The sequence below is a fragment of the Marmota monax genome, unplaced genomic scaffold (assembly GCF_021218885.2).
Source record: "Marmota monax isolate L192 unplaced genomic scaffold, Marmota_monax_Labrador192_F-V1.1 WCK01_AAM20220418_F8-fsc00001, whole genome shotgun sequence".
Lineage (NCBI taxonomy): Eukaryota > Metazoa > Chordata > Mammalia > Rodentia > Sciuridae > Marmota > Marmota monax.
Window position 1 is genome coordinate 30,605,560 of NW_026693777.1, and position 251,877 is coordinate 30,857,436.

Sequence of the window (251,877 nt, forward strand, 5' to 3'; positions counted from 1 at the left end):
GAGCTTCAGTTTCCTCATCTGTAAAGTAGAGATATTTAAATACCAAATTTAACTGGCTCCACCTAACTGCTAGCTCTTTATTATTTCTCCTGGGTGAACTGTCTGAATCATGAGGTGGGTCATATGACATAACAAATTCCACCTGCTGCCCCTACCTGTAGTCCATTCCTTCCCTGGTGAATGGCATCTCAGTTTCCTGGCTGTCCAAGCTAGAAACATTGGGAGGCATTCTGGATTCCTCAGTTTTTCTTTATGACCACATCAGGTCCATCCTCAATCATGATGATGCTCTCTCCTAAGCCTCTTATGGATCTGTCCAGTTCTCCCTCTCTACTGGCACACCTTGGGGCTTGTGGATTGCCTGAACCATTATCCAGCCCCTAGCAGATCGGTACCCCTTTCCTAGGTTCTCCTCTAATCCACGTCCTGCAATGTTGTCAGAGTGATTTTTCTAAAATATAGATCTCCCTATTTGATATTAAACCAAATTTTAAAGTTGTAATAATTAAAACAGAATCAGGGGTTGGGGCTGTAGCTCAGTGGCAGAGCACTTTCCTAGCCTGTGTGAGACCCTGGCTTCCATCCTTAGCACCACATAAAAATAAGCAAATGAAGGCATTCTGTCCATTTACAACTACAAAAACAAAACAAAACCCCCGAAACCAGAAGGGGGTGTTTGTGCATGAATAGACACACATATTGATGGTGTAAAACCCAGGAAGCCTAGAAAGAGATTAAATATATAAAGGAGGTTGGTATATTACACAGGTGACATAGCAAATCAGTGGAGGAACAATATGTTATTCAATAGGTAGAACAGGCATAATTGGGGAGCCATCTTTGCATAGAAATACAATCAGAGTCAGACCTCACAGTTAATACTGAGAATGGTTCAAAGACACACAAGTAAAAAGTGAATTAATGAGCTGGGCATCAGCTTCAGCAACTTAGCAAAGACCTAAGTAACTCAGTCTTGAAATAAAATATAAAAAAGGGCTGGGAATGTTGTTCAGTGGTTAAGGCCAGGACCTAGGGTTTAATTCCCTGGTGCCAAAAAAAAAAAAAAGAAGTGAATCAATGAAAGTACTAGGGGAAAATTTAGTATATCTTTAAGTAGGGAAGGGAAGGCTTCTCCAAACTAATTCAGATCTAGAAGTCATAAAAGATTTAAAAAGTCAGTGACATAAAATTGCCAGAGCCCAAATTAAAAAACAAAAACTGGGAAAAATATTTGTAACTTATATGAAACTAAATATGGATTTCTACCACATACAAGGAACTTCTACAAATTAATAAGAGAAAGATCAACAAACCAATGGCAAAATGGCAAATGTATGAACAGACAGTTCAAAGGAAAGTACAAATGGCTAGGAAGCATTTAGACAGATGTTCAACCTAAGAGAAATGCAAATACAAAGGCTGCTGATGGTATTCTGTATGTGTTAAGTGGGAGGATATGAAACAGTTCAGTAACATGTGAATTGTGTACAGGAGAAAAGTGTACTGTTGTCACTGCAGCTGGAGGTGTCAATCTGTAGAAAGTACCTCGGCAGTAACTAGCAAAATGACCAGTGGTGCCTGTGATGGCTAGTTTCATGTGTCAGCCTGGAAGGCTGGGACACCCAGATATGCAATCAAGTGCCAACCTAGGTGTTGCTCTGAAGGTATTCTGTAGATGTGGTCAACTCGACATCACTTGACACTAAGGAGATTACCTTGATGACGTCAATGGGCCTCATTCAGTCAGGTGAAGGTCTTAAGAACAAAAACAAAGCTTTCTGGAAAAAGGAGAAATTCTGACTCAGACTGAAACTTCAACTTCTGCTCGCCTTTTCGACAGCTGGTGTGCCCTACCAATTTCAGACTCGCCCGCCCTCACCATTGAGTAACTCCTGAGAGCAATGCTCCCTCTCCTTTGCCCTCTTATTCTATATCTCTGGAGAACCTTGACTTATGTAATACCTGCTAATCCTGCAGCGCTCCTTTCCCAGTGTGGGAAACCTTGCACCTGTGTGAAATAAATGAGATGTATAATTCATTCATTGAGCAGTGTGTATAATAAAGGCAACTTGAGTATCCATCAATAATGGGCTGGTTGAAGAAGTTCTGCTAATCCTCAGAATGGAGCAGTGTGCAGCCATCAAAATCATCCAAGTACTGACAGAGAATGAATGGTCTCAGAACTGATTTCAGTGAATGAAGAAAAATACCATGTAATGATTAAGAGTGTGCACAGCCTGCTCTTTTGTGTATATAAAGGGGGAATAAAAATATATCAGTGTTTATATATGTACAAACTCTGTCTTGGTGGGCACACAGGAAGCTCACTCTGATGCCTCCACAGAGGGGAACTAAGTAATGGGGCATGGGACAGGAGGGGGCCTTTTCATTTATGCCCTTCTGATATGCAAAACAAAAACCCCTTATAACTGGGCATACTGCTTGCTCTCAAGGACAGCTATTGTCCTTATGGGGGGGTCCATGTTTTTTTTTTTTAAACTATGGTTTATGACTCATCCCTATCTCTATCCCTGGTACCCAACCCTACCACTCTCCATTCTCTGCATTCTAAGTTCCAGTCCTGTATCTATTTATTTAGTTTCTCAAACTCCCATTCGCTCTCTTGCCCCCATATCTAGAATGCCCCCAAGATATTCTCCAAGAATTCCTAGTTTTATCTTTTTAATGATAAATTTTTAATTTTGGGGGGAATATGGGAGATTGAACTCTGGGGCACTCAACCACTGAGCCACATTCCCAGTCCTATTTTGTATTTTATTTAGAGACAGGGTCTCACTGAGTTGCTTAGTGCCTTGCTGTTGCTAAGGCTGGCTTTGAATTCAAGATCCTCCTGTCTCAGCCTCTGGAGCCGCTGGGATTATAGGCATGTGCCACCATACATGGTTTACATTTAAAAATTTTTTTACTTGTATTTTTTACATTGTATAATGTTTAAACTAGGGCAAACATATCTATCACCTCATTTATCATTTCTTTATAGTAAAAATGCTCAAAATCATTTATTTTAGTTTTTAAAAATTATTATTTATTTATTTATTTTTAATATCTTTATTTTATTTTTATGTGGCGCTGAGGATCGAACCCAGGGCCTTGCACATGTAGACAAGCTCTCTACCGCTGAGCCACAACCCCAGCCCCTATTCTAGTTTTTTGAACCATAGTTCTCTACTGTGCAACAGGACACCAGAACATGTTTCTCTTCTCTAATTAGAACTTAGTGTTCATTGACCAGCCTTTCCCTGTCCCCCTGCCCCACTGTTCTCTCAATTTCTATGAGATCAACTTTGTTAGATTCCATATATGAGTGTGATGATGCAGTATTTATCTTTCTATGCCTGTTTTCTTTTTTCACTTAACATAATGACCTCTAGTTCCATCCATATTGTCACAAATGGCAGGATTTCTTTCTTATGGCTGAATAGTATTTCATTGTATTAATGTACCATGTTTTCTTTATCCATTCAGCCACTGATGAACACTTCAGTGGTTTCCATGTCTTAACATTGTGAATAGTGCCTCAGTAAACACAGGAGTGAAGATGTCTCTTTGACATACTGATTTCATTTCCTTTGGACATATACCCAATAATTGGATGGGTCATATGGCAGTTCTATTTTTAATTTTTTGAGGGATCTCCATACTGTTTTCCACCAACAGTGTGTGGGGCTTCCTTTTCTTTACATTCTCGCCAGCGCTACAACCTTCTGTCTTTTAATTATAGTCATTCTTACGGGGGTGAGGTGATGTCATGGTGGTTTTGATTTGCCGTTTCCTGATGATTAGTGATGTTGAACATTTTTTCTTATACCTGTTTTCCATTTGTATGTCTTCTTTTGAGAAATACCTATTCAGATCTATGACCTATTTTTAGATCAGGTTTATTTTTCTATTGAGTTGTTTGAATTCCTTATATATTCTGGATATTAACTCCTTGTTGTATACATAGTTTTCACATAGTTTTTCTTTCATTCTGTGGGTTGTCTCTGTTGATGGATTCCTTTGCCCTGCTGAAGTTGTTTTGGTTGATGTAATCCCATTAGTTTATTTTTGCTTTTGTTTCATGTGCTTTTGGGGTCTTATACAAAATACTTGCCCATTCCAATATCTTGAAGCACTTCAACTATGTTTTCTTCTAGAAGTTTCATAGCTTCAGATTTATGTTTAAGTCTTTAATCCGTTTTGAATTGAGATTGTTTTATTTTTTATTTTTAGTTGTAAATGGACACATTTACACTTTATTTATTTTTATTTTGTGCTGAGGCTTGAAAGCAGTGCCTCACACATATGAGGCAAGCGCTCCACCACTGAGCCCCAGCCCCAGCCCTTGAACTGAGTTTTACCAGAGGGTCTAATTGCATTCCTCTGTGTGTGGCTATTCAATTTCCCAGCACCATTCCTTGAAGAGACTGTTCTTTCTCTAATGCATGCTTATAAAAAATCAGTTGGCTGTAAATGCATGGGTTTACTTCTAGGCTCTCCATTCTATTCTATCAGTCTGTCTGTTTTTAATGCAAATATCATGCTGCTTAAATTATTATAGCTTTGTAATATATTTTGAAGTCAGGGCATATAATGCCCCTTGCTTTGTTCTTTTTGCTCAAGATGGCTTTGGCTATTTGGAGATTTTGTGGTTCCATATGAATTTTAGTTCTTTTTTTTTTTCTTCTAGTTTTTGAAGAATGTTATTGGTGTTTTGATAGGGATGGCCTTGAATCTGTAGATGGCTTTAGGTAGTAGAACATTTTAATAATACTGATTCTTCCAATCCACGAACACAAGATGTCTTTACATTTTTGTGTCCTCTTCGGTTTCTTTCATAAGTGTTTTATATATTTATAACCTCTGGTTAAACTTATTAATAGATATTTATTCATTTTGGAGCTATTAAAATGGGAATATCTACTTGATTTAGATTTATTATTTATATATAGCAATTCTACTGATTTTTGTGTATTGATTTTGTATCCTATAACTTTGATGAATTCTTTTGTTAGTACTATTATTTATTAGGTTTTTTTTGTTTTTTGGAGTTTTTAGGAGTTTTGATCTGTCCTTGTATTCCTGGGATGAATCCCTTATGATCATGATGAATAATCTTTTTAATGTGCTGTTGGATCTGGTCTGCCAGTATTTTGTTAAGAATTTTTGCACCCATGTTCATCAAGGACATTGGCCTGTGACTTTCTTTTTTATTATTTTCTGTTTTTTTTTGTTGTTGTTGTTTTTTTTTTGGTACTGGGGCTTGAACTCCAGGGCACTCAACCACTGAGCCACATCCCCAGCCCTATTTTGTATTTTATTTAGCCACAGTGTCTCATTGAGTTGCTTAGCGCCTTGCTTTTGCTGAGGCTGGCTTTGAACTCTTTGATCTTCTTGCCTCAGCCTCCCAAGCTGCTGAGATTACAGGTGTGTGCTGTTGTGCCTGGCTATTGTCTGGTTTTGATATCAAGGTAATGCTGGGCAGATTTGAAAGAGCTCCTTTCTCTTTAATTTTTTGGAATAATTTAAGAAAATTTGGTATTATTTTTCTTTAAATGTTTGGTAGAATTCAGCAGTGAAGTCCTCTGGTCCCGGGCTTTTCTTTGATGAGAGATATTTGATTACTGATTCAATCTCATTACCCACTGTGTGTTGAGGCCTTCCATCCCTAAGTCAGTCTTGGTAAGGTGTACAAAGAAATCTGTCCATATCATCTAGGTCACATGTCTTTTGATGTGTTTCTGTATATAATAATTTCTAATAATCCTTTGTTTTTCTGTGGTATTAATTATAATATTTCCTTTTTCATCTATGATTTAATTTATTTGACTCCCTTTGCCTTAGTTAGTCTAATTCAGGCTTTGTAGATTTATTTAATCTTTTAAGAAAGCCAGCTCTTCGTTTCTTTGACCTTCTATATATTTTTTGAAGTCTCTATCTTGTTAATTTCTGTCCTGATTTTTATTAAATAATTTCCTTTTACTAACTTTACGTTTGGTTCTTATTTTTCTAATTCTGGGGAAGCAGTGATGTATTGTTCATTTGAAATTTGTCTTCTTTGTGATGTAGACATCGATTGTTATAAACTTCCCTCTCAGTGCTGCTTTTACTGACTTCTGTAGGATTTGGTGTGTTGTGTTTCCATTTTCTTTTGTTTGAAGAAATTTAAAAATTTCTTTCTTATTTTTTTTTTCTGGAAACATTGGTTGTTCAAGAGTTTTTAAATGTCCATGTATTTGTATAGTTTCCAAAAAAGTTTTTTTTTTTTTTTTTGGCTGTTGATTTCTAGTCTTATTGTATTGGGATGAGAAAAGATAATTATGTGATTTCAATTTTTAAGACCAGGACCAGATGGGTATACAGCAGAGTTTTACAAAACCTTTAAAGAGGAACTAATACCAATACTTTTCAAGCTACTTCGGGAAATAGAAAAAGAGGGAGAACTTCCAAATTCATTCTACGAGGCCAACATCACCCTGATACCTAAACCAGACAAAGACACTTCAAAGAAAGAAAACTACAGACCAATATCTCTAATGAACCTAGATGCAAAAATCCTCAATAAAATTCTGGCCACTCGGATACAAAAACTTATCAAAAAAATTGTGCACCATGATCAAGTAGGATTCATCCCTGGGATGCAAGGCTGGTTCAATATACGGAAATCAATAAATGTTATTCACCACATCAATAGACTTAAAAATAAGAATCATATGATCATCTCGATAGATGCGGAAAAAGCATTTGACAAAGTACAGCATCCCTTTATGTTCAAAACTCTAGAAAAACTAGGGATAACAGGAACATACCTCAATATTGTAAAAGCAATCTATGCTAAGCCTCAGGCTAGCATCATTCTGAATGGAGAAAAATTGAAGGCATTCCCTCTAAAATCTGGAACAAGACAGGGATGCCCTCTCTCTCCACTTCTGTTCAACATAGTTCTCGAAACACTGGCCAGAGCAATTAGACAGACGAAAGAAATTAAAGGCATCAAAATAGGAAAAGAAGAACTTAAATTATCACTATTTGCAGATGACATGATTCTATACCTAGCAGACCCAAAAGGGTCTACAAAGAAACTATTAGAGCTAATAAATGAATTCAGCAAAGTGGCAGGATATAAAATCAACACGCATAAATCAAAGGCATTCCTGTATATCAGCGACAAATCCTCTGAAATGGAAATGAGGACAACCACTCCATTCACAATATCTTCAAAAAAAATAAAATACTTGGGAATCAACCTAACAAAAGAGGTGAAAGACTTATACAATGAAAACTACAGAACCCTAAAGAGAGAAATAGAAGAAGATCTTAGAAGATGGAAAAATATACCCTGTTCATGGATAGGCAGAACTAACATCATCAAAATGGCGATATTACCAAAAGTTCTCTACAGGTTTAATGCAATGCCAATCAAAATCCCAACGGCATTTCTTGTAGAAATAGAGAAAGCAATCATGAAATTCATATGGAAAAACAAAAGACCCAGAATAGCAAAAACAATGCTAAGCAGGAAGGGTGAATCAGGCGGTATAGCGATACCAGACTTCAAACTATACTACAGAGCAATAGTAACAAAAACAGCATGGTACTGGTACCAAAACAGGCGGGTGGACCAATGGTACAGAATAGAGGACACAGAAACCAATCCACAAAACTACAACTACCTTATATTTGATAAAGGGGCTAAAAGCATGCAATGGAGGAAGGATAGCATCTTCAACAAATGGTGCTGGGAAAACTGGAAATCCATATGCAACAAAATGAAACTGAATCCCTTTCTCTCGCCATGCACAAAAGTTAACTCAAAATGGATCAAGGAGCTTGATATCAAATCAGAGACACGCCGTCTGATAGAAGAAAAAGTTGGCTACGATCTACATACTGTGGGGTCGGGCTCCAAATTCCTCAATAGGACACCCATAGCACAAAAGTTAATAACTAGAATCAACAAATGGGACTTACTCAAACTAAAAAGTTTTTTCTCAGCAAAAGATACAATAAGAGAGGTAAATAGAGAGCCTACATCCTGGGAACAAATCTTTACTCCTCACACTTCAGATAGAGCCCGAATATCCAGAGTATACAAAGAACTCAAAAAATTAGACAATAAGAGAACAAACAACCCAATCAACAAATGGGCCAAGGACCTGAACAGACACTTCTCAGAGGAGGACATACAATCAATCAACAAGTACATGAAAAAATGCTCACCATCTCTAGCAGTCAGAGAAATGCAAATCAAAACCACCCTAAGATACCATCTCACTCCAGTTAGATTGGCAGCCATTATGAAGTCAAACAACAACAAGTGCTGGCGAGGATGTGGGGAAAAGGGTACACTTGTACATTGCTGGTGGGACTGCAAATTGGTGCATCCAATTTGGAAAGCAGTATGGAGATTTCTTGGAAAGCTGGGAATGGAGCCACCATTTGACCCAGCTATTCCCCTTCTCGGTCTATTCTCTAAAGACCTAAAAAGAGCATGCTACAGGGACACTGCTACATCAATGTTCATAGCAGCACAATTCACAATAGCTAGACTGTGGAACCAACCTAGATGCCCTTCAATGGATGAATGGATAAAAAAAATGTGGCATTTATACACAATGGAGTATTACTCTGCATTAAAAAATGACAAAATCATAGAATTTACAGGGAAATGGATGGCATTAGAGCAGATTCTGCTAAGTGAAGCTAGCCAATCCCTAAAAAACAAATGCCAAATGTCTTCTTTGATATAAGGAGAGTAACTAAGAACAGAGTAGGGTCGAAGAGCATGAGAAGAAGATTAACATTAAACAGGGATGAGAGGTGGGAGGGAAAGGGAGAGAGAAGGGAAAATGCATGGAAATGGAAGGAGACCCTCAGAGTTATACAAAAGTACATACAAGAGGAAGTGAGGGGAAGGGGAAAAATAATATAAGGGGGACAAACGAATGTCAGTAGAGGGAGCAGAGAGAGAAGAGGGGAGGGGAGGGGAGGGGAGGGGAGGGGGGATAGTAGAGGATAGGAAAGGCAGCAGAATACAACAGACACTAGTATGGCAATATGTAAATCAATGGATGTGTAACTGATGTGATTCTGCAATCTGTATATGGGGTAAAAATGGGAGCTCATAACCCACTTGAATCAAAGTGTGAAATATGATATATCAAGAACTATGTAATGTTTTGAACAGCCAACAATAAAAAATTAAAAAAAAAAAAAAAAGAATTTCTTAAAACTTGTCTTTGGTCTATCACATGACCTATCTTGGAGAATGTTTTGCATACTGTTGATTTTATTTGTTTATTGTTGTGCGGTACTGAGGCTCGAACCCAGTGCCCCACGCATGCTCTGCCACTGATCTACAGCCCCAGCCATTGCATACTGTTGAGAAGAATGAATATTTTGTAACTGTTGGTAGAATGTTTTCTAGGTGTTTGCTAGGTCCACTTGGTCTATGACCCAGTTTAATTCTGCTATTTCTTTGTTGATTTTCTCTCTGGGTGATGGCTTTGCTGAATGTGGGTTGTTAAAGTCCCTTATTAGTGTTCTCTCTCCTTTTAGGTCTATTAACATTGCTTTATAAACTTAGGTACTCAAATATTTGGGGGTATATATATTTTGGGGGGATATATATATATACACACACACACATATATATAGAAATATATATATTTCAATAGTTGTTTTCTTTCCCTAAATTGACCCCTTTATCTTTATATAATGACCTATAATATTATAGTATTCTGAATTCATCTGTACAGTTAATTTTACCAATGAGTGTTATGCTTTCCAATGTTCCAATGTTTTCTTATTACTTGTTGGAATCTCTTATATTTTGAAGGACTCCCTTCAACATTTCTTGTAGGACAGGTCTGGTGGAGATATATTCTCTCAGCTTATGTTTGGGAATGTTTTTACCTTTCATTCATTTCTAAAGGATGGTTTTGTTATAGTATTCTTCAAAGACAGTTTGTTTTTTTCCCTTAGCACTATGAAAATATTACCCCACTCCTTCCTGGGATATGAAGTTTCTTCTGAAGAGTTTTCTGTCCAGTGAATCTGAGCATGCTATGTGTCTCTTTTCTCTTGCTGTTTTGAGAATTCTCTTTGTATTTAGCTTTTGAGAGCTTGGTTGGGTTGAATCTGACTGGTAACCTCTGACATTCCTGTATCTGGATATTTGTATCCTTCTCCACATTTGGGAATTTTCCTGTTTTTGATCTCTTTGAATAATCTCCTACCCTTTTGGCTTTCTCAAATCCCTCTTGAACTTGAACAATAACCTAAAATTTTGCTCTTTTAATGCTGTCCCAAAGTTCCCATAAGATTTCTTTATTTTGCTTCATTCTGTTTTCTTTTTTCTCCTCTAACTGTATATTTTCAAATAGCCTGTCTTCCAGTTCACTGATGTTTCTGTTTGGTCTATTCTGTTGTTAATCCTTCTATTGTGCTTTATTTTTTTCTCTTTTTTTTATTAGTTGTTCGAAACATTACAAAGCTCTTGACATATCATATTTTATACATTTGATTCAAGTGGGTTATGAACTCCCATTTTTACCCCGTATACAGATTGCAGAATCACATTGGTTACACATCCACGTTTTTACATACTGCCATACTAGTGTCTGTTGTATTCTGCTGCCTTTCCTATCCTCTACTATCCCCCCTCTTCTATTGTGTTTTAAATTTTGCTTAGTGAATATTTCAATGTAAGTGTTTCTGTTTTTTTTTTTTTTTTAATGACTTCCATTTTTCTGTTAAGAGTACTGAATCATTTATGTTTTTTTCTTGAGGCTCATAGAGTTTTCTTAAAACAACTATTTAGGATTCTCTGAGAGTCTGTATGTATCGATAGCTTGATGATTGGATTCTGGCACATTATCTTGTCTGTTAAATGAGGTAAGCTTCCCTGAAAGTTCTTGATGCTTGTTGGCATATGGTGTTGTCTTCATATTGAAGGATTAGGTATTTATGTCGTCTTCATAATCTGGCCTTGTTTGTGCCTGTCCTTCCAGAAGTTTTAGTTGGCTGCTTATTTTCTCTGAGGTCTCTTCTATTGCAGCACTAGATGGTGCACTAAGTCCAAGTTTTCTGCAAGTTCATGGTTGGTGTGTTGTCACTGTTTCGGCACTAGAGGGCACTCTAGGCTCAAGTTTGTCCTAAATCCATAGCTAATATATTGTTCAGAATAAACTAGAGAAATGCCTAAAAAGGGAAGTCTGAGCCACTGGGATTACAGGCATGTGCCACTGCACCTGGCAAGTGAGTTCTCGTTCTCTCTCTCTCTCTCTCTTCTTTCTTTTTTCTTTTCTTTTTTTTTTTTTTGTGGGGCTGGGGATTGAACCCAGGACCTTGTACATGTGAGGCAGGCACTCTAAAAACAAGACAAGGATGCCCTTTTTCACTACTTCTATTTAAGATAGTTCTTGAAATTCTAGCCAGAGCAATTAGACAGATGAAAGAAATTAAGGGGATATAGATAGGAAAAGAAGAACTCAAACTGTCACTATTTGCTAACGACATGATTCTATACCTAGAGGATTAAAAAAATTCTACCAGAAAACTTTCAGAACTAATAAATTAATTCAGCAAAGTAGCAGGATATAAACTCAACACCCATAAATCAAAGGCATTTGTGTACATCAGTGACAATTCCTCTGAAAGAGAAACTAGGAAAACTACCCCATTTACAATAGCCTTAAAAAAAATACTTGGGAATCAATTTAACAAAAAAGGTGAAAGATCTCTACAATGAAAACTACAGAACACTAAAGAAAGAAATTAAAGAAAACCTTAGAAGATGGAAAGAATCTCCCATGTTCTTGGATAGGCAAAATTAATATTGTCAAAATGACCATACTACTCAAAGAACTATACAGATTTAATGCAATTCCAATCAAAATCCCAATAACATTCCTCATGGAAATGGGAAAAGCAATCATAAAATTCAACTTCAAAAATTAGAGACCCAGAATAACCAAAGCAATCCTTAGCAAGAAGAATGAAGCAGGGTGAATCACTATACCAGAACTTAAACTATACTACAGAACAATAGTTTAAAAAAAATGGCATGGTATTGGCACCAAAGTAGACTTCTAGACCAATGGTACAGAATAGAGGACACAGAGACACACCCACATAAATACAGTTATCTCAGACAAAGGTGCCAAAAAACATATATTGGAGAAAAGATAGCCTCTTTAACAAATGATGCTGGGAGAACTAGAAATCTGTATGTAGCAAAATGAAACTAAGCCCCTTTCTTCACGCACAAAACTCAATTCAAAGTGGATCAAGGACCTAGGAATTAGACCCTGTGCCTAACAGAAGAAAAAGTAGGCTCAAATCTTCATCATGTTGGGTTAGGCCCCGCTTTCTTAACAAGATTCCTACAGTACAAGAAATGAAATCAAGAATCAATAAATAGGATGGATTCAAGCTGAAAAGCTTATTCTCAGCAAAAGAAATAATCAGTGAGATGAATAGAGAGCCTACAGATGGGAGCAAATTTTTACCACAAGCACATCAGATAGAGCATTAATCTCTAAGTTATATAAAGAACTCAAAAAACGTAACACAGGAAAACCAAATAACTCAATCAGTAAGTGGGCCAAGGAACTGAACAGACAGTTCTCAGAAGATGATATACAATCAATCAACAAATATATGAAAAAATGTTCAACATCTCTAGCAATTAGAGAAATGCAAACCAAAACTACTCCAAGATTTCATTTCACTCCAGTCAGAATGGCAGCTATTAAGAATACAAACAACAATAAGTGTTGGCAAGGATGTGGTGAAAAAGGCACACTCACACATTGCTGGTGGGATTGCAAATTGGTATAACCAGTCTGGAAAGCAGTATGGAGATTCCTTGGAAAACTTGGAATGGAACCACCATTTGATTCAGCTATCCCTCTCCTTGGTTTACCCAAAGCTCTTAAAAACAGCATATTACAGGGACACAGCCACATCAATGTTTATAGCAGAACAATTCACAATAGCTAAATTGTGGAACCAACCTAGATGCTCTTCAATAGATGAATGGATAAAGAAACTGTGGTATATACAATATTACTCAGCATTAAAAGAGAATAAAATCATGGCATTTGCAGGTAAATGGATAGAGTTGGAGAATATAATGCTAAGTGAAGTAAGCCAGTCCCAAAAAACCAAAGACCAAATGTTTTTCTATGATATGTCGATGCTGATCCATAATGGGGGTGGGTGGGGGGAGCATGGGAGGAATGGAGGAACTTTAGAGAGAGTAAAGGGGAGGGATGGGAAGAGAGGGGACATGGGGGTAGGAAAGATGGTGGAATGGGATGGACATCCTTACCCTAAGTACATGTATGAAGACACAATGTGACTCTATTTTGTGTACAACCAGAGACATGAAAAATTGTGCTCCACATGTGAACTATGAATTGAAATGCATTCTGCTATCATGTATAACAAATTAGAATACATAAATAATTTTTTAAAAAAGAATTTAAATTTTTTTTAAAGGGAATTCTGTTCCAGAAAGCTTAGGGACCTAGGTGGGCCCAGATGCTTTGTCACAGTCCTTGGCCTGTGGCCAGGTACCAAGGGATTCTGCCCACCTTTAGGCCTCTCTGTGGAGGGACCAGCCTTGGGCTCCTATGCAAGGACTTGGGGACTTCCTTCCTTTTCCCAGCATAATAGATAATCACTCAATTCATGTTGTGCTGCTTAGGATTGGGGGAGGGATGATGCAGGCCATCCTGTGGCCCCCAAAGCTGCAAGACTGGGTCACACCCAGATGATTTGCTTGTCCTATGTGCATTTTATTCTCTCATACACAGTGTGCTGCTGTCTTTGTACATATTCCATCTGAGATGAATAACAGAGTCCCAGGCCAATGATAAAAGAGGCTCAGGTACAGGAAATGAATGTCGATCAGATCGGGGATAAACGAACCCGAAAGCAAAGTGGTGAGATCCAACTGGAGAGATTTGATTTGGGGGTTTGTAGATTCATCTGACCTTACTTAATTGAAACTGTAAAGAGTTTCATGGCACCAAAATACTGGAAATATCTCCCCAGGACATTGGAGCCAACACAGGGACACTCGGTGTGGCTGTGGTTCCCACAGGAGGGTTAACTAGCTGTCTCAAGTTCCAACAGCCCTGGTGGGAGCAATTCACGCACCAAGGCTTGGATTTTGTTTCTTCTGGATTGGACCTTAAACAGAACCTCAGAAAACTCGGCAACAGGCTATTTAAAAGCATGTACTCTGAGTCAAACGTAAACACAAAGGTCTGTTTTTTTATATGAAGTACAAGCTTTGTAAGGTTGCCAAATGTTTCTCCACTGGTTTTAAAAATTGAAGTAGAAACCACTGAAGAGTGGAAAACATTCCACAGAGGAAATTCTCAGGTTGACATCACAGAGAAGTCAATGTCTGGGGACAAGAGCCCCGTGAAGGAGGCTGGCAGGACGCTGTGAACCTGCATCTGCTCCAGTGGGGCTCCTGGACCACAGCCGAGGTGTCATGTTTAAGTTTTGCCAAAGCTTCTCAGTTCCCCGACAGCCACATTCCCCACTTCACATACCTATGTCCCAAAGGGTCGGATGGACAGAAACAGACACATCCACAGAGAAGCTGCCTTCCTTTTTTTTTTTTTTTTTTTGCGTTTAATTTTTAAAATTTGTTCTTTTTAGTTATACATGACAGTAGAATGTATCTTGACATATTATACGTATATGGAGAATTACTCCCCATTTATTTGGTTGTACATGATGTGGAGTTACACTGGTTGTGTACTCATATATGAACTAAGAAAGTTATGTCTGATTCATTCCACTGTCTCTCCCATTCCCATCCCCACTCTTTTCCCTTCATTCCCTCTATCCAGTCTGGTGAATCCCCACCCCCACCCCCCAACCCCAGCCTATTGTGAGTCAGCATCTATATAGCAGAGAGAATATCTGGCTTTTGGGTTTGGGATTGGCTTATTTCACTTAACATGATATTTTTCAGTTCCATCCATTTACCTGCAAATGCCATAATTTCATTCTTTTTTTATGGCTGAGTAATATTCCATTGGTATATATACCATATTTTCTTTATCCATTCATCTATTGAAGGGCACCTAAGTTGGTTCCATAGCTTAGTTTTTGTGAATTGAGCTACTATAAACATTGATGTGGCTGCATCACTATGGAAGGCTGATTTTAAATCCTTTGGGTATATGCTGAGGAGTGGGATAACTGGGTCAAATGTTGGTTCTATTCCAAATTTTCCAAGGAATCTCCATACTGCTTTTCAGAGTGTTTGCACCAATTTGCAGTCCCATCAGCAATGTATGAGTGTGCCCTTTTCCCCACATCCTCGCCAATATTTCTTGTTACTTTTATTTAAACAATATTCATTGTTTACTTTTAAATATTGTTGTATTTTTGATAATTACCATTCTGACCGAAGAGAAATGAAATCTCAGTGTAGTTTTAATTTGCATTTCTCTGATTGCTAGGGATGATGAATATTTTTTCCCTGTATTTGTTGACTGGTCATATTTCTTCTGTGAAACGTCTGTTCAGTTCCTTTGTGCATTTATTGATTGGGTTTTCTTTTTGGTATTAAGTTTTTTGAGTGGCAAAGATTTTCCCATTCTGTAGGCTCTCTCTTAATGTTCTTGATTGTTTTCTTTGCTATGAAGAAACTTTTTAGTTTGATTCCATCCCATGTATTGATTCTTGATTTTACTTCTTGTACTTTAGGAGTTTTGCACTTTAGGAATTTGGTTCCTAAGCTGACATGATGGAGAATTGGGCCTACTTTTTCTTCTTGTAGGTGCAGGGTCTCTGGCCTAATGCCTAGGTCCTTGATCCACTTTGAGTTTTGTGCAGCGTGAGAGATAGGGGCCTAATTTCATTTTGTTACATATAGATTTCCAGTTTTTCCAGAATCATTTGTGGAAGAGTCTATGTTTTCTCCAACGTATGTTTATCCACCCTCCAGTCTTCATCCAGAAATGGAGAGTGGGCGAGGGAAGACCACAGTCTAAGGGTTGCTTTGGAAATGGTGCTCTAACCAGAGACCCATTTCTAAAGACTTCTGGTTCAGGTTCTGCCCCCTGGAACCAGTGCCTTTACCTGCTGGACCGTCTTACTCCTCTTAGAAATGAAGAGTGACCAAGTCACTCACCAATCTTGTGTTAGAGTCTGTAAACAAGTCAAAATAACACCTGGCATTTAGCCAGGGGAATGTTAGAGTTTGTAAACAAGTCTGGATGGTGCCTGGCAAAATGCCAGAGGGAGTGGTTTGAGAAGTAACAAAAGTGAGCCATTAAGTGTAGAGATTCCTGATTGGTTGACTGATGTATCTAGTTTATGCTAATTAGATAAGCTGTGTGGAATGTATAAATACTGCTCCTGTCCTGCAATAAACGGCTCCTACTCCTGCTGTATCAACGTACACAAGTTATTCGTCACCCCCCGGTTATTTTGCCCAGCCAGCCGGACTGCGGCAATCTTGGACCACCTTCTAGGCATCCTTTAACCTGAGGGTCACTTCTCTACCGCATGGAGGCTGGGGTTGGCCTGAGTGGGGTGATCTCACACCCAGGTTCTACAGGCTGACCCTTGAGCTTGGGGAGGCAGGACAGGGCTACTTTGTAGGTGTCTGACAGAGGGGTTTTGTGTATTGGACCTAATAAAACATTGAAGAGGAGTTATGCGTTTTCTTATTCCATATTGCAGAGGAGTCACTGTGCTATGGGGACAGAAGCAAGCTGCACCACAAGGGGACCTCACAGATAGTTGGGGAAGCACAGAGCTCGGAGATCCCAGAGCTAATGCTGGGGATCCAGAGGCTAAGGCCCCCAGGGAAGTGCTGGTTTTCAAGTGCTGAGTTGTGTAGATGCAAAATAGAAAATGGAAACGCCTGTAGGCGGCTGTGGGACCACTGCTGTGACATCGTTGCCCGGGTGTGACATGCCAGCATGAGCCACTAGGAAGGGGGAGATGGCCAAGTGTGGGCTGCCAAGCTGTGCTTCTGGATGAGTGGGATCCACCCTGAAGCCCCCACATTCTCCTCGAGGATCTGCCTCTGGTTATGAAGGAGGCTTTGGTTGGTGAATGTGCCAATTGCCAGCCCTCCCCTCCAGGGACGAGTCTTGGGCTGATCAGGAGCCAGGGCCAGTGGTAGGGTGATTGTTCAGTGGAACAAACCAAGCCTCACCCGTGGCCCTTCTAGACTCCTGGCTCAACCCTGCAGCCCCTTCCAAGCCACGGTGCCATAGGTGCTCACCATCCCCTTTAGTAAGTGGGATCAGATCTCTTTTGGGGACTGCATGTGTGGGGGTAGGGGTGGGGGTCCTGCAAGCTTCTTGTACTTTAGGAGTTTTGCACTTTAGGAATTTTCTTCAGGATTAGCCTTTCCTTTACAGAGGTCACTGGCTGAGCTACAGCTTTGCTGATTAAAAAAACCCTCGCCAGTCAGCGCTGATTCCCTCCGTGAAGCCCTTCCTCTTCCCTCTCCCCCACAGCTCTTACCACTGTGACTTCACACATTCCAAAGTGGTCTCCAACCTCCACTTGCACCTTCTCCCCTCCCCCCACGTGTAGCTCATTTGGGTTACAAGAATTCACCTTCAGGAGGAATTTCATTTTACATCTTAGTTGACGAGGCATTCCACTTTGTTTCCCAGGGACCCATTTAGATTCTGCCTGTCTTGTAAGGTGGACAAAAAAGGGAGTCGCTTATGTGGTGGTTATCACTACCATGTCAAGTTGTGGCTGCCTTAGAGAAACTCAGGTTGCTGGGTGATGGTGGCATTGACCTTTATCTCCTATGTTTTGTTTTTACTTCTTTTTGGATTAGGGGTCTAATTATACTTGTAAACTTTGAATGCCATAGGCTAAAACAAAACAAAGACTTTTGAGGTTCAGAGAGAGGTTAAGTGACTGGTCTAAGATGACACAGCTAGAGAACGCTGAAGCCAGAATTCAAATCCAAGTCTCTCTCTCTCCCGCCGTATGCTTAACTGACACGATATTTAGAACTTATATTAATATATTATATATCATACTGGAATCAGAAGTTTCTTGTTGTACCGTGTGTAGGCAAAATCTCAAGACTCCAAGGAGGCTGGTTTCCTTATGCCATGATTAAGGTGTGAAATATTTCAAAAGCAGTGAGGACCAGAGGAAGGTATCAGTAGTACTATCTTCAAGGTTAGAGTCGTATTTAGAAACACGTCCCTAATTTGGGCAACACTTTCACTGGCTATCTGGGCAAAGATCAAACTGCATACATTTCTGTACCCCCGTCCCCACCTGTTTGTTAAGAAAGTAGCTCGTGCTTGAAGATGTAGTTTTGCAGCCTGGGCAGGTGAGAATAGTTAATGGGGATGTCATATTTGCTCTTCCTTGCTGGATTATTTCTAAGACTCAGTTCTTGTTTTCTAATCGATCATGTTGACAAAAAGAAAATACACACACACCAGTGTTACAAAACCTTGTATTAATCATTTCCCTTCACTTTCAATATAACGTTGATATGAAATATAGCCATGATTCTTAGTTACATGGGAGGAAATGAGTAATAAATATATTGTAGCAAGTTTAAACCACAAGGGTGTTTCACTGGTAACAACATTTGAAAACTGTACACTTGCAAAGAAAGCATGTTCAAACATTAGTATATCTGTATATCAGTAAAGCTTTTACATGTAACAAACATGCTCTTTCCATATATGACAAAATTTAAAAAATATGCATTGCTTGGCAACATGAGCTAGGCAAAAATATTTCTTTGTTCACTAACTTTATACAGGAAAACAGGACGCAAGGCATGCATGTACAATACGGATGCCTTCATGGGCATGCAACAGAAGAGAGCTTTTTAAAAGTCAGTTTACATTAGGCATAAATACATGAGGGTTATATATTAATAAGGGAGGAAGTTTCTGTTTGACATTATGAACATTCCTGTTTTCTTCCTATTCCTCCCAGAGGAATACACATTCACCTTTAAGTAAAGATAAAGGAATTACAAAAAAATAAAACTCACTTTGCAAACATCTCTGATGACTTGTAAAAAAGAAAGAAAAAGAAACAACATTAGTGTTATCACAGCTCCATGTGCAAATGATCCTTCTGTAGGTTCTGCTTGTAACAGGCACACCCGAGTGCCTTGGTTAGGCTGCTTCCCCGCACCCAGGCTGCAGAGGACTGTCGAGGTCATCTCCAGAGGGGCACCGCATGGGGCCTGCTTTGCCTCCCCACGCTGCCCTCCTGGGTTGCAGGCCCATGCATGGGGCCCCAGCTCAGCTCTCAGCCCGGGCTCTGGGGATACACATCTACAAACCTTGCACTGGCAGTTGCTACAAGAGGTGCAGAAGGACAAAAGACCCGGAGGAGGCTCCCATTCTGTAAAAGGCAGCCAGTGACACCTCAAAAGAAAATCTCAGTTTCCCTCAGTGTCTCTTCAGAATGAATGGGAGTGGCGGGGGTGGGGGGTAGGGGGTAGGGGGGTGGCAGCTGCAGCTCCAATCCTGAGTATCAGAAAGGAACCCTCCATACCCAGGATTTGAGAGCTTGGTACAAAACAGCTGTCCCCGGCAGGCAGACCCAGCGGCATCTATTTTGCTGGCTGGCTCTCGTTTAAAAAGTGAAAATTCAACAAAAGCATGTGAAAAAACATATCAGCAGCAATGTTTCATGTCGTGGACACAGTTCATGTGTTTCTTCCTACTGTTTCTGGTAAGAAACCTCTATGAATAAAAAGCACCAATAAAACATCATACATGATAACAATATTGTAGAACACCACTGTCCCTGGGACAGTGTCGAGATGCCAAGTTGACACACTGCTTAACTCAGAACAAGGGGGAGGGGGGAACCCACGTAGTGAAATAGATTTTACTCTTGAGATTTTTTTTTTAAATCGTTTTCTATTTACTTAATATAAAACAGTTGCATTTGGGGATCAATGGGTAAATACAAAAAAAAAAGGCACTGCCGCTTTATTACTAAATATCCGACTTCACAGCCTTATGCATGCAACTGTTTCTTTTATAAATAAAATTCTTTTGCTTTAGGATTTTTAAATTGAGCTGTATACCTGCAGTCAACACAGGACTCAAAACAAGATGGGGATAGGCTCCTAAAATTCATCAGAACACTCAACTTAAAAAAACAAAACACTAATATAGCAAAACACAACTAAGTAAATCTATACACAGTCAATGAAAAATAAGCTTTTCTTTTCTTAAAAAAAGAATTATGTTGTTATTAATAACAGACTTTATCATGGTTACCAGCCATAGCAAGTTAATAAGTAACATATCCAAAATAATCTCTCTAATAATCAGATAACCATTGTTTCTATATTCAGTGAAGGAATAAATAGAAATTCAGATTTGCAAATACTTTTAAGGTCTTCTTCCTTTTAAAGGATTCATGCTAATGTGATTGTGTTCACAATCTGTTTTCTGATAACACGAGTCTTTATGGATACGTGTGTTTTGCAGCAGATCGGAAAGCCTTCTCCTTTCTCTACCCTTGTTTTCTCTCCTCTGTATTAACTTTCTCATCAGCATCCCCCAAACACATCCTCAAACCCTCTTGGCCTTACCTTTGGCCTTCATCATTTTGACATATTCTTCCTGCCTTACATGTGATCGTCCATCCCAGCACATTCCCCAACATTATGCTTGTTTAGAAATGGGATGTGAGGGATGAAAGTTAATGGCACTTGGTTAAAAAAACAACAACAAAAAAATGCTGCTTCTTTCTGCACATGGATTTGCACCTTTAGAATTTAGTCACCCCAAGGAGAGGTCTAAATGTTTTTCTTCTCTCTCTTTTCCTCTCTCTCTCTCTTTTAAATGCACAGCATGAAATTATGGATTCAAGCTTTCTGGGCTCACTAAAGGCTCTGGTTAAGGTACTCAAAGCCTTTTGCATTGCAAAGAGGTCTCAAAAACCTGACCACAGCATCCTGGCTGGGCTGGGTGTACATTTTAACCTTGATGGTAAAAGAAAGTTGTTTGGATTTTATTAAGCCCTTTTAAATCTGTGTAATTCATTTACTTAAAAAAATAACCATAAGTGAGTGCAATAATTTTCATGGTCTGATCTAATTAATTGTGACTCTGACTTCACTTAAAAAAAAAAGAGGCATCATTCTCACTCATTTAATAAACAGGCCTTATACCCTTTCTCCCTGATCTCGCCTCTGGCTGAGCATTTATACCATCATCTACACAACCCAATTTTCCAGTGCAGTGCACAATTCCCTTTTGATTTCCACTAATACCTTCCACGGCATCAAATTCCAAAACACAGTCTTTCTTGCCCTTAAGAAATAGAGCTATTACTTAGTGGTACCATAGTTTGTTAATCTCTCACCATGCAATGAGCGTTTCTCCCCCCCTCCCTTCTGTGTGGATGGATAAATCAGCTAACTATACAGCACATCTGACTCACTGTGTGGATAGAACCTTCCTTCCCACTTCTGCTTTTACTGCCACCTGGGAGGGTGGGGCTGGACTGCATGAGCCCAGTGCCTCCTACTTGTTCTCTCTGACACTTGCCAACTGACCCTTCACGCACTGTTGCTGGGTCTTTCTCTCTTCTTCCTCAGCAGGGACTTGACTGAGCCCCTGCGGCTCGGGTTCCTCTAGGAAACCCTGCTGCACATGTTTTAATCTCACTTTCTGGATATTAGACCTCTTGTAAGGGAAAAGCATCACCCTCCACCATGGAACTGGGACCCACCTGGGTGTCTGTGGAGCCAGGTCAGCAGTGCTAAGATGAAGCCCATGGGGAGGGTGGGAAGGAAGCTAGGTCTTTAGATGAGAAGCAAATCCAGCCCAGAAAGAGGCCGCAAGGTGTGTTTAGAATCTCTGGGTGACCTGTGAGCAAATCTGTAACTGATCACATGCTGCCATCGTCCTTGTGTCCTTTCCTAGTGCTGTGTACATTCCGGCCACATCCTCATCCTTCAAATCCACCCACAGGCTCCTCCCACCTAATGGTGAAAGACAGCAACTCAGACCGACGTGACTATATCCCATCTTCCCAAGAAGCAGAGCTCGGCAGCCATTTCAAAAGACAACCCTGCTGCTATTATAAAAATAGAAGGAAAAAAAATGAATCCATAACAACAATAAATCCTTTTACAAAAACCATAGTATGAAGAGAAGTTCTACCCAAACTCTTTACACATTATGTACCCTTTAAAATTCTTATGTAAACAATACACAAATCAAAGTTTATCTGAAATTTTGCTGGAGGGAATTTCTTCCTTCTTGTCCCTGTTGCCATTTGACCTTCTCCTGTGGCTGTTTCAAGCAGGGCGTCAGGGAACCCAATCAGGGGAAACAGAAACAGGCGAGCCGCCATCTTGCTTTGGTCGCATGGGTCCACCATCTCCTTCTGTGGCCTGACTGGGAAGCCAGGCTCTCTAAGAGGGCTCCCCAGGCGAGGGCTTCTGCCTCCCTCTTGTGTCTCTCATCTCTCTTTCACAGCAGCCATCCCCACCCCTTCCATCCAGGAAGCCATTCACATCCCTCCCCCACCCCACCCCCAGTCCCACCATTTCCCTAGAGAATCCTCTCACCAGGCACACCAAACCATCCCATGACAGAAACAAATGACCACATAACCAATCCCAGGTCTACTGATATGTTTACAAGGATGACCTACGCTCTCACAAAATCAAAATGGGCGAGGGACCAGGGGAAATGGGCTGCAAAGTATCTTGGAGGATTCTATGCAACCATGAAGATGGCTGACACTGGACCCGCAGCAGTCGATTTCACGGCCAGCGCGGTCACTCTCATCTTCAGCTTCTAGATTGTGGAGGTCCGGTCAACCCCGTCTGGGAAAGAAGCAAAGGGTATAGGTGAGCGAAACAGTTATGTGTTGGCCCAGTAGCACCAGTGCCATGTGCGTTGGGTCTCCCAGTCTCTGAGAACAGATAAGGGCTTCATCATTCATTGGCAAATTCCACTCAACATCTGGGGGACAGTTTTTGTTTTTTTGCCAGGAGCCACATTGAGCCTGGGAACCAAGATGAAAAGACCCAATCCCTGCCTCTCTCAGGTACTCACATTCTAGGCAAGACACAGACATGAAGAAAGACAATGGTGTTAGGAGTGATAATTGGTATAAAGGACTATGTACCCAGACAGCAGGAAGGTGGAGGAACAATGTTTAAGTTGGCCTTGGAAGTCAAGGACCTTTTCATAGAGATACAAAATGACTTTTGTAGATGGTGCTGGTAGAAGCGCGTGCCTGATAAGGAGGATGCAGGAGAGGATGATGTGGAAAGGCCCTTGGCACATACATAGGTATGAATGATGGGTCATGGGGCCATGGGGCTAGGGAATGGGTTAGAGGTTTAGGATGAAGGATGAGGGGCTGAGTGGCAGGAAATAGGTCAGAAACACCAGGCAGGGGCTGTAGTAGACGCATCAATGGACCTGCATAGCTCCTGTCCCTTTCTTTGGAAGCATCTCCCTCTCTCACCAAGTCCTTGATGGAAGACTGAGAACAAAGCAGTTGTGGTTCTGTCCTCCACCACAGCTGAGCTGGATGGATCTGACTTAAACTGATCCAAACTCTCTGTTTCAAGAATCTGGTCAAAGGCAGAAACACCAGAGGAGGATGCTGTGAGCATTTGGAGCTGAAAAAGCCTGTAAAATTGTGAAAGACAAGGCCATCCAGGACCTGCCTGTCTGCATTTTAGAGAACTGCAGAACCCAGGTGCAAAGCAGGGGACATGCACATCAGAGATGAGAAGCCATGAGACCGACAGACAGCAGGGGCTGCGATGGCTGCCCAGTCTCTTTTCAGTCGTCTGCTTACATTGGGTTCTAGAAATCCCCAGAAGCAGACCCTCAGGGTCTGTGTACCATGAGCAGGAGCTTGGTCACAGCAGTTGAGGAATTTTAAGCAACAGTATAAGAAGCTCTGATTTTAGAATAGCTTTTCTGGCAGCTGTGACTGATGGTCTGAACCAAAGGACAAGACCAGTGGTTGGAAAGCCGGTTTAGAGGGCCCAACATTGGTCCATGTTGGATGGAGCTGATTAGGAGCTTATCCACTGAGGAGAGAGAGACGTGGATTTGTCATCACAGGAAGTAGAAAAGACCGTTCAGTGACCACTGGTGAGGATGGGGGAGCTGCCAAGTGCCCCCCTGACTGCTGGTGTCTAAAGGTCAGGCAATGGAGCCCCATCTAAGTCCCAGGGTAGCAAAGCTGACCTTCCAAGATGGAGCATCTCTAGTCACAGGCAGGATGAGGGTGGGAGACAGGAGCAGCAGAGTGCTCCAGGGAGAGTGAGAGCCCACCTCTGGGGTTTCCCGGTCTCTTGTTGGTGGTGCCAGGTTGGCAACTCTGCCAGTTAGAATGTGGAGGAGAAATGCCTCTTTGAAATTTTTGTTGGGGTCATTATAGGTTCACATGCAGTTGTAAGAAATGGTCTAGAAGGACTCCATGGTACCTTGCCATGATTTCTCCATGGAGACAATTTGCAAAACCATAGTACCATAGCGTAAATGCCATATGGACAATTCATTGATCTTACTTAGATTTCCCCAGTTTTGCCTGTAATGTGTATGATGTGTGTCTGTTACGTTCTGCACAGTTTTGGGAGAGATTTTAAAGGAAGGAACAAACCCTTGGCGGTATTCAAAGCATTGAATCACCAATCCTAGTGGCTACAGATATTAACCTCTAAATAATAACTTTTTACCTTCTGTGGTGTCAACCTGAGCCTGCCTTTTGAGGGTTGGCCCTGCAGTGGTCCTGGGAGAAGAAGGGTGTGCACATGCCTGTGGGTGTGTGCAGAGATCTCTATGGTTGGTGGAGTCACCCCTCTCATCTCTAAAGGTGCAGTGTACACTCTTGCTGGGGCTCATGGGCTACTCATCAATGCCAAACCTTCAGAGCTATAAAAGTGTGGAGTTGGAGACATGTAAATCTGCATGCACCCACCACCAAGCTGCGTTTTCATTGAATTCCAACCCCATGACTCATCATCCAAGGACTATGATTCTCATCTGCAGGGAAAGCACCAATCAGTAAATCCAGAATATTTGTAGTTGTTCAAGCAGTACATTCAGAACTCCAGGGGGTGCCATTCAACATCATAGGTTTTACGGTTAGTATGACATTTTCCAACAAATGACGGCTTGGTGGCTTGAGAAAGTAACTTGCACAATCTCCATATTGACTGTGTGTGGGGCTGATAAGTCTCAAGAGTGGGGTAAGTGGAGAAGATAAGAAGGAAGAGCAAGGTAAACCCCAGAAAATCAAAGAGTGGACCATGTCTTCTTCTCCATGCGTGATTCACTGCAGACTCAGCTGGGAGGAGCCTTGCTTTTGTAGTGGTGGGCATGCCTGCCCACAGCGTCTTCTGCAGGAGGACAGTGGCCAGGCTTGGCATTTCATCTTACTGATTTTCTCAGACCACTGACCAGGAGTGTACCCAACAGAGCTTGAAGAAAGCCTCAAAGACTCACAGACCAAGATGGCAGAGGCAACCTCTCCATTCTGTTGGAGGGGCCTCAGGGTGAGAAAAGATGGAAAAGGAAGGCCAAAGAGAAGAGTGGCTTAGACTGGCAGCAGGAGGGCAGCAACTCCTGGAGGAGACCATGGAGACCAGAGATGTCAGCATGAAAGGATAGGCCCCTGAGGCCCATGGACCCGTCATGTTAGAGTGGCCTTTCTGGGATATGGGGTCCCAGGAACTTGACACCCTCCTTCTCTATTCCTGAGTCACAAGTAGGGGGCACCTCTTTTATTCTGCTTTCTTCTCCCTTGTCACTTATCTTCCAGTGAAATGACTTCATTTGTTGGCATTCTGTCCCCATCAAGGTCATCTCCCCTGGCACCTGGCAGGGGCCAGCCAGCGGAGGGATGCTGTCATAGTGGGAGGACACATTGCCAGTGCCCAGCTAGGCCACCCTGAACTTAATTTGCATCCTCTGCTCAGGAAACTGCTTACAAGGCTTCCCACCGGAGGAGATTTATTGGGAAAAAACACAGCAATAAAAAAGTTTAGGAGATTAACAAGATGAAAACATTAGCAAAAACTCATCAGTTCAGAGAGGTATTCTGTAAAAATGGAATTATGGAAAGGAAAGGATTTCCTAAAAAAGGAAATCTTTTCAATGAAAACCTCCCTTTAAGAAAAGACCTTTTGGGGCTGGGTGCAGTGGCACATGCCTGTAATCTTAGCGACTCAGGAGGCTGAGGTAGGAGGATCATGAGTTTGAGGCCAGCTTCAGCATCTTAGAGAGGTCCTAAGCAACTCAGCAAGGCCTTATCTCAAAATAACAAGTAAAAGTGCTGGGGTTGTAGCTCAGAGGTAAGTGCCCTTGGCTCCAATCCCCAGTACCAAAAAACAAACAAACAAACAAACAAAAAAAAAAGAATTTGGCATTCTTGCTACCAATGATGTTAGTATTTAGAAGTTTGATAAGAACTTCCAAAAATGCAGGTATTTGAGATACAGCCAATTCTAGGGAAAAGGTCAGTTCTCTTTGCTAACTCAAAGGCATTAAAAGATGGAGCTGGGCTCCTCACCTGTCAGCTATGTGGGGCAGGAGAGCACCTGCCTGACCACCCAGGGTCTGGAGGCTTTGAAACTTCTAGGATCTAAGCAGCCATGGAGAGAGCAGTGATTTGCAAATAGGTTCCATAGAACTCGAGAGGAGGTCACAGAAGGAGTTGGGCCTTTTCGCCATCTGTTTTGTCTGAAGCCCTGCGAGGTCACAGTGGTCCTGGTACCAAGGTCAGGTGGGTGTAGTCCCAGGCTTCCATTTTGCTCCATACAGAACATTTGTCTGTTTTACATTTGGTGTCAAGATAAGAGTGTGTTTGCGGAGACTAAAAATCTAAACCCCTGGTCTGGAGGACAAAGCTTTCTGGAGCAGTAGCTAACAGCAGCCTTTGGGCCTACTGCAGCTAATGGACAACCATGGAGCCTCTAGGTGTGTGGACAGCCCATCTCTGGGGTGAGGTAAGCATATCCAGGCTGCAAAAGGCTATGGGGAAGTCCCATGGGTGGCCTTTCAGCATCTCTGTGACCTAGAGACTCTCAGGAGGGTGGCAGGAGGTGGTGGACATTTCCTCTCCTTGGCCTGCCAGCAATCCACAAATATGCAGATCCAGAGAAAGGTGCCTGCTTGGTACCAGGAGGGTGCCAGGGCTTCCCGGACAGCTATGAGGAGGTAGGCTGCAGGCCAAACCCATGGGGAAGCACCGCTGCCTCGGGGAGCGCCTCATGGTACCAGTCCTGCACCCTGCAGCCTACGCTTCCATCTCGGCTGTGGACACGCAGGCGCACCCAAGCCATCCCTGTCACTTGGTGAAGGACAGCTCAGATTGCTTGGAGCTCCAGGAGTCATGCAAGCCCTTTGCAACTGGGGGATATAAAAGCAAGCAGGGATCTTTGTTTCAAAACTTCTATTTTTAGAGCACGTTGGGATATGCTTGGCCCAGACTGGGGGATCCAGTGCCGAGAAGGAAAGCATCCAGTGCTGTGGGGGATGTTCCTGCTAGAAGCCACGTCGTGTGTGCCTGACTCCTCCCTGAGTTTGGCTGGGACAACTGTTGTGATGGGTTCCAATGTGTCCTGGGGGAGGAGCCTCTGGGGGCTGGCTTTGGTCTATTTGGTTTCCAGGGCCCTGACTCACCTCCCAGGAAGGGAGGGGAGCAGAGCATGGTAGGCCACGTGGCGGGTGCGGCCAGATGAGGGTCCAATAGCATGTCAAGGCTGCTTTCTCCCCATTTCCTGCCAACTCTCCTGTCCCCTTCCCCAAAGCTGCTGCCAGAGTGCAGATGGAAGATGGCCACAATCATCCCGGTACATAGTGAGGAGGACAGGAAGGGAGGACACTCACCTCCCAGGGCATGCTCGGTCATACTGAGGCACAAGGACTCCAGCCTGTTGTTGATGTCAGGTTCAGTCACAGGAAGCTGGAATTCTGCAAGGACAAAGGGTTATGTTGGTGACAGGGACATTAAGAACAAGGAGAAAGTATGCATGATGCCACATGCCAGGAGGAGAGTCTGGTGTGCCTCCCAGGGAGGACTTGGGGACCTTCATGGCCAACACGAAGGGCAAGTTACATTCGGGTTCCACCAACCTCTGAGCTGTTAGACACAGAGGCCACTGTGGACACAGGCAGCTGGAAGAAGACTGGTGGCTAAAAATAGCTGGTCAGAGTCATAGTCTATCACTCCTCTCAGACCCCTCCAGCAGCTTCCTATCAGAGTAAGAGCCAAACTCTGGCTATGGCCTGCAAGGCCCCACATGATCTAGTCTCTAGTTACCCTCCCTGTCCTCATAAACTCTCCCCTTCCTTTTGCTCCATCCCAATCTCTTTCGACCCCAGGGCCTTTGCACAGTGTTCCCTCTGCCTGGAATCCCAGTTCACAGATCCTCATGGCTCATTCTCTCCCTGCCTTCATAGCTTGGGCTCAGAAGGGACTTTATCAAGAGACAGAGAACCTTCGCCTGCCACACTACCCATTTTCTCCTGCTTTTTCTTCTTTGTAGCCTCCACCAACCTCAGACATATTATGGATTTTCCTTCTGCCTTCCCCAGTTGAATGCTTGGGTCATCAGAGCAGGACTTAGCCCTTCCCCCTGCTTTCTTAGGAGGAGCAGAGTAGGAGCCTTACTTCCAACCTTATGAGTACCTCTTCTGAGTGCCAGGTGCTTCTGAGATGCCAGGTCCTGCCCAACAAAGGAACTGCCCAACAAAGCCCAGTTCCCAAGTGGGCCTCTGAGAGGCTGAACCTCTCATCCATCAGGACTAGTTGGCTAACATGGAGCCAGGACAGGACCCATGTCTGACTCCAGAGTCAATGCCCTCCTGCCTGCCACAGTGACTATGGGTGGCTGTCACCATACTCAGCCTCCAATACACTTTAGCAGGAAAGGCTGAGATGCATACTCCAAGGGCACTAAGGGATCAACTCCCACTTCTCTACCATCTGGACCCTCTCCATCTCCCCAGGTTTGGAGCTTACCTCTCCCGAGTGGGAGAACCTCCTCCTCTTTCTGGCTAGCGACCCACACTGTCAGAACCTTCCTGTTCCTCATCCTGCAGGGTCCTTGAGTGTCTTTAACTACCTGGGGGCATCTTGCAACAGTGATAATACTTTCCTGTCTCTCTCCATCCCCATCATACCCATCCCTGGCTTCTGCACAATTCATACATGTCTGCTGATTGGTGAAAACCATGCATTAAGAAATAGCAGGATCCCAGCGACTCAAGAGGAGGCTGAGGCAGGAGGATTGTGAGTTCAAAGCCAGCCTCAGCAAATGGCAAGGCACTAAGCAACTCAGTTAGACCCTGTCTCTAAATAAAATACAAAATAGGGCTGAGGATGTGGCTAAGTGGTCGAGTGCCCCTGAGTTCAATCCCAAGTACCAAAAAAGTCCCAGAAGGGTTGTTGGCATGCAGTATGTTCCAAGTGATTAAGAGGTCTCAACATTGTCACAACTTTCCTATGTGAGCAGGGAAACTGATCCCTTTCTTGGTCCTTTAGTTCTAAAGTGGGAAAGAAAAAGCATCTTGGGGTCCAAATTTCAGGTCATTTCCGGGCTCCTTCATTTGTCCACCAGGGGGCACATGGGACCAGAGAGGGAGAAAAGGATCCCACTGAGGTTGGCGGTTTGGTGGGATAGGAAGTTCAAACCAGTGACCAAACCAAAGTATTTGTTTTCTTTGATTAACTATATATTAAGATCTTTCGCAATTTGTGTTTCTCATTACCAGCTAATTCAGAGGCAGATGTCGTTTCCGTTATTTAAAATTCTCAGAGAGGAGGCTGGCAAAATGGATCGATATGAGAAGCCCTGGGGAGCAGACCGTGTTCTGTCTGCCATGAGTTCCAGCATGGATGGGTTTGGAAGACAACTGGGCCAATTCCTGAGTGGATGGAGGCCAACTGAGCTTCCAGGGAAGTTGGGAGCCAGAAAAAAATGGCAGGAGTATCTCTTGCCCCACCCACTAGTTGCTGCGAAGAGCAGGGCTGGGGCAATTAGATAATCCCAGAGGGAAGAATATTTTTGTATTTTCATCCATTCATGTGAAAATCATATGCATGCAAAAATTAGCAGTCTTCAGGGTGTGAAATCTATAAAATAGAAACACAATTTTATATATAGCTAGTTAGCAAATAAGAAAAAAAACAAACCTCAGCAATTATAGCCATCCATATGCTCATTGTAAGATTTAGTTTACTCTCTAGCGCTCCCCTTTAAACAAACACTGTGGAGAGATTTGGATAAATAAAGATGCTCGACATTTGGAGAGGAGCGTCTCAGCTGCAGGATTTCTTGCCAACATGCAGCAAAATGCCATTTTCCAAGCCTGGGATTGAATGTTCCAAAAAGGGGGCTGAGAAATGCAGGGCTCTCTGCTCCAGCATCTCCAAACCTCCGTGGCTGCTCTTTTCAGTGGGGAGTTGGTATTCTTGCTCTCTCACCTCCGGCTCTTCATGCTGATGCACTAGGGAGCTGTGACCTCGCTACTCTCAGGGTGGCTCTTAAAAATCCTAAGTCTTGGGAGAAGCCCATATGTTCACATTGCATAGTTTCCTAATAGTGTGACTTTTTAATTGTGTATTTGATAAAAACAGATCACTGGCTTCTTGCCATACACTCAAGACAAAGGAAGACTAGTTGGATAGATGACGACTTCCATTTCATACTAGAAACCCTCAGTGATGTGTGGCTTGAGGGACAGAACCCTCCACAAAGCCCTAGAGAGGCATTTGGGCAGTTCCTGGCCCACATTAACCACCAGGCTGCCTCTGCTATGGCTCCTGCAAACCTGAGGGCTTCTCTTAGTTATCCAGACCCTGGTAGACATAGCTGCAAGTCCTTGGTAAGGCAAAAGGGAAAGGTGCCTCCTGACTGAGCTGTCTTTGCTGTTGTCCAAAATAGGTCTATTTCTTTAGCTTAGGTGACATCTCTAAGTATAGGCTTAGCAGCCTTATCTAAAAATTCAGAATCTGAAATCTGAAACTCTATGCTGACATGATGCTCCAAAAGTTTGATTTTGGAGCACTTCAGATTTTAGATTTTTCAGATGAAATGTTTAATTGATAAAGTCTGTGCAAATATTCTAAAATCAAAAAAACTTTGATATCTGAAACACTCTGGTCCCAAGTACTTTTGGATAAGGGACATTCAACCCATATTAGGTATTCTTTTCCTCACCATTAGAGCATTCTAGGATTTAGTGAGGATTCTTAGGGTCAAGGTCATGGAAACTTAATTGTCCCTTTTCAGAAGTCCCCTGGTTTCAAGGCCCAGGGTCAAGAGGAGGCTGGAAGGGAGTAGCTCCCTCTCTCCAAGAGGTGCTGCTGTGGAATCCATTTGAAGAGCATATGTGGCTTGTCCTTGTCAGACACTGGCCCTTGGGCTGAGTGTTATGTCCATGGCACCTACCATGAAATTCTGCATTGTTCTCTTCAAGGCACTGAGGCTGAGTGTAAGAAGCCAATTTATCTAGAACTTTAGAATAAGCAATAGGCTGGTTGTTTTGGGGAAAAATCTTTAGAACCCTACTTTTTTTTTTTTTTTTTTTTGCATGTGGTTCTGTGAGAGGAAAGGGTGAGATTTCCAGGATACAGCCCTGTGAGGCGGACCAATCTTCCCTTCTGATAGTTTTCCTTTGAAGCCTTCTCTGGGTCTCTCTGTACTTTTCTCATCAGTACCCCTGGGTCAAGGAGCCTGCCTCCATGGTCTCGAGCACTGTGCTAGAGTCACTCCAACATCCTCTTTGACTGAGGGCAACTGAGTCTGGGTCAGCAGGACCAGAGCTGCTTCTAAAATAAAGGATCAGCCTCCAAACAAATTTTCCAGACGGGAAAGTACCCGGCCTTTGCGAGGAACGTGGCATTCTCTGGAAGTCACCCTTTTGTCAAGCTTGCATCCCCTTTGGTGAGTGTCTCAGATCTTGTCCTCCTCACTCGGGGAGGTCCAGCTTGGTGTTTCTTACTCATCCCAGAGGACAGTGAGAGGCAGTAACCCTGATAGCTCTCGAGGTCAGTCCTGGGAAACACCTGAAGCCTTTCCAGGAGGGCAGAAAGCAAAAAGTCAGCTGAGATGATCTCCAAGGGACCCTTGGATAATGTGGAGCCAGGAAAGAAAGAAGTGCCTTACAACACAAATCCAAGCAGGGCAACTGATCCTTGAAACACAGCTGGGGGCCGGTTCTAGTCCCCAGTCTTCTGTGTTCTTCTTTGGAGATATTTTAAATCTTCCACACTAGTGGAATTACTTTTAAGTGTACAGAATCCAGTCTTCCTTAGAATGCACTGTATGCTACATGATTGCCCAAGTGGTTTAAAATAGATGCCTTGAAGACGTCTCAGGGCCAGGAGGAAAACACTACCTCCTAAAACAGTTTTTCCAGTATTGAATTTTGGGTTGTTATGTATCTTTATTTCATTTTGTGTTCACTGTTACTTCTGTTCGTGTAACAATAAGAGCTACATTCTTGTTTTCCTGATTTCCATTGTCCTGATAAGGCATTTCTTTCTTTTTTTTTTTTTCCTTCACAATGCTGGGGATCAAACCCAGGGCCTCATGCATGCTAGGAAAGCACTGAGCTACATCCCCAGCCTCTGATATGACACTTGTAGTTTCTGGTCCTAGCACCTAGCCACAAGCTCCCAGAAGTTTCTATAGTTAACTGGGTCAAGCTGCTTTGTGTGGAAGGGCCCATCTCTCTATGATGAGCCTTGTTAGGGCCTGGCCTAGTGGTTAGTATCTGTGGAGGCTCCTGCTCAGGATACAGGAAAAGCTGTCTTGACAACACTGGTTTGATTGGCAAGGGCACAAGATGTATTTGGAGCAAAGGCTGAGGAGCACTGCTATTGGCACAGACTTTCTGCAGCCTCTTTTCCCTTCAGTGAGGGATTCTGGGTCCTGGCCATGTCCTGCCTCATCCTTCATGGCCATATCCCAGAAGCTGCCACCTAGCATGGTGCTGAGTATGTCGGGCAGAACTTGGAGTGGCTCCGTGGAGTGCTCACCAGTTTATTTGAAATTTGCAGTAACTTTGTTCCCATGTTTTGGCCATTATTAGAAATGCTGTAGTTCATTAAGGCCTGGCTGGATGTGGGCTTATAATGCTTGAGAAAGGGATAATTTTTTTTTTAAAAAAGAAATCTCAAGGGCTCCAAAGTTCTAAGTCCAGTATGCAAAGCAAATTTATTTAGAGACTTTCAGATTACTACTTTGAAGGAAAACTGAAGACAAACTGGTCTATATGATTGCCTCTGGAATATGGGGCTATGGGACAGGTAGGGGAAGGGATACTTTCCTCATAAGTCCTGTATTATTTGATTATTTAACTATGAGAACAAGAGACTTTGGGTGAAATGATCATAAATTCATGGTTCTCCCTGAACATGGCATTGCTCTTAAACAGTGCAGGAGAAACAAAGGTCCAGCCCAGAAACCATATCAACAGACCCAAAGTGCTCAGGGATGGGACTCCTCTCAGGAAGTAGACTGTTTGGGCCTGGTCTTCCCAATTAAGATGGGGAAAGTACAGCAAGAATAAAGAGGAAGGGGGATTGGAGACTAGGCAAAATGAGGCAGGAAGGAAAGGACAGGTGAAGAAAAAATTGAGACGGCCATAGAGCATTAAGGATTGAAGATCAGTCATCTCTGCTAGGACTCCATGAGGCTGAAGGACAGCTAGGTTGACCACTGGGATTGAGGCAGGGTAAGGTGTTCATTCAAAATTAAAGATCTGTTCATGTCCAGGATATCTTTAAATTCGTCCAGATTCTTCTTCTCCTCCTCCTCCTTCTTCTCCTCCTCCTCCTCCTCCTCCTCCTCTCTTCTTCTCCTTCTCCTTCTTCTTCTTCTTTTTTTTGTGGTGCTTGGGAATTGAACCCTGGCCTTGTGTCTGCGAGGCAAGCACTGGTACCATGAGCTACATGCCCAGCCTCTTTTTAAAATTTTATGTTGAGTTTTGGGTCTTGCTAAGTTGTACAGACTGGCTTTGACCTTGTGATCTTCCTGCCTCGGCCTCCTGAGGAGCTAGGATTATGGCATGTGCCACCCACCTGGCCCAGATTCAATGTTACTGAGAATGAATTATACAAAATTCTGCATGAGAACACAGCATTGGCCTAAATGACCCAGAGGGAAGGCGTTCACAACCCTCCTAAAATGCCTACAAGTGTTGTAATAGAAAAATAAAGAAGGGGAGGGTGGGGAGGAGTTTTAAGCAGGAGTGAGCAAATGAGTTTTAGAAGTCAAGGAGCAATTTTTATAGCAATGTGGTTGTTGCTTCCTTTCCTGACATGCCTTTTTCTGGGGTGGATCTCTCCAACATCCTCCCAACCAGCTCACCTCTAGCCTGCTTCCCCATTTATACATTCCTGCCTGAACCAGAACTCAAAAATCTCCCATCTCTAACAATTAGAGAAATAAAAAAAAAATACTCCAAGATTTCATCTCACTCCAGTCAGAATGGCAGCTATTAAGAATACAAACGACAATAAATGTTGGCGAGGATATGGGGGAAAAGGCACATTCATACATTTCTGGTGGGACTGCAAATTGGTGCCGCCGTTCTGGAAAGCAGTATGGAGATTCCTTGGAATCTGAATGGAAATAACATCTGACCCAGCTATCCCTCTCCTCAGTTTGTAGCCAAAGGACTTTAAATAGCACACTACAGTAATGCAGCCACATCAATGTTTATAGCAGCATAATATCTAAATTGTGGAACCAATCCAGATGCCCTTCAGTAGATGAATGGATAGGGAAAGTGTGGTATATGTACACTCAGCATTAAATATTACTCAGTATTAAAAGAGAAAAATCATGGCATTTGCAGGTACATGGATGGAGTTGGAGAATATTATACTAAGTGATGTAAGCCAATCCCCAAAAACCAAAGGCTGAATGTTTTCTCTGATATGAGGAAGCTGACTCATATTGGGGATTGGTGGGGAGCATGGGAGGAATGGAGGAACTTTAGAATGGAGGGAGGGGATGGAAGGGGGCATGGGAGAAGGAAAGACGGTGGCATGAGATGGACATCATTACCCTAAGTACACATATGAAGACCCAAATGGTGTGAATATACTTTGTGTATAACCAGAGTTATGAAAATTGTGCTCTATATGTGTAATATGAATTGAATTGCATTCTACCGTCATATATAAAAAATTAGAATAAACAATTAAAAAAAATCTCCCATGAATTCCCTATTGAGAGGGGCCAGATTCTGTGCTTTTCAGCTTATATTCAAAGTTGTCCTCACCCCTCCATCAGGACTATAATCTACAGCTGTCTCCGTCTGCTTGCTGCTACTCTAGCCAGATCCTTCAGCCTAGCCAGGGCTTCTGGGCCCGCAGTGACACTGTACCTGTGCAGTCTTGCTCCTGGACCGCTCCTGCCTGCTATTCTGCCTGCTCTCTTTCTACTCGTCACCCTCTGTCCCCTGAGGCTCCGTTCCATTTCCAAGAAGCTTCCTTGCCCACGTGGGGCCTCAGACACTTCCCTTCCTTGGAACCTCATGGGACCTGCCATGCAAAAGCGCTTCTACTGCCTAGGGTGGCGTTTTCCTACAGGTACGCCGGGGTGGGGGACATCTAGATAGGTTTATGGATTGCTTGTCTCAGAGTCTAAGAGGTGACAGCTTACAAGGAGAAAGGGTTCAAGGAACTCTTGGATTTGTATCATTCTGGCTACCTTGTTTCAGGAGGCGTGATGATTCAGTTGAACCAGCCTGAAATGGACCAAGTCATGTTCTTTAACCAAGTTAATGGAAAAATACTTCTCAAGGCAATCCTGAACCAGTTCAATACGATGGAGTTTTCTGTTTCACTCTCACTTTACACACACACACACACACACACACACACACAGAACCCCTCCAGTGATATCTCTGGCTTAATCAATCTAGAAATATGAATAGTATCAAAAATATCCCTGTCAGATTGCAAGTGACTCTGGGGCTCCACGTGCTGGCTCCCGGCCAAGCAGCCGCTATTCCTGCTGGTAAGGCACAGTTTAAAAAAGGAAAGACTTCCACAAGCTCAGAATGCGTGGTGACAGTCGAGGCTAAGCCCTTTCCAGCTGAGTGCGTGGGGCATCTATTCTGGCATCCTGGCCCCCGCCCTGTGTCAAGGGGGGGAGGAAGTGAGAGATCAAGGGCCCGGCCCTACCTGGCTGCTGGAACATCAGCATGTTCTGTGGAGAAGTGTGGACAGGCAGCGAGCGGGTCCTTTGGACGGAGCTGTGGGTGCGGCTGGGCATGCTGTTGCTGCCACCGGGGTTGGCGAACCAGAGGTTCTAGAGAGAAAGGCAAAGCGGGGGCCTGTTAGTCTAGACACTCTGGGGAAGAGAGGGGTAGCAGAGCCCCAGGCAGAATTCAGGAGGCAAATGTCCCAGGAGAACTCTCCTAAGTTCTGGAGGAGAGCTGGCAGGCAGCCTTGCCACCTGCACATTCACAGGGAGAGGGTGTAAGTTCTATTCATTGTATTTCCCCACTTGCTCATTCCCAGGCCTGGCTCTAAGCTTCTGCTTAATCTGGCCACCTCTCTCCCTCACTGTCTCCAAAACTTTTTTTTTTTTTTTTTACTCCATGTGTTGCTTTTTCCTGCCACTTTCCTAGGAACTGGGGGAGTTCTATAAATGTTTGCAACAAAGAGTACAAACTATTTCAGGCTTTCCTTTGATTTTTTCCTTTTGAGTTACTTACAATTTACTCCACAGTGAGTGGGAGAAAAAAAAAGAACCTCTCAGCTGGCAATGCACTGGCCCAACTCAGCTTTGTGTATTTGGGTAGTGATATCCCCTTGATCAGGGGGGTGGGGACAATGGTCACAAAGCGGGGATTTCTCAGACCCTGGACTGATTCTCTTTGAGAGGGAATCCACCCATCTCTCCTAGAGTGGTTTTCCTATTTTTAAGCCAATCGCTTACCCCTTAGTTTCACATGAGAACTCAGAGCCTCAGACCTGCTTGTCTCTCTCCAATCTCAGTGCCAACCTGTAGAGCCTCACAGGACTGGGGTCACAGGCAGAAAGTAAGGGCAGGGCCACAGGACAGGTGAGTTCTAGATCACACAGCAAGGACCTCTGAGCAACCTGGCCTTCACCATCTGGGAATGTGTCCACTCTTGCTAACAGCCTCTCTCAGAGTTAATCTGCCGCAGTCTGGCTGGGCACAAATCACGAGCCACTGAAGCAGGAACAAACTTTATTTTTAAACTGCAGGAAAACACTTCACACAGCTCCTGGGGAATCCTCCCGAACGCCACGAGGCTTGTCCAGGAACCCCCAGCCGGAAATATCTCTCCCGGAAATCCCTCCTCCTGCACTTCCCCAACCAATGGGAACTCTCGGGGAATCCCCGGAAATCCCCACGAGAACTCCAAAATAGTGCGAGAACTCAAAAGTTGCGGCAGAGGCGGATAGTAATGCCTCGCCTGTCAATCAATACTGTTGGCAAAATGCCAGGGGCCATACAGACTCGGCTGTGGCTCTCAGCATTAATCTGTGAAATCTCCATCACAACTGGGGCCATGACAAAGGAGCTATTTGTCACGCATAAAAAGGTAGAGAAAGCTCCTTAAATGTTCAGGGTCCTCTGGAACCTGGACCTGAGAAGTGACAGATCTGTTGGAGTGGGCCAAGGATCAAGGTAAAGAAGAATTAGTTGGGGCACATCTCTCTAAAGGCCCTCATCTGCAGGGTTCCTGAGGCTACAGTGTACAGGGCATCTTTAGCTCGGCCATGGGGTTGCTCTGTCTCCCAGAGAAATAACCTGAATAGTGCTGGTTGCCTGGGTGGCATGGGCTTAATCATCCCTCAGCTTAGCTCCTGGACCTCTCTCCCCACCCTGGATCATCTGGAGGGAAGTCCTGAAGTCTCCTGCTCTGAGCCTGGCCCACCTCCCTACTCCCCGGGGCAGGCAAACCTGTCTTCCTTGTTTCATGATGGTAGGGTTGGCTGCGGTGTGGCGCTGGTTGGAGCCGACGAATCCACTTGTGCCCAAGAGGCCTAGGCGGGCAGAAGGGACATTCCGAGAGGGGATCTGGTACTGGCGTGGGTTCCGTCTGCCCATTCCGCCGCCCACAGAGCCAGCCGTCGGGAGGGAGTTGGACTGCCCAAAGCCGCGACTAGAACAAGGAAAAAGAACCAGGAGACTATCAGTCATTCTTCAGCCTTCCCAATCCCAGGCTACCAGGGGGGCTGCTCACATTTTGATAGGTAAGAGGTCTGCGGGGGAGCTCTGTGCTGGTGAGGGTCTAGGGTGATAGCACATGACCTGTCCTGGCACTCATACATCGCTCTACAAGCCTCACCGCAACCTTATAAAGTAGGTCACTATCCCTTTACAGCCAGAGGTATGGAGCTTCATTTTGTGAGGGCCACAGAACCAGCAGGGGGCAGTGCTGGAATATGAGCCGGGATGGCTGAACTAGGCACTGTCCTGCCTCCTTCCAAGCAGGTCTCCTCCAATGTCTGGTGCTGTGGACAAGGGCACAATGCCTTTCAAAAGGCCACAGTGCAAGAAAGTGGCATAACCAGCACCAAAACTCCTTCCATCATACTATGGTCCATTTTCCATCTTTCTCTCTCTGCAGCAGACTTGAAGTTCAAGGGAGGCCTGTGAGCCCTGCTGAGTTGTAAGCTCTATGAGAAAAAAGTGCCTGTGTTTCTCAATCCTTGTGATTGAGAAGTGACCGTATCAGCTTCTGCCATAGGAAATACTAGTTGAAAGAATGAGTCTCTACCATCATGCTTGTCCCAATGACAGAAGGGGAAGAACTCCTAGGTTGAGAGTAGGGATATGAGATGACAATGTGTCTAAGTGCCCTGGATATAGGACACCCATGTGCCATAGGCCCTCCTTGTGGTGTGGGCCTTGCAACCGAGAGGCTCCAGGCTTCTCCTTAGTCCATGTAGGAGGCTGCTCCGGCTGGGCCGGGTGAGCTCAGCGCTGAAGAACTCATTTTTGCCACCATGCCTCAGGTTCTGGGAGGTTACACAGCAGCCAGCAGGGTTTCAAGAACCAGCACATTCTTTCCAAGAGAGTCAGCCTAAGTCATTCTCTATGGTTCAGCAGAGATGCATTATCTCCAAAGGCCACTAGATGGAGTAGACTCGCATGTCCAGCTACACTGGGGAGTTTGTACCAAGCCTGTGAGGGGACTCCACAGACAGGCTTGACGTAGGTTAGATGGTGGAGGAGGGGGGCCACCAAAGAGTCATTTCCTGAGCAAGAGAGCTGTGTGTGTGTGTGTGTGTGTGTGTGTGTGTGTGTGTGTGTGTGTGTAGGGGGAAGGGTCTTCTGAGCCTGCAGCACAACAGATCTCAGAAAATGTTTCTCTTCGCTCTAGAATTCCAAAATTTTCTAGGGATAGATGGGGCAGGGAAGAGAATTCCAGACTTGTGTGTTTCCACCTCTAGGCTTTTGTGGCCAAGGGAAGTATTCTAGATTCTGGTCAGAAGTTCATCTAAATGTGGAGGACGGCGATGCTTGGGGGTTCTTGATCTCTCCCCTCCCCACCTTTTAAAAACATAAGCTCAGAATTTTTTTATCTGAAAGAAGAAATTAGGGCCAGGAGAGGTGGAACTAATTTCACACTCTGAGGTAAGTGACAGGTGGAAATAAGGATCAAGTGGGTTTTTCATGTGTTTGTTTTTGTGAAAATCAGTCCTTTGGTTTCTGGAGTCAGAATTTTGGCCACCTGGTAGATGATTCAGTATTCTGCTATGATATTTTTCCTTATTTAGTGTGCATAGCTTTTTCTCACTTTCCTTTTTTGTTGGATTTTAGAAAGTTATTTCATATGCAAAACACAGCAGTCAATGAGTGTTGCTAAAATGATGTGTGTTTCCAGGAAGGCAAGGCTGTTCTTGAGCAATATAACAGCAGAGGATGCTGTTAGGGACAGCCACCAGAGAAATGAGGGACCTCGGGACTCCTAGAATTAGGTCTCAGCTGTTAGGGAGAGGAGAGCTGAGCCCAGAACATTCTGGGAGTAGGATGTGATGATGGGGGAGAATTCGACTAAGCTGTCATTCTTCAGACCCTGCTACAGTGTCCTTAGTAGGTTATGACAAGGCCAGGGTTGCCGCTGCTGGCAACTGAACGCTTAGGCTACTGAAGATCTCTAGGCTTAATGAAATAATCATGCTTTCTGGGGAGAGAACAAAGTGACAAAACTAAGTTTTCCTTTCTTATTCTCCTCCTCTGTGCATCTGTGCCCCTCCTTCTCTGTCTTTCTAAATCTGATTTCATTACCTTGAAATGCATGAAAAGTCTTTGATAAAATAACATTAATAAGAGGCAATTAATTTGGGATTTGTGATAATTCGAGCAGGGGCTGGGCTGCAGTTACCCTCACATTATTGGAGAAACAGGTCTTCAAAGCAAATTAATAGTATAAAAAGATCCCAGAGGAAATACTTAGGAGAACAAATATTTTTCCAGGGTTTTATCGACATCCATCTACAATTGATGATTGAATTCATTCTTTCATCAAATCAAGAAAAAGAGGACCATCAGGACTCCAATCTGGCAAGCTTTGCATTATTCCAACCCAAGCAATAGCTAGTTAATACTCTGGATGGTTAAGGTTAATGCCCCTGCTCTGTCCCGAGAATCAAGGATGTGGATCAAGGACGAGCAGGGCTGGCAGAGGCAGAGGATGAGACTTTGGGGGAAGGAACAAAGAGCCTATCTTTCACTTCAACCTCTGAAAGTTGTCTTCTTGGATCTTGCTTCCTTGGGGCCTAGAATTGCAGGCAGGGTCTGGAGCCTCCTTTCCCTTACTTGGGAGAAGATGCTGCCCTTAGAAAAAGGGAGGATGAGGAGCAGGCCTTGCGTTTCATCTGGGTCACTGGGAATCCTCAAGAGCACAGAGGTGGTCTAGCCCAACCCAGCAGGGCTTGGCAACCCCAGATGGCTTAGGGCCAGGAAGCTGGCAATAGTGTGCCTTTCTGCATATCGGCCTTAGACCATGAGAGTTGCCTGGCTCAGCAGTGGTGAAGAGCACTAATCCAGGGCTGGCGCTGTCCTGCTTGGTCCAAATCCTGAGTGCCCCTGCCTACCAACGCATATGTAAATTGGGGTTAATAATAGCAGCTCTATCTCATAGGGTTGTTGCAGGGATGAAATGTATTGATATTTTTAAGTGCTTGGATACCACTTGGCACATAGTACGTGCTAAATAAATGTTTGTTTAATAAATAACAGTGCTATATGCGGGAATGTGATAACACTTTCATTTTAAAATAAATAGTTCATGAAGACTTTTGCAAACTACGGCTGGCCTTACCTCCCTTAAATAATACAAAACAGTGATGTTTGAAGGCACACTTATGCAAATAAATGTCCCGCATTTTAACAACACAGAGCTTCTATATATACACTGAGAAATGAGATGCCTGTGCACCTAACAGAACCTGTTAGTTGCAAGGGAAGACATTATCTGTTCATGTTTTTGAATGTAAATAGAATGTTGATTCTTTTCAGGATGTTTGTATTATCACTTCCCTAATTCCCAACGAGGCCCCTACCATTGTTCAAGCATTAACTCACTCCCCCCTCCCATTAATTTCTCCTGTAAGTTTTCATTCCAATTCACTTTTAATATGCAATTTTGGATTCCTCAACTTAAAGTCATATTAAGGGAACAGGTTCTAAAGCACAACCAGGCTTATTTTTAACTGCATCCAAGAAGCTGAAGTATTATGAAAAAAAAAATCAAGAATGGTACTGCTCCACTATTAGACTGCAGCTTAGACCAAAATAGACTAGCACTTGGGCTCTTCACCCTGCCACCAACTATAATTAGCTTGTCTGCAGCTAGAAGGGAGATAAAAAAAAATTGCATACCACTTAAGGTACTGCCAGAAGAGCCCATTTTTGTACTCTTAGACCCCCTTTGTGGATCAAGCACCTGCGTTTTGCTGGCATTCATTAAGTCGTACCCACTCTCCCTTCCCAGGCTTGTCTAGACTAATATCATTCTAACAATGTAAATTGAGTTACAAAAGCTCACATTCAGCTCTTCTTCTGAGAATGCTCTCCCTAACAGTCTTTTCCCAGCCCCACCTGTTTAACGAATGCGATTTGGAACTCTGGAAGTCCCCACAGGGAAGGAGTGACGCCCCGCCATATTCCTGCCCCAGGAACAGAGGCAGCCCGTGGGACCCCGGGGAACCACCGTGTATCACAAAGAGTGAAATCCCAACATACTTTCTTTGCTGTCGATATCCTGATATGTCTAGGAGGGTTTTCCGAGGGAAAGACCGAAAGAGCTTCTGCACCTGCTGTTTCCATGACAACAATCTTTTTTTCTGCGTCTCTGTGAATGCCTGCAGAAACAAACAGGACTTTTAAATGGGTGACGCAGCCTGACATTAGAGGGAAAAACATGCAATTAATAAGAGAAAACATCAGTGTCTCTGTGGTTGCCTTTTCTTCACCTGTTTTCACCCTGGTCCAAACAACCGTTTAATTTGGGAGCCACCTGTGCTGAAGATTCAAGTTATTTGGCATTGGAGGCACCTGGTAAGGTCCATGCATTAAGCTGTTGACAACCCTCATTTTTGGCTGCATTTCTGGCAGGTGGTACCACCTTCCCCTTCTGAAGTGTGGACTTGTCTCTGAACCCTACTCATTAACCAAGAATGAATTGCAAAATTGATTGTTGAATACTCCGGCTTTTGCAGGCTCCCTGCATTTTCATAATCAATGGAAATTCTAAACCACTCCAAAAATCAATCTTCTTGATGGTGTGTGGTGACCCTGGAGTGATCTGTAGGGCTTCAGAGAATGGAATAGATGTTCTGCGTTTTAGAGCTTTGCTGAGAAATCTCTAGTTAAGCAGCTCTATGCCCTACAGAAAGTCCCAGGACACCTAAACCTTGGTCATAGTTTAGGAAAATAGGTAGATATGATGCCCTCTCAAGTCTTTCCTAGTAAAATTAGTGTGTATGGATGTTTGGCCTTTGGCCCCACAGTTTGTATCTACATCATGTGTCCTTTTATATAAAGTCTTTGCACTCACCACAGTCCAGTGTCATGAGTCCCCAAATGCAGGGCCTCTCAAATTCACACTATATTAAATCAGCCAAGGAGACTATCAAATGTAGCTTCCTAGGCCCCTTCCCACACTCCAGAACCTCACTGAATAGAGTTGGAAGGTTGTCAAGGGAGCTTGAGTTTGGAGCAAGTTCCCTGGTGATTGTGCAGGTAGAGCATGGACACATGGTGGTCCTAGATGGTGAAGACCTTACTTAACATACACCATTCAAGTACCTGGAACTGTGGCCTAGAACGCATGTGGTGGGGAATCCACCTGACTTGATTGATCAGCAGAAACGATGATAGAGATAACACTCCCAAGTCATTTTGTCAATAAGGCTTGGAAGCCTTTAAGTAGTAATAAAATATTACTTAGATTAACGGACTAAATGACAAGTCCCCATAAAGGAAACAGATTCCTTTAATGAAGAAAAAAAAAATGAAAGCTTATTATTATTTTTCCCCCCCTGAGGAAGCTTAATCTTTTAAGGACCTAAACACAGGAGAACTGTGGGCAAAAGTAAAAAGATGCTATTCACATTATGGTAATGTGACAGACGGCTTGCAAACCCCTCCCTCCTGGGTGATCTTAACCAGATGCCATGGGACATATTCACCAAGGAGGGCTACCTGACTTGAGCCCTCGGTGCCCCACTGGAGTTAGAGGAACATGGCTAGAAGGGAAGGACAGGGTTCTCTTCTATGGTGTCTTATTTGTGGGTGATGCTCACTGAGTGTCCCACAACGCGCGCGCGCACACACATACACACACACACACACATATGCAGGCATTTCTGCTGGATTACTGAAAGGAGGGGATAGATCTGCTTTTGCCCAGTTGATTCAGCCAAATGTTGAGGACACAAGATGCAGCTGTGCTGGTCAAGGTGACTTGGGGAAGAGAGTCTAGCTCAGGGGGTCAGAGAAGGGCTCTGGATGTAGATGACTAGGACATGAATCCCTTGCAAGTTCCTCTACCCAAGACCAAGTTCCTTCCAGAAACTGAGGGTAGTGATACCTTGCTCAAAGGGCCACTGTGAAGATGAAATTAGACAACATATGGAAAGTACAGAGAATATCTCGAATGATTCACTACATGCTGCTCCCAGATGCTATAACCCACCCTTTGGGGTGGTCTATGCATGTTCTTCACATTTGACATTCAACAATGATCTTTAGGCTCCATCAGCAGCACAAATCAAACAACTTCAAAGTCTCGAACCTACAATACTGAGCTGGTCTGGAGCCAGCCTGAAGGACAACTGGCCTGAGCATCCAAGGAGTAAGTGGCCCATTTTATAGATGTCCTTCTAAGGATATCATTATGTACATGACATCTCTCATGGTGGCAAACAGCATCCAAAAAGATGAATTATTTACTCCTCCACAGAAAAGTCAGCTTACTCACTATTGGGGGTGTCAGGCTCCCTTAATTTGGGGCACAGAGAGGAGCCAGTCCCTTGGCAGGGCTGGGTAGAGGGTGCGGCTGGGTCTTCTCAGCTGGGAAGCATCAAGCCAACAAGCCAGAGCTAGGTCCTGGCTGGCTCCAGGGATTTCTGAAAACTGGTTCCTGTGCCTGAAAAGTAGTGCTCCATTATAGGGCGTCTGCTAGGGGCTGTGATGCATGACATCTCACCACGACCCCCTTCACTGGCATCTCTGGTTGGGCTGGGGAGCAGCTGCCTCTGTCTGGCAGGGAAGAGAAGATTGCATGCCTACAGGCTACCCAGACACCACCAGCCAGCCAGTTCCGAGTCCCCGGTCCCTGTCAGGCCCAGACCCATAATTCTGTCTGAAGGAAGATGACTGTGTGATGTGTCCTACAGTCTATGTGTTGGATGAAAAGGCTCATAAAGGGACAAGAACCCATCTTCCTGGAGCCACTTCATGACAGCAAGTCCAGAGAAGAGGGGAACCATAATCCAGGAATCAAAGTGCTCTCAGAAGTAAAATTCCCTGCGCTTCCTTTTCTATTCCAGGAAGTTGGAAGGGAGGGCTCCAGGTTTTGTCAGTACCTTCCCCTCTTTTAGCTGGCTGAGGAACAGCATGCTCTGGCTGTGAAAGGGAGCCCTGTCTCAGGAACAGCCTAACTGCCCCAGATGCAGGCGTGCAGGCCTGTATCTCAGCGGGGGCCTCCCAGGGAAGGTGTGTTCCGACCACACAGAATGACCCCCAGCTGTGGAAAACCATTCAGAGCTTTTGCACTCTCTCAAACTAAAATAATAACAAAAAGCCTTGAACGACATTTTTCCCTGGCAAAGTACAGCACAGGCCCCTCCACCCTGACATGAATTCAGGGTAGTGGACGTGTCACAAGCTCCTTCCTTCCCACAGGAGAAAGGTCCCTTTTAAGCAGTCAGCAGATGAGACCTCACAGTGCCGTCTTTGCATTGGGTCACTTGGGGCTGCCAGGGAGGAAAGGGGGAAAGAAAAATGAGAGTCAAGGGTGCCCAGGGAGGACATGAAGGATGGCAGGAAAAGTGAGAGGCCTCAGGCCGACATTTTGGGGCTGCTGTAGACCAATTAGGAGGCTCACAGGTTGTTCAAAGAGGCAGCTGGAGGATTCATTATTTTAGTCTCATGGGCTCATCAACTGGAGGTGAGGTGGAAGGCACCTCCTCCTGGCATATCTTGAAGTCTCAGCGCTGAGGGTGGGTGTGGGAGAGGAAGCAGAGTTCCGGTTTGCTTTTTCAGAAGTTTAAGTCCTCCCAAACCCACCCATGAAGGTCCTCCTCCCCAAGACAACACAGAGCTCTCCAGACACCACCTCTGCCTGAGCCCTTGTCACTGTCTTACTGAGTTTTCACCTCAGCAGCTCTGGAGCTGGCCTGGGGGCTTCAGCTTGGAGATGCTCCTCTGAGGAAATGCCCTGGTTTCAGCTCTGGGTTAGGTGCCTACCATCCTCTCTGAGCTCCAGGATGTGAGGGGAGGATCTTATCAAGGGCTTTATTGACATGTATGTGATGACCTGTTTTCTGTTTGTCTCACCTCACACCCTAAGCAAGAGGCAGGGCCCTAGGCACTCAATAAATTTCTACAGAAAGAATGAGTTATAACATCCTTCAGTGTGATCTTGCCTTTTCTTCTTTCTGTCATTTTTTTTTAAACTAAAAACAAGGGCAGTGACAGGATTGGAAATAGTAAAATTGGAAATAGTTGGGGCTGTGGGAGGGGCCTTGAGTCTTCCTGAAATATACAAATAAGCCCTTTAGGCTTTGGCGATCATTAGACAGTGCCTGGATGCTCTGGGGGAACCACTGCAGAGGAAAAAAAGAAAGAAAGAAAAAGAAGTTTTTGTGTGTGAGCCCCCAACCTAGGCAGCTGACGGTGGTGCTCACATTGAGACAAAGGGCTTTGGCTGGAGTGAATGGGGCACAGAAGAGCTCACACTGCCCAGAGAAGGCACCGTGAGGATGGAGGTTTGAGAGTGACTGGGATGAATCCCGGGGAAGACTGTGCACCTGAATGTGAGGGAGGCAGCATTTGATCATGGACACGGCAGAGGCCCCTGAGAACTGAAGAGAGACTTTCAATGGTCCAAGGCCTGTCTGGCAGCCTGGAAGGTGGGAAGCATGAATGGAATTGGGGAATGGACCAGGCCAGGCTGCTGTGCTGGGCATCTTCTCCTGGGTTCTGAATGCTGCCAAGCAGAGGTGAGGAGGCTCAGGGGCTGTTGAACCACCAAAATGAAAAAAGACCTCACCACCCTAGGTTCTCTGGTTCTGAGTTTTCTGTAGCCTAGAGCTTGTCTCTGTAACTCTTTGTGCATGGATGTGTGTGACCAAGGAACCACTGGATGCCAGGATCTGAGGCCCAACTCTTCCTCCCTATGTTTCCACCAGCCCAGACGTGCCCAGGAGTCTGCCCAGCTCTGTACATGAAAACTGCACTCTGACAGTGCGGTAGGCACAGCCTCAGCTGCCTAAGTCCTCCTTCCAAAGGACATATGGCAAATACAGTTCCTATAAAAACCACAGTCCAAACAAACAGCTGTCAATCCACACACATATACAAACACACATCCATTATTTATTTGGTGTACTTTCTCTCTCCCTCTCCCTCTCCCAGTTTCCCTGCACTAAAAGGCAAAATGTTTCAACACGCAATATTAAAAAGACTTGAAAACACCCAGGGGCTAGGTGGCAGGGCTCTGTGTCAACTACCCAGGCTTGGCCACTCAGGGATTCTTCTGGAGTCAGGAGTCCTCTCAGGCATTTCCCTGACAGCAAAGCTCTCATTCGGGGTGAATCTATGGTAATATAGAGCTGTGTCTGGGTTTGAGGTGGCTATCGCCTAGTTCTGCCTGAACTATTACTAATGACCATCCACCCCTCCCCAAAACAATTTGTTGGAGACTAAAACAATCATATCACAGAAAATTCTGAGAAGAATTTCTAAGCAATGAGGACAAGAGGTTGGTGAAACCAGTCACTACTCACCTCATGAATTAGACACTTGTCTATGAGCTGTAAATAGGAGCTTATATTTTCCTCATCAGGTCTGGAGACCAAGAGCTGTGTGCACACTGTGAAGGAAGGAGGAGAAAATGATGGTGATAGATTAGGACAATGCACACCCTCTTCCAGCCTCAGAGATCTGCCTCTGATTTCCTTTCACGACCAAGATCTTGAGAGGTATGTGTGCCTGTGGCTTTACGTAAAAAGGCCAGGAGGCTCCTCATTCCACAGGAGTCAAAGGCTTGGTCACCGCTGGAGCCCTCGCCCCGAGAAGCCCCTTGGGTTAATTCCAGTCATACCATTCTATATTAAGCCTTGTGCCATCAGCCGGAGACACGCACTCGGAGACACACATTCGTGATAGGAAGAACAGCAGTTTCCTGAGCTCGATCCTTGCAAGTGGCTCTGTATGAGGGGGCTTCAAAGCACTCAAAGTCCTCTGATGCCGTGGGAGAGCAGCCTCTATCGTTTTATGAATGAACCACACCCTTCTTTGCCAGGTGGAGAGGCAGTGGTGTTTGTGGAGGAAAGAGTCTGGCACCTCCTTTAGGCTGCGAGGCGTGTGGGCGTGCACAGGAGCCGGAAACCTGCCACTCAGTCGCTGGAGGGTTATTTTCTCTAAATGGTGCCTGCATTTATACACACACAGGTTTACCTGCACGCCCAAGGAAGTGCTAGTGAAGATAGAGCAGTTAGTCTGCAGGTAGAATACACACAGGCACTGGGCTTCTCATGGTCACATATCTGCCCTCATCCTAGAGGCCACAAGGGCTTTGGCTTTGCAAGTGGCATTTTCAAGCCACAGTGGCAGGTCAGAAGTAGTCAGTCAGACAAGCAAGGGTATCTGGCACTCAAGCAGATCAAGATTGAAAACTGGGCATCATATTTGGTTTCTTCCTCTTTCCAACCAATCTGTCACAGAATTCCATTTATTCCACATCTTTTTACATAGGTTTTCAGTATAGCATTGTGAGTAATAACAAAAACCTCTTCATTAATTGATAGGGAGAGACCCTGATAAACAAACTATGGTTTGTGCATACAGTGCAACAGTATACAATCTTTAAAAAAAAGAATGCAATGGTGCTATTTTAATTGATAGAAACATCCAATGCATTTGCTATTTAAAAAAACAAGTTGCAGAAGAGAAGACCTGTGTGTGTAAACATGGACATCCACATGCTTATACATGTTGATAAAGTTTCTGAATGGACATCCCTGGACTTTACAGTGACTGTTGCTCAGGAGGAAGATAGCAGAGCTTGGGAGAGGGGTTGATTTTCAATTTTCATCATTTTAATTTGAGCATGAATTTGGTTCATAACTTTTTATACCGTAGTTAAAATGTAAACAGAACCAGAGGAGTGTGGGTCTCCTGAGGGCTGAGCCCACCCTTGACCTCCACATAGGATGGGGTGCTGGACCACATGCTCAGGTGGCTGCTGCCCCCCATGAGAGGTACAGAGAATGAGGGTCTACCCTAGCCATCGAACCCCAAGGGAAGCCAGGAGTCCTTGCCTTCTGAATCAGATTGCTATGGATTTGTCTTTTTTAAAGGACTTTCATGGGTGGGAGGATGTTTCCTATTGCAACTACATGGCTCAGTTGTCTAACAGTGAAAAGTTGGTTCTTTAAAATGGTCTGAGATACAGGATAATAAAGGGGGAGGGGAAACGGTTTCTCCTTTCCAAAGAAAAAGAATGCTATCTCCACATTTTTAAAAATAATCAAGATTTCCTGTGAAGCATCCCATCACACACACAAATTATTCTAATATTGGACATTTTTAAGAACATGGACATAAGGGTCTGAGCCCTGAGAAAGGCAGAGGGTAGTCTGGGCAGCATGGGTGCTCTTACCCAAGGGTGATGCCATGAATTCCATCCTGCCCCACAGACATGCACGCAGCATGGCCATGGTGCACTTGGACAGTCCACCGTAAAGCAAGCTGCAGAGACTAATGTCATCCCTCACTTCTCAGGCACCCACCAATAGCCAAGCACTGTGTCACCTGCAGGGTATTTAGTAGCTGTGAGAAATGGTCTGACAGTGCTGCATATTAATGGGGACACAAGTCAAGCAGACAGACAACTGCAATCCAGTGTGAACTGGCCTAAAACAGAGAGTAAAGGGGCTTTGGGGCTTATGAGAGGGATACCTGATCCAGTCCAGGGGATCAGGCAGCCTTCTTGGCCCAGATGAGGACTCTACCGAGACTTGCAGGATGAGGCATAACATAGGTGAAGAGAATGGGCTGAGGGAAGGAATGTTCCAGGCAGTACAGATGTGCAGGTTATACACTGCCCAAATGAACTCTGAAGTGAGGGCCTGCAATGCGGCATCCACTGGGATAAGATGCTATTTTGCATTTATCTTTCAGGCTTACATGGACTATTAGTGGCCCAGGTCCCAGACAGAGGGAAAGGAGGCACAAAGGCTCAGAAATAAGAGAATACATAAGCTTCTGAAAACTCAAAGACATTTCTATTTGGAAAGAATGGAGGTGGCGAGGGCAGTGGAGGCAGCCAGGAGAGGCTGGTGCCAGGAGAGTCCATGGGGGTGCCTTCACATGGAAGTCAAGCCTGCTCCATCTTTAGCTAATTGGAAGGCATGGCGGTACCCAGGTGGGTAGGTGGAGAAGCTGCAGAGTTCAAATCCCAGCCCTGCCTCAGCTGAGCAAGCCCAGGTGGGCTTCTTGGCCTTGTGCCTCAATTTCCTCCTCTGTAAAATAGGATGTTGAGAGGATTAAGCAAGCTGCCCAGGGAAGTACTGACAACCATAGTAAATGCTAAATAACCACAAGCTCTTAGCACGAGAGCATTCTGTACCGTGGATCAGACCTGAAGGGAGGATGTAAACACAGCCCCTGGAGAAGGTGAACAAAATGGTTCTGTGCTGAGAGTTCCCCAGATCACCACTCCCTGAAATGCTTCCAGAGGTGAGGGAGGGGGCCTCTCTGTGGCTGGGCATTCTTTTTCCGGGAGCATTCTGGGCTCTGTGCTCAGCAGCTCTGTTTTGCTGCTTTTCTCTCCTCTCCTGTTTGGATGGGGGACCAGCTGCCAAGTGGTTTGTTCCTGAAGTTTACTTGTTCAGGATCCATCCCACCTTCTTCTCCCAGGGCCCCTGGTCCAGTGGGCTCTAATGAGAGGGCTGACACAGTGTCCCCTAGCCTGCAGGGCTCAGAGCCTGGAGTCCCACTCCGCATGGCATGACCCTGAGCCACACTTTCCTATCTGGAAAACACAGGTCCCGCCATCGACGTGGACAGGCAGTTTACCCAGCACCCAGGAGCCCCTCAGGAGCTCTGCTTAGTGGTATGAAAGAGAATACCTTTCCCCATGACGCGTGTGAACTGCCCAGGCAGGTCCCCCTCTGGCAGGGGGGCGACAGCCAGCTCCCCATCACAGCTGCTCAGCTGGTGTGGCTGCAGCCCGCCGCTGGCCCCAGCCGAGGCGCTGGCAGAGGCGCTGGTGGCCACTGTGTTGTCTTTGCAGTCAGGGCTCTGGCTCTCAGGGCCCATCAGGGAGGGCTGGTGTTGGGCTGGAGGCTCCCGGCGGCGTGCCTCCGGGGTGGCGCTCGGGGAGCTATAGGCCTTGATGGGAGTCAGGATCATCTGGTGCAGTTCCTGGAGGGGGATGCGCAGGCTGCCCCCCTCGATGATGTCCTGGACAGGCAGGGAGAAGACTTGTGTTAGATTCTGGGTGAGTGCCACCTGCATACCTCCCCGGCTCTGAGCTGTTTTCAGAACTCACAGCTGTTGACCTCTTCCTCAGTGTGAGCCTCAGACAAGTTTCTACTTTTATTTCATCATTCTTACATTAGCCCAGGTAGAAAATTTGGAAAATACAAATTTGTGTAGTGAGAAAAATATGTACCACCTGAAAATCCCACTGTCTACAAGTGACCACTGCTTCTCCTTGCCTTCGACACTTTTCTGCAAAATGGGTTTCTTATTTTACACTCATACCTTTTAGAATTTGTATCACAAAGTTGGGTCATAGTTGACTTTGTGTCCTGTATAAGCCTTATTCCAGATAAAGGACTCTGTTTCATGCACATCTTCACGCAGCCTGTGACACTAGCAGCACAGAGCGGTGACTAAAAGCAGACTCTGGGGGCAGATGCCCAGGTTTGAATTTAGGCACTGCTGTGTGTCCTTGTACAAATGAGTTCACCTCTCTGTCTCTCAGTTTCCCTGTGGACCAAATGAGGATAATAATCATACCTCCTTCATTGGGTAATTGAATGATGTATTTTTATGGCTGCAGGTTATAACGCCTGCTTTGTGAATGATGTGTTGAGCGCTTCTACGCACCAAGCACCATGCCAGGCAGGGGCATGCCAGGCATGGGCATATGGTGGGAACAGCCTTTGGCATTCCCAAGGGAACTTTACATCCTACCATGAGATAGATCCATCATGCCAGGGTCTGGGGTGCAGGCCAGGGCTGACATGAGGGGAGTTCTCTGGAGGGGGTGACACTAGAAGATGTCCCCAGGAAGAAGCATCCCAGGGTACAGAGAGGACAAAGGCTCTGAGGTGGGCTTGTGCGAGGATCAACAGGTGGTCTGCAGTGGAGGAGGGTGGCTGAGGGCAGAGGCATGGGAAATGAGGTCTCAGGGGCCCCCAGGGGTCATGAAGGCCTGAGGGCAGGGGCAGTGATGTCAGAAATTATTCTAAATGAGATGGAAAATCAGGGAAGGTTTTCCAGAAGGAGAGCAACAGTTTTAGAAGGTATGTATGTTTAAGGTATGTATGCTAAAATGTGTATAAGTCACATATTCATGTCTTTCTATGTTGTAAAATAAACTCGGACCATTCTGCACCTACTTGGATGTGCTGGTTGTTACTTATTAGAAAAAGGAACGTTGATTCTGGGACGAGTGACAGACAAACTCTGGACTGGCCCTGGTGGTGAGGAGTGTGGTTGGAGGCCTGGGCTGTTCCCTGGCAGGGTAGGTGGCAGGACCCTCGGCCACAATGCTGCCTCCAGTGTTCATGCAGTCACAGCTCTCCCTGGGACCCAAGAAGGACTGCCAACCAGGGCCTGGATTACAAATGAAGTCCTTTATCTTCTGAGAGCCCAGAATAGCAAGGACATAATTTTAAAAGCTTGATGCCCTGAGTACCCAAACTGTCCCTGGGATCCTCTCTTACTGAGAAAAAAAAAATCACTTGAAGATGTCATGGGATGCAAACATCTAGAACACAATCATGCCTGCACCCAAACCTTTCCAATCAGCTGAGCAGAGAAAGGAAGGCCAAGGGCGGCAGCCTTGGACTCATGTGCTTCAGTTCTGGGCAGCCACACCCTGTCGTCCGCAGTGGCCTGCTTTGTTGTTTGGAAGGACTGGGAGTAGAGTCTGAGTTGTGCCTTAGCCTCACTGGGATGAAGGTTTTATGAAGGAAGTAAATTTCTAATTAGTCACCAGAAGTGTTCCAAACCTGGCTGGAGCTACTGCCCAGTCTGTTAAAGAAGGTCTGCAGAGTCTACTGCCTTCCCTGGGCACACAGACTGGTGGGTGTGTGCTCATCATTCTAATTCTCAGCTGCCTCAGGACCAGCCCTTCCCAACATCTGGAAGCATCTGGATGCCAGGGTGTGCATGACTTCCTTGACTTTGGGCCTGGTGATCTGAGCAGGGCAGGGCACAGGAGGCAAGCCAGCTAACTCATGCTCAGGGAGTGCCTACTGCCCCTCTTGACCCAACTGTGTGCCGCCTGTGGGACTCTGGCCCTCCCTTGGGTTCCTGCACCTGTCCAACACTTGTGTTGTGAGGGTACCAAGCTCCTGCCCAGCCCGGTACTAAGCAGAAGAAAGAAAAGAGAGAAAGAGATGTGGCCCCACAAAGGGAGAATGGGTAAGCTGAGTGGGGAACATGGCATTGCATGTGTCCCTGCTGTACCATCCCTGTGTCTGCCACTCAGGTGAGCACATGCAATACTGGAGACACTGTTGACTGCCACCAGACCCTCACCTGCCCTTGTCACCTGGCAAAAAGGCTTGGTTGAGAGGAGAAAGGATTTGGGTGATGCTCAGAGCTGAACTTCAAACAGAAAACATCCATGCCCCAAGTCCAAATCTCATTTATGTTTTCTACTGGGGCAACCGTGCCAAAAAATAAAATAACAAACATGATGAATAATGTCGGACACTCTGTAAAATATAACTTCCCAGGGATCATGTGGAGTTTTGTTTTGCCCCATGGACTTCAAACCACTATCTTAAAGATAACACTTAGCTAACAACCAGTTAGCCTAACCCCTGCTTATGTCAGCACCAGAGGGTGGGGGCATTGTGACCATCATGTTGCATTCCTACCTCTTTAGCATGAATCCCTGAACTCAGCCCCGAGTGCCCACGTTGAGAAGCAGGCGGAAAACAGCCTGAATGGGACCCAACCTAGCATGCTCGACTAGCTGTGGGAATTAATTTTCCATGTTGACAAGCCTCTCTCCATCCTTTATACCCAAAACATAATCCTAAATTAAAGAGAGGCAAATGAAGCTGTCCAATAACTAATATGCCCATTCAAAAGTGCCGAGCCGAGGAGCTCATTTGTAAGCAGATAATGGGGAATCTGGTCCATGGAGGCAGCAGCCCAGTGATTGCTCAGTGGATGAGTAGGAAGGAAATTCCTGTCCAACAAGCCCAGCTCTGGCCTGACTTTCCTAGGTCTTATAGAAAGGCTGGTTCAGTGCCTTTCCTGAGCATGTGACAATAACAAGGCACAAAACATCTGGAAAAGAGAGCTTTTGGCAGCCAAAGTGTCCCCAGCACTGATGTGATGTGTCCCTGGCCCCATCCTTCCTTTCATGTGAGAAGGATTTGGATTCTCATATAACAGATCTCCTGAGTCTACTTAGATCCATTCTCTCTCTTTTCCTTCATGAATCAGCTGCTGAGCCCTACATCAGCCAGGAGCTGTTCTGCATTGGAGATATATAAAAGCAAAGACGTCATCACCCTGAGATGCTGATGGTTCCTGGGACCCATAGAGTATGTTCGTGTCAGGGCAGGGAAGGAACTATGGGACAGAGAAGAGGGACCCCTGACTGCTACTGTGTGCTCTCTGTGTGCGTTGGTGCTTCAAGAAAAAAAGAAGAGTGAAGAACACGAGGGGACAGAAAGGACAGGTGAAAGGTGCCCAGCAATGAAGCTGGAGCACTCTTCCAGGGTGCCTTGCTAAGAAGTTTGGACTCACCTGAGTTTCCTCCTCTTAAAACAATCATCTATCTTGTTAGCTTAGGAGGTTTGCTGTCAGGGTCAGATGCACTGATATGTGTGGAACATTTTTTAAAGTTATCAAATGCACTGTACTATATAGAACATTATTATTCTGGAAATATCTATTACTTAATGCTATTAAATTTAACTGCTGTTTCTCTGCAGCAGTTGATGAGATCCAACCTCAAGAACAAGATCTGGAAGAGTCCAAAGAAAAGGTATAGACTTCCAGAGAAGCATCTTTCTCTCTCAAAGGGGAAACAAATGGAACTAGGTGAATGTGTGTGTGTGTGTGTGTGTGTGTGTGTGTGTGTAAGAGAGAGAGAGAGAGACAGAGAGAACACACACAAATGTGGGATCCTTTCTCTCCACACCACAATTCCAGGTTCATAAATGGTTCCATTTCACAATCTGGAAGTCAATAGGAAAGAATAGATGATATCTCAAAGCATGTGGAGACCTTTTTTTCTTATTAAATGTTGAAAAAAATCAACGGTAACCACCATGCTGTTGCTTGTTCCTTTTCTATCAAATAGTTTGAGAAGCCTATAGCTCCATACTTGGTGTCTTGCTACACATCCACAGTCCTGATTTGTGGGTTTCTGCTTCTGTCTGCCCCCCTTTCCTGCAATTTTTCTCAACATGGCTGTAGTGACCAGTTGATGGCCAGTTCCAGGGGACAATGTTTAGTCCTCACTGTGTCACATCTATGCCACCTGATGGAATTCCTGATTCCAACATTCTCCTGTCCCTGTGGGCATGGCTCAGGGCTCATCATTATCTAGTATCACTGGGTCTTTTTTGTTTGGTATGATATACCTCAGGGCTCTTCTCACTTGACACACACATCTGGGGAGTGCCAACTACCAATTATGTACAGATGACCACAACTGGATCATTCAGATCTTGCTGTTTCCTGGACTCTAGACCTGTTCTTCTGGTCACCAACCTGCCATCTCTGAGTGTCCCACAGGCATCTCAAGACTCAGCGCATTCAATTGAACTCCCTCTTCCCATTTTAGTTCAACTGAACACGCTCTTCCCATTCCTCCTATATTTCTGTCCCCAAATGCCACAACATCTAAGCCAAGACCTCCTGATGATCCCTGAATGCCCTCTAAAGGAGGCCTCCCATCCGTCTCCATCCTCACTGCCTCTGCTGTGGTTCGAGGTCCCATCAAGCCCCTGCCACAGTCTCCTCCTGAGTCTCCCAGCAGCATCGAGCTCCTGGAAAGGCTTCCCTCCAAACCTGTGCAGCGTGGCCTGCTTCTTTCCAGGAAGATTCCCCCTTCTGCCTGGGGGATGACGCTGATCACACTGTGCTGTGAGGTCATCCCAGTGCATACCCCAGAATACCCTCGAGCAGGAACCACATACCACTCACGGCCAGCCTCCAGTGGATGGGGCAAATCAAGTGCAAGTAGTTGCTTGGTAAGTGTTCAGGAACTGAATGGAAGAGCTCTGGACACAGAGCCCATCTGTGGCAACTACTGATTATGAACTAGCTTCGGGCGGGGTCCCAGCCATCTCCTTAGAAATCTGGGTTCTATGTGAGGTAAGAATGCCGGAGGGGGCAAGGGCATGGTGACAACATTTCCAACAGCACAGTCAGCTGGAGGGGTGTCTGGGGATGCTTGATTTGAATGTCACTTGCCATCAGTGGTAACAGGTGATCAACAACCCCCATCCTCAAAGGGCAGAAGAAGCAGGAGAGGCAGCCCTCCCGGCCCCAGGGGCTCAGTCCTTTGCATATACTGAGAGGTTCCTCTCCACCTACAGGCCACCAGCTCCTGAAGGGACAGTATGCAGAGCATCTAAACATTCAGGCATTCTGAAGTGAGCTCAACCTGGTCACTGAAGCTCGATTTCACCCTCTCGATGAAGTCAAACTCAGTATTGCTTTCCTCTTAGCCTTGAAAAGTCATTATACACGTGGCATCTTTTTAACATTCCCATGTCAGGGACCTGGCAGTCAGTAGCAGTCTAGTACTGACTAGAATGTGGAGTCAGCTCTATTCTAGGTGTGACTCTAGGACATAGTACATCACTGACTTATCAAAGCCTAGATGGATCAGGCCACCTGTGCTACCTGGCTGCCCTAGTGCTCTGATTTTGGCCCAAGACTGCAATAAAGCAATAGCAATTTAATCTCTCATCTCTGAAGTGGAAGGTACATTTCCTCAGTGATGGAGGTATGAATGAATTCCTGAAGGATGCTCCAGAAAGAAGAAAGGAAAAATCATGCTTCCATCCTCATGCTTAGCAATCTAATCTTTATGCAAAATAACTGCTGTACTTTTCTAACAGTAAATTGGCCTGTTGAATGTTCCCCCAAAGAGAACAATTTCTTAGATTAAAAATGGCAAAGATTAGTCAGACAAGCTTTTTGGCAAAGGAGTTTACGTAAAATACGAACAACAAAGCTTCAGGTTCACTTGGGGACCTCACTGTAATGCATTTTAAGAGCATATGTTTAATCATGGATGTGTGGATGTGCATCTGAATATGAATAGCTCCTACTTGTCTGTCCATCCAGAGGTTTGTTTTTTTTTTTTTTTTTTTTGCTTTTTCTTTTCTTTTTCTTTAGTCAGGTTCTTTTTTTTTTTTTAATTTTTTATTGTTGGTTGTTCAAAACATTACATAGTTCTTGATATACATCCAGAGGTTTTAAAAGAAATTTTCCTTGTTATGTTTTGTATGCGCATTCTTTTTTTAATTTTAATTTTTTATTTTTTGTGGTGCTGGGATTAGCTCAGTGAGTGTGCTACCACTGAGATTTTTATTTTTTGAGACAGAATCTTACTAAATTACTGAGACTGGCCTTGAACTTGTGATCCTCCTTGCCTCAGCCTCCTGAGTAGCTGGGATTACAGGGATGTACCACTGTGCCCGTTAATATGCATATTCTCTAAATATATAACTTATGATGTGCCACTAAATGTAACTATTGTATATGTAAAATTCCACACATTCACATCTCTATGAATAAGTTTTTTAAATTTCCTACTCCATTAAAATGTTTGTGTTCATCAGACTTGCTTGAGATTGCCTAGCTCAATATTTTGTCCCCTCTCAAAGTCTCCATGGGATAACTGAGGTAAAGTTACCATACACACACTATAACTTTCAAATACCTACAGAACTTTCCACCCACCACTCCCAACACTAGTGCACAAGAACCGCAGCTCCAGGGACAGAAGCAACACTGGTTTGCTTGTGTTCAGAACAATGTCTGGCTCTTCATTAGATAAAATTACAGATACCTCGTCCTAAAAAATGACAATTTTACCAGGATGACCTCCAGATACAAGATTAAGAAATGAACCTGTGTGAGTAGCAAACAAAAAGATAGTGGGCACCTGAGAACTGCTTTTAATGTCAGAATAACTTTTTCCAGCATTCTACATTTTTAGTATGGTTCTTATCAGAGTCGGGGGGACTCCTTTTCTTGTTAAATTAAAATCTGAAACCATTCTCTCGAGAGCCAACTGTGTCTGCCTGCCCAATGCATTGGATCCTCTCGGTGGAACCTGGAGTACACCTTGGTGTGCAGATCTCTACAAGGGCTTACAAAGCAAAGGCAGATGCACACGCAATTTGACAGCATCTCACCAGAGGCCTGGGATGGCCAGTCACCGGCAGCTTGGACCCAGGATACAAGGAAGCATGTGTAACCAGGAAACCTCACATCAAAGTCATTTCACTTTTTCTGACTTTGCTAAGGAGACTGCATGATATTTTCTCTAACCTCTGCTAATAACCTTCTCAACTGAGAATTTTCCTTGATCCATTTTCCCATGATGAAAGTAGAAAGGTTCCCTCACTCCCTGAACACTTACCCTTTCCAAAGACTTCAGGAGGTTTTGTCTTTCTTTGAGCTTCTGAATACTGATGACAATTTTGTGTCTTGCACCTTTGGTAACATTCTGGAATTAAATATAATCAATATTTAATTAAAACATATTTTTAAGAATTGACTTAGAGACCCTCAGAAGCTACTTAGTCATCTGCTGTCTTCTTGGTTCCTACGGGTTCACATGTAGTTGATATGTATGTCTCTCTCACTGGCACCTCTGTCAGAAACATCTTCTTACTAAATATTCTAACTCCACCTGTCTACACATTTGCCTGTGTCTTTTGCATGTGACCTTTAGGACAGAGAGATACAGAATAGCCAATTATTCCACCCAGCAGGACATTTCTTCAATAGTCTTAGAAGATAATTTTAGGTCAAACACCCTCTTCTACAGTCCCTCTTGTTTTCCCTGGGGTCCCAACCTCATCAACTATTCATTGTTTTCTCAAACCTTTCCTGCGTTTATAGGAAAGCCCCATACAGTCCACGTGGAGTATTATAAAACAGGGACTTTTTAAAACATTAGCTTGCAGGCCTTCTTTTGTTTCCATAAAGAAAATAAGAATAGAAAATTAACCTAAATCCATAATTCACTCATCATTTCAGGCAAATGTTAGGATTCCCAGAATTGTAGATTTTATCTTCTTAAATCTATAGCAATGTAGAACCTAAGGATTCTGTCAGACACTTGTTAATTATAGATCCTGCAAATTCCCCAGTTGAAGGTCCCTTTTCCATTGGCTTGCAGATTCAGGACCTCTACCCTGGTACAACTCTTCCGTTGAATTTCTTTTAATAAAGGAAAAGATGGGAACCCTAGTAACATCTACTTTACTTAGAAATATTAAGACTTAAGTGACACATGAACCCACTTTCTAAGATGTCTAAGATGAGACATGGGGAGAGTATATTTCTGTTAAGCCTTAACTTTAGGTCAAAGTGAATTAAGTTCCCCTGAAAAGTTTGTGTCAGGCTTTGCTTTTGCCTTCTGTGTTAATTATTTTTTGTTTTTTTCTCAAGTTGAACAACTGATGACTTCGATTATTTTCTCAACTCTGACCCAAACACAAAAATGCTCTTTGAAAGGGTTCTCATCAATTCCTGGGATCTCAAGGAGTGAACGAGATCCAAAAAGCAGTAGGAGAAATGTTAGGAAGTCGAAATTAGTGCCTTTCATTCTGGGAGAATGTGCAGTGACTCTGGGCTTTGTCTTGCTCTCAATACTGGTATTCAGCCAGGCCTGCAGAGGTTAACTGAGGGGACAGAATAAGCAATGGGAAACCAGAGATCTGCCAGGAGGTATGATCCAGACCAGCCATTCTCCTCTTCCTGCAGGGGAAATAAGTTTTTTAAAATCTTTGCTCAAAGAAAACTGAGGTCAATTTGAAACATGCAAATAGCATCTTAAACAAGGCAAACAAAGACATCGGTCAGATCTATTGACCAGAACACAGCATGGTGGGAGACATGCTTAGTTTCAGGGGTTCTGTTGACTGGCCTTTGGCATCCTGTACGTGGGGAAGGATGCTTTAGAAGGAAGGAGGAACTTTGTCCTTTTATGGCATTCACAAGGAAAGTGAAATCTGAAACCTGGGGAAATCTAATTCTAAATCATTTTCCCATGCTATTCAAGGCAGTTTAGAAGAAAAAAAAATTATTTTGAACAATTTACTCCAATCTCAACGAAAACTAGCTTAAATGTGATTCTGCAAAAGTATTGGGGCAGGTCTGAAGCATGACCTGGTGCCTTTCTTCACTGGTCCCGTCAGTAGTTAATGGATATGTGACTGGACTGGACAGCAGAAAGTGGACCTGTTCCTATTCAAACAAGCCCTGGGTGGGCAAAGAGAGGGAGAGGGCCAGGAAAGCCAAAGCAGAGATGACTCCTTGGGACCCTCACCCAGTGTCACTTTTCAGAGGCTCCATTGATTCCTCCCTCGCACTTTGAACTTCCAGTGTGTACTTAGATTCTATCTTTTCCTAACTCTCTCTGGCCCTCACACCCTCAGGACTCCTTGGTTGTAGGCTTGTCTTCTGCCTCCTATTGGACTCTGAGGCAAGAGCTCAGCCTTACTCACCAGGGGATGCAGCCGGCCCCCTGCATCCCTAGAACAAGGCAAGCTACTGGGTGGATATAGGCCTGGGCCTGTCTGGGGCTTGAGCTTCACCCTCGCAGGGGGGTGATCCTTCTAGCACATACCTGAGCCTCCAGCTGGCACTCGGTGAGGGCCATCATTTCCTCATAGGTCATCTGGGAGAAAAGCGCGGCGTACTTGTGCAGGCGGAGGCTTTTTAACCAGGCTGGAACATCTGTGGTGCAAGATGTGCAAGAGATGGGGAAAGAAATGAGAGGGGACATGAGGAGGGGACAAAAGATGTGGGAACAGAGAGAGGAAGAGGGTGATGGTCAGAAGAACAAAAGAAAAAATAAATCTTGATGTTACTACTTAATTTTGGCAGCAAATTAATGGACTCAGAAGTCTTGAGCTAGCGATGACATTCCTGCCGGTGGGTTCCTTGGTTCTACTTCAGACAAGGGATTGTTAACTTGGGGTCCTTGGGCTTCAAGGCATACAGGAATTCCCTGAAATTATACCCCAATTTGCGACTGTGTGGGTAGTTTGCTGGGCAGAGGGTCATCCATAGCTTCCATAAGGAGTTCTTGAAAAAAAATAAAGAAACCATGGCTTGAGCATGACCAGTTCACTGTTGATTTGGAAAGAACCAATTTAAAATGTTAAAACAAGATACAGTGAGTCTACATCCTTAGGATAATTTCTTTGTAGGTTTAATGCAGATTGCCGTATGTTGTTTCAGCCCCTTCTGCAGAGACAGGAAAACCAGGTAACAATGGTCCCCCCTACAAGGGAAGTCAATGGAGTACCTAGCCTGATCTTTCTTTCTCCTCCCTAGGCCTCAGTGGGATAAAGGGCATCCTGGACCTGGCATTATCTCTTTGGTGGGGGTGTGTCTGCTGATCATTCCTCTAAGCTATGGAACATAGCTGGATATATCTTCAACTTCTTCCTTGTATGTCAACCAAAAATATCACCACTCAAAAGGTCCAAAGATTGGCTAGATAATAGAAATAGAATAATAGAAATTCCCCCAACACACCTGAAATAAGCCCCAAGTTTGGGATTCTAGAATTAAAATTAAATAGCAGTTATTACTGGAAATCCTCAGAATTATGACCTTGCTAAGTACAACCAAAACAAAGCATTTGCCCATTGTCTTTTAAGTCAGAGTTTTTGAGTGGATAGGATCTTTGAAAAATTTCCAGAATCATCTTCCTTTCCACCACACCTCATTTTGCAGATTGACAACATTAAGTCAGGAGGCCTAGATCACAGAACAAGTATGTGGTGAAATGGGGACTAGAACTTAGGTCTCCCAAGTCTCAGCTCTTCCCTACTTTGTATCTTCTCCTAAAACAAAGAAAAAATAGCCCATCAGTGGTAGAACTGAAAAATCACAGACTGCAAGGTACTTTGAAGTGCTGGGTTATTGGGTGTTATTCATGTTTTCCATGAAGTACTACCAATAATTAACCATGTTCATCACAAGATTCTGTACCGTTGATTACTAAGTGCCTTATTCTGAAGCACTGACCAACCACACACATTTCAAAACAAGTGGCAACCTTCCAATTTTTCAATGTTTTGAGTCAATATCCAGGTTGATGAAAGATGCCTTGCCAACTCTGAAATCAGGCTCTGCCTCTTAGGCAGACGAAACCAAGTTAGGGACTGTGAATGGGGGATGATCTCCTGACACTCAAAGACATAGAAGATTGGGATGACTCCTGAGGCTGAGTCTTGACTTGCTGTCATGCAAATGCCTATGAAAGGGAATTTCTGAATAATTAGAATGGAGCATTTGATGGCTTTTTAGGAACAGACTCAGTTATCACAGGCTAGAAATCGCTTCATTCTATGCTCGGAAGCCCTTCGAACTACTGTGACAAAAGAGTGTCTCTAGGAACATCATAAACCATAAACAGACAAGGCTTCCCAGGCACATCCGACTAACCCTTTACATCCTCCTCCACTCAAACTACCATATTGGGTCAAGAGTCCAGGACATACCATCTCAGGAGTCTGGTACATTCCCTTGTGTGATACCCCAGAGCTATTATCAGACTTTCTTCTCCAACGTACTTTTGTTTCTGTTGAAATGAGCTAATGCTTCTGCAAGTGAGCAGCCATAATCATAGCTACAGTGCCAGCTTTCAAGCCACCTATATTTTACCGCTTTGTCATCAGGTTTCATGATAGCTACTCACATCTTTGAGAAGTCTTAAGTCACTGCTCAGAAAATGTAATGACCATTATTCAGAGAAGTATGGTTAACCCAGTGCCACAACTGGGCCCAATTCATTGCAAAGGAGTATGAAGCAATCTCCTGGACCAAATTTCACCAAGGGTCCTTATAGCTGAGTCAGGCCAAATCTACTGATAAGTCAAACAGAATCCTCAGTCACTGAATCCTGTTGCAGACTGGGTGCTTTATAAGCCAAGTTGACAACAGCGTGTCTAAGAGTCAGGAAGCACAAGGGACAAGTCTCAGGTTGGAAAGTTTCAGTTCAATCAGTACTAGTTTGTTTAATATAAAACTCTTTTGACAACTAGAGTTTCTCTCTTAGAGGCATGGAAGGGCCTACCTTACTCATTTAATCAAAATGGAGGTCACTGGGAGTAGTTTTCCTGGAAAAGACTTCATACAATTTCACAACAGGCTGAGTTAGGCCTTCCTGAAGAGCTATTCTGGATGCATTCCTAGGAAATGTAAGCTCCTCTGGCTTTCTGTTCTTTGAGGCAGGCACACACTGCTGCTGTTTGTAGAGCATCTTAGAGCCTAGCCCAGGAGAGCTCTAAAGAGTTCTCCTTCCTGCAGCTTGAACTAAGGAACAAAGAGGAGATCCCAATTCTTAAGAATATAGCCTACCAACCCTTCTCCCCTGGGTTGGTGGTGTTCACCTTCCCTTGTCAGTAATTAAAACAAAATTACATAAAGAAGGAAACAAACCAGAGAACTGAGAGCCTTGACCATTTCATTTACCCAAGTCAGGAATTCCAATGATTGGGATGCTAGATTCTGTAAGGTGTTAGCCAGGGATGAACTCTAACTAAAAGCATAGGTCTTTTTCCAGGATCCAGATGCCACCCTGTTGGATGCAATCTAAGAACCACCTGATATAAGCTTAAATTTTCCTTTTTCAGTCTGTGAAACTGTGGCTATGGTTGGAAGACAAAGGCAAAAAGGGGAGATTCAGAACTGTTTCCTAGAGAAGCTGATACATAAATGAAGGTACACATACAAATACCTTCAGGGCTCCCACCTGTGGCTGATGCCCAGATGTTGAACTTGATATGGACTGCTCCTGCTGGACATACCAATGGAAGTCCCAAACTAGAAAGTCACTCTCTCATACGATATGAGAAAGAAAAAAAGAAAAAAAAAGCCTTGACTATATGCTAAATTGAATTCCTTGCCAAGTGTGGGAATCCTGATATTTGCTCCTTCAACATTTACCAAATCCCTCTGATGGGAGGCAGGCTCTGTGAGGACCTGTCCTTGTGATCAAGGGACATTATTTAATCCAGAAAGCATGGCTGACTCACATACAAAAGATTATAATAGCTGCAGTTGTGCTGAGTATACTCAAAGTTCTAGAGAAGTACAGAATAATGAGCATTTGAGTTTGCCTGAGAGACTGAGGAACAACATCTTGCAATTTGCTGCTTGGAGTAGCCCAACTTGGAGTCCACTGGGCAGACCATATTGAGGAAGGCATCTCAAAAAGCAGGAACAGTAGAAAACAAAGCATAGAGCCAAGAGAGCATTCAGAGTAGAGCAAATGGTGGTGAATGGAGGAGAATGGCCGGAGACAGGTGGAGCACATAGGCAGAGGTGTCAGATGACTGAGATATGAAATGCTGAAACAAGGAGAGTAGAGTAGACTTTGTCATGTGGGTGATGAAAGTCTGCTGAGATCTGAGCAGTGGAAGCATAATCAGATGAATGTGCTGGAAAGATGGTGGCTGTCAATTTGGTAAGACAAAACACATGATCAGCAGATTTGGGGAGAAATGGTGAACTCCATTTTGATCACATGACATGAGTGTCGATGCTTAGGTCATCCAAGGAGAGAATTCAACTGGTCAAAATTTTAAAAGAGAGATGTGAGCTTGGAGAACAACTTGCCTTGCCACCTTGTTCATGGTGGCTGTCACAGAAGTAGGTGATATTACTCAGATAAGGATCAGTGAGTGAGACTAGGAGAGAGCCATGGGGGAGCCTTAAAATGTCAGGCTTTGTGGGGAAGGTATAGGAAGACAAGGCAGCAGGTAAGGGGTTTCTAGGAGAAAGCACCACCATCCATGTACTGATGGTGGTCTCCCATGCCATAGTCTCCATCCTTCATGAAGCTCCTTCTAGATGTGGTGGCAGCCAATACTGGTGTATTTTCTGATGGCCATTCTTGATAACTGTGCTATACCCATCTTGGAATAAGTTCTGTATTTATCTATTGATCTTTACCAATGGGATAAAATTTTAAATTATGCTGATTTCTAATTTTTTTTTTAGAGTTTGTGTAAATCAGCTAGAGAGATATTGTGGCCTGCACAACAGCTCACGCAGAAGCTAGCTCCAATGAGAACGTGGGCTGCTTTTCTCCAATGAAAGCCACAGCAGTTATAGCTGAATATAACAGCCAGGTCAACAAGCTGTGCAACACCCAGTCACAAACAAGGACACCTCAGGAGAGAGAAAGATAGGATGAACTTGGGAAGTAACATGAGGAGCAGAAAATAAAGAATCCCTGGAAGACATAAACACAGTTTTCCGTAAGAGGGCTCATGCATGGTGCTCCTGGTGGAATGGGAGACAGAATCCCATTCACCTCACAGAGCCACTCTCTCTCCAAGATGTGACTGCATTCTTGGTCTCTGAGGGAGGGAAGAGGGAAAGCCAACCAAAGGGCAAGAGGGAAAGCCACTCATCATCCTTGAAGTAAAGGGCAAAGTATTTCTTTCAAGAACAAAGCACAGAAGTTTAGTGGCACCATCAAGATTACCAGAGCCTATCTTTGCTTCTGGCCATAGCACAACGAACAACCCAACGCTATTCCAGCCTCTGAGCAAAAGAACAAAGGAGCTTTGGTCTCTGGTTCCTTCGGAGCTGGATCCTCTTGAGCATGCTCCTTGATGCTAAGAAGTGTGCATAGCGGGCTCCAGGAGGACCTCCCTGCTTGTGGGGACAAATATGAGTCTTAGAAGGCACGGAGATAGCCTAGTTTGGAGTAAAATACTCACTCTTCAGTATTAGGTGCAATCATAGGGACTAAATCGCTCCCTGCCATTTCCATCAACCAGGACATCCATGGTGCTGTTCTATAAGCAGCAAATTTTACAACATTAAATCATGGCAGTGATCAGTATCCAAAGCTACCCTCCATATGCCTACTTCTTCCTTAGAGCACTTCAGCTGAAGGAGTGGAGGTTACAAGTCCCAAGACCTTTAGGACCTGGGGGAATTCCAGCAATTTGCTTCCCAAAGTCATGAGAACTCTCTCAGCCTGAGAACAGTGAGGACCCGAGACCAAGAGGACCTGTTCATGAAGGTTGCGTGTTAGCGTTTGGGGAAAAAAGAAATGTGAAGCAAATTTATTAAACTAAAATGAATTCAAAGCACCACCTGGAAAGCCAATACTCTGAAAATAATGACTAGTTTCAATGATAGCTATGTGAAAAGTGTCCCAGACATGCATGAAGCTGTGTCACTCCCATTCCATCACTTGGACCTTTATGACCCTCAGAAATGCTGTATTCACAACCTTTCTCCCAGGGTTTCTGGCAGGTTCCTTTTTCTTAAAAAAGATCTCACCTCTCAGGTTTTCTAAGTCTCGTTCTGAGAGAGGCAGAGGATCAAAGGTCTACATTTCAAAACCAACTCCAAACCCCAAACCAGGTATTTCAGAGAAGGCAATACATTTTTTTTTTTTTTTTTTGCTATGGAGAGAAAAAGTTTACCCAAGTTTCAGCCAAGAGAAATTCCATAGAAAAGGCAAATAGCGTACTTTTGACAGTCAGCGGCCCTTTCCATCACTAATGACCAAGTGTCTTATCAAGATTACTGGAGTCCAGAGTTTCTTTTTTTACCTTTATCACATCTGTATGCAAATAACACATCAGTTTACCTCTTTTTTTTTTTTGTACCAACATGATGCCACATGTCCTAAGATACATGCAGTTGTTAATTTGCAAAGGTGATGCTGAGGCTCATATTGAAAACATACTGCCAATCTCTACCCACTCACACAGGCAACTACTCACCTGCAAAGAATCCAAATCTTTGGGTTTCTATCCAGATGTTTGGAATAAAGTCCCTCAAAGGAACTTCCTTACAGATTTACAACATGCTGAAATTGCAAATAAAGAGTGGCAGACAGAGAAGAATCAGGCTGGGCCAGAGAGGAGCATGGTACCCTGTAGAGCAGGGGACCTCTGAGAGGTTTGCACACCCCACTGGAATGTTCTACAAGTTCCCACATTCACCATGCCCCATGCTGTTTCTCCCTTCTATTTTTCCTCCCATGAGCACTTTGCTATAGATGACACCAAGAGCTATCCCAATGTCCCAGTTAGAAACCTGGGCATTGTCCTAAATGCCTCCTGCTCCATCACTGCCCACATTCAGTTAGTTAGTTACTAAGCCCTCTCAACTCTATCTCATGGAGATCCCATGACCATACTCCTTTGTTTCCAGTTTCACTGCTGCTTGCCTTGGGCCAACTTCATTTTCCTTTATTTCTGAAAAATCCTCCTCCTCTCCACTGGCCTCCAAATCCAGAATCCCCATCCCCTCCTCAGTTTGATATACCTTGCTACACTGCTGAGAGGGTCCTGCTTCTAATATGTAAGCCTAGGCAGGTCATTCTGTTGCAGAAATTCCTTTAACAGCTTTCAGGTTAAAAGAGAAAATCCTTCAAAAGGCTTAGGGTCTGGCTTTCCCCTCTCCAGACCCCATCTCCCGCGTGCCCTTCACTCTCTTGTCACAGGATCTCCTTGGTTAAGCGCCTCTCCTCTCTGTGCTTTTGTGATGCTATTCCCTCTGCACAGAATGCCTTTCCTTCTCTATACTGACTGACCTGTAATCACAATCTGAGGCCCCTCTCCAGGCCTCTTCTCTCCTGGGAACTTTCCTTGACTTCCTTTCTCTTTGAACTAGAGCCTTTCCTGGTGCCTACCCCAACCCAGGGCAAGTCTCTAAGACAACATATTTTCACAGTAGAAAAAAACCATGAGATGTTTTCTGCTCCTTTGAGAGTGAGTCCCCCAAAGTGGGACTATCTTGCTTCAGTGTTCCCAGAGCTAATCAGTCCAAAGTCTCTTCCAGCAGGTGCTCAGAAGAGTCCACTGACTTGAATGAAGACAAAAGTGAACCTGTAAATATCCCTTCTCTTTGATATCATCTATCATAGCCACACCACTCATCAACAGTTCTGGCATTAGGAGAAGTTTTTAGGTGTTGGATTCATATATCGCATTTGAGGATGTGATGCTAATAGGAGGGGCAAATATGCTGCTTCCACCAATTGACTGCTTGTCTATCTAGAAAACTATGGGAATGTCTTTTCTCTCTGTTCTTTCTCCTCCCTCTTCCTTTCTCTCCTCCTCCCCCGCCTCCTACTCCTTCTTATCTTTTCTTCTCCCTCTCTCCCTCTCTTCCCTGAAGCCTTTGTATGAGAGAAGAGCCAAGGGAGCACATTTGGATCCTGTGTTGCTCAGAGAATGAAAGAGATTATAACCAAGTACCAACTCTCACAGAATCAAGAATCCTTTCCTTGGGATAAGTCAGAGTGAAATTTTGGGGAAACAAGGACAAATGAATTTGAGACCACAGCTAGCATGTTTACTCCAAACGTGTATAACCAGGAGCCTCCCCGGGGAATGGTAAAGCTGGAAAATTTCATATTTGAGCTCAGTATTGTACCTCTCCTGAGTTGATTTCAAGTTGAGTTGTCAGTCCCATTCTTTCTTGAGCCTCAAATTATAGCCTGAGCCCCCAGCCCTAAGGGACATTTGCCTGTACTTGGAGCCAGCTTAAACCATCAGGATAGGTATTTACGGTGAAAGGAAAAACAAAGTGGAACAGGCAGATGATGTCACTCCTCTGAGAGCAGGACTTGGTCTACCTGGGAGAGAACATAGTGGCAGAGTGTGCTGATAACAAAACAGAAATACGGCTAGATCAATGCATATGAAAAATAAAAAGGGCGAGAGAGGTTTCTTGCCAAGAGGAACATTCCTAAGGCATGACTGCAGCCAAACCTGGCTAGTCTAGAGGAAAAGGAAGGAAAGGGTGAATATAGTATTTCAGCAAAGTATTCACACCTGCTGGTCAGAAAGATGAATTTGCACTAAATCAAGTTCAATTGTGGTAGCGTTTTATTCTTTTCCCAAGGTGTGAGCTGAGGATAATGTGCATTCCCTGAAGATTTGGGAAATCTTCCAAATTCTCCTACAGGTACTTTGTTCATATAAGTTGGGTACTGAAAAATTAGAAAAACAAGAATTTGGTGATGGCATCCTGAGGCAGAACATGTTCTTGTGAAAGGGCCTGGGTCACAAGAAAATAAGCACGTGGAGGTCTAGGAGGAAGCACTAAATCTTTTTAGAAATACTTCACTTGATTTCATAATTCATTTCTCCAAAAAGCACAAAGTAATTTGGAAATTTCAACTGGCATCTGCTTTAGACATGAAGAAATAAATGACAAGCCCTTGGGACAGGTATGTTACAGGGAGCTTCTTGGACACGCTCCTAGGAGCTGATTTGAATGATCTTTGATGTGGATGAGTTCTTAGTGGTGGCCATCTCACAGCAGGGCTGGATAAGGACATTTGTGTTAAATATTGGTCCTGTGACACTTTGGAATGCTAGAATTTTCAGGTATGGACTTTTCTGCTCTCTGATTTGTCAGCCGAACTGCAAATATACTTTCCCTACAAACAGAACCCTTTCTCGTCTATGATGTTCCTTTCTTTAATTTTTTTTCTTTTTTGCCATTTAATATGCTAGTGACTTTATACCCTGAATCTCAATCCAATTCTCTGGGAGAAGGAAAGTTAAATAGGTTGAGAAGGTGTAAATACATGGAAAAGGATGCTTTGTTTCCTCCAACCATCAAAAAGCCTGTTTTCTGATCAACATGCATAGGCCTATAAAGAAAATCTTCAGTGTGAGATCTTGTCTGAGTCATTTTCTGATTACATAAGCTCCGAGGAGACAATTCTCACCAATTCTTCAGAAAGGAATCAAATAAGCTTATACATATGGGAGATAGTCCTTGAACTTTGTAAGATTTTGGCTTTTATCCTAAAACAGAAATAGGACATTCATTCAGTTTTTCTCTCACTCATGACTCCTCAAAAAACTCTTTATTCATTTCTTACCCCAAAATGCCAACACACAATGAGCATGGCTTTACCTACTTTTTTGGGGGATGTGTAGTATGTGCATTAAGTCCTTAAAAAAAAAGAAAAAGAAAGAAAATAAAGTAAAAGGAAGAAAGAAAACAAATGTGCAAAAATCCCTACAGTGGGATCAGTATTCTCCCCTGGGAGGGACAAGTACCTCCGTGAATGGCCTTGCCACAGTGTCCTCTTGCCACTCAATACACACACCAATGCCTCCTCCCACAGAGTTACTGATTAGAACATCAAATACACTGTCCTGGAAACAGACCATCCAGATGCTGAAATCTACCTGCTCAGAAGCTAGCCTAAAGTGGTCCCTCGGTATTTTAATGCTCAGTGATAGGTGCCAAGTCAGGCTTACCCAGAGCATAGCTGAGCCTCACCTGCTATCTGTCATCTGGGACTCAGCCGCATGAACATCAGGACCATGTGTAAACTCCACAACGGGTTTTGCTAGTTCTCCAAAATTATGATCCAGTCTCCCAAAAAACATGAAAGAGAAGAGGATGTACAATTCTTCCATGCCAGAAAGACTCATTGTTTTTGCTGCCTGTCAAGTACCTTTAAAGACCTGTACATATCACCAGAAGCAAACTTCAAGACACATCCTACTTCCTAGGGTCACTCAGCACAGGAACTGTTATGGGATAGGGGTGTGATGGGGAGGGCACAGGCCTAAGCAGGTGAGTGGAAGACTGAAGGCTGATCTCATTCCCCAAGTCCATGGGCTCTGCTTTTCAGCCTGGTGTCCTCTTACAGTTAGCACCTGGGCAGGGGTGGGCAGGCTTTCTGTGCCAGGCTCCCATGAGGGGGAGAGGACTGGGTCCAGAGCACCCTATGTCAACAGTGATCACAGAAGGGGAAGTCAGAAACAGCATCCCTTGCGGCTATATATTCGTGCTGGCACAGAGGGCTGTATTTTAGTCCCAAAGGTGTCCTGGTGATTGTTTCCCCATCTAACAGTTATCAGTAGGTCTCTGATGAGCGTCTTTCCCTAAGGACTTCTAACCCTTGAACAATTGGAGTCTAAGAATAAATGCACGCACACGTCCTCTTTGAACGGATCACGGGTAATTGAGAAATTTGTATCTCCTAATGAAGATCTTGAGAAGAGGATAGATTCTCCAGGCAATGTAGGAATATTTATTAGGCTGCACAAAAGGCCTTTATCACCTATCTTGCAAATCTATTATCAGGCTTAAAACACTACCAGAGATTCTCAGAGGTGTTTTCCTGTCCCTTAAACCAATGCAGGGAAAAGGGTTTAAAGGTTTCTTTGGATATCAAAGAAAAAGGGAGAAAGAAAGGAAAGTATAACTGCAATTCTGCATTAAGAGAGATTTAGAGAAGAAAAATAGATAAAAGATCAGTGATTGTTTTTTTTCTGAATTAGCGACAGGTCCCTGGCCACAGCAACAAGGCAGAGGGCTGGAGCAGCTTTGGAGGCTTTACAAACAGATGACCCTGTCCCCTGCTAGTGCTAGCAGGGGACCATTCAGTTGCCTGAGGGTCAATGCATGGAAAACAAAAAGGAAGGTATTGACCTCACTTACTCTGGTCCTTGGGCTTGGGCAGGAAGCCCTGGAAGGGGGAGCCCTTTCCACCAAGGCAAGCCCTGGAGTTCTAGAAGGGGAGGCTTCCGGGTATAAGCCTCGGAGAGGCACTGGGCTCTTGCTCTCTTGCTGACTAGCTCTTTACCCTTGGGACTCCAAATAAAGGGAGGGACTCAGTGGTTCCTCATGTGGTCACTCACCTTTCATACCACTACCTTCTTCCTGGAATGTGTTACGAGCAGTGGTCTGATCTTCTAAGTGTTCACTCCCACCACTTCCTGAAGAGGCTACACTGCTTTGTGGAGACAGGGGGGCATGATCGGATGGGAGGCACTGGGGTCCTCTAGCTCGTAAGTCCTCATGAGACATCCATCCATGTCCTAGAGGCTGGTTTGGCACATTCATGGGTGGGGTAAGGGACACAGATCGTTTCAAAGGGCTGTGGTGTGCCTGGCCTGAGAGAACTGGAAAAAAAAAATAAAATGAAATAGGTTATTCCCCCCCCTTTAGCCTGGGATGCAGAAGAACCCACAATACCTTTGCACCCTGAGAGATACTGCTGTCTGACAATCCACCCATGGGCGCCGCAGGTTGAATGCAGGCCTGGAGGGTCCTTCTCTCCGGGTGTTTAACAAGGATGCTATGGGGATTGCTTGGTGGACTGGGTTGCTCTGAGGAGGCTAAACCTATGGTGCCCACACACATGGCCTTAGCCTTTGTGGGTCTGGATTTAGTTTTAGTTCTAACTCTACAAATCAGGATTTGGAGCAGTGGGCTCACACCAGGCAAGAATGACAGCCTGGCAAAGTGGCCATCTGCCCAAAATGAAGCTAAAATGTGCTGGGCAATTTTTTTTTTTTTTTGGTAAGTACAAAAATCTGACGTTACCCATGTTGTGAGGGAGGACTTCTTGAAGGTGGGTAGGCTGGTCACCATTTGGGGATCTTTGAAGGTTGGAACTAGAAGAAGGTGAACTAGTTCATCCAACTGGGATTTAGGTAACTACTACCTCTAAAGGGCGGTGCTGGTTTGGGGAGGGCCCAGCACCACCTAGACCTCAGGATATGGGACACCAGCAGCTATGGGTGAAAGGGCTGATTCTTGACCATGTCTTTGCCAGTTCATGCCAAACTTTATACTGTAAACACACTCAGGTAACAAGGCTTTCATTCAAAAGCCAGTAGGGAGCTCTCTGTGAGCTGGGAATAGGTTTCACCAGCCTGTTCAGTCCTCCTGCATAGTGGCACCATCTGCATAGCTCCCATTTTTTATTTCTTTTCCAGAAAACTAGGAAAAAGCAACAAAACTCACATAACTAGCCAAATTAAGTTGAAGGCATTCAAAGGAGGGATTTAACCAACATCAATGCCGAGGGAGCCGATGTTACCCTTGGTTGGTTTTTCTGGGTGTGTAAAGTGACAACTTTACAAAATAAGTCTATTCATAACATTCTCTCAGCACCAGTGCCCGAGACAGGTCCAGTTTATTTTGACTGCTGCTGTACTAACATGGAATTGAGCCACAAGCATTTTTAAACATTTTTCAGGGAAGCCATTAAATTCTGTCTCAGGCTCCATCCCCTCCAGTGAGGCTTTTGCTCTCCCAAGTTCAGACTGGTACTTCTTTGCTGGCATTAACCTTCTGTGTTTTCTAGCAGGTAGACCAGACATCCCAGTGGAGAGAGAGGGCTTGCTCGTTGTTGAGCTGCGTTTCTCGTGGGGCAGTACCCATGTAGAGACCTGAGCAGCAGATTACTGTGCTCCCACTTAAGAGATAAAGACCAGAGTCAAAAGGCTGGGCATCTGGAGAAGCAGTGGTATGAGGGGCTGCTAATGCTTGGCCAGCTTGGAGAGCAACAGAGCTCATACCCCGGTAGTCAATGTTTCCATCCGGCCTTCTGTGGCCAGAAAGTTGTGTGTGAAGGGTGATAACCAAAAGAGCTAGAAATGCTTTTATTTACCAAAAAAAAGGAAGCTGTGGAACTTATATTTGTAACCCCCAAAATTTCTAATTTGAGTAGATTCTATCAAAGGCAAGGAATTATCATCTCCCTTAAAATATGCAATGGGGTTATTATTTTTTTTTAATGACACTAACAGCTTTCATTTTTACTAGACTGGAGAACAACTAATTAAAAAGGCTTCCTGGAAACATGCATTGCTACCTGGTTGGAGCAGAATTAGCAAAAGAAAAACAAAGAATGGGGGGGAAAAAGCCGAAAAATAAAAAAGCGGAGAAAGGGAAAAAAATTAAAAGGAAGCAGCAGCAAAAAATGAAGAGAGAAGCCAATAGGAAGGAAAGCTGGACATCCGGAAAATCCATTTCATGCCTGTCTTTCTATAAAATAGGGCAGACTTGTTTGGGGCTGCCCTGAGTGCCGGACACTCCAGCTTAGATAATTTTTTGCTTTCTGGTACCTCTGCAGGTGGGGGCCTTGAATGGTGCCAGCCAGGTGTATCCTCAAGTGGAATTGTGGGGGTCTTTCAGCCTAGCTGGGATTAGGGTGACAACAGGCCATGCCAAGGAGGCACCACATTTCAGAACTGGCGGAAACCGCTCTGCACCTAGGCTTATGAGAGAACATAACTGCATCAATAACTAATTGATAACTACCAGGATGGTCCTTATCTTTCTTTGGATGCTGAGAAAAATACATATGCAGTAGTTGAATTCCATTATTGAATGGAGCCAACTTTCTCCTTTTTACCTAAAATTTTCTTAAAATCAATGCTGCTCTCCACCCTCTGGGCATCCTTAGGGAAGCTCCCAGTATCCACTCCAATCCACTGGCTACTGAGATTGGAGCTATGTTTACCTAACTTAATGAGCTTATAGAGATTTGCACATAGAGACCTATACAGTTTTTTTTTTCCCCTCCCGCATTTCCCTGTGCTTAACTAAAGTCACAGGGGATAGGGCATGAACCTGGTCTCTGCCTCTAACTAAAAAAAGCAATTGTACTTGAGATACTAGGGCCTTGTTTAATCAATGGCTTTCTACTAAAGACCCCACACATCCTCTATATCAGAGAGAAAACCCTTTGATTTCTACAGTTGCCACCAAGTTCTGTAATAACTCTAGGAATCAAGCTGTGGGGACAACCAAGCACAAGGCCTGGTACCAATCTTCTGATGTATTTGCAGAGAGGGCCAGGGGTTTAGAGTCAGGCTGAACATCAAATCTACGTTAAAGGACAGTCATGCTGGGCAAATGCCTCCCTTCTACAAAAACAAGTGAGGGCTGCAGACATTTCAGGCTTGTCTTCCGATAGGGAGGAGACTGAAACAGCTGACAGGTGACCTGCCAACGGTGCCACTTTGGGGTGAAGACAAGTCTGTTGTCTGGTGGCCTCAAAGCTAATTTGGGTGTCACCTTTTATACTGGGGTAATTTGTTTGGTAATTTCTAAAGCAGCATAGGGGATCATAAATAGCACGGGCAGTGTCTGTAAGGAAACAGGCCACACAGTTGTGGAATGAATGAGGTAGCTAGCAGCTGAGTTTCAATGGTTGTCCCATCTCTGCATTTAAAAGAAATAACAGAGTGGTGACACATGAGAGATATGGACATTGAGGCTAAATAAATAAATAAATAAATCAACGTTCTTAGGAGTCAGGAGGGAAGAGCAGTCAAAACAGACTTCTGAGAAGCTTGTCAGGCTTGTATAGCTGCCCTGGAGTGACCATAGCCAGATGTTCTTGAAAGCTCTTGCCTGTTGACTCCAGTGAAGAGCCAGCAGGTAACACTCTCTTCAGAATGGAGTCACCCCCAAAGTACCTCCAAATGCTGCGGCATCAAGTACTCTTTAAAAAATGTCTAAATAGATCAGAAATTGGCACATTCAGCAGAATTGAGGTCCTCAATTTATTCTGTACTTGTGACTTTTACAAGTGTGGGTGGAGGGGCAGCATATTTCAGGGTGGATTCATTATATTAAAAATCATACTAAAAATTGCCCAGAGGAGCAAAATGGTGTATGTTTTGCTCTTGAACCACTGCAACTAAAACTTAGTATTGTGTATAGTACAGATTCAATGTCACTTACAAGTTAAAAAATCTCCTAAAGAAATTTCAGTATCACAGCTATAGGTGTATATGTAGGTATGCTCACACACATCATTAGGACACTGTACTTTTGGACATTGTCATTTATAAATTTAAGTGACCCAAAAGTAAGTATTAAATAAGTTCAATTGAAATATTTTAAAAAGCAGCTAGAAATAACCTTACTACAGCAGTTGAACAGTGTGGTGTGGTAAGAACAGGGGGTCTTATAATCTGGTGATAATCTTGGCCAGACTACTCAGGGCCAGCCAGCTTCTTAGACCTCATATAACCTTATGATTTCTTGTTAGTCTACCAGCTTCTCTAATGAGACACCTTTTTTTGATGCCTTTTTAGGGGAAAATATGATGTCTGGCACTGGATTCTGTTCTTTAGAGTATTTTCTTGAAAGCCTGGAATTCAGATTTTTTTCCTCAATTCCTTTGACTAACTTTGACTTCGACTTTGATTTTTAGTGATTGAGATAAGATTCAGGAGGAGGTTCCAGGCTTTTTGGAACTCCTTGGAGAAAATGAAATAGAACTACTTTTTTTCCCCTCTAATATGAGCAATAATAGGGTTCATGGATAAAGGAAGGTTTAAGATAATGGATCAACTGCTTCCTTGGTTCAATGTCAGGTTCACTGTCAAGGAGAGAAGTGATCCACAGAAGCAGTCAGCCTGACTTTTATACCAAAACTTTATTCTAACTAATGTTAACAGAGACCTTTCAAAGATACACTGAATACTTCTCTGGTAAATGCAATTTGTGCTTTAAAAATTATTGTTATGAGCATAGATTCTTAACATTTTAGAGACTGAAGTCTCCTGCAAGATAATATAATTTATTAATTTCTAAAATGAACCGTGAGCCCCTGGGTAGCAGAAAGACCCCAAAAAATCCCTGTGTACACAGAGCCTTGTCAATGGATGAAATACTGTGTTATGAATGACTTTTATGTGTATGTAGATGATACTAGAATTAATACAAGGTAAACAATCTGAATTAAAAAGAGTACACGAATATTTTTGTCTTTTGTGGGGGAATCAACAGATTTGAAGTACAACTGTTGTTTCAATAGAGATCCAATTTTTAGGTATTAGTTATCAACTCACCTGGTTCCTATGTACTATTGGTCTAGAGTACCCTCACTTGACAGAGATGATTGTTGTTTTTTTCTATCTTTGTTGAGATGCTTCCCTGGGCAATATGGGTAGCCTCAGGAAGTCATGTGTTATGTATCTTTCTTAGTTACACTATCTGTTCAAAGTCAAGCCAACCACTCTATCTCTTTGTTACCACCTATTTCTAGGCTTGTCATTCTGTTTTAGATTCAAGAATTCAGACTGCTGGAGCTGTTAGAAATTTGATTTCTTTTTGAATATAGGCATCAGATATTCCCACATTCCTAATATGGCCCTCTTTCATCAGACCATAATAATCAGCTCCCAGCTCAAGGCTGGATTCTGTGCCCTCATCATGCCCTGTGAGTCCAGCTACATAGAGGTGATTTGCAACTTAAATCTTATTAGCATCTACAATTTTAATTCAAGAGCTTGCTTTTCTCATGAAAAAAAAATGCTTTCTTAAAATTTCAAATTTCTAGATGCTCATGTGATAGAATTCAATCCAATAGCTGGCACGACTAGACTTTGTAAAAATAAATCATTCTGTTATAGGGATTTGAAATGGTAGAGTGAGGAGACCAAGAATTTGCATATTATTTTAAAAATAGTAACTTAGGACTCCTTTCTATGACTCAGGGGACGTGTGCTATGTCTCCACATACTCATGACAAAGCAGGGCAGGAAGAGCACTGACTTATATGTTGCTAATGGTATACTTCTAGACTTGCTTCCAAAAGAAATTTAGAAGTATCAGTAGAACCTTTGGTGAAAACATCAATTTGAGGTCTCAGAGCATATAAATCTTAAGTTTTGCTGTAGGAGACAGTTTGATATTTGTCAAGTTAAAAGAGAAAAGCTCAGCCTCCGGCAAGTTCCAAAAAAGTTATTGTTTCAAAGGACTTGAAGTGGGGGGCAGTATCTCTGCTTATGGAACATTATTGGAGTTTCATCCCATAAATTTCTTCTCAGGACACTCATTTCAGGGCATCTAAAAACTACTACTAGAAGCTTTCAATTGAAAGAATGAAGTGCTGCTAACACTATTTATATGAGTAATTGCAGGCATTTGTTTAAAAAGAAAAAAACAAAAGCCAACATCTTAAGCAATGCTCAGTGGTGAAGTGACATTAGACCCTGGATTCCTCTTCTTTGGTTGGTTTTGTGGTGACAACCAGTAATCTGAGACCCTGTGGTGGGAATCTTTGGGGAAGAAAAGATTAATAGTATTGCAAGAATACATTTTGATAAATACAAAACCAGAGTATTTGGTCAGTGACATCATGCAAAAAAAAAATCAACCCCCCCCCAAAAAAAAAACAAACAAACCCAAACAACAAAAACCCCCACCAGTCACATTTCTGGTCACAAACAGATCTGTGTAAGTGAGGGAAGGGAAAGAGAGGGAAGAATTAATTACTAAGGTTAAAATTGACATGCTCTGCCATCACTTCTTTGGGAAGTAGATTAAAAGCAACTCCAAAGGTTAAAAGCCTCAACACTCTGCATGCTGGCTCTCTGCTTCTTGTCCAAAAGTTTGGAAAACCATTGTTTGAAAAATCTGGACACCAGAAGATGATTCCCCCAAAGAAGCTTCAGACTACACCTCACACTGGGGGAAGAAGAGGGAACATACTACAAAGCATAGACGTGGTGGGTGGTGGGATGTTCTGGACAGGCCCAAGGAAGAGGCCCATGTGCTTTCTGGGAAGAGAAGGTGTCCACTTGCTTATGCAAACCAAACCAAACCGAGCAGAACTGAACTGAACTGAGCCAACCCACCAGATACTTTGGAAGAAGAGAAAGCTACAAAGAGTATCACAAGTACATCTGACTCAATCTCTCTTTCCCTGTTCAATCTCCTTTTCACGTGGGATTGAAACAAAAGCATCCCCATGCAGGGAAAGCTCCTGGAGAGATCCTTCCAGTCTTGTGAGTCCTTGTCACTGGTGTCAGCTCTTATTACCCCCAGACGGCTGGCCCGGCCTTTGGGCAGGGCCAAGATGTATGTTTCTGCCTTCATGTTATCACTTAAACATTTGGGCTTTTAAGAAATCAGTTAGAATGTTTCTGGCAGACTTTTATTACTACATTAATCTTTGGTACATTTCATTTCGTCCTCCTTTGTCAGTTTCTATAATGGCAAAACTGGGTGTCATCCAGTAGGAACTCTATTTTACATAACTGCTATTTGACTCTATACAGTGCCATTATTTATGAAATAAGCTAGACGAGAAGCCAATACATACTTTTTATACAAATCAGTAGAATTTCACAATTTTAGTTTTGAATCAAGCAGTCCTAAAAGAAAACTGCTCAAATTCTCTCATTCTGGTGTATCAAAAGCAATGACATCAACTAGGGAAGTATTTTGACATCATTAAAGCAGATGTTTAAGACAAATCAAGGGACTATGGGATCAACCCAGTCATTTCCAAATCTCCCGAACACTGGGTTAACTTCTATTTTTTTTTCTGCATTATTTCTTTATCCTTAGGATTAAGGATTTAATTCTTAGGTTTGTCCATGAATTTCTATCCATACAGAGTATAAAGAGATGTCCAGACACAACTGAAGAATTTGATTATTTTTATGACATCAAGAAAACAGTGGAGATAAACAATTGGCCAGGAGTAGATTTAAGCAGCATTTCCTTTTAAGTTTTCCAAAGTATCTATAAAATATGTTGCAGTCCTTGTGTTTAGGGAAGAGAGAGAATAGAGAAGCGCAGGGAGTTGGATGTTGGATGACCAAGCTTCCCTCCTACCCCTTTCTCCAAAGAGAACTCTCAAATCGTGACTGCTGCTCTACCAGCTCATGTGCCTGTCCATGATGTGCTTCTTAGTTCTACATAATGCAACATCCACCCATGCTTCACAGCTCCCAGGCTGCTCCTGAGTGTGGGGATGGACAAGGCAATCCAGGTTTGAAAGTGCAAATAGCCAGGATTTCATGAGCAAGCAACCAAGTCCCTCTTAGAGCATCCATCTCAAGGCCATGACCAGAGTCACTGAACAAATTGTCAGGCTATCCTTTTATACCTTGTCATCACCAGTAATGCTTCTGAAGAGGAGAAGCGGTCAATTGCTTAAAAGAAGCCAGATAACAAATGATACTTCAAAGTTGTCTACAAGCTCCTATTTGGAGCTGACCCACAGGCAAGGTCTTCACTGCCACTGGAGATTAAAGGTTCCCAGAGAACAGGAAAAGGCAGCTGTTATAGACAATGGCACTTAACCAGGCAAGGACGGGCATCACTGGAGGATGCCTAGATCCTGTTGCCAACAGGGCTCCATTCAGCCACCAAATTCATGACTGGGAGCAGGATTTTTCTGTGCCGGAAACACTTAACTTTGCCTTGATCAAACAATCTATTTTTTTTTCCTTTCCAGTGTGAGGAGACTGGTTATAAATAATTAGGAATATATTATATAGTTCTGACTAATTCTTAACTTAGCTTCTCCATAGAGGAATAAGGAGAGATTCTCAGCAAGACGGCTACAGGGCAATTTACTGATTAGGGAATTGGTTCTTGTTTTCATTAAAGTATTCAATCTAAATGTCAAATGTAACAATAACACATAAATGACCATTCAAAAAAAAACCCCACAATTTGAGCTCACACTGCTAATTAGATGATTTTTTGTTGTTGTTGTTATTGTTAATTAGGAGAAATTGGATGGTTTAGTGTCTCCTGGCTTCTTGATTACATTTGATTGAATCACCATGTGATTCCAGACAAGTTATTGAGGTTTTGCGCATCCCAGTTCCCAATGTCACTTCACCGTCATCCTCCTCCTGAATTCTAAACCATCACAACCCGACCCTGTGGGTGTTGGGACAGGATGGGATCGGTACTGTGTTTGTATAATTGATTTACTGTGGTCTGTAATTACACACAATGATTTGAATTTTGACTCCACGCTGCATTTTTCATTTAAATTGTACTGTTCTTTCCGACCCTAGAGAAACAGTGTTTATGTAATTGCTCTCAATACATCTATTTGGGTATTATAAATCAGTCCTGCAATAAAAGACTTCCAGAGCATGGCAAGCTTGAGGTGACTGGCACTACTTGGCACCCGGGACTACTGCAGTTCAAAGACAGGAATTGACCAGCTTTCACCTCTTATTTCGTTTCAGATGGAGGAGGTTGTCTGCAGCCTTCGGACCCTGACAGCAATAGGTCACATAGGAGACCAGGAGGACTGAGCTGAACCCGGACACTCTGATCTGGAGGTTGAGGGCTCCCTTTGCTCCTTGTCTATTGCTCAGCCCCCCTCACCTGCAAACTGTGTAGGTCTGCATCTGTCACATGTCTTCTATACTCATTATTCATGGATTCTGTATTTATGAATTCACCTAATTGCTAAAAATCTCTTCAGGTCCTCAAATCAATACTGGAAGCATTTTCCATGGCCATTCATAGACATGAATAGAGTGGCAAAAAATTGGAGTCATCTACTCACAGGCTCCAAGCTGAAGCTGGATAGGGGATGCACTGCCCTCTTGCTTCAGCTCTTGTATTATAAGCCAATCTCCTTCTGTGGTCCAACTGAGTACCATGTTTTCCCCATTTTTTGCTTTTTTTTTTTTTTGTACTTGGGATTGAACTCAGAGGCACTCATCACTGAGTCATATCCCCAGCCCTATTTTGTATTTTATTTAGAGACAGGGTGTCTCACTGAGTTGCTTAGTGCCTTGACATTGCTGAGGCTAGCTTTGAACTCATGCCTCAGCCTCCCAAGCCACTGGGATTACAGGTGTGTGCCACTGTGCCCAGATTGATGAGCTTTGATTAGCCATGAGTTAGTGTGCTCTTATTATGTGTTCAATAAGTCAATAATATATGCTAAATAAATATCTACAAACAAACATACATAAAATTTCTATATAGTGGTTAACAAATATATTATGACCAGATACTCAAAGGAACCTAACCCTATACTTCCCTTAGGCTCAATTTTTCAGTATTTGCTGATTCAATGTTTAGAGCACCTTTACAGAACATAACCATTGCAAATAACGAGAAATGGCAATACATTTAAATTGATACAAACTCTTCATATCTCACCTCTCTTCCTGTGACTAACCACATTTTCATTTTAGGTCAGTGGTCCTCAGCTTTTTTGATGCCCAAGCCTGTCCCAGACTAAGTCACTGAGAATCAGAACTTGGTCAGAACATTTGTACTTTCAGAATCACCTGGCTGGCTCTAGTTGATAATCAGGGTTGAGAACCACTGTGTTAGGTTTTCTTCCTGCCTCAAAATTCCCACCACAACTCTGATCACATCCTTGCTGTTCTAAACCTCCCCAGGTCAGCTGCTGAGTTTGCCTGTTTTTGATAACAAGCTACCAAAGAAAGAGCATCTTATTTACTTTTCAAGAGGTTTTAAAAAACAAAGTTCAAAGTCACTGCTTCTTCCACCAACCAATATTTTGTTTGCTTGGGGAGTTCACACAAAAATTTCTGTGTAGGCTCTTCCACCAGGGATTTATTACCTCTTCCCTGCTTCCCAGATACAAAACATGATATTTTGGTACCAGTTTTCAAATCCAAATGATGCCTGGGAAGACATTTCTAGAGAATTCTTAGATAAATGTTTTGACTCCAGGACAGTAGTGCCTGCCTCTTGTGGTCATTTTTACTCTTGCTAAGCAAGTGGAGAGATGTTCTTTCTGAGTGTTAACCAGCTGCAGAAACCTCAGAACACATTTTCTTAGTCTAGAAATTGAGCTGGTGATATAATAGCAATAACTGATTAACAATTAGTAAAAAAAAAAAAAAACAGTTTGTATGTAGGGGGTTCTGGATCCATGGGCCAGCAGCATTAGTATATCATCTTGGATCCTGTTACTTGTTAGAAAGGCTGATTCCTAGGCCCTTTCCCCAGACCTCCTGATTCAGGATCTGCATTTTAAGAAGACCCTAGGAGATGTATATTCATGTTCAAGGTTAAGATGACAATTTTTATGTTTTAGAACATAGTTAGAAGATCTTTTCCTCCAATATCAATAGCTACCTCTAAAGATGAAAAAATAGCAGTGGGGGCTGGGGGTGTATCTCAGCGTTAGAGAATTTATTTAGCATGTAGAAGGTTCTGGGTTTGATCCCCCATACTGCCAAAAAAAAAAAGCTACAATTTATAAAACATTTTTTTCTTTTCTATTTAGTTCTCATAATACTCCAAAAGAGTTGGCACAATCATCCCCATCATCCTCATTTATAGATGAGGATGCATAATTTGTGTATGTTTACATATGTTACAAGTAAAAATTTAGAATTTTCAGGTTCAAAAGCCCATTTATTTTCTTCTAAGATCAATATAGCTTAAATTCCAACCTTGTTTAGAGGCACTGGAACCACCAAAATAATAATAATAATAATAATAATAATAATAATAATAATAATAATAGACATATTTGACAAATTACAGGATATTCTCTTAACAAGTCCCTAAATCTTTAAAAAACATTTTATTGGTTATTCTTAATTATATGACAGTTGAATCCATTTTGACAAAATTATACAAGCATGGGATATATTCTCTTCTAATTAGGATCCCATTTTTGTGGGTGCACACATGGTTGGATTCACTTAGGTATTTTCATAACATCGGAAAATTGTTAGATTTATTCTACTGTCTTTATTATTCCTATCCTCCCTCCCTTTCTTTAGGGAAAAAAATCTGTGTTCTAAAATATAAAAATAAATCAATACTTGGACATTATGGGATGGACTTTTTTTTTTTTGATGGACTTTTTGAAAGATAAAAACAGAAACTCTGGGGGAAAAATAACTTGGAGATATCATGAGTTCAAAACTGTAAGAAAGAATCAAACCAAAGAGAAAGCAATTCTAGAATGAGAAATTTATTCCGGAGGAAATCAGGAGTGTATTTTAGAGGTCTGTTTGGAAAGTGCTCCTGCACCAGGTGTTTTATGAGACCCTCTCTGCTTTCCATGGCCTATGATAATCTTGTTTTTTTCTAAACCAGAATTTTTCACTTTACTATTTAATCAAAAAGTTTCTTATTGTATCAATTCCAAGGTTATTGCTTCTTGTTTCCTGGTCTGTAATATCTCCAACTGTGGTAGGAAATTGTTGTGCTTTTCTTTCTCTTTTGCAGTTCCAGTGTTTAACAGTAAAGGTGATTTTTTTAGATGCTTGCTTCATTTGTAACATTTCTATATCATTATAAAATGTTGCAATAAATCTAAATATTTGGATGTAAAAGTGAAAAAAAAAAAGACACACTGACTTCATCCAGCGTTGACTTGGCAGCTTGATATTTGCTCTGTTAGTATTGAGGGAGACATCAACCAAAACCATAGCAGCCTGCTAAAGTAAGAAGAACTTGGAGTCTGAGTTAGAATTCTGCTGTCACCTTTGCACCTGTTTTCCCTGTTAATAGCTGTCAAAGGCAACATCATAGCATTTTGGGGAAAAAGTCAAATCACTTAACATACACTATAATGTGTTTTGCAAATTTTAAAGTGCTAAGGAAACATTAGTAATTAGTTGTCAGAGTAAGAATAACCCAATGTAAACCAATGCTGCTAATGGAAGAATAAACTCTAAGTACTAGGTAATCTAATGATATGGATGCAGCACTTTCAGTGTATTACACTGAAAATAGGGGAAAAACCTCTCTCATTACTTGCTAGTGTTTCACAGATTTACAAGAGATGAAATTTCCACTGTGGTCTCTCATACCAAAGAGAATATTCACCTTGCTCTTTCAGAATTCTTACCTTTATTGACAAAATTTACCTGCCCCAGTCTTCTTCCCCCATTGAGACTCAACGTGGCCTTTTCTTACCTAAATATTTTCAGTTCACAGTTCATGTCCACTTTTTGAAGGGTCAGGGCATGTGAATCACTTCCTTTTCCACTATTTAGTTAGTGTTCAGAATTCCTCATGAGAACTTCTCTTTGTCCTGACATTTGTAAGCAATACTGATAGACCAAGATCCTTAACTGAAGATTCTAAGTGCCTCCATTTTATTAGGAAATTCAAGCTGAGAAGATCCTAAGTGCCTCCATTTTATTAGGAAATTCAAGCTAGAAGGCTAGGTGACATTGTGTTCCTCCTATGCAAAACAAAGGGCTGGAGTAGACGAATTCATTCATTCACTAGATATGGTTGAATATCCATCATGGGCCAGGCTCTAAAAACTGAGGGTACAATGTTGAAAAAGCCATTATGGGCCAATGGATTGATCTCTCAACCCTCCCCAGAATTATGATGTTATTAGCATATTTGTGGAGTGTGGTTCTCTTTTACACCTCAGCTCATTTGGACAAGATGTGATTTTGCCCACAGTATTTATTTCTCCATATTTTTAAAAGTCTGCCTGTAACACCAATAGAATGGCCAGCCAAGATGTGACAGTAGCTGGCTGCTCACTGAGGGCTAGATTCTGGAGAAGGAAATGCACTAAATTGTATCATCCCTTCCTCCCTCTGGCTAGTCCCAATGGTCTAATTTCTACTGCACATTCAGATTTGCATAGAAGGGTGTCTATTTCCTTCTTACCTGCCTTGGACTGGGGATAATATACTGTCATGTTCCCCAAAGCAAACAGATCAAGACTATCAGCTACCATGTGCCATGCTGTTTGTACATCAGGTACTCTATTTAAATATGTCCAGACAGCATTCCATTAATCCTCATTTAACCAGATGAGTAGGTGCTATTCATTACCCTCTTCCTGATCCCATTTCATGGATTGGAAGCTGAGGTGCAAAGCAAGTAAGAGACTTGTTCAAGCAAAGAAGCGGCAAGAGCCAGGGTTTAAAGCCCAAGGTTCTTTGACTTGCAAGCCTGTGTTCTTAAGCCAAATGTAGCACTGCTTCTCGTGTCAAAAAGAACTCTGGGCTTAGACTATTGACCCTGGCACTGCATAATCAATATCTAAAATCCTGAACAAGTTCACCAGCTTCTCAGGGCCTCAGGGTACTCATCATAACAATGGTAATACCCATTCTCCCTACCTCCCAGTGTTGCTATAGGGATCACATAACAGAGGTGCTCCCTTGCATGATCCAATCTTCTATGCAACTATCCATATAAGCATACATCCATGCATGCATATAAACAGACAATATTTGCTGAGCATCTACCCTGTGCTGGGAATATGCTGGGCACTAGGAAAAATGATGATGAAGGCTACTATGATGATGTATGAGAAGATGCTTTTTTTTTTTAAATGGAAAAATATTAGTTGTTACCTTCTGGAAAAAGAGTTTAAGCTGACTTCCTTATTTATTCACTCATTCTACAGTGAGCTGTCTATGCATAGGGCATTGTACCAATGACGAGGGCTACAGATGACAAAAAGAGTATCCATAAGAGACCGGGATGCATAGATGAAAACGGTATTTCTTATCATGTATTAAGCCATCATCTTCTATCATTTTCAAACACACAGCTGCTAGGAGCCTTAAGGCGGTGTTAATATGCTAAGTAACACTTTGCATGAAGGTGAAGAATTACTGAAGGCAGCAAAAATTTTAGGTGATTTCAATTTCAATTAATTTTCCACAGTATCTCAAGAACTTATGAAAGTTTCTGAGGAGGTGGCAGTGCACTGGGACCAAGATGTCTCTCTGAACCTCAGTCCTCCTTTGGAGTGACTGTATCACTAGATGAAAATCAAAACAGCTTTTCTCCCTTGTTTCTATGGTAAATATTCATACTGTTTCCCTGGAAAGTTGAATTTTTCAGGCAATTGTTCAAAGTCCATGGCTCTGGGTGGCATGAAGATTCCCGATAATTGAGCCAGAAATCACCTGCTTGGTCTCTTTTCCATTTGGACTTTTCCCAAATGCTCACAAAGGTAAAAAAGGTTCCCGTCTTGTGTGGGTGTTGAGTGCAGAGGTAGGTAATCATGTACATAATAAATGCCAAACCAAGATCTTTTTTTATTTTAAATTAAATACTGGAGGAGCAACAGACTTAAGAGAAACAACCTAGATCCCACCCTGTCTTAAAAAATGTTAAGATTACCAGTGTTTCCTTATAGGAAAAGCTGTGCTTCAAGAATGGTTCCCTGGAATGAATTCTCTGCCTCACCAGGTGCCAGATGGGGTCGGGCTAGAGCTTTCTATTCTTGAGTCGAACCCTCAAGAAAATTGGTGGTGAGTAATGCCAAAGTTTTATTGAAAAATAGATGCTGTGGATGTTGTTAACATGCCCAGTGGAGTTGGTCCTGATGGAATTTTAATGATGGTGCTACATTTCTTGAACTCTTCTACCAAGAACACTATTTTCAGAAGACAAGATGTAATGCTTCATTGTATTCCCCTCATTTATTTACTCCTAAGGTATCTCAAAATTCTAGAACTTTCAAGCAGGAAGGAACTTTAAAAATATATATGATGAGTATGTAATTCATTACCTGAGTAATACATTACATGAGTATGTAATATAAGTCACCCTTCCTGGCCATTTTATCTCTTAAGAACTCAAAGACCTCAAATGGCCCAAGGTACTCATAAAGGTTGATGTCCAAGCTAAAACTAGAACCCTTTGTTTTTGGCCTTCCTGGTTCCTACCATACCAATGGTCATTAGTTTTTATATTAATGTCATTGGAAAGAGGATTAGAAAAATAGGTTTGTGATCTAAACTGGATAATCCCTCATTTGACACAAGAGGGATTTTGAGGCCTACGGATTTGTACAACAGCTTATTTGAAAAGTGTAATCTAATACAGCAAGAGCAAGGACCTACCAAAGACAACTGTATGTTTTTCAAGAACCAATTTTAACACTGACCTGGGGATTTTCCGGGACTGGGAACTCTCAGTGTCTGTCCTTCCTATAATGGCGGTTCACCACGGTATAGCCATTTACCACTAAAGACACATCATGGGATCTCCCATTTTTACCTCACTCATCAGAGAGACTGTCCATTCCTGCTGTGAAGTTGAGTATTGTTTGTGGATTGGAGGAAGCAACACTTTCTTCAGCCAAAGTTCCTACCCATGAAAGTTATTTTTCTCCATTCTAGTTGATCTTATCACTCAGTATGGGTTGCATGCACTTAATTCTGTGATTTTATATTATGAGATAATACAAAAGGTTTGTACCTGGGAAATCTGTATATAGACCACGAGAAGCATCATTTATCTACCAAATTCTATATCTAATGAATTGACCACGTTGTCATTTGAAAATCCTGGGCATTGTCAAAGAGACATCACTGTTTAAAGATGTGAATCTTAAAGATAGTTCTTTTTTGTTTACTAGAACTTTATAACTAACAGAATGTCATCTTAGAGTCTGAAAAAACCTTGGGGGGAGGATCATGTAATTGACCTTTCCATTCTCCCAGACTAGTTTCTAGATAAGGTGATGGAACTGAGGATAGGCAATGTACTGCAGGTGCCACTGTAGATGAGAACTGAGCGCTCGATCCAGGTCTGCTTCTACTGGCCATGTGATCTTCAGGCACTCTCTTAACCTTCCAAATGCAATAGGCCTTTAACCATTAGAAACAGGCCACAAGCCATTAATACTGAGAGCTGTGGGGGAAAGATTGCTATCAGGGAAAGTGACAGTTGAAACAGGGAACTCTAAAGAATTTAACAAAGAGATTTCAGACACACCCCACTAAAGACTTTATATAAGAGAAACAGATCTATACCCATTTAAAATCAAAGACTGAGTAGCATAAAGTTTGGATTCATTAGCTGAGTTTCAAAAATGGAAATAATTATGGATGAGCTATTATTTATTTGGCTATAGGCACTATAGAAAGAGATCTACCCACATTCATTTATTCATGCAAATGTTCATTCACTTATTTATTCAATAAGCACTTCCTGAACACCTACAATATGCCAGGCAGTGTTTTGGACAATGGGAATACTATAGTGAACAAGAACTGTTGATCTCTCATGTGGGAGATAGATAATAAACAAATAAATAAATTCAAATAAACTTCTAATTTATACAGATTTTTTCTCCATTTCTTCTGAAAACACTGACATAATAGCAAGAGCAGAAACCCACAAGGGCAAAGAATGCAAGAGAAGATGACAAAAGATACAGGATTATCAGCAGACCACTGAAATTAAAAAAGAAAATGTTGTAGGTTGGAAAACAGAAGGACATGGGAGAATTGACTCAGTAGACCAAAGAAAGGTGATACATATGTCTGTAGCTAGGGAAAGCAATGCCAATAAATGCTATAGAACTCCCCAGAAGGTCAGGACTCAGGGGCCAGGTAACTCTGATTGTAGGGGTACATGGAAGGGACAAAATAGGTTTGGGAAAAAAGGGCAAAAAGTATGTCTAATGTACATGGAGACTGATAGATTCTACCCATTACCTTACACAATAAAACAGCTGTCATCTTGGCACTTTCCTCCTAACAGTCCACAGACCCTTGGCAACCAGGAAGAGGTTAGAAGATTCCTCTAGGGAAAATGGGCTAGTTCATGAAAAAGAATTACAGATGAAGATATACATGAATATCACCCCAAAATAGCCAGGCTGAGTTCTTATTAACCTAGTCTTCCTATGGTGAAATCCATACACACAGGATCTAGTGTTTTCCCTTTAAATTAAAGGAAAACCAAGAATCAACAGATAACTGAGAACTGCCTCTCTCTTGAGATGGAGTCTAAAACAAATAGAAAAAGAAACTCCAAAAACACATGAACAATGTTGGGAGAAGAAAACTCTAAAAATAAAATGTAATATGTTCAGAGAGGTTAGGAAAGGTTGTGTATTCATGAAACAAGAACAGAATACCATATAAAAAGAAATATGCAAAGAACAAGAACTCTTGGATTTGAAAATATGATAGCAGTGGTTTAAAATTAGGTAAGTTTAGAAGATAGTTATAGGAATCACCCAGAAAAGAAGAAAACAGTAAAGCAGAATGAGAAAAAAAAAAAAACAACAACAGAAAAAGTTAAGGAAATGGAAATACCAACAGAGAAAAGCTGTTACCTGATTTAAAAGGCTTGAAAGAGAGATGATAGGAAATGAATGAGGGAAAATTATTTTTAAAATTTAAGAAGAAGAACATGTTTTTAAACTGGGAGGGTTAGTTTGAGGGTAACTGGTACAGACTAGAATAGGAGGATAAAAAGATTCCAAGAAGAGTATCTTCAAGAAAAAGATTATACTTAGATTCTGAAGGGATTTTTCACAACCACATATGGGTAGCACTCATTATCCATATTATTACCCTTATTGTTATTTTAATTTGAGGAAATCAAGGCTAAGGGAAGTTAAAGCCTTTCTCTAGGACCATACAATTGTTAGTAGAATTGGGAACTTAACACCAAGTGGGTCTGACTTCAAAGCATGTGCCCTGAACTATAACTTGATATGGCCTGAGACCTCTGGAGACTCTGATTTTGCTATCCATTATATTAGTGACCCTGCCAAATATGTGCCAGCAGCACATGTTCCTGAACGAACAGGGTCTAATAATGAAGAGAATGAGGAGTAAGGTGGGGTCATTTGTCCCAATTCTTCCTTCAATCCTAGAAACAGGGCCCCACCACTGTTAGATTTGGGAGTTGTAGATCCAAGTTGGGGCAATTCTGGAAACTGAGACTCAGTTTTGAGCTTTGGGGCTTGAGGAAAGGCAAGCTTCTCCAGTGCAGTAGAAAGACCTCCACTTTTCTTGGTCATGGGCTTAGGGGTCTGGCTCCCAGTGAGACCCCCATGATCACCGTAGACTTGCTTAAGGTAGAAACTTTACAGGAGTTCCAAGGAGTCAGACTTTGGTGTTGGGAATCTTTTGATTCCTTATGTTGAAGATAAATCTTGGAATCAAGCAGGTTTCTTTTAGAGTTCTGAATGGTTCAGCAAGCACAACCAATGTGATTGACAGGCCTCAATCACGCTGTCAGTGTAATACCCAAAGGAAAATCACTCTGGGAATCAAGAGCTCTCAGATTCAAACGTCAGCAAATGTTATGGTTTAGATATGAGGTATCCCCCAAAATGGCCCATTCAGATCGCTACCAATCTGGATGATTCCAAGGGTTCAAATCTAAAATGACTAATCTAAAAGAGGGAGGAGCAGAGGGGGAAAGCTGTTTCTAAAGTTTACATTCTCAAGGGAACTACCCCCTAGCAAATGCTTCATTTCCTCTCTCTGACTATGTCATCTAAAGTGTCAGAGTAGTCTCACAGGGATTAATATCTTCAGAAGTTATCCAATATGATGAAATGGAGTTAAAAAAAACCAAACAAACTGATCTGCAGCCCAAAGCAGCCTCCTGATGGAGGAACCCTAGCAGCCCTTCTGCCTGGAGCTGCACCAATTTAAGAATCAACCCAAATTACTCAGCCATAAAGAAGAATGAAAATTATGGCATTTGCCAGTAAATAGATGGAACTGAGACTGTCATCTAAGTGAAATAAGCCAATCTCCAAAATCAAAGGCCTTATGTTCTCTCTGACATGCAATGCTAACACACAATAAGGAGTGGGGGAAGGAAGAATAAAAGTTCATTGGATTAGACAAATGGGAATAAAGGGAAGGGAGGGAGGATGGGAATAGGAAAGGCAGTAGAATGAATCAGACATCACTTTCCTATGTTCATATATGAATACACGACCAGTGTAACTCTACATCATGTTCAACCACAAGAATGGGAAGTTGCACTCCATGTATGTATAATATATCAAAATACACTCTACTGACATGTATATCTAAAAAGAACAACAGAAAGTTCCTTGCTCCCAATCTATCGGAAAGGCAGGCCAAACCTCAAAGCCTCAGGTACGGCTGGGAAGAGATCTCTTCCTTTAGCCACTGAAGACCCAAGATGTTGATGTGAAACCCTTGTTCTGTTCTTCAAGAAAAAACATTCATTCTTTGTGCTGACTTTTCTAAAAAGTTTGTTCATAAAACTGCCAAGGACGGAAGGCGGCTGGCACGCAGACATGTAGACGTGAGTGGGGACCAGTCACGAGCGTGACCCCAGTATCGAGCTATCCCAGTCCAGCACGTGGAGAGCTTTTCTCTGGGCAACTGCTTCTCCAGTACCCCATCATTAGCCTGCTCTCTGAACTGCATACAGATTGAGTGGCTGGGGGAAGAGGAGCAAGAGAATAATTCCAGAAGCAAAAATTACGCAGCTGTCTCTAACCAGAGAGACAGCAAGATCACCAACAGAAAACTGGCAAAGAACTATGAGCATAAAAAGCTTCATATTTTTTCCCACAGTGTCACAGATCGAAAAGAAAATCATCAAGCAATGTATCATTCACTCACCAGACTTCCATTTTTTTCGAGTATTGCCTATACCCGATCTTGACTAATGGTGAGCTATGCAATGGTGCCCACCTTCATTCAGCTCAGGTCCACGATTGACTGGTCTCAATCAACATTGTGAGCTTCATACCCAAAGGAAAAACCCTCTGGGAATCAAGAGCTTTCAGATTCAAAGTTTAGCAAATAATGCTTTGAGATTCCTGATGAATTTGGAGCTGCATTGCCCAAAGCAAGCAAATGTTCAAATGTGGCCATTTTTTACTCAAAGATGCCTTTATTGTATTTGTAGTGAGCTCTGACTTTTAAGTTAATACTTGTATATAATGTTCAGTTGAGGTATTAAGATTGTGCTGCTCGAATAGCAATGATCAAGATTACAAGTAACGATAAATGTTGGAGAGGATGTGGGGAAAAAGTTCACTCATCGATTGCTAGTTGGACTGCAAATTGGTGCAATCACTCTGGAAAGCAGTATGGAGATTCCTCAGAAAACTTGGAATGGATCCACCATTTGACTCAGTTATCCCACTCCTGGGTTTATACCCAAAGATCTTAAAATCAGCATACTACAGCAACACAGCCATATCAATGTTTGTAGCAGCACAATTAACAATAGCCAAGCTATGGAACCAACCTAGGTGCCCTTCAACAGATAAATGGATAAAGAAAATGTGATATATATACACAATGGAATGTTACTCAGCCACAAAGAAGAATGATATTATGGCATTTGCCAGTAAATGAACGGAACTGGAGAATATCATGCTAAGTGAAATAAACCAATCCCCCAAAAGCAAAGGCCAAATGGTTTCTCTGAAAGATGAAATCCCAGGTACAGCAGATAGCCAATAAAAATTTTTACAGAGTAAAAAAAGAAAATGTTCTCTTTGATCCATGGATGCTAACTCACAGCAAGGGAGAGTAGGGAGAGGAAGAATAGAAGTTCATTGGATTAGACAAAGGGATTGAAGGGAAGACATGGGGGATGGGAATAGGAAAGACAGGAGTATTAATCAGACATAACTTTCCTATCTTTATATATGAATACATGACCAGTATAACTCCACATCATGTAAAACCACAAGAATGGAATTTTAATTAGAGTAAGGTTTACTCCATGTATGTATAATATTTCAAAATACACTCTCTCCTGTCACATATATGTAAAAAGAACAACAACAAAGATTGTGCTGCTAAACCTAGCAGAGTTAGTGACAATATTGCAGGCACAAAAGAATTTCTTAAATAAATAATGATAAACATTTTTGAACAATGCCCTTTCTCACATTCTAGTTCCCAATGGCCTAATGACTCCACCAAAATTCTCCCAAGCATGCTGTGGTCTTGAGCATTCTCCCACTCCACCCATGGCTGCAGACCCAGGCCCAGGCCTATTGCAGCCAAGGTCTCCTGTCAGCCTCTCTCCTTGGTACCACCTCTCTGGAGCTCCTGCATGCATCTGGGAAGATGGCATTCTCTGCATTTACAAGCACAGCTGAGCAGGGTTTAGAGCTACCACTTGCTCCACCATCCAGCTTCATATTAAATGGGACTAGTTAAAAATAACAAAATAAAAGTCACCCAAATCATCTCAACACACAGAGAAAACCATGATACATACTGCAAAAACTGTCACCTGCAGAAATCTTCTCAATATTTGTTATTTTAAAATACTTTATAGATTACTAACTTGAGAGAGAACCTCAGGAACTCTCAGATTTAAAGAATGATGGCCAGTGAAGATTCATTAGCAACTGGAGTGTTCACACCTTGATTTGAAGTTTTATTTTATTTATTTATTTATTTATTTTTTTAGAGAGAATTTTTTTAATATTTATTTTCCAGTTTTCGGCGGACACATCATCTTTGTTTGTATGTGGTGCTGAGGATCGAACCCGGGCCGCACGCATGCCAGGCGAGTGCGCCACCACTTGAGCCACATCCCCAGCCCCAATTTTGCAGTTTTAGTTAATGAAAAAATAATTTGATTCTAAAAAAGGTGGTTTCAGGAAACTCTGGAGAAGCATACCCACTATATAAAATGACTCATCTCTATCATGTGTGCTTTTGCCCCAAATGACACTAATGACAGTTTCCTAATATGTACCCTCCTGTCAGCCCTTTTCTTCTAAGGAAATTGAATTTCCAGGCTCAGCAGCGTGGGTTGCCCTAGCTGTCCACCGGTGCCACTCATAGACTCTTCTGGGCAAAATTCAACTAAGGGACACTCATCTAATTTTATTTTGACTTGGGTATAAAGACATTGTTTTGTTGTTATTGAATCCAAGATGGTTGGTAGTTCTTGAGATAGCTTAAAAGCTCATGTCTCTACCTCCACTGTGGAAACGTTTGGGTTGGTGGTACACAAACAAGACCAGTAAACATTTGGAATTTTTATCGAGTATCTTAAAGCAAAGAAGATTCAAACAGTCCACTTTTCTTCCCAAAGGATCCCATCATGAAGAAGCCACAAGCTCAGAACAAGAATGGCTTTCAAGTGGACAGTGACCTGGGCCACAGGCGACTGACCTGGTGAGCCTCTCATCATGCTTTTTTCTTTAAGAGGGTCCAATTTGTAATTATAGTGTGCTACAGAACGTCACCAGCACTAAGGCCTTTACCAGTATTTCTTGTCAGTCTTTGTAAACACTAAAGACACATATTAGTGCCTTTACTGTATTTCTAAAGTGTTAAATCACTCTTTTAGCATTACTATAAGCTAAATCACTGTCTTTTCCTTTAGGATACATTCTTTTTCCTCTTCTTTTTTCACTTATGTCTTCATGTAATACATACATACATACAATATATATATATAACATATAATTACATACTATTATATATAATGTACATATATATTTTTAAATAGGTAAGGCATGACACTGGCATGGTACTCACTTCAAAAGGCAGAGTGAAAAGTAATTCCCTCATGTGACCCCAGTCTACCTCATCCCTGGTTCCATCTTCCAGGTAGGAGTTACTGGTATTCAAATTCTTTTTAAAATGAGAGAGACCAAAATCATACCAGATTTTCACTGAGTATGCAGTTAATGCTGCTGATAGCAGGTGGAGGGGTATCTCTTCTCACCTTCAACATATTTCACTCTCTCTCCACTCTACGCCCAAGAGAACTGGAGATTTTTCTAATATCCTGGAAACCTAATGATCCTTAAGTGTAATCCAACCCCATGCCTTCATAAAGAAGTAGAAGTCCCCAAGAGTTTCAGATCACACAGAGGTAGAAGCGGAATGAATTTATTAATCCCTTGCCCTTTTCACTAGGATACATTATGTTTCTTCCAAACGCTCTGAACTCTTGGGACCAGTCACACTTTCCTGGCCGGTATCTATATGCATAGACTCATTTATCCCTTGTAAGTCTTATTCTGTTATTTAAAGATCATTTTAATAAATTTGAATAATCTTATACTTATTATCACTCACTTAAACAATTATTCCTGTTAGGAATGGGTCACAAAGAAGCAACATTAACCAGTTTTAACCTGTTCTTTATTCCTTTCCTTTTAAAGTCTGATCAATGTTAAGGCATTTAGTAAGATATATCCCCGAAACCATCCTTAAGGGGATACTGGGATTTGTGGGATGCTAGGTCTTTATAGAGTTGAATCAAAGTAACCTGATTTCAATTTAGTATATAGAATAGCTTTGTCATGGGGCTGCTCCAGGGATCCTATTCCCACTATAGTTACTTCAGAGCTGGGGCTGGTGGAAAAAGTTTCTTTTACTACAAACAAGTACAGCATCAACACAAATAAGGGTTCTCTCTTGTTGAGCATCTCCTACTGGGAAGTGCTTCTCATGCATTCTTCCATGAATCCACACCACCATTCTAAGAAGCTTGCTAAACTCGTCTTCACTCAGCCAACTTGCTTGAACAACCAGTGCTCTTCATTCCCTTTAAACTGCTTACTATGCTCGTGGCTCACCACCTCCTGCAGGACTGTAGTTTACTTGGGCCCTTCTGCTATCACCAGTTGACTTGCAAGTATACCAAGAGTCCAGTGAATTTGTTCTCAAAGCTATTTATGCTAGTTGTACTTGCTGTAAACAATTTTGAAAAGTTTTACAGAAACAATGATGTATGAGTTAAAATGTCAATTTTTTACATGAAATTAGTTTTAATGCATGAAAACTTGCTTAAATGCTTTATAAATATTAACTTTTTTTCTTAAACATTTCTTATTGAATTCTATAGGAGAAAATAATAAGCTAAGTTATAAAAAAAAAAAACAGAATCTAGAGAAACTTTTTTGCTGTGATTGTTTTTTGCAAATATCTCCAAATTTCCATTTTATTTTAAAGAAGTCAGAGGTGATAATCCACTTAAGGGTATGCTTTATTCAGGAAAGAGCAACCTTTCAGAGGCCCTTGTCTCAAAGAAAGGGCCATGGCCCTATGCAAAAAGACTATGAATAGTTGCATACACTTAGTGTTTTACATTAAAATAACATGTCTAAGGTCTTACTCCAACTACTTACACCAACTACTCACCCTGATCAAGTCAACTAAGAGGTTTCTGCTGTAGTCTGGCTGGGCACAAAAAACCGGGAGGTCACCAGCCACTTGTAGATTCAAGCAGGAACCGAACTTTATTTTTCAACCAAGCGAACTCCCTGAGAACCCCGCGAGAACTCCACGAGAACTCCGCTGGGAACTCTGCCAGGAACTCCTCGAGAACTCAAAAATAGAGGGCACCTGAGGCAGCAGGTGCTGCCCCTTCTGGCAAAATGCCAGGCACCATCTTGACCTGGCCGTGGCTCTCAACAGCTTTCCTGCTGAAATTTGTTCCCCATTTTATAGATGAGGAAAGAGGATTTAGAGGTCCAGTAACTTATCTATGGCTCCACCTAGTTATTTGGTGGAGCTGGTCTTTAAAGCTAACTTGCCTGACTCCAAAGCCATGTTCTTTATTGTTGATACTGTAAACTTGAATATCTAAAACGCCACTCAGCCTTGTAATTCCCACTGCTCTGGCTTAGGTGGGGCTGTCTCCCCTGACCCCAGAATTTCATGTGTTAGAAGTTCAGTACCTCAATATTATCGTAGGAGATAATATAGGACCTTTAAGAGGTAGGGCCTGGGTTGGGGATATAGCTCACTTGGTAGAGTACTCGTTTAGCATGCACAAGACCCTGGGTTCAATCAATCCGCAGCACTACATGAAAAAAAAAAAAAAAAGATCTGAACCTGGGGATACTCAGCAACACATTAAAGGCAATAAATGCTTAAAAAGAAAAAAAGAAAGGTGAGTCCTAATAGGAGGTCTTTAGGTCGATTGAAGGTGCTACCCTTGTAAAGAGATTAGGGTAGTTTTCATGTGACCCAATGTCTTTTTTAATGAAATTAGCTTGTTTCATGTGTTTTATTACAGTAACGAAAAGCTGACTAATACAATGTGTGTGTGTGTTGGAGATTGAACCCAGGGCCTCATGCATACTAGGCAAGTGCTATATCACTGAGTCACTTCCCCATCCCACAAATGTCTTACTGAAGTCAAGAAGAGGATTAAAGTATAAAATAATCCATTATAAACTTTTGGCCCCAAATGAGTTTTTCTGGATGTTTCTGAAAGGATATATCTCAGCGAGGTTAGTTGTAAAACAAAATGCTCAAGAAACCCTTGTTCCCTCACAGATTCTACTAACTCTAGCATCATGGAATTGGTTATGGAAATGGTCCAAATGGCCTAAAGTATTTTGGAAGTTTTGGCCTTTTTCAAACTCACAAAAAAACCTTTCTAGCATTTTCTAGATTTTTAGAACCACCTGCTTTTCTTGCTTTCCCATTTATTTTCCTCCTTTCTGTTTCTGGTGGGGCGAGGGTCTCATGTGTTGCCTAAGCTGGGGCTCAAACTCACAATCCTCCTACCACTGCCTCCTGAATAGTTGGAATTACAAGCATGCACTATCATACCCCGTTTTGCTTCCCCATTTCATACCCTTCTCTCAAATATCCTGATACCTATGTTTTACCCTATATGATGTTAAGTGCTGAGTGGGGAAGAGGGGATGGTAGGAATGATATTTGGTGTGTAAGAGGCAGAAAATATAGCCCAAAGTAATAGTAATTACTGCTACCAAGACTTACCCTTACCTTGACACCTGAAACCATGAAATTCAGGGGTTTAATGTGCTTGATATTAAAGATATCAAAGATACATATAAACTACATTGAAAACACATCTTTCTTCAGTGTAACTTGGGTTTGCCCCTGGAAATCTTTAAACTGAAAAAAAAAAGTAAGCAAATGCAAATTTAAAGTTTTCCATTTGTTTGTGGAACAGCTGGTGTTAGAACATGACTCTCAATCTTGTGAAATAATAGAAATCATAATGAGACTATAGAGCTCAAGATGAATTTTAAAGATGCCGTCTTATTCATCCCCCCCTCTCCTCCCCTCTATCAGGCTGGTCCAGTTTGAGGAATTTATTCCAGCCAGAATCCATCCTATTTTTAAAGCATGGTGGAGAATGAGAACACAACGGTCTACCTCTGTAGCTCATCTAGTGTTTAATAACCCTCACTGTCATTAAAGTCTAAAAAAATCCTCCCAGATGGGGAAGGAATGACACAGCCTCATGACCCAAGGTGCACACAGCCCATAGAGATCTTTCCCTTTTCCCAAGCAGTGGGATCTCTGGTGTACAATAAGCTAACAGGCTTCTTGCTTACTACAGTGTTTTTCTGACTGTTCTTCCCCAGGCCTAGAAAACAAACAATAGGCATTATGAAGAAAAATAGGGTCCTGTAAAACCTCTGGACTCTTGGAAAAGGCAGAAGGTTTCATCTGTGTCAATACTGGGTCCTCTGAGACACCCCCCCCAAGCCATCTTGACAACACAGTATGTATTAGGAAGGCCAATGCCATACTAAAAAAAGTTTCCCCAAAAGGGAAGGAAGCTAAAACTAAAAATATATCATGCCAGCTGTTGTAAATGCTTCTCTTTGAAGAGCAAATGAGGGGTTAAGGAAATAGTGGAATTTTTCAGTTACATTCCAGGTTGGCTAGATTGTGGGGAGGAAGAAATTTTCCACCAAGAAAGAAAGTCTGTTGGTGAAAGACAAAATAATTACATGAAAATTTACAAGGAACTCCAAACTAGACTGTGGCCCTGTTAGGGTGGGGGAGGACTTGCAGTCAACAGGACAGAACCAGGGTCTTCAAATCTTTATTCTTCCTTTTCAGTCTCCAAAGGCCACTTGCAAAGCCCCTTTTTTCTTACCAGGTCTGCCTAAAGCAACTGTCTCCTGTCCTCTCTTGAATACCTGTATTCTGATGGTTTCTTGCAAAACCTGACTGGAATGAACTCGAAATGGCTGGGGGACTTGTAAGGAAAATGGGCAGGGCAGAGGGAAAAAGAAAAAGAAGTTAGGGATCCCTGAAAGAGCTGGCCTTGGCTGCCTAAGGGGACAATAGAAATGCAGGATTTTTTTTTTCAAGGTACAAATTAGGGGGATATTCACTTGTATCCCTCTCCTCATCAGCTGAAATGGTTTTGCTTCAGAGGTTGGCTGCATAGGTTCTGATAGACATCCCTTCCTTAAGTGGAAGGACTACCCAGGAATGTCCATAACAAGAACCATCATTAACCTCCCCGCATTTATGCACATAAAAATCCAGGTACCAGATGCCCCAAGTAATTTTTATTAACTCTCAATTTTGAAATAATTATAGATTTACAAGAAATTTCAAAGATACTACACAGAAAATTATCATATACCCATTACCCAGCTTCCTCCAAAGATGACATATAATCACATTGCATTATCTAAACCAGGAAACTGACATTAACACAAAACAAGTAACCAGACCACAGGCCTTACCCAGATCTCAGGGGTTTTTATCTACTTTTTTTTTTTTTTGTATGAACTTAGGTATAACTCTACAGCATTTGATGGCAGGTATAAATTTATATAACTACCTATACCTCCCTAGTCAAGATCATAGTATGTTTTCAAATGTCTATTGGTATTAAAACTGATTTGGTAAAATTAGTCACAAAAAGAATAATAATAAAATGTCATTGCCTACTAGATTAGAGGAGGGCATCGGTTGGGAAGGGTATGAGGATGGTATGAGGAGGAACTTGAGGGTGAAATTGATCAAATAATGTTACGCGCATGTATGGATATGCCACAACGAAACCTCTATTCTGTACAATTCTTATGTACTAATAAAAAATTTAAAAGTTGCTGCAATAGATTAAGACAGAAGGCTAACTGGATCAATATTTAGTGAAAACATTTAGAGAATATTTTGCTAAATATTTAGTGAATTCCTAGGGACACTTTCTCGTTTATTTGGGAAATTCATTATTTTTGTGAACATCTGTCTAGTGAGCCCAGGAATTTATTAAGTCCCTGCTGTTCAGCAAACATTTACGGCAGTCTGGGCAGACAGGCTTGAATTTGCATGCCGTCTCTTATTGAATTATAGTGGCTGCCTAGGGGGGCATATTGAGGGGATTCTGAGGCCAAATCTGGGCTTAGCGAGGAACAGCCATTATCTAACAGAGAAGCTTTACCATGGGAGAGGGGCTGTCGAATGCATGCCGGGAATGTGCCATCTCCAACATTTCTGTGCCTTCTTGGACCACACAATGTTCTGGGTGTTGGGAAAGAGGAATAAAGAAACACAACCCCTGTCTCTAAGGAGTTCATAATTGGGAGTGTGCAGGTTCTTCATCAGGAGCCTGTGAGACCAGAGAGATCCAAGGTGTTGGCTGTCACAAACATTACACAAGGTTTGGTCAACTTTGTTTTAGCCTTCACAAGTGATTCCAAATATAGGGTGCCTAGAACCTGGCTGAGCATTGCTAGGTTTGCTTCCTGTTTGAAGTCTGCTTGTAGAAAAGTAAACCATTCATGAACAGTAAGTGTTTCCCAGCTTTCCGAAGTGCTTTTGGAACTCTCTGGTGTGGAGGTCAGTACCACCCCACCTGCCCCAGACTGCCTGTCTGAACCTTTTCTACTTTTCACTGGTAAATCTGGACCTGGAAAAAAAAATGAACGGAGTGAACTTGTTTCTGTTGAAATCGTTGCAGTACTTGATTTTCCCCAGTATTCTTTACATTTCACTTTTAAACACACTGAACTTTGCTAGCCCAGCATGAGGAAAGAACTCAGAAACTCTGGGTTCAAAATGATTCCAAAGTGTTCCATTTGATCTGCCTACTTTACAGATGCATGGTCCAGTTTAGAAACTTAGTATTTGTTTTATTAATCTTAATAATACTTAACTTTTTTTTTGTGATAAAAAGAATGCATTTTAAAATTTCTGGTACCATAGACCATAAAAAAGTGAATTAATAACAGTACTCAACCAACATACTGTTTACCACATACTGGGTATGATCTGAAACTCTTTAAGTAATTGTTAACTCATTTTAATCCCTTTAACCCATGATGTGGGCATGATTGTTATGATCATTTGACACATGAGGAAACAGGCACTGAGAGGTTGAGTCACCTAACCCTTCCTAGTTGCTTTTGCTCCTTTCCTTTCTTTTCTAAAGCCTTCAGGTTGAAGTGTCAGGCTCAGAGTCCTTGGCTATCTTCTTTATATCTCAGCCATGGTAGTCTCAAAGCTTTCAATACCACCCTTTGTGCTGATAACCCCCAAACAACTATCTCAGATTTGTCCTCTCTCCCACAACTACATATCCATGTATCCAGCTACCCACTCAATACCTCTGATTCTCTATCAGACCTGCCAGACTCAGCACACAGGACACTGAGCTCGACTAGATCAAGACTTTCCCCATCTTTACTGATAGCAACATTGTTCTTCCAGTTGCTTAAGCAAAAAGCTCCGGGACTCATTCTTGAATCCTCTTCTGCATGCCTATTTATTCTTCAGGGAATATTGTTAACTCTACTTTCAAAATATTTGTAGACACTGGCTGCTTCTCACCCTCCTACTGTCACCATTCTGGTTTGAGCCACCATTGTCACTCGCCTGCATCTCTGCATCAGCCTCTTAGCGGATCTTCCTGTTTCTGTCTTTGCCCTGGTACAGTCTATTCATAGCACAGCAGCCAAAGAGATCCCCTTAAAAGTGAGTCAGGTCATATCACTCATCTGCTGAAAATCCTCCAATAGTTTCCTGGTTTACTGAGAGAAAAACACAGAGTGCCTGAGTTGGCCTGTACTATCCAGAAGAATCCAGCTCTCCCAGCCATCTCTCTACCCTTTCCTACCATGTTCACTTCACTAATTCCCTTATTTCAAGCATCAGTCTTCTTGCTTTTCCCCAAATAAACCAGGCATTCTTTTATCTTAGGATCTTTGCTCTAGCTTTTTTCCCCTGCCTGGAATATTCTTTTCTGTAGATACTTGGCTAACTCCTGCAACTCCATCAAATCTTTGTTCACGTGTCACCTTCTCAATGAAGTCTACACCGTGACCGCACTATTTCATAAGATATCCACCTCACTACTGGGTCTGATCCTTATTCTACTGTTTTTCTTATTTCCACATCACTCATCAATCTCTGATGACCTGTATGATTTACTTATACATTATAATTTACGTCAGTGGACTGCTAAGCTGCACCAATGATGGCATCTTTGCCTTATCACCTGATATGTCCCAAGTACCTCGAGCAGACAAGACCTATAGAAGGAGCTCAATAAACATTTTCTAAGGAATGAACACATAAGTGAACCAATGACATCCAAATAAGTACTAAATCTGAATCCTGATAATTCCACCTAGGACACTTCCAGGATCCATTCCTTCTGCTCTGTACCTGCTTCTCATCCTAATGATACTTTTATTATTTCACTATTAAATTTTTGAAACCCACTGATTCATCACTTGCTACCCCCATCTGGTTTTGCCCACAGATGACCAACTCTGTGGATAGCACTGCTCCCATGCCTAGCCTCCTTAGGGGCTTTCATATCTCTTCCTCCACCTACTTTCATTGCCTTCCTTTGCTTCCACTTCATGAATCTTTCCTTTCTTTTCCTTGTCTCCCAACCCTACCTGCTCACTACAACTCCATCTCCCTGCTCACAATGCATATTCCAACCTGGAGTGCCACCACCAAAATACCCGTCCCTCTTTCCATCCTAGCCCACTTTCCACTTCCTCTTGCAAAGGTTCTCTTGACCGTCCAGTTCACAAGGATCTTGCGCCATCCCACACACAGTGCTTACCATGAAAACCTTATGGTTTGAATGTGTCTCCTGGAAGTTCATCCCCAAACCAACGGTAATAAGAGGTGGTATGTTTAAGAGGCAGTTGGGTCATAAGGGCTCTGCCATCATGAATGGATTAATGTCATTATCACGGGAGTGGGTCTATTATAGATGTGAGTTTGGCTCTCTTGTGCTCTCTTGCCACATGATGCCATCTACCACAATATGCTGCAGCAGAAGGCCCTCAGTAGATGTGACCCTTCATTCCTGGACTTGCCAGCCTCCAGAACCATAGCCAAAAAATTTATTTATAAATATAAATTTATTTATAAATTACCTAGTATTTGGTATTGTTTCAGCAGCACAAAACAGACTAAGTCAGACACCTCCCCCATTCAACTGAAACTAATCCTACATCTCAGAGTAGCTCTTAAGAGTATTATTTCTTACTACCATTTTATATAACTCTTTAATTGTTACATGAAATTTCTGTGTATAATAAGTCATGGAAAAGGGAATATTTAATTTTTAATTGTGAGATTGATAAATCTTCTTTCTCCAGTTATATTATAGGCTCCCTAAAAGTTAACATAGTGCTTTAAGCTTCCTAAGGATTCAAACAGTGCCAGGCACACAGTAGGTAGAGAGCAAGTGTAGGTGGAGGTATTCTATAAGGGAAGAATCCACAAATGCTAAGGAACTTTGTTGAAAGTACAACCACAAAATTGGGGGAAAGGAGTGGAATAAACCAACATTAAAAACTAAAATACAACTATAAGGGGTGGCTTTCTACTTAAGCTACATTAACTGTCGTTTATATGGCTGATAATTAGAAAACATGCAGCATTGATTTCAGTTCTTGTAATAACGTTTTGTACAGATATTCTTTTACACTTTGAGGGAAATAAGAAATGTTGTTCTTTAGTGCAGTAGAAGTAGTTGTAAGTCTAAACCATTTTCTATTGCTGTGGAATGGCCAAAAGTCACAGCATCTTGAGAAACCCTGGACTACAGGTGGCTCCTGACTCGTGAGGGCCAGACTTCATGATTTTTCCACCTCATGAAACATATGCTTAAAACCATTCTGGTTTTCTCTTCTTAAACAGTATTTAATAAGTTACAGAAGACATTCAATACTTTATTATAAAACAGGCTTTGTGTTAGATGATTTTGTCTAACTATAGGCTGCTGAAAAATGTTCTGAACACATTTAAGGTAGGCTGGGCTAGGCTAAATCAAGATGTTCAATAGGTTAGTTGTATTAAATGCATTTTTGAATTATGATATTTTCAAGTTATGATGGGCTTACTGGGACATCATCCCACTGTAAGTTGAAGAGCATTCATACTCTCCATGGCCCATGCCCAGGGAAAGGTGCTCTTATCAGGTGACCATCAGAACTGAAAACAAGGGCACAGACTCTGCTTATCAGTGTTAACACTTTGCTCCTCACTGTTTTCCCCAGTTTCTTCCATTTATTCATGTAACAAACACCTATTGTGTGCTTATGATTGCTGCTCTGCCCAGGGTTGGGTATATATACACACACACACACACACACATACCCCTTATTTACTTTAGCACAACCCTCAAAGGTAGATATCATGAATGCTCCCAGTTTACAAACGGAGGCCTTGTTCAGAGTGGTTAAATAACACAGCCAAGTTACAGTTAGCAAACTGCAGGTCTGGGATTTGGACCTTGAGAGGGCATTGACACCAAAGTCCTTGTTCTTTCTACTTTGTCAAGTTGCCTCTCAGGAGCTCAGTGTGTGTTTGATAGAGGCACAAGTGAACAAATGACCCAAAGGTTTGCAGTTTTGTTGAACACAACTGAACCACCATAGACCATGCAGAGGAGTAAACAAAGACATTAACATTATGTTAACGAGATAGTAAAATTCAACATTGATATGGCATAAGTGTTTGAAAGAAACTTTCTGGAGAGAAGATCTGAGATTTTTCATCTCCTTTACCGATGTTTTTAAAGAGGGCTCCAAAACCTTTCTTTTTCCAGAGGAAGTAATCTAGCCATTTGGTTAAATCTGCAAGTTCTTTGTCACTCAAACACACTATACAGGGGTTCCAGGGTTAAAAAGGCAGGTCAGCCATCTATGAACTCCCTTCCCCTCCACTGGGCTGGGTAGCCACAGCAAGGAATAAGTGCCTGGTTGACTCCAACCAGATAACCATCTTGCAGATGCAAAATCTCAAAACCTGACCAGGAGTATATAAGTCAGTTGATGAAAATGCATGATGGCCCCACACTAATTTCAAGACAAATGAGATAAAACTGAGCCCCTTAAAACATAAAAGACCAAGTTTAAAGAGGGAAGGCTGCTCAGAGATTGCACCTCTCCCATTTATCAAAGAATTTTGTAGCAATAACTTGATCCCTTTGCTGACCCAGGAAACTTGGGACAAGAGACAGGCATCTGCCCACATGTGTCTGCAATGATATCTGCAGCCATCACTGTCATCACACCAAGGCTAGTGAAACTGTTCTTGCTGGATTACTAGCCTGTGAAAGACATTGACTGCCATCGAAACCTTTTACATAATAAGTTATTGATGCACTAATCACCAAATTCCCCAAATGCTCAAGTTACCCGTATCTAAATGTAAAAAGAGAAAACAGAAATTTTCAAAAATCTCTTGTAGCAATATCAATGCAACATCTTCATTATTTCCTTGTGTATTTAACTAAGGTACCATTTCAATTAATGTTGTTATAATTCAACATTCTTAAATATTTGAGATAGCCCTTGAAAGAGGTTCCTTAGACAAAGATTCAAGTGGAGGTAGAGGTCCAGAGACATCCCTGCTAACTTTTTAACATTCTCATGTCTTTTAACTGGGGGTTCCTGCATGTCGACAGGCACATCAAGTCTAACCTCTTCCCTAAGAAAGTTATCTGAGTGGTAGCATTGTCTTCATGGTAATGCATCAAGGAATATACTCGATGGTAGCTGTTTTCTTATAAATATGGCTTTATATGGGCATGAATAGTAGGTTGATCACTTTGCTTGGCCTAAGTGGGAAGTCACAGAGAGGACTCCTGGCCCCAGTGCCCAGCTGTGGGCACAGCACTTTGCTTTCATGGCTAAAAGAACAAAGGGGCTGTCCTCTGCTCTGTCCTCCCACAGAGCAGTTCCTGGCCCACCTCTCCTAAGATGTTAGATGGAGTGAGAAGAAGCCCATAGCATTCACACCAGGCCACAGCACAGAGCAGCATTCTCAGTTAGCAAACCTGCTCTCCCTGGTGAGGAGCAGAAGTGGCCCCAGACAACTGGGGAATCAAACCAGGAAATGCAAGGGTAGGGACATTCCAGGGTAAAATTTCTTAAAAACAAAAAATACATATATAAAGAAAAGAAGATGCATGAAGCCACGAGATTGGCTGGTTAACCATGGGTTAGAGTCAGGTTTACAGGATCACAGTAACTCAGTGTCTCAGTAGATCCTCAAACCTCAGAGTGAAAGACATAGGTGAAAGGCATTTCTACTTGTGGAAAAGAATGTTTTCGTCTTTCACCATTTATATTCTCTGTCTTATTTCTTTATTGATAGTCTGTAACCCAAATTTGGACAACCCATCACTTTTACCTGCTCAACATTTTCATTGCAAAGACCAACAAATATGGGGTCCAAAGAGCACTTTCCCACAGCCAATTCCCATCAGCCCATCTCTCCCAGGGTTACAGGGTGCTCAGAGCAGACACTGTCAGCAGGACATGCCACACACAGCAAGTCACCAAACCAGAGAGCATTAAAGGACTTCCAGGGGACTTACTTGTACTTGTACTGGTTCCAATTGTGTTGATTGTGGTGGGGACGGATGAGGAGGAGTAGAGGGGCACATGGCCATTCTCACACCCCAGGCTTTTGTCCTGCCAGTTGGAGGCATTGATGCAAATCCCAGAGTCCCGAGAGTTCTGCCACCCGTTGAGCTTGTCATCAGAGTTCTGTCTTTGGTGATAGTAGTGCGTCTGCCCATAATCCACAGAGTCCGAGCGACCTCGGCTCTGGCCGCCGAAGCTGGTGGAAGTGCGGTCCTCCAAGTGATTCAGCCACATGGCTAGAGCACTGCGGTCTTCCAATGAAGTGGCCGGATGTATCAACGCATAGGACAGCAGCTGTCTGCTCTCCTCAATGTGCTGGTTGTGTTCAATAGAGTGTGCCAGGATTTTGGGCAGCAGTTTCATATACTCTACTTTTGCGTCGAGGTTTCCTGGCTTCAGCAAAGGCAGGTGAGTTAACAGGAGGGAAATCACTTTATCCTTGGATTCTTGTTGCCATTGGTTAATGATTCCTGCAAAGGAAAATACACAGGGCAAATGAGCAAATACACTCACAATGACACTAAACACCATGCTCTAAATTTAGAGAATGTCTATGGATTAGAGCCCCAATCTATGCACCCTGGCTAAATTTTTGCAAAACAATCTGTGCATCAGATTGGTGAATAGACCTCAGATCTCCAGGAGTCAGATACTTCAATGAAACACAGATCAAAAATTCCGAGATGTTTGGGTGCTCGATCTCATTCTCATTCACATCTCCAAAGAGGTCATATAATGTTGGTCCAAACAAAATTTTCAGCTGATTTCCTTAGAAAATTCTAGGCCCACCCCACAAATGGATGGGGGATAAATCTAAGAAAGTCTCCAAAGACAAGCCAGTAAAATCAAGCACCCCCATACCAGTGTCCTGGAGGTGAGGGTTGCCTCTCTACCCCCAACTCTCTTGAGAAGAGGTTTTAACCCTGGCAAAGGGATTTTTGTAAAATAAGTAAAACTTCTGACATGGGGAAATCTGTCAGGAAAAGAAAGAACTTCCTCATCTTGGTGCAGTAAGACTGCAGCTTTCTCATGAGAAACTGACTCAGAAAAACAACTATGGACTCAGAGTAGATGAGTCACAGATCCAAGACTCAGGTCTAGTGGCACCTCTGATCCCACATGCTAAATAGGTTATTTTTCTTTATGTGAAGGTCTGTTTGTTTCTATTGTGGTAAAATACACATAGCATTAACATTTTAAGTGTACAGCTCAGTGTCATTAAGTGCCTTCACAATGAAGTGTATCCATTTCCAGAAACTTCCATCTTCCCAAACTGAAACTTTGTTCCCATTAAACAAATAACTCCATTCTCCCTTCTCCCCAGCCCTGGCAAACCACCATTATATTCTGTATCCTGTCTCTATGAACCTGACTGCTCTAGGAACCTCAGACAAGTGTAATCACAGTGTTTGTCATTTGGATTGCCTTATTTTGCCAAGCACCATGTCCTCAAGGTTCATCTATGTGAAGATCTGTTTCAAGCACACTCTTGTCCCCTCCCACTCAAGACATAAGCAACACACTCTGTCTTGATTGACTTTTGAGCAGTGGCTTATTTTGGCAGCTGGGCAGTCCTGTGGGCTGTCACACAGTATATGCAGAGGTAGAAAGGGTTCCCATACCCATAAACTACAAATGCATTTACCTGTTCTGAAAGGCTCTTCAGATCACTGGAAAGAATGTTTTCAAAGAAACTTACAGTGCTACAGTTGGGGTCTTGAATGTCTCCCAAAGGCTTATGTGTTAAAGGCTTACCCCCCAGCTTGATGCTATTGGGAGATGCTTGAAACCTTTAAGAGGTGGGACCTAGTAGGATATTTTCTGGTCATTGGGGTTATGCCCTTGAAGGAGATAGTGTGACCCCATCCCTTTCTCCTCCTTTTTGTTTCTCAGCTGCCATAAGGTAAGCAGCTTCCTCTACATTTGCTCTGGCCATGATGTACTTCTTTGCCACACGTCCTAATGCAATGGGACCAACTGATTGTGGACCAGAAATTCCAAAACTGAAAGACAAAATAAACCTTTCATATTTTTAAGTTGATTACCTTAGGTATTTAGTTACAGTGACAGAAAGGTCTCTAAAGGGGCATGGTCTTTGGGAGTCTGGCAAATCTGGGCAGAAGTCCCAGAACTGCCACTTGGTTTGTGGTGGAAACTTAGTAAGTTATTTTGCCTGAGTTTCAACTAACTGCCTTGTCAGTCAAGAGTGACCAACAACCTCTTCCCTCTTCACGCTCTTGGATTAAATGAGATAAAGTTTCAAAAGAACCAGTCAAGTACTTGAATTGGAAGAAATTCCTTCTACTTGTCTCTGCATTAGCCAGAACCACATTAGATTGATGTAGGTGATTTGGAGACCAAGTTTTAAAAATAATTTAGAGAAGACAGACACCACCCAGGGGAAGTCATTAAAAATTATCAAAAGGTTGGAAAGAGGTAGAAAATAAAGCTGGGTGCAGTGGCATGTGCCTATAATCCCAGTGGCTCAGGAGGCTGAGGCAGGAGAATCACGAGTTCAAAGCCATCCTCAGCAAGAGTGAGGTGCTGAGCAACTCTATGAGACCCTGTCTCTAAATAAAATAGAAAACAGGGCTGGGGATGTGGCTCAATGGTCAAGTTTTCCCCTGAGTTAAATCCCCAATATAAAAAATAAATAAATAAATAAATGACAGCATAAAACAGAAAAGAAAAAGGTTAGGGAGACAGGAGGTATTCAGTGCATAATAATATGAAAAGATGCTCAACTCTTCAAATGGGGATTTCATTAACTATTTGAAGTTGAAATCACCAAACTGAAGCAGGTGTGGGGAGTTAAGATAGGACATGGAGAAGAACTGAACTACCAGAACAATAAAAAGACTCGGAGGAGTCACCAGGAAAGAGTCCCGGATTTCTGTCTTGGTGGTTTGAATACTAAAGCCAGATGATCTAGAGTAGCATTGTTCAATAGTAATATGATGTGAGCCATACACAGAATTTTAAACTTTCTAGTAACCACATTAAGAGTAAAAAGAATGAACTAAAATTAATTTTAATGATATATTTGATTTCATCTAATATATCAAAATATTATCATTTCAATGTGTTTTACATGTAAAACTATGGAGCCATTTTACTTTCTTTTGCTTTATATTAAGTCTTTGAAATCCAGGGTATATTTTATCACTGACAGCACATCTCAACTGAGTCCAGCCATAATAGCAGTGTCCAGAAGCTTGGTGGCTACTGAACTGGTCAGCACAGGCTGGAGATATTGGATGGGAAGGCAGGCGGAGGCACAGATGACCTCAGGAGGTCCCTCCCAACTCCCTAGCTCTATATTTAGCTAATGGCCACTGGACACAGGACAACCCTCATGCATTCTACTAGGTACAGCCTCTTTTGTAAGCAGCCCTGGGAGATGAAATCAATTCTAATGTTCTCATGCATACCTTGTGTGCAAACACCAGGCATGTTTTAAATGCTTAAGATGAAGACAAAATCTATTCTGTAAGCCCAAGGGTCTAAAGAGGTACTGGAGAGAAACAAAAGAGGCCAAGAGAAAGGTAAATGTATTATAGGTCAACCATGATCAGAGGGAGCCAGAAAACACCCTTGAACATGTACACTTAAAAATGAAATTTGGGAACAGCCTTTAATAAAAATGCACAAGGCTGAGGAACTTTCTAGCTTTCTGCTAGGTCATGTCTCTGTTTGGGTATTTTACCTGTTCACAGAAGATCAGTCTAAAAAAAAAATTAGGAACAAAAACAGAATGTAAATAGGACTCAGAGTTCAAATTAAACATATAACTGCTCCCTGCCAGGGATTAACCTGGGGTTCACAGGGGGAAAAATACAGCAAAGAGGAAGGAAAATGAAAGGCTGCTGGCCCTGGTCCCTTCTAGAATTGAAATGACTGTATTCTGGGGACAGGGATTGGATGGGCTGTGACATGGTCAGGAAGACAACTATTGCTTTTGTTTACTACTTCGGGAACATGAAAATAAGGTGGCCTGCTGAGGGCTAACCACACCTACTGGATCAAACCATTTCTGCTTTTGCTACAGCTGCCATTGCTGACTGCTAACAACCTGAGTGTTTTTTATGTGTCAGGCACCCTTCTGCACCCTGTGCATTTAATTACTCATTTTAATCCTCCCAGGAAGCTTGTGAGGAAGGTCCTATAACTAGTGTTATTTTACAGATGAGTACCAGAGGTGTAAATGGGGCAAATTACTTGGCCCAGGTCCCTGGGCTAGTGAAGTGGCAGAATGGAAATAGGCAGATTAGCTCAAAAATACACAATGGCTATCGTGCTAGAATGGTCTGGTCATAAGCTATATTTAAAGTGCACACATATGTAGTAGTTATAATAATATTAATATAAATATATTAATAGAGTATATGGTTCAGCAAAGGAGTTGGCCAGCGAAAGAAATGTAGGAAAAAGCGTTACAGAGAAGATATAGATGATACTTCTCTGTGGCTTTAAAATATGCCTGCAATTTCTTTGATACTCCTCTCTTTGAAAGGTACAGTCTAATTTCCTGCCCTTTGTGTGCAGGCTGGATTCAGTGAGTTACTTCCAGTGAATATGACAGTGTGGAACTTCACAAGTCAGGTTATAAAAGGCACTGTGGCTTTCACCTGGCTCTCAGACTACCCACTGGGGGAAAGCCAGCCGCCATGTTGACAGACCATTCTAGCAACCCAGTGGGGAGGTCCTTCTGGTGAGGAATGGAGTCTCCCAGCCAGCACCAGTCTTGCCAGCTATGCAAGGAGCCCTCATGGAGGCAGATTTCTAGCCCACATACACCTTCAGATGACTGTGGTCCCAAGCAACATTTTCGAGGGACCTTAAACCAGAATCACTCATGTTCCCCATCTGCAGAAACTGTGTGCAATTACATGTTTATTGTTTTAAGCTGTTCATTTGAGGGATTACTTAAGTGGCCAAAGATAACTAATACACTATCCAAGTACCCCACTAGGTGAAAGAAAGCTTAGCCATTTGGCTTTGAGTAGTTCTATCCTTCCAAGTCCTATTTCATTCTGAAATAGACCCAGGAAGTTAACCTGGTGCCACTAAGTAGTCACCTGGCTTAGCCTCCCTTGTCCTGATCATCCACTCACCATCAGCCTTTGAACTTTGAGTTAGCTTCCCAGGCGCCTTTAGGAAAAGAGTGAAGGAATCAGAGACTTGAGGTATTTCCGGATTCGGTTGTGGTAGTTTTTCAGGGAAACTTACCAAATAATTTCTGATTATGATTTGGCTTCCTGTGAAGGCCTGCCTACAGGGAGAATATGTGCTGATTATACAAACTTGGAATATGTCTGGTCTCACTAATGATGTTTCCTCAAGGCAAATTAACAAGCCAGCATTGCAGGGTCCACCTCCCTGCCTTCTAGTGAGTATGAGTCAATCCCTCTGGATGAGCTCCCCTGGCACTGATGAATGTGAGCATCTTTACCTTCACACAGAGGCCAGATTCCACATGCAGGAACTGGCCATGCTGGCTAGGTCCTGCCAGCTACCCACTGGCCTTTGTTATGGTTTGGATGTAAGGTGTCCCCCAGAAGCTCACATGTGAGACAGTGTGAGAAGGTTCAGAGGAGAAATGATTGGGTTGTAAGAGTCTTAACCCAATCAGTGATTTAATCCCTTGATAAGGATTAACTGAGTGGTAACTGAAGTAATAGGGTGTGGCTGGAGGAGGTGGGAATTAGGGCATGGCTTCCAGTGGACTCTCTCTCTGCTTCCTGATCATCATGTGAGATGTTTCCTTTTGCCACACACTCCACCATGATGTTCAGTCTCACCTCAAGCCCCAAGGAATGAAGCCTGCTATCTATGAATAGAGACCTCCCAAACTGTGAGCCCTCAAATAAACTCTCTTCTACAGTTGTGCTGGTCCTGTTATTTAGTCACAGCAGCAGAAAAGCTGACTAAAACAGCCTTCTTTATTATATCCACATTTCCTTCCAGACAGCAGGGAATCTTCACTGAGATTTATAGTCAACATATTCTCCCCATTGGGGAAGACCAGGAATCCTCATAATTTTCAAATAATTGATCCCTTCTGAGATGCAGTCTCAACTCTAGATGCTTCAGATACTAGAGGCTTCTAAATTTAGTGCATCTCTACACAACTCACAAACACAACCATTGCCCACCCCAATATCACCCTATTCAGGAAGCAGCATGGAAAACTGAAGTCCCCAAACTGAGGTTTGATGATGCCAACTCACCTCTATTACAGTCTCTGAATATTTCCTCTATTATTTTTCTGCCTACAGAGCAGGATGTTAAATGTGGGCAAAAGTTAATGATTTATAATTTGTAAACCAGTGACATAGAAATAATAAAAGAAAAATGTAAAGAGCTATAATTAAAGACCATGATGATTAGAGAAATGTCCCAATGATTCTTGGAGGGACAAAGTCTGTGTTTAAATACCAGGTCTGGTATTATTACAACACAATGGTATGTCAGTGTTTAAGGGCTCCAGTTGTTAGTAAATTATCCTTAAATTGCTATTTTATTATATGCTTGTTTTCAGTTTAATAACATTTACCATAAAAGGGTTTCTCACAAGTGCATTTAGGCAATTTGCTCATGCGAGAAATGGCTGGGAATTAAGTGTACACACACAAGAACTACTGGTTAAATAAATGTGCTGAAAGGCAGAAACTAGTGGCTCTTAAATGGTTAATACTCCTTGGCAGAATTTATACTACAAACTCAATCCTAGACACATTAGGTACCAGAGGATTCTAAATTTAGTGCAACTTTGCACAACTCAAAAATGGATGACGGCATCACATAGCAAGCATTTGGTAGGGATGTGAACTGATATAGGGCACCCAAAAAAACCAGGGAGAAAAATAGCCAATGCAACATGGCAAATACTGGGATTCTTATGTTGGCACTTGCACTTGCCTTCTGTCTCCCAAGGTACTCTTTTGAGCTGAGAGAAGATTTCCCATAGTTGGGCAAAGCCCTGCAAGTGAGGTGGATTAGATCAGTTGTGATAGGGGGGACCCAGTCAGTCAGAATTACTTGTATAGCTACAAATGGTGCTTTGAACAGATATAAAGGATTAACATGATATAAACCCTCTCCCTATGAAACTTAGAGGATGATTGCTGGCTTCAAAGATGCCCTCATCCATTCTCTCTTCCTAGTATTCACACCCTGAGTACTTTTCCTGCCACAGCGATCATGGCAGGTCTCTGTGACCAACAGAATGTGGTAAGAGGTATTCTGATATTAGGTCATAAAAGGTACTGCAGCTTCTACGGATGGCATTGTGGCTCAGTGGTAGAGCACTTGCCTAGCATGTGTGAAGCACTAAGTTCAATTCTCAGAACTGCATATAAATAAATAAAATAAAGGTCTATGGACAAGTTAAAAAAATAAATAAAAACAAAAAAGGTACTGCAGATTCTACCTTCCTTTCTTTGTTCATTTGCTCTGGGAAAAATCAGCCAGACCAATTGTGCAGATGCTTAGGCATCCCATGTTGGGGGAGGGGAGATTCAGTCTCCTGCTAACAGCCCAAACCAGCTTGCCAGCCACCTGATAACTAGTCAATATCAGGACTACAACTTTGAGAGACCTTGAGCCTGAACTACCCAACTAGGCTGTCCCAAGTTCCTGACCCTCACACCAAATGGAAGATAATTATGTTATGCCAGAGCATTTTAGAGTAATTTGTTACATGGCATTAGTTAACCAATACAAAGAGCTTCATGTTACTAGTAAAAAAAAAAAAAAAAAAAAAGTTAAATGCTTCTGCTTCTTTGATTCCCCAGAAAAAGCGGAGATATATAAGTGAACTACATAGCTCATTATAAGCATTAGAGTCTTCTCTGAGAGCAAAGATCATCAGGTCATTCATGGGTACCTGACTATGCTCAAAGGACAAGAACCAGGTGCCTCTGGCTGCAGCAGACACCTATAATAATGCATTTGCTATTCCAGAGTAACCTGGTCATCTCTTCAGTGGGGATTTTCCATCTATAGTCACTTCCCCCCAGGTATGGTATAGATGGATGCTTCGGGAAGAGTTCCTTTGTTCCTGAGTGACCCAGAACATTTGGGAACTTGTTCTAAAATCTCAGCCAAAGGCCAAGTTAGGGCTGGGGGATTTAACTTCAGTTTCTGACCTCCTCCAGGCTGTGACTGACTATTGCAGGTGTGAGGCTACCCATTCCCAGACAGCCCATTAAACAGGCTAGCTCCCCGAGTCACTAGCCTCTGAGCTGACCTCTGGCCTATGAATATGTGGATGACTCCTATATTTGTGCTTCCAGCCTAGATCTCTCCCAAGCCAGAGACCCACATGTTCAGCTGCATCTTCTACATCTCCAGTCAGAGTATCTCAAAGTCGATGTGGCCAAAGCCTACTTCTACTTTCACACTCACCAGATCGCCTCCTTTTCTCTTCTCCCCTATATCAAAAAATGACTTCTCTATCTTTCTAGTTGCTCAAGTTAGTTGAAACTTTGGAGTATTCTTGATGCTTTTGTCTCATATCTCATATTTAATCTGTCAGTAAATCCTGTGGGCTGAACCTTCAAAATGTTTCCAGAATCTGACCACTTCTCACTCATGCGTCTGCATTCCAATCCCCTCCCACCACCAAAAGCCTATTGTCAATCAAAATGCTCATTTTAAAAAGTCTTTTTTAATCTTTTAATACTAGAAGATAGGTCATGTGCCTTTCCTGATTGTTTCAGTGGCTGCCCATCTGTCATGTTTTTGACATGGTTTGAGCATGTTCTGCAAAGGTTTGTGTGCTGGAAGACTGGGCCCCACAGTGGTGGTGTGGAAGTGGCGGGACCCTTAAGAGGTGGGGCTGAGTGGGAGGTAATTAGGTCATGAGTCCACAGTCTTCAGAAGGAATTAATGCAGCTCTGTGGAATCATTGCTAGTTCCCACAAGAGTGGGTGGTTACAAAAAGAGTAAACCTGGCCCCTGAATTTCTTTAGCTTTTTATGTCACCATGTAATCTCTTCTGGACAGGCTCCTGCCATGGTGATGCCAAATACCATAAGGCTCTCACCTGAGGATCAACTGATGGGGCCACCCAATCTAGGATTTTAGCCTCTAAATCAGTGAGCTAAATTAACACTTTCATTTTTAAATTACCTATCCCCAGGTGTTTTTTGTTTGTTTGTTTGTTTGTTTGTTTTACAGCAACAGAAAATGGACTAATATACCACTTCACTCTAAGTAAAAGCCAAAGTCCTTATGATGGTCTATGAGTTCCTCTATGATCCAGCCCTATCCTACTACCATCCCTCTCATCTTGGCCCATCCTGGCTTCCTTTAACATGCATCACATTTGCCTGCCTCAGAACCTAGAACCTTGGCACGTGCTATTTCCTCTACCTGGAACCCTTTCCCCCCCATCCACATTTAGCACAGCTCCATCTTTGCTCAAATTTCCTAGTGAGACCTTTTCTGTCCATACTATTTAAATTGCCCATCTCACCACTTCACCTTCTACTCCCTAATCGCCAGCCCTACCTTATTTTCTCCATAGCACTTGTCACTCTGTGACCTGCTGAATTTTCAGCCTCTCTCCACCAGAATATAAATTCCATGGGGGTTGTGATGGTGTCTTCATTGCCTTGTGCATTAACATTTCTTTATTAATAACATTTTAATAGCTATACGATTGTCCCCTGGCATTTTGTCTGAGAGGGTTTGATAAACTTTTGGATTTCTTATTCAAAATGTTAGGTACTTCCTAGAAATTCTTTAAATGAAGACTGATAGACAGAATGACCTACAAATAAAAGTAGCTCCCATTATGTAAAACTAGTCACCTCTTTCTCACTGGTCTCTGCAGTATTCTGATTATGTTTAGCTTTCAAGTCAAATAGAAACAAGAATATGTAAAAGGAAAAAAAATGATTAGCTCAATTTTCTAAATCTTTGCTACAATCCCCCTTCTCAATATTCTGTTTAAGATAGAAAATTCTGCTAGAAAACAAAAACATAATGGGTGCTTTTCTGATTGTAACTGACACCAATTAAAATAATCCTAATGATTTGAGAGGCTGAGACAGCAGAATTAAATGCTTCTAATACAACTCTTTTGCAAACATCTGCTGAATAAAAGAAAGCCGGTACCATTAGGGTTGTGTTAAGACTATTGCATGTCTAAATTTTGAGGGCACTAAGTGATTATGTTTTAATAAAACCTCCGAGGAATGGATCTCCTAACACTCATGCAAATTAAAGATGAAAAAAAATCATTACCTTACTCAACAAACATAAGACACTTCCTTGTAAACCACACTTACTCATTTTTTTAAACACCAAAAAACTTTCAGAGAGACCGTGAATGTTCTAAAGGCAGAAAGATTTCTTAGTAATCTTCACCCTCACACTCCCAGATCACTAGTGCCAAAACCCCACACACCACAAAGTGATGCTCCAGTAGTTTCTTAAAATAATGAATTAGCAGTCCTCGTGCTGAGCTTGCCCAGGAGAAAAACATGCTAGAAAGGCTGGATCTAGTGTTAGATTTATTAGTACTTAGAATTAGATCGTGTACCACCAGAAGCTCTAGAAATGAGAGTCTCTGGAGCCCACATGGTCTAGGTAGCCTAATTTCAATATGATGTGTTAATGACAAACTCCAAGGCCCCTATCCCCAGTATTATCCAGATAGGGTAACTGGGGAAGGTCTGTACACAGGTCACATCACAAAAGAATAGTTCATGCTTGATCTGGGGGGCTGAACTGAACAACAGCTGTTTTATAAACCTCAGCAAGTCTGGGAAGGGTCAGAGTGAACAAGTTCCACCCCTGACAACAGGCAGCCAGCCATTCTGTATCTTTAAATGATTCTGGACTGTTAAGTCACTGGGTTCCACACTTTTTAAAATAAATGAGAAAGTTGCTCAACAATTTATAGATAAAATTTCCCACCATGGAGCTGGGAATCCAAAGGATAAGTGTGAATATAAGAGCCCCAGGGTGTGTTATGTAACTATGTAAATATTGTCACCAAGGAATAGCACATATGTATCCCCAAAATATGCACGGTAGAGATGTTGGTAGTAAAATCTATGTATCACTCATTTAGGTATAAAATCTGAAGAAAGGCACAAGTTACTCTATGGAGGAGAGAATGAACAATTTTGATGAGGCAGGATATTCCAATCCTTGGTCACAAATTAACTTGTACTATATTTGAAAAGAAAGGCCTGGATAACTACAAGGACAGAGTGAGGTGACCCTGGCATACACCCAATGGCATGCTCTTGTCCTCCTCAGGCATAGTCCTGTAGAGGGAGTTAGAGGCACACCTCCCTTCCTAGTTCTGCTCTGTTGGCCAGCTCTGGGAATTTATGCAAAGGTAAGTGGCAAATGACAGCTCATTTTCACCTGTTGTTTTCAGGGTAGTAGGTCTGTTGATGCAATCAGAGTAAGATTTTTTTTTTTCAGATGTTTTGAGAAGGGTACTTATTTTCTAATGCTGAATTCTATCGGCAGTGGGTAGCAAGGACAATAGAAAGGATGATGGAGCCATTTTCCTTTTTCTGGGCATCCTGCCATAGGTTAATATCTGGATCAGAATCAGGAAGACTGATGAGATGAGGACCTCTGGCTTAGCTGACTTGGTGGCAATGCCACAGAGGAAGACAAGAGCTCTGAGCCCATAGGTGTAATGTCTATGGACAAGAGCCTCTGGCTCACCCTTCCTGAATCTCCAGCATGCTGTCTAGAATTCTACAACAAAGTAAGACACCAAAACTGTGAGCAGAAAAGGCAAGGGAAGGGAATGGAGAAAGAACAGAGGGTGCAGAAAAGCAGACCCAGGACAAGAAGGCCTACACTGTGCTGCAAGCTGCGCCGTCACACTGCCAAGAATCCAGAGAGAGGACAGATCTCGCTGGAAGGGGCCCCCCTCCCTGAGACAGTGAACAGCCCCTCTAGGTCCAGAGAGTTTAGAAACTTTCTCACCTTTACCCCCAAGATTGTGGGGGGCAAGGAGTATGAACCAGTGAGGTGAAAGACAATGCTAACCTCTAGCCACACTAGTTCCAAGCTGGGAGTGACAACAGTGGTCTGTTGTTTCATTTTGTTTTAATCTAGCTTTCCCACCATGGTGGGGAGGTGGGTACACTTATTAATCTATCAGATATTTAGCTTCAATCCTTATCAAAGTATATTGGCTGGTGCTAGGATGTCCTTTTCAATGGGTGCCATAGACAGCCACTGGGAAGGTTTTGTACCCATAAAAATGACTTCATGTTCCATGGGGGCTCCCTCCTATAAGGTGAGAGGGGATAGGAAGGTAACTCCAGAGGTCCAAGGCACTGTGTCACTAAGTGTAGAAGAGAGGTACACTTGGGAACTTGTTAGAATTTCAAATTCTGCTACTGAACCAGTACTGCAGCAAACTTTCTAGGTGACTTAGATCCAAGCTCAAGTTTGAGAACAACTGGTAGAAGAAATGAAGAAAATCATTGGCCTCCAATTTCAAGCTTTGAGATGACCAAAAAGCAAGACTGATGCAAAACCAGATGGGAAAAATGATTTCTCACCAAGAGTAGGGCTGGGAGGAGTCAATCCAAAGAGTGCCTAGGACCTATTTTTAAGAGGAAGTTGTTGGACTTAAAACAAACAAGCAAGCAAATGTCATAATATTTCTAGGAGGGTGATCACTCAAGATTTCTATTCATAGCAGTAAGGAAGCCATGATTTGACCCACTTGGGTTTTGAGAGTGCCATAAGAACAATTAGGTCTGATCAAGCCTGGGGTGGCTCGTGAACAAGATGAGGTGAGAATTTCAGTGCTGAAATATCTTTACCTTAGACTCCCACCCTCATAAACCAGCCCTACACGGTCCCCACTGTGCTGTGCTGGTCCCAGAAGGAGGATTGAGATGGGCCTGCAGAAGCCCAAAGAAACCTGGACATTAGAGACAGAACATTACCTCTAAATGGTTGCTCCGGAGAGCTGTTTGGTGAAGTGTCAACTCACTGGTCTGTTGATGAACCACAGGACGTGCAGCAACAGGAGCAAAATTCTCTTGGTTAGAGGACCATAATATTTTGCTGAGTTTGCAGGGGAGGGCACAGACGCTGTACAGATTATGTGGAGCTGAACACATTACAGTTGAACCAGATGTTAGGTGAAAAAGTTGTGAGTTGATGGAATTATCACATAAGAGATTGCTCCATCTCCTCCCTCTCCACTTTGTCCTCCTCCTTTTCTTCCCTCCTCTGGTGTCTGCTGGGCACAGCTTGTCATTATTGAGTATCTGCCTGGGCATTGTGATGTCAGAGGCCTGCCCCACAGAGAGCCATGCTGAGAAGGGTCAAGCAGCCCAGCCCTGTTGAGGGACATGTGATTCTGGGACAGAGTCTTCTGACACTGTGCTTCCTCTATTTTCCTGATAACATCTAACATCTCAAACATTTCCTGAACTCAATGTCCTCCCTGCCCAAACCAATATGGTACTTAGGGGACACTGAGGCACACAGAAACTTGCCCAAGATCATGCACCAACACCCTGGTACTGCCATGAACAGTGCCAGAGCTCCTGATCACTTGTCCACACCAGTCCAGAGGACCCGGCTGCCTTTTATAGAAAGTTTCCACACACCTTCTATTCCTAACCTTGATCACAAGCATCGCTGGTCCACATGCTTCGGCAGCACCAGCAGACAGTGTGTCAGAGACTTAGTAAGTTGCCCCATTTAGGACCATGAGCACAACTTGTTTGCACTGGAAATGAATTAACTAAATTCTAGATATTCTTTGGGGGCTATTTTTTGTTGTTGTTGTTTATTGTTTTGTTTTTTCAAACACTGCTACCTAAGTACAGACTGAGACATCAAGAAATCCAACTTAGATTCTTCAAGAAAAATCAGTATCTCACCACATATAGCACTTCCTGGTATTTCCCAAGATGCCAAGAACACCAAAAATCTATCCTTTTGGAGTTGGAAGAATATTTTGCTCATAACTGTCTGTGGTGAGGGAAGGAGATATCTTTTTGTTTTGTTTTGCTTTTATTTCATAAGCTGACATTTACAGTAATGGTGCCGAGGAAGTGGAAAATAACTTTAAAATGAAATGTGTATATGAATAAAGTTTTCTGAATGCCTTGACCTTGAAGTCTAAAGTGGGTAGGGCCTTTGGAGAAAAAGGAAGCAAGCCCCTTGGAATAAGACAGGAAGGTGAAGAACAGACATATAACCTTTAGTACAAGGCCTGCTTCACTATCATGGAACAAATTCCAGTACCTAAATAAAGCCCAGAAAGCACACATATTAGAAGACCTGGTTCATTTATAAAATAACTGATGGGCCAACAGTGGGAGCAATCAATAGCCACTGAGGTAACTTGATCTTCAAACCTTAACATAAGTACCTTTCAACCATGTAGTAAATAAAATAAAACTTCATTGTAAAAGAGCCCCAACCGTCCCCCCATGTGATCTGCTTTTGCTGCCTCCTCATGTGACTGGCCTCCCAATTTAGCGCGTAACCAACTCCCAATGACCTGTAATAACACTATTCCCAAATTAGAGCTCTCAATTTGACTTGGCTTTGGTCCCTCCCTCAAAGCAAAATAAAGCATCCGTTTTCTTTTTTTCACATTCATAATACTCTCCTTTTTGAGTTGCCAACTCAAACCCTGCTTCAGTCAAATTGAGCCCTCCTTGTATTTTTTTTTTTCTGGTTAGTCAAAGAGCCTGATGGAAAAACACCAAGAGACAAAAACAAAAACAAAATCAGACAAAAATTCCAAGTAAGTGACATTCAGCTGGAAAAGCTATGATTCACATGCAAATAAAAATCTCCCTGAATTCACTGTTATATGACGCAAACCCCTGGCTTGGACATAAAAAGGGCAGAATGAAATCACCCACAATTAAACTACTCTGGAATACTGGAATCTCTGGCGAGGCCTTCCCAGCTAATGATAAGAAAACCCCAAATGGTAACAGAATGAGGCTAAGTGAATGGGAACCCAGGGCATCCCCATCTCAGCTGACCTTCAGCCCTCAAACTCCCCCAATTCAACATCTTCCACCTTTGTCTACACCTTCACCTAGACTCAGCATGACCTACAAGGAGATGGGGCTTAGACAGGTCTCCCAGCGGCAGGTCTCCTAGGGAAGCCCCACTTTCTGGGCAGATGTGCTGAGAAAAATGGACTCACTCATGCTCAGGATGTTAGAGTGCAACCAAGCTTTCTATGGAGCTCTGGACAAATCTCCTCAAGGTCATAGGGAACCTCTGTCTGAGCTCCACAGTAGCATCAGCCTCTGACCTCAACCCCAGGCAAATCCCTCTGAGGACTGTGTGGTAACTTCCCATCCCAGTTCCCTCTTTTCTCCAGGAACCTGCGGTTGATTTGACACCACTTTCTTTTCTTCCAGAAGTTGCCTTTAGGGTGCACACCCCCTCTGCTGGAGAATCACAGGATTTTGGAGATGGATAGGGCCTTCCTATACTTGTTGACAGGATTCTGCCCTGATGATTACCCAGGCTGAGCTGCTACCAGTTACAGGGAGCCCTTCCACCACTGAAGGGAGCTAGGGTTAATGAGGCATAATCAGCTTCTGCAACTTTTACCCAGGTCAATTTTTCTGAAATCACAAATAATCACATGCCACAGTAGTAGTATTCCCAATAGCCAAGAGGAAGCAACCCAAATATCTATCAAGAGACAGATGGATAAACAAATGGTGGGAAATACATACAATGGAATATCATTTTCCATGACAAGGTAGGAAATCCTAGCATATGCTACAGTAGAGATGTACTTCAAGAATATTATGCTGAGCGAAATAAGCCAGACACAAAGGGACACATGCTGTAGAATTTCACTTGTAGGAGGTGGAGTAGTCTAGTTCATGCAGACAGAAAGGACAATGTGGTTGCCAGGGGCTTGGGGCTGAGAGAAGAGAGTTATTGCTTAATGGGTACCATTTCTGTTCAGGATGACTTAATAAGTCCCATGACCAGGGGTGATGGTCCCTCAACATTATGAATGACTTAATGCCCAGAACTGTATGCTTAAAAATGGTTAGACTGGTAAATCTTATATTTTACCACAATAAAAAAATACAGAAAAATAAATCTACCTCCCTTTCACAAAATAGCCATCCCCCTAAATATCTTTCTCAGGCTAAAAATCCCATTTTTTCCAATCATCTTTAGATAATGATTTCTAGGCCCCCACAGCCCTGGCCCCCTCCTCTGGATATACTTAGATTTCTTTGAAAGCCTGGTGCCCCCAGCTAGTGGTGGGCTGTACTCAGCTGCTCGGGGTTCTGCTCTGAGGCATCCAGCTTAACTCCAAGTCCAGAGCTGTGCAGTGGCCTCCTGAAGGCCTGCTTTGGCTACCAGGGCAAAGGTCCGTGTCCTAAAGAATAAAACACACGCTACCACCCTGCTGTGTTTCCCCAGGCCAGGCTCCATTTCCCAGACAGCTGCAGGCAGCTGTGGCTGAGAAGTGAAACCAGCAAAGGCAATTGGGGGAGGGGGCTGCGTCTCAGCTGAACACACTCTGGTATTTTCAGAGATTTCCCTGTATCTCTTTGCCATTGTTTGGCAAATGGAAATAGGGCGGACACTCGGGGAGCCATTTCTCAGCAACCCACCACAAGCCTGGATCCTCTTCCCAGTGCTCAGGGGGGAAAGTGGCTACATGTGAGCAGACCCCTTGGCTGAGCCAGCCCTGCTGGGCTCAAGGACACACTCAGGCCCCTGGGCCCATCTGGAAAAGGTTTGAAAGTTTGAGGCAGGAAAGTTCTTTTCTGCATTTTGATGTTGAAACTGAGTAGCCTGGGTGTTGGTCTCATTCCACAAGTGAGTAATCCATTTCCTGAAAGTAAACTGCTCACCCTTTGGAAGTGGACCAGTGATTTGGGGGTACCATCTGAAGTATCACTACTTTGGTCAACATTTACTGCACAAGCATGTAGCTTTTCTAGAAATGTCAGTTAATTTGCTAAATTTATGGTCCCTAAGGTAGTACCCTAAAAAAAGTTAATTCTTCTCTAATGGGTGAGCAAGTTATGCCTGGCATGGGATGTGGTGTGTGTGTGTGTGTGTGTGTGTGTGTCTGTGTGTGTGTGTCTTACTAGTTGAAATAACCACAAAAATTAAAACCAGGTTTGACTTTAAAATCTCTACCTTCTTCTCTTTCTTGACTCCTGATTTTCTATTAATATCTGAGCCAATAATGGGTTGGCTTTGGAAAACTCTCTTTTCTATGCCAATATTTTGCTTAGAGTTAGAAACAATAGGGTTGAAAACTCTCTCTTTAGTGAATCTTCTGGTTTCAGAGATTCTGTATAGACGATTACGTATATCCACCACTTCCTACAAAACTGTTCCTACCTCGATACATCAGGAGATGTCACCCCCCCAACACCCTTTTTCTGTTGTAGGGAACAATTCAGACTTCAATCTACTGCTTGAAAAAACCCTTCACTTTGAAGAATAAAAAGATGGTTTCTTTATGGTTCAAATGATCACTTAAACAATACTTTCAAAATGACCCCTATGTCCTATGTCCCTATGTCCCTTTTCTTCCTTCATGAAACAGGCAAGCTATAGGAAGGAACCTAAATTTTCTGATTGAAAATATGGAGATAGATGAAGCCTTTTCAGAGTTCTGTTGGGAAGACGGTGAGTTTGTGTGTGGTGGGCTCTCTGCAGGAATAAATTATGCCAAGAAGTGATTCTCAATGAGGAATCACAGGAGGTAAGAACATAGCAGAGGGACTGGGGTTGTGGCTCAGCCATCGCATACTTGGCTGGCATGAGTGAGGCACTGGGTTCAATTCTCAGCACCGCATGTAAATAAATAAAATAAAGGTCTATCAACAACTAAAAAAAATTAAATAAAAAAAAGAACATAGCAGAAACAGTCATTTTGGAGTCCCAACCTCATGATCAGCACTCTCCCCTTATCCCTTGTGGAACTAGCCCTTTCAATAAAGAGAACAGAAATCATAGGTAACCATGCAGGTCCTCAGGTACCACTGTCTTCCACTTGTGTACCTAGAGACAGAAGTGGGGTTTTCACGAAACTCCCTGAACCATTGTCCTGGACCTTAGGCTTGTGTCTGTTTTCAGTCTTCCCTACAAGGATTATCCTGGGATCAGAGGCTTCTCTACCTGATATTCCATCCCCTTTGGTGGACCTTGGAAAGGAGAGGACTCTGACTCTGAGAGATGAAGGCCCTCCCTTAGTATTCTGCAGACTTGTGGATAATGGAACCCAAGCCCATGAAGGTTGGGGCACCTGTGAATACTTGTTTCCCTCCAGAGCTGGGCAGGGCCCACCCTGGGTACACAGTTTCCTAGGAGGAGGGTCCAGCACTGCATGGAAAGCTATCAATGGAAGAAAACAACATATTGGCTTCGGAGAACACAGGGCTGGTTATCCAAGTACCAGTAATCCTAAAACCAGTGCGTGTCCTTGTTCATTCATTGATTCTCTTTCCAGGAGGCTACTACATAAAAGGCAGCATTGCTCAAACTTAAGTCACTGAAAGCCTGAAACTCTGGGCTGGCCTATGTTGTTAATAGAGTGGGAATTTGTCCTTAATTTATTTCCTTTTATGCTCTGATTTGGTACATATTTCTTGCCCACTGCATTATCTTTTTTATTTATTTTTTTGAAGAACACAGCCATAGACAGAGTACAGATCTAGAGTGGAACATGATGGAGACTAGATTTAAAAGTAACTGCCTCTTAAACACTTTTTGGAACAAGTCGGGGTATACACAAGTACATGCTTAAAATATAGCCAGTGATCAGTAAGCATTATTATCAACAGGGTTACCAGGACCTGGGAAATGTATGAGATTCTTAAAATGAGACTTCTAGTGAGTGTGTGTGAACACGGGTGCTGGTTCAGATTTCAGAACCCAATTATGGTATGTTTGTTACATTGCTACTGTCAGTACCAATGCTCAACAGCCCGCTGGAAACCGCCTCATTTTTCTGTGACTCTCTCCTATGAGGCGTGGCCTGGGAAGATACAAAGGCCACAGAGCACAGAAAACAGAATGAAATAGTAAAGACAAGAGGCTAACACAGAACTGAGCAAGCCCTGGCTACTGCTGCGGTATTTTGAGTCATGGAAATAAGTACAACATATGGACTTTTCCCCTATAAACTCATGCCATTAGATTCTTCTATGTAGAAGAATGTGGGAAGAATTTGGAATTGTGGGAAGCTGCATACTTCCCAGAATTCCAAATATTAAAGGCCAAATTGTGGAGTGAGAACAGGAATCCTGCCTCATGCAGAGATTATTCCCAAACCACTCACCCCTTTAACAAAGTACCCATCTCTGGAGCATGCTTTCACTGTTCAATTCTATGTTCCCTGTAAGGCCAGTCCTGTAACAACATATTGCAGGTTATGGTGACATAATTATTCTATGGTCTCTCTTCAATAGCTCTACATTTCCTCTTAAAGTGGGATATTGACTCAGCCATAAACTCTCCATCCTCTGGAGCACCGGTCTGTCACAGCTACTTCTACCACATGCCTTTCTGGAGATTTCTAATCCTTTCTTTGTCTAAACTCCACTAAACTGGTCTCCTTACATATTTCCCATTTGGGACTCCATCAAGAACCAGCTGAAGTGAAAGTTTTTCCAAAATTACCAGTGTCCCCCAAATGTAATGACAGACGCCCATCCAATTGCTCAACCTTTGATTAGTTTCTGACTTATTAATAGTCATTCCTAGCTATCATTTGTGTAGTACTGTTTTATTTAAGAGTTTGCCAAATCTCTTCCCAAACATGATCACATAGCCATTTCAAAACAAGCGTGACCAGTAGGTCATGGGGAAACTGAGGCTTGTGACAGGAGAACACCTTGCCCAGGGGTCCCACATACTGCCCTAACTTCTGGTTCCCAGCCTAGCAGCCCTGGGGTCCACCACCCCTCAAATGCTGACACTGAGCTAAAGTTTGCTGGAGGAAAGATCTGCACACCGTGGCCTGAGAGTTTCACTTGTATTTTCATGGATTTTTCTTACAAAGGAATCTAAACCTTGACAGGCATTAGAAATTTAATAAGAGTTGAGGAGCAAATCCCAGCATGTCTCCAAAGCAATACAGAATCAAATTCAGAAAGCAAATAAGTCGTTGCTTTCTTCTTCTCTCCCTGGCTCTGCTGGCGGGTATGAGTGCACTGGGTGTGTCAGGCGAGGGGAGAAGGGACTCCAGAACATACCATTACGATTATCTAACAATAACAACATCTCACTGGCAATGTCTTCTGAAGAGATTAAAAGCAGGAGGTTTCTTTTACTTTGCGTGGCAACAAACTTCTGTAGTAAAAAATAATAATAAAGTAAAAAATAGAAACTGCTTCATTAGTTCTCAGTGATGCTGGCTATTCAAGTTTTCTTAAAACCTCAACAGTATAAATCAAAGAATGTGCTGAAATGGAGGTTTCTGGATCTTGTTTCAATAATACTTATTTTTCAATTTTCTGGAAAAGAATATTTAACAAATGTGGCTAAAATTTAAGTCATGAAAGTTCACTTTCCCTAAAATAACCATATAAAAAGGTAATCATATGTGAGGGGGGGGAAAGCTCTAATAACCCACTTAAGACCCTAAACATTATCTTTGTTCATAATCCAGAGATATTCACAATCTAAATGTCTCAGTGACAGACCTGAAAACTACACTCTATTGGCAAGAAGCAACTCTTCAGCAGATGCAGTGAAAAAATTAGTGCTAGTTATCAGGTCCTAATTCACCATGCATTGCCTAATTTTTATTTCCTAAGAAATCACTTTTTTTTTTTCCAAACAGCAAATCTGACAATTGCATTAAAACCAACACTTTTACTTCTCACTTGTACGGTTCTTATTCTACAACTACATGAAGTCTAAGATTCTGTACCATGAAACACATATTCACCTCAGACAAGCCTGGGTTTCCCAGCAGACATTGCAAAGGGGTACTGGTAGTGGAGAATTGAGCATGAGCCACTTTTGAATGAATCCAAAATAAGGAAATGTGGCCCTTGGAGCACTTTGAATAACATCCATCTATGGACACACACACTTGTCCCCCAGTCATTTTGCTTCCAAAGTCACTATCTCATCACATCCTGGGTTAGGCCCAGATGGAATCTTCTCAGTAAATCTTGAAGATTATTAAACAGAAATATTACTCTTCACACATTCTGAGATGGACTTGATAAGGATAAGGAGGTGCAAGGGTCACTGTGCAGAAAAGAGCAATGCAAAGAGACTCTGTTTAGAGTTATCAACTGACTGTCGACAGGTCCCCTAGGTTCTAAGAGTGGGACTATAAAATCTTGTACATCAGTTTCCTCACATGAAAAAAATAAACATGATACTCTTTCATTGATTGTCACTTCCAAAGAATGTCATGGGAGACAATGATTTGTGCATTTTAAGACTCGGTGCTGGTCTAATGATTGGCATTTTCACCTGGGACATCCTTGTTGACTTCTACAAGCTAAAATCTCCATGGCTGCCCAGGCCGCAGGTGTCCACTGATATATGGTTTTTGCCCAGCATCCTGATTCTTCAGGAAGTGAAAGAAAGTGATTAAATGCTCTTGGTTGCCGACTGGTATTTTTAGTGCTTTTAGAAAAGACTGTTTTTCATATAATTCATTTCTTATAATATTAGCACTTGTGTTTTAGGAGCATGTAGCAGGGAGCTATTGTTAGCAAAGACAGGATCGGAATAAAGTGGCTGAGTTATAAGAGACATTGCTAATCTCTTCTTTTGCTGAAAATATCTCCTAAATATCTACCTTCCAATGGTCCAATGGATTGTGGACATGTGGGAATAACCAAAAAACCAACTTTAAATAGTTGGCCTTCTCTTCCAATCTTCAAGAACAACGAGGACAAAGTGCTCAACTGTGAGTTTCCCTGAAGTTCTGTCAATCTGTCATTCATATAAGATTTTAAATCCAAGTCAATAAAAAATAAAGGTTTGAAATATCTGTCTTCCTTGTTTCCCTATTTATTTCCTGTTGTGTGTCTCTTGGCTAGTCACTATTTTAAAATCTGACATAGCACAAACAAAGGGAAATGACATTTGAAAAAAGTTTAGGGACAAGGTTGGGTGAAGAAGGTAAGGTAAAAGATTGGGATTGTCCAGGGTTTCAAATTACCCATGCCCTGCCCCAAATGATAGCAACTGCTCAAAACATGGTCCTTTGGCATTTGAGAAAATTGAACTAATGTTACTCTCATCTTCCCCCACCCTCCCCTGAAGCAGGTCATGAAGACTTCATTTCAGAGGTGCTGCTCTGTGCCTTAAAGAAAGGAATCTCCTTGTCCTCATAGACACAGGGACACCAAGAAGAATCTGCACAAACAGGCCCTGCTAAGCTCCCCAGGTTACTTCCATTAGGTCATGGCCTTTGGTCCTCCAACCATACTTCTGCACCACCATCCACTCTTCCTCAAACCTAAGTATGAAAATACACAGGCTCCCCTGTTTCTCTGGGCCCGCTTTTTTTTTTTTTGCTGGGGCAGAGGTGTAGGCAGGTACTGGGGATTGAACCCATGGGTATTCTACCATTGAGCTGCATCCCCAGCCCTTTTTATTTTTTAAGACAGAGTCTAGCTAACAGCCAAGGTTGGCTTTCAGCCTCCTGAGTCGCTGGGATTCTAGGCATGTACTAACTACTATGCTGGGGTTAGGCCTTCAGTGTTTGAAGGCTCCCACGCCATGTAAAACTTATACTTAAATAAATTTGTATGTTTTTATTTTGTAAAAATCTCTCTTTTGTTATAGGAGCCTCAGCCTTGAACCTAGTGATGGGAAAGAAAGGTATTGGCATTTCAAATGTCATTTCTTTCTCGCTACAATACATAGATAGGTAGGTAGGTCAGTAGATAGATAGATACATAAAAACAGATATATAGAAAGAAAGAATAAATGAGAATTGGCTGCAGGACATTGTAGACTATTTAAAAAGCATTCAGATAATAGCATAAACCCCGCAAAGGACTAATTTGGTGGAAAAAAATGCCCTTTCAACCAAACAGGTCCAACATATGAGAGAATTTCCTCCTTCCACTGAAGCCAAATATTATACTGTGCTGTATAAGACTAATTAAAACAATATTGTGGTATCCAGGCATGCGTGGGTTACGGAGAGGAGCAATCCGCCCCACAAAAATCTTCCTTTCGTCAAGCAGACATGGAGTCTATGGTGAGAGTTCTGCAGGAGCTCAGAGACTTTTGCTGTGTTTCATTAACATTCACATATCCACTTGGTAAGAACTGTAGCTTGGAACTACGATTTCCATTACAAAGCCTCTGAAATGCCAGGAATGAGTCATGGCATTGTGCAGCCTGGGCAGCACACTGATTTTCTCCATTAACCAGGCTACATACTGACAACTTCCAGGAGAAAAGCTGAATGAGTCAGTTTCAGGAATAAACCACATTAGAATACTATGTGCGTGGAGGAGTTAGGGTAATAGGGATTAGGGTTTTTTTTTTTTTTTTTTTTGCTGTTGTTTAACTGTCTTTAAATAGAAACATTATTCATAAAATTCATTTCTTCAAGTATAGCAAAAGACAAATCAACCCAATTATAAGGTTTTGAACACCAAATAGGCTGCCCCAATACTGAAAGAGTATCATTGATAGCTTTTGCAGGACAACTTTGCATCCTCCTTAATACCAGAGAATGCCACCCTTAAGCCACTTCCAAATTCCTCCTCCTGTCCTGAGGTTCTTTGGGTATTTTCCACTAGCTGACTTTCGCGGAGAAATAAGAAGTCAGTAGGTACCAAGTTAGATAACAAAAGGAAGGAAACAAGAGCCAGAGTGTAGCTGAGACTCAGCAGTCTCAGCAGGAACCAGAGACCTAACCACTGGGTTGGGGTAAGGGGCTCTTTTGCATCTTGTCATGTTGCCTTTTGCCATTCTAGTTCTGGAAACTGGAGTCCAAATCTCGTCAGTCCTATACTTTCTTAAGAATTGCTCTCTGTGCCAATTCAGAGATGAAGGCCTAGAGCATGATCATCTGGAGCCATCTATTAAATAATAAAGAAGTTAGCATATTGCTGGAAACCTAGGAACTTCCTGACAAGGTGGAAACAGAGAAAGTACTAAAAGCATCAAATGGTTAACACCTTTTTAGAACTTCTGGTCACATCTGAAGTTCGAAACCAGCATATTGAGATGATTTGAAAATTAAGCACAATCAGGAAAAAATGGAAAAATCCAAATAAAACCAAAATGAGAGGTTCATTAATGAAGGTGATCACTGGAAGCTGGCACATTTTCTTTTTTGGCATAGACCTGCCGTGGTATCCGTGGCTCCTTTGCCCAGGATTATAACTCAGTTGTCCCACATCTTTCCTAGTGTTGAGCCACTGGCTTCTTTTTTTTCTTTTTTTGGATTTGGCCTCCAATGTTTAGGCACGAGTCAGCACACACAAATGAATAGATTAACTGAGCTAATTTAAGGGAGCCCTCCCATGGAAGGATTCTTTTTTAGCCTTCTATATTTAGGGTAACGTTTGTGCCTGTGCGAGACGCTTACTGAAAGTACTGCGTTTTCCAAACCTTGCAAGAACTCTCTACCCTGAGATCTTCCTAACAGGCCACTCACTTGTTCACTGGAGCTCTGATGTCCCATAGCCACAGAGTATAAAAGGCTCACTCAGGTGACCTTGTTTATACTGCGGGGTGACCAACCTCACTTTCATAAGCACAGTGAGCCGTGCGTGGATCTGGGCTGGGCATCCCTATCTGGGGGAAACTTGATGAAATTTAATTTGACATGACAACACTATTGAATTTGCTACCAGAAGCAATCATTTTGATTAAATCACAGTATTCCTAAATCTCACATTCAGTAACAAACTAAAGACTTTGAAGCTATGCAGTGAGAAAACATGGATTCTCATGTTCTTACGCTATTGCTTAGTCAGACTGAAAGCATGGCTAAGGAATAAATTTAAAGTTTCGCCCTCAAACAAACATTTCAGAAAGTTCTGTTGCATCTTGGTCACAAAATAAGTTGCTCTCTGAGGTAGTAGATTCTTTGCCTTCTTTGGGATCTCTCCCTATTCCATTCTTTGAGTACTATTCTGGGGCACAGTGACTGACATGTTAAGGGACCTACTGCACTGGTCACAATGATAAGAGGATCAACTGATTTTTCTCCCTAGATTCTTGGTATTTAAAGACATCTGCAGGGGCTGGGGATGTAGTTCAGAGGTAGAGTGCTTGCCTAGCATGCATCAGGCCCTGAGTTCCAGCCTGTGCCAGAAGATCACTGTCCTAACTGTAAATAGGGTGATATTTCACCCTATTATATTTAACCAACCAACCAAACAAACAAACACTGGCAGAAAAAGAGATTCTATTGGTGCCCTCCTATTGGCTGAGACTAAATACCTGTATGGTACAAACCAAGCCAGGCTCTGCACAGTGTTCAAAGGTCTTTGGAGAATAGGATCAATTATCCACTGCCTCCTCTTTTGTTGCACAAATTCTTGGGCATACCAAAGAGGTCAGGTTTGAAAAAAAAAAGTTGCTTTTGCAATATGACTTTTTTAGAACTTTATCCAAAAAGAAACATAAAAGAGCAGCAAAACTCCTGCCCTTCTTTCCCTAAAAACAGAGTAAACTTCCTTGGTAGAATTTTTGCTGCCATTGAATGTATCTACTTTTTAAATGACAAACCTCTTGCCAGGCTTCCTGCTGACACCACAGGGACCAAGGCCTTTGTATAAACTGTTCTTTCCAAGGAAAAGACTGAGACTGCCACACTTTAATGTTTGGCATTTCTTGTTGGATTCAACTAGGTTGCTAAAATGGATTCAGGTCCCAGAGGGGAGAAGCAAATGGATTTTATCACTCCCTCCCCTCCGTTGTATGTGCTCCAAGCCTGGCTTTCTATGGTTTAGACAGTAGGCTACATGCTCAGATAAAGGCATCAGATGCTTCAAAAGTAGGGGAGAGTAGCCTTCAGGGTCCCAATCTGAAAAAGAAACCAATATAGACCCATGAGCTAAGGTTTGAAGTTCCAGATTAGTGGCTGTTACTGTTTACACAGAGAGGACAGACATTTGATCTACCTTCAGCTCAGCCAATAGAATGACTGCAGAAGAGTTATGCTTTTTCTTCTGAGACTCAGCTGCCCCAGGGCTCTGGAGGGTGGCAGAAATACAGAGCCAGGACTCCTTCCTAAAGGCTGCAGAGCTCCCTTGCCCTCACCCTAGGGCCTCTGTATACAGCTTCTCCTAAGAATGCCTGGGCCTCCTGATAGCAATGAGGATTCAGTGAATTTCCAGAATGTTCCTCCCAAGCATTTGAGAGGTTAAATGAAACCAGTACAATCATCAAGTGCTAAAAGCAGCAGGCAGCCTATTTTGCTGACACTGCCACAAAACCCACAGTTGAGTACAAGGCAGCCATTATTTCTTCACTGATCCTGAGAATGCTTTTATTGCCTGTATTGTTTTCTAACTTTGGAAGCACCAAATAAGGATGACTTTTGGTTCAAGGTAGAAGCCATGACTGTTTATATGACCTCACACATTCTTACATAATATAATAAACAGGCCCTTAGGGCAGAGACTGAAAGAGCCAAATTCTGCCTTTGGACAACATGTGCTGCTTCCATTAAAGTTAAGGTGACTTGGGTCTCAGACAGTTGGGGGAAAACTTCAGTCTTCAGCAAAGATGTGATGTGTAAGTCATGGTCTCCAAGCCTGGAATGTCATGCTCTGAAAAAGAGCTACTAGAAGAATATGAAGAAAATAACCTTAAACCCCAAATCGGCATATAACTTCCCATCATTTACAAATGTGCTCATCTCCCTTCCAAGCAGGCAAAGTAACCTTTGAGAGAGATCATTCAAGACCTCTTTTGGTGAGCTTCAAATGCAGGCAAAATGCAGCCTGTGCCAGAAGATCACTCTCCTGTTAATAGGGTGATATTTCACTCAGTCACTTCATGGGAAGATGCATAGCCGGTTTCAGAGCAACAAATTACTTTATAGTTGTACTTTATCATTCATTGTTCCCATGTTACAGACAGACATTTTATGGTAATTGATTTTGATTGTGTGTGTGTGTGTGTGTGTTTATGTACTACCTTGTTCCAAAAAGAATTTTAAATGACTTACATGTGGTCTTAGAAATTGCTCCAGTTCCCCATAATACCTAAAAAATAGTATCTTCCTTTCATAATAATCTGAATTTTTTTTAAATGGTGATAACCTTTATAGAGCTAAAGTTGAAAGCTGATCAAATCTAATGCTCTAAGCCTCAATTCTAACATGAAAACAAATTTCAAGATGACCAGGCTTCCTCTCAGGGGTCCTGTGAAATTGGCCAGTCCTTTCTGAAGTCTTATTGACTCTCAGCTGCTGGTGCTGAGAGGAGGGAGCCCAGGGACCAGATTCACATCACGATCAGCATGACATCTATAGAGATGGAAAATAAAGTCCCCTAGGGTCAGATCTCCCCACCTCCCCTCTACCCTACTATGTTTTTCAACTACTCTTAGGGAGAATGAAGATGATTATATTTGAATGATGGACACGCATCTCAAGGCTCACAAAACAAATACACAAAAACAGAATAGCTGTCTGTACCCCAAAGGAAAACAAAATCTGAATCCAAAAAGGAAGCAGTAGATGGGGGTAATGACGTTCTACCATCCCCCCTTCTCTACTCACCCAGCCCCAGCTCACCCCCAATGCCTCCACGGCACCCCCTTTGCCCTGCAGTTTAACTTCCTGATGGATTCTGCACGCCCTTCCCGGAGGAGACCATTTGGGCCTGCAGTGTTGAGCCCTGATAATCCAAGCTTCGATTTCTTGCCTGCTGGCACTGAGATGGACAAACCTACACAGAGACAGATGGGTTTGGATTCTGGCCTAGCACACATTCACTGCCTCATTCTAGAAGACTGAATTCATTTCATGGGTTCAGTAAGGTTCAAGATCCTGTCTTGATGCTCAGGACCCCATACAATCCTGTCCCAGCTTCCTTCCAATCACTCAACTCCCCAGCTCTAGGTGACAGCACTAGGCTGCCTCTTCCGTAAGATCTCATGTCCCATTTGGGGCTAAAATCAATTTCTCTTGTCCCTTCAGTTCCACAGGCTTCTTCTCTCTTATGGTCTAAGCACTTTTCTATCTAACTCCTGAGATCTCGCTGGGTAGTTCTTCTTTCGTGATGGATGCGAAGCTCCTTGAGGACAGAAACCTTGGTTTCCTGTGGCTCACTCACCCTGAGCCTCATTTTGCCTGGGTGCTGCCTGTCAATATTTATAAGTTGAAGGAGGGAAAAAGGAATCTACTCAACTAAGGGATCCCCTGCTGGAGTGAAGAAACAGTTTGTTCTTTGTTTTCATCGCTATGTAGCAGCAATTTTTATGTTGACTTTTGTTGTTTTAGGAGCAATTTTAGCTGCCCTAGGTAAGGAATGCAGGTTGTCTTGACGTCCAAGGCTATGTCCTATGAGTGGGAGGCTATAGTGGTCAAGTTTCCCTTTGTTCTTCCCACATCTACAAAGAGTGGTGATGACAGTGACAACAGTAGCAGCAATAATAAAAATCACTAGCAATGATCACACACAGGTGCTACTTTATATCCTGATGTATAATCCTGTGCATCCGGCTTTATCATCCTTATTTTATGAATAGGAAATTGAGATTCAGAAAGGTTAAGCTATTTGTCCGAGGTCACAAGCTGGTAAAACATGGCACACGGGCTTGAACTTGGATCTGCCTTTCCAGAAGTCAGTTGGCTTCATCTTCTGCCCAGCGCTGCCTTTCTTAGCCCTACAGGACCTAAGTCACCTGGACTCATTCATTCTCTACTTCCTGGATGCTCTCTGTGGTTTGGCCTTTTAAGTGAAAAGCTATCCTCACACATACACATTTCTTCCAAGAAACTAGATGAATTAGTAACCTACTTTCACATTGCTCAGAGAGTCCCTAATGACCAGGAACAGACTGGACGGAGATCACAAAACTGTACAAAGAGAGTCATAAGAGGTGGTACAGATGGGGGTGGGGACAAGGAACTGGGCCAGACGAACTCACTTGAAGTCAAACAGGCAGTGAGGGGACTCAATGTTCTGCTTGAAAGAAAATAAACCACTTCTCATTAACCTATAAAGTCATCTTGGTTGAGCCACAACTTCCAGTGCATTCTCAGCATGGCCACAAAACCATTTCAGTGGTCTAGGTGAAAACTACATTTTCTTTTTAACACAGGAAAAGTGGTGCTTTTCACTCAGGGGAGGAGGATAGGGAGGGAATCCCTCAAAATGCAGCAGGAACTTGAATATGATTCAGCTCTGATTCATCGAGTCTGGTGTATTATTCCATTCACTCTAGGATTCTTGGTGCAAAGTGTGTGCTCCCTACACACTTTGCAAAATCATCTTTTCATGCTGTTAAAGATCAGATCACTTTCTCTGACATGCTCCCAAGCTCACAATGTCTGAGGAACTTCTCTGTGTGCTCTCATAAGCAGAAACACTAACACCTCCTGGAGCCTAATGTTAAAAGCAGTACTGACAGTGTACTAAACAGAGGAGTCCTCACAGAGACAAAACCCCCAGAGACGCTCCGTCAGCCGGCTTCAGCCCAACCTGACACTTGCCACAGAGTTCTAGTCAAGGTGATCACCAGATCCTTCCTTGAGAACCCGATATGGAAAACACATGCTCCAGGGGGGCTTCCAAAGAAAACAGCAGCACCTTCACCTTCTCTGAGGGGCTCTTAACCATTTAGCATCTTAACCATTTAGCAGTCCATTCACCGGGGCCCCTCGAGTGAATGAAACGTAAGGCAGGAAATGTGGGTGAAGGGTGCAGGAGGACCTTCTTTTCATCCTCTTCTAGCAGAAACTCAGGGAGTCACCACAAACCCTGAGCCCTGCTGGCTCCTGCTTCCCATAGCAGGCTTATAATTGCTATTTCCCCTCAATTTAAATGAACAGAAGACAAACATCGTGGCCTAATCCAAACATCTGCTCTGTCGCCTTGGGCTCTAACTGAGGGGTCAGCCTTCTTTCTGCTTAAGGTTCCCTGTCATGTCTTCTTGACCCTGCAGCATAACAGGTAGAAAGAGATAAGGTCACACTGGGGAGCCAGATTCCCTGACTCTATCACTCTTCAACTTTGTGAAGTTACTTAACCTCTAGTTACTTAACCTCTCCTGCATCTGTTGCCTCACCTGCAAGATAGGGATGATAACAGTACTTACTTACAGGGCTGTCACAGAGAATAAGCGAGGAGGGATGTTACAGGGAATAAAACAGAAAGTACTAGAATTATTATTACTCCATTACTTTTTCCTTTCTATCTTCTTTCCTTTACTTTCTTTCAACAAGTTAGGGTAAGACCTTGTTCTCCAAGGAAGGACAGAGAAAAAAACCATACTAAGAAACAAAACACACTTGTTTGGGATTTGGAGAAACTAGACTCTGAACCCATCATAAGCATTAACCTCTTTATGGCTTTTTTTTTTCCTGTAAACTCCAAGATCCTTTTAGTGATTTTGACAAATAGGGAATAGCACCATGCCAGGCATTACATCCCATGCTATCCAAGTGATCTTATAGTCAATGCCACAAAAACTCAGAGGGTAGAGAGATGGCTTCTGGTTGAGCCAGTCTCAGGAGGCATCATAAGCACAGAATTTGCACTCAGTCCTGAGGACAAATTGGAGATTAGGAGATGGAGATGACAGGAGACTATTTCAAGTAGAAGAAGGATAATGGGCAAAGCTGCACCAGCATTTAGGAACTAGCAAGGAGAAGATTTTGATTGTATCAGAGAACTGGATTGGGGAGGGGAGGGGGAACACACAGGCAGCCTGTGGAGTTGGCGGTTCTTGAGGTAGACATTGTATGAGAATGGCGGTGTGGGAGACAAATCTGGTGGTAGCTGCAGGAAGGACTGGGTGGGAGAACAGCTGGAAGACAACTGCATCCATGAGGCCTGAGAAAGCAGAGAGTGAGAGGCAGAGTCCTTCTGCTAGGAGGAAGGCGGGCCCTGCCACCCAGCAGCTGCCCCATCCAGGGCACTGCCGAGGCCTCCCTTATCCATGGCTGTCTCCATTTTAAAAGAGGAGAACGCAAGCAAAACGTAAACACAGTGCCCGACACGTCCTAAGGCCTCAGCCAATGTGACCCAGAAGACCACCGTGTGAATGGAGACTCACTATTCACCTGCAAGTCAGCCACGGTGGGAAAACAGCAGGTAACAGCAAAGGAGAGAGGAACCGGGGAGCCTTCCCCAAGTCACCAGCCATGGTGACAGGGAGAAGACAACAGCAGAGCAGGTGATGTCAGGAGAGAAGCAGGATGTGAAGGCACATGCTAACCTCTGCTTGGCTATTCAGTCACATGACGTGGGGTCCTGGGCACCTAGAGAAGGGAGAGCATAAAACCAATGCCCTCTCAGGACCTGCAACCTTGACTGAGAAGCAAGAAGTCCCCAGGGAAGGAGAAGAGACGCCCTCAGACTCTGCTCAAAGCTATCAACCATGCAGACCACAGACATCTGCCCTAGCAGGACAGTTGTCACCACCATTTCCATTTTCAAGAGGAGGAAATTGGGCCGAGGTCATTTGGTGAGTTGGTAACAGCTGAAGGCAGAGTTGAGGACTTTGTCTTGGATCTGAAAACCTGTTCCCCTCCCAGCTGCTCTTAGGGCTTTTTCGCCCCCAGTCAGCCTTCACAAGCAGATCTAAAACTCACTGCAAAACACAAGAGCGTGAAATTGAAAATAAAGTAGGTGCTTCCACTTCTACTTAAATCCCACTTAATTTTAATAACCACTGAGGTTAGGCCTTGCATGAAAGGTAGGCAGTTGATTTAAATCTTGATTTATCTCTTGGTTGACTAATAAAATATTGTCATTCTGCTCAAGTGAAAAAAAAAAAAAGGACCACTGAAAATGTCACACTGGTTTAACTTTTCCTAAAACTAAAAGTATACCTCCTGGGCACTTTCTTCACGTTTTTGGTTTTCTATCTGTTCCATTCCTCCAACATAGGGGGTTCATATATGTCTGCAGACCAATAGCAACCAAGGGGTTAATGTTCACTGTCAATCACATGAATTCTCATCTGAAGTGGGAAACATTTATCTTCTTAGTTACACATCTAACAATATGTGCTATTTATATACTGATGACACCTGGCTCAGAAGGGGGTGCTGATATGATCGCTATAAAAATAATGATTATACAAACTGGTTAGCAAAGCAGTATCTAAAATGAGCACAACCACTGTGTCTCTAATTCTGCTCTAATGTGGAAGTAATTGAGAATATTAGGTGACTTATTATTCCTATTGGCCTGTCCTTCCACTGATCTTGGGGCCTCCTCTTCACCTCAGTGGCAAGAACACATGTGGGTTTCTCCACAATCATCTACTGCTTCTTGTACTTCATTATGTAACAAGCTGGCTTATGTTAGTCTTGCTCAGTCATAGGTGGCTAAGAGTCTCTCATCAGATAATCTAAGAACAAAAGTTTCTTCTTTACTAGGTTTTACCTGAACAGCAGTGGAAGCAATTTGTCACTTACAGTCCCTTCCTGAGTTCCAGGATTTATATGATGCCCACTCATCTCCTTATAATCAAAATAAAAAATATACTATTACTAAATGTGAGAAAACTAGGATTTCAGGTTGAAAAAGTCCCTTTCTTCTGAAAGCCTGAAACATCATTTAAATAAACCTTTCAACCTGCTCTGAGCAGCACATTTTGGTTATTCTAGACCCAGAAAAACCTCAGAAATCAGGGTTCATTAGGGAAGGTTAGAGAAGATGAAGATGGATGATGATCAGCCAGGAATTAATGAGGATCGAGGAAATCCAACTAATTTCACCTGGAAATCTCTGTAGCCATCCGTCTTTTCCATCATCTGCTCCAAATTTGGACCAGTGCCCTAGGGGCAAAAGACAAATCCATCCATCTTAAAAGTCCACTCAGGTGAAATGCCATTCAATGGTGGTATTTCCAGGACAGTAGAAAGGAACCATTTCTTTTCTAGTTAACTCAGCAGGCATCAGTGGCTCCCATTAATTTGAGAAAAGCATCTGGTTTATGCTCTAGAATAAAATCCCTCCTGTGAGTTAAACCCCTACAAAGTCTTACTGAAACCACTGAAGGCATCTTATTGATTGGAGGTGGGTGGAGTCTTGCTTTGCCATGAAGGTCAGGTTTTGGAGTAGTTATCTTTGGGATGTACATTCCCTTGGTGAATAGGAATCCAATAATCATACCTGTTTTTATGATTTCAAACATTCCATGTTAGCATAAATTACAGCACATTCATATGGCTTTTATTGTTAAAGATAACAACCACCTCACTGTAAAATATTATTCTTCCTGAGGGTTCTCAAATACCCCTGTTAACACAGTCCAGTATCTACAGCATTCTCACATTTTTCCCCTGTCATTGTTTGTACTCTGATATAGTCTAGACAAAGCCCAGAAATTGAGGAAGATCTTTCCAAAATGTTTTTAACCCAAAGAGAATAAAAAACAACCTCACACACATTGGATTTGAAGATACTTCCAATAAGATTTTTTTTCACTACTTTTTGATCTCACTTTATGAGAAATAATTGTATTCTTGAACTATCTAACATAAGCCAAACTTTAATAAATCAAAGATTATTATTTTAAGGAACTGTGTGTGTACATACATGCACGTACATATTTTGCATTCATATATTCATAAGCATATATTTAAAACTTTTCAAGCCAAATATCACATCTTTGATGAAACGAGGACTTTGGAACATACTCTGTTACTCAACTCCAAACGGTTTCTCCCTTATTTATTTCAGAGTCAGATCATATGGGCACTTAGGTTTTTTGAACTCAACTACATTGCTAGAGGAGAAAGGAAGAGAGAGAGGAAGTGAGTGCATTTGTGAGAGCCTATGAAGATGGTCCTGCCCAGTTCCCTCCAGTTAGCTTGTGACCCAGATGAACATGATAAAGGAGGAGTGTGCTCTCTCCTCAGTCTGGCTCAGTCTTCTTGTAACCTGCACGGTGCAAGCATCTTAATGTGCTCAGTAGATAGGTTTATTTTATACAAAGTGACTGGCTGTTGCCACTTTCAAAGAAATCCTTTAATCCAATGTGATCAGGATGTGTTGACAGTTAATCTAAAAAAATTGTTTGAGGTATGGAATAATTACACACATATATGTATACATATACATTTATATAATGAAGGTATCCTGTATAAACCAAGAAATTTACAGAATCTGTTTAGAGTTTTATGACTCTCCAATCTTTTAGTTGTCTTGTTTGCATTTAATTTCACCTTTTTTTAAAAAGCAAATTCACCATTAACAAGTCCAAGGCAACAATGTAGTTTTCATAGAAATAACTCTCTATTTCACACTCATTTCATCCTTTCTTCAAAAAGATGAAATACAACTGGCATAAACAGGATTGGGAGCACATAACTGTCAAGGCTTCCAACTGACCTGTGGGATAGGTAGGAGGGCCATTAAGGCCCCAGAGAGGTAAAGAGAATTGGAAATGTGTTCAGTGAGCTTCTACTGTACCTCATCTGAGGCTCAACCAAAGAAATAGCTAATGATCTATTCTGATGCTGGAAGGAGAAAAAAATGTACCAGTTGGAACAGCAAAGGGAATGTAGATTGGTCTCTACTCTGAAGCATTCTATGGATTTAAGGAGTAATTTTATCTGGTCAGTTTTTATCTTACAGTCTATTGGATAAACCCTGTCATTCATAAGATCCAATAACACTGCTAAAAAGAGAACAGAAAGAGAAAGTAGTCATGCTAAACAGAAAAACTAAAAGACAGAAAATATATTTATTTGCTGTTTCTAGTGCTTCCTGTGGTGTGGCACAGAAACTGAGGAAGATCCTTTTTTTTTTCTTTTTCTTTTTTGCCAGTTGTACTTATTCTTTTTAAAGAAAGGACAAAATGAATGTGAAATAGAGAGTTATTTCTATGAAAACTACATTGTTGTCTTAGGCCTGTTAATGGTGAATTTGCTTTAAAAAAGATGAAATTAAATGCAAACAAGATAACTCCAAAAGATTGAGAACAGAGTCATAATAATCTAAAAAGATTTCGCAAATTTCTTGTTTTATACAGGATATCTTAATATATAAATGTATATGTATACATATATACATATGTATAATGTTTATGATTCCATACCTCAACCAATTTTATTTTGTGTGTGTGGAGTGGAGGTTCACATGGTGTCTTAAAATTTTTTTGATTAAAAACTTTCATCTCTAAAATTCTGACTGCACTAGAATGTCAGCTTCGTTAACTTGGTTCAGTATTTCAGACCCTGCCCATCACTCTTGGATAAGAACATGCCAGTTGTACTTGGTCTTTTTGAAGAAGGGATGAAATTAGTGTGAAATAGAAAGTTATTTCTATGAAAACTATATTGTTGCCTTAGACTTGTTAATGGTGAATTTGCTTTTTAAAAAAGGTAAAATTAAATGCAAACAAGATAACTAAAAGATTGAAGAGAGAGTCATAAAAATCTAATCCAGTATTTGAGGCTGGATTCAGTCTCAATGTCAAGCACATACTGGCTAATTCCACCTTAAAACACTTGTAACTGTGAGGGGCGGTATATTTAAAGGGCCTTTATTTAGCTCGAGTTTTATTTATTTAAGATTTATTATTTACATCCTGTCTACTTCCATGAAGGATTTGAGGAAGCTTAACTCTTCAGTTAAACTCATTCTTCATCGGATCAGTCACTTCTCTCCTGTCCCGCTACGTCCCACTTCAATCGAGTAGTTTTCCCAGTGTGAGCAATTAACTTGGACTCCTGGGGTCTGGGCCTTCCGCTGAGCAACAAAGGCAAGAAGTCCACAGAGTCTGTGACCTTTGGTTAGCTGCCCAGGCACAGGGAGCAACCCCAGCAGCACAGGAAGCCCTGGCAGAACTTCCCAGGGCATCCCCTTTGGTGTCCAAGACCTCTCTGGGGGCTGTCATGGGGCGTGAAGACTGTCCAGAAATCAGAGGGACTTAGTAGCCCCAGACTCTGTGACAGTGGAGCCAAAAGAGGTCACGAGAACCTTCCCTGTGAGAGACAAAGGGCAATCATAAATTCCCTCCCAATAGGGTCTCCGCCAATATGTCCAATAACAGCATCTTTTGTGCAAAACAGAGAAAAACCTCAACCTCAGCTCTTTGTGGATATCCACCTATAACAAGTCTGACTCAAGGGAGCAAAATATCCAGAGGAATGATTTCCACCCACCATTGATCCTTCTGGGATGACGAGGCCACCTAACTTAACTGTGCGTATGTTTTACATCTATTATTCAGTGATGAAAATACCTGCCAGAGGCATATTTGAAGAACCTCAGGTAAGAGCTGCCACATGTGGCTGTAGAAAAAAGGCCCAGAGTGTTTGTGCCTGGGATTTACTTCTGTCTGCCAAATCTGACTGCCTTCTCTGGCTCCCAACCCTCTTGGCTCTTCTTTGTGTGAGTGTGGCTGCCAATCTCAATGCCTACTCAATATGTCCTTTCCGGGAGAGTGGATAAAGCCCTGCATTCAATCACACACTCCCCTCCATCCTCCTGTTAACCTAGCTTGCACACCTATGAATTTTGCTCTCTGAGAGGATATGTAAGCATTCAGCCCCTGGTAAAAAGTGGTTAATGTAAAGGGCTGTCCCAGAACAGAGATGCTTTGGGCCATCAGGAGATGTTTTTCCACTAGTGGAGACAGATGTGAGGTAAGCCATCCACACTGTCCCATCAGCATTTTTGCAACCAAAAACAGACATCTGGGAAGAGGTAGCTGAATTTCTGGGTGTGATCTGCATTTGTAGAATAGTATGAAACCAACTTGCATACATAAGGGATGAATCGATGATTCACAATAAGAGAAGGTTTGAATGCTAGCCTTGATCGGAATGAGAGCCATCTTTACAGAATGGGAAACTCTGAGATATTTTCCTGAAGAGTCTAATTCAGTGCCTGTTTTAATCTGCTAATTAGCAGTCTGTTCTAACTCTCTGGCTAACCAATCACAGACTGAAATAGCAGATATACCTGAGGAAGACCTTCAAGCTCTTTGGGAAGAGAAAAGGAAAAGAAAATATACAGAACCCACATTGTATACCTGAAATATAGGTATAAAAAGAATTTTTATTCTACATTATTCTAATCTAATACTTCAAGGTGAGTAAATTTATATCCTTGTCCTAGATATAAAAATGTATGTAGACAAAAGAAAAATTGAATCACCCTATTTATAAACAGGACTTCCAAAAATTTTAAAACTACCATTATTATTACAGCTTTGCTTGACAGATGAGGAAACTGAGGCTCTAAAAATAACTTTGCCTGAGGTGCAGATCTCTGGGGTCTTGACTCAAAGTCTCTTGTACTTATTGCTCTACCATGTTCACACCATTTAGGAGACAGGAGTTCACAAAGCAAACCTGCAGGGGGAAACCTCTTAAAGAACTAAAGACGTCTAAAGAGCACATAGTTGATAGATTTGCCTGAACCCTCTGTGTCTGCTCATCAAAATTCAGATTGTAGGGGCTGGGCTTGTGGCTCAGTGGTAGAGCTCTCGCCTAGCATGTGAGAGGCGCTGGGTTCAATCCTCAGAACCCCCAAAAATAAGTAAATAAAATAACGGTATTGTGTCCAACTACAACTAAAAAAATATTTTAAAATTCAGATTGTAATAGGCAAATAATTCTAAAGTTAAAAGGACTAGAGATATATGCTTGAATATTAAATCTAATAATACAAGCCATTCAAAGGTGCTGGCGGAAAATTGTGTGTGAATCGCATTTTATAAAATGGCTATATAAAGGTTGTTTAAGGGGGCAGCTGTGTACATAAGGAGATGCTAAACGTTTGTTTGTACTTCTTGAGTTGTTGTTTTTCCAATCTTTCCAGCACTGCACACCAAGTATAGAAATCAGCTAAGCTGGAAATGAGCGAAGTCACCCCTGTTGGCATCAAGGTGGTCTGCTCCCCACTTTTCTTAGCTGCCATCCTTCTGGACCTAGAAACACAGCCCCCTGGGCTCCTGCTTCCTACACATTCTTTAGTAAACACTTCTCAGTATGAGAAAGAACTTCCTTCTGTTCTTTGCAAACAGAAGTCACTTTGTGGCAAAACTATAGTGGGGCACATGCACACAGCGAGAAACAGATGGTTGAGTGGCAACTGCCTGGACTTTTGTCTGTGGCCATCACTTCCTGGAACAAGCTACCCAGCTTCTCAGAGGACTATTGGTTTCCTCAATTAAAATACAGGAGAAATAAAAAATAATGCCTACTTTCTCCATTCTTCTGAGAATAAAAGGAAATTAGATGATTTATAAATGACACAGCACCACGCAAAGAAAATATCTAATCAGCGAAGTTTGGGAAATTAGATTTGCTGAGACCGTGGGACAAGGGAAATTATATTGACAAGGGACCTTCAGGACTTCTTCCCAGCAGCCCAGCACCACCCACCCCCACCCACCGCCCAGTGAGGAGGCAGGGTGCCTAAACTGTGTCAGGGGTTGCGTGACACAGGGCTTGTGACAGGGGGCCTCAAGGTGCAGCACAGGTAGTTTCCAAACTACATTTCTGGAGCCCAGAGTCACTCACATCTTAACAGTGAGGCTCCTTGAATTTTGCTTATGTAAAGCAACTTTAGTAGAGTATCCAGGTAAATGTTTGCTGAAGAATGAGAAAGAGGACAAAAATTCGTGAGTTGATGATTCATGGTCCAGATAAAGGAAGGGTTACAAAAGAGAGGGAGAAAAGCCAAAAACCAAATTCTATAAAGCCCAAACAAACGAAAAGATAGCCCCAATAAAGATGAACTGACAATACCAGGGCAGATGGCTGGTCTCCGGGACCTGTGAGAGTGATATATCGGTGATGCATACGACCATGCTGCAACTTGAACGCACACCTTGCCAGTGGAGATTTTGATCCCCTCAGTCCTGAAGAGGCTGAGGAACGCTCAGTATATCTGGGTTACCCCAGTGTGTAGAGCAAATGTTAACATGTGCCTGGGTGTGAAAAAGGCAGGGGAAACCTCTGTATGGGACCAAGAAACAACCAAAGCAATGTAGAATTGCAATCTTAAACATCTCCTTTGTGTATTACAGTCAGAAACAGGATGTAGTCCTGGACCCAAGTCTCATCTATTTCCTTGCCTGAGTCCTTCCTCTGATGTCAAGACTTCAAAAGTGCTCAGTGAGGCAGGCATCCCCAATTTATGGGTGTACAAACTGAGCCTCAGAGAATGCCCTGGGTCATCCTGGTTTAAGCACTGGCCTGGCCCCCCACTCCACTGCTCTTCCTGTCCACCTTATAGTATGTATGAAGCAGGTGCCAGGCCAGCAGGTGAATCTTATTTTTCAGGAGGTGCCCAGCCAACGGGTGCAAGTGATTTCTCAGTCCGACATCTAATGAATAACAACACGAATGTCAGAAGATGTAAGAGAGAGTCTCAAAAGTAAGAACAGTAGGATAGACAAAGAACAGAGCAGCTTACAGGAACCATGGGAAGATGGAATGACCTTCGCTTTGAGGCTGAATGTTCCAAGGTGCTAGGCCAGAGTGACAGTGGGAAGATCACAAATGGCACAGAGAAGTCAAGCTAGTGACAATGCTGGTTAAGGAAGAGGCTCTTGTTGCACAGCTCTACTGTAATAGGACAGCGAATTAGAGCAGGCTGTCACACAAGCTTTTGGACATGTGGATTCTGGGCTCAGGATGGGGACCTACCTAAATGTGGGTCTTGGCTATCATTTCCTCAGAGAAGATGACTGAACATTGGGGCTGTCTGAGGCCTGCAGGAGAATATAGCACAGCACCAGTAATACAAGAGGGATACTGAGCTCATGTGAGGTCGTCTGGGATTTCTGTGGCCCTAGCCTAACATTTATAATTAATGGAAAGATAACTAGTTTCTTTTCTCATAAGCTCCTCTCATATCCACCTCATGGATTTCAATTAAGAACACTCTTGGCTTCAAGGTCCTAGAACCTAAGGCTGGGCTACTCTCTTGAATTAAAGGTATCTTTACACCTGTAGAGCTTCAGCTCCTGGAATGAACAGGATCATACCACCAAGAAATCTGTACACTATCCAATACAAGAGTCACAAAGAAGAACCCAAAGAGGACATCTGCACCTCTGTGGAATGGGTGGAAAGGTGGCTGGTCTTTCATTGACTGATTTAAGCAGTTCTTAAAATTGTCACTTATTTGGCATGGCTAACCTGTCCTACCAGCACAGTTGGCCCCCAGAAAGGAGTCTGGAGATTGTTTTCCATGGATCTCATCACTGCACAGGACCAGAGAGGTGCCTGTACCTTAGCAGAAGCCCCAGCACAGCCTTGACAGCAGACTGTGACACTTCTCAGCCAAAGATCCTGACTACCAAGCTAGAATGGTCAGCACTTCCAGCCACCTCGCCTCTTTTCCTCGGAAACTGAGCATCTATCTGACTTCTCTATTGGCGATGAACAGACAAGACAAGGACACAGCCCAACCATACAGTTCATTCTAGCTGCCCTGGAAGTAGAAAGAAGGAAACCTGTGCTTAGCAGGATGAAGGCAGCAGAGCTATGATGGGAAAAACAAAAAAGCTTTAATGTATGAAGTGACAGCTAATGAACTGACTCACAGAAGAAGATTCGGCTGATTCTCAGTCTAAATTTTTCATTACACCCCAGGCAGGTGGTGGGTGGATCAACTTGCTTCAGGGGCCAAGGTATCTGGAAAATTTTATAGTGAAATATTTTAATGATCAATATTAACTGTAATTTGTCACTGTACTTTTAATGAGGAAATTAGAAAATGAACCACTGTACAGGTGTTAGACATATCTACAGATAAGATGCAATCTATGCACTCCTACAAAAGGCATCCCAAATATCAATCAAGTTGCCCTTGACTTCCACTGTAAAATAGTCAAGTTTCTCCAAGGGATGCAAAAATGGAAAAAAATCAGATCAGTTATTGCTTTGCCCTTTGGGCTTGGCAAAATATGACAAAGCACCTAAAAATCTAATTGCACAATCAGCTTTACTATTGTTCTTGCCAATTTTAAAGAACTGCTCTGTAAGTATCTCAACATCTCTCAGTATCTAGTAGACAGGTTCATGTATGATATGTCAAGAGCAATGAGGCTTCTACCACCACTAAATAAACCAAAGTCCAAATTCAAGGAGTAAAGGCCAAACAAGGGAGACCCTAGGAAGAGAAGCTGGCAGGGGTCACACCCCATGAATAGAACCTCTCAAGGTGTGCCTTGGAGAGAGAAACCTTTGACAGTTTTAGTAAAAGTTTTCCCCCACACATCAACAGGGAATAGTCAATTGAAAATGTGATCTGTGAAAAACAATCCAGACTGAATGACGTCACCGAAAATCTATTGAAATGATTTAGGGTAACAAATGGAAACCAAAATTTAATGGAAAGCTGAATTCTATAATGAGGAAAGTTAAAGAGTAAAAATTCAACCAATTCTGCCTATCTGATTTTTATTTATTTTCTATGCCCACCATCAAACTAGCTTATTTGGTCCTATTAGCAATATTAAATATTGGTCATCACATGTCAATCACCCTTCTAAGCCCTTTATGTGTATTAATTCTGTTCCTTATCCAAACAAACCCATTTGGGAAATGCTATTCTCCACATATTACAGATAAAAAAAATGGAGGCACAGTGGTCAAATACCTTGTCCAATATCACAAAACTCTTAAGAGGCTATGCCTACATTTGTACCCGCAATTGTCTCCCTAATCTGTGCTCTTAATCACTATGCCTTACTGCCTCTCAACAAAGAGAAATGTCCAAGGAAGAGAAAAAACAATGACATTGAAGAAAAATAGCCTCTCCTTTATTCTTGCGGGAATAAACTCTGTCAACCATTCTCATTCCTTTGACTCTGTGTCCCTCAAGGAAGGTAGACACCATGATTGCCACCTGGCATCTCCTCCACTGTGGGGAGGGGATGGGATTTGAACAGACTGATCCATTGATGTGATCTCTGAAAAAAGGATATCTTCTATGTACAAGCTGATATTTCTGTTTGTGGATTAGACTCCAGTGAACTTGGGAAGTACAAGTCTTTCCAAGTCACCATGAGATAACTGACAAACATCAAACTACAGATTCGCAAAGCTGAGGCTCAGATCCTAGTCTCTAGTGGTGGTGGGGAAGCAGTAGTCCTTAAAATCCAACCTGAAATAGTCAACCAACCTAATTTACTTTTCTGCTACATGAACTACCCAAGAGGAAACAAAAACAAAGATCATCTACTGAGCACTGACGGTGCTCGTGCCAGGGACTGATAAGCCTCTATACATACCATCTTCTTTGCTCATCCTCCCACATTCTCCCTGGAGAGAGGGGCAGGGACTTACCAGCTTCTTTGTGAAGGCAGGGAGTTCCCAAGTATTACAGATCAGCAGAACTTCTAGGACAAAAATTTTGCTGGCATATGACTAAAGGTGAAAAATCTGGATAACACTGTATGAGTCTTTTCTGAAGCTCCATGTATACAAGATAAAAGACTCTCCTTTATTCTGAAATTAACTTCTTCCTACTTCTGATGTTGAAACGTCTTATCTTTTATGAAGGGACTATGATATTACATGACAATTTTAACACTGCTGTTTTTAATATCCTTGCCTCAAAATAAAATCTAACGCTATGTTCAGCCTCCTCAATTAAAAACATGTTGTTGTTGTTGTTGTTAGATCCTGAAATCCTAAAGTGTGGGGTCACTGACCAGGGATGATATCCTGGATTCAGCCAGGAAGGGAATTCAGAAAAAAAGAAGGTAACCCCAGTGAGCCGAAATATACCCAGCATTGCTGCCGTCTTCCTTGCAAATCTCTGATCTGACCTCTAGTTACTTCTTAAGTCCCCAGTGGTTGCTACCAGTAGGAATTCCCTGTCCTTCCTGTCCAAGCTGACATGCCAGGCAGAGTTCAGGACACAGCTTTAAATGTGGTTTCCTGATTAAAAGGGAGACTCCAGTTAGGCAGGAAGGAACTCAAGCTTGAATATTATATGTCATAGTCATCTACCGCCTCTTAGGAATGAAAACATCAACAGAAATGACCTGGAGCAAAATATCATTCCTGAGAAAACCCCCAACAACCCAGGGAGGGACTCTAACACAGAACTTCATCTTTTATGTTTTCTTTAGCAATAAAGTGACATGCTTAAGACTCAGTCACTCTAAAATACTTTAAAACCAAATAATATTTGGAACAGCAAATAGTGATGAAAAGAAACGAATGCTAAAAGGAACCAGGTATAGCATCTATACGGTAGCTAAGACAGGGTGTCAAGAAAGAGAAGCACCCACGGAGTCAGGCAATGGATAGCTTACTTGACTCTGCCACCAACTTGCCTTGGAATCTTAAAGGAGATGATTCTCAGATCTATTCATGTTAAGTCCTAAAATTCAAAATAAGATGGCTGGTCACATTAAACCCTAAATTCTGTGGTTCTATTTATTGCCTGCAAGAAGCACAAGCTACTTTCATATGTCAAGAAGGACAGTGAGAAGTAATATTAAGAAAGAGCTTCTTAAAGGAATGGTGTCAAGTTTCTGAAGGCTCTCAAGACCCTGACTAGACATAGGTGAGTGACGAGCTGATGGAACGGAGCTCCAGGAACATCTCTGATGGGTTTTCCCCAAGGGAGTCTCTTGCCAGAGCACAGACATAAAGAACTCAGGCCCTATTGCTGAGCACAATAGAGAACAGCAGGGAAGAAGGAAACAAGAGGGAAAGAAAGATCAATAAGGCAAAGGCCAAAAACAAGTGGGATCTTAGGAACATAGGGGAGTGTGTGAGGGACAGGCAGCATGAATGAGTTCAAGGCTTGGAGGTTTATACAGTATGTAAAGGATGGAGGGTGGGAGAAGGGAGTTGGATCAGAAGAAGAATGGACAGATGAACAGAAAGAACAAAGAAGGAAGAAAAAAGAAAGGAGAGAGAATCAGATCCTCCATCTCTCAATTTTTAATAGAAATAGGATTTCTTAACTCTCCCTGCCCTGACATTTACCAAACAAGTTACCAGATGTGAAGTCCTGTGGCCAACTGCATTCCTGTAAATAGCCAGAGATTAAGCAGAGAAAACCCACACGCTTCACGTGAACAATATAACACCATTTTCCATCGTGAGAACACAGATGTGGCCCATCTGTACGGAGATATGGAAGGGGAAAAAAAAAACTGCACGAAGGGTCCATAACCTTTCAAGAAAAGATTTGGGGCTAAGCTATCCTGAAATAGAACATTTTGATTACAAAATAAAAACTAGGTCAATAAGATAATGGATGTGATTTAAATGAAAATCACAGTATTTGTAATGGGCTAAAAATGGTATCAATATTACTGCAGAGAAAGAATATAATTAAATTTATTTTTAAACAGCAGCTCCCCACCCCAGGCCGACAAATCCCAGCCCAGCCACCAGTATTCCTCCACCTCATCCGTGAGGAATGTGCTGGCATCCCACAAGTTGGTCTGAAGAATGCGGAGTTTCCGTAGGACTTCAGAAGATCCCAGATGACACTGGTTAGCCACATTCTTTCACTTGTAGATCACTGTTACTAATTTAGAAAGCAAAGGAATGGAAGGTTGGGATCTCACCACGTCATTCTCTTACCAGTTTTTTTTTTTTTTAATTTTCTGGCATGGAAACATGCAAATATAGGTACAGCTGCCACAGGTCTGCCATCTATTGAAACAAGGGACTTTGGGAGAATTCCAGACAGTTATGAGGTGGAATCGGTCTTTGCACAGGCTAGGAATTAAGACAAAGGGTGAAGTGCACATTTCTGGTTTTTTTCCTACAATTTGTGACATGATTTTTGTGGAGAAACTAAAACTCTGGAATGTCGTTCATCTTCTACACTCTCCTTGGGAAAGGGGCGAAGAAAAGCAGGTGAATTAGATGTAAGGAATAATGCTTCAGGTGATGAATACAATTGCTATGTCACACAAAGTTTACCCTGGCATTTCCTGAGAGTCTATATAAAAGCCACAGCCAAGGAGTTGGTTTGTGAGTCACAAAACATCAGTGGCCCTTCCAAACTGAGGATGCCCACAGGGAGAAAATAAAAACAAATCAGACATAACTCGCTGATGAATATATTACTTTAGATGATGGAAGTGTGTGTGTGTGTGTGTGTGCGCGCGCGCGCGTGTGTGTGTGAATTCACACACACATGTGAATGCATGATTCCCTTATTAAAGGAAATTGCGTCAACATTTATATCCTAGAAATCTTAGAATAAGATATCAGCATGACTACATATACATATTAATCATTCAGAAGAGGTTATTTTCAAAATCTTTTGTGAGAAATGCATATTTACTAGTAAGTTCTTTTAAAGCATTAACTCTTCCTGTGTTTAAATTCTAACACACCAAACATTATTTGCAAAGCATTCATTCACCCTTAGAAAGCATAATATGCCTCCCATGAAGAAAATCTGTTCAATGACAACAGAACTTGTCAAACAAGAGAACTAGGGAACTTATTTCATGGAATGACTAATGTCATGCTGAACTCCCTCAGTACAATTAAATATGCTAGTATAATATCATTAACTTAATGCCCACATCACCTCCTCATTACTTTGAGCATTACAATAAAAGGTATTTCAAAAAATAGCAAGTTGACAGACATAACCATGAGTCTACAAGTGACTTAAGGAACTCCAAGCCCTGGTATTCTGAATCAAGTGAAATAAGTTACCACAATAGGTCTTGAAGAATTCTCAGCCATAAGAGGAGCCAAGGGCTTTGAATAATCTGAGCTCATCTGAACACTCCTGGGTTGTTCTTATATATAGTTTCTCCCAATAAGCAGGCCCTTTAAGCCTTGAAGTGAAAATAGTGAAGAAAATATGTGGCAAGGGTCACTGCAGGCTGTGCAACCTCTGTGAAGATCCACAAAATAAGGTCTTGGTTTTCTAAAGAAAAGCATTCAGTTAGTATATAAATAAACAAAAACAAAAATTCTTATCTTCTATGACTGCAGTTTGGAGACCTTGATATGATGTGAGAGAATAATTAAAAAGTCAATAAGCAAAAAACACTGAAAGAAACTCAGTGCAAGCATGTGATGTGGGACACGCCTTTGTTTAGTGGGTCTGGTGGGGGGTTTATTATTTATAGGGAAAGGGAAAGAAGATGACAAAATAAGCTCTTGACAAAGAGGAGGCAAACTTGTGCTGGGAAAAGCTTGGTGGGAAGAGAAGGCATCTGAGTGGTTGCCACTGTCAAAGGATGAACTTGGTCTAGTGACTTTGGTATATCTTGGCTTCTTATAAGAGAAGAACTATTTGGGGGCTAGGGAAACAGGGTATTTGGAGAGAAAGAGAAATAGCTGCTTGAGCATGAGTGAGAGAAGGAAGCCCTCTTCTTTCCTGCCAACCTGCAAGTGAAACTACAGTCTAGTCCCCAGGGCTGCCATAACAAGACAGGACGGAGGTCGAAGTGAGCCACTGGCTATGAATGCCCAGAGACTTTGGATGACTCGCCATTTCAGCCAATACTACGGGAAATGGGAAATCACTAGCCAATAGTGATCCTCTTCTATAAACAGGGGTCTTGTATCTGCTTATGCAACTATTACTCATGCATGTTCAAGAACAGGCTGGGCTGGTCAAGCCAATAAGTGATGTAAAGGTTTATCTACAAATAATATGTAAACCCTCTATTCCAGGATCAGAATTCTAGCACCTTGTGAGTCCATTAATTAGTTCCATCACTTGGTTCACTGCACTTTTGTGAAATTTGTCAGGTGAGGATCTGCGAACTGGAGAAGGGGAAGATAAGAGAACCGTCCCTGGATCAATCATTCCCCAAAATACGCATTCTCTATAACCCTTTATATTGTCCTATGGGTACATTATATATCAGTAATGGTAATAGAAGTACTTGCTTCTTAGAGTAAATGTCTAAATAGACTAGAAATGAATACCAAATAGATCAACACTGGCCATTTTAATAGAAAAATTATGGAATGTGACATGTAAATGGAAATCTTACATTTATAAAAGCAGGCAAAATGATTATGTGTGACAAATACTTATAGGCAAATGAGAAAAAGTAGAAAAAAATTTTCCCCTTCTAAAATAAACTAATCTTTTTTCAGCATACAATTCTCCTAAGTTCTGACATTTATGCTTGCTTGAAAAAACAATTTAAGTCAACACTTCCCACTCTGTTATTCAACCCTGAGGCATGTAATTTTGATTAAATGGCTCCAAAATACCTTCCTTCACAAAGAACGGGTACCAACTGACTTGACCATGACAAAGTCACTTTGCAGTTTGACTTCTGCTACCCAGATGGGGCCCTACTAAGCCTCAAGTTTACCTTCGCCCACTCTCTCCTGCTTCTCCTTCCTTTGAGGACTCTACCTGGTGACCCCTGCCATACCATGCTGTTGTCTTCAAAAGGCACCTCTTCATTTTCAATGACACCATATGTAGAATGGTACATTCCTCCCCAGGGTCAATGCCTCCGTTCCAAAAGGGGATCCTATGACTTCCTTCTTCCTAAAACCTCTGTCCCACTCTCAAATACACTTCTCATTCAGTTTCTCTTTCTCTTCTGGCTCCTCCTTCCTCCTCAAAATCTTAAAACACTACTCCACCAAATCACCAGACAACTCTAGGATCATTTGTTCAGTTGCCTACTTGAAACTCCCCTGCCCAAGGATATCTAATAGGAACCTCTGACTTCACACATCCAACACTTGATCTTAGTGATAAACCTGGTACTCGTTCAATGTTCCCATCTCAATAAATATTCCCATCTCAATAAATGGGGGAGGGGCTGGAATCACCCCGTCTGCCCTCTTTCCCTTCATATATCTCATCCAATAACAAAGCCTGTTGACTGTCTTCAAAATATAGCCCCAACTCTAAGCACTCATCTCCACACCCACCATTGGCTACCCTAGTCCAAGCCATCACATCTCTTACCTGGCCATTACACTTAAAATACAACCCAAAGTTTTACATGACTTGGATAGCTCCTGGTAGCTCTAGAGCCTTCAAGTCTATCTTCTTAAGTCCATCTCCCACCACACTTTGCCTTGCTCACTCCATTCTAGTCACACCAACTCTCTATGTTTGAAACATGCAACTCTGAATGCCATCTGTAGCATGGATGAAATATTACCTCTATGCAAATGTTAAATTGATCCTTCTGCCAACCTGCTTCTCTAATAGAGCCTCAGGGTACACATTCTGTCTACAATGCATCTCGAGCTAGATGTCCCTGTGCCAAAACCAATTAGACACTGCAAAAAAGGAGCTGTTCCTCCATCACCAGGCTGGAACCCTTGCCAACCTCCAGTGTACTTCAATCCACAGTTGACTGCCAGACCCTACCACGCTCCCCAGAAGTCTCAGTTTGCTCTTTCCTCTCCCTCTTTGCAGTCTTGCGCCTGTCCTGGTCGTCCTATATTTGAAACCCCACCCTTCCTCTAATTGCTCCTTATCTCTCTCACTGCTGTAACAAGGGTCCATCCAGAGGTTAAGGCAAAAGGTTCTTTCTATACCCAAGTTCAGGCCCATGGCTGTTAGCCTCCATTCTACTGTCTTATGTAGTGTAATACAGTAGCCACTATCCATGTGTGGCCATTTAAATTTCAATTAATTAAAATTAAAAATTCAGTTCCTCAGTTGTACTAACCACATTTCAAGGGCTCAATGGCCACATATGGCTGGTGGTTACCTTAATGAACAGCACCGTTAGAGGACATTCTCATTACAGAAAATTGTTAGTGCCAGAAGCTATCTCCTCTGACAAATTTATTCAACTCCCATGACAACACCTTCTGGTAGAATAAATCCCATGCTCACAAAGCCCTTTCAACCTACTAAGCTCTCATATTTCAATTTTAAGGAACTTCTGATACTTTCCTCCCTAAGATCCATCCCAATTTTAAAGGAAAAGGAGATCACATGCCCTTTGCCCTATTCCACATAAACCCAAGTTCTGTTTCATAAAATTTATTTTCTTTGCAGAATATTTACATATTAATATTCAATTTATATCTTTCAAATGCTGACTCAGCTGTTATGTCTTTACTATGTGCTTAGGAAGGTTGACTGTTTTAGACTGAACAGTCTTGGGCACTAAGCCAATATTTAATGGTGCCAAGCATAAAAAGCTCTTTAAAAAGTGTATTTTAATAAAGATGATAACACAGTGGGGAAGCATTTAGGCCTTGGAGTTAGCTAGGCCTCTGTCTGTTTTGCCACTTATTAGCCAGGGACCTTGGGCAAACTATTTAATCCTTCATCATCCTCTATTTAAGCACCTACAAAAGAGAAAAAATTAACATATGGTGAAAATTAAATGAGATGATACCTGTAAATCGCTTTAGCAATGTTTGATACATGATGACCACTCATTAACGTTAGCTGCTACTAATCAGAGTGTATTAAAGAATTATAAACAAAATAAGCTTAAATAATTCACAAGGAGGTTAAAAGCAAGCTAGAAAGAAATCCCAAATGTAATTGTTTGTCTTACAGAGTCAAATGAATGTCTTCAGATACAATGTATTAGATATTACTTAAATATCAAGTCTTGGAAAATATGTATCAGAGTAACATAAATTTGAACATTTCCATTCTATTTCTTGTATAAAAGCTACATCGTGTTTCCAGTCCTTTGGAAAATTTGTCTCAGAGACAGTGGAACCTTGCTTGGCAAGTTGAACAAGTTTCCATTAGTTAAATGCAACAAGGATGATTTCATTTTAAAAGTGAAATGTGGAGAGTGGCTAAATGGAGAGAGTACAACTCATCCTACTAGTCTTTCAAAAAATCTGAAAAACAGATTCTTCCTATTATAGGAAGAAGTACGATTTCCAATTCAAAGTGCACGTGGATATTATTTTGTATCGAGTGCTTAGAAGTCCATCATCCCAGTGAACAAATAAAATAGGCACACACATTCCATGCATATGGAACATCTCTCTCACTAACTATAGTAGCTGAAATTCAGAGGTGGCCATATATGCTCAATAGCCAAAAGCCAGTACATTAATCCTGCCAAACAAGTCACTATTCTTCTTTTGCTATAGCTTCTAAATGTGTGAGGCTGGTGTTTCTCAAAGTATGCACCCTGGACCAACAGTAGCAGCACCTGGGAACTTATGCATTCTTGGACTCCTGGATCTACTGCATCAGAAACCCTGAGGGTGAGACTTACCTGTATTAGATCATCGCTCCAGGTGTTTCTGGTGCCAGAGCTACACCTGTGCCTTCTATTTGAGCACTTGTGCCTCTATTTGGGGCAGTTCCAATAGAGAAGTCATTAGGCCTCCTTTTGGACAGGTAATATTGAAAAAAATCACCAAGTGACTCTCATCTGTACTGACACATAATATGGATTTAGTCTTATTTACTAAGACTTGATTCTCTGATATCAAAATTAATGGAATCATTTATAATGTTAAGCAGAGCCTACGAAGGGGAACCTTTGTGATCTGTCAGGCACTCAAAATCTGGGCCAGGTGGGGAAAGCTAACTTCAAAACCCCTCATTTTTGTCTGTCATGAAAATGGAATTGAATAAAATTTGTCTCAAAACCGTATGTTTTAATTATCTTGGCCTCTATAGTAAAAGTTATTGATCTACAATGAGAGAAAGTAACAATATAAAGAATGGAGTAATGAAGTTAATTTAGGAAAGCCTCTAACACATTTTTTTTTAAAAAAATTCATTTTGGAAAGCAAAAGAATTGTGGAATTATACAACAAAATCCCACCAGATAAACAAAAAAGAAAGATACAGGCAAACCTCTTTGGATGTTTTTATAAGACATAACATTTCTTAATGGTCAAAACTCAGAGGGAAATAGAGAGATGTTCTGAACCTTGAAACTTGAATAATCACATAAAAGAACTTATAAACAAAAGTGTCTTAAATGACATTTGTTGTCATTTTTTAGAAGATCCAAAACAAAATGAAAGCTCATTTTAATATTTTGTTGCTTCTATAATGTTGACAGTTATATTTTTACAATTCAAATAGATTCCCCAGAAGAGTGCCTTATTCATTTTTTAGTAGAAGGGAATAAAATTCAATATGCATAAATTTCAGGTCTTGTGCTTTCTTAAAAACAACTTTTTTTCTTAAAATCAATTTTTCTCACAAGGATTATAGAGTTACATTGTTTTTGTAATTAAGACAATTTAAAGCAACTAACAGTCATTCATAAACCAATATAAAAGATACATTACAAAAGTTGTATATGGTTCCAATTTCTAAAAGAAGACAGTAGTTACCTCTGAGGGAGCACAGAGAAAATTTTACTTTTTCAACTTAAATCCTTGGATTCTATTCAAATTTGACTCCGTACATATTTAGTACATTTTCAAACCTGCGTTAGCAATAAGTTAACTTAAAAATAACACACCCGCCTTACAAAACCATTAACCTTTACTTGTGTTACCCTGAATATCACAAATTTCAGGCAGTAGTTTCAGCAAACATCCTTTGCAATTCGAGTACACACTCACTAGATGACTACAGATTCCATCTGGTACAAGTCAGTCACCATGCAAAACTGAAGCCCAGAGAAGAGGGTAAAAGGGATTTTCCTATACCATCAGATTTACAGAGAATGAAGGCAGAGCTCAACCTCAGTTCTTTGCCTTCTCAGCCCTTTTGAAGTTCCTGTCACGTTGCCTGTTACATGTTCTGCCATGACACTCGTGTGTTTAAGATCGGAATCAAAAACACATGAACCTTCTACAGTTTTACAAGCATGGAACTCCATTCGAATGCAGTGGAACACCATCATCAAGCCCCACACTTAATGACCTAAGGAGAGGGTCATGTGGAGGCAGAGTGAGGGAAGAGCCAAGATCAGGGCCTAGGGAGTCTTCTGCCTGAATTTGACTTCTCTGGTTACTAATTGTGTGAGTAATGGCATGTAGTCTCTTTCTTTATGCCTTCTTTTTCTGGTCTGCAACATGCCAATTAAAAATAACATCCAGTTGCTCAAAGTTGTGAAGATTAAATAAAACAATTTATGTTGAATTTGTAGCCAAGTGGCTGGTACATAATAAGTGCCCAATAAATATTACCTATTAACAAACCAACATTCACATTAATAAACTAGGCACAATTTAGAACTTTCCTCACTAGTTCCTGGCTGTTTTTAATCTATCACATATGAGGGTATCCTCTCTGAAATTTGATCAGATGTGCCCTTCTTTGAGAAGACTTGCATTTTACCACAAGTTAGTGACCTTAGATAAGATCCATCTCTCTTGGGGCTGAGATGCTCAGATTTAATGAGTGTGTGTGAAAATACTATAGGCCAGCAAGGTTTCCTAAACAAAAAAATGATATTTTTGTTTTTCAATTACCCCAAATTTCAGCTGAGTCAAGAGGCCTTCCCAGTGGTTTGCTCTGGCATATCACCCAAACCACCTTTGATTGTTTCTCCCAGTTGTCCCAAATGCTCATTTGTTCTAAGGGGTCCCTCCTGGCCCACCTAGTTCACAGTCTGGTGTAAGGCCCCTTCCAGTCTTCCATTGGAACCCCCCTTTTCTCCTTCCCCTTGGCAGAAAGGCCCCTCTTTTCTAAGGTTGAAAGTGTGAGAACCAAACCAAACACAGAAACAAAAACCCTGTGATTAATTTCCTTTTAAATCCAAAGAGGTGGTTTTCCACTATTGTCTTCAGCAAAGCAGAGGTAAGTCAAATCCCCGTGACCTCCTTAACAATGACATTCTTGAAGGCACAAACAGAATACGCAATAACTGACCATTTAAACATATCTGAAATACTTTGTCATACATACTTTCCAAGTGTCTTATAATGTGTCTCACAACTTCAAGGAGCATGTCAATCTCTGCCTACCAGCTTAAACGGAAATTAAAATATCTGAGCCATCTCGAGTCATCCCAGGGATGTTTTGAGAAGCTTACCAGAACCAGTAACAACAGCCCATTGAGAGACCATCTGGGCGTCTCTGGACCTAGGAGACTTCCTAGCTTGAAGCTGGTACTTCCAAAAAGGACTGACCCGTGCAATGTCTGGTTAAGTGGCAGTCAGAAGCACACTTTGGGATTCTGAAACCAATCAACAGCATGAGGCCTGCAATTACCAATAGCTATGTGAGGAGAAGGTTCACTGTCAATGTTATCTGTGGAGTGCGACCAACCCTGAGCTCACTCAGTGAGCTCCACATCACGGCAAATAATTCTAACGGGTGTATTCCTTTGTTTTCTCTTTTCCTGTTTTCTTTTCCAAAATCAGGTCTGCTGAAGAGAAGTACAGTGAGTAAAGCAGGGATGGATGGAGTTCTTGGAGCCGGGTTCCAACTTCTTTGCTTTTGCCTGTCATCTTAATCAGTTTTACCAAATCCCTTGCTGATTCAGCACTTTTCCTCTTTGTATCTGCTTAATTTCCTTTCAAATACTGAAGGAGATATTAGAGGAAATAAAGATGCCATTGAATCAGCAAATCTCTTGAGAACTTGGAAGAAAGGAAATAGTGTCTTTTACTATCCAGGAACTTTCTAAGCACCATTAACCCCTACATTGGGCTGAGTTCTCTGTCATTTGTGGGTACTGGTGAGCTAGTGACTGTGTGAGGCATTCCCAATATTCATTAATACTTGTAGGCTGGTGGCACCATGTTTAGACATCGAGGACTGGTAGATTTTGTTAAAGCACTTCCCCTTGGTTCAGAATACTGCTCTCTCTACTGATTTGATACCCAACTCTTTCTCATCCCCTCAACCTGAAATTAGGAATCCAGGTCATCCACTCAACTGCATCTTTCATTCTCGCCATCTTGATGACTAAGAGTATCAGGCACATAGCTGGTATTGAATGAATGTCTAATGAATGAGTGAACTCACTATCCACTGCTACTCCAACCAGATAATAAGGCAAGGATTTGCCTGGAAACCTGAGGACAGAATGGATGACAAGAAGTTACAAAGCCAGATGGATTGAGAAGGATTCTTCCATGGAGAGCCACGGCCAGACTAATTTGAGGGCAGTTGTTTGTGTCATGTTTGCCACACCAGCTCCCATGTTTATAGCTCCTCTGGCCACCTCCAATTTTAGAGTACACCTGGCGCCACCTTGTTGAACAGAGTGCCCTAAAAATGTGCTCCCCTAGGACTACCTTCCCAGCCTAGACAAAGCCTTGCCTACATCTTTGTGACCCTAGCCTGTGCCCTCAGTGAAGTATCAGGAAGGAAATCTGGCAAATCTGTTCAAGTCATAACACTGGTAGAAGACTTGATATATGCATTTTAATAATTTCTACCTTCCAGGAGCTTAAAACCTGTTGACTTATTGGTAAAGCCCCAGACAGAAAATTAAAGGTCATCAGTCTTCCACAAAAACGTACCTCTACGTAGAAAAGAAAAAATGAAAGAAAGAAAACTATACTGGACTTGGAGTCAGAAGACTTTGAGTTTGAATACTGGCTGTACCTCTTACTGGCTGGTTACCTTAAACATAACATGTACTCTCTCTGATCTAAAATGTCATCACTTGTAAAATGGAGAGTGATGTCTCATGGTGCCATTATAAGGATCAAATGAAATAACATTTACAAAACTGCTATGTAAAATCTAATATAGTAAATGAATGAATGTAGTAAGTAGTGCAGCAAAGAAGAAACAAGACTCGTCTTTGAGAATTCAGAATATAACGTACAAGAGGAAATGGGTATCACATTCACTGAGTTTCAGAGACTTGAGCCGTGATCTGTAGGGTCTAATACATGATCATAATAACAAAAATACAGGTGGTCCTTGCTTGTGGACCTGGAGATGTTGCTGCTAATGAAGGAGATAATGATGATGGTGCCTTTATTGAGTGATAACTGTATACCTGGCATTATCCTGAGCACTCTATGTGTATGATCTTGTTCAACCTGGCAATAACCCTAGGAGGTTATTATCCCCATTTTACAGGTAAGAAAGAAAACTACAACCTAGAGAGTTCAATTCATCATCAAGTGAGATTCACTCAGCACAAACGTTTCTTTCCCAGAGACTGCTGAATGAGAGGATAAAAGCATCAGGAAGTCAAAGCGAAGCCTTTATTCAGTAGGAATGAAAGGGTGAATTGGAGAGAGGTGAACCTCAAGAGCAGGGGTGGAATGAAGTTACAGACACTAAGAAGAAACCTGCAAGGATCCTAGTGTGAAAGACCAAAAGGCAATTCTTTAGAATGGAAGACAAAAAGTAGGCTGTGTGTAAGGGGAAGGTAAGTAGGAAGCAGGGAGAATGTAATTGTTGGGAAACCAGCTGAGATACACCATGGCATTTTCCCCACAGCCTGCCCAATACACCAGGCACACTAATCAGCAATGTTCTCATTCTCAGAGGCATGACTTGCTGCTGTGACAATTGAGGGCTGGGGTGAGGGCACGCTGATGAAGCTGCTGCCTTCCCAAATGCTTCATGCCACCTCTGAGTATTCAGCACCATTCCTGTGAGCAATGACAGGAGGAAACAGCTACAGCTGGCTGTCACCACCAGACTGCTAATGAAAACCAGAGAGTCTGCAAACAAAACTGCCGGGTTCTCACAATCAAACCAGAACAGTATGCATTTGGAAAAAAGGAGCATTTTCTACCGGGAACAGGTTTTTCACAGTGGTGGGTCGGTCCCCACAGGATTGTCTTAGAAACAATCAACCAAAATGAGATATACCAATCCTGACGATGTCTTTGCAATTCTGTATTTTTCTTCTTCTGAATCAATAAATAGTTGATTCTTTGTCAATTGGGACTACTTACATCCCAAACCCAGATAAGGGACTTCAGAGATTAGCTACAGATCTTTATGGTTATGAAACAAATTTTACAAAACCAGATTTAAATATGGAAATCCCATGGTATAAAATAAAACTGCCAGGTACTTGGGGAGGGTGAGAAGGAAGACAGGGTTGGGGCGGGAGAAAGATATTTCCAAGGAAATAGTAAAGGTGGAGTTATAGTTTTGTTTTGTTCCATTGGGGGAAGGCCAACAGAAACCACTCTTCCCTGACTTGCTTGGGGTAACAGGTTGGCAGACGGTGATTTGAAGACACACTGAAAACAAAATCCCAAGGCTATTTTTTATCAAACACAAATATTTTACTTTAATTAGCCAATTCATGCAGACTTTCTAGCCAGACATATTCTATTGAAAACAAGCAGAATGACAAAGATTTGGCATCTTAAAAGAGAGTCAATAGCAGAATGTTAGACCTCTTCTTAATATCCTTTGTCAAGGAGCCAGACAGTAGAACCAGTAACTGGGAACATGGTTGTGTGTGTGTGTGTGTGTGTGTGTGTGTGTGTTTCAATTCATATGGCATGACAATCAAAATATTTTATCTAGGTAGCCAGGTATCAGGCACCACTAGCATCCAGGGTAAATGTAAGCAGAGTGCTGTGAGCTGCCCTGTTTGAAATCCCAAAGCGAAGGAGACACAACCGAGCTGAACAGGGAATAGAAGCTCGACATAGAAGTTCTGGGAGATTCTGAGCATAAGAGGAACCCTCCTTGAAGGGATGCCAAAGGAAACCCTGATCCACCTAACAGGCCACAGGTTGTCACTGCTTCACGTAGCCCAGGTGGTGGTGGCTGTGAAAAGTGGCCCATGTGTGGAGTTCACATCCTCTCCTACAACTTCACACTTTTGACCTTGGCACCTCAGCTGGGTTAGTTGAGGGTAACATGTTTTAGACAGGGGTGTAGGACACATGAGAGAAACAAAGAAGCTAGGTATGGATCAGGAGAGGAGGCAATAAAGACATCAACAATGACAAGATAACAAGGGTAACTGCAGTGACCCCAGGCTACGAGACAGGCATTTGCCAAGAACTTTATTTCTAGTATTTCTGTTAATTCCCACATAACTCTGCAATGCAGGTTATTTCCCCTTAATAGAGATGAAGAAACAAGCTTAGAGAGATCATTAATTGGCCAGAAGTACCCTCCACAGATCTGCTAAACCAGGTCCCCAACCCCCTGGGAAACCAACTGGCCTAGGCACCTAGGGAGACAAGTGGGCTTCTGTGCCCTAAGGTGAATAAACCTGAACTTAGTCAGATTTAAAAATACTAAAGGGCAAAAATCAAAACCAACCTATGTGCTTGATGGAGGAGCTTCTCTTCAACCACATCATTTAAAATAGAACTATACCAAAAGTCTCCTCTCCTGGAACATCTGGATACTGGATCCGGATAACAAAACTAACTTCAATTTCTAGCCTGGCTACAAATCATTGTAACCAGTTCCTATGATAAAATAAATCAGTTTGGGGATTCTATTGTCACTGAGAGTATCCTCTATCCAGAAACAATACAGTATAACACAGTAAATGACAGATAAACTCTTACAGGAACTTCTCTTGCTGCTCAAAGAATGTTTTACTTATAGACAAGTCTTCTTTTAAAGCAAGGACTTATAAATGAACATGCTTATAAATCAGAGAAGTGTAATAATTCGTCATAACTTCTCTTTTTATTTATGTTTAAGACAGACTGTCTATGATGCTAAAAGTTGACAATATTCATCAGTAAATATTCACCCTTAGAATGTCAATCTACTCAGGGATCGGTATAGGATTGACAGAGCCAACTCAGAATGACAAACAGGGGAAATTCCAGGCACAACATTTATGGGAAACATCAGGTTATTATGCTCCCAAGGCCAGCTGCTGTGTGAGCTGTGGCTCCCTGGTAGAGTCCCCATGAATCACGAGGATTCACAGTTGCCCAAAGCCTGTGGCATTCACCAGGTGGCTTGCTTAAGCAAAGACAAGACTTTCTTCTGCTCCTGGAGAGTGAGGACTCCATATGTTGTGCCATAATCTCCTCGCAGCAAAAATAGCCTCTGAGATTTATATCGCTTCCAAGAAGGAATGAGGTATGGACGGTGACCATTTGGCAAGAGGCTAACAAGATGGGAACTCTGCAATAACTGCCCCATTTTGATGCCTGAGACCTTTATTAAATAACAGAGCAATGTGTTAGCAGAGGGGCTAGGGGGTCTGGACATTTTTTATAGGTATATGAGGAATTCTTATTAAAAACTGCAAGAATTCAAGAGGCCCTGAGTGGCACATGAAACAAAGGGCAAAGAAATTTCATCTTCTGGGGATCCCCTAAAGGCCACTTAGGATGGATTTAATGTAACTAGTGTCAAAAAAGGGTTAGAGGCACTTCACTGCATCCCTTGCAAAACTGTCTTCTACCCTGCTCCTTTCTCTTATCTTGAGAAGCCAAAGTGCTGGAGCAAGATACTTCCCTCTCCTCCAGCAGAGGCTGTTGGTGAACTCTGGGGCCAAGAGGGCTCTTCCTCTTCCTCTTCTGTGCTCACAAGGGGAGCTACCTCTTAGCTCTCTTCTCCATATGGTAGAGGTACACCACATCTGATTTTGACTTCTCAGCAGCTTTGGCCAAACAGTTCAGCATTTTCTCATGCCTCACTTGGCTTCTAGGGGGATATTCTCCTGGCTTCCTGCCACCTCACAGACAGCGCCCCGTCACCCTTGTCTGCTAATTTCTACACTTCTTCCTGCCTCCTAGCGTTGCAATGACTTAGTTCTTTGCCCTCATTTCTGCTCTATTCATACTTTCTCCCGTGGTGAGCACACGCGGTCTCGTGCCAAGGTAAAACAAACACCCACATTTATGTCTCCACCCAGATCACTCTCTTTGGAGGTCCAGACTTAAACATCCAACTGTATATTCAACATTAGGACTTGAGGTACAATAGACATCTCCATCTCAACATGTCCCAAACTGAGTTCCTGAGCTTTTTGTCCCAAGTCCTTTCTATCTCAATTGATGGGATCTCCATCCTTCTAGTTGTTCAGACCAAAAAATCTTAAGGGTAATTCTTGACTCTTCTCTTTCTCTCATACCTTCTATCCATTCCCTCAGGAAATTGTGTTGGTTCTCCTATCTTCCAAATATATTAAAAATATATCTAGAGTATGATCACTTTTTACCAGTGGCACTATTGTCAGTCAAGGATGAGAAACCATCACCCTCTTACTCTACTAACATGTTAACAGGTCTTCCTGCTTTTCAAAGTTTCCCTCCTTAGACTTATTCTCAAATCTGCTCAAAACCTGCAGATTGGAAGGCAAAAACTTTACATCAGCCTACAAGACGCTGGACAATTACCAGTGCCTGGTTTTCTCACCATCATTCACCTCTGGGGTTCTACTTTCCAACAACCCCTCTTGACCATTCCATTTGGGTCACACCAGCCATTGGTAAATCTCAAACTAAGGGCTTTTTCGATGGATGTTCTCAGTGCATGGAGCAACCTTCCCCTTCAATCTAAATGGAAGGTCCTCTACCTCCTCAAAATCTCTGTTCAAATGTCACCTTCTCAATGAGGTTCTCACTACCCTATTTAAAATCACAACCCTCCAAAAACACCAATCAACTTTAGCCTGCCTGACTTAAATTTTTTTCCACATCACATATTAAGTGATTTATTTATTTTACACTAGGTACTGCCTGCTATTGTCTGTCTCCCCACAACCTCTATTAGAATGAAAGTTTCACAAGAGTAAGGATCTTAATTTTGTTATTTGATGTTACCAAAGCGCCCAGAACTGTGACTGGCACATGGTAGTTGCTTGAAACTATTTCTGGAATGAAATTTTGCATGCTGAAATAGAATCACTGGAATTTCAGGTCCTAATGGTTTAATTTATAATACTGAAGCAATTGTTCTCACTGGTTGGATAATTCTTGAGATTGTTTTATGTCTTGTAGGCACTACTCTTAATTATAAAAGAGATTTGTGAACTATTAAGAAATTGGATTCATTTTTCTCTGCAAATGTTCTTGAATAACAAGTTTCTGGGTTCAATTGATGAAATTCATTTGCCCAGGATGCAGAGCACAGCACAGGAATCCAGAACTTCAGACCTCAAACCTTAGCTTTTTGGCTGTTAGTTCAGATCCCAAAGAAAAATTTTAACTCAGGAGTCTCACTGACACAGCTAAGCATATGAGTGTGTCAACAGATTTTTAAAATCTTTTTAAATTTTATTTTTAATCACATAAATAATGTGAGTATATTCACACTGTTAAAACACAGATAATATAAAACCTTCTTTGACAATTACCTTCTTGAGGGTCCTACTTCTTTCTATTCAGTCTTCATTTTATTCAGCATTTAATAACTAGCTACTATATACAAAATACTGTTCCAAATGCTAAGTACACAGTAATAAGACAGACAAAAAAAGTCCCACCTAGTATTTTTAGGCTCTCCTAGCTCAATACATAATAATGGTTGGCTTTTTTTTTTTTTTTTTTTTTTTTGGTATTGGAGATTGAACTCAGGGGCACTCAACCACTGAGTCACATTCTCAGCCCTATTTTGTATTTTATTTAGAGACAGGAGGGTCTCACTGAATTGCTCAGCGTCTTGCCATTGCTGAGGCTGGCTTTGAATTCATGATTCTCCTGCCTCAGCCTTCTGAGCCACTGGGATTACGGGTGTGTGCCATTTTGCCTGGCATTAGTTGGCATTTATTAATCATGTACTAAGCATGGGTCTTTTATTCATACCACCATTTGAGAAGGGTGTAATTACTCTCTTCATTTTATAGATGAAGGATAATTATGCACAGAGGACAGATTATTGCCCAGGATCATTCCTCTAGTAAATGGCAGCACCGAGAGCACCATAGTCCTTGAGTCCCCTCTCTTTCCTGTTCTCCTGCCCTCCCCCCAGCCCTCTGTATCCCAGTCAGCAGACTGAACCTCCTCCATCTCCATCAACCCCTGAGGCACCAAAGCACCATGCTCTCTGACACTGGTCACTGCATTAGTTCTCAGTTAATCTCCCTCTGTCCCCCTACCTCATGACCCCTATCTATTACTCTCAACTCCATGACCAAATTTTTAGAACCTCTAATAGCTTTCGTTGTGCTTAAAACACAATCCTTAGTAAAGTCTGTACAAACCTTGCCTCCCGTGCTACTCACAGCCTGGTCCTCTCCTCCTCATCTGCAGCCTTCGGCCACACTGGCCAGCTTTCCAGGCCTTGGACACACCAGGGCCCTTTCTGCCTTGGACCTTAGCCTCAGCAATGGTGCTCCAGCTCTTTTGTGGCTGGCTGTGTCTCGTCATCTAGGATTTAATCTCAAAGCCATGTTCATAGAGGGGCCTTCCTTGACCACCCAAACTAAAGTTGCTGCCTTTTTCCACCCCATGAACCCAGCCTCATACACTTTGATTAGGACTTTGGATGGGTACAACCTCTTTGGAGAGGCAGTTGGCAACTTCCATCAAAACCTATATGCACATGCCTAGCCATTTAACCCAGCACTTCTAAGAATTTATTCTAAATATAAACTCAGACATGTGAGGAAATTTATATATGTAAAAGAGAGGATTATACATTGCTATGTTGCTTTTAATATCAAAAAGTTGGCAACAACAAAAATGTCCATTTAGACAGGCTCCTTAAATAAATTACATACATAATAACAGGCAAAATTCATCAGATACTTTTTCTGCACCTACCAACAACTTCATGAGTTAAGCACCATTATAAGCCCTATTTTAGATGACAATACTAAGGTGTACAGAGTTGCTCAAGATGTATAGATAATAAGTGGTATACTGGGAACTTAGACCCCCAGGTTCTTGGTCTCTATGCCATGCTACCTCCCAATACACATTTCCATGATACTAGGCAGCCATTAAAATAACAAGGTACAGAATACAGGTTGATATGAAGTGATCTCCAGGCTGTGGTGGTAAGTGAAAAAAAGTGAAGTATAGAACAAGTGGGTAGAGTTTAGCCTCTTGGAGTTTGGGATTTTTTTAAAGAATACAAATATATATGTTTGTTTATGTAAAAACATATAATAAACAGTGGGAAAAAAGAGAAGTTATCCTGAAAAGACAAATAATAGGTGGCTAGGGGCAGGGATGAGAGAAGACTTCTATTTTGTTGTATATTCTTTTATGCCTTTTAATTTTTGTTGTATGGGCTCAAACATACACATATTACCTATTCAAATTATAAATAATTACAAGCAAACACACAACCAAATAGAGATTTTCCCAAAAGGAAAAAGAATATGCCCAAGTCACTATCATATCACCTGTTGTACTTTCTTTATACATCTAATAGTAATGGTCTGTTCATTAGTGTCTATTTTATGACTCTACTAGACTACTTAAAACTATTTGATTTTTCTTTGTGGTGGTGGTGGGAGCAGGCAGACATGGGTATTGCACTACACATGTAAGCTCACTAGACTCCTCTAAAATGTAAACTCTGAGAGGGCAAGAACTGTGTGAATAGTTCAGTGATGCAGCCCCCACCTTTAACATACTACCTGGTATATAACTCTGAAAAAATGAATGATGGTAAGTGCCTAAAAAGTCAAGGGCTGAGATGATCAGAGAGTTTAACAGTAAGAATCTTCCAAACATAAATGCACAAAAGTATTTAATATTTTAGCCCAATGAGTAAGTTTCTCAGTATAAAAAAAAAGAATGCTCTTGGTCCAAAGAATGTGACTATGCTATTAACATGAATACACCAAGTTGAGATTCTAAGGAAGCAATATTCATAGTGATAAGACTATGAAAGAAAAAGAAAATAGCCCAAGCCTTAAAAAACCAGAGAGATTTAGAAATGCTATTGAGGCATCTACAAATAATTTCATTATTTAAGTTATTTTGGGTTATAAAAATGATCAGGGAAAACTCCCTGTAGGAGGTTGGACATATGACCTCCCCATTTCCACTTCTAGGTGTACTCCCTAAAAAAACTGAAAATAGGACCTCAAAGAGATATGTGTACACCCATGTTCATAGAAGAATTATTCACAAAAGTGAAAAGGTAGAAGCAACCCCATGTCCAATGGTGGGTGATGAATAAAGAAAATATGGGATACACCCACAAGGGAATATTATTTAGACTTTAAAAGGTAGGATATTCTGCTACATGCTGCAACATGGATACATCTCAAGGATATTATGCTAAATTAGATGAACTAGACACAAAAGAACAAATACTGCATGGTTCCACTTATATGAGCTACATAGAATAGTAATTCACAGAGACAGAAAATAGAATCATGGCTGTCAGAGGGAGGGGCGATGGGGAGTCAGTGATTTTTTTAAAGCACATATAAAGTTTCAATTTGTAAGATGAAAAGAGATCTGGAGACGGCTGGCGGAAATGGCTATACAACAATATGAATGTACTTAATATTATTGAACTGCATGCTTAAAAATGGTTAAGTGGCAAATTATATGTGTATTCACAATTTAAAAGTTTTGAAAGCTAAAGATCTAGAGGTCACTAAGATATACCATAAGCTTTAAAGAAAAACAGTTGCAAGAAAATGCATATAATACAGTGCCATTGGGTAAAAGCTAATACAGACATATCATAGAAAGGAGACAGAGTGTCATCAGCAATTACCACTAAGGTAGGAAGGGAGGATACAGCAGAATGTTTTCAGATCAGTTGGTGCGCCTCAGTATTGATTGAACCTGCCACAGTAAGAATATATTTGTTCTTATTAGCTTCCTAGGGTGGCTGTAACAAAGTGTCACAAACTGGGTGCCTTAGAACAACAGATATTTATCGTCTCACTGTTCTGGAAGCAAATCAAATTGTCTAAAATCAAGCTGTGAAATGAAGGTGTTGGCCGGGCCATGCTCCCTCCGCGACTCTGGAAGGAATCATTCCCTGCCTCTTCAGACCTGGAGCTGGTGGCTGTCAGTCGTTGGTTATCCTGGGCTTGTAACTGCATCTCTGCAATCTCCGTTATCACATGGTATTCTCTCGGTTCACCTCTTGTCACAGGTGGTTTCCTCTTCTTATAAAGATAGGGGTCACATTGGATTAGTGATCACCTAATGATCTCATCTGAACTCCATTACATCCACAAAGTCACTGTTTCCAAATAAGGTCACATTCATAGCAGCTGGGGGTTAGGCTCTCAACATTTTGGGGAGGGGGACACAATTCAACTTATAACACCATTTGTCTTTTTTGAAAACTCCACAGTTAAAGTTCCTTGAATACTCATGAGCCCTCAAGAGGATGCATAAATCCTCTCTAGAGGCAAGACTGTGAAAAAAGGGCCTGGATTTAGGAGACACTGCAGTGGTTTGAATCCCAGCTCACCTACTTATAAATTATACAACCTGGAGGAAGTTCACTAGCCTCTCTGCCTTGGTTTCCTTGAACTAGCAACTAGTTCAAAGGATTGTTGTGAGAACCAAGCGAGTTATGAAATGCTTGGAACACTGTCTTGTACATAGCAAGTGCTCAGTCAACACAGCAACTGGTTACAATTATCACCATGTGCAACATCCCAACAGGGAATCTAATAAAGGAACAAAGAAAGTTCTGGGAGGCTAGTTCAGGGTAGGACCAGGCAGGGAGCTGCAAATACAACTGTAAGTCTGCATCTGTGAAAAGCTCCTCTGGGTTAACCTTAGATCTAATACAGACTGCCCCCGAAAACATTCTTGGAGACGAGTACCTGCATTTCGGTAGCACCTATTCAATGACCATCTCTGCAGTTGCTCACCCAACCACTGTGCGCCACAGTCAAGACCAGCAATTTTACTGACACAGGGTTACATTACATTACAGTACTAAATATTCATCATCCACGCAGTTATCCAAATATTTTCCTAGATGCAGATCCATATGCAGTGTGGAACTCAAGCTGTTAATGGCTGCTGGGGTCTCAGAGCAGCACCACCTAAACCATCAGAGCAAAACACCTGGCACTTCATGTGTAGCAGAGGGAGGGGTGCAGAGCAGGCCTTGGTCCCAGGCCTCCCACTTTCTATGATCAGGGCCCTATATTTGGATTTTGATCTCGGCCTGACTTGCTGCTAAATCCGTATCCAGTTAATCTTACAGGGTTGTGGGGGAGGAGTCACGTTGCTATGGCAATCTAACAACTCTGGGCAGAAGGAGAGGAGAGGAAATGGAATTTCAGTACCAGAGACCACCAAAGGACTCAGAAATACACATTTCTGCCTTTGTGTCACAGAAACAAATCTTGATATGCTAAAATAAACAGGCCTCTCTTCTCTTTTTCACAAATTTCCAACTATTGACAAAAATAAAAGCCTGCTTATACAAGTACTCTATTCACATGTCATTTCCTAACAGGACAGAAACTAAAACTCACACTTCATTCAGCAAGTCAGGAAGTCAGCTGACTTCCTTTAAAACCCTCTCTCTGCATGAAACGAGCAATTGTCTAGTCTGGATTTTATACATAATATTACTTTTTGACCTGCAGTTTACCAATAAACTAACAGACAGACACAAATAGAATTTCGGCCCTCTCATCTCCCAGTAGTTTAAAGGAGGCATAGGAAGACAAAGGGTGAAGGAGACCGCCTGGTAACCCACAGACCTCATGTTGCACACTGACCTCCACCCTGCCACACAGTCACAGAGCTACTAGCACAAAGAGCAGCTGACTCCAGGGCTCTCTTGTCCCTGTTGTCCTGTCTACATCCTGGGAGGGCTTCTAAGGAATCTCACTGAAAGTTAAATCACAGTCAAACAAGCCCTTAGCCAGGAATCAAGACTGTGTGCTAGATATTCAGGAGTGGCACTGAACAAATGGACAGAGAAAGTTCTTGGAGACTAGTTCAGGACCCAATGGGCCAGAGAAGGTAACTGACCATCTGCATATTTGAAAAGCTATTCTGGTTTAACCTTAGCTCTGACATCACATAGTAGCAGTGAAGACAATTTTCTTTTCTTTTTCAGGAAATGGGAATGTAGCACAGTGACAGAGTGCTCACCTAACATGTGTAAGGCCCTGGGTTTCATCCCCAACACTGAAAAAAAAAAAATCAGAAGCAATCCTGGACCTGATTCTCTTTACTTCCTGTTCTCTTTCCCAAGACAGTTTTTCTGAGCTTCTGCTAAAAAAAAATTGACTGCTAGATGGAAAGTATCTAGCAGTATTTGTTAATTCAAGGATCTGGGGGTGGGGAGATAAAAAGGCAATGAATGATTGGTTAGAAGCATGTCACTTGTTTGAATTTTTAAGGGAATAGTAATTACTTAGAATTATCCAAAAGATAATATACAAACAGATCAGAGAAATAAATGTAATCAGGGAAAAAAACATAGAGCATGAGTTGGAAGATTCTAGTCCTATACATAAAATACTTAATCTGCCTGAACTTCAGTTGCTTCAGCTCCAAAATGGGTATGATGATACCCATTGCTCTGGCCTCACTTATTATGAGGATCAAATGAAGTCATACATGTGAAAGGCTCCTATAAACTCTTCTACTTAATTCTCTTTTATCCTTTTTTGTTTTTTTGCCCCACTGGGGATTGGACCCAGGGTCTCATGCATGCTAGGCAAGCATTCTGCCACTGAGCTACATCCTTGGTCCTCCCATTTGTTCAACAAATGAAATGCATTGCAACTTCTATTAGAATCCAGGTTTACTGAACGTAGAGAGTAGATGTTCTGCTTGTATATCCTTTGGCCTCCACTGGAGTTATTTCTAGCAGCAAAAATAAATGTATCTTAAAATAAAAGTATGCTAACCAAATATGCACATAGGGTTTTGACTAATTTTCCAAAAGCAAGTTTAAAGGAGAGCTGTTCATCTTAGAAAATCAAAGCACCGGGCCACCAGCAAGCAATCAGCAAGGCATCTGAAAGGCACGGAACCCAAATGGCACCTTCACCATGAGATCACTCATTGTTGTGCAAGAGATAAGAAGTTTTAGTTCATAACATTCTAGTTGGTAGCATGACACATCAATCTGCTTCTTACTCGGGTTCCTAGCGTTGACACTAAATTAGAACTAATTACCATCTCAAATGACAATTTAGAGGCCATTAAAATATAGATTAGCCTGTAAGAAATACAGTATCCTGTGAAAAGGGAAATTCTGATGGAGAAAAGATAAACTCCAACACCTCACACTTTGTGTGTTAATGACCCTGTAACAGGTGCTAAAATGGGATATTACAGAAGAGCTACTGTTGCCTTGCCTGGCCTCCTGGAACCTAAGGTCTAATGGTCAAACTCACACACGTGTGTGCATCCATGCACAACCAGCCCTGGAGCGGCCATCAGGGTCATTGCTAAGCCTTGGTCAGGTACCAAACAGATTTTGCGTAGTGCGCCTCATAAACAACTAGAAGTTTTTGAGCAGAAGTCAAGAGGTATCAAACTGGAATGGAATAATTTAGAGGTCTAGAAGGATAGATCAGGGGAAAACGAAGGGAAAGACAGGCAAGAGAGGACCTTTAGTCCTGGGCTGGGTGGTTCCAGTGAACGCAGCCATACAGGGGAACTCAAGGAGCTTAACTTTTTAAAGTGTTGTGTTATAAAGCTCTATTTCTTAGATACTTTCTGAGTATTCCGCATTTTAAACTGGCAACCTCTTGACTGGGGGGCCCTTCCTCTAAGACTTGTAAATATGGGGATGGATTTTTTTTTTAAGTGCAAAGGGATTTAACATTTCATTTTGTAAACATCACCAGCTTATCAGAAGAATCACAGTTTGTCAATAAACAAGCCCCGGCTGGATTCACAAACAAATCAAAGGGGCTTTTGCAGCTTCTGGAAGGAAACTTATTCTTTTTTTTTTTTTTTTTTTTTTTTTTTTAATTTTTTATTGTGGGTTGTTCAAAACATTACAAATTTCTTGACATATCATATTCCACACTTTGATAGGAAACTTATTCTTGATGTTTGCAGTGCTGAACTTTCTCTGGCAGCTAATTTCAAAATGGCAATGTTTACATTGCGTTCCCTACAACCTCACACCTAGTGTAGGGAAGACTAATGACAGTGTCGGGAGGCAGAAGCGTGGGAGTAATTGCTCGACAAGTCAGAGAGCTTCAATCTGAAACGTGGGCAACAGCAGGGAAGCCCATTACTCCAATTGCCGAAATTATGTCTCCCTGGAGTCAAGTTCACAGAAATATTTATAGAATTAGCAAAACACTATTATTGGCAGTTTGGGGTGGTGGTGGTGCCTAACCTCCTGAAAACCTTTTTTGTGGTATGTATACTGATGAGAGGAGGAAGGAGGAACAAAGGAAGTCTCTCTCTCTCTCTCTCTCTCTCTCTCTCTCTCTCTCTCTCTCTCTCTCACACACACACACACACACACACACACACAAAGTTAACTGTTCAAAAGTTATAATGGGGTCTTCTTGTCATAGTAGTTTGTTTAGAGAAAGCATGGGAGGCCAAACCCAGGTCATAATTCATCCTAAAAAGCAAATAGACCATTGCTGTCAACCCCAGGTCGTGTTCTAAAGACTTCTATTAGCCAACAAGATCTTTTCATTTGTAGAGCACCCTGAACTGCTGTTATGTTTTTAATCTGCTCCTTTAAAAAAAAATAGTGTATCTCTTTGTTGTTTCCTCCAAGTCTTAGTCATTTATGGTCACTTTCCCTACAAAGAAAATCTCTTTTCACAGGTTTTTCTTTATATTACGGAGTATATTTATATTACAAAGTAATCATGAGGTTTGTCCATTCTTTAATTGAACCTAAGAGGAATTGAGAAAAGAGGAAAAACATTGGCTTTCTTGACAGTTTGGTCAGTTCTACAAGTCTATTAGCAGTCACAAGTGATTCAGTAGGGAAGACGGCATTTACTTTCTAGGTCTCAACTGTAAGCTTTTTACCAAACCTCGGTGAGCACATCATTTGTGCTCAGTTAAATTGGTTGTTGCTGAAATTTCCTGCTAGCATTGAAATAGATGTCAAAGCAGGTGGTATCCCAAGGTCTTGGATTAGTATTGCTTGGGCTCCTTGGCTCAGTCAGGATCCATGGAGGTGGTTCCAGGAGAGAAACACAGAGCCATGCAGTGATGTCTGATGTCTTTTTCCCATTGCACATCGATACACAAGTTATCATGTGATTGGAGAGGACATAACAGAAATCAAATAGGAAATGATGAAATCAAACCAGTTCCTCTTAGATATCACCCATTAGATTGTCTCTTCATATTAAGTTCTTAAGAAAACAGAAACATCCTTCACATTTTCTTCCCAGTTAAGGTATAGAAGAAGGGGCCCTGGGCATCCATAGTCCATTTGCTCCTAATGTTTTAGGAAACATGGAAAGAATGAGAATATTCCAGGTCAAGAGATTCTAAAAGAGGTTTTGCAGTAATAACCAGGTCCTCTCTCACGTGTTGTTATCCCCCAACTGTGTTCAGAGCATTTCTGCATGGGTGCCCATATTTATCTCAAATTCATAAGTCCATATCAGTCTTCTTCTTGTTGCTTCCCCCATAACCCCAATGCCTATCTTGGCTTCTTTATTTTCTCCAATAGAATAACCCATTTTTATTCCAGTGGCTAATAATTGATACTTTGGGAATCACATTCTCTGTTTTTTCTCCTTTTTCACTGATATCTAAACTATATTTCATGATGGAGTTGTTGATCATAGTTATTGGTTGTATTAACTTATTTGGGCCCCTTACCTGCACCTCAATAGTCACTGGTCTGGATTAGACCTACCTGTGAAAATAAATGCTCTCCCGTCTACTCAGAATGAATCTTTTAAAAAATGGAAATGGGGTTTGAGAGAGTAAAACCATTTTTGGAAATTCTATGAGGATTACTCTGAGGCCCTATCAGGAAGCTGAAAGTGGGGAGCAATAAGACGACCCTTGGGAGTTAAAATATGGAGTGACTCCAGGAACAGGTGTGCAGAGCAGCAAAGATGCCTAAAGGGACTAAAGAGCAACCAGGCCCGCAAGATCTCACAAGAAAAAAAAGTTGGCCTTGGGAACAAGGAAAGTCACTGGTGAAGCGTTGGCAGACCCCATGGAAGCCTGTTGGAGCTGGCACACTCATGGGAGTCAGGAGAGGCACAAATAGAACAGGTTCCTGCCCTCCCAGGCTGACAGCCCAGTAAGGGAAACAGAAAACAACCAGGCATTGAACATAACTCTTCCCATTGACCCCTTCACCTGGCTCTGATTATGTGTTCACCAAACTTTCTGCTTAGGGTTCACCTTTCATCCAGTTCTGCCTGCTTGCAGGGAGAAAGCCCTGTGGCAATCCTATTTATCACCACACCACAGCTTACTTTTATACATCAGCCTCATGAGCTGGGATACTGAGTCTGCCCCTAGGAGATGGATCCATTCCAGGTATGTTGATGAACTGTACCAGGAGCATGGCCCGTCTCTGGCAACTTCCTTGCTGTGTCTTCACCCAAGTTTGCAGAGTTTAGAATCCACGGTAGTTTCACAGGGCTCACAGGTGATCCAAACCTTTCTCAACAAATTTCACCTCTAAAGACATGAACTCAGGGGCAGAGGTGTGTTTTTAAAACAAAAGACCTCTTCTAGACACTATCCAATGGGTTCTAGCAGTCTCTGGATCAAATAATTATTCAACTACACAGTTAATTCACTTTCCTTCTCAGGTGACATATGTATCTGTTAGTGTAGGAGGGCGATAAAAAGTGCTTCTCAGATTTTAATGTGTGGACTTTCACGAGCCGTCCTGAGGATCTTGTTGAAATGCGGATTTCAGTTCATCAGTGCTGAGATGGGGGTTGAAATCCTGCATTTGTAACATCTTTGAGAGACTCGGATGCTGCTGATACATGGAGCGTACTTTGATGAGCAAAAATCCCAAAGCACAGGATGCACAACAGACCAGTTAAACGGCCTCAAACAGGGCTGAGGCCATAAATTAGTAATATTAAAGCTCCAAGATGATGCCCAGGGACAAGCAAGGCGGATGCTTTTCCAGGGTCAGGAGTCTTCTCTCAGTCAGAATCACTGTGCTTTGCCCTCAGGAACAAATCCACAAAATGATCCACAAAGGTCTGGACTCCCTCCAGCCTTTTAATTTCCTCAATGCTAAAGCAGAATTGCCTAAATTTTGGCATGTTTTACATGTTTACATTTATCAAATCCATGCCTTTAACACAAAGTACAGCTTTATGGGAAAGCTCATGTGAAGATAACACCAGAAGCCTACAGCTGAGGTCCATCATGATCCTACATCCTGCCTCCCTTGATAGGCCATGAACAGGCCCCTCCATGAGCTGCCTGGTCATTTCAGAAAACTTTACTCTAAGAAGAACTAGATAGTGAGAATGCAAAACGGAGGAAAGACATTATAACTGTTGCTTTCCCAGTAAAACATCAAAAGTGATATTAAAAAAAAAAACAGACCCTGAAGGAATAATTTCTAACTTAAATAAAACAACATCATAGCAATATAAGCAAAAATGCTTTTTACCCCACTGACAAGCCTTTTCCTAGTATGACTACCACAAATCAATTTCCATTCAAGAAAATTAGTGCTTTGCACAAAATCACGGGAGATGGTGCACAGACAGCACCTCTGACACTTGAAAAATAAACAGAATACTTCTTTTCCTCCAGAGAAGAAATGTTCTCAAAAAAATATTCATTATTCGACTCCTAAATTTCACACAAAACACAATATACACAATGAATAAAAATATTTTTAAAAGATGAGTGGCTTCCTTGAGACCACTGTTCTCCATGCTTCACTGGCTTGTCAGAAACGAAGTCTAGCTGTACCTGGACAAACTTCAAAATCAGAAGCTTCGCCCCCACTTTTTTTTTTCTCTGAGATGATGCATCAGAAAGCATCAATGTGCTCTAAATGTTAGGACATATATTTATTTGCTTTGGAGACCAGAAAGAAAGGATCTGGTTCAGAATCTTGGGATGCTCATGCCCTTCTGAAGGTGTTCTGAACACAAACTCACGGACCAGTCTTCAAGTATTTCTACCCACCTGGGTCCAGCTGCATCACAACCTTCTCATGCTCTCTGTGGCCAGAGAGGAAGACTGCTCTGAGGTTGTACTGTTTGAGTTCAAAAGTTACTATTTAAAAAATTCACATAGAAAATCTGGGAGTTGGAAGGTGCCGATTCTTCACTTAGAGGTCAGGTCTGCAAAACAACCCTCATGTGCAGGCCCCTCTTTCCTCCTGCTAGCTGCCCTGATATCAAACTTCAGTGACTCATAAGAAAAAATAAATAGAATGATGAATTTCTCCCCTAGGTTCCATTTTAAAATTATAAATAAGTTTTCTCAGAAAACACCATAGCTCTAGCATGTATTCCTGAAGACTTTTTTCCTGCCTGGTTTAATTCCAGTTTAAAGAAAAAGAGCTTAGACCTAAAAACAGTCCAAAACACACTGCCTGATACCTAGAAAAGCTGCCTCTCAGCTGGCAAGAGAGGGCCAGCACCATATGTCTATACCATTTATTATCATTTGGCTCATTCGGGATCCTCTAGGTAGACTGTAGACATGTCAAGGAAGGAACATTACTATTGTTCCACGCACCAGGCATTGCATGCAGGATCTAGCAGCCCGGACTTGGGGATCACTTTGACTCCTTGTTGGTGATGAGGATGGGGATAGTAGCTAAGACTTAGGCGGTATGCATTTCTGTTCCAGGCATTGCTGTGGGCAGTTTCCATTTGCTTATTCTTTTAATTCTTAGAACAATCCTATGAAGTGGGTTCTGAGATTAGGCTTCTTTACAGATGAGTTTTGGTTCAATAGCTGCTATCTATGAGACCTAGGGCAAGTTAAATGGAACTCTCCAATTCAACATTTTTTTAAAAAATGAGGATGAAACATTGTATCTAAGGCTCCTCTGTAGGAGGAGCACAGATATAATGCAAAGCCAAGGGTATCTGTCAGTATCAGTTGGATGCCTGGCTTTTAAAAGCAATGCAAAATTTAAGGTCATTTGGATGATAGAAGTCCTCTTGAGATCATTGAAAAAACAAGAAAGAAAAATCTTCTTAATTCAGAGAGAACCAGTATTTTAAAAATTAATTGATTTTCCACCTGTTTCTTTGAATTAAAACAAAATTTGAAAAACAAGATTACCCCCAGCTAAAGGAGGAGTCTTTCTCTGATTCCTTAACATGCTCTATAATAAACTTGTTCTATCTCCAAGTATATGTTACGTAGGAAAGGAACACCTGTTATGTAAAACGCATCAAGAGCTAAGGGACGTCTCATAGACACAGCCAGAAAAGAAAAATATAGAGAAGGCAAAAAGCTCAAATATAGAGAAGGCAAAAATTCTCCTAGGGTGGGAATAAAGTCATTATCGTTTTCAAAGTGTTGGAAACAGCTTTATCTAAATACCAGAAACAGATTTTGTCTAATTCACATTTTGACTTAAAATAATTACCTAGTAATTACATCACAAGATTATCATTCTTAGTAATTTTTATCATTTATAAAACATTCTATTTTAAATCATTGTTAAGAACAGATTTGATGGCAGCTGTTTTCTCGTTGGAAATGATTCTATAGCTTTACTCTCAAAACATATTTAAAGTGACATTATTTGATCAATAAAAGAAAAAATCTTTTCTGCACATTTTTTAAGACATGACTTTTTTTTAATAGGATATGAGCTCTATTACATAGTTAGCCTTAGGAGAAATTATATTGCTTTATAGAGATCCAATAAATAGTGAAGTAAAACACTTTTCTTTCCTGCCTAAAATGTCTTTGAGTAATTTTCCAAAAGACAAGTGTTAGCTTAAAAATAAAATAAGCAACAAGAAAAGGGCAATAGAGATAGAATGGGGTGGGTTGGGGGGGGTAGACAAGCACCTTGTCAGTTACTGGCCAGCTTCTCTGTGTACCAGGCAAGAAACAACTTGGCGTAAATAAATCTTAGTAACTGACTGTCTCCCTCCAACCTGAGAAAGACCTGTCCCCAGAGGATCTATTAAATCAAACAAACTTTAAAAAATATACTGAAAGACATACTTATTCTAACCTAGGCTGAAATTCTCCTGTTTATTTTCAAGTTCGAAGGGAAGATAAGCTTGACGAATGCTTGGGTGGATGCAGTTTAGCTAAACATGTGATTTCTCAAAGTCAAAAGGCACGTTTGTTGTTTCCTTTGCAATCAATCCTGAGAAGATAGCGTTTAAGAGCTCAAAACTGAAAATTTGTTATCTTTTGGTTTTCAAGTAGTGCGCTGGTAAATGTTTTAACAACACATTGGTTCTCAGTGGACAGAGGAGGGATTTGTAACATGTGCCAACTTCCTTGGTGAAAAGACTCCTAACATGCCTGATTTCAGACTACCAAGGTGGTGTCAATGAAAATGTAGTTGGAAAAAAGCCGTGCGTGCTTATCCAAGGAAGCTGATACGAGCCGACTGTAGCACACCAGTGGAAATAAAATGCACAAGCAACGCCATATAGCTATGTGCCAATTTAAATCTGAGTTGCAACAGAAACCATCTTACCCAGGTTGAAAGCATTTAATTTTATATTCTTACAATGTTTGTCACCAAAAGATTGATTATGTTTGGAAACAATCAATTGCAGATCCCTTGGGGGGTGAAACATGGGAATAAGTGAAATGACTTCTTAAAGAACAAATCCTATTATATAATTTCCACTACTAACTCAGAGTCACTAAAAGGCAACATCTATCTTGATGTCAGAAAGATTTTTAGTCTTTCCCACACAGCGTAGATATCCAAAAACTTGTGAAAACGTAGTTTACATCATGGGTACCCAATTTTCAAGAAATTGACAAGTTTGGCATGAGTTGTGGGGGCAGGGCAAGAAGTGTCATGGGAACTTTTGCTTGGTGATCCAAGTCTAGTTCAAAGTTGTCATCTGTAGACCCTGACTATTAATTCTGTAAATGATGTGTGAGTAGTGGCTGTCAGAGATCCAATAGAGAGATGGAATGACCTCTTAAAATTAATGATGAAACCCAATGACTCTTCAACATGAGTGCAGGTGGTATCAGCGCATGGAATACCAGGGATTTGTTCATTTTCTGAACTTCAAAGAACACAAAAATGGGAAGCCACGAGGGAACTGTTCAAACCTAAAATAGCTTCCTACTTTCCTCTGGAAATGGAAGGAAAGAATTATTTCTTCCTTACAGGTTCTTCCTTACATAATTCTAACAAACCAAGCTTGAACATCAAGTGAAGAAAATGGTGAAGAACTTTCAGTGATATTTCTATCGCCATAATGCACCTGTTCATGTTTTTATAATAGAACCTGCTGATCATTTATGTATTTTAATGTATAGTTGTATTTATTTTTTTGTTCCAAGCGTCCAATGTACTTGAGGAGCCACTATTCTTTTATGTACAGTTGAGAGAGAATTTACTGTATATGTCCTATGCAATGTATTGTCTCAAGAAAGTGAATGACTCTTCCTTCTTCCTCCCTTGAAACTCATGGCACTGCAAAGGATGTGACCATGTTTAAACATCACCACATTAATTAAATATTTAATTTCAAGGTCTTTAAAAAATCCCTTGGTAGGTAAATAGATATTTGCTATTTGCTATTCATCAGGGTCTTGAATAAATCACTGGACACATCTGTAAAACAAGGATAAAATTTTACCCTCAAAGGTAATTTGGCTGGAAATAAATTGTAGTCTTGGCTTCTTTGACTTTCACTAACTCACATTCAAAATCCTTCTTTGCAGTTAAAGGTCATTGTTTTTTCCATTGCTACTTGTAAAATGAAATTTTACATTTAAAAAAATCAGAATTGTTGAGACATGCATTGTTACTTCAGAAATTTGGAGTCAAAATAAACAACTACAAAGTTGGTGACAAGATAGACACTAAAAGGCTTATGACATGTCAAAACGAAATAATCACCTTCATAAATCCACAACAGTAAGTTTGGTTCTGTAAAAACATAGCTTAACCAAAGGAATGCACAACAAGTCAATTTCCACATTATTAAGAAAGGGAATGAGCCAATAAGGGAGATTACAGTGACATATCTAGTTATCTAAAGACAGAACAATTTGTTCTGGATGACTGGGGATGTCATCTCGCCAGAAGCATAAGCCTCGACCAGGATAGAGGCTTCCCACATTTCCAGCCTTCGCTCAAAAGAGCACCCACGCCCCAAGACCAGCACAGCTTCATACAAGCTTCAAACTTGTGAAGTTGCAACCGGCAGAACAGGCTTCCAACATGACAAGAAAAGTAATTAAGAATAATATATTAGTGTGTGATCTTATTTGTGAATGTGCCTATTCATGAAAGACTTAAGAAGTTCTAAAAAGATCAAAAAGGAAAAAATAGGCATTATCGCATAATTCAATAGTTATGGCCAATTTTTTTCTCTAGAATTTAAGAAGTGTGGAGTAATGCTCTGGATAGTTTTAAAGAGAATAATAAAGACAGATATAAAACGAGCATGAGCAGAGGAAGTGAGGCAATTTTAATCTTTCCTATGGGAAGGTTTATGTTTTCATGCTCCAGATGAATCTTAAGTAGAGGCATCTATTTGCCTAACATTATCTTCTCTAGAAATAGCCTGTGATTTTATAGTCACAAAGGATACCAAGAGCTGAACAGTCACTTATAAATTCAAATAAATTTTACTTAAAATCCAGTGGAATACAATGAAATTTTATTTTTGTACAGGAAATAAGAGAATTCCCCCCCCACACACACTTAACTTCTACTATTATATGATTAAACTACCATCTGTGAGGGCAGAGGAGGCTCCATATATGTAATAAAATAATGAAATAAAGCTTTTTAAAATAGTGTGTTTTTAAAGCTACCACTTTCACTTTAAGTAATATTTTAATACCTAAAATATCAGTGATACCATCTTTTTCAGGAAAGTAGCAAAATTACTATACATTGAAAGACTATAAACAGCACCCAATTACAGAATGCTCTGTGCTCTAAAAGTTCACTTATAAATAGACTGTGTGCAACCTGGAATACCTTTTTAAAGACACAATGCTATAATGCTGATCAGAAGCCTAGGACAAATGTTACTTAGCCCACAATGATCCAGAAATGTGGTACCTACAGTACCACCAACTCTAAAGAACCATAGGTCAGGATAGTTCTATATGAAATTCAGAGTTCCAACTTGAGGAGTTAAATGCATCTCTCTGCTCTGCACACATTTCTCAGAGGTGGAGAAACTGTAGCTCATGTACATACTGGCAGAAGTTTGCACTTTCAGTAAAAGGAATAGAACTACGTTTTAACACCTACTAATAACAACTTCAGGTATTTTTTTAACTGAAAAATGGAAGACATCTGGGTTAGTTACATCAGAGGTTTGCTGGGAGAATTAAATAAAATAAAGTACCAAAAAGTGACATTGTAACACTGTCTACCTCTGCAGGTAGGGAAGTCTTTCTTCATTGAGAGAAAACCCAAAACCATCATGGAGGTTGGGTGATTTGTTGAAGTTCAAAATGGGCTTTTGAGAAGCAAAGAAAGAATGGGAAAAGAGGGGACCAGGTTGCTAGACTTCTGGTCTACCTCCCTCGGCACTGGATACATGGTATCTAATGTACCGATTTAGTGGTTACTCGACACTTTGTCATACTATCAAAGAATGAGGACACCATAGGAATGGTATATTTTGAGATGACTGATCTGAGGGGAGAGAACAATGTGCCACCCCTCTGACTCTAGGACTTTATTAGACAACCCTACAGCCACTTTCCAGGTCACAGATTCTCTAAATTGGGAGAAATGATAAAGTTTCTCCAATCTTCCTCTTAAGAGGTTGATACTTTGGTTTTTATGTTATTGGACAAATAGTTGAGAATCAATGGAACTTTTTCAAAATGCTTTGTGTCCCTTGGGCAAAAAGGGCATAGCTGCTTCCTTTTTATTAATGTATTATCAGCCACTTGAAATATTTTACAAAAAGAGAATAGAGAGTAACTAAATGTTTTCCACATGTTTACACAAGACTTACATTAGGTAGGAAAATTAGGGGGATTTAATTAGTGTGTAGGGGAAGGAAGAGAAATGCATCGACCACTGTCAAGAAGAAAGAAGTAGTCCTGGCAAGTGCTTTTAAAAAGCCAGTTCTGTTACCAATAACTGATTTTATGGAATGCATTTATGTCATTAAATAAAATGAAGTTTTGCATTATCCAAACAAATGCTTACTTTATTTCATTTTTTTTATTCTTCAATCTTCAGCTCTTTATTGTATGTTAGCATCCACATATCAGAAAGAACATTCAGCCTTTGTTTTGGGGGAAATTAGCTTATTTCACTTAGCTTGATTACTTTAAAGCCATGGTTCTCAAACACTTTAGTCTTTTGGATCCACTTACACTTTTTTGTTTGTGTGTGTGTTTGTTTGTTTTTCAGTGCTGAGGATTGAACCCAGGGCCTTGTGCATGCTGGACAAAGGCTCTACCACTGAGATACACCCCCAAGCCTACATCTATTTACACTCTTAAGAATTACCGATAATCCCAGTTTTATTCATATGGGTATACCCATTCAGGTTAACTGTATTACAGGAAACTTTAAAAATATTCATTCATTTTTTTTGAAAATAGCAATAAACCCATATGTTGACTTATTTACATCTTTTTATTTAAACTGTGTTTTGGGGGGAAACGTTTCAGTAAGAAGAGCCACTGTTTTTATATTTTTGGAAATCCCTTTCATGTGTGTCTTAATTGAAGTCAGCTAGATTCTCATATCTCCTTCTGCATTCAATCTGTTATGATGCTCTTTTGGTTAAATTATATAAAGAAAAGCCATCCTCCCAGAAATGTGTTGGAAAAGGAAGGAATATTTGAAAGCTTTTTCAGGTAACTGCAGGTATTCTTCTTTGACAAGCACTAAAACTTGACAACAGTTTGCTTAAAGGGTACTGTGACGTGGGATCTAAAACCTTATTGAAGAACTCACAGTCTCCACACTCATAAGATAGCACAAGCAGAAAGGCAAACATGTCTTAATATTTCTGTGAAATAAGTTTGACCTCCTGGCTCCTCCAAAAAGGCCTTAGAGACCTGGGTTCTCCAGACCACACCTTGAGAACCTGTACAGTTGTCTTATGATATGTCTGTGCTTTGTGAAACTTAAGGGAAAAGGTGAAATGACCTTACAAAGAAGGAATGCAAGAAAGATCAAGTGCAAACAAATCATTCAACCCCTGGTCCACCTTCATCTTCTGGGAACTGGAAAACAGGGATAGCAAGGCAGGAGCTTGGAGAAATAGCCCAAGGCAAAACGTGGGAATACAGTTACATCCTCATGGTCCTAATAGCTACACCTCTGAAAGGGTGGTGTTTTCAACAGCACACCAGAACCTTTGGGAACATTGTAGAGATGCTTTTGTTGGCTCATGAGTGTTCATAACCAGCCCTAGCCCTTTAAACCAGTTTGGCATGTCACATACCACAAACCTTCTTACCAACATAGAGAAATCATCAGTTCAGGACACTGGTTCTGGCAATGCCTATGAGCTGCTTCATTTCCTTCCAACCTGCTCACACCTCCTGCTGATCTCCTCCCGGCTCCTGGTCTAAGCCTTCTGCTCTTATACACAGCTCTGTCCTTATCAGAATCGGCAAGTGCATCTGCTTTTCTTGGTGTTTACTTTCTATGAGGATTGTGGCTCCCACCTCACCCCATCCTTCAAGTCACACACCCAAGTTGTGGTAACCAAGTGGAGGAGGGGGGAAGCAACTCGCTTGAATGCGTCATTCAAGAAAACTGATGCTTTTCAGTCTTGCATACATTTTTCTTTTTGCCTGTTTCTTAGTACTGCACAACAGAGAACATGGAAATAAGTCATTTTCCTACATTAGCACATTTAGGAAACAGGCTCCTACAGTAATTAAACTAATGAAGATGACCCTAGATTGAAGAAACAGCAATTAGAATTGACTGAATAGGCATTAGGGGAAATGAAGACATTCACATTCAAAGAAAGATGAGATTTTTAAATAAGAGATAAAATTAATAACAGCCCAAACTGTATAAAGAGCTTCTAATGACTCAAAGAGGACTTGAAGACATGCAGATTAGTCCATCATATTCAAGTGAAAACAAAAGCAATGGTAACCTACCATGAAAATATGGACAATACAGGGCAGACTGAAGGAAATTGAAAAATTAGAAGAAACTGGCTAACTCTGTACAACATAAACCAATAAGGAAAGGCTTTCCTTTAATTAAAAAAATACATATTCCCATATATATTTTTAGTGTTTTTTCCCCAAAACATAAATAACTAACTTTTTGAGTAGCCATTCAAATCTTGTGCTATTCTTAAGTGCAATGTGGAGACCAACAGAAACCTCACTCCAGTGGATGCCCATCGCTGCCTACCTGGCTCACCTGAGCTCAGGGGTGTGCCGATCTAGGGCCACCAGGGTGAAGGCCTGATTGGAGGGTTTTTAGCCACAGATTGAGATGTATCTGCTAATCCTTAGCAATGTAACTGGCTTATTTCCCATCCTGCTTAGGTATGTTAGCATAATCCAGTATGTCAGGTTCTCTTTGCGACCTCACAGGCCAAAACAGGAAGCGGAGAGGGATAGCAGAAGGAAGTTTCCTCAAATGCCAACTCTAGGCTATGATTCTTAGGTAAAGGTGGATCGAGTGGTTTCTTGGAAGGCCACTGGTGTTCTAAGGGTTGTTCGCTTACCTGAATGAGGAGCTCAGTGAAACCCCCAAGTCCCCTCCCTCGTGGGGGAGAGAAGGAATATGCCCACTATGGTGGTTGCTGTTACTATTAATAAGTGGGGCTTTACGGATAAAAAGGGAAGTGAGTCATGGTATTGTTAACATGAATTCTTCATTAATTCCTCTTTGAATATTTTAGTTTTTTTCCTTTAAGACGTATATGCCCAGCCATGATTCAAGAGCTGCCTTTTATAAAGTACAATATTTCTATGTCACTGTTATATATAGCTTTGAGTAATCATGGTTAATGTGATTTTTTAATGCAGAAGTTAAATGTGCTATAAACTCTAATTATCATCATGCTGGGTTTTGATCATTATTATATGGTGAAACCTTAGAAAAAAATTAAACCCATCCTGGTATAGTAGTGCACACCTATAATCCCACCTAGCCAGGAGACTGAGACAGGAAAATTGAGCTCAAAGCCAGCCGGGACAACTTAGTGAGACTGCATCTCAAAAAAAATAAGAAGAAAAAATGTAAACCCACCATAGGTCTTAACATTTTAATGTTAAGCTTTTCGTTTTAATGCTACAGATTTGGTCATATCTGCTACAGAGAGTGGCAGGGGGAAGAAGGAGGGAGGGAAAGGAGAGGGAGATGGAGACAGAGAGAGAAGAATCGAAACTTTATTGTTTTTCCATTCAGCTACGAGTGTTTTTCCTAGCTTATCTTTTTTCCACACTCATCCCTAAAAAATGCACCGGAGCTGAACTATTGTAAGAATGTGTCAGATTCAAACTATTTTATCATTGGCTATCTGCTATTTCACAGGAGAATTGAACTGTCGGACTTTTTTTTTTTCCCCACAAAATCAGAATGGACTTTTATAGTAGCAAGACTTTACTAACAGTGACTTAGAGTTACATGCAATTTGCCTCCTCCCCTCCCCCCCAAAAAAAAGAAGAAAGAAAAAGAAAGCTTCAGAAATTAACTTTACCACAGAAAACATTTAGCTATTAAAAAAAAATCAGCTGTAAAGGCACAGAACCAAAGATCAGAGCTATGTGCCAAAAAATAAGTACTTTTCAGAGCCTGAGCAGCGAGCATAGTAAGAGCTAGTGTTGGCCCTCGGTGGTACCAGGCCGAGCTAGCTGTTACGTTCTCGGGTAGAGAAAAACGCCTTTCTGGGGGTGACTATAATGGGCACTCTGTGAGCTCCTGGGCCTGGAGCCGCTTTCCGACAGACGACTTTGTTCCTTCTTTACACCGCAAAGTTCAGTTTATATTTTTTGTAGAAATACATTCTCCTCTTTTCCAGTGAAGATGATGATTTGGCCACATTTCAGTTTTGTTCTAATTTGAAGAAATGAGCCCTAGCTCTGTTTGGAAGAGAAAGTGCTACAAACGCCCTTGTTTATTTTGGAAACTTTTATGAAAATATTCAAAACAGAATGAAAGGCATTGAGTTCTGGAAGGGAGAGGTTGTAGTAATAGCTAAAAGCAAAAGCCAGGTTGGAGAAAGATCAAAAAGAACTCACTAACTGGTTGGAAATTTAAAATACAGCATGCATAACCCACCCACCTGAGAGACTCTGACTTAACATCAACAGTGCTGATAGAAGGAAGACCAAGTATCATTGGCCCCCCCTTCCTGCAGATAGCAAGAAAATGCCTTATTGCAAAAAGAAAACCACAGAAATGGTGATTTCACTTTTATTTCAAAGACTAACTAATGTCTTTGCTCCTGCTCAAGTTTAAACCCTCAAACAAGACAGTCTAAATGATTCTGCTAACTTTTGCTATCAATCTGACTCACTATGGACACCCTTGACAGTTAAGAAAGGTCCACTCAGAATAAACATGGGGCAGTGTGGCCAAAAGGCACCTGAAATGATGTACCAATTATATAGCTATTTCTTTCATGCTCGTTTTCTGGTAAATTCACCCTCTTCTCCAGATTTCAAAAATTAGCCCCTCCATAAAACCATCTGAGTGCCCAAAGGTACCAGCAGACATAGACAGAGCCTGCCATTGGTGACAATGTTGAAACTGTATTCATTTCTGGCTGGTTACTGTAACAATGGAGCATAAACTCAGTGGCTTACAACAATATACATTTATTATCTTACAGTCCTGAAGGTCATAAGTATGACATGAGTCCTGTTGGACTAAAATCAAAGTGTCAGTTGGGCTATGCCCCTCTGGAAGTTTTAAGGGAGAAGCCTTTTTCTTGTCTTTTCCAGTCTTTATAGTCTGCCCACATCCCTTGATTCATGGCCCCTTCCTCCATCTTCAGAGCCAGCAGTGGCCAGTTGAGTTCTTCTCAGCTCTCTTCTCCCTGACATTGACTCCTCCGCCTCCCTCTTTCACTTATAAGGACACTTGTGATTACATGAAGTCTACTCAGATAATCCAGGATGATCTTTCTATTTTAAGATCAACTAGTCAGTTGACCTTAAACCAAACTAAAATAAAATAAACTATTCCATCTGCAACCTTAATTCCTTTACCTATATAACATAATGTTTCCATAGGTTCTGGGGATCAGGATGTAGATATTTTGAGAGGCCACAAGTACCAAGAAAACATTTTATTTGCATTAAATTTTCAATAAAGCATTTAACTCATGAAAAGTGCCTGGTTCTTATTAAGTGAACTTAACACCATCCCAAAATGTTTGGATTCCTACTTTGCTTCTCTTGCTAACTGTCCAGCCAGTGTTACTCCACACCCTTGACTGCAGTGCCTTACCTTTAAAATGGGATTCTTACTAAGACCATGTCCCTGATTTTCATGCTGTTCCCTCCACTTATAAATCTATGCTTTTTGCCATATTTGCACCTAAGAAAACTAGTCTTCTTCTCCCATTAAAAACACAAAGGTGGATAGCTCTCAGCATAACTCCCTGCCTCCAGCTAGTGTAAATGCAAAATCCATTACTCAAGAAATGTGGCCAGTCATTCATCCAACAGGTATTAACTCAACACCTATTATGTGCTGGCACAGCGTGGTCCACTTCTGAACAAAAATGGCATATTCCCTGCCCTTTCTGAGCTTAGCTTACCATTTTCCAATATTTCCTGCAGAGGCTACAGAGAGAAGCTATTTTTTATTATTTATGCTTCACTTCCTTTCAATACATATTTGAAAGCAGAGTATATAAACATGCATGCAAAAGCAATCTTTAAAATTAGGAAGCAAGTAACAAAAATTAATGGTTATCATGGCAGGTGAGGACCTGACTGAGACTCAAAGCAGATTTTTTTAAGTTCTGTAGAAGACACCACAGGGTACTGAGCACTTTCCAGTAAATACTCTCTTTGATCCACAATACAACTGAGTCAGGTATGGACAGTATCATGATTGCCCCCAACTTTCAGGTGAGAAATTCATATCCACAAAGCTTCAGTAAGTTGGACTAAGGTCACAAGAAAGTGGCAAAACCCAGGACTCAAATTTAGATCTTGATTCAAATGACTCTCTCTTCACAACTGTCATCTTTTTTGTGTGTGGTGCTGGGGATTGAACCCAGAGCCTTGTGCATGTGAGGCAAGCACTCTACCGACTGAGCTATATCCACTTCTGTCATTTTGATGTGACTGGCTGAGAGTCTTTTTTCTTTTCTGGCTACTTCTAACTTCAGCCTCCACTTTCTCCCTTATAATTCCTACCTGACCACAGTTGTCACTCAATCTCTTCACAGCCTACCAGCCCCTCTTCTTAAATGTAAGCCAAAGCTATCCACCATGAGCACCTGAAGAATCTCATCCCTCAGAGAGCTCCTCTTCCATCCCTCCCACTGCACCTCAGGAAGATCCACCTGGATGGCATAATCCAAGCTCTCACTCTGTGCTCTGACCTCGGCTCTCGTCCTTATTTCCCTTGTTAGTTCCATTTTCCAACCTATAATCCTGAAATCACTGAACTGTTTCTCCTTTATGTCATGTTCTATCAAGGCTTCATGTCCTGAGTCCCGTGCTGATCCCAGCTATGGTAAGAGAGACACCCTTGAGCCCTGTGGAATCTCCTCTGGCCAGGATACACCCTGCTCTCCAATCCCACCTCTGCCTCCCCACCAGCCAAGAGGGACAACACAGCCCCATGAAGGAGACCTGGGTCCTTTCTCTTCTGGGGGAGCAGCCAAGACAGTGTTGGCAAATACGTGGAGACGTGTTGGCTGCCAATACACCTTCCAGAGCATTTTCACAGTGAAGGAAAAAGCTAATCGTAGACTCTGTTCCATCACCAAACTACAGGAGCAGGGAAGTAAACACTTTCGAGTGCCAGTTACCATGCACCTTGCTAATGAAGAACTTCTCAAGTCACTAAAGCTCTCTGGACTTTAAAAATTAAACCCTTAAAATGGCCATCAAGAAATACATTTCAAGGGCTGGGGACATAGCTCAGTTGGTAGAATGCTTGCCCCACATGCATAAGGCCCTGGGTTCAATCCCCAGCACCACACACATACACACACACATATACACACACACACACACACACAAAAAGTTCATTGTAGTCAGGCACAGTGGCTCATGCCTGTAATCCCAGCAGCTCCGGAGGCTGAGGCAGGAGGATCTGGAATTAAAAGCCAGCCTCAGCAATGGTGAGGCACTGAGCAACTTGGCAATACCCTGTCTCTGAAAAAAAAAAATAGGGCTGGGGATGTGGCTTAGTGGTTAAGTGCCCCTGTTTAATTCCCCGTACCAAAAAAAAAAAAAAAGTTTCATAGAAAACTCCAAAGAAAAATGTTAAATTTATGCAGAAAGTCTGGTGATGACTTTTAGAACAGGGAGACCAAAGATGGCTTATGCCTGTCATCTTTGACACTACTGTGTCTGCCTCAGAGAAGTGTCCTGCAGACTTACATCCCACCTGACAGTGCAGGGCAACCTCTCTCCCAACCTCCCTCCCAACCTCAGCTCTGCCTCCCACACACAGAGCACTGAGAGCAGGCACTTGTCGCAGAGTCAGCAGCACCAAGCAACACTTTGCAAACAGCTTGTAAACATGGATGCCATACAAATCGGAGATGGCCCATCAGGATGGCAGGGAGCTCTCCAATCCAGAATTTTCACTATTGGAAGCCAGATGAAGCGGGCCCATGGTACAGAAGCAGCATTGTAAAAATAAGCATGAATACACGTGCACAAACACGCACGTGCATGTGCACGTACCAGAATTAGGGCATAGTCGGTTCTTTTCCTTGCAGTAGAAAAATGGGACATGCTCCGTAGTTCCTAAAAGGTGTGGCTGTTCCTTAAACTTTTTTTCACAGCTTCCTTACTCTCCCAGTATTTAGGACAGCCCTCAGGTAAAAAGGGGCACCTAATAAACACCCGTTGAAACAGGTTTATTATCATTTTATTCTAAGTCAGGCTTGAGTCTGTCTGACTGCAGCAGCAGGAGGAATGAGGAATCTTGTTTTTAAATATTTTAAAAAGGATACTGTAAATATAGGGATTCCTTTACAAGTCTGTAGTGGAAAGAGATAATGTTTAAAATAAATTTTAAAGTGATCCACACGAGCACGTGTGCATGTGCACGGGCTTAATGTCCAAATTGTTTTAAGAAAATAAAGTTTTATTCACAAATATGTCCATGACATTAATTATAACAGTCAAATACCAAACAATAGAGCAATGTAGAAATTGTTATAGCCATTAAAACTCTATTTATAAAGAACCAGTGCCTCTGGCCTTAAGTCCAGCAGGATGGACAGTCCCTGGTACCTCCTGAGAATTGTCATATTAGGTGGCTGTATCACTGTGAGGTTTCACTGACCATTTTTAAATAATGCAATTTAGGGCTGGGGTTGTAGCTCAGTGATAGAGCATTTGCCTATGACGTATGAGGCACTGGGTTCCATCCTCCACACCACATAAAAATAATAAATAAAAATAAAGGTATTATATGCATCTATAACTAAAAAAATTTTTAAATAATAATGCAATTTAATAATGACTTCTGTTGGTGACTATGTTGTTTTAAAAACTCTTGGGTGAAAAAAAAAATTTCACCCTAGCACTAATTTTTTTAAACTATTATGTATCCAATCTTGGTTGATTAGAATTTCAGATGGCAACAAATAACCTGCATCAGAAATAAAAGAGTAGAGGCAGGGGTATAGCTCAGTGGTAGAGTACATTCTTAGCATGCACTAAGTCCTGGGTTCAATCCCAAGCATAAGGAAGGAGAGGAGGGAGGGATAGACAGAGGAAGGAATAGAACTTCAATGCCCCAATAATGCACCCAGGAAATCCTGCCTCCTTATCAGATTTAATGCTGATTATTTAAAGATACTTTCCACAAGTTATGCTCTCTGGGGTTTTTACTTTCTGCAGGGCCAGGATGAATTTTCAGCTTCTGGGCAGCATGCCTTCTCTACAGCACAAACTCAAGTTGACAGATAATGTGTTCAAGGAAGAACCGTTGCTATAATCATCATGTGACACAGAGAAATGAAAATCATGATCAACATTATTATTTTATTCAGTGACACTATTACTCTTCTAGGTGGTAAATTTTAACTGTACTTATTGATCAGACAGATCAGAAGTCTGAAAAGAGTTTGGGCACAGGTAAAAATGGCTGAGCTTCTCTCACTTGGTGTTCCCTAGAAGTGCTCACGACTAAAACACTGCAAAGCAGTCTAGAAATTGCATTTACAGAGACAGTGTTAAAGACACTGGTAATGTTCTATTTCTTAGGCTAGGTGGTAGGCACAGGGTATTAATTTTATTAGCATTTAACCAAATGTTACATACTTTTTTGTATGTGTGATAGGTTTCATCATTTTATAAAGATCAGAAATGCAATGAAAATGCAGACTTTAAACATGAAAATTAGAACTTAAATTTATGGTGGGGAGCTGTTTTCTCTTCGAGTTTATAAACAACATTTATAAGAGTTTATATGATTTCAGAATTACGAAAGATCAGAGATTAATTTAATGGTCTTCCAGTGATCCCAAGAATAAAATTCTGTCTTGCACAGACATGCCATCAACTCCTTACTTAGAGCTGTGGGTTTCTTAGCATTGGAAGTTCATTTTGCACATCAGAAGAGTCATCCCAAATCTCTCTGTTCTTAACACTAGCCCTGGTTCTACCTTCCTTTCTTGATTCAAGAGCTTCTTTTCAATCCCTTGAACTGCTTCAATGAAGATACACCTTCGATTTGTGGTTTTCTAATAAACCCAGTTACTATATGCTTTAAAGAGGAATGTTGTAGTTGAAAGGCATTGTGGAAACCCACCATTCTTGATAGAACAGCTCCCTGGAAGCCCCCAAACTGGACTAGTCGAGTAAGGAGCAAACGGCCAATTATATTACAAACAACTAATTATGGTCAGCCAGGAGAACTGAAGGGAAGGAAGCATCAAAATAAAATAATGGAAGTTAAAAGTTCTTCTATTTTTTAAAAAAAATTTTTTCTAGTTGTAGACAGTCACAATACCTTTATTTTGTTTATTTATTTTTATGTGGTGCTGAGGATCAAACCCAGTGCCTCACACACTCGAGGCAAGCGTTCTACCCGAGTCACAACCCCACAACCAAAAAAGTTCTTCTGGTTTTTTAAAGTGCCTTCTAAAATGCTGAATTTGCCAGATGCAGAAGTACCACACGTGTCCTTGGGAATAAAAAGACAGACATGCACCAGTCCTGAATGGCTCAACAACTTACTCACAGAGTGGTACTGAAAACAGGACTCATTTGCTCACTCATTCCATTGGCTGTAGGACAAATGCCTGTACAACCACTAAAAGTGATCAGTTGCACAGGCTATGGGCATAGTGGGAGCCAGTTATGTACACAGGATTCCAAACAGAGCTAGGCACCCTGAGCTTTGTAAATGCACACATTGATCCTCTTCTGCTAGCTTGAAGCAAAAAGTAGCTATTGTTAAATCACCGGAGAGCTCATTTATGCCGGAGTTAAAAATCCATATTCATAATACTGCCTCAATTATATACATATTCTATGCTGTTTTCAGGTTTAATTATCTTCGGGCTAATGAAAAGTAAGATTTAAATAAAACAAGAACATTTTAAAACAGCAACAGCACTACAACTAGTTTCGCTTTTAAGTAAATCACTGGATTTCTTGATAAATTTTGTCTTAGCTACTGGGGACCACCATGGCCCTGGCAGAGAGGCTACCAGTTGAAGGAAGACCCAAGTGATCTTAGGCACTGTAGAAGGTGCACCTCTCATAGCTGCTCATGGTCCTGCCCAGCCCCCTCAATCCAGGATCATGACACTGAAGTAGGCACCTGAGGAAGGTAGCAGGGACTTAAAGCAGCGTTCCCTAAACTCTACTGCCTCAAACAAATTAGCGGGTTTGGATTCAGAAGGTCAGGGGGCCTGAGAATTTGAATTTCCAGCAAGATCCCAGGTGATGTCCATGCTGCTACTCACCAGTCTGCACTTCAAGTAACAAGGACTCAGACATTTAGCCTAACAGACCCGACAAATGGAGAAAGTAAGAAAGTCCTGAGTCCCAAGAGCTTCCCAATTATAGCCCCCCTGATACTGGGAAGGTTTCTGTCCATAGGAGTCTCCTGGCATTCCCATGAGAATAGTTTTGTATTCTTGCAATAATAACCCCATCTCTTTAAGCTAGCTTGCACTGGTTTCTGTTCCATGGGACCAGAAGAAGTTTGACCAGAACAGACATGAAATTATCTTCATTCCTGAAAGTCACTGTCTCTGCCATTCTGTTTTTCTAGTTTCTTTTTTCTTTCTTTTCTTTTTTTTTAGGCAGTCCTCTAGCAATTAAATGCTTTATTTGGGTTTTTCAAACTAAAGAAGCAGCACATTATGTGTATAGTGACTTCTCACTTCATCCTAAGGGAATGATCCAACCTGGAAAGATATTCCAAGGAAAGTGGGCACTGATTCCATAGCTAACTAAGCTATGGTCATCCGGTCCCACACCCCGGTTCTAAACTAGATGCCTTCTCTGAATCTGGCTGATGACGAGGTAAGAAAAAAGAAATCTGATACAGAGCTGGGGTCATGGGTCAGTGGTAGAGTGCTTGCCCAGCATGTGTGAGGCATAGGGTTTGATTCTCAGCACTGCATATTAATAAATAAAGATCCATTGACGACTAAAAAAATATTTAAAAAAAAAGAAAGAAATCTGATACAAACTGGATTTGAAGATCCTGCTGTTTCTGTCTCTCCTTCCCTTTTGTTTCTATTGTTTTGTTTCCACCATTATTATCAGGTGTCTTTGGACACTTAAGGGTGCTTAAGGGGTCAGGGTCTTCTCTCCAAGCCACTAGCCTTGGTTTTTACTGGAAAGTAATTCTACATTCATACACAAGCTTCAATTAAAAGCACTTTATAACCTCTAACTTTGAAGCATCTAAGGAGCCCTTCACCATGCAGCCCACTAACCTCAATGAAGTCCACTCATTAATTACCCTAACCCTATAATACTGTACCTAAGTCAAGTGACAGTCCTATGATTTACATGAAAACAAAAATATTTGTATGGTAAGCATTATAATTTTATACTTTAAAATGCTGCCAGTCTTCTATCAAGACTCAAATTCCTCTTTTGCTCATAAATTCCTGTTCTTCATCCTGATATAAGCAGGAATGAATCAAAACGGATAAGGGAGAAGTTCAGAGGGAAGCAGAAGACTAACACCAGAGGAAAATCAATAATATGACTGTGATGAGAATATGGGTGATATTATTTTATTTATAATCTGGACTCTACCTACTTCCATAATGGATTTAAAATGGCTTAAAATAAACACATGGACAGGATAGCTGAAATAAAGACAAGAAGAGCTAATCCACATGGAAGAAAGAGGAGATAACCACCAGGAAGTAGAGATGAAAGTTATTGTAATGAAGCACTAATTTTGGCTCTGAGCTTTAGGAAACCCAAGCTGAGAAGGAAACATGATAGGTTATGAATTCTCCATTTCATAAAGGTAGACGCAAATGGATTTGTCAGCAGGGACCATCCATTTTCTACTGCTGAGCTCAAAGAGGAAATGATGGCATCATCCCCCCCGCCCCCCCCTGGCCCCGCCAATACACTAAGAAACAAGGAATGGCAATTTCAGCTGAAGCCAGGGGGCCACTTTTTCTTCAACTGTTGGTAGAAGCCAAATTCCAGATTCTGAAACACAGTTCAGAGAAGGCGCATCTACGCAAAGCTGAGTTAATGTGGTGTCCACGTGGTGTTTTCCAGTGCTGATATGAAACGGTGGCTCTTGGAGAACCTGGAATAGTTGGTGACTAACTTGCCTTGCAAATTTTCTTCCTTAAGGAAGGATTGTGGTTGCTGATGCATATGTCAAGAGCAGCATGTAGGTATTGTTGTCTGATGTTCTGCAGGAAAGCCAAGAATCCTGCCTTGAATTCTCACCAGGAAAGGGGCTTTTTCACCTTCAATTATGGCTCATACAGGCAAGACCCATTTTAGTATGAATGGCAACCTCTTGCTATCTCAAACACGTACTTTGGGAGATACCAATTCAAAGTTCTGGATGACAGAGAAAAAATAATTTTGGTCTACAAAATGAAGATCAGGGTTTATCTGGTGGCTAACTCAATCACAAAGATATGAATAACAAATTCAAAGAGAAATTATATTCTGTTGACAATGCACTGGATTTCAAAGAGAAATTATATTCTGTTGACAATGCACTGGATTTCAAGCAGTTGGGTCAATAGAGTATTGGATAAATTTTACCAAGATCTTGTAGGCACACACACACAGAGAAAAGGAAAAACAAAGTCAGTAACAAGAACAAAAGTCTAGAAAATACCTTGCAAAGATCTTAATTTCAGGTGTGGGAGAATCAGTGTGGAAATATTATTTCATAAGTAACTACTTCATCAGACAACTGGGGTTATGACAGGCTCAGAAGGAGGGGCCTGGTTTTCCTTTGCTCTGCAGAAATATAGCATCTAACTTGCTCCCAAACCGAAAAGAGATATTTAGCTATAATTTAAAAAGAAGAAAAGCCAGGACACAGCTTTGCTTCCTGAATTCTAAAATTGAAATTTGATCTGCCAAAAGGTTGTCATTACTCACTCCAGCCTGGCAGTAGGAAATGATGTGGTACAAGGTTTGGAGTAGAATTGAAAAGCAAGATTAATGATCTGGGTATCTGCAGGAATACATGTCTCTTCTCTCCGGGATCCAAGACTGTAAGTCTACAAATTCTCCCCAAATTTTTATTTCAGATGGAGAAAGTCTCAGTGTCTTAAGAAAAAAAGAGGCACAGAGTTTTAAAAGGATGTGTACCTATCTAATGAACTTATAATATCAAGAATAATCAGAAAGAACTATAGCAAAAAATTGTAGAATGTTGGTCTGTTTACTAGCTACTAAAGACATCAGCATATTTACACATTTCTTTGTAGTTTATAAAATATTTTCTATTTTCATCTATGGTATTATCTCATGCAACACAATAATTCTTACAATAATAAGGCAAGAGAACTTTCCAGATCATACAGCCAGATAAAAAGCTGTGCCAGAATTGGAGTCCAACCCTTCTAATACCAAATTCTCATCAGAAACATTAGGGCCCATTGTATATATTCTTATTTGAGTCTTCACTTCTTCCATTGTGGTTATTATTCCATATTTAGAGAACATTTTGAAATAGGAATTAAATTAAAAATGGGCATATTATTTGGTAATATCTATCAAAAGTTAAATGTGTATTATACTAGTAATTTCTCTTTTAGAAATTTGTGCTAAAGAAATAAAAACTAGTTCATACAAGTGTAAATTACAGGATGTTCCTAACAGTGCTGTTTTACTGATAAATTATAAATTATCTGTTTTCTTCCCTACTGTGTCTTTATTTTATGTTTCACTTTGTTTTGTTTGGGGTTTTTGTTTGTTTGTTTGTTTTTCACCATGAACCTGTTTCCTTTAAAAATCAGAAAAATAAACGTTTTTGAAAAGGGGTAAAGAAGATAAAGAATTACTCTAAACACAGAAAATCTACTTTTTTTCTAAGAAAGAGAGTCAGATGAGTGTTTAAAAACATGTGTACAAAAGAGGTACATCATAGTATTTTATAGTAACAAAAAATCAGAACAAAACTAATTTTTGTTATCATGATAGTATAATCTCCATGACATAGTTACTCAAAATGTTGATGCTTGCTTTTATTACTGAGATAAGGAAAGACGATTAAAAATAGAACGTATACGGTATTACCTCACTATGTATATGTTTGTAACATGCAGAGGAAAAAAAGATTCAGGAAGCTATGGCAATACAGAATTAGCCCTGGTGGACAGTGTAACAAAACAGCTGCCTGAGTTCAGATCCTGACTGCCATTTTGTAGCTGGATCATTTTAAGCATGCTAACCTTGTTTGTGCTTGAGCTTTCTCATTCATAATGAGAATAACAGTAGTGCCTGCTTCAGAGGGTCATTATGAGGAACAAATATCTAAAGCATTTATTTAGCAGAGTGCCTGACACACAGCAAACACCATATATATATACTGTTGTCGACATCGCCATCACCATCATCATCATCATCATCTGTGGCATTTTTATTATCAGTATCCTTTGCTTTTTTTTTTCTGTGTGCGTGTGCACAGCGCGCGCACGCACGTGTGCGTGTGTGTGTGTGTGTGTGTGTGTGTTGCTAGGGATTGAACCCAGCTTCTAAGACTCAGGTGCATTCCCAGCCCTGCATTTTTGTTTTTTCACATGGATTACTTATTTTTAATATTTAAAGTAACTGAGTGCAGGGACTCAAATAGATATTTGCATACCTATGTGCACAGCAGCATAATTCACAATAGCCAAAAGGTGAAAACACCCCAAAAGTCCATTGATAGATGAACAGATAATCAAAATATGATATAGGTATACTGTGGACTATTATTTAGCCTAAAAGACGCTGGGGATTGAGGCAGTGTCTAAAGGGGCAGCTCCTGTGAAGTTTAGCACATTGTTTCCAGGTAGGAGGAATGCATGCTCAGTGCTGCGAAATCTTCCATTTCTCAAAAGAAGCATGAAATTTGATGTGAATCTCCCCAAAGTCAATATAGATGTTTAGTTTGGGTTTTGATTTTGTTAGTTTTCTTTTTCAAGAAAATGCTGTGTGCATGACGCAAAACACTTCTGCACAGGTTTCCCTTCCATGACATCTGATTCAGAGTTCTATCTACAAGCAATAGCATCCTAGCAAGTGAGGCATCCCAGTTAACCCTGCAGATGACCACAGGAGTGCTGTGCACAGGGAGGCTACTTGTCTGAATCTGAAGACCTCCCCCGCTGAATGGATATTCTCCTTTTGCCTTTCCAGATCCATTCTCCACCCTTCTTACCCGCTGTACCCTAGGATTCCTGCTCTGCGGGGCTTATTTGGTAATCCAAAGGTAGGCAGCTGAAGCAGGCAACTGAAGCAGGGAAGAGAGAAGGGTTGGGTGTTTATACTCCCTCCCTACAGGCTGCTTCAACAGTGGCTGCAATCTTCTGTCTGAGGCTGTGCAACTAGGAAACATGGTTCTTTCCTTCAGCTAAACTTTTACAAGGTTTCAGTAGATTCTCCCTTTCCATGTTTTTTTTTTTTTTTTTTTTTTTTTTTTTACCAAGACTAGTAATGGCTGTCTGCTGTTGTTAACTCTAGGATGCTTTGCCAGCTCTTGGTGATTTTCCTGAACCCTGCCTTTTATTTAAGTCTTTGCATTTACTGCTGTGGAGACATTACACTTTCCTGCCAGGACCTGACTAATGTCTTCCATGCCACATTCCATGATCTAGTTACCATACAAATCGACATGACCAAGATCCCTTCTTTCAGACCTGTCTTCAACTCCATAAAGGAAAGAGATCCAATAGTAAGGCTATCTTGCTTCTATTTTTCCTAGTTGAAAAAATACTATTTCTTGACCCTTTCATGAACTCCAATTTCTAACCCTCACTTCTGATTCACTAAGATCCTTAGAGTGGCAGTCCCACTCTTGAAACACGAAAGGCAAAAATCAATACCCTCCCATTAAAAACACAGAGATCCTTTTCTTCTATTTTCTTCAAATACCCACATCAATAGGGTAATAATTTTTTATAATTTTGAATAAAATGTGCCATTAAGATATGTTATATTACCCAGATGTGGTTGTACATGCCTGTAATTCTAGCTACTCAGGAGCCTGAGGCAGGGGGATTAAAAGTTTAATGCCAGCCAGAGCAACATAGTGAGATCCCATCTCAAAAAAAAAAAAAAAAAGATATATTGAAGCTCCCCCCAAACCCAAGTTAACTTCACTAAATACTTTTTAGTGTCCTGCTTAAGCTAAGTATCTAAATGTTCAAGTGTCATATATTAAAAAATCTATATTAAGGACACTAGAGTGACCCTCTTCTCTCAAAAGTGCCCTTTGGTTCCTTGTATTATAATTAAGAATGTAAAGATTTCCAACCTTACTAGATTTTTTTAAAGTTCATTTAATCATTTATTCAACAAATATATATTTAGCTGTGAAGAAAAGAAGACTCAACTTCAAGGAATTCACCCTCTATGCAACCATACACTTGACGACAATGAGACAATGCTCTAGGGGAGATGTTTTCAAGTGTGAGAAGAACATTAATGAGGGATTGCTGAGACCATCTATAGAGCTAAAATAGCAAGATATCAGGAGTTTCCTTTGTGGTGGGACCTCAAAGATGAGCGGGAGTTGCCATGTGGAAGAAAGGAAAGTATTCTAGACAGATGGAAAAATATTTGCAAACACCAAAGAATGGCAGCAAATTACACAAGTTTGTATGCATTCCCATTGCTGAGTTTAGCTCATGGCACAGAATAGGTATTTTCTGAATGAAGGAAGGAGGAGAATTTCAATTTAACTGTCTTCATTATTCAAATTCCTGTTATGAGTAACAATGTAATTAATCATTCATAGTTGGCCCTAAACTGGAAACAGGCCTTATGAAATGCATTATTTGTAATTCTCCCCAAAATAAAAGAAAAAAGTCATATGTTAGCAATGCACATTCCTGTCTCTTAAATTCCACTGCAAAAATTAAACTCCAACAAGTTGCTGGTATGTTTGTATGACTGAGACTAGTTTAATATTTTAAATTCATTCATGATTTAGTCATCTTGTCATAGCAACTATTTTAATGTGTTCCCCAGGGGAAAAGTACAACTACCAATTAAATCTGATTCAATGATAAAAATTTAACCTCTGAATAATAATAAAAAATCGGATTTTGGCTCCTTCCTTTTTTTATGCTCTTCCTCTGCTACAGTTTTTCATACCTAACAAGCCCTGTCCTGTTATTTGTACTAATCATCTTACCTCTTCCAGGAGAACCATATGTGGTCTATGTACTTCAAAGGTCTGAAAACTCACTGATTATCTAATTAACACTAGCAATTTAAGAAGTAGTTTTTGTTCTATAAGTTATGCAAATAATATACGCTTATAAAGGCATGCCCCAAAAACCAAGGTGAGTCTACACAGACTGTTACCCTTGCTCCTCCAGTGAAGAGGGCCGGGGAGGGTAGGCTTACTTTCTGTGTCATAGGTCTCTATCATAAATCTCTGAAAATCTTTTAAATAGAGTAACCACATTTTATTTGTGTCATAGAAAAAACAAAGACGTTTTCTTTGAATGGGGAGCCTCATGAGTCATCTTCCTACGTATGATCTGGTCTGGAGATTTGGGCAGATACTGCAGGAGAAATCCCAAAGAACAATGGTCATCCTTGCTTCCTTCCCACTAGCACCAGCGATCCCACCTCCTCTTGACTCCACCCTGCCTCCTCCCAGCACATCAGCCAGGTCTAGGAAACCACCTCAGGAGCTGCTGCTCGCAGGGCCTCCTGGCCTAAAAAGGCTGTGGTACTTTAAATACTAAACATACTGTTAAAATGGAAAGTTAAATCAGCTAGAGAAAAACACTGATGCTCGTTGGTTCCAAGCACACTTTAGTTTAGATGGTCACTATTCCTGCCTTTAAAAGTGGACCATTTAGCTGGGAACAGTGGCACATGTCTATAATCCCAGCAGCTCAGGAGGCTGAGGCAGGAGGATCACAAGTTCAAAGCCAGCCTCAGCAAAAGCGAGATGGTAAGCAACTCAGTGAGACCCTCCCTCCAATAAAATACAAAATAGGGCTGGGATGTGGCCCAGTGGTCGAGTGCCCCTGAATTCAATCCCCAGTAATACCCCCCAAAATTATAATCAAAATTTAAGCGTTCTATTAATAATTTCCCATAGGGCAAAGATGATAATTTATAAGAAATTATTTCTCCTAAAGTCATTTCCTCCTGCATTCCCCTTATATAATCCAGAAGGTGGTAAATACCATCTTCTTACATTGCCAGTTTTCAGTTGTATCTTCTCTTTAAAAATGGACAGAAAAACATCACTTGTTATCAGAATTCATGTGAGATGCATTCTGACTGATATAGGAAATACTTGATAAATGGAGAAAAGAAAAATTACAATGAGACTAGAAATACAACAACAACAACAATCCTAGAATGTGAAGCTAATGGTAATCAAGAATTACTTAATTATGAAGAAATTACTTAAGTTATCCGGGAAGCAAGAACAATAATTATGACCAGAAGGACAAAAACTCCAACATCTATTTATATAGAAAACTAGAAATCATCCCAATTTTCAATAACAGAGATAAATTAGGTATAGATAAATTAGGTATCATCCAAGCAATGGAATGGTATACATCCATCACAAACCCCATATTCAAAATGACAGAATATTGATAATTGCTGAATGTTGGAATTGAATGTTTTATTATATCATTCTACTTTTTAATATAAACATGCTTTACAATAGTCTAATAGTGACATGGTAAATGCTCATACTATAGCATCAAGTGAAATGTGTAGGAAGAAGCAAAATGCAAAGCCTATAAAGTACATGATTCTCATTTTGTTAAAAACAAGTATAAATACAGAGAAGGCATCATGGAAGGAAATACCCTGGCATGCCAGGCAGAGAGTGGCTCTGGGGCAGGATCAGTGATGACATTAGTTTTCTTCTTTTACTTCTCTGTACTTAAAAATGTCTTAAGATGAAAATGTTCACTTTGGGGATTAGCAAAATGAGAGGCAGGACCATGGGTCCAATGCATGAGGAGTCTGATGTAGATAAAGAGTTTGTAGATTCTGCCTGGGAGAAACGGAAGACAAGATTACCATGTCGAAGGAGCTTCGAAGCTATTTGAAGAGACAGCTTGATCTTGAAAAGGTTCCTCAAGCTACAGGCTGTAGCTAAGTGTGGAATGAGGCATTCATATAAGTGCTGGGACAGTTGTGAAGAAACAGAAAGTCACAGAGCTGTGGCAGATGCTGACCTCACAAGGCGGTGGGCTCTGATGATGGGTGGGATGTGAAATGGGGAGATGGCGGAACTTGGAGGCAGAAGAGTACCTTAGTTGAAAGCATACATGGAGGACACAAAGAGAACACACGTAATGAGTTACTTTTGTTGGAACGGAGATCTCGGAGAAGAGCAGTGAGAAATAGGGCTGCAAAGTTACATCAGAGGCAAAGGTTTTCAACCCCATCAGACTTCATGCCCCTTCACCATTCTGAGATGAAAACCACAGCTAATATAACCCAATCAGCATATAGTTTTAATAAATCAATGTAATGACCTAGTTGTAATATAAAGATGAAATAAAAAGGAAACAACTCATGAAGATATTGTTCACATTATAATATGTAAATGTTCAGGGACAAGATCTTTAGAAGACCTCACAAAGTGGTCAGATCCTTGCCCTAAGCTACTGTCACTATGAAGGCCATCATGTACACACTGACCAACATGTCAATTTCAACACCACGAGTAGTGATGACAATGTAAACAATGTAGGTAAAAAGTCTCAAACAAAACAGAATAAAATAAAGGTTTCCTCCATTTAAGTTGTGCAAAAAGTATCTTTTGCTTACAAAGTAAGTTCTAGGCTCTGATGATTATCAATAGGGCTTTGACTTCCCTCTTGCCTAGTGGACAATTGAAAGTCCAGTGGGAGGCAGGAAAGTCGCCCTGGACACTGTGGGACATCTAGCATTCCTGGCCCCACCCACTAAATTCTCATAGCAAGCCACTCCTTGATACTGTAAAAACCAAAAATACACCCACGAATTTCTGAAGTCCTCCCTAGAGACAAGGACCAGTCTTGCTGAGAGCCCTGGGATAGAGCTGGACTCAGCATTTTTCGGTGGGGGCACTAGTGGCATTCTGGCAAGAAGATTTCTCGTGTGTGAAACTGTCTCATGTGTTGCAGGATACTGGGAACCCACATCATCCTGTGCTAAAAATCAGTCGTGGAGCCAGCCCCTCATCCATCCTCTTTGGGTGCTACTTTGAGAGACAATTACCAAGATCTTGGAAGGCCTGAGTGACAAACTATTACAGCAACTTGAGGGGAAGACAAGGCCTAAGATAAGGAACTCTAATTCTTCAATCTTTTAAGTCCTTCTATGATGCATTTCTCAGAGAACTTAAGATCAGAATGTTTATTGTTGAAACAGAAAAAAAAAATGATAAGGTGCCCTTGAACATTTACAGATGTTCACCTGTTTCTCAAAACCTGGGGCAGGCTTTGGCTACTTGAGGGAGGGGCCAGCTGTTGGAAAGCAGCTACTTGCTAGTCTAGGAAAGACAAAGCCCACAAGTTGCCCACATTTGAGTGGGGACAGTGATGTAAAGAATATAATGTCACGCTCTTTTAAGGTCTTCAGGGAAAAGTCCAAGAAGGGCAATAGCTGGGTCAAATGGTGGTTCCATTCCCAGGAATCTCCATACTGCTTTCCAGATTGGCCGCACCAGTTTGCAGTCCCACCAGCAATGTACAAGAGTACCCTTTTCCCCACATCCTCTCCAGCACTTGTTGTTGTTTGACTTCATAATGGCTGCCAATCTTACTGGAGTGAGATGGTATCTTAGGGTGGTTTTGATTTGCATTTCTCTGACTGCTAGAGATGGTGAGCATTTTTTCACGTACTTGTTGATTGATTGTATGTCCTCCTCTGAGAAGTGTCTGTTCAGGTCTTTGGCCCATTTGTTGATTGGGTTATTTGTTTTCTTATTGTTTAATTTTTTGAGTTGTTTGTATACTCTGGATATTAGGGCTCTATCTGAAGTGTGAGGAGTAAAAATTTGTTCCCATGATGTAGGCTCCCTATTTACCTCTTTTATTGTTTCTACAGGGATACTGCTACATCGATGTTCATAGCAGCACAATTCACAATCGCTAGACTGTGGAACCAACCCAGATGCCCTTCAATAGATGAATGGATAAAAAAAATGTGGCATTTATACACCATGGAGTATTACGCAGCACTAAAAAATGACAAAATCATGGAATTTGCAGGGAAATGGATGGCACTAGAGCAGATTATGCGTAGTGAAGCTAGCCAATCCCTAAAAAACAAATACCAAATGTCTTCTTTGATATAATGAGAGCAACTAAGAACAGAGCAGGGAGGAAGAGCAGGAAGAAAAGATTAACATTAAACAGATACATGAGGTGGGATGGAAAGGGAGAGAAAAGGGAAATTGCATGGTAATGGAGGGAGACCCTCATTGTTATACAAAATTACATATAAGAGGTTGTGAGGGGAATGGGAAAATAAACAAGGAGAGATATGAATTACAGTGGATGGGGTAGAGAGAGAAGATGGGAGGGGAGGGAGGGGGGATGGTAGAGGATAGGAAAGGTAGCAGAATACAACAGTTACTAATAGGGCATTATGTAAAAATGTGGATGTGTAACCGATGTGATTCTGCAATCTGTATTTGGGGTAAAATTGGGAGTTCATAACCAACTTGAATCTAATGTATGAAATATGATATGTCAAGAGCTTTATAATGTTTTGAACAACCAATAAAAAAAAAATAATAATATAGTAAGGCTTTCTAATTTCATGTGTTATTGAAGAAACGCTATTTTCCTACCATTAGAAAAATGTATTTTTATAATTCACAATTTTATATAATTGTATAATTGTAATTAAAATAAATGTAAAATAACATGAATTATCAAAAAATATTAAAATTATAAAAATTATTTTTCTCAATAAAAAAAAAACAAATTATCCATTAATCTGTTGCCAGAAAAAAAAAAAAAAGAATATAATGTCACTCTTCAGAAAGACTCTGCACATCTGTCAGAGTGGCCATGACCAGCCAGGAGTGAGAGAAGAGAGGAGGACACAAAGGCACTCAGGAGAGAGAAGACGGAAGTCATCTCATCAGTATCTTCTGGCTTCCTATAACCCAGGCCATTTTTAGGCATTTTCAAGAACTGTCTGTTCCTTTACATTGCTTTGTTTTTCTTATGGGACTTACTACCACACACAGTGCTAGTGGCCACATCATGAGCGTGCAGATATTCACTGAGTTCATTCAATAAATACTTAAGGCATATGTACTATACTCCGCATTCTATTTCTGATGCTGGAGAAAAAAACCAGTCAACAAGCCCACAACATCCTCCTTTCATGGACCTTGCATTTTAGTGGAAGGTTCACATGAGAAATGGATATGTAATGTTATATGTTGTGTGGGGAAGAAAACCAATAATGAAATAATTCAGGATAAGGGGCTTGGATAGGATGGTCAGTTAGGTTTTCCTGAGAAACAGACATATGAGCTGGAGGATGTGAAGACATGAGCCATGCATACATCTAGAGTAAGAGCAGCGCATTGTAGGGAACCCCTGCCTTATGTAAAAATGAGAGTGAAGACATCACAATTAACAAATCATGCAAAATAAATCAAAGCAATCGACTTTACTTTTGTATTGCGGAGCTATATCTTGTACACAGCTGGATCCTCAACTTTTAATACTGTATGTGTTCTTTTTTTTAATAAAAAATATAGTTCTGAATGAGCAAAAAATAAAAATGAATGAATGAATGATACACACCACCTTATTCTGTCCTGGAAGGACATATATGCTGGCTCTAATTGATGTTAGCATCCTTTGGCCCATTAAATAATTCTGCTTACTACTTGAGTCTTGCTACTTACATTGGTCATACAAATTGATGCAGAATGGACCAAAAAAATGCCAACATGGAAATTCCAACCAAAGCATCCATACCATATGGCTATAAAATTCAGGCACAGTGGAGTGAGCACAGGAGGCTTTCTGACCCAGTAGGTGTGATCCAGAGAACATCAGCTTTTAGTGACCCATTGTTTCCATCCCCACCCCTAGGCAGTACTGATAGAAGAGTATGTAAATTACTCTGTTTTTGAAAACTTCACACACAGTGAATCATTGGTCCAATTAACTCTTATCCCATCTCTGATGTGTCTCAAATTGATATAAAGTAAACTAAATTCCAAAATGAAAACTTTATAGGATAAAAATACTAATTTGGACTTTTTGGCATATTGTTCAAATAGACAATGTAAATACAAAAACATGACCATCTCAATATATAAATTTATAGGCTGGGTAGCACACACCTATAATCACAGAGACTTGGGAGGCCAAGACAGGAGGGCTGCAAGTTCAAGGCCAGCCTCAGCAACTTAATGAGACTCTCAGCAACTTATTGAGACTGTGTCTCAAAATAAAAAATTAAAAAAGAGCTGGGGATATAGCTCAGTGGTAAAGTGCCCCTGGGTTTGATTCTCCAGTACCAAAAAAAAAAAAAAAAAAAAGAAAGAAGTTTATAATTTTTTTTTGGGGGGGGGGTGGTACTAGGGATTGAACTCAGGGGCAGTCTACCACAGAGCTATAGCCCCAGCCTAAGTTTTTGAGATGGGGTCTCATTACATTGCGGAGGCTGGCCTTGATCTTGTGATCCTCCTGCCTCAGTCTCCTGAGTCACTGGGATTACAGATATGCACCACCAGGCCTGTATATAAATTATAATAACCTAACACTCTTCTGAGAGGATTAAACTAAAATTGAGTAGTTACCTTTCCTTTCTTCTAGAAAACAATAATACCACACAGGGTGAGAAAATAAACTTTCTTAAAAAATTTTTTTAGTTGTCAATGTACCTTTATTTTATTTATTTATATGTGGTGCTGAGAATCAAACCCAGTACCTTACATATGCTAGGCAAGCACTCTACCACTGAGCCACAACCCCAGCCCGAAAATAAACTTTTTTTAAAATATTTTTTTGTCTTAGGTGGATACAATATCTTTATTTTTATGTGGTGCTAAGGATTGAACCCAGTGTCTCACATGTGCTAGGCAAGCATTCTACCACTGAGCCGCAACCCCAGCCACCGAAAATAGAGTTTTGATAGAAACATCCCTTGCACTCAAAAATCTTTTTCCTATCAAGACTACAGAAAAGTTTAAAACTTCCAGACATCAAATCACACTATACCAAAATGGTGTAAGAAACCATGTGTACAACAAAGAATGCTGATAAACTGATAGAAAAAAAAAACAATTGGTATAATACAAAAGGAGGCAGAAGAAAAGGACACAAAATATAACTGTACCAAGTTGGGCATGTGGCTCAAGTGGTAGCGCCCTTGCCTGGCATGTGTGCGGCCCGGGTTCGATCCTCAGCACCACATACAAAGATGTTGTGTCTGCCGAAAACTAAAAAATAAATATTAAAAAATTCTCTCTCTCTCTCAAGAAAAAATATAACTGTACCATAAATATATGAAAAAAGTACCATCAACGAAGCGAGACTCTATCAAATCAACAAGATTGCCATTAAAAAAAAAAAAAAACCTGTTGTAGAAAAGAGGACAGGAAGTAACATCCATAAAAGTTCAGGCAAGCAAGCATTCACTGACCCAACCTCTCAGAAGGATGATCTGGTTAACATGCTACATTTGCAAAATTTTCAGGATGTAAGATCCAGAAATTACACCTCTAGGCTTATGTTCTGAGGCAATGACCATCCGTGCAAGGATGTTTAGGATGACACCGTAAAAGACTGGAAACAAGCTGAATGTTCAGGCCCAGCCGTGGAAGAGTATTGCTACACAGTCATTTAAAATACTAGTGTAAAAGAAGTTATGATTATGATTATAATTTTTAAAATGCTAATGACATATTCAGGATGGAAAGACAGTTGAGATATATATATTTTCACAAAACAGCACGTACACACACACCACTGTACAATATGTTCATACGCTATTTATGCATGTGTGTAAAAATTATTTGTATATGTATGATAAAAAAGAGTTCTAAATATATTTGAGAAAATGAAAAATTGAACTTTAGGTGTTATAATTTATGTGATATTCTCTCCTTTTTTTATCTTTCTGGAAAAGATTCAATGTGGGATCAGAAACATCAGTGACCCTAGGCACATTTTCAACCACTCCGAACCCAGGTTTCCTCATCTGTAAAGTGGGAACAAAATCAATTCTGTGGGATTTGTATAATTTATGTAACTATTCTTATAAGAATGTTGTCTTTTTAAAGATTTTTCTGTCCAATTTGCTAGGGCCTGATTGGCACAATTTGATAAATTCGTTCAGTCACAGGAGACAGTATATTTTAAAAAACTTATCAGAGATAGCTTATGTGCCAAACTCCACTTCACCCAATTAATGCTTCTACTTCTTTATGTTAAAATCCTATCAAGTGTAAACTTAGATCAGAACATTTATTTTAATCAGAAAACATGTTAATTGTGTTGCCAAGCAATTTGGTAAAGGGCAATAGCTGAAAAGTCTTCTATTGCAAGTAATTAAATAATACTTAAAAATAATAACCCAAACATAATTATTTAGCTCATTCTATTGAAAGCACTTTATTTGGAGTGCCTACTATGTGTTAAGCACTATACTAATAATGAACTTGACAGAGCCCTCTTTAGTGCTTTGGGCCTGAGATCAAAGAAAATTCAAGTCTAAAGAGTTAATCTGAACAGTTGCCCCTAACTTAAAACCCAGTAGACAACAGCTCCTCTGATACAATTTCCTTGTTGCCGAAAGAAGACCGTGGATGTTATAGCCCTCAGCTGCTATGTCTTAGCTGTAAAGAGCTCCTACTCCTGCACGTGCAAGACACCACACTCTAAACCCCAAACTGAAGTGCAATTTGCCAAAAATGAGGTCAGTCTAGCACATAATCACAATTCCAATGGTAAAATAATGCAGCACTTATTTGAATCAAATTTCAGTGTAAGGAGGCCAACTGAAGCCACCTGTTACATGCACCAAAACTTCTTTTAACAGCTCAACATCAATGACAAAAAAATACTATAAATATCATTTCTTATGAAATTTCCCAAGGTCACTTTTAAAGGGAAGGTTATCAATGGGACAACTGGCAATAGACTGGCTGTAAAGACTCTACACTTGTCTTTTAGAAGACAGGGGCAATTGAGATAATAGTAATGTACTATTACTACATTGGTAGGGGAAATTAATGGAAAATATTACTAGGTGTACCATTCTTAAGAGCACGATGATTTAACTGTGAAAACCAAAGTCATTTAAATCCTATAAAATACTATTTGCCTGAACACTGCGGTGCACACCTTTTCAAAAGGTTCCTTGAATAATAACAGTGTTACAAATAACCTCTTTAACCTCCTGTAACAACAGCCTAGATTTTCAACAGCTGTCAAAATAGATTCTAGTATCCATTCTACTCAAGTGTGTTGGAAGAAGATCTTAAAACTGTCAAGGAGTGTCAGGATGTGGGGAACTTAGTATGAAATGTAACCGAGCTGACTCCACCAACTACAGAGAAATAGAGAAAGTTCAAATCAGCTCAAAGAAAAAAAAAAAGATCAATCAAAGGAGAAGGACAAGCAGAAGATCAAATCCAACTGCAGGTCAAGTCCTTGCTCATGCCCAGAAACAATGGGTGTTATCTAACAGGAAAGCACAGACCAGAACCCTCAACAAGCATGTCACTCATTCCACATGACGAACACCTCCTCAGTGCCAGTCATTCTGCAGGTACTAGGGTTACTGCTGCTTCGGAACAGGGTTACCAGGTTTGGCAAAGAAAAACACAGGACTTCCAGTTACATTTGAAGATACACCATGAACACCTGTTTTAGTTTAAATGGTATTAGTATGCCCCTCCTCTGCAGCTCAAGAGTAACTGGTAAGAGCAAGGGGCGTATAATTTTTCTGGCCAACCCCACACAAAGGTGATAAAACACCATCTTGCCCTCCTGGAGCCAACATTCCCATGCAAGATCTCTAAAAAGATAACTAAATGCTAAAATCTTTCATTTTTCATAAACAATCTTTTAACCTATATGAAAGTTAAATTAATGACACAATTTTCAGCAAGATTACCAGTTCTGAGTCTGTATCACCTTAACATACAACCATTGCAGAGTTGTGAACACCTCATCCCTCCACTCCTTCAACATGCATCTCCTATTCATAAGGGCATTTCCTGGTGTGACCAAGGTATAACTGTAACATAAGGAAGTTTTTCATTGCTATAACATTATGCCGTAACATAAAGACCAGTTGTCTCAATACTGTCCTTTATGGCAATTGTTTCCAAGCCCAGGATCCAATCCAGAACCCCAACCTGCATTTGGTTGTCCCATTTCTGCAGTTCCCTGTATTCTGAATTGGTTCCTCTATCACATGGTCGTTTCAATCCAGCATGCTGAGCGCTGAGCTGGTGATGTGCAGAGGCAGTGTGGGAGCTGGGGGACAGCAATGCACTTCCTCCTTTGTCTCATACAGACATATCTGCCCTATTCAAGGGCTGAACAGCTGATGAACACCACTCACTATGTAAACTCTTAAGGGGTTCGATCAAATACCCCAACAACTCCTATTCTTACTTAGGAGTTTTCTGGTCTCAACGAGAAGGTAAAAGAGCAGCAATTCTTGTCGAAATTATTCCTGTCAAAAATGTTGTGAACTAAACACACACAGCACAATTATTTCTACATCACCCAGCAGCAGCTTAATAGCAGAATCATACAAGACTCCAGTTTGACCTTATCACTCAGAATTTCAGTATCATCTGCAAATATCACAATAATCTGGAAAATGTGCTAACACAGCTTATTCTGTCACAAAGAGAAAATGTGAAAATTTGAGAGGTTTTGCTAAAAACAACAAAAACAAAGAACAATGACAAGAAACCATTCTCCTTTTCTGACCAACACTTGTTAGATAAAAGGTAGAAGGGGAAATAATATTTGAGAATAACAAGCAAAACATGATTGTTTTCTTGCTTAGCTAAGATTTACAAAAATACTCTAAAATTCCACACTAAAGGGTTTTAGGCTGGATAACAACTTTTATAAAGGGTTGCCTTTTTAAAATAAATTTTTAAAAATTATCACAAATTTCTAAAGAATCCAAACCACCAATTAATGCATAGGATTCCTATGGTGTGTGTTAAATGACTCCTTGTACAATCATACTGAAATATTCACAGGCAGGGATATGGTGGTCATAACACAATGTTTTATGTAGCTCTCCCCAAAAGAAATTCTTTTGCACTGATATTTGAATCCTTCAAACTTGAAAAGCATTCCTGATGATCTCATCAATTAAAAAGGACAAAAGTAGAAATGAACTTAACTCTGACAAATTTCAGACAGGCCATCCACGGGGACCTTAGACCATACAGTTTACAATCCCAATTGAATCATCAGATCCAGGCCTTGGTCCAGGCCCAGGGGTGGTTGGTATTCATCAAGAGAACCATGTATTTGTTTCAGGTCTGCTAAGCAAAAGCTCTGAAAAAGAAACCATGGTTATCTTTCCTGAACCTTTTGAACATCCACATTCTTGAAATGTTTATCCCATTGTTTGAATTGGTCCTTTGAGAATAATGACACCCTGCTTTTTTTTTTTTAATAACATGATAGAGCTTACAAAGTCTTACACATACATAATTCTGATAATAGCCTTGGGACTTCCATAGTGGAAACTCCATTTCACAGACCAGAAAGCTGAGGCATAGAGAGTTTAAATACTTCTTAGAAGTAACACACCTGTAAAAGATGATGCTGAGACTTCAACCCAGGTCTTCTGTAAGAGCCTGAAAAGTAGCATCTTAAAAGCTATTTCATCAGCTTTTATCACCCCCATCATAGTAAAAAGCATGTGGATTCTCGTGGTGTCCTGTATACCATTGAATCTTTATGCGCTTAGATTTTTCTCACAGTCTAGGTGCCTATCCTTTATGGGCTAGGGATTAGGCACCTAAATTGTGAGAAAATCTCTTTGTATTCATTCATTCCTTCTTTCATAAACCCCCTATGTCTCAGGAATGAAATCGAGAGGTGGAGGGTAAACATGACTAGGACACAATGTAGTCAGACAGTGGACAATATAAATACCTTCTAGGGCTGCACAAAGGTACATTCAATGAACTAGCAAGCCCTGAAGGATCGAGGGACACTTTCAGGATGAGCACAAGGGACAAGAAGACCCCTGGTTGGTCACATCACTGTGCAAATAAACATCCAGTAAGAAACTGCTTATGCAATGAATAAATGAAATCTCCTCCCACAGGTGGCAGGCAGTCATGAATGACAACCAGCCCAGGCTGGGATCTAGGATAACTTGAGAGTGGCTGAGTCAGATTCTGCATAAACCAAGAGGACATTACTGGAACTGTGGTTAAACATGCTAAAATCAAGCCAAAACTTCCTACACTGTAACTCCCCACGATTTCAAAATACGAGTGCTGGTTGTCATCCAATAAAAACAAATCCATGCTTTATTGTGAATAAAGAAACAAAAGGAGGGGGGTCCTGGAAAGAACTTTAAGGACAGCACTTTAATGAATGCAGTCTTTGAAATGCAGGTGGAGAATCTCTCATTCTCAGCACAAAAAGTCATTCAAAACCAGTCTCTTGGTTGAGTCAGCCAGGAGAAAGTTATGAGACACCAAAATCTGGGTCACAAGCAGTCAGGAAGTGACTGGATATAATACCAGCCCTTCTCCTACCAACAGGTGCCCACAGCTGACCTCAGCACACCTCATTCTTCTTTGATCTTCAACAAAGGAGCTGCAGTACTTAGGGTCTATTCTACCTCCTTAGTTTTATGTTGCTAGAAAATGAAATAAGCGGAATTAGTTTTGATCAATCTTAAATTATGTTTTCCTAAACTAATATTCAGAAATAGTCCACCATTTACAAACAATAGGAAAGCTCATTGTAATTTACAGTCCTCAAGTTGGTGCTTTGCTCCGTTCCAGGTCCTAAGGAGATCCTGACCCAGCACATTGATTCCTAGTTTGTCAAAGTCAAGGATGCCATGAGCCATTAGGTATTAGGGAGCCTGCTTCCCTCCCCAAGTCCAGTTCATCCATGCAGAGGCAGCAGAAGCATCCATTCCATGAGTTTTCCTTAAAGGAAATGTTTGAATCAATACCCTTCATGTGATTTTTTTTTAATCCAGTGGAAAAAGAAGTCAAACCCCAACAAGCTACATAGCATTAAATATAATAAGTAAGAGGAATATTTAAATGGACAAGCTGAAAAGAATCTTCCAAGGTTAAACATATAAAATTTTAGCATGAATGATTAAACCTACCATTAACAATCCTTAAGTTCTTTTTTAAAAAATGCTAACACTTTTATTTACCTAAGAACTGGAATAGATCCTCAGCATTCATGAGGTGGCAAAGATTCAACATGGTAATCAGACACACACTGGGGTGATCTTAAGCATTTTTCCAATCACTCTAAGCCTAAGTTTCCTCATCTGAAAAAAATGGAAATATTATATATTTTGTGGAATTTATATAATTTAGAAATCAGTTATTATGTACTTACTATGTGCAAGACTCTGGGTGATAAGCCCCTTATGTAACTATGGTAATATATTACATGTGATTTTTCACAAACACTAATTCTGCTTATTTATTCATTCATTCGATAATTGGAGAGGGATTATGTATGTGTAGCTATCTGCACAATGCTTGACACATACAAAGAGCTAAGGAAAAAGAAAAGATGAGAAGAAAAGAAAGGAAAAGGGAAGGGAAAGAGAGGGGGAAGAGAAGAGATGAGAAAGGAAAAGACAAGACAAAATAAGAAAAGCTATTATAAGTTGAGCATCCCTGATTCATAAACTCAAACTCTGAAATGCTCTTGTTGGTGCTCAAAAAGTTTCAGACTTTGGTGTATTTTGGATATGGAGCTTTTGGACTAGAGTTGCTCAACCAGAAAAACCTACACAAATATTTCAAAATTAAAAAAAAAAAAACAACTTCAAAATCTGGAACATTCTGTCTCAAGCATTTCAGATAAAGGATATGCAACTTGTACCATATAAAGAATATCCTCTGGTCATTCTTAGAACTACCTGAAGAAAATAAAAAAGATTTGGAGATCTAGACTGTGTTTGTGAGTTACCTAAATAACTGACACACTCAGAGCTGATCACTGCTTCTGGGTGACACAAAACAACCTGGTTCAATTCAAATTCTTGCATCTGGTCTTAAGTGTGGTACCTATTCTCACAGTGACCTATACTCACCTCTCTGTCAACTTCAAAAAAGAACTGAAAATTACTCTATGGGTGTATTTCATAAACAAAAAACCACAAATCTGTGGCCCAGACTAACCAAGAAGTACAGGAGGAATATACTAGAAATAATTTAAAGACTTACAACCTTTCCTCATTCACTTTTTCATTCATTCACTTGTATTACCTCTTTCTCTTCTGTTCCAAATAATTTTGTTTTCCTATCTTTATTTCTTATTCACAGAAGTTATAGAATTATTGGGTCAGAGGGACTTTGGAAGTCACCTGAGATATCACAGCTGTTTTTCTAAACAGGCACTAATCTTTGCAATGGAGAGGCAGTGTACTGCTCTGAAATCAGGCTGCTTGTTTTCAAGTAGAATAATAGCAGCTCCTACCCCATCTTAAAGGAGTTGCTGGAATGAATAAATAAGATAATATATGTACTCAATAAACAGGAGCCAGTCTTATTTAGAAGTACTATTTTATGCCTGGCCCAATGTTAAAGGCTCATCTTCTACAAATGAAACCCAAGCCACTCTCTCCTCTTTAGCATATTTCCATTGTTCAGGAAGCTCTAATCATTGCAAAGTTTTCCTTTACTTTGAGCTAAATGAACTGTAGCTTTACTCACTGCCAGCCTCATAAATATAAAATTTAACCCCTCGACTCCAAGCCCAAGGAATTTCCCAAGTAACCCATGACAGTACTCTGTTGTCTTCTTCTCAGTTCACCCTAGCCTCCAGGTGTCCCCACCAGGCAGCCTCTCTCTTCTGACCACATCCTGATTTGTCCATCTCTTCAAACTGTGTACTGGGAACTGCCCTCCAGATTTCAGGGGGCAACTGACAGGTACTGTGGCACACACCTGGCATCCCAGCAGCTTGGGAGGCTAAGGCAGGAGGATCACAGGTTCAAAACCAGCCTCAGCAACTTAGTGAGGCCCTAAGCAACTTAGCAAAACCCTTTCTCTAAATAAAAAATTAAGAAGGGCTAGGGATGTGACTCAGTGGTTAAGCACCCCTGTGTTCAATCTCTGGTACCAAAAAAAAAAAGAGAGGGGGGGGGAGGCAACCACATGGTAACATCATTCATACAAAGTTCTAAGGCTACTAAAAACCAAAAGTTCTTTTCATGCATGTTATTGCTGAACCACAACACCTATTCTAACCCACAGCAGTGACCAGCTTGATGACACACTGTATTGGTTCTCCCTCTTTCCCTGTTTCTCTCTACCTAGCTTCCTTTCCCATTGCGTGGGATCTGTGTCCCAAATAAACCACCTGCACAGCCAGCCCTTGCCTCAGGCTCCACTCTCCTGGGGACCCCAGGCTAAGTCACACTCCATCAGCACAAATAATGATGTTGAATGCATGAGCCCTGAGGCACAGCACCAGAGACCTCCCTTCAGGCTGACAGCCACCAGAGTCAGGCCTGTCAGTCACCAAAGCCACTCTAAATCCACACAGCTAGACTCACCTGCCCTACTTCTCTCCATTTGATTCATCAGGAAATGGGGGTTTATCAAGGCTCTGCTGAAACTTAGATATGCGATGCCCAGCAGAATTCCTGTGATCTACCAGAGCATGCAGTCTCTCCATGAATGCTATCTCCCTTCCTTTCCCATTCCCCCAGAAAAAAAGGAAGTGACATTAGCTCACCATGGTCCATCCTTTCCATTCTTAGCAAACTGATACTGGTTCCTATTTTATCATCCAAACGCTCACAAAGCACGGTAGCTTATTTAAATGCTCTTATGGGATCTTGCACAGAACCAATGTTAACCTCACCAATGTATAGAACCTCCTTTCTCCCACCTTTTCCCTTTTAGAACTGAGACAGTAGTCTTTATCTTGAGGGGTGGATGCTGCTGATTCCTTTACCTCTTCAAAAAATCCAAAAGTGCTTTAACATTGACATTTTTGTCACACATTTTAACTGTTAAAATGACATCTTCAGTGCACATACACAGAAATGTATGCAGCAGAGGCAATGTTACGTATGTATTTATGCTGCTCACAGATACTTAAATTGTACTGACAGATCAGGATAGGCTGCTTCAGAAATTCCAATAATTGCACTTTATGGGAGTATGCTGGGGAAGTGGGAAGATATCTCTCCCATCCGGCCTCTGGAACTGACATTCTTGCTCTTTCCAGCTCAAATTTAAAGTCCACAACATCAGCAAAAAATTAAAATATAAAAATAAGTATGTCTTTCCAGGAGCCTCATTTGCCATGGGACACTAATCATTAGAATGCCTGGAAATTCCAGCAGGGACATGTCCAAAAAGCAAGGGGAAATGAGACAGAGTCCAACTCTCCTGTTCTCAAACACTGACTCAGTTGGAGCTGTGAAAGATAGTTCCAAGAACCAGGAAGTGAATTATTGCTCAAAGCAGTATATAGAATGCTCAGTAGTGTAATGAGTGATCACACTACAAAGACAAAAAACATGCCTAGCTCAGACCTTATGTATATAACACTTCAGAAGATTTTTAAGACAATTTTTAAGACACACTTGCATCACAGAAATGCTCTTTGAATAAAGCAGTCTGTGGGGTTTTTCCAAGGCCAGAGAGAGTCTGGTATACATTACCAGTTAAGACTGACAGAAGAGTGTCACCAGAAGCACACTGTCCTGTCCCTCTCTTCCCCCCACCTTCCAAACAGGTGTTGTCAGTAGAGCAAAGAATGGTTCACTTTGCATATAAAGCTGCCTTAAAACTGTAAAAGAAACTCTGAAAATGACCTTTCTTGTAGCAGAAAATTCAAGTGGGAAAAAGAGAAATGAACCCCATCCTAACACTACCATCTGAGTCAGCTTCAAACCTGACCCTAAATGAAGACTCTAATAGGTTAGTGACATTAGATTGAAGTTGAGATGGTGGAAAGAGCACTGAACTGAGGAGAGTCCAGTTCTAATCCCAGATCTGCTGGCCACGGCTTTGTCAATCAGTATTTCATCTCACAGACAGGGGACCATGCTCAGCCACAGATTTTCAAACTACCCTCCCTGGAAAGTTGGGGTTGGGAGGAGGAGACTGCAGGCATCTGCTTCCCACAAGCTTTCATGGAAGTTTTCATTTACAAATGAAAACCTTCTGATCCACATCCATAAGACTTAAAAGCCACCGCACCAAGTCACCTCTAACAGTCGAGGTTCTTTCCACTCAAAGTGAGATCCACAGACCCACAGCATCAACATCACCTGGGAGCTTATTACAACTGCAGGTCAGGCCTCCTCACAGACTTCCTTAATCAGAGTTTTCAGGAACAAGATCCCCAAGTGATTTGTATGCACATTAAATTTTGAGAAGAACTGGTCTGACATATTTATGTTTTCCTTTAAGTGTTTTAGATGTTATTGCTTAACACAAGTCTAATCAAAGTATCCTGCAAAAGTATCCTACTGGGAGGAACCAAGAGAACTACAACCAAGTCTCAGAAGTTTATGGATGCTTATGAGGGGTGAAAATATTAAGTGCCCAGAGGTTTTGTTTTCCTACCTTTAAATGTTAGAAATCATGTGTTTGGATTGACTCAAGGATGTTCCTTTCTCCATTCATCAAGAGATCATACCTAGTGGACAATATGCTTCATGCTTCCCTCTCTCTAACCTATTCATATTTATCCTTCGAAGGCCCAGGAAGCCTGCCTCTGACATGACACTTGCATGGAGTACCCTCTAGGCATGGTTTTCCAAGTGAAACTGGCATTACTGGTATTAAAAAGGCAAGAATCTTGTGAGCCCTAAAGCACTTGTCTCAAATGCCACAATCAGGTTGACATCTTCTGTTCATCTTCTTCTTTTTTTTTTTTTTCTTTTGGATACTGGGGATTGAACTCAGGGGAGCCACATCCCCAGCCCTATTTTATTAGAGACAGGGTCTCACTGAGGCACTAAGTGCCTCACTTTTGCTGAAGCTGGGTTTGAACTCATGATCCTCCTGCCTCAGCCTCCCAGGCTGTTGGGATTACAGGCATGTACCACCGGGCCAGGCTTGCTTTAGCTTCTTGCACAACCCAAGTCACCATGAGTGAAAGGGAGACCTTTCACTTGACTCCAGTTTGGTTCTCTCATCAAAACAACACCATTTAGCAACTGTTGATGGTTTAAGCATTACATCTGTGTTTGTTTAACCTCCACAACTTGAGTGTAAGCTCCTTGAGGTGAATTATTACACTGACTTCACCCTTTGGCAGAGCACCCAGCTCTCTGTTGGGGTATCTGGTGAATATATATGTACTCAAGAACTTAGCCCCACGGTTTTTTTTGCAGGATACTGATCACCAGGTACCATCATTATGGTAATATCTACCACATAGAAGAAACCACAGAGCCATCTGATATTTTCCCCCTCATAAACTAAAATCAGAAAACTATAGTAAAATGTTGATATGTGCAGTGGGAACAAAAGCCAGAAATCAACTTCTGAGTTCCAAGGAGTCACAGGCTCCTACATAAAAACAGGTTAGTTCTTGGGAACCCCAAACTGGTTCTCAGGGTGCTGCCTTCAGAGCAAGGTCCAAACCTTGAGTAGCTAACCAAAAGAATGTTCGGTTCCTACTCTGAAAGTTCTGCTTTCTTGGGGAGAATCCTGCCTCAGGAGGCTACCACAGAAGCAAAAAATAGCTCAGAGGAGACGTCTGATTCTGCATCTTAATCTATGTGAATTGGATGAGTTCAGTCAGGCCTTAGAAGGAATGATTAGGAGGGATGAAAAAGTGGTGATTACAATAAGACAAAGATTTCTATGCACCCTACACTTTCCCTAGCAACTGGATTTACAGGACTTCACTGATGAATGGAGACAACTCCCCAATTTCTCCTCAAGGTGAAGCACTGTATATCCCTCATCTCCTGTTGTTAAGTCTCTTCAGAATTACCCCTCAGCAGACAGATGGAGCAGTTTTCAATTCCTTCTCAGCACCCCCAACCTCCGTTTGCCCCCACTTGTTTACTTAACCATCAACAAGCCAATCTGACTGTTGTGAAGTCTGTCTGCCTCATACTTGCTTTGATGAGGCCTGTTTATAACACATACTCAGTGGCTGAAGCCCTTGAGCAACTAAGCTAAACAACTAAATCCAAATAATTCACAACAAAGAGTATGAACGTGTATAACCTGCTACAATTCACAATCAGTAACTTGCTCAGTCGCCCCAGACCAACCCAGAGAAAATTATAGCACCCTCAGTGAAAAGGATTTCATATAGAGGGCCCCTATATAGTTCATTCAACCAAATGATTTTTTTCTTTTCACATTCACCAACTGAAAAAAAAAAATGTTGACAAGTTATTTGAGAAAACTGGGTCAGGCTGCCTGCTTTTTTTTTTTTTTAAGGACCCAACATGATAGAGTAGAACAATGAAGGTAAATGGTAGGTAGAACACAGCAGTATCTTTTTAGGGTTCCAAGTCCTCCCTAATCTCTTCTTCAAGATTCCTCACATGAAAAGATTTCTGACCATTTAGGAAAATACCATTTATATCAATTCCACATTAATGAGTGGTGAACTTAAACCTGAAGGATGAAATAGATCCTTGCTGGGTCATTAACAAGGACCTTCCAGATCATAACAAGGGTTTTTTTTTTTTTTTTCCCAAAAAAACACATTATTTTTACTGATGAGAAAACTGAGGCTCAAAAATTAATCAGCCTAGTCTGATGAATTTCAAAATCTATACTCCAAGAATCTTCCATAAATTATGCGCTCCTGTGGGTATACACAGACACTTGAACAATACTTCTCTTTCCTTCTCAATCCTTCTTCCCCACAGCCCCAGTACACTGATGCCCCATGACAATGCCACCAGAGGCCAAAACAGAAATTGAACTCATTTGCCTCTTGCTCCATTTTTGCCTCTCTGAGAACCATGCACATACCAGGAGAACTCTTCCCCGAAAATATACAAATACGTGAATACAACACTCAGCATACACACCCACACCCATAAACCATAATCCTCACACGTACCATATATGACACACTACCCTTACCACACACAGACACCTCCTAATCCACCCCCCCACATCAAACACTGCATAACCCACATGACCCACGCACCACACACGCACACCCTTTTCATCTTTGAACTCTTCATCTTCATTTGCAGCAGGCCCCTGTCTTAAAGTCTTCTTCCATTCTTTATCATCTCTGAGGGATTAACTCTAAATTCCTTGGCTGGCAAAAGTCCTGTCCACACATTGCTTCTGCTTCTAATTGGTGCTCTTTAGAACTCAGCACTCTATATTCTTTCAGCCAGTCCGAACTTACCATTTCTTGCACAAAACCAGTTCCTTTTACAAATCAATGCTTTTTATAAATTTTTTTTTCCAGCTTGGAAAATATCTTCTTGCTTGTTCTCTACTATCCTCTTTACCTACTAAACCAACTTTTATTCACCCTTCAAGACTCTACTCAAACACATCTTCTGGACCCCTGCCCCCAGCAATTAGCTGCTAGATTCACAATGCTCCCAGCACTCTTTCCTCCATACTTTTAATTTAATCCCATATTTATGCACCTATGATATTATACTAGTTATTGACTTAACGCTGAGAGTTACATATCATGTACCAGGTCATGAAATACAGTAAGATACCTCTGTATTCCCATTGTATAAGACTGAGCCAGAAAAATAGTAGGCAGTCAGAAAATGTTTGTTGAATGCATAAATGAATTAAAGAATTACAAATAAGATCTTATTCATATCATCAGGAAAACCTCTTCTACTTTACTCCATTTGTGATCTAAAAAAAGGGGGGGCCCTTTCTAAAGTTATGAGGTGCTAAAAGCAAACCTCATCTTAGAGAGATGACCATGACCAATATCCAATGACCACATCTGGAGTGAAAAAGAAAAATATATACGCATGCGCGCGCACGCGCACACACACACACACACACACACACATATCCATAGGGACTGTGTTAGTCAGTTTTCCATCACTATAACATATGCCTTGCGATAACAAACTTCTAAAGAGAGAAGTTTATTGTGGCTCACAGTTCAACATTTTAGTCCACAACAGGTTGGCCTGATTACTCTGGGCCTCTGGTGGCATATAATGGCAGAGCAAAACTACTCAACTTATGGCCAAGGAGTCAGAGAAGAAGAGGAAGGGGCAGGATCTCATTGTCCCCTTCAAGGGCATGCTCCCAATGACCCCAAGATCTCCTACTAGGCCCTATGTCTTAAAGGTTGCATACCTTTAACCCAAGCTGGGACTAAGGCTTTAACACATGGGCCTTCAAAGGTCATTACAGAACCAAATTATAGTAGGGACTGAGACAACTATTTTCTTTGGATCTCTGATAACCATGAACCTGAGGCAAAAGATCAAACAGTGAATCACTGGATTCTCAGTAACTTTAAGAAAATGAAAAGTAAATATTAAAACACATCCCACAGATCTCAGATAAATCATGTTTAATGTTCAGGCTCTCTCTTGATTTAAATATAGAGTCCTGCAAAAAACAACCAAATTCACACAATTACTAATTATTCGTTTCTTTTCTTTTTTTAAACTGAATCAAACCCCAGATATGAATTTGGTTCCCATTTACCACGTTTTAAAATCTCTAAACACTAGAATAAATGCTATGTTTTAATTGATGATTACAAAATAAATAATACTGGATGACTTTGGTACGAGAAATCTCAACCACTCAATGAATGAGTCATTCTGCACATCCGAGTTTTCTGAATTGGTAAGAACAGCTTTGGAGGTTAATTATCTTGGGTGTAAATATTTCCCAAGTATATTGAACACTTCCCCAGCTTCATAAGAAGTGTATTTTTTAAAATGCACTCTTTTGGTAGTCTGCTTTAGTAAGTAGAAATTATTGGCTTATATCATCAAAAACAGATGCCTGCAGGGTCAATTAAGGTTTCCCACCTCAATAGTTCAAAGCCTTCAGGGCTTGTGCTCCAATTCTTGTGTCTGAAGTTATAGTTTTTCTCTTTCCTTCTTATCAGATTATCAGGGGGTCACTTTTCACTGCTGATTACAGCAGACTCTCACCCTATTCTAAGTGTACTATTCCCAATACACTAAGGATTATTTTTCAAATTAAAAAAAAATGTTAGGATTGTGTTTAGAATAAAAGTAAGAATGTTTTGAAAGGGGGAGGGTCTCAAGTATCTGGATTTTTATGCCATCTACTCTGCTAGTGTTGCTAAGTAGACATTTTTTGCCTCCTTCCTGGTTCTTGGCTAAGTTCCAGAAATGCAGAAAGGCACAACAGGTATGCTGGAACAAATCTTGATGCTCTTTATGATGCCTACCCTCCAAAGTAAACTAGACCATTATATGACCTCCCTAGTGATTTTCTGTCCTGGCCACGCAACAAAACAAGTACAAGGGTTTCCATGCAGGCAAAATGTTTAGGCTGAATGATTAATCCAGAAACTGGTAGATGGTCCCCACCTTACATAACGTTTCTATATTTTGTACTTCTGCATCATTTAGCAGCACAAATAGGTAGGCATTGTAAACAGGTATGGTTAAATGAAAAATTTCCAAATGACTTTTAAAAATCACCGAGGTTGAATTTTGTTGAATTATATTTTTTTTAAACTAAGTCACTCGTTGTTAATACTATACATCTAATTACTCACTAAACAGATAACTGCTATACTGGGAAAAAATCCTCTCCATTACTCAAAAGGAAAAAAATATTGCTCGGCATTTAAGTAACATGAAGATGATTATCAATAAACAGTCCCTACAAGAGTCAAAGTCGAGCATTCAACATATAAATGACTGTACTTAAATTCTTCACATTCTACAGCATGAAAAAGTTTATATAATCTTGTTTGTCAAACCTGAGAAAGCAAAACCAAGCAGGTAAACTGAGCTACCCATTGGCATTAAAGACAGAAGCAGACAGAGTGGATCATCAGTTACCTACCTAATTATGTTTCTACACCCTAAGGAAGAAGGTTGGCCCTTCTACTATTTATAAATGTGGAACTCAACCAAAGGGGGCCCTGCCATTGCCTCCCTGGAGTAACTGTGTAGGCTGTCAGGCTTGGGATGAATGGAATCTCCCTCAGAATGACCCTCCATACTTGGCAGTGCAGGATCCTTTGGGTGCAGTCAGGAAAAGGCCAGTGAGAATTTCCAGCAGTCACTTCCACCCTATGATTCTATATATGGAAACATCCCATTCTAGCTTCTTCAGCATCATGAGCACCATACCAGGGAGGAGGAATGAGGAAGAGGCTGGCTCTCCTCTTGCTACTCTGAAGGCACACTCACTTCACTGTCTCCCAAGTCTCCATGACTGGACAGGACCTTGTCATCAAATAGCCCAGACCTCTTCCTATTCTTGCAGGCCAGCAGCTCTAACATGGAACAGCTGGAAGAGGACCCTACATTCTTTTCTCTGCATAAACACTGGGGGCTCTGTTCACCCTCCAGCCAGCAGCAAGAACCAAAGAATTTCCCCATCCAAAATCACAACCATCAGACTTTCCCCCCACCCCCAGTCTCCCCTTACTACCAGGATATAATTTCAGTCTGTCACCACACATACTAGCAAATGGCAAACTTCTGGACCTTGGAATATAGTCACTTTCTTACTAGTTGAGGTGTCTGTAAATACTAGCAGGGTAATGTGAAACAATTCTATTCTATTACTCAGGAAAGTTTCCTAACAAAAAGGACTGAGGAACCCAACCTCAGTTGGTTGGGTTCATGGCCTGTTCTTCCAACAAGATCCCTACCAACATGTATAATGTCATGACCAGTAAGTGAAGCCACATCATATCCGTACTGCAAATGTCATCTTAATAGTCTGTAACATCTATATATTATTCTGAAGACGAACCTCTAAAACCGTAATATTCGTGTGGGAGGTGGGAGGAGAGAAAAATAAAATTGCATTTTCAGGTATTCTTCATAAAGCCTAACCCAAGCTTGGCTGCTGAAGGGCAGTCCCGGGCTTCTTCATGTGTTGCTGAAATCCAGAGCCACGTTGCCCAAAAGAAGAAGGGAGGGGGGCGGGTGGAAGCCCAGAAAATCCAGACTCTACGTGACCTGACTTACTTATTTCCCAGGAAACTGCATGAGAGAAAAATCAATCATTCATGCTACCGTAGCTACCACACGGAATGGACTGAGGAGTTCACAGTGGGCAAAACACCAAAGCAGCCAGCGGAGGTAAGTAGGCGGCGAGGACCGGGTGTGGGGAGGAGGGGTATATGTCAACGGCCCCGGGGCGGGTGCCGTCCGGGTCCCCACCGAAGGCGGTCGAGGGGCGGGGTTCCGACCCCAGGCGGCGAGACTGGGTTAGGGGCAGGACCGCGGTGGCCGCGCACTTACCCGGGCTGTTGGCCTCGCCTTCCAAGACGTGCAGCTCGGCGCAGTCGGCCAGCGAGTGCTCCAGGCAGAGCTGGAGGAAGCGGGCCTGGGTCTGGCTCACGCGCTTGAGCAGCGACAGCAGCGCAACAGTCTGCTCGCACTCGTTCCAGCCCTTAAACCAGCCCGCCAGCACCCCGACCTGGTCGCGAAACATCATGGTTAGGGGGCCGCCCTCGGTCTACAAAGCCCCTCGGCGCCCCTACCCGCCCCGCCCGCCCCAAAGTTTGGCGGAGCCGCAGCCCCGCGGCCACCGGAGACGCGTTCTGGTTCCAAGGTGGCTCTGGTGCCCGGACGCTGCAGGTACTGCCTCGGCTCCTGCCTCTCTTGTCTGGTTTCAGTTACGTTCCGGTGGTTCTGGCTGATTTCCCCGGAGACGATGACAGACAGTAGCACGGAAATGTTTCTTTTTAAAAAAAAAATAAAATAAAATAACGAATTTAAAAATAAAATCCCTCACAAGGCACACAACTGAATGAAGAACGCTCTCTTTCCCCCCCCTTCTCGTAGCTTCTGGATGGTGATTTCCGGCGTCCCGGGGTCTTCTCCCCGCTGGGTGGCAGCTCGGACCCTTCACACCCGCATTCCCGAGCGGCGATCACCACTGGAAGAAGAGAAAGAGCTGCAGTGAGACCTCCGCCAGTGAAGGAGCGCGCCCAGGGGGACGAGTGCATCAGAGGGTGGCTGTGGGTGGGGGCGTCCCGCGGAGGTTGAGTCCCGCAAATACCAGCCGCCGCTCCGCACCCTGGTGCGGGAGAGGGGCTATTCCCGAGCGGGGAATGGCTAGAAGCCTCTTTTCCAGGTGCAGGAGGAGACCCCGCAGCTTCCTGTTGCTGCGGCTGCGAAGTGCTCCCCTCAACGCCCCACCCGGGGTGGCTTCAGGAGCTGTGCTGCGAACGCCAGCACCAGCAACAGATCTTCCCCGCGCAGAAAACTTGCAATGCGGCTCCAAAGGGGCGCGGGGGTGGGGGTGGGGGCTAACGCAAAGCAGAGGCGGAGGCAACGACAGCCAGAGTTCCTTCCTCCTCCTCCACCTCTCCCTCCTCCTCCTCCTCCTACCCCTTCCTCCTCCTTCTCCTCCTCCTCCTTCTCCTCCTCCTCCTTCTTCCCGAGAAGCAGCCGAGCGGCTGCAGCTCCATCTACAGCAACAGCCAGCATCTCCACCACCAGGCGCCCCTCTGGATTTAGGCCGTGAGCAGCCGCGGCAACAGCTCGCGACAAAAATAAACTCTCCCCACCCAAAGCTCCGAGCCCAGCGGGCGGCGGCGCAGCACAGAGCCTGGCTCCCCAGCGCCGCGCCGCGCCACTCAAGCCCACCCGGGAGGTCTCCCAGGGCCTGCTTTGCCTGGAGCGATCAGCCGTGTGCGTGCGTGAGCGCGCCTGTGTGTGTACGCGCGTGTATGCTTTAGGCATCCTGCCCCCGCCGCCGCCGCCCACGGGCGGGTCGGTAGGGCCCAGCGCCTCGTCTGCGCGTCCCAGGCCGAGGCCGCTAGGTTGCGGGAGCACGCGGCGCACGGAGTCAGCCAGAGCCTGCAGCAACGCTTCTACCCGCAGCAGGGCGGCACGGCGGGGAATGCAGATCACCGCCATCCGCACACGCCCCCCAACGACGGCGAAGAAGAAAGTTCGGCTTCGGGGACTCCCCCAGTTCAATCTCGGCTGTGGTTGCCGCCGCCAGCCGGGCGGAGAGCCCAACGGCTCGGCAATCGCGGGGCGGCTCGCTCCCAGACTCCTGCTACCCGGTTTCCAGAACTTCTCGGGTGTAGGGGCAAGGAACCCCAGTGACCAATGGGTCCTCCTCCAAGGGGGCGAAGGGAAGGGACACTTACCTTGGCGCGGCTCATCCCTGCGGCTCGGGGCCCTACTCGCGGGTCCGGGGCCGGGCGACTCTCAGCGGGGTTGGGGGCTCCCGGAGCGCGGTCCGCGGGCCATGCCGTCGGGGCAGGCGGAGCTGAGGAAGTGCTGCGCTGCGGGTCCGGGGCGCTACTGCCGCCGCCGCTGCTGCTGCCTCCTGTGTCGGCTCGCGGAGGACTGAGCCGCCAGAGCCGGAGCTCCCCACATGCTACTGATTAACATACACCATTACATCATGGGCTTGGCAGGGAGCGCCCAAGAGGGGGGAGAGGAACCCGGGCGGCGGCGGCTGCACGCGGGGGGAGTAGGGGGGAGGATCCCCGGACCCAGCAGGCGGGGGGGGGGGGCAGATTCCTAAGTGGGGACCAGAAAAGGAGGAGAGCGAATGGGAGGAGCTGGAAGGAGCGGAGGGGTCGGGTTAGAGGAACCGCTGAACAGAGCAGAGAAGTTTGGGGAAGAGGAGGGGTCTGGGTGAATTCCTCACTGAGTGCGGTGGAAGAGCCCGGGCTCAAGAGCCACCCAAGTCCGGACAGAAGGGGACCCGGCCGACGCTTAAGCGGGGGCGGTGCTGCCACCCGCTGCTCGTCCTTGGGAATGTGGTTCACCAACTCGGGTGACCCCTGGGTCCTGCTGGGGCCCGTGGGTGGCTGAGCTGGGTGACCCGCGGACAGCAGACACTCGGAGTCACCGCCTCTAGGGATCTGGACGGGTTCCGAGGGTCGCGAACGCTTAAGGGAGAAAAGGGAGAAGGGTAGTGCGCAGAGCTGGACGTGCCTGGGCACCGGCTCCCTGTGGCCCTCGTCCGTGTAGTACCAAAAGTGCCTTGCCCCCACGCCCCTCCGACTAGGTAGAGTGCTAGATGCCCTTTGCCTCCTGGCCCCCGGCGCCACTCCTGGTACTTGCTCTCCCTGGGGAGGCGGCCGACTTCAGTGGCCCGCTCGCAAGCTATGCCTGGCGCGCGGGCTGCGGCTTCGGGCCTGGAGCAGGGACGAGCGCCGCCCCGGGCGACAAGGAGGCGGGGCGGGGCCACCTGTCAGCCCGTCAGAGTAGCTGAGCCGGCAGCCTTTACCTAGACCTGGAGCTGGCGTAGGACAGCCGGAGGCAGGCAGGGATTTCAGGCGCGTGAGGTTTGGACTCCGCGGCCCAGACTCACAAACTAGACTGGAAAGTGCCTCCGACTAGTCTCGAAAGTAAAGCATTGGTTAAAAATACCTTTTTAAAAAAATCGCTGTACCTCTCATAGGAGTTAAAAAGTCACCAGGAGGACTTGATTCCTAAGCTCAGGCTATCTCCATGTTTTCAGAGGAAACATTGAGTCCTCCAGCATTTAACCCAGCAACTTGAGGCATGTTTATAAAGGAATACTTACGAAAAATCAGGGGCACGCATGCTTCAGATCCAGCTTTCCCTATTTTCACTAATATAGTATTTTACAGATAAACTGAGAGATTATTCCACCAATTAACACTTCTGTCTTCCAACTCCTGTCCATGTCCCTGTTATTTCAATCACTTCTTCCTTCTCTCAGATTTTGATTTCTGCAGCGTTTCTGTCATGTCAGACTTGTGGCAGCATCTATCATCTGTTAGGGTATTGAAATGTCTTGTGGGGCTGCAAAAATTTAGGTGTAAAATCACAATTGTAAAAATTATAATAGAGTGTGTGAATTTTTTTTCAAGTTCACTTTTAATCAGCCAGGAAAGTTACCTGTAAAATTTAATGAATATTTTGCCCTATTTAGAAAGCAAGGATTCTGGAACTATCTATTGTTTTTGTTTTATTACCATAGAGGCAGAAAGACTTGGTAGATCATTTTCTCCCACATGACTGTCAGTTACTCCTTCATAATAACTTGTCGCACGTGGCTCTCAGGTAATCCTTTGTAATAACTTCTATCAGGACAAGAAGAATTTTCTCTCAATGCCCTTCCTCGGATGTAATCGGGAAGATTAGAATATGGGCTACCTGGGTGTGCACCTTACTACAAACTGCAGCCAAATAAATGTTTCCCATGTGGGACTTTTGGAAGTCCCCAAGAGTGAATTGTTTTTTTAAAAAAAAAAAAGAAAGAAAGAAAGAAAAAAAAGGTAACATTTCTTGTCAGCAGCTGCTTACTAAACGAATAGTAAAGCTAAGAAACAAAACAATCACCTCGAGGCAAATACTCAAGAAGTCTACATATGCTGGAGTTAGAAAATAGTGCCATCTGCTGGACGAGAGTCGTCCTAAAGCAGCTTTTGACGTAGGAGATCTTGATTGAGCTAACAACTGTTGAATTCCTACTGCCCGGTTACTTTTGATTGAGAAATACAAAGATGAGGATAACATGAGTTACCAGTCCCCTTGGTTTTGTAGTTTCACAATCCCTATGGCTTCCTTGCTGCTGAGACTTCTCTAATGAGAAAGAGAGTGGAGATAAAACCCAGTGATACTGCCACTTGATATTCCCCAGGGTGAAGTCATGACTGAAGGAATAAAAGTAATACCATCATGTAAATATAAAGCTTTGTATTAAATGTGGATTTTTTTCCTATGGGAAAAAGAGCCCAGTTATTGATAGTTAATATTGACTAACAAGTACTAACTATGCATATCACTTGGAAAAGAAATGAAACCATCCTTTCACTAAAGGATAAAGGAGGTATTACTATGTCTATGTTCACAATTTTCCTTTTTGAAGACTATTTATTGAGCATCTGCTTTGTTCCAGGCATTGGATGTGGCTGTGATTATGCTGAGTACTCTGGGTAAACCCAGTAGAAGCACTCAGTATACAATGCTTGCTAACCAAATGATACTCCAGGAATAAAAGACAGATCAGATTATCAAATCAATTAACATTATTTTGCTTTTCAACTCCCTGGAATATGTGAAGGGAAGAAATTGGTATTAGTAAATAATTATTTTGATCAAATAAACTAAAGTGTTTAGATGTTTCAAAGATTATTAATTCACAAAAAGGATCAGTACCATATTTACAAATCACTGGTGAAGAGAGTACCTAGGTATTATCTGTAATAGGCATCCTGAGAAACCCATGTCTATATATTTAAAATTCATATTTTTTCTATCAGTAATAAGATAAAACAAACTGAAGAAAAACATTGGACATAGAAGCATTGGAACTGTTAGCTTTAATTATTTTAGTTTATAAATTAGCAAAAGTACTAAAAACTCTGCATAAAGATAAATAACATTAAATCCAGTCATTCAATCATTCAATAAATACATAATGAGCACTTATTCTCTGCCATGTTCTCAAGATGAAATGTTGAAGACAGGTGGTGTCTTTTATCTAACATCAAAGCTCATATAACATATATATGTATGTATATATGCATAATCATTTACTATATAAAGAAAATATATGAGTAAAATTTCATGTAATAGGAAATCATATGTGTGGTGTGTGTCTGTGTGTATAAAATAAGACTATACCGAAGTAGTAACTATAGGGATTCTTGCTTTATGTTAAGAATACTGATAATTTTTGTGTTTTTCTATTTTTCTATTTTTGTCTAATATATGTTAAAAATTAAAATACTGTATAAGCTCAGGACTATAGGCTCAAATTAAATTTAGAAATTGTGCTAAAGGAACTATACCAGGCTGGGAATGTAGCTCACTGATAGAGCCCTTGCTTAGAATGGGAAAGACCCTGAGTTCAATCCCCAGCACTGCAAAACAAAACAAAAACCACATTTGTTATGGTTTGGATGTGATATTTCCCCCAAAAGCTCATGTGTGAGACAATGCAAGAAGGTTTAGAGGAGAAATCACAAAGTTATGAGAGCCTTAGCCCAATTAGTGAATTAATTCACTGATGAGATTAAGTAGTAACCAAAGGGGGTAGGATATGGCTGGAGGAGGTGGGCACTTTGGTGTATATATTTTGTATCTGGCAAGTGGAATCTCTTGCTCTGATTTCTGGTCATAGTGTAAGCTTCTTCCCTCTGCCTCACCTCCAGCCCTAAGGAATGGAGCGGACCGTCTGTGGACTGAGACTTCTGAAACTAGGAGTCATCAAATAAACTTTTCTTCCTCTATAATTGCTCTGGTTGGGTCTTTTAGTCACAGCAGAAAAAAAAAACTGACTAAAAAACATTTGAAAACAAACCCTATACTGTAAAATTTAGGTCTTTGATTTCTAAAAAATGTGTGTGAGCCAGTTTTGCTCCTACCTAGCCTCAGTACTTGGGTGTCTTGTCTTAGCCTCAGTACTCAGTCTCCCCTCCTCAGATCTTATCTTTCCATTGGCCAGCTTAGACATCTGTGGTTTCTCAATAGACATTGATACATTTCAGCTTCTCTGGGTTGGCATACAAAAAGTCCAAGATTTGGCCACTATCTGCTCTTCTGGACTTCTCTTCAACATTTTATTCACCAATTCATTCAGCAAGACGTATTTATCAAGTATAAGTCATTGTGCTAGGCAAATAGAACATACAAAGGTAGAAGACGTGGCATGTTCTCATCTACCTCTAGCGGAATCCCAATGTATACACAGATGAGCCTGCACACGCGCATACACACACACACACACACCCCAAAAGGTAAAATATGAAATGAGTCTAGGGGGAGGATTGAAAGACACCAAAAGAGACAAAAACTGTGCTGGGAAATTAAGGATACTGTGGATCTGTTGCCTTTTGAGCTGTCATTCATTGGATGAATAGTCTCTTCAATAGAAACAGGCAAAATTTAAACATTGATAACATCCAGTGCGTGATAACATCCAGGGAGTGGGGTAGGATGTCTAAATATTGTTTGTATTCACAAAGCATCTGAAAAACTTCATATTTGTGTATTTGAAGTCGATATTTCTTCTAGCAGTAATGATTAAACCAGGAGAAGAGATGCAGACCTTCCGAGATTTTACTAGTGCCAATATGCTAGTGGAAAGTGATACCATAGTAACTACAGAATATGCTTTTCTGGATCACCTGGCAATCCAATTTGTAGGAATCTACCCTACTGAAGTAAAAGTACCTTTACTAGAAGGTAAAATATACTAAATGTAAGTATAAATGCAAAAATGTTAATTTCAACATTGTTTGAAATAACAGAACATTAAAATACCTATCTGTAGAAGAATGGACTAATAAATCATCAAACCTCCATGCTATGAATTTGATTCATCTAATTTTTTGAAAGTATTTATTCTTAAGCATTAGGTGGACACAATATCTTTATTTTACATTTATGTGGTGCTAAGGATCGAACCCAGTGCCTCGTGCATGCTAGGCAAGCACTCTCCCACTGAGCCCCAACCCCAATCCCTTGATTCATCTAATTTTGAAAGTGAATTATGTGTTTTTTCTGAATATGTTGATAGGGCTTGCCTGCCTTCCTTGTACATTATCCATGTGAATTTTAATTTCATTTTGTTCTTTAGTTAGACTAGGCATGCCCTGTTCTTTTCTCTATAATTCTTAACCTATTTTTAAAAAACAGAATATTATGTCTAGTGCAAGTTATTGGGAAGGAGACAAAAGCAAAATTTTGCAAACTAAAAAATATGGACACACTTAGAGATTAATTTTATCTTAACCTTTATTTTATGTTAGAAGTCAATTTTTGAAAAATAAGTAACATTTTCTTTCTCCATGAAAGTATTATACAATTAAAAGCACAAGTGCCAGAAATGGCATAAAGCAAAGAAATGTATGAGGATTTGAAAATGAGAAAATAATTGAATAAAATTGCAGTGTCCTAATTTTTTTAAAAGTGAGTTATGTTTTATAATGCTTCAAAATATAATAGATTGAGGGGGAGATAAAACATACAGCAAAATTTTAATTGTAAAATATAAGTTGTATATACACATATAGATATTTTCTTAGTTTTGCTGAATGTGACAATAGTACTGTGGTTATGAAGGAGAATATCTGTTTTTCTTTTTTAAAGAATGTTCATGATCACATTTGGGTAGGAGGTTAAGATGTTTGCAACTTTGAAATAATTCAGCAAAAACACATTAATACATAAATAAAACAAATGTATCGAATATTGAATCAGCTGCCAAATCTAAGAGGTGTATATTGAAATATTCTTTCTTCTTTTCTGTATGTTCGAGGTTTTGTTTTTGTTTTAAGTATTGGGAGTAAATCCCAGGGGCACTCTACCACTGAGCTCACTGAGCTACATTCCCAGACCTTTTAATTTTATTTTTTAATTTTGAGATAGGTTCTCACTAAATGACCTAGGCTGGTCTTGAATATGCGATCCTCCTGCCTCAGCCTCAGCCTGGGATTGCAGTTGTGTGCCACCATGCCTGGTGATGGTTTTCTTAATAAAAAGTTTAAAAACAAAGTAGAAAAGTTTTAAGAGACAGAGGTGGGGTTTTGGACAGCATTTGCAAAGGCATGGAGATGCACAAGCCCTTAGTAAGTGCTATCAGGATTTGGCATTAAGAACAATGATGTGAATTGTAATAACATCAAAGTTCACTACAGTGTTTCTCAGAGCGGGGTCCACAAACCTCAAACATCAGAATCTCCTGGGGCCTTATTAAAAATGCAGATCCCTGAGTTCTTCTACTGATGTAGTGAATCAAACTCTCTAAAGGTCCCAGATGAGTCTCAATTATAGTGTTTACCAAACTTCCCTCTTACAAGATGCACCTGGAGCATACATTAACCATACAGATTCCCAGAGCCCTTGCTGGGTAATTCTGATTTACTTGGGCTGGGGTCTGAGAATCTGTACGTCTAGGTCATTTTGTGGTCAGTCTAGATTAGAAAATACCAAGTTAGAAAAATCTGAAGAGCCTCAATACAGTGTTTCCAAAATATACTTGGATAAGAATCAACTGGGCTGCTAGTAGAAGTCACCCATATGTGCAGACCTCACCAAAACCTACATAGAATCTCCTGGGGATAGGCAAGGAAGTCCATATTTTATTAAGAGCCCCTGGTGGTTCATGACTTCATACAATGAGGGACACATCTGAGCACAGGTGTGCAAAGCCATCTGAAAGAATCAAAGAAGCCTGAGATGTGGAAAAAGGAGAGCGAAGGAGAGAAAATACAACACTTCTTCCCTTTCAGTAGCACTCATGACATCTTAGGACTTCTGATCCCCACATTCTAGTCTTGAGAGTGATGAAAAGATGTATCTACAGGAAGAGAACCTGCCAGTAAGAGTATGTAGCTTTTTGCTGCCCTCCATGTTGGAGTTTTCACTATAAATTGATAACTTTGTTTTGCTAGATTTAATGCAAAAACCTCACAAGTTTAGCTGAATGTATGTCAACCCCAGAATAACATCCATGGCTCTCTTCTTCCTTCCTTCCTTCTTTCTTCTTGCAAAAAGAGCCCTGGTGAATTTGCTAAGGTAAGTATGTCCCTTTGGAAGTTTCTAGGGAAACACCTTGTCATGGGGAGGCTCTGACCCAGGAAACAGATTCAGGATTTGGCAGATGGAAGGAGATGCAAGACGCGGTTATGACTAGCATAGTAGACATGCTTTATTCCGTGGTGGCCATTAGCCAGCCCCCAGCTTCAGCTTCAGCCCCCAGCCAGTTCCACTTTAGTCCTTCCCTTAGCCCATTTCCATAGACCCCACCCTTTTTTAAATGTATATTTATTTTTTAGTTGTAGGTGGACACACAATATCCTTATTTCATTTTTATGTGGTGTTGAGGATAGAACCCAGGGCCTCACACATGCTAGGTGAGCACTCTACCACTGAGCCACACCCCAGCCTTCCATATCCCCTTTTTTATATGAAGGCCAAAGGTGAAGTGCCAACTGGTTACATCCGGGGGGTGGGGTGCTCAAGCTCACAAGTTAATATTTAATGACCTTGAGTCTATATGCGGAATCAGAGTGGTTCTGGCCTTGACTAACCAAAACATAGCCAGTATCCAGCCCTAGCCACACACTAAAAACAAAACATAGCCACTGGAAGTCTCAGAGAGGGAGCTAACTACAGCCATTTTTTTGGCTGGCCCCAATACACCTTGAAACCCCTCTCCAAGTAACTGCACATTCTACTTTCCTTTGGACTTCTATAGCATATTTAGACAAAGAAAGCTGAGTATCTGTCACGAAAATAAGCTTTTGGTCGCTGTGTAATGGGTATCTTCTGTTAAACTATGGTGAAAGGAAATGGTATTTGAAAGCTTGGTGTGTTTACTTGGAATAATAAAAATTAAAACTTGGCAATTTTAGTGGGTCTTTTGGTTTTTCTGGCTCATGAAATTCAGAAGTTTCAAAGCCAGAGATCCATCCCTGTAAGTGACTGTCTAGATGATGCTGGAGTGGCTGCTGCATCCGTGGTTTGATTATTAATGTGTGCTTTCTTTAAATCTGCTGTCTGTAACTTCCACTCATGGCCATGGAGGTGCACTGCTCAACTCTCTTTTAGGAGAGTTGGCTATAGATGGTGACCCTCTCTATCTGCTGCCTCATTGGGTTCACCATGATGTTTGTGCCAAAGCCATGCTTCCCTGGAACTGCCCCTAGCAGTTGACTATTGTATTGGTTCTAAAGCTAGGCCATCCTGTACCAATATGGCACTCCTTAATAGCAGTCTTTGCTCAAGACCACCCTATACTGCAGGGGCTTAGATCCTGGGAAACATATTTGGGATTCGGGCAGGTAAAGCTAATGCAAGGTGCCGTTGGGATAGTAGACATGCTTTATTTGGAGGCAGTGACAACTTCCCAAGTCTTTCCATAGGCCTTTTTTATATACAAAGAATGTGGAGTGCCAACAGATTACATAAGTAAGCACATGCTCACAAGCAGATGTTTATGACCTTGAGTACATATGCTGAATCAGGGTGCTTATGACTACATACTAAAAACTTTGCTGGCCAGAAGTCCTGGTGAGGGAGCCTAACTATAGCCATCTTGGGCCTGCCCCACATCTCATCCACTTGATAGACGTTCTCAAGAGCAGTGCCATGTTCTAAGATTCTTCCTACCAACCCTCTTTCACAGATACCACACCTGCACTCCACTCTGAAGGTTCTCCCTACCCATTCTTACTTCTTTCTCATTTAACATTCACAGCAATTTCCCCAAATAAATGACTTTCATATCCAATTTCTTGGTATCTTCAAAAATCTTCCTGAACTGACATTGGTTTAAAGTGACCCTGGAAACAGAACAAAGTATTACAAGTGCCACCTCTGCAACCATAAACAGGTTACTTCATCTATTTAATCGTCAATAAATTTGGGATAATGCTCACCACATAGGGTTGTGGTGAGACCTGAAGGGGTTAATATGTAAAGTGCCTCACAGTGCCTGGCATGGGTTAAATGGTAATGGCTTTTCCCCTACCTACTGTCACTGTGGAAAAACTAAATTGACTATTCAAACACTACTTTGATCTACCAGAATGCATCTTATATGTTAAAAAAAAAAAGTGAAGATTTTCTTGAGAGTTGCATATGTTAAGGTACCCGGAAATTCCCTAGGTTTATAAGTGTGTGACGTCAAACAATCTAAGGTAAAATAAGTCAATACAAATTCTAATATCCAAAGATGGAAAACTGGGAGGAATGGGATTTAGGTGAGCTGGAAATGTAGCCAGGGAGGCAGGGAAACCTTTCATGGTTGGAAGGAAGTCAGCACAGGTGATTTTTCTGGACTCTGAACACAAGAAAGGTGCAAAGTCATGGACACAAGAGCAGGCCAGAAAGGTCATGACGTATAGGAGGAATTGACTAGTACAAGATTATTCTTAAATAACTGAAGAGAACTTATTTTGACACAAGGTTTCACTAAGTTGCTTAGGGCCTTACTAAGTTGCTGAGGCTGGCCTTGAACTTTGTATCCTCCTGTCTCAGCTTCTCGAGTCTCTGGGATAATAGACATGTGCCACCATGCCTAGTACTTCATCATAAGTTGAAGAGCATCTGTAGTATTTCCTAAAGGGTGTGCACAGCTACAGGAAAGTAGTTTTTGTATTAAAAATATTTTTAAAAACGGGGCTGGGTTATTGATCAGTCATAACATGGCAAAACGTATAGTCGCTGTTCCTGAAAAGTGATCCAAATGCTACATCCAGAGATGATGAGAAATTCTTACAGAATTTTGTAATAGTATACATGTTGAGTTAAAGAAATTTCATAGTCATTAGAGTGCCACGAAGTTAATACTTGCAATCCAGATTGTTGTAGTTTACACTTTTTCTATAAATCAGGTGTGTACCATTTGTACTGAGAACACCGCAGGAAGAATTATCCAAAGTCCATTGATTTTAAAATGTGTCTCGGTTTGTAAACTAATTATAGTAACTTTTTGCACATTTTTGGAAATTAATTGTATAGCAGTTTATGTATCTGCTCCTAGATACAGTGTGTAAATAAAACTTTCATTCACAAGAAAAAAAAATGGGGTGAGGTTGTGGTTCAGTGGCAGAGTGCTTGCCTCCCATGTGTGAAGCTCTGGGTTCGATTGTTAGCACTGCTTATAAATTTAAAATATATATATACATATATATATATGAAAATAATCATAATGTTTGTTTTCACAAGCTTATTAGGAGGTCTAAAATTAACTGGCATATTACTTGGCTCATAGTAAGTACCTGATAAATATCAATTTTCCCTCTTCTGCATAAATTAGGGTGTTTACTTTGATTAATGTACAGCTTGGGTCAACCTCGTATGGCAACCCTTGGAAGATAAGGTTTTTTGATACTGGAGATTGAACCCAGTAGTGCTCTACCACTGAGCTATATATACCCAGTGGCTTTTTTTTTTTTTTCTTTTTTAGGTTTTTATTTTGAGATAGGGTCTAAGTTGCTGAGGCTAGCCTTGAACTTGTGATCTTCCTGCCTTAGCCTCCCAAATCGCTGGAATTACAGGTGTGTGTCATCATGCCTGGCAGATAAGATCTCTTAAAGCCATGTAATTAGGCCTGGATGATGATGGCCAGAGCTTGACTCGGGACTCAAGGGGAGGAAGCAACTATGGAATTGGTGATGGTTGGGATGTGGGAAGACCAAATTAGCAGTCAATTCTGCTTAGATAGCAGCAGTGAGAGGCAGGCTGTGTAGGGCCAAGGGCCAGGGCTTAGGGAGACTAAATTTGAGTTCAGATCTCATTATAAAGAGCTCAGTGTGTTGGCAGGATCACAGATTCAGATAGAAAGCCAGTGTTTTGTTAGCCCAAGGCAGAATGGTAATTTCCTGTACCAATTTCTTGAATCCTTAGCACATTTTTACACCAATGGGATCATAGCCTACTAATCCAAACTCACATCAGTGCTGCTGGTTGGTACAGGGAAGACTGGCTGAGGGAAGCCTCCGGGAAGCACTGGGAATCTTGGGGATCTGTTTATATTTTTATTAAAGTTCTCACCACTCTGAGGATGATTTTCAAATGGACTCCTTAAACCAAATTGTTATGGTTTGGATCTTGAATGTCATCCAGAGGCTTCTGTTAAAGGTTTGGTACCCAAGGCAACAGTGTTCAGAGGTAGGACTTTTAGGAAATGATTGGATCATGAGGGTTCCAACCTCATTTGTGGATTAATCCACTGATGGATTCATAATTTGATGGCATTATTGAGTGGAAATGTAGAAGGGAGGCCTAGGTGGAGGAAGTAGTCACTGGGGCTATGCCCTGGTAGAGTATATCTTGTGTCTGGTCCCTCCCCCCACCCCCACTCCTGTCTGCTCTCTGGTTGCCAGGAGCTGAGCAGCACCATACCCTTGTCAAGCTGTTCAGCCTCACCTCAGGCCCAGAGCAATGGAGACAGGCAACCATGAACTGAAACCTCTGACACTGTGACATGAAATAAACCTTTCCTCCTTTAGGTTGTTTTTCTAAGATATTTTGTCACAATGATGAAAAGTTGGCTAACACACCAGTTTGAAGTTAAACAGAATGCACAGTCTAAAGGCCATGAACAGCTGTGATTGATCTTCAGGAGCCAAATTGAAATGTGAATTGGATAAGTGTTAATTCTATGAAGGAAAAAAAAAAAAAATCCCCCCCTCCCCACTTTCTTCCACACTGGGAATCAAATCCAGAGCCCTGTGCAGGCCAGGCAAGCCCTCAACCACTGAGCTACACCCCAGCCTGAAAAAAAAAAAAAAAAAAAATTAGTGTTGTGAAATATACAGATGCCTTTAACCATTCTTAGGTGTAATATAAATGGCATTCAGTACATTCTCAATGTTGTACAATTGCCACCACTGTCCATTTCCAAAATGTTTCCCTCATTCCAAACTGAAACAAGACCATGAAGCAGTGACTTCCCTGCTACTTTTCCTCTCAGTCCCTGAACACCACTATTCTATGAAGTTGACTTTTCTAGGAACCTCACATAAGTGGAATCACACAATATTTGTCCTTTTTTGACTGGACTTCTTTATTTAGCATAATGTCTTTGAAGTTGTAAAAAATACTGATATAAATACATATTCTATATAAATATATATATCATTTATAAATATATAAATCTATTCATTTATTTATCTCTAACACTGGCTCAGGGAGTGGAATGTAGAAGGTACTTAAAAAGTAAGACTGGGACTGGAGCTGGAGCTCAGTGGCAGAGCACTTAACCTAGCATGCATGAGGCACTAGGTTTGATCTTCAGCAGCACATAAAAATAAACAAATAAAATAAAGGCATTATGTCCATCTACAACTACAAAAAAAAATTTTTTTAAAAAGTAATACTAAATAATATACCATGAAAAAAATTTTTGAGTCAGCTTTCTCTGGAAAGGAGTTAGTTAAAAAGGGTTAATTATAATATTTCAAAAACTTATATGCATTTCTTTTTGACTGATTTCTAAACAACATAATCCAAGTCAATTAACTGGTACAGTTATTCAAATAAAATAAAAATATAAACGAATGAACCACAATTTCAAACACAAATGCAGATGGCTTCTCACTTCTTAAAAATAAACAAATGTGTGAAGCATTAATTATAGTTTTTTTTTTTTTTACAGTAGAACATGTCATAATGTGTTATATAAACTTTCCAATAAATACAGTCAGAAGGTTAAATGTAAGCACTGCAAAACCGCTCCTATTTACAGGATTTATGTAGGTTACGATTGCAGAAGTGAAACTTTTGTATTTGTGTAACTTACGGAGAGATAACTTGCTCTCTGATTGGTATAAGGAAAAGAAAGTAAAAACCGCTTATCCTGGAAGTCATCAAATCCTAATTCTGATCTTGGCTATTGATTCAAGAATTGCCTATATCATTTTTTCAACTGAAAGTACAATGGAAACAAATCTACAGGGTTAAATAGTTAAGATGCAAAAATTACAATCTAAAATCATATTTTTATAACTTAACCAAAGATCAGCATTACTTTTCCCAATATTTTTTAAACAGCAACTTCTGTTTAAATTGTTATGGGATGTTATGAAAACATCCCATAATTCCTAGTATGAGCAACTTTCTCCTAACCAGGCACTACTGTTGTACAGGATACATTGGATAATGATTAACCCCTGTATTAGTCTGTTATTGTAATAAATACCTAAGACAATAACTCATTAACAAATAAAGTTTATTTGGCTCACAGTTTTGAAGGTAACAGTCCATGATTGACTGACCTCTGTTGCTTTGGGCCTATGGTGAAGTAGCCTGGCAGAAACACGTGAGAGCAACCATTCACTTCTCACCCAGGAAGTGAAAGAATGGAAGAGGAAGATGCTGGAGTCCCCCCATCCACTTCAAGGGCACACCCCTAATGATGTGAAGATCTCCCATTTAGCCCCATATCTTAAAGCTTCTATACCATTCTGGAGGCAGGCATGGTGACCCTTGCCTATAATCCCAAAGACTCAGGAGGCTGAGGCAGGAAGATCACAAGTTGGAGGCTGGCCTAGCAACTTAGCAAGGCCCTGTCTCAAAATAACAAATAAATAAAATAAGAAGGTCAGGGGCTGTAGCTGAGTTGTAAAACAACCCTGGGCTTAATCCCTAGTATCAAAAAAAAAAAATCTTCTGTAACTTTCTAATAACACATGCTGGGGACCAAGGCTTTACCACATGGGCCTTTGTGGAGTACTTAAGATCCAAACTAGAGCAATCTCATATTTTCCACATTTTTGAGATGTTCAGAAAATTTATGAGAAACTGCCTCATTCTATATTTAAATCTTATGGCAAGATTTCTCAGAGTCTTTGTTATGCTAATGTTCGGTGTGAGTCTTTTGAAGAGGCCAATACCTGACAGTTTCCTAAGCTTTCTTAAATCCAGAACCTATATTTCACAGGTCTTCTTGTACTGCTAGTGTTGCCTGGGATATATTTTGTGAAATGCTGGGTCCAAAAATAGCTTAGAGAAAAATAATAAAAATGATAAAAGGATTTGGAAATTGTATTTATAACTCCATGTTGAGTAGTCATGTGTTTTTCAGGCAATTTAGAAGGTGACTAGACATTGGCGTTCAGGGCTTTGGGCAAAAACAAAACAAAACTTGGTTCAAATTCCAATTCCACCACCTAGTGGCTGTGTGTTATGGGCTAATTGTTTAATGTCATTTTGTCTCAGTTTTCTGTCTATCTTAGTAAATTGTGCCAGGATGATATGAGATAATAACTAATTGTATTGATTGAAATCCAGCTGGGAGATAGTAATTATTTATCAGAAATTATTAATAAAAAGAGTTGTTAACTGAAAAGTGGAATGGAAATCACAGAGGTATAATAGAGAGAACAATTGCAGGAAGCAACTACCACCTACAGGGCTGAGGAAACAAAGTGAAGCTGAACTTAGAAAAATTTAGACATTTGGAGGAAGGGCCCCCACAGCACCGGACCTCTGCTGGACTGCAGCTGGGGTCCTGAATCAGGGTGAGGAAGCAGGTTTGGCAAATGTTGGAAGAACTATAATCTTGAACAAAAGTTGCTCTTGGAATAAGTGAGACCTGGGATGATGGTCACAGGAACAGGAAGCAATCAGGAAATCCACAGAAAACAAACGGGAAGGAGAAATCCCTTCTTCCCTATCTTAATTCCTTCTATTGCTCTGATTGGCGAAGCCTAAGGGAGTCCTAACCTCAGCACCACAAAGCAGGGATAGAAGGGTAAGTTTGGAGTTGAGAGACAAAAACTTAATTGCTGGCAATAATACAAAGCATTTACAGCAGAGAAAGATACATACTAGCTGTTCCTTCTCCTCCTAACCTGCTGACTCAGTCCTGTGCTTGGTACATATCTGCAGAATTTCTGTAGGATCTAGCTATGATAAACATAGAAGATATTAACTGCCTGAAGTTTCAATGACTTAAATAAAACAAACAAGGTAGGCTTAACAGTGCACCTCACTCTTACAATGTTTAAGATCGAACTCTTGATTCATCAACTCCTGTCCCCAAACACCTTCTTCCCTCAGATTTTTAAAAGTGCAACTCAGACAAGGTTACCTCCTTGCTTTAACTCTGATGTCTTCTCACTGCACAGACAACAATGCTCACTTCTGCCCATGGCCAGTAAGGCCTGCTTGCCCTCTGTCAAACTCCGCCCATGCTGCTCCTCCTTGTTCATTCAGTTCCAATCACAGGCCTCTTCTCAGTTCTTCTTACAACCCCGGCTCTATCTCCTATTTGGTCATTGAACTTTCTGGTCCTTCCACCCAAAATGCTGTATCCAGACTCTTGACAAGTCTGGTTCTCTCTGAACCCTCAGGTCTCAGCAAAACTATAGGCTCTCCAAGGAGGTCTTCCCTGACACCATCATATCTGCAGTAATTGCACTCATCCCCAGGATCAAAATTCAAGTCTTCAGACCCTTTCTGTTCCTCATCTGAATCACTGTAATTGCATCTTTTTTAAAAAAACATTTTTCTTAGTTGTAGATGAACACAATACCTTTATTTTAATTATTTATGTGGTGCTAAGGATCAAACCCAGTGTCTTACATGTCCACCACTGAGCCACAACCCCAGCTCCCCGTAATCGCATCTTGATCTCAATTTTCCTACTTCTATAGTTCTCCCAATTCAATGCTAAACCATCCTCCCAACTTGTATGCTTATTTATGTGATTGACATGTTTGATAGCTAATCCAATATTAATAAAATTTAATTTCTTAAGTAGATAAAAATAAACATGAGTTCTAATACCTTCCCTACACTCCACATTGCAGACTGCTACCCTGCAAGTCACCTCCAATCCTGATATTTCTAAACTACACATATGGTTTTTTTCTGTTTAAAATGACTGTAGATTCCTCAATTCTTTATTTATTCATTCAACAAATATTTGTTAAATGGTAACCTCTGTGCAAATCAATGGGAATGCACAAATAAGTCAGTACCTCTCCTGAGCAGTTTCTTAGTCTACTGAGAGACACAAAGAAGTAAATAAGCATTTAACACATAATGTGCTAAGTGTTAAGAGGGCTTAAGCATGGTCTATTATGAAAACATATGAAAAATGCACTACTTCATATTTGTAAGACATCCTGTAAGAGACAAGAAACAAACAAAAAATCTATACCTGAGAGACACAATTAGGTGTTGGCTAGGCAAAACTAGGAGCCAAAAGTGAGGTAGGTGTAGAAGGAAAGAAAGGAGACAGGCACAGACATTAATAACATAAAGTGAAATCAAGATTTATTAACTGAGCAAGTGTAGGATGAGGGGTGAAGGACCAGAAGGAGTGGAATATAATTCTGTGGTGTTTAGATAGTTGGGAAGACAGCAATGTCACTAGCTAAGGAGGGGAAAATGGGAGAGAGATTTTTATAGAAAAATATGTTCTACTTTGGATATGTTGGAAGAGCATAAGGGAGATATGAGTAGAACTATCTATTAGCCACTAAGAAAGTTTAAAATTCAGCAGAAAGATCAGAAGTAGATAACTGGATGGAAAAAGAATCGGCCTACAAGTAAAGTTGAACGCAACAGTGAGAACACAGGCAGTAAGCTCTCAAATAGGTACTACTTGACTGCCAGGTGCACCACCTGAATAGTGCTTAACAACAAGACATGGGACCAATGAGTGATGTGTGAAACTCTTAGAGAGAAAGAAAGAGAAGAAATCCATGACTGTGAAATCTGTGGGCTGCCTGCATTAGAAACATCTAAGGGCTTATTAGAATAAAGATTCATGGGCCAGATTCCAGATCTATTGAATCAGAATTTAAGAGGAATGAGACTGGGGGCTTGCATTTTTCCCTGTCCTCCAAAAAAACAATTTTTTCCCCCAAAACAATTGTTAAACACCATTAAAATGTAATGGAACATGATGACTCAGGAGCCAAGGGAAAAGTTAGGTATGGAATCCTTCAGGGGACCATGATAAATGAGGCAAGAAAATATCATTGGCTGGGGTAAATCAGAGCTCAGAGCTCAGTGGGCATCCATGGGAATTCAGCTCAAGTAGAACAATGGGAATCTAAAAGAAGAGGTAGAATTAATAATGAATGAGAGACAAGAAAACAAAAATGACTACAGTATAGGCTTCAGAGGCTCCCAGACTTAGCATTGTATTAGAATTACCTAGGGAACTTCTGTCTCAATATGTCAAGGATCTGATTGGTGATTCAGGTTAGCATCAGCACTGAGAAATTATTGGTGTAGACTTCTTTCTCAAAATATCTTGAGCTAAGGGAAATATAAAAAAGATGGGCACTGTATAGGAATTTCAGGATTGAATGAGAAACAGGGTTGAGGAAGGAATTTTCCTTAGTAGTAGTGTTATCTAGCATAATTTGAGGCTAAAGGAAACAAGTTAGGTTGAAGATGGAAGAGAACAGAAGTACATGTTATTCTTTTGTTTCTCACAGACACCATTCCAGCAATTGTTCCTATTATCCCCAGCATCCTCAATTTTTCCCCTTTCCACTGAAGCATTCTCACAGGCATTTAAACATACTGCCATTTGCTCCCACCTTAAAATTAAATTCTGGTGAACTCAGTATCCCCCTAAGGTTACCACAAAATTTTCCTACTCTCCTTTATAACAAAATCCTCGAAAGAATTGTTTCTATTTGCTGCCTCCAATTCCCCTCCTCCAAAACTCTCCTGACTTCATCCCAAACAAGTTTTTGCTACACATACCACCAAAATTGTTTCTAACCAGACCACAAATCACATCTGCATTGCCAAATCCAATGGTCAATTCTCAGGCCTCACAAAAACAATATCATTCAACATAGATCACTCTCTCCTCTATGAAATTTTCACTTGGTGTCTAGGAAACTTAGTGGTGGTGGCTTAAACTATAATTGAAAATTCTTTACTATTCCTTCCATCAAGAGATGAAATCTGTCTGCTTCCCTTGAATCTGGATGGTCTTGTGACTGCTTTGACCAATAGGACACATTGGAAATGGTGCTATGTGACTTCCAAGACTAGGTTATGAAAGAGAAAGCATCCTAAGACTGACTAGGTGCAACACAAGGATGTCCATTCTGCCCTCTTCTATTTAATTTCCAGGGAAATTCTATCCAGGAAAGTTAAGCAGGAAAATGAAATGCATCCACATTAGAAAGGAAGAAGTAAAGGAAACTCTTTTTGCATATGACATGATCTTGCATACAGAAAAGGTATAAGCAATCCACTAAAAAACTATTAGAACTAGCAAACAAGTTTAGCAAATTTGAAGCACACAATGTCCATATAAAATCAGTTGTATTTCTATACTCAGCAATGAGCAATTTGGTGAATAAATTCAATGTGGCATAGATATACAATGAAATAGAATTTGGCAATAAAAAGGAATGAAGTATTGATTTATGTGATAATATGAATGAACTTTGAAAACATTATAAGAAACCAATTGTAAAAGACCACAAATTGTGTGATTTTACTTATGATCCCATGTGATTCCTTTCCATGAAATGAACAGGGTAATCTATAAAGGCAGAAAGTAGACTAGTGCTTGCCTGTGGCCAGGAAGGAATGGGGGAATTGGAGGTAATTTAATGGTCACAGGTTTTTTGAAATTAATACAGAAGATTTAGCCCAGGGGTGTTTTACCACTGAGCTACATCTCGAGCTCCTTTTATTTTTAATTTTGAGACAGAGTCTTACTAAGTTGCTCAGGAACAAGTCACTGGGATTACAGGTGTGCACTACCACACCTGGCTACTGGGTTTCTTTTTTGGAGTAGTAATATCCCAAACTTAATTACTAAAATTCCAATTTCAGTAATATTCTAAAATTGACTTCAGAGATGGTAGTACAGCTTTGGGAATATATTAAAACTATTTAATGATACACTGTGAATGTGGGGGGGATTGTATGGTATATAAACTCTGTTGCTTTAAAAAAAAAAAAAAAAGGCCATGCAGCTTTTGCCAAGGTCATTGCAAACACTTGCTCTTGGAGCTCTAGATCCCTCATTTAGGAAGTTTGATTTCTCTGAGGCCACCAGATGTGTCAAAGAACAAATCAAATGGAAAATGTGTGGCCAGGAAGGGTTGGGGGAATTGAAGATAATTTAATGGTCACAGGGTTTTTGTTTTCATACAGAAAATTTAACTCAGGGGTGTTTTACCTCCTTTTGAGCAACTGTGTTTACTCAGACACTGTCTGAGTCATCATAGCCCAAGGTCCAAATACCTGAGTGAAGAAGCCTTCAGATGATTCTAGCCCTCCAGCCTTTAAGTCACTCTTAGCCATTCAGGTCTCCCCAACTAAGTCCCAGGCAAGGCTACCTACACCATACCCTGTTCTTATACCTGACTACAGAAACTGTGAACATAATAAAATGGTGGTCATCTAAGTACTAATAGATCATCGTAAAGACCATTCTTATGGTTTTCCGCTTTGTTGATTCCTTCTCAGTCTATTGGTTCCTCTTTAATCCCTCTGAATATTAGAATATTCAAAATATCAGTCCATGGAGTGCTTCTCTTCCTATGCTAACTGCTATACAGTTTTCTGGCTTTAAATACCATGCTGATGACTCCCAATTTTATATCAGCTGGACCTCTCCTCTGAACTCCATTGTATATTCACCTGCTTACATGGCATCTCTACTTGGATTTCCAATTGTCATTTAAAACTGAATAAAAACAAAATTCCTCTTTTCCTCTAAACCTGTGTTTTTCTAATTGTCTCCATTTCAGTATATTCCAACCCTTGGCCTAGTAAGGGTCAAGATTAAGATGAAGATCTCTTATGAAGATAAACTCATGGCTTACTTCCTGGCCTCCTTGAGGTCTTTATTCTTAAGGAGGCTTTCCCCATATTTGAAACACTACCTCACCTTCATCTTCCACAGGCCCAACACATCCATCCCAGCTGTGGTTTTCTCCATAGCAGTTATCTTCACTTGATACACAGTATCTTTTACTAAGTGATCTGTTTACTAGAATGTGGACCCCACAGGGAAGTGTTTTCACTTGTTTTATTCACAGCTGTATCAGAAATGCCCAAACAAGGGATATCTTTGACATTCAATAATCATGTAATTATTGAATGCACAAAGAGTTCAGGAAGCAAGAACACAAGTAGAGTCTCAAAAGGAGGCAGAGTATGCTCTTCTCTTGGGGAAGAAAGAAAAGAATGTCTACTGGCTTTGAAGTAAGGACAGTAAAACCTATCACACATAGGGCTTACTCTGTGCTATACCCAGCCTAAGCATTTTACACATATTAACTGACACAAGCCTCTCAACAGCCTGTAGGTAGGTTCTATTATCACCATCTTATAGATGAGGAAACTGAAGTAGATTGAGGTTAACTAATTTGTCCAAGGTGACAAGCAATTTGGGCCCATCATCACCTCACACCATACTACCTCTTGAAGTTTTTCACAGAGACTGATACAGCAGTGGTGGAATATATAAGTTGAGAAGAGTAGAAGAGATTTGGAAAAACTGAGAGTTTGGTAGGAGGTCCACTGGGACAAATAATAATACATAAATAAAAGCACTTGTTGAGCAGGGCTGGAGATCTGGATGAAACTAAATAGCTTGGCTTTGTAGTGAATTCTACTAATTGGTAAAGTCACTTGAGTTTTGTTTTAATATAACACAGTTAAACCAAGTTTGTGGGTTGGTAAGGCAGGTGGGGTGGAGAAGTCAAGAAAACAAGATAAGCTGAAAACCATTTGAAATAGCTGAACAGGGAACCCAGGAGCAAGTTAATGCATCTTTAGAATACTCAGGACCTGGGAAATAGAAGTCATGGTGACAAGGAAGAAAAGATTTAGAAGAATATACTATAGCAGGTGTGCATACATACATGGAAAGATAGAGATACAGTTGTGGCAGGGGGTGGTCAGTGTTCAAGATCTAGGAAATGGAGCTGGGGAATTATCCAGAGGGATAGGGATAAGCTGAGGCAGGACTGAGTTACTATAGAGTACAGGAGGCTGACGTCACTTCCACCTACTTTTTCCAAATCTTATGTTGATTCCTCAAATTCCCATGAGCCAAGAAAAACCCTTCATTCCATAACTAATGGTAAGTCTTAAAAAGTAGGAGAACCCCACTGGAGATAATTCAATGACTTGTGTCAAGTCCTCAGGTAACAGTTTTTAAGTTCCTTCCTTGGATCTGGTTTAGACATTAAGAATTCTCAGCAGGCACCAAGTTGGGAAGAAAGAAAGAGTCACTGAGGAAGGAAGTGGCCAGTCACTTGTCAAGTCTGCTGAAATATAGCCCTGGTTGAGATTTTTGTAGCAACTAGCCTATGTAAACTAAACATTTTATATTTCTAATAATCCATTCAAATAAAATGCTTTTCCAGATTGTCTCACACAATGTCACTATTCACTGCTACTGGCAAATTCAGACGTAAACCTCTAGAAGTCAGTGTACAGAGGGTCCTTATGAAAGGATTATATCCTGATAAACATAAGTGAGTTGAAAATATTGTAAATAAAAAAATGCATTGCATACATCTACCCTACTGAGCATCTTAATTTAGCAACACAGCACACAGCAGACTGTCAGTTGTTTACCTTCAGATGGTGTGGCTGACTGGAAGCTGTGGCTTCTTGCAGATGCCCAGTATTATAGGAGAGTATCATTTTGTATATCATTGGCCTAGGAGAAGAAAAAATCTAAATCTTCAAGTACAATCTACTAAATGTTCATCACTTTTGCAGCACTGTCAAATTCAAAATCATTAAGTGGAATCATTGCAAGTTGGGGGGCCATCTATCCTTGTTTTTACTTGATGCCTATCAAATTCTTCATATTAAGTGCAACAAAGGGCAGGAAAAACAATAACTTTAGCTGCAAGAGGAGCAGAAGGAAAATCACCTTTAAGAGTTAAGAAAAATAATGGATAAATGGATATCAAAATGTAGAATAAAATATGAGAGTTATATTAAAAGGCTCCTTAAAAGGAGTGAAATTCAGATGCAAGGTACAACATGGATAAACCCTGGAAACGTTATGCTAAGTAAAATAAGCCAGTCAGGAAAGGACAAATATTATATAATTCTACTTACATGAGGCCCTAGAAAAAAATTCATGGAAAGGAGGATGGTGTTTAGCACATGCTAGGGGGAAGACAGAAGGGGGGTTAGGGTTTAACAAGTTCCAAGTTTCAGTTGGTATGATAAAGTTTTATAAATACATTGTGGTGATGGTTGCGCAATAATGTGACTGTACTTAATGTCACTGAGTTTTACCCTTAAAAATGGTTAAAATGGTAAATTTTATGTCATGTATATTTTAGTATAAAAAATGGAGTAAGATTCAGGGTAACCCTTGAGAAAGCAACTATG

The 251,877-nt window shown here is 41.5% G+C and overlaps 1 protein-coding gene across 4 annotated transcripts; it reads right to left on the bottom strand.

The window, feature by feature from the left end:
• Positions 1–18,470: 18,470 nt before the first annotated feature.
• Samd4a (sterile alpha motif domain containing 4A) lies at positions 18,471–229,447 on the bottom strand. 4 transcript variants are annotated; one of them, XM_058584645.1, is made up of 13 exons: positions 229,224–229,447; positions 227,359–227,998; positions 107,039–107,557; positions 71,860–72,123; positions 60,822–60,931; positions 58,605–58,691; positions 50,869–51,202; positions 47,521–47,606; positions 42,251–42,369; positions 37,958–38,159; positions 36,202–36,328; positions 27,885–27,968; positions 18,471–22,852 (listed from the first exon to the last, which is right to left on the bottom strand). In XM_058584645.1, the coding sequence occupies exons 2-13, from the start codon at positions 227,552–227,554 to the stop codon at positions 22,824–22,826; spliced, it is 2,157 nt and encodes a 718-aa protein (XP_058440628.1). In that variant the 5' UTR covers positions 227,555–227,998; positions 229,224–229,447; the 3' UTR covers positions 18,471–22,823. The 4 variants fall into 4 exon arrangements, with proteins under 4 accessions (XP_058440628.1, XP_058440629.1, XP_058440631.1 ...); XM_058584646.1 differs by lacking the exon at positions 229,224–229,447 and adding an exon at positions 228,454–228,787; XM_058584648.1 differs by lacking the exon at positions 229,224–229,447 and adding an exon at positions 147,768–147,858 and having other exon boundaries at positions 227,359–227,498.
• Between the last annotated feature and the right edge of the window lie 22,430 nt (positions 229,448–251,877).

What these genes read in the sequence shown, in the direction of transcription:
- Samd4a (XM_058584645.1), bottom strand. Translation starts at nt 227,554, where the DNA reads ATGATGTTTCGCGACCAGGTCGGGGTGCTGGCGGGCTGGTTTAAGGGC. An exon ending in AGGCGAGGCCAACAGCCCGG is followed by an intron (nt 107,558 to 227,358) that starts GTAAGTGCGCGG and finishes TTTCCTTTGCAG; the next exon opens with GAATCATTAACCAATGGCAA. An exon ending in ACAAGTGTCTAATTCATGAG is followed by an intron (nt 42,370 to 47,520) that starts GTGAGTAGTGAC and finishes TTGTTTCTGCAG; the next exon opens with GCATTCACAGAGACGCAGAA.